The 288358-nt window shown below is 40.4% G+C and overlaps 1 protein-coding gene and 1 long non-coding RNA gene across 2 annotated transcripts; both read left to right on the top strand.

Moving 5' to 3' along the window:
• The first annotated feature begins 127665 nt into the window (after nucleotides 1–127665).
• Nucleotides 127666–208740, top strand: LOC121348357. Its single transcript, XR_005954366.1, has 3 exons — nucleotides 127666–127818; nucleotides 136557–136649; nucleotides 208677–208740. It is a non-coding gene; the product is annotated as an uncharacterized LOC121348357 (long non-coding RNA).
• Nucleotides 208741–208761: 21 nt separating this feature from the next.
• CDH20 (cadherin 20) lies at nucleotides 208762–246467 on the top strand. The gene is made up of 11 exons (XM_041427761.1): nucleotides 208762–209044; nucleotides 215675–215969; nucleotides 217674–217793; nucleotides 220902–221069; nucleotides 222918–223105; nucleotides 228287–228540; nucleotides 231852–231988; nucleotides 234504–234625; nucleotides 236534–236651; nucleotides 243809–244060; nucleotides 245502–246467. Exons 1-11 carry the CDS (start codon nucleotides 208802–208804, stop codon nucleotides 245999–246001), a joined length of 2397 nt encoding a protein of 798 aa, XP_041283695.1. The 5' UTR covers nucleotides 208762–208801; the 3' UTR covers nucleotides 246002–246467.
• The last annotated feature ends 41891 nt before the right edge of the window (nucleotides 246468–288358 follow it).

Genomic DNA, 288358 nt, shown 5'->3' with positions numbered 1-288358 from the left:
AGGGGAATGCAAGAAAGAGAGTCATAAACAGCTTAGGAACCACTTGTTCATTGGAAAAGTCATTTAGTTGTTGAACATTTTAATTGTTAGATTATGTCCCATGGTATCAATGCTTGTATCTCCTCGACAGAGACATTAATACAATTGCAAAAGGCCATGGACTCAAGTACAACTCAAAGTCCCAAACAGTACTTTGCCTCAATTATTTTTTTTCAGCAATGAGTTCTTCACTGAAGGCATCAAATTGTTGGATTGTGTTCAGCTTCACTGCCAGCTTCTCTTGTCTAAGAATAGAAGGTCTACCTGACTTAATTTCTGTAAGGCATTAGTCATCACATATTACTTTGTTACCTTTCTTTCTGTTAAATAGATCATCTTTTTCTCCTCCTCCAAAAGTTTTTTTTTGAGCTGTTGGTACCCTTGTCCCCAATTCTGAAGCACTTTTTCTAAAGAATTTTCTTGACATAAGGGTCACAATAGTAACCCTTAGAACAGTGGACTTTCTGCGATGCCTGGATCATCATCCAGAATTTCCACCGCTTATTTAAAAGTCAACAATGTACCCAGGTAGGTCAAATGCTTTGTCACCATTTGTGTTACCTTGCATTTTATGTGTTGTGCTCTCAGTTCACCCAGCTTTATTGCATGTCGCTGGAGTGCCATACAGCCTCTAGTCCTAATTATTCAGTATAACTCTGTGGCATCTGCAGGATTTTGCCACCTTGCAAATCATTTTTAGATCTCTCATGGATAATATGAACTAACCTGTCTCACTGCAGGGCTTTGTGCAGTCACTGACAGCTTTTGACACATTTAAATTTGACCATTATTTCTCCTCTTTAATTTCTGTCTTGCTATCCACTTTAGCTTCAGTTTTGTGTTTTCCACTATACCTGTAAGACATAGAGAGGTATTAATTCCTTGAATGCCACCCTGTTTGGCAGCTAATTTCCTCCTGTCATGTTAGTGGATTCCAGGCTACCTGCAGCTGTTCCTGCAAGGCAATAGGCTTGGCTCCTTTCCCAAGGCAAATCCTTTCCCACCCCACCAAATTCCTAGTTTCTTCTAGAAAGACCAAGAGCTACAGAGAGTCATATAAAAAATACCAAAATGCTGCCCTTCCCAGTAAGGGGGGAAAATTCCACTCCAGAGCAACCCAAAATCCACTGAATAAAGCAGCATTATCTGAGACAGCCTCATCACTTAAGGGAATGCAGTAACATTGCAGTAATATTGCCACACAAATTGAGATGTCTTCCAGATCCAAACTCTCTCTAAATAAGGGCCATCCATAATTCAGTGCTGGCTGGTCTAGCAGTAGTGGTCATTATAATGAAGCAGTTTGGGTAAAAACAGAATCATAGGAAGATGTAGCGACTTGATAAATGGTAACAAGTTAGTTTCACACAGGGTGTAAATCAGCTTAAACTCCTCTATAATCTCTAAAACACTGCCTGTGTCTGCCCTTGGATGCAGTTGCACAGGTCTGAAAATTTTCTTCTAATTCAGGCTGGCAAGGGTGATGGAAAGCACTCACCAGACAGCAGAGTCTGGTTCTTGAGCTGCAGATATCTCTTAGCATATACTTAATTAATTCTTAGTGTTCCTTGAATGAGAATGAGTTTTTAACACAAGCACCCACTGCTCCAGAGCTCTCTGAATCAAAATTGTATTGTCTTACAGACACAAGCAATTTTTGACCAGTTTTGTTTTCAGACACCATCTCTAGTTGAGCACCGAGGCTGCAGTGCAGAAAAAAAGATCTCCAAGGCCTCTAACTGGAAATATTGCTTTTCTTCCCCACTGGAATTAAATAAATAAATGTGACATTCATTTCTACTGATGTAAGTATTTGCAAATACGTATATTTGTAAAACTTTAATTTTAGGCCTAAGTTAACCTGACATGTCTTTTTAAGGAGCTTGCCCAAGGCCACACAGTGGCTCTGTGTCAGCCAGGATTAGACCTCAGGAATTGTTGCTTTTCAGTCCACTGGACCAAGCTGCCTCTCACGCTGCCATCAGAGCTCTCCAGGCCAGATCAGATCAGTCTGATCACTTTCTGCGTGGGGTTGATCTTTAAAAACATGTGTATCCTAACTGCCTGAGAAACTAAAATAATGTTTTTCTGTACCAATAGAGGGCATAACTGGTTTTTCCTCTTTTTATTTTAATTTTTTGTGGGACAAATTAAATCATACCTGTTCCCTAAATTTTAGAAAAAAAAAAAAAAAAAAGCCACTGAGGCACTTAAAGCTCCAGGGATGCTGGTCTACTTTGTGTTCTCATCCCTTCATTTTTAGCTTGTAACAGGATTGTCTTTTACCATTTGGCCAACTCCAGAAGGGATGTGGGTGGCATTCACAGTAGCAAGAAATACAAACAAATTCAGGATAAAATGCTTGAACTCAATTAAAGGATTAACACCTTCTTCATTATCATTTCAGGTATCCCTGGACCACAAAGCATATTATCCAGAGATTGTATTTTGTCTTATCTCCTTGTCTCAAGGGCTGTGCAAAACAGATGGTGCCTGTGTTCCTGGCTGCATCATGCTCCTTAAGGAGCAGTGGAAATCTATTTCCAGCCAAGGTTTGGCTCCAGAATTTGACTGCTTTCTCTTCCTTCCCCACTTAGTCCAGCTTGTCCTAAGCTCCAGAACAGGACACATTGCACGTAGTTTGTCAGTCTGCTGCAGGACTCACTGGCTGTCTGCCTAATATGCTGGACATGGGCTGCAAAATACATTGGACAGGGGTCTTGCAGCTGTGCTGCAGCAGGCAGCACAGCATCCCCATTCCTACTGGCAGGAATATCCATGCCATGCTCTGCTGGGGCTGTACATCCATCCCAATCCGAGCACAAGCTTCCCTTGCTGTCACATCCAAGGGATGAGGTTTGGGGGTCATGCCGCATGGAGAGATTTGGGGTCCTGGTGGCTTGACAAACAGAAAGATCACTGGGATTTTTTTCACAGTAGTTGTGAAGTATTTGGACTGTGAGAAGAGGATACTCAGCAGAACAGAGGTTTTTAAACCACTAGCTGAAGGCCTGACACTTAGGCAATTAACAAATCAAGATAGATTATGTAGATTTCTCTGGATCTACTGGGAAACTGCTGCTTATTGCAGTTTTTCAAGGCCATTAAAAACTCTGCCTGTACTAAGCCAGACGAAGTAGAAGACTATTGCAGCTCCTTTTTGTAATGTTACGGGAAATTTGCCAGCCTTCAGATTTTCATGGTATACACACAGTAGGTGTGGGAGAACTTCTTACCATCTGCAGGTAATAGCAGTAATGCCTTGCACCGTTACCATGCCTTTCATCTGTGGATATCAAAAGGCTTTCTAAACATTAACTAGTTAAATGGCACCACTCCAGTGAGATATGTACTTCTAACTGGGGTGGCTTGGGTGACTTTTATTAATCTAAGAGCTCTCATAAGGCTGCCAAGGCTTTGCTTACAAGGCAAAGATAATGATAGGCAAGATGTGCTGCTTTGGAGCCTGAAGACTAGGACAGCTTAGGGAGGGGGACTACTTCAACTAAGCCATTTTTATATATTTTCACTGTGTTCTTAAAAATCCCTTACTGACCTAAAATCTGAGTAGCCATGTAGAAGGAGATAAATATGCATCAAGGGATAGCTGAAAGTAATGTGTTTTCCAGAAGAAGGAATATAAAAAGTCTTGATGTTGACTCAAGGTAAAACAAAACCTAACCAAACTGCTCCCACAGCAGACACAAACCCTTTGGTGGGGCTGTGGTGGTGTTCCATCAAACCCCTGAAAGTTGAGTTTACTTTTGGAATTTTTATCATCTTTTTAATAGATTTACTTTTCAATGGCAAAAGAGAAAAAATCTTTTCTGGCAGAAATGTTCTATTCTTAGATGGATTAATTTTTTAAATAAATTTTTATCTGAGAAACAGTGAAATCTCTTTGGTCATTTTAAAGGGAATCACTGGAATACGAATTTGGGTGCTCCTTGTACTCAGATAGAGGAGTTGTACCCATCCTCTCTCAGAGCTGAGGTGAAAAACCCTCTCTTGTTACAATTCAGCCTTTGTTGAATCCCAGCTCTTCAGGAGAAGGAAGGAAAGCCATCACTCCCCATGAGAGACTGGGCATCTGGCACAGATCAGCCCAGGTAAATCTGAAGTGTCTAAGCTGTTCAACTGGGACCGCAACCAGGGCTTTCACCCCTGTGACATAGCTTTTCCTTTGCTGTGATCTGATTAATCCTTTAGGCAAACCCCACAGGGCTCCACCATCAGTATTGTGGTACTAACTTGTAAGGCAGGTATTTGAGATTCTTTGATGCCCTTGTGTTGCCACAAGCTCCACACAGCGAAGATCCCAAAGAGAAAATGTAGTCATCTCTTAGGCCAAGTGAGATGAAGCCCACAGCGGGATTGCAGCTGCCCTGTGTATTCTTTATGCAGCTGCCAACCACACTGTAATGTAAGTACTTCCCAATTCTGTGCTGAGCTTTGTAAGGCCGACACCTTCACAAGGAAGCCCAGAAGAGAAGGCCAAACAGAGTCACCATCTATTAAAGTGTAACCGTCTGCCAAGCTCCTCTGCATTTTTTGGTCAGAGTTGCTCTTTTTAAGAAATAGACATGTTTTAGGATGCTCTCATTATGTTATCCTGTTTAGGAGACAGTGTAAGACCTAGAGGCAAAGAACCATGAATATGCATAGAGAGCTGTGTTAGAATTCAGTCACTCTCAACACTGAAATATCCTGGTATAAAACCAGGTCACCTTAATTTGAATCAATAGACTTCCTGTACTTTTAAGCATGCAAAGAATAGTACTGACTTCAGTGGGACAGTTTGAATCCTTAATATTAAGGATGTATTAGAATCCATGGGAACAGGAAGACTAAGTATGCGTGTGATCATCTCACTCCCATACCAACACTGCTTTAATGTTACAAGAAAACTGTGGTACTACTTGCCACTGTGTGTCCCTAAGGGAGAGGAGTTACACACCCCCTCCTGAAGAAATAGGTATAAATAATCCACTGTACATTTACTGTGTGGAGCCAGCATGAGAACATCTTTAGCACTGTAATAAACTCCCAACACCACAGCTGAAGTGAACATACATCTTAGCGGAAATGAGTCTATAATTATCAGTTCATTGTTTAATTGTGATCATGCCCCAAGGACTCGTACCGTTTCAGAGAAGACACAGGTGGCAGTCAAAGTAAATGCACGATAAAATGCTTGTATGTTATGATTTTATTTTTTAAACATAAAGTTTAAAATCTTATATGTGTTTTCAGCGAGTAATGCATGGATCTTCTTCCTTTGAAATATTCTCCACAGAATTTGTATGTGTTTCTGACTGATCCTGCTAGGGCTGGAAACTCTCTTGTGCCCTCTGACAGTGTTCCATTTTAGCATTGACCCACAGAGCCCACGTGAGCCCCCAGGCTAACTGAGGACATTCCAGCAAGGGTGGGCTTATGCAGAGTCCCACTGGTGTTGGCAGGAGCAGGGAAAAGGCTTTAAGGAGGGCTCTCACACTTTTGCTGTGCTCAGCTGGAGTTGTGCCAAGATGCTCACCATTATTTTGAAAAGCAGAGAGCATAGTGTGGCCATCAATCTCAGAAGATCAGAGTCAGGCAGTCCCCCTCAGCTGCTGGTGCCAACTTCAGAAGAATTCTCTTGAACTCTTCTTCGTGTATCCTTTCCTCTTCATTTATTTTTTTTTTAATTACATACAGTCCTCGATATCTTACTGATTGCAAGAAGATAGGTGTAAGGGGAAGAAAGGTTCTACAGAGGTAGTTTGTATTCTAATTATTGCTTGAGCATTCAGATGCCTTTAACACACATACAGTGCACGTACAGTTCTTGCTGTAACTGCAACATATCTCACTACTCATGAAAATTTATGGACTCTTTCAATCTTTAAAGACAATCCCAAAACCAACTTTCAATATACCAGAAAATTCACGCTCTTGAAGGAGGAGGGAGAGTCATAACAAATTTCTTTAGTGATACATCATGCTTCATCCCAAGTGTTGACTAGCTTTTATATTTTTATTTTAGAAATTAAAGGAAATGCTTATCATTTGTTTATCATCTGATAAACCAGTGTACTGGAGGGCAAGTCCTATTTCTGTAAACAGGCATTGATGCACTTAAAGTATTACAAATGGTGGTTGATGAATATTCAGCTTATCCATTTTCTTCTCTGTGAATTTATTTTGGAATAAAAGGGAAGGCATAACGAGACTAAATCAAGTACATCTCTACTCAAAGCCTTTCTGCAGTTCTCTTATACTGCTCTGGATGCGCAAACAATTTGTGAAAGCATTCTGCATTTTATTTGTGCCCAAGAACAAGCCTCAGGTGCTGTGATGATCCTCAGCATCACCTGTGTCTCTGCTTGTGTGAGGTGCTGCAACCATTCTCAGGCAAGCACTTGCAGGCAGTCAGAACATGAGCCACGCAGGGTACTGCTGTGCCAGGCTCTGGGCAGCTGAGCACCTCAGAGCTGCAGGAGGATCAGGGTAAAGGCTGAAGGAGCTGGGATGGTGCAACTTGGATGGATTGCTACCCCCCCCACATGGGTGTGTAGGCTGGGGGAAAATGGCAAAGCAGTGACGTCTTAAGCTGTATGTGTGAGGGGTTGAATATATATGTGGTGGGTCCAATAGCTGCACTAGATATTAGAGGTAGTTTGCAGGCCATGGATGTCTGTCAAGTAATTCAGTGCTTCTTGAGAGTGGGAGATTTAAAAATGTACGTTCAGAGGAAGGAGATCTGAGGTCAAATAATGACATGACAATGACTTCCTAGGAAACTGTAAGCTTTCCACAATAGTATTTATTCTGAACTCTTTTCCTTTTATAACACTAAGGAAAAAAAAAAAAAAAAAAAAAAAAAAAAAAAAAAAACACCAAACCCACAACAAAAAGAAATAAAAAAGGAAAAATAAAAACCCTGTCAGGTACATACTCACAAGGCAGGATTTTGCTTAATTCAAGCACTATTTGCAGTAGAAACTCACTCAGCCACCCTTCTAAGTGCTGCCATCATTTAATGTAAATGGCTTCATAACAGCTTGGAACAGAAATTGTTACAAGTCAGAGGTGTCATTCAGAGCAAATCCAGAGAGAAGTCAAGTGACTCTGATATGTGAATCACATTGAATTTGGCTGACTGCAGGATATAATTACCTCCATTTATTGTGTTTATGAACATTTCTTTGCATGAAAAGCTGTATCTTCAGTTTTTTAAATACTTCGATGGACACAGATTGAGATAAATTCCAACAGAGCGGGAGAAATTCTTCCGTGCACCTGTTTTTCCAGCACCTGTTTCTCCACTATTAATCGTGTTAAGTAGCTCAGAACAATTATGCATTGTGTGCTTACAGTGTGAGTTTAAAGAAAATGCCAAAGACAAGATAAAGAGACATTATTAACACAAATAATTACAGGGAGTACCTTTCTCTGGGTGGTTTCAGCATCGCATTTTCTGCCCATGTCATATCTAATTGCTAAACAAGGAGCACTGTTTTAGATTAGTGACCAAAAATCCTTCTCCATTCAAAATTTACCTTATAAAAGGGAGGAAAAAGTCAGTGACTCTTCCCACTACCTCATTTGTTGGTAGACCTTCTGCCTTGTCATCCTTGATGTCTAAAGTCTGGATTTCCAAATGGAGAAAAACTTTTAGTTCCTCACTTTTCATCAGAGATGTTATTTCAAAGGTTAGAGGAAGTGAGACAATTTGCATAAAACAACCCTTAAAGAAGTAATGTAGAAAAGTGACTCACTCTGTACTCCCAGATTCTCTCTCTCTAGTCAAATTTGAGAATTGTTTTTCTGCTATATGTTTTTCTGGCAGTGCAGAACTACGCTTTGAGGAGAGGAAAACACTCGGTCTGTTGCAGACAAGCATTGAGACAATAAAGCATATGAGCATCTGGCTGTTTCATACAGGCAGTTTCAGGGAACTCTTTAATCAGGCTGAGGCTCTGCAGCTATACTGCCCAAGGGTTCCCATAACATGTTAAAAGTGGACAATATTTGCCCTTGGATATATGCTTAATATTTGAAAATTAAAAATGTTTATTTTCCAAAAGGCTGGAGCACAGACTTTGTTTGGGACTGCCCCTGAAGCTCCAGATCTACAAAATGAGCTTTTCTTTCTGTGAATACAAAGATGAGCTGCAATGGGATGTAGCAGTCAGGGAATTTTGTTCTCCTGACAGGACGTCTCTCTGGCTAGGACATGATGCCAGACGCACCAAAGCTGTCTGCAAGGGTCTGCAGCTGCACTGTTAATAAGTTGTAAGTAAAGCACCTCTTTCCAATGGACTTTGCTCTTGATCCAGGACAGCAGTTGTTGGAGTCCATGCTTATTTAACCACACAGGCAGCCATTAATATTTTAAACATCTATGTTAACCAAGAAACGCCAGGAAACCCTGACTTCCAGATTGCCTTTGGGCAGAAGAGAAGCAAGCATATTGGTGATTGCCATGTTTCTGGGTAGATTTCTCTCACTTTCCAGCCGAGAAAACATGACCAGAAATCTCTTCTGCCAAAATGTGTCTTTACACCTGCATCTGTTCAGAATATGTCTCGCTTCACACGCATGGATGAAAAATGAACAAACACCGTGAGACCTGATATTTAAGTACGTGGGGGTGAAGAGGAGTATTGGCATGCTGTGGCATCCCTAGGCTCCTGCTTCCTGGCTCCCATTCCTATCAGCCAGTGCAAAGGATATCATCCAGCTCCTGGGGTCTTCATTAATGCCTTCTGCACTGGGCAGCAGGAGGTGGAGAAGAAGTGAAAGACCTAAATGCTGGTTTGTATGGTTTTGCTACTCAAGGTGCTGTTTCACAGACTGACACCAGCTGCTCATAGGCTAACACAGACCAGCACACAGACACAGCCAGCCTATTTTTCTCCTTTTTTTTTTCTTTAAAGTGCCATCCACTCTCCTTGAAAAGCCCTTCCTTAATGCACTGTGTGTGCCAGAGGTATCCTACAGACAAACCAGCAGTTCTCTGTGAGAAAACCAAACAGTGCCGTGTTACTGCTACCCCGAAGTCTGGCTTCACAGATTCATAGCAGTGACTGGAGGTAGGATTTGGGACAAGGGAACATGCAGAGAGAGGATCCTGCAATCTTTTCAGAGGAACAGCCCGAAAAAATTTGGCTGGGATTACCTTGTGCTGGGTCCCACAAGTTCAGTTGCTGTGCCACTCATGCCCACAGGAGCCATTCTTTTCGGTCCCCTCAGTAGGGACAAGGCAGCACAGGCACCTCCTTACTCCTGGCACTTTTCTGGGTGCCCCCGTGCTGTGTTCAGATGTCTGAATTCTCATCGAGCTTGTGTTCAAGATTTCTGCATTCAATTAGCTCTCAAGCAGTGTGATTATCACTTGGACCTTTTCTGATAAATGGCATTAATTCATGGAAATATGCTAATTAAATTATTTGCATTTTCCCCTGTTGTTGAAGAGGCCTGAGCATTAACTGTCACAGCCTGGACACAAACGTCTCTCACATGCTTATTTCATGAAATACCTCTCATGGACGATGGAAGTGGCCACACAGGTCTGCTGCAGAGTTCAGGGGGCTATTCTGCCCATGAAAATATCTCCAATCTTCTATAAGAAAATGTAGTGTTTAGCCTTTCTCTTCTCAGTCACCTCTCCTCTGCTAACCATTTTTCTGAGATTTTGCATTTATGTTCCTAATTAATTTAACGAGTGAATTGTGCCATTTAATTCAGCACATCATAGCTCTTTGTAGTGCACACTCTTCAGTAATAAAGTGGCATTATAAATTAATCATTTTTTCAGGCTTTGAGTCTAAATCAAATAACATACGATATCTTTGAAGACATTTTTATTACTGTTCTTAAAACATGTGAATATGATAGTAGTTTTCACACAATGGAAACCAGCACCACTTATTTGTTTTGTTTTGCTTTAATTTAATAGGACGTATACGTATAATTATATTTCTCCCTTTTATCTGTCATTCTTCTTGGACCCGAAATGGAGCATGTTTCTACATAACGCAGGCAATGAAAGGAATGTCATTTCTTGAAAGAGATTTTGCCTGTTTCCAAACAGAAATATTTTAAGGCAGATTGACTGTTCTGAATAAGTTAGAAGCAGACTTTCATAACCTCAATTATAATGCATTGATAACAACATTTGTGAGATCAGAAATGAAATGAAGTAGGTTGAGAGGTATTAGAAAGTAAACGAAAAACATACAAATCATTCTAGAAGTGCAATTTCTAAAGCTGTTCTATTAATTAAAAACCTACTTGTTGATGTATGATTTATTGTGTGTTGTGTAAATAAACTGCACTGATATGAGACAAGAAAGAGAGGGCTGCATGTAACATCTGCAGCCAACTTGAAGCTCTTGCAAAGGAGTTTTTCACAGCTTTGACTGCACACAATGTAATATAACATAAATACATAACATACATAAAAACATGAGTACATAAATACATTATTTGAAATACTTTTTTTTTTCCAAGAGGCTGGCTGTTTTAGTGTTTTCAGTTAGAAGAGTAAAGGGGGAAGCTCAGTATATACAGCTTTACAAAGGATGGTGGTGGGGTCTTAAGCAATTATATTGAAGGAGGTTGTTCAGGTTTTTTTCCTCTCTAGCCTGTAGGATGTCATTAGGAGAGTTACTTTTCCATTATCCATTACGTGCTTGACACTTTACAAATAAAAGTTTATTTCTACCTCAACAAGACTTAGCTTTAGCCATTTAGTGAGCTTGTGTGAATCAGAGGTGGGTTTGCTGATGGTAGCTGCAGATAAAGCTGAAAGGCTGAAAGTAGGCTGCACTTGAAAATTTATAAAAGGAGCAAAATTGCAATGCATCAGATGGGAGAAGAATTTCTAGCACCAGTATTTGACATCAGTCTTATGGCCCAAATTGGGACTAGATGGGAGAAAGCACAACTGCACTGATGTCAGTAGTTTCAACTATGTGCCCAGCTGCTTTGCTCATTGGAATAGCTTACAGCAACTAAAACAGGCTTTTGAACCTGGCCATTACCTTTTAGTGCTTTACTTTAGTTAATGCTTTTACTTTGGGGCTTTGCTTGCTCTTTCTACTTTTTCATATATTTTTTAATGGTGAATAATTCCTGTCTGGCTTGTCAGCTTTCATCGCATGTTTTGGCTTTATAAAATTTGGCATATACACAAGTCACTGTGAATATTTTTTGTTTGTTTGTTTCTAACCATAAATTCTGCATGACAGTTAAAACAATTTTTTGTAGCTCCATTCTGATCAACAATGCAACTGAATTTCTGAATGGGCTGTCTTTCAGTTTTCTCATTGGCAACGTTAGGAGTGGACATGAAATAAATTAAAAGTTACATTAGATTGTTATTCCCATCAGACTTATCCCTAGTGTCTAAGCATTGATTTTACGGCAAAGAGTAAAGCTCAATGCCTTCAGCTGATTAATGTCCCATTCCCAATTTGCATGCATGGGTAGTATCTACCCAAAGGTCAGAACAGAGGAGTGAGGTGAGCTGTGTTAGTACCTTTTCCTCAGCCATGAGTTTGACAGCCAAGAGATGGAGAAAGAAAGCATGCAAAGATTCATGCCCATAGAAAGGGATCAAAAAGGTCATTTTCAGCTCCATGATGTATATTTTTCTTTTAATCAAACATGATAATAATCAAACCTACATAGTGGCAAAAAATAAAGCCTTGTCTACTTCTGCTAATTTAGCATTTACCAAATTCAGCTCCTCTCAGAAGATTGGGGCTTGATTTGTGATAGGTTTTTCCTGTGCTGTTTTTTTCTGAGGCAGAGAAATCATGCATACAGCAAGGGCAACCACAGGAAATGATTGCCAAGAATAATGTTGTGGGCTTAGTAGGAATGAGAAAGAAAAATGGGCAAGAAGGTGAAAAAGTCAGGTAAATTGACCATAAGAGTGCATATTTCTAGTCACTAATTAGTAAAGGAGGTAATTGCATAGTAGAAACTTCATTTGGTATAATCATATAAGCCCATTTCTTGGAAATTATGAATGCAGAGAGGGCCACCAGTTTTTCTTTAAAAGTTTGACTTTAGAAGAATGAACCATTGACTAATTTCTACAGTAACTATCTTCTCCTGAAAAAAGGGGGAAAAAACTCATCCAGAAGAGGCTCCACAGATGCAGCTTCTCCACTCACCGTGTGCAGGACTGTCATTTCCACAGCCCAATGGGTCCCTCTTGCTGTGCAAAGTTTCCCATGCTGCATGTCAGCTCAATTTTCCAGTGGTGTTGTTTCTCACAAAGAAATGCGGAGGCCTGGTGACCAGACATCCTTCCCTCTGCAGTGGTGCCTTCAGACCACCTGAGAACTAGGCACCATGTTGGAAGCAGAAATCCTCATGGAAATGAAAGCTTATACCTGCATGTAATCCATTATTACCTTGTATTGCTTTACTTTAGGTCATGTTTTAAGTGAGGTCTGAGTCCTGCAAGTACCTGCATGTGGTGGAAATCACACAATCAGATCCTGGGGTTAAGTTTGCTGTGGTTTTTGAAATGCCTCAGCAGCGTGTTTCCTCTCAGAGGATTTGTAGATAAGAACTATGGAGTAAAGACAGGCTTATACAGTATTTAAACTAATGTGAGGTCTGTCTAAAGACTGAGTATAGGGGTTGTGGGTAACCGGGTATTAAGACGGCTTGAGAAGCCACTTACCTGTGTCCTACAAAAGAAAAGCAGAAGTCTGGAAAGCAGATTGTGAAACTGTCATTTGTTTGTCCTCAAATGCCATACAGGATTCTCCCATCTTTCAAAACACTAAACCAGTCCATCTCCTACTGGGAATTTTATGTATTGTCTGTGTTTCACTCTGGGACCAGTCCAAGGCCCTGGATTCGTTGGTGCTGTCCCTGTCCTGCCATCTCCTGGGCAGGCTGGACTCAAATATGGCTTGAGATGGTGGCACTGGGGTTCTGAATGCAGCCGGGAGGACATAAGGGGCACACATGGGTGTGGAAGGAGAGCAATTCTCCCAATATATTAGCTATTGCCTCTGCACCACTCACCAAGCCGTGGCTGGCATGGCAGATCCAGATTTCGGGTACCTGGATATTCCAGGTGCATGCTTTTGTCCTCTTCTCTCCCATTTAGCAGGGGAAGTCTGTTTTCAGTCTGGCACCATCTCCTCTTCCTCGTTTTGGCAGCAAAACAGCATCTGCTTACATTTCTGAGGAGCTTTGAGCCAGCCCTGTCTCATAAACATGTGCTTTGCATATTTACAGTAATTTGTTACTCTCCTTATAAGTAGTGACATCTCCAGGTGTAATGCATCCAGGATCAATAAATGCCATTAAAACCTTTATGCATGTTGTAGCTAAGAGATTGGGAGTGTTTGAATGAGTCTCAAGTTAAGCAAGCATATAAAGTTGACAAGCATTCATTTGAAACTGTGGATGTGAAGGTCAGATCTCAAAGATGGTTTAGTTACTCGTTCAACTGAAACACCTGCACTTTTACTCTCTGACTTGTTTTGATTTATTAAAATAGAAAAGATAAATTTTTGAAAGCATAAGAGATATTTTATTTTCTTGCTTTAGACTCCTAAAATTAACGCTTTCATGTTTGCTTAAAAATCTTGAGGGTTTTTTTAATTGGCAACATTTTTTTAAATTATTCTCACTTTACTTGATTTTGTTTTCTGTTTACCCTGAAACCAACTTCAGCTCTTGATAAATGGTGTTTCAATGTCCATTCAGTTAGTGTGTAAGTAAAAACTAAGCTTAAGGAAATTCATAAATGTGTGATTGTGACAATATGGAATCCGATATTTTGCAGGGGGAGGGTGTGGGAGAATGTGGGAAATTTCTTCCAGAATCTTTCAAAACTGGGAGGAAAATATGTGGAAGAACCCCAAATAATCACTTTCTGCAAGTCTGTGAAAGTAGCTAATATCCTTGTTAACCAAACGTGGTAGGGAAGTTTCTGGCTTACTTTGTTCTGTGTTCCTTTTATCTGCTTCAGCTGTATTTTACCTCTCCCTTCAGCACGTGATGTCAATACTTTTCAATCCAAATACACTTTCAGTACTGGAACTCTTTCCACTGCAGCAACTCGCGTACAGAAAAGGTCTCTAACACTACTCCTTCTAGACTTCGCAAATATTGTATATTTTGTGACACTTTCCTTGTGCATCCCTATCCCACTGCATCTACCCAGTTTGTGAGGAATGAGACAAGTTTTTTGTTTAGGATTTTTTTTTTTTTTTTTTTTTACAGTGAGTATGACTCCTTTTTATCCAGAATCAATCCTGGTACATGTTGGTGTTTATTCCCAACCCACCTACTTCTCAGAATGTGGAATACCCAGCCAGTCTCCTCAAAGATCTTTGTGAGCATGACAAGTGAAGAAGTGAACAAAATTGGTAAGCTCTACCTTGTCCAAAGAGTCCCCCATGGTTTTGTACAACAGTTAGTGCCTGATCATTTCCAAATGATGGCACAGGGGAAACATAGTGAAAATGAGGAGCAGAGTTAAGAAATACACATTCATGAAGTCTCTGACATGTGCTTCTGTCTCAGCTTCATACACCTTCATCCCAGCCCTCCCCTTCCACTTTGACATCACTCCACTTACATATAATCTCACCCACCTCCAGTGCATATTGCAAGAAAAGAAGAAATTCCATTTTGTTAAAGGCACGGCCCACAGTATGATTCATTAATTTATTATTGTAACAAGCACTTGAAGCCACATCAGTTTTATGGCCACCATAAACTGTCCCACCTAACACAGAACGAGAGCACCTTGCAGTACCTGCCTAATACCAAAGTGATAATTGCACCATTGCACAGTTTTATGAGGCAATAATCCAGCTCCTGAGCAGACACACTACCAGGCTGAAGGTTGAATAGTTTATCTTGATGATGAAACTGTATTATTGCAGAGTGAAATAGCATGATGGTACTATCACCATTTTTTGGTGCTTTTTGTAGCAATTATTTTTGTTTATGGTGTGATTTGTAGAGGTTTTTAAATATTTGAATACAGGAGACAACACTGCAGGAGACAACACTGACTCTGTTTATTTTGGGATGTGTGTCTGTAATTTCTGCCACTGCTGATGCCTAGGCAAAGACCCCACAGGCTGTGCCTAACTGCCTGGCACATCACAGAGGTAAATTTTAGCTCCCCAGGGATTTATGACCTCTTCCACAGAAGTGCACATGTGAATACAAGGGTGTTTGTGTACATATTCCTCTCACAGGCAGTAACCTTGTGTGATGCCTAGTTTCACCAATTGTGTACCTAAGTGGTTCTTGATGACTTAGGCATCTTTCTTAAGCTGCTGGTTTTGTTGTACAAAACTTCCACACTGAGTTGTACAAAATCAATAAATAAAAACAGGAGGGTATTTCATCTGCCTTTCCTGCAAGCCTCTATTCCTCTTGACTATGCAGGGAACTTTGAAAGGCAAAATTATTTCAAAATCAAATTATAAACAGTGCCCTTTGATTAAGTTTTCTTATATAGAAGATTTTGAAGAGAAAACAAAACGTTTCTCTCTCTTCCTCATAACTTCTTTCCTCAGGCTTAATAGAAGAAGATAAAATGAGAAGCATTACAATGGCATTTGCCAATTTGCAGGCAGAATATATTGCAGGTGAGCAGGCATTCACCTTCAGAGATAAAACTGAGGCAGAGAGAAAGAGTCCACATTGCCCTTAGAAGTAATGATCGTGCACATCCCGCTGGATGTTTGTCATGCCAGCCGTTTGTCAGTCAAATCGCAGACGTCTTTTTGCTGCTCTCTGCTCTCACAGTTCAAATAAAATAATGCCATAATAGATGAGGCTGTCCAGGTCATGGGAGTTATTAAATGTCTTTCCTTTGCACCTAAACCTTTCTTGTTTCCATACAAGATAAATGATATCGTCCCTGTAATATTTATTCAAAACAACAACAACAACAAAAAAAAAAAACCCTTGGTATTGTATGTTACTAAAGGAAAACAGGAAACTACAACAAGAGGACAACCTCAAAGTAAAGGTCAATGGTTTGCAAGGGGATACAAGAGACAAAAAGCCACGTTCTCCTCTTGTTGCTGTGTCACCTGTGGAAATGCTAGCTGGCAGGCTAGGGAGGATAGCAGCTTCCCTGCGTTCCCCATGTCTCCTGTCCTCCCTGAGAGCTGGGCAGGGCTGGAGGTGGGTCTGACTTTGTTTTATGGGCAGCTCTGGCAGCAGTGCAGGCTTATACTGCCCCTTCTTCAGGCACCGTTCAAGATCTGCAGGCAGACTGAGGTGTACATTTTTCTTTGTTCCTAAATTCTCAGAACTGTCTGTTATATCAGGATGCCAAGCCTGGCATAAGTTAGAAGATCTGGCTCTCAAGAGGCTGAACATGACTTTCTTTTTGCCCTCTTTCCTTGCCTCCACTTAAACAGAGTCCTTTCAAGGCTCTGAAGAACAGGACCTCCAATTGCTAATCCATTTTTAAAGACTGTGATTGGTCTACAGGTATTCCTGAAACACCTTATCTCTGGTCTCCAGCTGGAAATGTAATGCAGCACATAATTGCACAAGTGTCTCAGTAATGGTGCAAATTCAATTTAAATCATGGGATATTTCACACAGTGCATGTACCTCCTGATGTCTGTTTTACAAGCTGCACAATTTAGCAGCATGCTACAGTGGGCATTAAAAACAAGTAAATCAAATGTATGGACTCTGCAACAGTATGAGATTTTTTTCCTTCCAGGGATGACACCAAGGTAAATCAGAACAATCTATTTAATTCAGTTTCATTCTTCCTAGCAATAATTTCTCAAAAAAGAAAATAGTACAAGGAAGGTGACCAAAGAAGTCCTTGGGCAACTAAGTTAGATTTGGATTTTTAAAACAAATAATTGTTTTCTTAGACTTAATTGAAAGAAGAGTATTCACTGTACCATCATCTCTCTGTTACCAGGCTGCCACACGACATCCTCATTCTTTCTGTGGCTCACTCTGACAACTGTTTAATCACAGGTCCACAAGGACCTCCAGTTTTAAATGTAAAGTCTGCCCCTCAGCACTGATGGAGTGCTCTGCAGTGTGTGCAACATGAATAACATGTTTTCTGTATTGCAGCTCCATTGGGAACCAAGGACCCAAAAGCTGACCATGAACAACCAGCTCCTGGCATCCAAACACAAGGTCAGCTTGGCTCTACTGACCTCTCACAACTCTGGATCACACTACATTCATGTGACCCAAGAAGAAAGAAAAAGCAAAAGAGATGGTGTTTATCCTCCATTCCCTTTTGCTCTGCCTTTTCTCTAGTTTTGCACACATGGGGAGAGATAATAGAATGAATCCCCATTGCACCATCTTATCCAACAAAACTGCTTTGGCTCAGAGGTAGAATTGTCCTTGATTCAGTCCAAACAGATTTGGGCAGTGACATATTTGTGTTTCCAAGCACAGGAATGTTCAGGCATCAACAGTCTGACTATTTGTTTAGGTTTATTTTTTTCACATGACATAATCTCTTTCCAAATAATGCTTGCCATTATTTTCAGTGATGCTGTTCCTACACGTGCTGTTCACAGCAGCATGTTCAGCCCTGACATTTTGATGCTAAGGAAAGCAAAAGGTAGGGAGTTCATTACAGAAGCTCCCTTCAGGCTTTTGGCAAGATGAAGTGAGAAACCAGTTGTTCCCCGTCATTTTCTGTGAACAAGAATATACTGGAACATTCAACCAAGCACAGTATGTTCACCATTATTTCTTTTTGGTACATACACTATATTTTGTAAAAGCTTGATGAAAAAGTTCAGTTGACCATGCTCATAAGTTTCCTTCCTAGCATCTTTTAAAACAGCAATTATTCAAGATGCAAGAAACTGAAGGCTGTCTGCTCCATGTGTACTCTTGCCTTCTCCCCACTCCCTGTTCCCATTAACAAATAGTAGAAGAAAAACTGAAAAGTATTCAAACCTGTGTTGTTCATCAGAAAAGGCAGGCAATATGAAACTATTTTTTTCTTTTCCAAATCTCCCACCTATATGATTTCTTCTGATGTTTCATCTAGTAGAGTCATGTTGCATGTTGTGACAGTAATGTATTACTATTTTTCCAGGCACTTCTTATATGTCATCCAAGTAATTGGAGAATTATTAAAAATTGGGCTTAAGCTCTTAAATTTAATTAATGTAGGAGTTCCATACCTTATCCCTGATTGATTTTATTATGAGGCACCTACCCACCTGACTAGATGTGTCTTTCTTGCTGCTCTCCCACTATACTGGGCATTCTATCAAGGAAAGTTATGGTCTTCCCTGACCTCCCTAGAGAGTGAAGGCCACTGAGTCTTCATCTCTTGCTTTCTCAGAAAGGAACAGAAAATTTGGAAGTTTGATAAAGGTAGGAAAAGTTGGACACTGCCTCCTTGGTGTCATCCCCACTCACTTGCTACACCAAGATCTCCTCTGTGTTCCTGCTGGCACCGCTGACAGCCCCAGCCTGCTCTCCTCCACATTTTAGCACTACCAGCTTGTGGCTGCTTCTGGGTGAGGTCAGGTCTCCTTGCAGACCATTACTGAGCCATGGAATTCTTGAAAGGCAGCACTGGCCCATCTACGCTGTGACTGAAGATATGAGGGGCTCATGCTCCAGCACAGCTCAGCAATGTGTAGTCCAGCTGCCTCCAGCACAAGTAGAGTGAAACCAGGTCAACCTAGCCCTGTCTCAAGCTGACCACTGGAATATATGTCATGGGTTTCAACTGCCAGTGCCCAGGTCTCTGCCTGAGCTACATTGTCACTGTCATTCAAACCAAATAAACCGACAAAAATTTTGCCATGACTACATGTACTGCAATAGCACCTATAGCTACATACAAAAGGGAGAGAGGGAGATGGGTACTTGCACAGTATGATTTTAGGCACTTAGCCAAAGCAAATGAGATCATTTAGTCACCTTTAGTCACCAAGTTGGTGCTGCTTCCTCCAGATCCCCTATGTATCCTATAGAGATAAGTTCCAGTTGTATGGTTCTTCTAGGCAAGAAGCCAACAGGCTGATGTTGCAAAATGCACAACATTCTGCCATGCTGACACAGGATAAGTACCTTCTAGACGCAATGGGCTTCAGTAGAGGAAGGTGTCTCCTTTTTCAGCATCAAGAGAATCAATGAAGGTTAACTGGGCACTCTAAGGACTCTTCTGGTACATCAGAAATGCACAAGGTGATTCTTGACCTTCAACATCTTTCCATAATACGGAGAAGTATGAGTCATTCCACTGTTCCCCTCTGTGTAATTACCATTCCTGCCCTAAATAAGCCAGTATGTTTTACAGTAATTGGGTTTTTTAGACAAGATATCTTGTTTTGTTCTACATACAAAGATGTTGCAGGTCTGTGAATACAGTGCTCAGAGGACTGGCCTGGTTTGATTCTTTTATTTTAACATCACACAATGGGTGTTGAGATTTCCTCTTTTTACATATTAGTTGATCAAGATTTTTCAGTGGGATCATCTAGCTTGCCTTCTTTCTGCAAGTGCCATGTTTGACTGGAGCTGCATTAAGAGCTTTCCATTTCAGTGGCCCACAGATATGCATGAGGTCTGAATAGTGGATGGTGATTTAAGCTAGGTGAAAGAAGAAAACAATACCTGCAACATTTGTCCTGCTGCCTCTCCATTAATGAGCACAAAATTCATGCTCTGGGTTCTGTAAACCTCATTTAGGTGTGTCAGCAAGAGCCAGAACTATATTAAAGGCCTGAAATGGGAAAAATAATTAAGAAAGTGCAATGCCAATTACTTTTCATCTTCAAACTGCTGCTTATGGTTTACTCCTTCAAATACTAAAAGGTCATCAGTGTTTTGTTTGCTTTTTCTTATGAACAGGTTATTTAGATTTTTTCTTGGTGTACTCAGCTTTCTGGGGTGTGGTACAGAAAAACAGCCCGATAAACTACCAGCCAAAGAGCTCATCTCTCATACTAAATGAAAGTCATACAAGGATAGTGCATTTTTCTTTTTAATCACAGGCAGTATTCATAGCATTTCCTCTATTTTCTGTTTGCTTTCTCATTATCATGGATAATGCAGTGGAAATATAATCACTTTTAATCATGTTTAATTATATACTTTATTCTCATCCTTTATGTCTGCCTCTTGCTAAAAAGGTGAGCTTCTGTCTCATTCTGTTTCTTTTGTTGGTGTGTTATGAAGCCATCAAATAAAATGTGGCTTCCAAAGCTGATGTGCCTGCTCAGACATAGGCACCCACACCAGAAGCTTATCCTGACTTTGGAATCCTCTGGTGGGCTCCCCTTGCCAAGAGGTTTAATATAAGGCATGTCTTGAACTGCAGTGTGACGTTGTGTTCTTGTGTGCCCCTGTGCCCTTGGAGCGACACCACATCACAAATTCTGGAGCATCTCTCACACTGCTATTAGGTCTGCCATGTACCCATCGTATTCATCTCAGGGGTCTGGTGCTTCAAAGAAGATGCCAGGCTAATTCTCATAAATATTCCTCAATTTATTAAGGCTGAAAGGTGTCCTTCTCATCTTTTGCAATTTAAAGTACTGTTCTGAGGAAAAAGAGTTATAGTGCTGTGTTTAAATAAAAAATCGCAATTAAAAAAATGCTCTTAGTTATGTTACTTTGAAAACTTAGATTGTTTAGGTAATTATAAGAAACAATTTAAATTAATTTCTGTTTTTTCATGTTCACTCATCTTTCTTTGCATTATGCTGGACAACCAAAGGTGATGAATTTACTATTTATTATCCTCTATCACTTCTGTCTCCAGGTTTCATATACTGGCAGGGTTTGTATTTTAAGTGCTTTGGGAAAGGGTGAAACATATTTGTTTATTCACTTTAGTCACCACTGAAATAATAATAAAAAAGGCTTCAGTTAGATATTTATATTTCATGAAGTGTTGTGCTTAAGTTACAAAAGCATACTGAACGCTTGGAAGAGGGAGAAGAGCTTTGCCCCCACTCTTTCTTCAAACTGTACCGCCTGGAATTCCTCAGACAAGGGATTTATAGTGCAGGTCCAGTCTCAAATAAGGTCCTCACTCTTGCCCTTTCCTCAGTGCTGGTGTGCAATGCATCCCACTGCTTCCTTCTTTTTTGTAACCTATTGCCTTTTTGGTAACCTTTCCTTTTCTTCTCCAGCTTTCTCAAAAGTAAGCCACAGGCAAAAAAAAAAAGGGGGAGAATGAAAATGGAAACAGAATTGGCACTCACAGTTTCATCCAGCACATTTTTTTCTGTTCATAGGGGAAATCTTTATAACCTTGTCCAAAATGTCGACATATTTTTAAACAAATGTTGACAGGGTTGGGCAAACTTCAGCAAGAGTGTTTACTGTAGGAATCATTTTCTTGGTCATTAAGACATCTATGGTTCTGATATATGCTAAGAAGGCATTTTCTGGGTTGCAAAAAGACAGTCTGATAACTCAGCCATCATTCTCCCAGTCAAATCTGAGGGAAATGTGGGTTTGCTCCTAAGGCTGGCTTCTAATAATCCAATAGAGACTAGCTGTAGGCAAGGTCATTTAACAGCCGAATGGCTATCATTGCTTTATGAGAGCGCTAAGCTGTAATAGGCAGGGTGGAGTGACTCACAGATATCGAAAACATAAAGTAAAATAAGAGCTTTTAGACAGCTGTAACACCAGGAGAGGGAAAAACATATATCTTGAACTGCTGTAACACAGGTCTACTGGACCTGCTACTCACAGAGAGAGAATGCCCAGCACACTGTGTCAGGTTATTTTAATAAAGAGTGTAAAATCAAATCAACGCAGGACAAGATTGTTTGTTAGTGACAGAGATGCTCTTGCTTCAGAATGGGGCTTTCAACAATATAGGGAGTGGCATAAACTAGAGGTAAAATGCTGGTTCTGCTCAAGATATGAAAGATGTGAGATTTTTGTCGTTGACTACAATGAAGCCAGGATTTCATGCCAGAACTCTAGTGCATCTAATGTTGTAAAATATATCAGTCCCAGAGCTAAAGTATAGGGTTAGCTGACACAGAATTTATCATATAGCAATGCTGTAGCATCTTTCACAGTGCCTGAAGATGAAAAAGTGCTAGTAACAACAACAGAAATTGAATCCATGTCCCTTTTGTGACAAATGTCACCTGAGTTAGCTATATGTGTGATTTTGACTGAAAATATGAAACTGGAAATGGGTAATGGAGTTGTTTATTCTTTGGCACTTGGTGAAAAATGCAGAAGTAACTCCTAAACTTTAAATCAACTGTTGATATTTTTTATATGATTAACAAGGATTTTAAGGTTCATGAGGAATGGCTGAGGCTGTTATCCCTGCATGACACTATAAAAAGGATTTTATTTTTAATGCTGTGAAGGGCACTGTGAATTGCTTTGGTGGCTTTGACAAAATAACAGCTGTGGTGACTGAAGGTTCTCCAGCTGTGGGGGAAGTCAACAGTTTTATTGGTTTACTTAAAAAGAAATATGGAGTGAACTTCCTACCTTTTCAATGAATGAGGTACCAAAAAAGCCTCATGCAGGAAGATATGAGCACTGGCAAATGTCACGGAAGTTGTTAAAGTGATTAACCTTGTTAGAGCAAGGAATGGAGCTTTCAATGGCTCTCACTCCGTCTCTCTGACACAAAAGTTGCTGAGAAGAGAATTTGGGGATTGGTTTCTTCAAGTTAAAGTATAAGAGGAGATATTTTGAGAAATGAATTTTTTTTTTCCTCTGAGAATTAAATACTAATTTTCATGATGAAGTCTTCTGGAGTCAATAACCTACTGCTAGACTCTATCAGTACAAATTGTGTAGTATTGTTAGTTTGTGTAACTTGGCATTTGCTTATAAAGTAATTCTTACCTCAGGTTTCTTTTTAATAGAAACATAAAAGTTATTGGAAAATACAGTGGGCAGACGAGATTGTCTTTTTCCTAGTTATCACTTACATTTCTGCTAGAACAAAAGACAAAAAATGAATTATCCATAGAAATTGTTAATGTAATTTGATTTCCTCCTGCAGCAGAGGTAAAATACTAGTTGACACATTTTTTCATATAGACACACTAATTGGTGTATGAGTCTGAGACAGGAATACAGGAGGTCTTATGCTGACAAAATTTTTATTGGATTCAGCAATTCATGCAGTCAGTCCTGAAAGAGTAAAATGTGGTGTGATGTATTACAAGATACATGTTGTCACAGTCTTATTTAGACCATGAAGTTTGAGTAGGCAGCTTCTGAGGGATATGGAGTAGCATGCTTCAGCCTGGAGATGGCTGAAGTAATTAATCATTTTTAGCTGTCAGGATAGAGTAAAAACACAGAGTTGCATCATCAACCTCTTATAATTCATCCCCAAAATTATTTCATCCTGAAAGTAGAAGGAAAATGAGGTGAAGGAGCCTCCACAACCTCCCTGGGCAACCTGTTCAGTGCTTGGTAACCCATACAGTAAAGTACTACTTCACATTCAGGTGGAACTTCCTGTGCCTCTTGTCCCATTTCTCCCTGACAGCCTCCCTCCAGACACTTAGAGACATTGTTGAGGTCTCCTCTCAGCCACCTCTTCTCAAAGCTGAACAGGCCCAGCCTTCCCTTGTAGGGGAGATGCTTCTGTCCCTAAATCATCTTACAGCCATTCACTGGATCCACTCCAGGAGCTCCCTGTCTCCCTTGTACTGAGGACCCCAGAACTGGACACAGCTCTCCAGATGTGGCCTCACCAGGGCTGAACAGAGGAGCAGGATCGCATCCCTTGACCTGTTGGCAATGCTTTTCTTAATGCACCCCAAAATACCTTTGGCCTTCTCTGCCACAAGGACACACTGCTGGCTCATGGACAGTTTGCTGTCCACCAGGACACCCACATCCTCCTTCACAGAGCTGTTGTCCAGTAGTCAGATCCTGGCCTGTACTGGTGAATGGAGTTATTCTTACACAGGTGTAGAACTCTGTTTGATATCATTGAATTTCAGATTGTTCCTGATAGTTTGGGGTTTTTTTGAGTTAGGTTTTATGAGTTTTTAGAGAACTTATTACATTTGAGATAGTTTAGTTACTTTGAATGGTATAAAATTAGTAGGATGGTTTTTGAGGTAATGTTGGAAACAGAAAAAGGTTTAATAAAAGATAAAATAACAAAGCTCTTATAGAGAAAAACTGAGTTAGAGGTAAGAGGTTTTTGCTAAAATACCTTACAAAGGCAATTATTTCTTTTGTTTTCTTCTTTTTCTAATTAATTACTTAGGTGGGACTTCTTGGGTTTTGTCTAACTGGACAGCTTTAGGTTTGAGGTGAAGTCTAAAAGGTCTTATGAGGTGTCTTTGTATTAAATTGGGAGAGAAACTTTGGATCTTTTTGCTTTTTTAAGCAGACAAAGAATAATTTAGTCACTCAGTCAACAGGGGGCACATTCCTACAGTTATCATTGAATTTCACATTGTTCCCAAAAAATTAGAGGACTTTGCATTAAAAAGCCCTCATTCATTTTCAAGTAAGACAAATAGGTGGAAGAATTTTGTGTGAATTTTAAGCTCAGGAAAGTGAAATATAAAGGCAAAGAGGATTGTATCCTTTTACTTCCTAGGTGTCCAGCAACAACTGTCAATGAAGATGTAGATAATATTATAAGGCAGAAAACTACTGAAGTAGTCTTGTCACTGGGATCCTTCTTACTATGTTGTAAAATAATATTTCTGAATTTTATTTGTTGTATTTTTTTTCTGTTAGCATTTTGGAATGTTAACTATTCTTTTAAATGGTTAGTCGTTAGGGAGGATTGTGAGGAGAAATGGGGAAAAAAAAACCAAGCCAATACTCATTCATGTTAATTCAATTTTATGTCAGTGGTCCTGATCTTTTGTCATTTTAAGGGACTTATTTTGGTTGCAGGCTACTGCAGTATTAGAAAAAGATCATTTGGCTTTTCAGTAGAGGTAATTTCTGTTCTAAAGGAATTCCCTCCACCTAGAGGAAATGTTGGTATAAATAAGATCAGACAAGTGATTGTGCCTTTCTTGAGAATTACTGGTGCTATAAATTTTAGCTAATCCCAGATCCAAGGAATCAGCACTCTAAAGCTCCAGGCCTTTAAACACATGAATAGCTCTATTGAAGGCAGTGGCACTTTGTGCTTAAAACCAAGTACCTGCATAAGTCTTTACAAGACCAGGATCTAAGGCAGAAATGTATTACCTTGGTAGCTCAAATACCTAATTTTGGATTCATAATGCTAGTATTTTTTGATCCTGCTGTCACACTTGAGTTGTCCTACCAGTCCACTGTAAGATCCTCAAGAAGCTTGACACAACTTCCATGTCCTGCCTCTTGACACTATGGAAAAAGGCAGGTGTACCAAATTTGAGCTAACCCTTGTTTTCTGCATTTAAAAGGGACAGCATTCTCATCTCCTTATCCCAAAAGCAGGCAGGCTTGTGTTTACCAATGCAAACCATACACTGAGGTGTTATGGTTGTGCCCTTAATTCCAGGAAGTTGGTGTTTTGCCATGCCTGTCTGATATGGGCAGCTGTTTATAACCACGACTGAACCATCACCTGCTTCTATGCTGCATGATGCCTGATGCAGGAGGTGCCAAGAAGGACTGACTGAGAGGTGTGGTAAACCTACTGTACTGAGTGTCAAGAAGTAGTAGCACTTTTGAGGAAAGCAGCAAAACCCAGCAGTCTAGGATTCTTCGTGTTCATGATAAGTGGTTCAAGTGGCTTTGCCTTTTGCTTTTCTTTTTTCATAACTGATAGTCTCTTTCTTACATGGTTATGTTTTCTGCTGAATGAGATAGCACTCTGGAACTGTTTAATGAGTAATGTATCCTTTCATTTAACTAAAAGTATGTGTGGGAGACCTTGCAAAGGAGAAAAAGGGCAGGTGACAAGGACCCAGACTGTTGACTAAGACTGCCCTCTCATCTTTTCTCTGTCTTGAAGAAGAGATGAGAGAGCAGAAAGAACACTTTTCTCAGAATAGGATGCATGCAACACTAACTCTGCATCAGTTTCAAGGATGGATATTACATTTCAGTAGTTGGTCTGGGTCTGTGGTGAAAGATGCCCTGATACTGTTGTTTGAAAGAGATCTTAGCATGTGCCTGATAAGTTTGGAACACTGTTTGCTCTAGTGGCTCATTTACCAAATCCTCTGGTATTTTCTTATGAATGAGGGATAGGTAGAGGCATTTTTGATACTGGCAGCACATGGATACATTAAACTTGTTCCATGTAAAATCCCCTGCAGCTCCTTGCAAAGTTCTTCACACAGAAGGCTCCATGCGCTACTAAAATCTGACAGAGACAGCTAAAGCTGAAACTGATAACCTTGTTCATTTGGGAGAAAGAACTGCATTAAAAGCTTGTTATCTGTTAAGTGGTATGATGAGACTCTCTTTTTTTTTTCTTTTTAATGATTAGAAAATTTGATTCAATCAAATTATCATTTATGTAAACTAAATAAAGGGGTGCCATAATATTTCTGCAATTGGTTTGTTGCATCTCTTGATATTACCAGAGTATTTATTTTCACCTCAGAATGTTATGTTTATAAAGGCATTCATAGAGCATTTCCAATACTTTGGTATATATATCATATATACATATATATATATATATATATACATATATATATATAATCTTCATTTTTTCAGTGACTGTGAGACTGGCTCCCAGGGCTGGCCAATGCTTTGAAAATCCTCCAATTTAGGAGCAGCAAAAACAACAAAAATAAAAGGCATGAAGTCAGCATGTCGACTGCTGTGTCTGAAGCTGAATAAATTTGATAGGTGGACTGTTTGCTGGATGAAGAATTGGTTAGGTGCTTGCATGCAGACAGTAGTGATCAATGTCTAGATGAAGATCATTGATGACTGATGCACCTCAGGGGTCTTGGGCCAGTACTGTTTAATGTCCTCACCAATGACATAGTGGAATCAAGTGCACCCTCAGCACATTTGCAGATGACTCCAAGCTGAGTGGTGCAGTTGATATGCCTGAGGGATGGGATGCCATCCAGAGGGACCTGGACAAGCTCAAGGATTTTGCCCATGTGAACCTCATAAGGCTCAACTTGCCCAAGTGAAAGGTTCTACACTGAGGTAAACCCCAGTATCAACACAGGCTGGGGGATGGACAGATCATGAGCAGCCCTGCCAAGAAGGACTTGGGGTGCTGGTGGATGAGAGGCTGGACATGACCCAGCAACGTGCACTCACAGCCCAGAAAGCCAAATGTGCCCTGGGCTGTATGAAAGGCAGCCCCTCTGCTCTGGTGAGAGCCACATGGAGCACTGACTGCATCCAGCTCTGGGGTCCCCACCACAGGAAAGACATGGACCTGCAGGACTGGGCCACAGGTTACCAGGGGAAGGAGCACCTCTCCTATTAAGGACAGGCTTAGAGAGTTGGGGTTGTTTATCCTGGACAAGGTTCTGGGGAGACCTTACAGCATTCATTCAGTACTGAAGGGGGCTTAAAAAGACAGAGGGGAACAGACATTTTGTGGGGGCTGTTTCAACAGGACAAGGGGTAATGGTTTTAAACCAAGTGGGTAGATTCAGTCTAGACAGAAGGGAGACTTTTTTATAATGTAGGTGGTGAAGCACTGTGACAGGTTGTCCAGAGAGGCTTTGAAAGTCCCATTCCTCGTAACATTCAAGGTAGAGTTGGACAGGACTCTGAGCAATCTGATCTAGTTAAAGATGTCCCTGCTCATTGCAGGAGGTTGGAGTTGAGGACCTGAAAATGCCCTTCCAATCCAAGCCATTCTGTGATTCTGCAGTTTGGAGGTGGAAAGCCTTTCTGCAGTGATGAACACAGTGATAGGACTGAGGAGGGAGCAAGGGTAGCACACAGGTGGCTTTTGGGTAGCAGGGCTACCTAGAAGCAGTGCCTCAGCATAAGAGATCCTAAGAACAAGTTGTAATGGGCAGTTCAAGAACAGCTGTGACTGCAATTAGTGATATGACTCAACCAAACTCAGGAGTCAGCCATGCTGACTGCAGCATCCTGGCTGCAATATTCCAAAATCACTAGTGACATTAGCTGCTTCAAAACACGCATCCTGAGTCTCATAAGTGGGCTAAACCTTCCAGAAGTCATGAGCATTCAGACTCTGAAGAGTGAGTTTCAATTTTTGGTGTATCAATTTGGCTCTTCAGTTTGTGGGATGGGTGTTTTACCCTTTCTTTTTGTTTTTTTGGGTTTTTTTTTTGTTTGTTGGGGTTGTTTTTGTTTGTTTGTTTGTTTGTTGGGTTTTGGTGTTTGTTTTTTTTTTTTAATAGGAAAGGATAGCTTCTGAAACCTTAGCCTTTAGTCTTAGGAATTTCTGAACCATCCTCTATGTGAAGAGAGGAGATAAATTATTATGAACTCATCTGAAGATTTATAGTACTATAACTGCTCACTGGCTGACCTGCAGCATTTGCCTTGAAATAAAGGGACTGGTGCAGAGCTTTGTCACAGAGCAGGTGTCATATTGCTGTCTGGAGTGAGCAAACTGTGTGTGCAGGGGGGATATTCTTTCTTGTGCATTAGTATAGCTGGATTTATGACTGCTGATGTCTTCAATCCTTTGCATGTCCATGTTGTGACACTTGAATTATTGCATTTGCTAGTAGTGCTGTACCTAAGAAGTGAATTTCAGGACTGGAAGTGCTTCTTTAGCATGGCTTAAAACAGTATATAGCAAATATACATATATATATATATATATATATATATATATATATATATATATATATATATACACATATATATATATACATATATACACACACACACACACACATATATATATATATATCAGTATAATAGAAATTTATGACTGTTACTTGTTACATGTTTTTTTCCCTTAATTTTCATCTTGTCCTTTGCTTCCCTCAATCCAGCACCTTCCATGTGGTCACTCAGACCACGAGCTTTATTCAAGTACTGTATTTTAATGTTTCTCTCTTCTCTGGGGAAAAAAAATCAATGATGGGAAAAAGCACAGCAACAGGGAGCTAACCTGGCTGTACTTCAAGCCAATGATGGACATAATAAGAATTTGTTGCACTGTGTTTCAAGTTAGGTTAAGAATATAACTGCAAAAATGATAGATTCGTTTAATTATAGTGTGTTCTGCTAGATTCAATCTTAACCGGAGTGCTTAGGCAGGGTGAAAGGACCTTATGAAGGATGCACACTACAATATTCAGGTGCATAAGTCTGCATATTAACCACTTCCATATTGTAGTGACAACACATACTTGTAACTAGAATTTTAAATTTTTACAGCAAAACTAGCTCCTGTGACAAGAATTCCTAAAACCTTAAAGGTTGTAAAGTAGGGAGAGAAGTGCACATGCTAGAATAGCTGCTAGTACTAATCATTTGGGATGTATAAACCCATCACTGGTCACTGTCTAGCAACGCAGATGGATGTGGAACTGCTTAACTGCTGCACTTCTCTCTACAAATTTCTACACAAGCAATTGAGCTGCTGCTACTAAAGCAGGCAGTGAGTTTGTGAAGGGCAGATCAGGTTCAGGCCCTCGGAATCCAGCAAGGATGCCAAGCTGCTTGTTTCACCTCAACACCTGTGGCCTTATGGTTAAGACCCAGCGCCCTGGTTCAGAACACAGCACGGCAGCCCAAATCCCCAAGGCTGCTCGGGCTAAGAACTCGCAGACCCCAGTCTGGCAGACGGTTCAAAAGCCCTTTATTGGTTTTCTCATCGATTTATATACCCTTGGTTCTACTTCTACTTTCTCGGGTCTAACTTTTACCTTTTATGGTTAGTAAGGAAACTGGGAGAGGCCAGTGTTAGGAGAGGTTACATTCTTTGGCCTCTTTTCCTGTGGCTATCTCTTATCTTTCTAAGTCAGGGGAGAGAGGGGCCCTATTGGTTTCCGTGACAGCCCGAGATCTTCCGAACGCCTGTCCCTATTCTCTCTGCCACAAACACCTCTGTTGTAAATACCCACCTACAGAGTGAGGAATCTTTCTGAGATCCTCAAGGTGCCTTCCATGGTAGGTTACTCCTTCTTGGAAGCCCAGTTCAAGGGAAATGTCTTCTTCATCTTCCTCCTTCCACAGTGAATCAATATTTTCTAGTGATGGAAGAATTGAGGTGTCATCAAGCATTTCTATGGCGCTGAATCAAAAGCAGAAGCTTTAAAATAGATACTTAAGGTAGAACCTAGCATGGTATGGCATAACTAGGATGGATAAAACACAGATTTCAATGACCTGAATCTCCTGCCTTCATTTATCCAGAAACATAATACATAAGGCTGTTGAAAGATGTAAATTCATGTTATTTTTGGGGTGTTGTAGTTTCAAAAACTGTAGAGAAGGGTACAAGAGAGTTTCTATGCATATGTAGGACTTGCAAACAACCCATCCTATATCATTCTCACAGGTACAATGCAGCTCAAAGGATATGGCTCAATGCTCTGCTTTCCATGTCTCCAAACAGAGCTGCCAAATCTCTGGAAATCTTAAATTCTATAACTGTGAAAGCAGTCACAAATTTGATGGCCAGTTCATGCAGTCAAAGTGAAGTTGCTGCCTTCAGAAATCCTGTGGCCTTTGAGATGGAAATCTCCATGTACATTCCGTGGAGGATATTTTGCCAGCCCTTCTGGAAAGGAGGCACGTTCATTTTCACTGAATCGTTGGTAGGCGAAGCTAAACCCTGAAGCTGTGACTTGGCATAACTCTTTCAGCTGACAGATAGGAATGCTGCACTGTCAACTTTATAGTTGTAAATGACACTTGAGTATTGAGGGAGGAAAAAAATTTATATTTCGCCTCAACAATTTTCTGCTGTTTCCTTGTGAATGGCAACAACGTGATCTTCTGAAGATGGAAAAAGTGTTAACACTTAACCACAATGAATTGGGGCTTGTCTGCTTTCTGCACACTTTGCATCACATCACTGCATTTCACTTTGGGTGGCAGGATTTTTTTCTTTTCCAGAATAAAACCTAGGTTCGGTTAATTCAAATTTTGGTGATTCTGGTTCTGTGGATTCTAGTAATATTTTATTCTTAAGAACAAAATAAAAAAGAAAAAAATCAATCTTCACACAAAAACACTTGTTTCTGGATGCTCTCTTTGCTTCACCCACTTTCTAGATGTGTGAAAGGAATTAATGAGGCACAGACCACAAGCTGATGTTTGTAGTTGTTCAAGGACTTTTTTCTTTTGCTTAACTCAACTAAATAAGGACCATTAAATCTCTTCTAATTTCTTTTAATCAAACTGCACTTAAAAGTATTTTCTTATTTATCTGCAACAAACCATAAAATGTAATATTTTAACCATAACTCTGGTCAAAATAGCCATGAAATTTGTCAGTTTTGTCTCAGGCATATACAGTGTTTTAATAAAGGATGTTATCCTTCTAAAATACTTCTGGTTTCTATTCAATTTGCATGCATGAATTATTACACTGGTTTTGGTTATCAGTAAATTACCAAGTGGTTTATGCCAGTGATGGACATAGGATCTGAGGCCCTCTATATCCCATGACCTAAAAGTCATTCTGTCAGAGATGCTTAACTGTTTTCCAGATGCCTCATTTTACGTGTGAATGACCTTTTAAAAAGGTGCTGAAATGACAGAGCTGAAAAATGCAACCCTATTAATCTTTCCTGGTGATTTTATCATAGGCAAGAGATAGCAAAGGTACAGCAAGCTTGCTTAGCACTGTGATTGCAGAATGTGCAAAAGTATCACTGGAGGAATGTGCAAAGGGCAAATATCATCAGGGCAGGAATAGGTTCAGCTGTGGGTTTAGCCAAAACTGATGTTTTGAGCAAAGTCAAAATGCATAAAGCTTTTTCCAGACTAGCAGTACGCAGACCTAGAAGGGGGTTAAAGGATTTGACTACTGCTCCCCAAGTACTGGTGTGTTTATCTTTAAACCTTTCCTCTTTTTGAGCTCCTGAAATGCTTTTGATTCACTGATTTAAAGGTAGAAAATCAGATCCACCCACAGATGTCACATCAGTTAGAGTTTCTGACAGGTGGAGAATTACGTCTCCCTTTCAGGTCTTTCTGGCTGGATTCTGGCAACATGGCAGTGTGAAACATTGCTGTTCTGAAGGGCCTATGCTAGCCCGAATCTCCAATGTGAGGTCTGACTGTCAGACAGAAAATGCATGGTGTTGGTGTCATCAACCCAGGCTTTGAATAGCCAGTGGGAAACTGAAAGTGCTAAAGGAAATTTTCTTTTTTCATTAAGATCTTTGATCACTGAAAAACACAGGTGTCAGCAAAGAACTTCACAGTGTTGGGCACATTATTCTCTCATCCTGTCTCTTCTTGCTATTTAAATGTGTGTTACACTAAAGTGTACTAAAGTGTACTAAAGTCAGGCTTTTCACATTTTTTTCCTACCACTTGAGTCATCTTGCTAGACTTCAATGGGCTGTAGGAAGCTGGCTGTTTTCTAACTGAGCAATGCAGGTTTGGATGGTCAGCCTTAACATGAAAATGTTTGTATTTGATACCTGACGTAACCAACAATCCAAAACAGGTGGGGAAAATAAGTGATGGGATAAAACCTAACTAAAAATGTTCCAACAGTGTAGGTTTACAAAGGATGTGTTGACAGAGCTGAAAATTAGAGAAGAGATGCTTTTCTTCCTTCCTCCAGTTCTTGCACCTATGACAACCAAGGAAATATAAAAGTCATTTAGTGATAATGATTTTAGTTTAAAACAGCTAGCTAAAGAAATTTATACAAAGACATTGTATAAATTTGTAGTAACTGAAGGGCTCGGTTGGAGAAGTGCACTGACTTTCACTCGGGTCCCTTTAGCTGGCACTGACCTTACACAGGACCTGGGTGTCTTTGAAGAACTGCCTCCCCTAAGAGTCCCTTGCTGCTGGCACTTTATAAATAGATGCATACTTATTTTTTACACAGATATTTATTTAGATCAGTTTCTACACAACATTGAGAAGTTCATATACTGTACCTACATGCAACACACACACATTTTAAATGGTAATTCTAATTCCATTGAAATGTTATTTATCTAGTGATTTTTGTCTCCTCAGAAGAAATTTTGATATGTGGAGTACATTATATCTGGTTCCCACTATTTTTCTGCTGACTATTAGCATTGCTTAGTACCTCTGTTTCATGGGATTGGAGACCAATTTTCATTCCTAAAAAGTCAATGCCTTCTAATTTGCTGTGTGCGTGCATTGTAGTAAGATATGCAATGGAGAACTCTGATGGATGATGTATGAAAACTTGGACATTTGGTAATGTTAAAATTGCTCAAGTTGCTCTTATGTATAGTCTTGTGCTTCCTCCTTCTTCATTTTCTTGTTTACATATTTTATTTCACTTCGAGTTGAAACAGCAGGATGCAAAGTAACTTGAGGAAGAAGGAAAGGTATTAGTTTGTTTTATGGTTCATTGTTCTGCAGGGGAGAACTTGAAAATACAAAGTAGTACACAGCCCATGAAATGAAAGCTGTTAGAATTTTGTTGCTTTTTTCATCTAGAAGGGGAAGCTGAAACTGATTCATTAAAGAGAAAGCCAAAGAGAACAATAACAAACAGATAATGTCTTAAGTACTCTCAGAAATAGATACGGCATTTTCTGCTGAAGGAGATTATATGCTATTGAAAAAAACTAATAAATTTGTCTTAAAGTTTTTTGAGTCTTTTCCTCTCTGACTATATGTGCAATGCTTAGCCTGCAAAAGTCGTATCTACTAATGTCTTGACTGTTCCTTAAGGATTAAAGCAAGGCAACTTGTAAGTCTAGGTCAAAAGGTAATTTGATGCATCATCTGTAGTAAGATGCCCCTCTCCTAAAACAAAAAATAGAATATAACAGTTCTTAATGCTTGGAACAGATCCATAGCTGACATGCTTCCTGAATGCAATGCATTAAATGTAATCCAAGTTCTTTGTAACTTCTGATTAAATATTTCTATCTGGTAGGTATTTTTACTGTACTTCTGACAGTTGTTCTTCATCCACTCCTTTGTCTTCTTTATGTAACCACTGCAGCATTTCTAATATATGCTGAAATGTGCAAAAAACAGTATTCTTCCATCTTTCACATAATTCTGAGTAAAAATCCATCATTATAAAATTTACATCGGGAAGTTAAGTATCAGGTCTTCTAAATTTCCCAGAGGAAAATATGTTTATCCTGAAAAAAAAATAATTTTTCACATAGCTCTTGAATGCATTAGACAACTAGAAGTTATACAAACAAACTCAAATTAGTCCAAAACAAAATTCTAACAGCAATTCCAATAAATCAGTAGTTTCTAAATTTTCTTTGCTTGTGAAGTAAAAAGCCTGCTTTATTTGCTTGAGCCTTGATTGCAGTGAGATTTAATAACAAATGTTGAATTGAGCTGTAGAATATCTGGAAGCAGTGTCTCTGTCCTGAGAAACTCTTTAAGGATTTTCAAAAATGTCTCCTTAAGCTCCTCATAGAGAGAGGAGGAAAGTTGCTTGCACCTCCTCCTCCTTATCCTCACCTGGCAACACTAATAGCAAGTTAATCGAAGCACCTACTTGGAGTGCAGGAGCAACAAGCCATTTAAAGAAGGCCATCTGGATTTTGCTGGGAAACCATCTCTGTTGTCAACCTCTCTCCAGCCCTTCTTTTTTTCACATCTCTCCCCTAGGTAGCTCTGTTATTCAAGATAAAAAATACCTTGCTTTCTCTGTGTTATTAGAAATAATATGGTCAGCTAGGGAAGTGATCCTCCCTGTGTCCTTGGCACTGGTGAGGCCACACCTCAAGTTCTGTGTCCAGCTCTGGGCCCCTCATTATGAGAAGGACATTGAGGTGCTGGAGTGTATCCAGAGAAGGGCAGCTGGAACTGGTGAAGGGTCTGGAACACAAGTCCTGTGAGATACAGCAGAGGGAGATGGGGTTGTTTAGCCTGGAGGAAAGGAGGATCAGGGAGACCTTATCACTCTCTACAACCACCTGAAAGGAGGGTGTAGACAGGTGGGTGTTGGCTTCTCCCAGGCAAAAAGTTACAGGATAAGAGGACCTCTCAAGCTGCACCAGGGGAGGTTTAGGTTGGACATTAGGGAGAATTTCTTCACAGAAAGAGAAATTGAACACTGGAATAGGCTGCCCAGGGGTTGGTGGAGCCACTGTTCTTACAGGTGTTTAAGGAAAGGCTGGATGTAGCACTCAGTGCCATGGTCTAGGTGACATTGTGGCATCAGGGCATAGGTTGGACTTAATAATCTCAGAGACCTTTCCCAACCTAATTGAATCTGTGATTCTCATCAATAGAATCATAGAATACCCTGGAGTGAGAAAGGACCCATAAAGGTCATCGAAGTCCATCTCCATGCTCTTCACAAGACTACCTGAAATTAAACCATGTAATTGAGAGCATCATCCAAATACTCCTTGAACTCTGAGAGGTTTGGGACCCTGTCCACTTCCCTGGGTAGCCTGTTCCAGTGATCAACTACCTTCTCTGTGAAGAACCACTTCCTCATGTCCCATCTGAACTTTTCCTGACACAGCTTCATTCCATTTCCTTGGACCCCATCACAGGTCACCAGAGAGAGGAGAGCAGCACCTCCCCCTCCCCTGCCCCCAGTGAGGAAGTTGTAGGCTGAGGTGAGGTCATCCCTCAGCGTTCTCTTCCCCAAGCTGAACAAGGCAAGTAACCTCAGACACTCCTCTTAATTCTTGCCCCTTCACCATCTTGCTCATCCTCTAGCAGTGTGATGTCCTTATACTGCACCACCCAAATCTGCACACAGTACCAAGGTGGGGCTGCAGCAGCACAGAATAGAGCAGATCAGTCACATTCCTTGCCCAGCTGACAATGCCTGATGCACCCCAGCATGTGTCTGGCTCTTTTGGCTACTCTGGCCCGTGGGACCTGCTGCTGACTCGTATTCCATTTGCCATGAACCAGAACCCTCAGATCCCTTTCTGCAGGGCTCTTCTCCAGCCTCTTTCATCTCAATTTGTATATACAACCAAGATTATCCCATCTCATGTGAGGAATCCAGAACTTGCTCAGTTTCTGTAGAGCAAATGATTGCTGAGCTTGCCAGTTTACCTATATTTCTCTGTAAGGTCTTTCTACCCACAGCTCCTCTTAGTCTAGTATAATCAGCAAAATACTTAATGTTCATTCAATCCGTGTGTGCAGATCATTTATAACAAAAGCTTTAAAGAGCACTGGCCCTAAAACTGATCCTTGGGTGACTGGCCACTAGCCTGGTTTGTGCCCAACCCATGAGCCAGTTGTTCACCCATGGCATGATGTATTTATCAGCTGTGTGCTGCACATTTTGTCCTAAAGGATACAATAAGAGTATCAAAAGCTTTACTTGAACCAAAAAAACTTCACATCTTCTAGTTTCCCTTGGTCAACTTGATGGGCCACCTTGTCATAAAAGGAAATTAAGTTACTTAAGAAGGATATTCCCTTCATGTGTCCTTGCTGGCAGTGATCAGTGAAGCTCATTTCTTTTGTATTAAAGAAACCCAGTGTTTCATAGAATAGGTTCTACTTGAGGGTTTTAGGCTTGATGCTTTGACTTGAGCTTTGCAGGATAAAGGCAAGGTCATGTAAAATGTACCTTCAGAACACTGAGAAAGGTCCCTATCTGGAAGTCTTTTTGTTTTCTTTTTCATCCCTGTTCGGATGATTAGGCACTCGAAAAACCAACTTTGGAGAAATATTTAATCATAATTTGCTGGTGAACTGAAAGAATTAATATCTAGCATGAATGGTTATTACTACTGTAGAATTTCTTAAGTCAGAAGCTGAGCATTTTTTTCTCAGTTGGATAATGGAGATGCTCTGCTGCAGTAATCAAGAGACAAACTTTCCCATTATCAGAACTCTTAGGGGATATTAATCTGTTTCTTTTTTATGTTCATTAGTCAGTGGAGGTCTTAGCCAACTTATTTTTTCATTTTTATTCAGACAAGTGTATATATACCTATCTTTTCCGTCTTCTATAAAATCTCTCCACACTAGAAATAAAACTCTTCTGGTAATGCTTATCGTTACATGAGTTAACAAATCCCTCCTCTGTAGGCGCACCCTAGAGCATCAGAACTTCAAATGAGATTTTTTTTTTTTGGCTCAAAATGGCCTGCAGTGTAATGTTCCATTATGGCCAGACCAGAAAGTTATGGTTCACTTTAAGACCTTTGTTACTGGTGGCAGTGAGTGAATTTGTTCAAAATTAGTCTTTCTTGCAGTATTTTCCCCCCAACAGTTCAGCCCTTTGGACTGGTACATATATTGAAAATATAACAATGACCATCACTTCTAAAAAATATCCCATTAATGCACATCAACAACTCTATTTACGTGGCCTGGGTCAAGGGAGTTACTCTGCATTTGTGTGCACTGTAAATAAATAAATTAAATAAAAAATATTATTATTTTACTTTTTTAGCAGTGCCTTGCTTAAAATAGGCAACAATTTGGAAACTTCCCAGATAGCCATCAATCAGCAACCTACTAAAATTGATTTAAGGGTATAGAGGCGGTGGGAGTGTCATTAATACATCGTATTACAATGACATGAAGAAGACCTGCCTGCCTTCTCAAGCATTTCTTGTAGGGGAGTCCTAGACAAATCATCTCTTATTTTTCATTGAGTAAGTCTGTGAGATAATGATAATGTATTGATCATAGAGTCATAGAATTGTAGAATGGTTTGGGTTGGAAGGGACCTTAAAGATTATGCAGTTCCAATGTCCCTATCATGGCCAGGGACACCTTCCACTAGGCCCATCCAAGGTGACCTTGAACATTTTCAGGGATGGAGCCTCCACAACTTCTCTGGGTAACCTTTTCTAGTGCCTCACCACCCTAACAGTAAAGAATTTTTTCCCTAATATCTAATGTAAACCTATTCTTCTTTAGCTGGAAGCCATTCCCCCTTGTCCTGTCACTTGATCCATGGCTCATGTTGGGCACCTACTTTTTTACTCTCTACACTTCACATTCACCTGTGGGGAAAGGTGGAAAAATCTACACAGAAAACCTCCCAACAACAAAACAAAACAACTGAAATAATCTTTTTGTCAAGGTCGCTTAATAAGGATCCTTGGGCTTTTACTTCAGCAGTATAAGGATTACGTGTTCATTCTATAGTTCCTCAGTTGTAGGATCAAGCCTGAGACTTGCCTGAGCACCTGTAGCATGAACTTCAGACTACAGAAGTTTTCTGTTCCAAAACAGAAAATTTTACTTCTTTCTAATGACAAAACATACACTATTTTTCTCCTTCAAAGTATTGTTCTGCCCTTGCATTCTCCTGTGTTCTATTCCTGAAGAGTTGCTGTGATTTATACTTGAAGAGTACCTGGGTAATATAATATCCAGAAGTATTTGATTCTCTAATATACTCAAAAAGCTCAAATATACTCAATATAAGCTAAAAAAAAATAGAGCATGTCCATTAAGTCTTTGATGTTAGTACTACAAAGCTGGCTCTTGGTTTAACAAAATAAATGTAACTTAGTCATGCTTTTAATCCAGGCACTCTTCATCCAGTTGAGTGAGAGAGGCTTTAGCAGAAAAAGACCTGATATGTTCAGTGTTCAGCTGGGTCATTTAATTAATGTTTTCAAAAGTTTGTCAGTTCCAATTTGCTTGCATCAAAAGCCCCATATAAAAATGACCTGGTGCAAAATTTTAGATAGATGAGGGGAAAAAAAAAGAATCAATATGCAGCTTGCAATTTAATTTTTGCTATAAGAGTCATCTCGGAAAGATCTCAAATAAATCAGACAGGTTTTTATGCATTAATCCCTTTTACCCTATGCATATTAATCCAAATCACAAAATTTCTGTCCTAAAGAGAGTCACCGTTTTGAAATTAACTGGATTAGGAAGAGACTGCAGCAGTCATATGCTTTATGCCACTCTTGACGGTGGATGCAATGTAGATCTGTAGAAGTCAAAAACATACATTCCTCATCCTCCAATTCTTCTTTTCCCATCTCTTTGCACCCTTCTTCCACAAAACACAAGTGCTCTACCCACATGACAGGTGAGGAAGGGTTAGAAATGCTAAGCAACAGGAGGCTTACATTGCATGGATAACCTGTTCACCCCTCAGTCTTTTGCTGCAGAAAGTTACCAGATCTTGGGCCCAAGGAGGTCATAGTCTGATTTTGTTTATATCAGTTCTGCTCCTCTAGTCCACTTGCACTGTTACTGTTTCTGTGTCTTAAGAGAGGAGCCCATTTTACACAGGTCCTCTCAAAGAAAATCAAAGCTGCAGAAGGCGACTTTCACAGGAAGATGGCCAAAAAGTGCTCTCCTCATCTTTGACTTACAGAGCTGGCACTCTGAGCTCATACAAGGCGATATTGGGGGACAATTTGTCTACCATCCTCAGACCCAGACCCACATGCACATTGATTTAGGACAAACATAATTAAAGTCATCTCAATGGTCTACAGTGCAAGTTATAGTAACAACCACCCTGCATATTTAACTTTAGCCTGGAACTTCACAAACAAAGCTGATTCTGCTGCTGAGGTTTCTGACAATTCTAGGATAGAGAGAAACCTCTTGGTGACCAATAAACCTGAAAGTTTTCATGTGCAATTATGCATCTTCCATTGCAAACCAAGCAATGTTCTTTTCAATTTCTTTTATGTGTTCCCATAAATAACAATGGTATTCATGTTTTTTAAAAGGGACAAATACTTGTTTGATATACTGTATTTGGGATTGAGTGAAAATTGGTAAGCCTTGATTTTCAGGTGAATGACACTGTTTTCCCTTTTATAGAATTACAACTTATGGAATCTTTTCTTTTCATAAAAAACCTGAAAATAGGTCATCCAAATTCTCCATTACAACACTGTACATGCCCTTCAGATATTGGGAAAACTGAGATGTGTCATTTAAGTACAGCAGACAAAATAATATGCACATCAATCAGTGACTGGAAACAGTGTCCAAAATGTTATTTATTGCAAGTTTTCATCAAATATGCATTATTCTAATTATTGATACATTACAAAGACAGACACTTTGGAGAAAAATTATATGGAAGTAGACTAAAAAAGATTGTAGTCGACTTGGTGGGGAAATGTGGCTTAATTTAAAAATCATATAATTGTTATGGAAAGAGCCATATAAATCAAACTTGTCAATGTTGACAAGGTTTTTATCAAAATTTCTGGCTCTCTATAGTCTCCCAAAAATCACTTAATGAGTATGTATCATAAAGTCAATTTCCAAGCTGTTGCACTAAGAATAATGATATGTTTTTCTTTCTCTTTTATATTAAGAAAGTTTTATCTGTTTTATGTGGATGACTTTGGTATGAAAAGGCAAAAGTGCATTAATAGGAAAAAAATATCCATTCTGCCTATAAACTTTCATACAGTACATTGTCCTAGGCACAGTTCAATGTATAAACTGAGTGGAAGTTTGTCTGATTTTGGGGATTTTTTTAAATGTCTTTTTTTTTTCTTGGTTCTGGTATGAATAGGTAACAGCTTTAATAGAAAATAGCTACAGGTATTAGGGCTCAGCTCTCACCTTCCATCCCTTTCCATCCCTACCTCCCCACCTCACACAGATGCACACAAACATATGCACACAATACCCATTTATTCCATTTCCCTCCCCCATTTTACAATAAATTCTGTGAGTTATTTAATAATTGTGCTTCTGGTCTGCTCTCACATTCCTTTTTTAATAGATGAAGCTGTATGTATACTGCTGTTTGTGTAAAATTGTCAAAAAGCTGATGAGGTTTTGGAATCAGGAGGCTGTATTTTAGTGTCTCTGCAGGCTAGTTAAGGGCAAGATTTGAAAGAGTAGAGAGTAGCATAAGGAAAATCCAAAGCTTAAAGACTGAGTTAACTAAAGAGAAAGCAAGCCTGAAGACATTATTGCTATTAGCAGCAGCATCTTCCAGTAACAGAGTGCCTTGACTTTAAAGAGTGACTTGACAATGACATGTACTCCTTTTTTCCTTTTTTTTAAGAATTTGATTCCAGAGACTTAGAGACTCTGTTGTAGACAGTATTTTCCAATAACACTCACCAAAAAAAAGTAGCACTAATGGGAAGATGGAGAAGGAAGAAGATAAATTTGTGGGAAAAAGAGCTTGCATCTGACAGTGTGACAGTGTGACAACCAACACTTCTTGGAGTTTAACTTTTAAATAGAGGGCTTGTGTGCCAGTTCCCTAAAATTGAAAATGGATCCAGAGGAAATGACTTCCCAGAGAACAAGCCAGCCACTTTGGACAGACTGGACAAAAGCCATCCACACAGCTGCCTGTGGCTCCAGCCAATTGCTGGTCTGCATGCTTCTAGGGGAGTCCTGTATCTTCCACAGAGCAAAGAGCATATGGACCTTTCCACAACTGACTCAGACAGAGAAGGAGGAAAAAGTGGCAGCAAAACACTGGTGTTTGCTTTGCTTAATTACGGTGGTCATGAGAACTTTAAGTGCTAAGTAATTGTGCATAAAAAAAGGCAAGAGGGATTTTTACAGGAAGCTTGATATTCGTCCTTACCCTGTAGCATGGGAATATATTTTGCACAAGACTGTCTGATTTTATCCAATGAACATTTCAGAATGGCTCCTATTCCTGTCCTCTGAGTAAACTCTAAGCCACATAAGCTGCAGCAATCTGTGCAGGGCCAACAGGAAAAAGCAGTGTTCATTTTTCTTCTGCTCTTACCTTTCCTGAAGCTGTTCAGAAATGGGAAAACAATACCACAGTGATATTTTTATTGCTGGTCAAAAATAGTTTACTGGACAGAAAAGGAAGAGAAGCTTTGCAAGCCTGGCATGGAGCCTTTACTGTGCAGCTTTTTCTGGCACAGGGTGTAAACAGAACTGTTCACCATAGACCAGTCTAATACCAAGGTTCCTTTGGAAATACACAGAATCTCTACTGATCACTAAAACATAAGAAAGAGTATTGTAATGCCAAAAAACAGAGGTGACTTGCATAATGCTGTCTAAATAAAGGAAATAACTGAATTTTCAGCTCTTAGAGATGCCTAGATCACATAGAAACTTGAACATTCAGGCCAATCCTTTTCATTTTGAATGATGCAATGAAGCATCACCCTCTAGTTACAGAATATAGATATTGGGGATGTTTTATTTGGTTAGTTAGTTGCTTTTGTCTTTTTTTTGGTTGGTTGGTTGGTTGGTTGGTTGGTTGGTTGGTTGGTTGGGGTTTTTTTTTGTTTTGGTGGGGGTTTGTTTGTTTTTTTGTTTCTAAACCTGTTCCTAATCCTTATTATTTTATGAATTGTGTTTGTATGGAAAGAACACAAATACTGGGGAAATTTTTTTCCCTTTTTTGTCAATGAACACCAAATTGTTCCTGTAAAGCCCAAATCTTAAGAAAACAGGAAACCTACCCCATATTTCTAGACACGGCTGCACAGAAGAGTTAATAAGTCAGTACTGGTACAATTAGTAAATATTAAGTCCACAACTATGATCACAACGTTGCAATCTTGTTAGGTGTGCTTTTACAAGATAATACTTTTGCATTAGCATATGCAATCTACATATTTCTTTTGCAGGCCTCATTTCTCCCTCCAAAGCAGAGAATAATAAAGTAGTTCTCCATAGCAGGCTGGAGTTAGATTATGATATTTTTATATGCATAAGCTTTTCACCTTTAAAGTAGAATTAGACTATGACCATGTAGAGGATTTTGCTCTATGTAAAGGAATTGTAACATATTTCATATTATAAAAATAATGAGTTAGGCTTTGACATCTAGAAATGAGGTTTGGTGGAAGAATTACTTCTTGCTTTACTCACTTTTTTCCTTCTTTCTCTGCACAGTTATCTCACACATCTGACCCAGCGCTTCTCTCTAGCCTCCTCGGTGTGGTTGCTTAAAAATAGAGAGCCACTGCAACAATCAGTATTTTCCACCAGTGGGAATCTTCCTGCTGGCCCCATAAGTATGGTATTAGCATGTTTCTCCATGGACATGATGCACAGCAGAAGGCTGTGAGGGAAATGGCTTTGAGGCAGTTTTGGCATGCACGTAGGTGACGGGAGTTTGTGAGGCTGCTGTGCCCCACGTTTCCAGTCCAACACCTGGAGCTGCAGGAAGAGGATTGAGCAAGGATTTTGAGGAAGACCTGCAAGGTAGTAAAGTGCAGTGAAACCAAGGACTTGAATTTGACATCTGCAAGAACTGTTAGAGTTGATGGCAAAGTCAGGATGAAGTTTGGTCTTCAGCGAGAGAAGAAGGAGAAGGAGAAATAGGGAGTACTTTTCCCAAGATAACAAGTTTGTGTTAGCTATCAGGATGCAAAATCTTATGCAAACAAGATTTCCATAGTTTCTTCCACAATTTCAAAGCCAAATTATACACCCTCTCCTCACAGGTTCTTCTTGCTTAGATTACAACACAAGAAAAAAAATTGCCATTATATTTGTTTGTCTGGAGCTTTAACTGCCAGATGTAGCTTATATACACCAACAACATGTATTGTTGGAAAAATAACCCCATGAGATTTTTATTGGGTTTTAGTCCTATTGAAGGAAGAACACAGTTTCATTACCCCTGGAAAAAATTGCCATATCTATTTTTGTGTTTCTCATGTAATAATAAGATCAATTAAGTGGACACCTTTATCATCCTGCCTTACTGTGCTGCCTTCTGTTCTTCTATTTCCCCTACCTAGCTTGTAGCAAAATCTTCCTGAATTTCTTTTAACTGGATGAGTAATCAAACGTTTCTTGCTGGCCTATTTTTCAGTCCTCTCCTCCTTCTAAATCATTTGTGAACAGTGACCTGTCCAGCAAAAAGTGTCTGTCTTCTTTCAGGGGAAAATTGTGTGAGATGAACTGTTGTCTAGTGTAATGGTAAAACAAATATAATACTCATGCACAAGTACTACAGCCATAGACAGAAATGTCTATGAAATTGTATATATACAATTCAGCCATCCTCAGAACAATAAAGGATGATGTCTGTAGGACTTTTTCTTAAACTTCACCTAGTCTCAGTTTTTACTTTCTTAAGATGTGGAATTTGCCCCATTTCCTCTGGGAAATAACTTCTTTCTTAATGGATCCTGCTCTTTTTTGTACTTAAATGTAGGCTTTTTTTTACTGCATCTCAATGGTATTAATTGATGGTGACTTCCCATCTTAATCATTTCCATTTGTTAAACATTATTGCAATCCTGAAAATACAGAGGTTAAGAAGCTCTGAGCTCAATGCACCATCTCAGCTAATTTGAATTGTGCCCAGATTTCAAACCTTATCTTCTAAATACCAGTGGATGGCTTTAGAAACAGAAGCTCTGATTTTTTGGAGAAACTGGCACAGGATGGGCTAGGTCTAGGAAGTCTAAAACCTTTGATAAAGTCATACTGTAAGCTTCAGTGAAGTGTCCTAAATCCAAACCCACATTAGCAAATTTGGGTCAGAACTACTCTAAGCATAGTTTATTAATGTCAAGAAATAGATATTAAAATCCTCTGTATTATCTTGGCTGATTTCTACAAAGGCTTTGAATTCAAAATGCTATTATGGGAGTGTGTACCAATTTTGTCCTTAATTAACCCATTAAGCCTTGTCCTGCTGTCAGTGGATTAGATAAATATAACCAGAGCACACTTACCCTGCAGAAAAGAGGAAGACCTGCTACTCTTACTACATTCATGTTCTGGTTTGATATTCCCAAAACTTTTGTTCTCCTTTGGAAGGTGATGAGCGTTTCCTAAGTTTAAGACTTTGGGCTGGATTCTACAGTAGAAAAAAACTGTCATAAAGTCTGCTTATTCCAGTCAAGATACAGACCTGATTTATATGCAGCCTTGATCTATAGCTATTGGCCTTTTTGACTGGGAAATTTGGTCTCAAGTGTATGAGTTGAAAAATAGTATTAACAAGACCTGAAATAAAACTCCATCTTCCCAATCTCTCACAGAGAGCACCATAATTCTAATTAAATGTCTCTGAAGAAATAGAAAAAAAAAAACCTGTTTAAGGCTGCAAATGTCTTTTAATTGTGCTTTCTGTTCCTGTGGGAGAATTCCAGCTGAACAAGAGCCTTGTGAGAAAGCTCAAGCAACCGATCACTTTAACCACACTGGAACTAAATTAAGCATCTGAAGATCTCATTTTGCTCCCTCTACAAATGCTTGTGTTTAAGATGTCAAAGCTGCACCTTAACTATAAAGGAAGAGAGGCTTCTGAGATAAACAAGAGTTTTGGGAAAGAAAAACAAAAGAGTCATTTATCTCTCAGATTGAGACAATTTGCCACGCTCCTGCTGCTACGAGAAATATTCTTCACACCAGGTCTTCTCATGAGATTATCCACAGAGTGAGGAAAGTGTTTCCCACCATGCCAGAAAGTAAAAAAACATCCAACAAATATCAAAACAACCCTCCCTGAGGCCTGTTGGGATGAATTTTTTGGGAATCCTATGATGGTGAGAATGAGGCTGGAGGGAAGGAGGAGGCGATTTAGAAGAGAAATTACTTTTTTAATAGAAAATCTCTTTTCTTGGAAGCATATATAGATCTGGGATGCAAGATGCCACTCTTGCTAATGCTTACCTTGTCGCTAACAAATGAAGCTCACTGCTTGCAACCAGGAATTTTCAAATATAAACACTATAGGCAAGCTGCTGAACAGCCCTGCGTGAACAGCCTGCTGCCAGGGCTGCTGCTGCTGGAACTGGTGCTTGGAGACCTCTTAAATGTGTGCCACTGTCTTTCTGCGCTCCCCTGTGTGCCCATTCTTTTTTGTGATGACCAGCTAACTTGAGTATTGCAAATTTACTTGGGGGTGTATAACCTGTCATAGCTTTTAACATTTCATGCTGCCTTGGAAATGTTTCAGCAAGCAAAGTGTATCCAGCAACTTAGGACACATTTGACCTACCTCACCAGATTCCTATTGGTGCTGCTCTTGTAAAGACGCTGCTGGTAGGTTTATATTTGCTATTTAAGTACCCACAATTGTACCAAATTTTTATGGTCATGCAAATGAAGGAAGATTGAGATCCATTTTCTTGATTACCCCCGCTATGAGCTCACAAGAGCTAAGATATCTTGCTTACTTGCCATAATCTTAAAGCTCATGAAAAAAAGCTCACAGTCTGCATAAATTAGATGTACTAAATAGAAAGGGCTAATAAGGCCTGAGGGCTTGCTGCTCAGCATGGAGTTCAGCCATGTGAGCTTTCCAACACTGAGCTTAAGATATAAGCTCCATATCCTGTACTGCAGTGTGGTTGCTTGAGTATCTCTCCTTTTCTTTCTCCTGAAGAGTATTTCCTGATGCAAATGTGCTCTGATAGCTGGGAGCGTCTAACCTTTATTTCCTCAGTAACAGACCCCAGAACTCTGATTTGCATGTATGAATCATTACTGGATAGCCATTGCTCTGCTTCCCGCTTAGATTCCTTAAAGCAGGCCTTCATTTGTAGCTGGTGCCAGCTGACTTAATTCCAGCATGAAGTTTACTTGAGTCCCATTCACTGAGGAGCTGACCCCACCTGCTCTCTGCCAAAGGAGGCCATGGCTATGACTACAATGAGAAGAGATGTAATTCTTTCTTACTTCCAAATTATTCTTACATGCTGTAAAAAAAAGACATAAATCCAAAAGCATCAGTTTTATCCACAAAGGCTCTGCAGATCAGTTATCACCAGTACATTAAAGGGAAAAAAAAGTGATTTCTGCAGAGTGCAGCCATAACGATTGCTTCTGTGTGGTTAGAGAACAAATTACTAATGCCAGGATGCATCAGTGATCTATCTTAAATGTGTTGATGAACATGAGGTATGCTTTGTATTACACATTCAAGAAACAGAAATGGGATTGCCCAAAAGGGACTTGGTGCTGCTCCTTTCTCACCTTGAAACAGTTAGTTTTGCAAAGAATTTTACAATCTGAGTGCTCCACTATGATAGCTTTTGCAGTATTGTACATTTCCACCCTGCTCTGTGTTTGAAAGCTTATTGCAATTACTACTATATTCCATATATATGTATAAACACACACACACACACACACACACACACACACACACACAGACACACACACAGACACACACGCATATATATTCTATATATACAGAATAGCAACATGTCAATGCTGTGTTGATCTTGGGAATCTTGCCTAAGCCCTGAGTGAACCAATGGCCATTGTAATATGACTGTTAATATTCATGCAGATGCTGGCTTGTTCTCAGGCAGCACAGAGAGGTGCCCACCACCTGCTTTCTGGAATGATGTTTACTTATGGATGCTGACTTCCTGACTCTTGTCTGGGAGACTCAGCTGTTTCATGGTTCCAGATATAAAGGTGATGCTTACACCATTCTTCTCTTTAAAGAAATTATCATTAACAATATTTAAGATTCATAGCACTCTATTGTAAATGTTGATAGCTCTAGAGGCAATTTTCACTTCCTATTAATGTCAGGCATACACCTGATGAATTTATTAACTGGATTTATGCAGTTTGTTGGTGATGACAAGAAAAATATTAAAGCTTTAGTTAACACCTTTTTTCATGAGTACAGAACAGGCTGAGTGTTTGATTTGTTTATTTGAACTTCAAGTCACTGCATATATGTATATATGTTTATATATATAAAGTTTGCCTCTGTGTGGACTATGTGTTCTTAATGAGTATTAACAGCATTAATTTTGTATATTTTGATTTAATTTGACTGTGAAAGGCAAAGAAGGCCTTGTTTCAAGTTTTGGCAGTAGATTTCTGACGCTTGTTAAAAAAAACCTGAGAAGCTTCATATCCCAGTTTTAATACCTCAAGTTATGCAAAAACATTGAAAACCAAATGCCACACTTAGGGCAGGAGGATCCCTGGCAATACAGGCTGGTTATGGAGCTGCTTTGTAGGTGGAGAGTCCACTCCTGCAGAGTGCCCTGGCAGCTAGGGGCATGCTGGCCAGCCCCAGCCAGCACACAGCCTCCACATCCAGCAAAGGGTTCTTTCTCCTTCACCAAGCACTGTGCCCAGTTTGGGGCACCTAGATAGACTTTTTCACCTTTAGAGTGAAATACAGTGGAGAATTTAATTCTAATCTTCTGCTGCCAGAAGGGACATCACAGAGAATACCAAGCCATACTTCCCTCAGAGGGATGCAGCTAAAGGGCAAGAAGAAGCACTTAAAAGCTACAGTATTTGAAGATCTAAGTGGATGAAACAGGGAAGGGGGAGAGGGACATCCTGTTAAAGCCAGTCAAGCATTAGATCAGTGTCCAGAAAGTCATGGAATCTCCATCCTTTGAGATCTTCATAACTCAGCTCCCAAAGGTCATGAGAAACTTGATCTAGTTTTGAAATTAGCCCTACTTTGGGCAGAGGGCTGGACTAGATATTTCCAGGTGTCCTTTCCAACCACAAGTCTTCTCTTATTTTGTGATTGCCCAATGTTTAAGAAAGGTTTTGGCATTTTTAAGTCTTCCTTTTCTGGACACACAGAGAATAACGTGCATGGGTCTGGGGTAAGATCCCTGGGTGATGTTAGGATTTAATCACTCACTAGCAGCAGTGGTGTTGCACCAGCAGCACTAAACTGGAGATCATAAGAGCAATGTCAGCCTTGGGTATTCATTGAAAAAGGGTCTTGTCTTTTAGCTACAGGTTTTCTACTTCCTCCAAAGCTGTGTTCTCCAAGCCTGCCTTTGAACTTGCAATTTCTCACAGCAATTAACCAGACCTCCGAGTTGCCCTAGTTGTGGAAGCCCAGTGTGGAGAGATAAGGGACAATAGCTTGAACTGAAATTACTAATGCTCTTAGCAGGGCAAGGGGAAAATGACCAGCAATTGAAAATAAAGGCCATTTTATGTGGCCTAATCAGAGGATTATATTAGGAGAACATGCACTTGGCATGAAAATAAAACAGCAGTATTTTGTCCCTGGAAAATTCCAAGCCTTCCATCCAAAACAATGCATTTTTTCATGTGTGATTTCCAGTACCATAAACATCTGGTGAATTGAGGCTTGCTCAGTATATCAGTATGGAAAGTGCACAGACGATCAATCATCTGTTAAAAAAAAAAAAAAGCAATTTAAAAAAATTATAGTGTCTCTTTTCATTTGAAGGAACCTACAGTTCATTTTAATTTGAGAGGAGGAAGAGAGAAGAAATGGTTAGTAGAGTTATTTCAAATCCATTTTGGAAAACGAAAGATTTTTTACTGAAAAAAGAAAATCACAAAAATTTTCTGGCATTTATAGTCTTTCCACAAAATATTTTTAAAACATTTTTAAAAATAATTTTTCAATCACATACTATCTGAAAACTCTCTTAAGAATACAAATCTTATGCCATTTAATAAAGCACTAGTACAGCAATTTATTGAAATAAAATGTTTATTTACCTATAGCATCTGACAACAGAATTCACTTGGGTAAAATTTCAGTGTGATTTATCCCCTGAGCTTCACTAAATATTGCTGCAGCTGCATGTTTTAGGCCATTGAACAGCAAAGAAAAGAGAGACATTAATTGTATCTCTTACCATGGCCAAGACATACATTTACTAGATTACAGCAATCAAATAGCATGTATGTCCTTTTTTCAAAAAAAACCACCAAGTCTGTCTACCAAAAAATGCTTGTGTAGGGGATTGTGCACCATATATTTCCCTTCTAAAAGGCCTTGTCATCCTTTATACCAGTTGTCATACTGTCAGCTCTAAGTTTGATTAATGTGGAGGAAAATAGAGGGGAAAGTAAGTAGAAGAAAGAAATTCTGTACCCAGATAATGGCTTTGGAGGGGGCAGGGGGTGTTGGCACAGATACAGTGAGTGAGGATTTCAGAAAGAGAAGAATACTGAGTAAACATGCTTGTTTACATCTAAAATATGTAGTTACTGCAGGATTGATCAGACCTGTCTTTTTCAGGAGCTAGCTGACCCAGACCAATGGATTTGATATAGCTGTGTGTTTCACCATTTCTGTGGGCATTTAATTTCATACAGTGGCATCCCAAAATTTCTACCTCTTTGTCTTCGTCTGCTTCTAATTCTTTCATTTAGTCATGTCTAGTTAAGCCAAAAGTGGCCGGAAGCTAGAGAAAGATTAAATCACTTGGAACATTGACCAGTGTTCAACATCTTTAAATATACAGGTACTGTATATTCTAACAGCCTTCTGGCTTTGCCACATTACAGTCATTTCATCATTTCCCTGATATTGTTTATGTGTCACTTACTATAGCAAAGCAGTCTAACTAATTATCTTTCATTATTTTCATTTCACTGCAAAAGAAAATCATTAGAAAAGGGGGGAAAAATAGTTGTTTTCTTCTTTCTGTTTGTGACCTGGCATTTGTGTTTAAAGAAAACAGTTTCTGGATCCTTGTTTGGCCACTGATGGTGAAACCTTTACCAGAGAAGGAATGGCTTGACCAATGGGACTTTGTAGATCTGTATCATGGGGTGCAATCTTCTGGAAGGATGGAGTTAAAGAGATTAACACCTTTGGCAGCACGCTTTCTAGAAACTATTATGGCAATGGGACTTTTCTGCATGTTATTGCAAGGTTATAAAATACAAAGTTTGTAAGCTTGATCCTGGTGTAATTTATGACACTGCACCACTGCTAACAATTTGAGGAAAAAAAACCAGATGTGTGCTGGCATGACTAAGAAGAGAATCAGTTCTGTCCATGAAGCTCTTGCCATTGTGTACTTAAAACTTTCTCAGCTGTCTTCAGGAACTCTCCTTCTGTAATTCAATGAAACACTCACCTGGGTTGGAAACTCTAAACAGAAAAGGTGATATTCAGCTCTCCTAACTTTTTACAGTCTAATAGATGGCACACCATTAAGATTTTCTTTGTGATGAAGACCTACAAACCAGATTGAAAGAGGGAAAGGGATACAACCAGGTTTGCTAAAGATAAGCCTGGAGGTGGCACACCAATTTGTGAGGGATGGGCTGCGGGGAGATCCTCCAGTCTGCCATATGGAGGTAGGGAATAGAGATCCATGCAGCAGAAAAGACAAAAATGTTTTTAGTGTGCTGAAAATCACAGAAATGTCTTAGAAGAATCACATGGGAATTAGGGCTTCTCCTGCTTAATAGGTGGTGGGATCAACAAGATCCCAGCTGAAGAGCATCTACACCAATACACACAGCATGGACAACAAACAGGAAGAACTGATAGTCATGGTGCAGTAGGAAAATTATGGCACGGCTGCCATGACAGAGACATGATGGGACAAATCACGCAACTGGAGTATTGCAATGGATATCTATAAACTCTTCAGAAGGAATCAGCAAGGAAGGAGAGTATGGAGACTTTTGGTTGTCTGAAGCTAAATAATGGTGATGATAGCGATGAGTTTATGGGTGAGAATCAGAGGGAAAGCCAACTAGGCAGATAGCCAGGTGGGAGTTTGTTATGTACCATCCAACCATGATGAAGAGGCAATGAAAGATCCTATATGCAACTGGGAAAAGTTTCACAGTCCCTTTTTCTCAGCAGGAATTTCAACTTACCAGATGTCTGCTGAAAATACAATATAGTGGAGATTCTAGGAGTTTCCTGGAATGTGTGGAAGATAACTTCCTTACACAGCAGGTGAGTGCACCAAGTAAGGGAAGCAACCCACTGGAGCTGTACTTTGTGAACAGACAAGGGCTGGTGGGTGATGTGGTGGCCAGGAGCCATCTTGGACAGAGAGAGCATGAAATAGTAGAGTTTTCAGTTCTCAGGGAAATCAGAAGGAGAGTCAGCAGAACTGCCATCTTGGGCTTCCAGAAGGCAGACCAACTTATTTAGGAGCATGGTTGATGGAGTCCCTTAAGAGGCAGTCCTGAGGGGCAGAGGAATTCAGGAAGGCTGGACATTCTTCAAGAAGCAAATTGTAAAGGCACAGGAGCAAGCCATCCCCATGTGCCCAAAGACAAGTTGTCATGGAAGAAGTCTGTCCCGGCTGAACAGAGCTGTGACTGGAACTTAAAGAAGGAAAAAGGAAAAAGAAAACAAAAAAGAAAAAAAAAAAAAAAAAAAAAAGGAAAAAAAAAAAGCTTAAGAAGAATGGGCAGTCAGTCAGTCAGGAGGAGAACTACAAGGGTATTGTGAGGTTATGCAGGGAGAAAATTATAAGGGCCAAAGCCCAGATAGAACTTAATGGATCTGCCTCCTTCATTGGATAGTGGGGGAGACTTACTGACAAAGGATGAGGAAGAGGTTGAGGTACTTAATGCATTTTTTTGACTCAGTCTTATGAGTAAGAGAAATTATTCTCAGGGTACCCAGCCCCGTGAACTGGAAAACAGGGATAGGGAGCAGAATAAAGTCACCATAATGCAAAGGTAAATGGTCAGTGACCATTGTAGCTGTTAAGCTACACAGATGTTGGCAAGTCTAAAGGCCCCAACAGGATCTACCCAAGGGTTCTGAGGGAGCTGATGGACAAACTTGCAAAGACATTCACATTAATTTACTATCAGTCCTCATCAATCAAGGAGGTCCCAGCTGACTTGAAGTTTGCAAACATGACCCCCATCTACAAGAAGGGCCAGAAGAAGGTTCCAGGTCTTGTCAGTCTCTATGCCAGGAAGATTGTGGAGCAGATCATCCTGAGTGCTATCACATAGCATGTGCAGGACTACCTGGGGATCAGGACCAGTCAGAAACGCTACAGGCTTGGGGAAGACTCCCTGGAAATCTTCTGAACGGAAAAGGAACAGGGAGTGTTGGCTGACAGCTGAATGAACATGAGCTCTCAGTTGCATCAGAAATAGTGTGGCCAGAGCAGGACAATGACCATCCCTCTATACTCAGCACTGGTGAGGCCACACTTTGGATCCTAAGTCCAGTTCTGGGCCCCTCACTGCAAGGAGGAGATTGAGGTGCTGGAGCAGGTCCAGAGAAGGACAACAAAGGTGGTGAAGTGTCCAGAGCACGAGTTTTATGAGGAGCAGCTGAGGGAGCTGGGGTTGTTTAGACTGGAGAAACGGAGAACTTATCACTCTCTACATACTGCCTGAAAAGGAGGTTGTAGCAAGGTGGAGGTCGGCCTCTTCTCTCAGGTAACAAGAAATTGGAAGAAAGGAAATGGTCTCATGTTGCAGCAGGGGACATTTAGATTGAGTATTAGAAAAATTTCTTCATGGGAAATGTTATCAAGCATTGGGACAGGCTGCTCAGGGAAGCAGTAGAGCCACTATGCTTGAAGATATTTAAAAGACATGTACATGTGGCATTTAGGGACATGGTTTATTGAGGGACTTGGTAGTGCTGGGTTAAGGGTTGGACATGATGATCTGAATGATTCTGTGAAAATCATGGAGTGGTTTCCATACAAGGAACTATTTAATAGCTTAGAATTCTTCAGCCTGGAAAACAGGACAGCTGGTTCAGGCTGAGAAAGCTGATTAATGTGAGAGTAAACATCTATAAAATTGCAGACTGGATATGTATGGTTGACTGCTCAATATCTTCCAACATATGACCTAGGGGAGATTAAATAAAAACACCAAGTTCAAAACAGACAGAAGATGGTGGCTCTCAGCATGTCAGGTTAGCTGGACAATTCTTTGCCACAGCAGTTGTGGTAGCTAAATGTTGGTCTGGGTTCAAAAAGAGAAAAAGTTTATGGAAGGCAAAAATTTACATAAGTAAAAAGCTATACATGTTTTCAGATAATCTGTAGCTGCAAGCTGTTGAAGGCTGAAAGAATATTTCAGAAAGCAACAGGCAATTTCATTATTTTTATACTCTGAGGGTTTTCTTTTGACTACAGTGGCAAATACACTGGGGCTGGGTGTGGCATTGTTCTGATCTATGCCTGTGTGTATATTCTTGTCAGGGATATGTATTTACTACTAGTCAATGGATGTGTTACAGAAGTTTTGTTATGAAGATATGGAATTGGAGCTATCATACACTTTTTCTTATCAGGCAAGGTAAGAGGCATGTGAGAAAATACACAGTTGTGTTTTGCTCTCCAGTCCTACTCTAAGATATTTAACCTATTTATTTACTAAAAAAAAAAAAATTGTCTTTATTTATCCTTTATATATGTGCGTACTATATAGTAAAGAACAGAAACATATTTGCAAGGACTTGATGAGATCTGATGACAAGAAGTTGATATAGGTGAAATTAATATCCTAAAAGAGCTATGGAATTTTTTGTGGAGGTAACTAAACTATGACATTACTATTTTTTTAACATAGTGAATCTCTATTAAGTAAATTTTAAAATAAAGGCTGGGCATTTTTTGAAAAGTTGCAGTGCTACTCAACTGGAAGTTAAATTTTTTATATAGGGTTTTTTAATGCAGACTTCCTTGTGCATATCAGCAGACTATCAGACCATTTTTGGTTTTAAAAATCAATGAAATGACTGCTAAGAGGCAAAATTAGTTTCAGTTCTCAGAAAAGACATAGAGGCATAAGAAGATCAAGTGATGAACCCAAGTTTGTTTTGGGACAGACTCTACCTTCCTGACAATAACTCAGTGCTTTGTCTAGATTAGGTATCCTCTTGTGAAGAGCTTCATGGGTCTGTAAGAAGTTCTACAATAAAGGCATGACTAAAGCATATACTTTGCTTTTCAGACAATGCAAGGAAGAATAATATTCTCAGTGCAGATACAGAGATTTATACCGACCAAAGAACTGGTTTACAAAATCTGTCAAGGACACTGTGGTAAAAAGGCATCATTCTAAATTATAATTGTTTTCTGTGTTAATTTGTAATAAGTAATCTACAACCAGGCTGAGACAGCATTATCTCTGATTTTGTGAGCTAATCTCCAATCTGTAAAACATGCTCTGTTTGGATTATCTACAGGGTGCACATTTGTCAGTGAATTTGTTTTCTTTGAGTAATTGGAATACATTCAAGGAAATTAATTTGCAAACAGATACAGTTGCTGCTGGATGAATGGGTTCTCTCTTTGCACTTGAAGTGCTGTGTTGTTGGTATCGGCTGCTAGCCTGCGCAGGAATCTTTGGAGTGCTTGCCAGAAATTTTCCTATTATATTCTCAGGAAACTTACCTGACACCTTTGTAGTCTGAGAAGTAGATACACCCTGCGTGCCACCTCAGAGCTTAACTAGTTTGAGTTAGAGGAGGGGAGAGAAATGTCACACAGTAGCATATTTCTTTTAATGCACCTGCAGACTGTAGCATCTATGTGACTGCCAGCAATAATTTGTCCCCATCATGCTTTTTTCATTTCATGCCTTTCCAAGGTCCCAGTGTGGAAATGCAGCACAGAGCTGGTTAAGACCCAACTGATTTTATTTCACAGCATTGGCTCCAGTATGGTTGGTTTTGTGTTTATACTCTAGGCAAACTGGAAACCATGCATCTCTCAGAGTCTGGGGTTGAGCACAAATAATGACCAGACATTTTGCTGCCTGAAGGGAGAAGTAAAAAGCCACCTCATTATCCCATTGAATCATATAGCTGTGATTCGTCTACAACAACAAAATAAAAAATTGAAGTGAAATGTAAAGGCAGGAAAATGGATAGTTCATTACAATTGCAGAAGGCAGAGAAGTAATACAAAGAATTGGTTAAAAACATATTTCAAAAATGACAGATTGTATATATGTATAAGTAGAAAACTGAATCTGAGAACGTGACTTCCTGAAGATCCTGTATCTTGTTCTTTGAAGCTCTAGCTGTTTTGTGGTTTTTTTACCACCCTTATTGTTAATAGCTGTACTGATGGAGGGAAAGAATTGGGAACTTCACTCCCATTGTAAGCTCTGCATTCCTAATGCAAAACAAAAAGCTCTGGCTAATATCAGAAAGTTCTTGTTCTTGAGTAGGGCTCAGTTTTTAATGGAGATAGGGCTGAGAAAAGTTTGTTTCAAAGTAAAGGCCTGATGGCAGTCTTATGGACAGGATTCCTCTTGCTTAGCTGAAGCACATTAAAAAAAGTGTCAAGTATAAGCTGGTTATCCAAGCTCCTTCTGTGCTTGCTTTAGAGAGAAATGCTTCTCCAAAAGGCATTACTTCCTCCTAAGATAACTGTCTCAGTTAGCAAGATGAATAATTTCTATTAAATGCCTATATCTGTCCTCTGGCAAAAACCAGAGGTCTGACAACTGGATTAAACTAAATGTGTGGTCACTGGATGGCTACAAATAGGTGAGACGAATCCCATCATTAGCCAGAAGCATACGGCATAATTCGATTTACAGTTTCCTGGATTTTTTTTTTCTGTTGTGCAGACAGCAGAAAAAAGAGTTCTTACAAAAGAGTGAAGACATCTAAAATAGACAGACCCATAATTTTTGTTTCAGTATCTTTTGTACAAAGGAATAATAAAGCTTTTTGACTCTATTTCTCAGCTAGGTCAGATGGTGAGGTGGTGTGCACCATGAAGTCCTGGGTGGTGTTCATGTTGAGAGGCACCATGAAGAACTGTCAGGTGAGTCAGGTCCCACTGTGCCAGGGAACAAAAGTCTGAGGTGGACAGGCCAGCTGCAGACACTATGGGAATCTGAGAATACTCTTATTAAAACAAGTTTCTCAGATTCTAATACTCTCTACCAGAAACTAACAGAGATAGAATATAGCCTAAGTTAAATCCTTCAGGTGTGTGTGTGTGTGTGTGTGTGTGTGTGTATCTATACACACACCACATATATATTTATTTAAAAAAAAATGTAAAAGTGAAAAGAATTGTTCCTGTAGTTGTCTGAAGATAAAGAACAAACATAAATCTTAACGCTGAAGAAAAATTATTTTAGCAAAAGGCATTTTCTTCTGTTTAATAAGTTGGACAAAATGACTTTCCCATCTAGGCTGGGGTCAATTTTTCAATTTGTATAAATCAACGCACTTCTATGAAATGAAAGTAATTCTTGTGCCTTCCCCCTTCATTTTTCAAAATTCTTTAGTCTCATACCAGTACTAAAAAGATAAAATGACATCTCGCGTCCTTGAGAGATTTAAGGCCTTGCATTCAACTATATCTAAAGAAAAAATTTATTCCAGGGGACCCAATTACACTATCTTTATCCCTACAATACAATTAAAGCATGTCTCCATTTCTGTGGTGTAGCAGGGACCTAAATTCTCTCTTCAGCCATGCTAAAGCCTCTTTATTCAAGGTTATAACATGGTTTGGGAATATGATTGAGGCTTTTGACACAGTAGAAATGATTGTCCTTTAACTGTATTCAGGTCGTCTTTGAAGCTGCCCGTGGAACAGAGCCTGACCTTCATGGGAGCACAGATACCCTTTGACACACTGTTTTGTAATGTCATGGTTTAATTGCAAGGGTCACTTTGGTCGCCAAAAAATTTGAAGGCCAAGGGGAACCCAGCTGCATACGAGGTGACAATGAGTACAGCTCCTTGTACTGAACCTGTTACAAAGGACTTGTACTGTGATGTGAGGGACAACCATAAAGTTTGTAAATTTATATCTAGTTAACTAGAAGTCAAAAAAGGAAAAAAATTGCACAGTCTGAGCTCCTCTACTGTGGAAATATGTGTGGAATAGACAGTCAGGGTCTAGAACCCTAAAGTCTTCTATCAAGTAGAAGGCAGACCTGTGCAATCATGTTCATTCTACAGAGTTTGAGGGGGAAAAGAAATTACAGATTTTGTGATGTTAAAACCTTTCATGAAGCCATACCAGTTGGGGTTTCTGTAATTGTTCAATAAGGGGAAAAGTACTTTTTAAGTATGGCAGAAAAAGAAGGAACATTTTGTTCTGACATTTTCTGAACCAACAGTATCATATTTATAAAGCAGTTTTTTCATATTTTCCTTCAGTTCCAATAGAAAACTTCCAAGTGTGTTTTAAATGGATTAACATATATACAAGACTGTATGTATTTTCTCAAAATGAAAACTTTAATTTCATCTTACTACTGTTGAACTCTTCTGTTTGCTCAAAAATGAGTTTAAATTGTAAGATTCCCACTCACACGCTTAAGCAAATTATTTAAATGAAACAAACATTATTTCAATAAAACAAAAGTGTATTTACCACAATTAATTACAGTAGGCAGTAGCTACAGCTCTCACTTAAAGTACTCCTGGCCATGTTGACTAATGTGTCAGAGTGCATGTTTAATGCTGCAGGAAGCTCCATCAATTTCTGTTCCTGAAGAAGGTAGGCTCTACAGAAGAAGTTGCTTTCCTGTAATACCAGTACCACAGAATATTGATTAGTTTACTTGAAACTGCGCTAGCAGATTTCTTGCAACTTTCCTAGCACAAGAAACTAAAGATTCAGGAGGTACTCTGTGGATTCTCTGGGTCTTTTCACCTTGGTGTAGGCTCATCTCTTCATGAACATTTGTATACCACAGGTACACACATAAAAAGTATCATTTAATTCAACAAAGAAGAAAAAAAAACTAACTCTCTTCAGCCCCTTCCATGCACAGCTTAATGTCCCGATGCAACTTTATTCTTAAACAAGGAAAAAAACAAAACTAAATGTACAATGCTAGATCACTAAGATCAACTTAATGATGTTTGACAACCTGCCAAAAGGCAAGGAAGAGGGACAGGACAACAGACTGTAAAAATGCACAATAGCTACTGCTGATCTGCCAAAAAAATATGTTCAACCCTTCTGGGAAAAGGTTTGGCTTAGCACAAAAGTGATGCTGTTGTGTTTTCCATGAGTTGTCTCTAGAGAGCTGGTGGGATTTGCATGTGATGAAAAATAGCCTCAGATTATCCTGCCAGAGAAGGAAAAAGGGATAGAAAGCTTGGCTGGAGTATTGAAAATTAATCAGGTTCCTGTAAAAATTAATCAGTCCTGCCTCTTCATCCTGTCCCCTAACAAGAGGAATAAAGTACATTTTACTAAACTGCAGTACTGAAAACACAGGGGGCCAAACAGAGCTGAACAGTATTTAGCTGCATATGTCAGCCACCAAATACCATGATCAGGAAAGCTTGTCACAATGGGGAGGAGTTTTAACAGAGCAACTTCATGAATTTACAGTAAATATTTATGCCAGTGCAAGCAGAATTGGTATGAACAGTAGCCCAGAGTGCCAGGCTGAGCAAAGATCAGGGTCCCCGGAAGAGAGAAGCCCTCTGGTCAGTCTCATCCGTGTGAAGTCAGTATCCCCTGTCTGTGCTGGTCACACCAGCCCAATCCTCTGCCTCAGCTCTCCATGTGTGCTGCACTCACTGCCAGCTGCCAAGAAAACCCACAAGGCTGCCCTGGTGGCTGCAGAGATCTCTCATTTGCCACGCTAAATCATAAGGCAGATAAGAAGAGACCTGTGAAGTGGCACGGCTTTACACCATGGCAGATGCATACACTCCTGCTCCCTGGAGGCAGCACGCTGGGTGGGGCTGGCTCCTGTCAGAGTGAGCATACCAGGTTTCTACAAAACATATTTTGCATTATCACTTTCCCTGGAGAAACATACAGAGACTCTTGCATGCTAACTGCTAGATCTTTAAAAAAACAAAAGCAAAACCACAACACACACACACACACATACATTCCAACAAACACTATGCTAGTTATTTATTTCTTCTCTAGGATGAGGTAGGAGTAGGGAAAGGGGGAAGGGAATAAGGGTTTGTGGAGGGTTTCTTTCAATTTTTGTAAGGCACTGGGAACAGCAAGGAATAGAACTATTTACAATGTGAAATAAATGTGCAGCTGTGTGTAGTAGTAACTGGTAATAGACAAGAGACTATAAAGGGTGATGGGCTGGGGAAGGTGATGGGGGAAGAGAGCCAGGCATACTGAGTGGGGAGAGAGGTTTTGGGAACCCTGACAGAAGCAGTGGAATAAGGAAGAGGAATTGTAGTGGAAAGGAGAGAGATGGAAAGATAATGAGAATTTGGGAAGCAAGAAGGTAGTTAAACCTATTCAAGACAGCAAGTAGGATGGAAACTGAGAAGAAGAAATGAGATTGAAAAGCTCTTACTGATGCATGTCAGAGAGAGCATGTAAGAAATTAAAAGGAGAAAAATGAGGAAAACAAGATGATTACACGTATTTCTGATACAGCTTAATAGCAAGTATAAATAATTTCACTTACATATGTGTGCATATGCATGCATGTATGTTAAATAAAATAAAGCATTCCCTTTCTCTGAAATATTTCGTTCACAGTTAGGGTCTCCCTTTTAAGGCTATAGAATGTGACAAGGAAGACCATGTGAAACAGCCACTTGGTGCTGATTCCATGCCTTTATCTCTCCTCTCTCTCTGATATTCAACAATTTAGATGATAGTTTTGGCAGAATTGTACAATCATTTGAGATTCTGGATTTTTCAGGCGTGCCTGTGCAAATCGCTCCATGCTACAGAGGGATAACTGGTTCTGACAGCTTCCAGGTAGGACTTCTTCTCTCTCCATACCCTCAGTATGTAAATTAGATCCCTGCTAGATGTCCACAGATGATATGAAATTGAGCTAGATTACTTGTTGACAAACACTTCCTGCTTGGAACTATCCCCTTTTTGCAGAACAGAGGGACTTTAGAGTAAAAAAATTCAAAATTCAGGTCACTTTTCATTTTGGTTCTACCAAGAAAAAAACCAAACAGACAAGAAAATTGTACTGACAAAACCAATCCTGGTTTGCTCAATCTGTATTTATTGGTTTCTGAAAAATGGATGGAGCATTCAGACCTCTCCCATGCACTAGCAGCAGGCAAAGTTCATTCACATCAGGTCTTTCACCCTTCTTCTCCCTTTGGACAGTATAATGTAAAAGCCGCATAAATAGAAATAAAGCTTTAAAAAGCCTGAAAAAATCACCAGCAATATTTTAGCAACCTCCATATGCCTCTCAAATCTGAAAATGTTTTTCTAAGCAGTATATGGATGTTTCTGAGTGCTTCAACCAATTTGTAAAAGAAAATAAAATGGTACATAGACTCAGAATATTCATAGAAGACAATATTTTGGGCTATGTGACCAACTCTGCTTTTCAGAGTTGAAACATGAAATGCACACTGTCATTACATCAGAAATCTATTTGGGATATCCCTGCTCCAGTAACCTTTACATCATTAGCTGCCTGCTGCATTGTGTGTTCAGACAATATCCCAATGTGATAACTTGGTTTCCTTCACTTTGCTCTAGTGTTATTTAGGAGGTTTTTAAAATATATCTATATTTTATACATTTTGTTTAGAACCTTTGGCCACATAGTTTATTCATAAGTAATCACATCGTAACAGAAGAAATCTGAACTGGTATGCCAAGTGCTTCTTACACAGTTGCACCTCAATGCAAAACATTGCACAGCATAAAATTATGCTAAAGGAATGTAAGTGTTTCAAAGTCACTCAGAATTGAGGCAGTGAAATAAATTATGTTATCCACAACTTTATTTTGTTTTGTGAATGAACTGCTATGTGTAGTGACATCCTTTCACTTCATTACCATGACCAAGTTTTCATAAGACTCCTGCTCCACTTGCACATAGGCTATGTTGTGCCCCAGAAATGAGTTGAAAATCCATAGCAAAATTGTAGCATCCTTGCTTCTTTGTTGTGGGAAATCAGAGATATCAAAAGAATTAAATAGGGGGCATAGAAAGATACAATAATCTTGTGGATAAGGAAGTTGAAGGTCACCTAGAAATTCTAACATTATCTCACTTATATCTACAGTTCCAGCATGAGATTTTGACCAGAAACATCTGTCTGTTTTGATATGACTCAGGTTTTTGTTTTTTTTTTTTGAACAGTATTGTTTTAAATTTTGGTCCTGAAATCTTATCAGTAGAAGAGCTGCTATCTGACTAAGTAGGAGTCTGCACAGCACTGCAAGCTTCTTACTTTGGTCTCATTGAAACTCGTTCTTTCACTTATAAAATACAAAACAGAACTCACAAAAGTGATGAGAATTATTATTTCTGAAACACTAAAAAAATAAATACAGCAGAGCTGACACAGAAAAAGGTCTAAAGTATTCATTGTTCAATTAAAATTTAGGTCTTGTTAAGCACAAGTTGCTCATTCATGATTTTCAAGCAGAAGTGCCAGCATCTGCAGAATCAGTGTTCTCAGTGAGCAAATATCCATTACTTCAACACTTTTCAATTGTTTCTCAGGGAAAATCTAAACAATATATCCTTTCAGCTTTAAACCAGATAATGTGGAACACCGTCTTAAAGGAATTGTGATTTGGGGCTGCATATGGTTCTATGCTAATAAATTAAGCAGCTGCCAGGAATGTTCCCAGACGCTAAAATGTTATTGTCTGTGTCATAAAATTGTAAAAATATTTCTTGGCATGACTTTGGCCTCAGCCAATTAGCACTTTTCCCAAGCAGCTACATGGGCCAGGGACCATTCCTAGTAGGCAGACACTGTGTGGCTATCCTGCTTGAAAAGGTAAAAGAGTTTAACTGCATGCTTGGATGCCATTGCCATGCATGTCTGCCAGTCTCAGCAACAGAGAGCGACTTTGGCCCAGTTATTTAGAAGTATTAAGCAGAGCGATGAGAACCAGGGTCCCAGGCCAGTTTATCTGTCCAAACATATTGTTCATCTTTCCTTCTACATAAGCCCATTTTTGCATTATGAGATCCAATGGAATACTGATATATGGAGTATACCATGGAAAATACCACTCATGCAATGGGCGTGGAACTATAACTCTCATGACACAGGAAATAACTGCAGGGTAATTTCTTTTAATACAGGTAATTTTTTCATGAGGGGAAAAAAGGGAGGCAAAATTTGTATAAACAGGTCACACCCATTTCCAGTGTGATTTGGACTCCATAAAGACTTTCCAATTCACTTTTATTTCATTTTACAGTTTTTAGGTAAACATTTGCCTGACAGTAGGTAAGATGTGTGCAACCACCTGCCTACCCAAAACAAAAACAGCGATGTTCAAGGGCATGGCAATGTTCTACATGAAACCCTTGGATGAATGAAAGTAAAATAAATTTTACCTAATGAGGAAAATGCTGGGTTGAGAAAATGTAGCAAGAGAGTGAACCCAGAGTTAAAATGGGAAGTTTTCAGTATCATTTCTCTTCAGAGCAAAACAGCAAAGGAACTCACCCACTGGTGCAAAGTAATGCCCCAGAGTAGCAATTGAAGAGCATAGGAAGAGTTCCTAGCTCCCACACTAAGAAATGCTCCTTACTCTCACCAGTTCCGACATCCATGATGCGGAACACAAAGCTTACATCTTCTTTCTTCTTAGCAAGTCCAAAAGACTTCCTTAAGGATCTTTTCCAACCCAAATGAATCCATGAGTCTATGAATTCATCTAATAGACAATGAGAAGAAAGCCACATGTGCTTCTTCAGGTCTGCTCAGTAACTGTAAGATATTTTCTTGGAAACCATGCCTTATCTTCACCATTTCTGTGTGCTCAGTTATTCTCATCCCTTAATGAGGGATAAGTCATTCTCAGCCTGTTGTATCTTCTTTCTTCTGACCTTACATTCTTTCTTAACTTGCCTTCCAAATGAAAACCTGCCCTTGAAACAGCCCTTCAAGTTAATTTCCATTGTTGGTGTCCACCATAACAGCCATCCTCTTCTCTTTACTCCCTTAGAATTGTTCCCAACATCTGTGCTTTCAAGATTGTCTTCCCTTCATGTCCTCACTTCAGCAGAATTTTTTCACAGCCGCTATCCACTCCTCAGGCTCACAATCCCCTTCACCCATGCTTTTTGTCATTCCTCACTGTTCTCTTTGCTGTGCCTGCCCTTAGAAGTTGTCCTTCCTCCTGTCTTCCTCATCACTGACCCATCAAAGTCTCCACTATGCCTGCACTTTCCGATATTTCCCTCCTTCATGGACCAGTTCATGTTTCTCAGCAGACCTCTACCTGAAAACAGATGCAGTTCTGAAACCATCTCATCAGGCTCACCTGCACTTTCTGGTGCCTGATACCATAATGACAAGATGATGCTGGGCTCCAGGTGGGCACAAGCAGCTGCTATCAAAGCACTGTGGGATCATCATAACAAAAAGGCATAACAAAATATGTAATGGGCAGAAAATGTTCCTGGCTGGACTGTCAGCAGCACCCTCTTTTCCTCATTCTGTATTTCACCTGGCGCAAGTGACAGATGGGACTTAACAAGTGAGGCCATTATTACATGCCCTTTTCGGTCCTTATCTTTGAGATGTCATGGACAGAAAGAAAACAGATTACAAGGTGTGACTCAGGCTTTGTTTACTCTCTTCTGTCCAGACCAGACCTAGAAGTTTGCAAATGCATTAAAAGCTTTCCTTCTTCCTTTTGCTTTTCTTACCCAGCTAAGGGACAGACTGTGTGGGAACTGAGACATTTGCAGGAGGCATTCATGAGTTATTTTTACTTTCAGTCATGTCTTGTATAGGAGACATACCACAGGCATATGTAGAAATGAGAACCTTTGCCAAAATAATTTCATTCTTGGGAAAAAAGATACATCTTCTCTCCTGTGCAAACAGACCTACTAATTTTTCAATTACTGTTTCTAAGCACATGAAATTCAGAATATTTTTAAGATATCTGTTGCTTGAAATTTGAGTTTATCCTGCTGTTCAAATGAAAAAACTTGTAAATGTCACACACTTGTCTGAAGCCCATGCAGGCCTCTGTGACCTCATGCTCTCTCCTCTGGTTTGATAGGTACCTCACCCACTGCAGTGCAGCATCAGAGCCTGTGCCCCCAGTGTTCCCATTGTAACAGGTCAGTCCAACTTCCTGTGATCCATCCCCCAGCTGAGCCCGGCATGTGTGGCCACACTGCAGGAGGGAGATCTCACCTGAGGAAGGGTGTCGCTGAGGGAGACCCTATGCCCAAAGAATTCCCTGCTGAAGTCAGTCTCCAGCTGCAACTGCTGTCTTGCCAGGTAACTGGACTTGCCAGGAATGTCCCTGGCACACAGTACAGTCTCACAGGTGGAGTATGAAGAGCTTCAAAGGTCTGAAGTTAATTATCTCCAGACTGGAGACTACCAGGTGCTACTGTCTCAGGGCTGAACTACAAAATAGAGTTCTCCATTAGCATCAAAGAAAGAACCTGCTAGCACTATCCCACTGTGATCATCTGCTGCTATCAATGAAGTGGCATTTGGAAAATCACAATTGGTAGATCTCCATCAGTAATTTACTATAGAACACTATTTTTAATTTAAATTATCCCTTTTGTCCCCAGAGAAATAAAAGATACCTTCCCTGGAGTTCCTCAGTTGTTAGCCAACAATAAGGGATTTCTCGCCTTTGCCAACACCAGCCTGAGCTTTCCTCGAAGCACTGAGCCACAGCTGGAACTTGCCTGGTCTACATGGTGCAAAGTCCTTGTGTTTTGGACAAAGGAAGCTCTGCACAATATCAGAGCAGCCGATACAGACTCTGGTATTTATTTATGATAAAGAAAAGAGCAGTCTTATGAATGGCTGAAGGATAACAGGTAACAGAAACTTATGCTGTGAATATTAGAGTATTAATAGCTGTGCTGCATTTTTCTAGTCTGCATCCTGGGGCTTTCGTTAGTAAGGCTGTGGAAAGAAAAGACACCTTCCTATTATCCCAACTGGTATGCTTAGACAGATTTCCAGGTATCAAAGCCTTTTCATGAAATGAAATATAGGAGAAGAAAAGCAGTGTACTATAAAGGCCCCAACCACAGAGGAAATTGAGATCGCATGGCCATACACTCAAATCAAAAAGTTCCACAATGAAGAAATTTTGGTTGTGTTCCCTTATATGATAGCTGTGAGCAAGTACTTTGAGGTGGTCTTTCACTGCAGGATCACCTGCTGTTTTGCCTGTATAACCCTGCTCATCCAAATCAGACAAGGAAAATCCCCCTTAGTTCAACTTATTTCTGTCATATTAAAGCTGTTTTCAGTGTTTCACTTTTCCACTTCTCATTATGTTAATGTACTTCTCTCACACATTAGGGAGACTCCCCACCTCTCTTTCATAGCACTGTCACTCCAGGTTTGAGGAACACCAAAGCCCCCACCACCTTAAAGATCTTTAAAATGTAACTTACAGTTTAATTTACTGTTTCTGTCCAAGATCCTGGAAAATTGCACTTCAGCTGCAGTCACACCTCAGTGGGAATGCCAGCTTCAATCCATTTCAGAGAGGGTTTTGGAAACCTTTTCCAGCCCCAAAACTGCTTCGCCAGCTGTTTACTCCATCCTGGAAAGCCACAACCATCTCTCACCTGTCTCATGGTCTCTTGGACTCCTCCACTGCTCTTCACAGGGGAACTGGGAATTTTGTTCTGGTCACTTGGTCACTTAAGCAGTTCTGCTGCTGCTCATGAAGGGTTTTGATTGTCAGCCTTTTCAGTCCTGTTTTTGCATAAGGGTTTGTATGTTTGGGAGTATAGTCTCTAGAGTTATTTAAACATCTATTCTTCAGCCCGATGCTGTTTAACAGCTTTAAATATTCTGCTTTTGGGGTGTTATTTTCAATTGGCGCACTTTCTTATGTCAGTTCTCTGTAGCTGCAGCTCAGTTATTCTGCCTCATGCCGACATTGCAACCTCAGTGACAGAGTGTGGCCTGGGATCTCTCTCAGTAGAGAGAGACCTTGTAGAGGTCAGACACCTGTTACAGCTGAGCATCAACAAAAGACAGATTGCAATTCTGAGTCCCTGTAAATACTCATTGTGATCATATATTATCACCCACTCTACCCTTCCAAGGACGTGAATGCATTTTCAAGCATTTATCAATTAAGCCTCAAAATATCTCATTGAGGTACTGCAAATTAGGTGATAAAGGGATCAATTTACCTAACACTGATATGCACCTACTTCAGAAATTAAATGGCACATCACAGCTATTCAACAATGCACATTTAAATCCCTGAATGATGGACTACAGCCACAAATGAGGAAATTAAGTCCGGCACTGCAGCACTGTCAGGTTCATTTAGCAGCAGTCTCAGCCAGGAGTTTTTGAAAGTGAATTCTCTTGGGTGAGAAAAAAAACCACTAAATAGGATTGTGAAATACATGCGAGAAATAGCCTTATGTCTGCCAGTCTTATCTCTGGTGGATGACTAGACCCCAAATGTACCCATCAATTGGTTACCTAAAGTCTCCTTTATGAAGATTTCCTTCGTCTCTCAATGTTAAGACTGCAACTATGGAAAAAAAATTGTGCTACCTTAGACAGCATTGTTCCTGCTTTGATTACTTCCAGCAGTAAGACAAATTTCAACCAAAACATAGAAGTACACACTAAATACAGGGAGGTAGGCATATGTATATTGTGTATGGAGGTTTATGCTCATACACATTCTGATATATATACTATAAACATAGATATGTATGAACATATATATATATATATAAAACATATATATATATAACATATATATATATATAAATTATTTGGTATATATTTGCTCCACAAGGGAAGTATATTTATGTGCTGCACACTGAGTAAAGTACTCAAGTGTTTGAATTTGGCATTATTGATGAGATTTTTGGCATTATTGAGGTTGCCTGATATCAAGAGAAAATGTGGCAAGGAGGTGTCAAAATAATTTTGTTTATGGAGCAAGAAGCAAAATCTTACTGGTGTTAAACTTTAAAATGTCATTAGGAGCAGAAAGTACTCTTCAGAAAATATCAAAATTTAAGAGTCTGGAAACCAGACTGTAATGGGATGGGGTTTTTTGTTGCACTAACAAGGCATTCTAAGGTTCAAGTTTCACATTGTTTCCAGAAAAAATCACACACCTTCTACAGAAGATATGAGCTTCAAGAAAACCCAGACGTGGTCTCTCAGAACTTTCAAACTCTGTGCAGAAAGCAGAACGATCATGCATTTATGATGCTTTCTCCACAGAAGGGCCATCCTACATTTGGAAACCCAAGAAACCAAGGCTGCCCAAGTAAGGGTTTAGATAAGTTGAAGAAAAATTCGGACACCTTTCCATCTGGTTTCTGTCAGAAATTCTTTTCCTGGCTCATTGGTAGCTGATTACATGGCATTTCTGAGAGATATTTCTGTTTCAAAGAATTGACAACTTCTGGTGCAAGCATGTCTCATTGGAAAATTTCCAACTGCTTTCCTAGTTTCTTCTTGACAACTACGATAATATGGAAAGTTCTTCTTTTAGAACCCTGATCATCTTAGCACCAGAATAAATCAGGACTAATATTATTGGAGCCTTTGATTTTAAGTTGGCAGAAAATTGTTTTGGGGAATCTGGGTCTCTACTCTCCCTTTAGACTTCTGGCTGAATGTCTGTGAGGTATTGCTTCTATCATTTAGAAATATTGGTAAAATATGGTCTTTGAAAAAGAATAATGTAGAGATTAGATTACATGTTTGGTGACCTTGGAGTCTGATTACAGCAATTTTTTTCTTGATTCTCTGCTAATTTATCAGCAGGTTCTTGTTTATACATAATGTGACTGCTACCACAGATTTCTGGCATGGTCTTGGCCAGCATACTGCTTTATAAATGCATCTTGGTGACACTGAAGCTGCAAAAGCCATTTTAATTGCATCTGTGGCCAGCCACCTTCCTAAGTATCTTCCCAACTTCACTGTATTTATTCTAATGCACTGAACACCAGGAAAAGAACCTCTATTGTTTCTATTTCTCAGGAGGGAGAAGAAAAATATCCTCTTTCTTTGCTGATCCATCACTCAGCTGCTGCTGCCTGCAATCAGTCTATTGACTGCTGAGCAGTGAAGAGCTCTTGCTTGGCACTGTCAAGGCTCCTTTGTTTTGTGTTAGTGAGATGCTCAGTGAAGCAGAGGCTGGCTCCTCAGCCGAGCGCTTGCACTGTGCACATGGAGTGTGGAAAGCCCAGATGTTTGGCTTCTGGCAGCAGAAAGTGGGGTGGCTCTCCCATGAGCTTTCAGTTTCAGGCTCCTGGAGCAGAGAACTAGAGCACCATCACTCAGTGACTCGGGCATTCATCTTGGAGGCCAGCTCAAACCCCCAGACAGAAGCAGAAAGAACAATGGCTCTTAAGTGTATTCATTAGCCAACAAGCTACTGGCTGATTTTTGGTAAAACAAAAAATTATATCCATCATTGACAGGAAGTTCTACATTCAGTCTCAAAATTCAGCCCTCTCAACACTTTAAAAAATCAATAATTTTTTTCTTAATTTTATTTTTTTTTATTTCAAAAAGAAAAAACACAGCTTTTTTTTTACATTTCTCAGGATCTCTTTTATTTTCTTATGTGGTGGAAGATTTTAGGTTTAGGTTTCTTTTAACTATGGGATAAGTTTTTATGCTAAACACCTTGAATGAATAGGCCTATAACAGTCTGGTCACTGTACAGAATATCATGGTGGAAAAACAGATGCAATAAATCCTCCCAGAGAATTTGAAGCAAATTTATTTGAAAGCCCTCTAGTATTCTTACAGGTTGAGGTTCAATATAGTGCACAACAGAAGCACAGTAGAAGAAATAGTTTCCTTTGGTCCTGTGTGAAAAACCTACCCAGAATGTACACGTGTAATAAGGCTGCTAACAATTTACCCATCATTAGGTCTTTGTATTCCAATTTAAAATTTCTTATTGACTGATTCCAAATCCTGGAGATAAAATTTCCTCTTGCCTTTCATTTTTCACTGTGAATAGCTGATAATCTGATGCTTTACAGAAACCTGTCTGGGTCCCTAACCTTGGACAGCTTTTGTGCTCCACTGTCAATTCCTCTGAGCATTATAGCTGCTATGCATGAATGCTGTAATTTTACAGCATGACCTGCAAAGAGGAATAGAGGCAACTGGAACCTATTAGACCATGAACTTCATTTTCTGAGGACCTACAGCTCCTGTTGAAGTTGTGCATATTGGCAATTTCTGAAAATGAGAGCCCCTCCCCCACCTTTTTATAAGAAATTTTGACAAAAGCCTCTGGGGTTGGAGCATTGTTTCAGGAAGGCTGATAGTTAATAAACCTTGTCAACGCTGCCTCATTCTTCTAATCGCTTTTTACAGTGTGTTTTGGTTTAGTTTTTAATCTCAACAGTTCTCTCCTCTCTCTCTCTCTGCCTGTATTTTTAGCTTTATGACTGAAAGCCCTTGTTGGGAAATACATACACATGCATCACTTGCAGAAAAGTGAAATGTGTTTCTGCTGCTGTTTTTTTAGTTCACAGTATGTATTACTTTTTTTCCCTTGGAAATATTTCCTGTAAAACATTACCCTGTCTTCATAAGTGGAAACCAAACCTTATTTGTTATGGATACACAAACGTTTTCAAAGGCAGATTCTTTCTTCTAATAAAGAATGGATGCATCCAACTTTGTCTAACTGCTGAATCTAAGGATGCAGTCACTATGAGTCCTGACAAGTTTTAGGACTGTGTTTTAGAAAGTCCACTAGCAGAAATCAATATAGCTGCAATAAATCCAATTATGTTACTTATCATTAGATGTACATCACGAGTCCATGTTCTCAATCCCCTTTAAATCTGGGAAATCTTCCTTGTATTAATCAAGTTAATGATGTAAGAAAGTAATATGTGTATATACATAATTTAGTTGAGATGAGTTTCAACTGGGTTATACCAATAAATGCCATAAATACAACACTTGTAAATAACAGGACTGCACTTACAGGCAGCAATGAGCATGCTGCATTAATAGATTCTGTAAATCAAAACTACTACAGAGAAATACATGTAAACTGATTTAATACAAAGTAGTAAAATCAATGAAAACTAGATGATTTCTTGATTGTGTAATGCACTTATGAAGGTGTCAGGTCATTGTGAGTGCTTGATCTCCAGGACAGCTCAGTGGAATTGATTGTGGTTCCTGTATAGAAAAGGTTTGTTTCTTCATCTGCAGCTGCAGCAGATTTTGTTTTACCCTTTGGTCAGCCTGTGGCAAGCCAGTCAAAGTAACAACTACTGCAAATGTGTGCAGCATTGGTGCTACTTTTGGACATCTATTATCAAACCCATGATTTTAGATTGAATATCAAATGAGTTTATCAGTTTAATATACATGCTGCAAATCTGTACCCTGTCAAGCCATTTGGTCCTGCCTGAGCGAGTTTAGTGACTGCTCATAAACACCACGTTATGTGACAAGATGAACTTTGCTTGCTGCCTTTATTCCAGAGCCACCATGCAGCTGGAATAAAAAGGTCACACTACAGTGAAAGGGTCGGGCTAAATGTAACTGTAAATTACCTTTTCCCTGAACAACAGGCTTAAGCCAATAAGAAGTCTCCCTAGATGCGTGTTCTTCTGGTGCCACTGAAAATCAAGCTATTAATCTGTCTCTGAAAAAAACAGCTGTGGATCTTCTACTCAGTTGAATAACTGGTTCATACAGATGTTGAGATGTGAAAGACAAAACTCTGAGCAGCAAAGTCAGCACAAGTTGGGTGGAAAATATAGGGAGAACCAAGGGCAATTGTGGAGAAGTTAAGGAATGATTTGCTAGAGCATGAATCAAAAAAATGCTCTATCTTTTAATGTTCACTGTTGAATGTACTCACAGATACTAAAAGATCCGATGGCTGCAATCTGGTCTAACCTTTTATCTCTGATCTGATAACTCACTCTGGACTGTAGCAGTTATGAGTGATCATTTCTCTCACTCGCAAAGATGAATGCAAACATCTCCACAGCTCTCAGCCATTATGCATTCTGCAATTCTCTGTGTGTGAATAAATAAGCTATACTATTAAATTAATAAGAAAATTTGGCTTCACTTAAGTTACAGCAGGGGATGTAGTTTTCTTTTTCTCTCCTTATTAGCAAATGAGAATTTGTAACCACAGGAATGTTAATCACAAGCCACTAAGTGCCTGTTCACATCCTCTCTGTTTGCTGATGCAAATGAGCTGATAGGAAACTGTATATTTTAGTTTATAACTTATTTTTGAGAAAAAGTCTATATTTCATACAGGAAAGCAAACTAAATCCCAATTGTTCTTCTGCAGCAAGGAGGCAGCAGAAGATTTTCCATGTAAAAAAATTAAATGGTTAAACCATAAAATACATTTTTACTACTGTACCATTAAACTCCACAAAAGTGGTCATGATGCCATTTAATGACTGATTTGATGTGTAACAATTGCACATTAGCACACTCAGAGTTTGCTTGGGATCATTAAATAACTGTGTTATTAAGTGTTGCTAACAACCACTCTTTCCTGCATTATTTGATAATATATACCTTCTGCATATCTCATATGCAGCTAAGCATAAAGGCAAGACTGAGTGGAAAACAGATCATCAAATTCTATCAGTTTTTCACGCTTCACAGATTGAATTTCGCTGCTGTAATAATTCTGATGCATACTGTAATTAGGAAAGAAAATCAGTCTTTCTATACTTAAAACAAATATCTGTTCCTAGAGTTTAAATCAGGGATTATATTCCAAATACATGGCTAGTGAAGTAGTCCTTTCTCCTGTACCAGCACATTTCCACCCTCACCCCAAAATACTTCCCTAAAGAAGTAAAAATGGAGTGGTTTGGGTTTTAGCCAAAAGGTCTATCATCTCAAACACTTTTCTTCATCAGGCATGTTCTTCTTGAATAGAAATTAATTCAGTTGCAAGTCTACCCCTCAGTCAAAGAGGCAAAATGAGGTAACACAATTAAGCACCTCTTTGTGGGGAGGGCAAGGGAGGCTGGCAATGGAGACCTTGGGGCAGTGAGAGGCCAGCTGAGGCTCTGGGAACATCTCTGGGAGCTCAGGTAACTTCTGCTCCATACAGCTGGACTCCAACCAGTTCCTCTCCTCATCTTCATCCTCCAGATGCTTCTGCATGGCAGGAAAAGGTCCCTCTTGCCATAAAAGATTTTTCTGAGCTGTCATGATTTAACCCCAGCCAATAACTAAGGATCACATGGCCCCTAGCTGAGAAACCCCCAGCAGAATGGGAGGGAGAGAATTGGAAGGATAAGAATAAGAAAACCCATGGGTTGAGATATGATAAATTTAAGAATGTTAGTAGTAGTAGTGATGATAATAATAAAAATTAAAAAAAAAATAATCAATAATAATAATAATAATGGAAAATAACCAAGAGCGGCAATAAAACCCCAGAAGGACAAGTGATGAAAATGAGAACTATTGCTCACAACTGACCAATCAACCAATCAATGCTCAGGGAGTCCCTAAGAAGCATTCCCCCCAGCTAACCTTCCCCCTGGTTTTATAGCTAAGCATGGCATGATAAGATATCCAATATCCCTTTAATCATTTGGGGTCAGCTTTTCTGGCTGTGTTGCTTTCCAACTCCTTGTGCACCTCCAGTCTCCTTGCTGGGGTGAGACACCACAGGAAAGGCCTTGACCCTGTAAGCACTGCTGAGCAGTAACTTAAACATCCCTGTGTTGTCAATACTATGTTCAGCAAAAATCCAAAACACAGCCCCATGTTGACTACTGTGAAGAAAATAAACCACTCCAGCCAAAACATAGTATACTGAGCACACCTGAGAAAGTGAAGGCAAAGAGGAGGCTCCTTTTGAGGGATCTTGGTTTTTTTTTTCCTTTATTTTATTTTGTTTATGCCTTTTTGAGGAGGAGGCTCTGTTTTACAAACTACTTTTACTGGATGAAGCCTGGCTGGTTCATCTCTGCATTTTTTCCCCAAGGCCACGTTACTGCACAGTTCTCCCACAGGGTTTAGTTGTGCAGCTTGTTCCAGTTTCAGAGAGATGACTGATTCTGCTGAAGGTACTGGTGCATAAAATTGGAGTGCCAGGAGGACCAGTAACATTTCTAGGATGAGAATGGACTTTAAAAGCGTAATCAGAGCGATTCTTTCACTTAGCAGACAACTTCCTGCAATACCTCTACTCAACTTTTCACAAGTGTCAGGCCATGAACCTTGAAACAGTCTAGTAACAAAGACAAGTAATAGGAGTTTTAGCTGCTTAAGCATTAATATTACAACAGGTGTAAGAAATAAACATAAACGTTCACAGAGGTTGCATATTTATAGTCTAAACCTGCAAAACATAATGTGTCTTAAATGCATATGGTCTAAACTGTCCCCATTCAATCCAGTAGCAAAACTTTCTCTGATGTCAATGGTATAGGATCAGGGCCTGTGTTTTAATACAGGTGCAGCACCTAGCACACCTTTAGGATTGTTAAAAATTATATGTAGAAGCTGTAGTGTAGCTTGTCAAAAGAAGAGAGCCTGTGGCATTTCCAGTGTGCTGTACTCCTGTACATCTTAAGCAAGCTCAAGGTTTTTCAGAGGTGTGGGGAAGATGAGTTTTGATGTTATGAAGTGTAGTAAAACTGAGGAGGAAGTTGGGATTAGGCTGCTGATTCCATGAGAAGTGAGGATGGGACAATGGCAATGGCTTGGAGGGCCGGACCAGGAATGACCTGGTGTTGCTCCCATCCTGGGTGTGGGGAGAATGGGTTTCTGTGAGGAGCTACCCCATACCCACCAAGACTCTGGGTAGTCACAGCAGGGCAGGCCTATTTTCTAATACAGCAATGACCACTCTCACCAAGGGTATTTTGCTGTTCTGGGCAAATGCCTGCTCTGCCTACTCCACAAGCTGGCTCTACCTGCCTGGATTCTGTCAAGACTGCTTTCCTACCCATAGTGTAATGTATTTAAAGCTTTGGGGATTTGGTTGTCATATTTTTTCCAGAAGCCCTTTGATGCACAGCTGCAGTTACACTTCCCCATGTGTCAGACTTTCCAGACATGTTGGGAGAGGTTGCACTATGAGCAACCCCATGGAAGAAATGCATCCCTTAATAAGAAACCCAGTAACAAAGAGCAGCCTATTTCTCCATGGTGTCAGATCTCATGGTCAAGTTCCTCAGCAAGGTGCCACTTGAAGATGTCTCTTCAATGTAAGGAGCTTTTTTTTTTTTCTACCAAGTGTTTCTGCCTTGTTGAATTTTTGTGATGAACAAAAGGTGAAGTTGTCTTGCAACTTTCCCCTCTGTGGGGATGCTAATAGGATCGTCCTTCTCACAGCCACCTGTTTTCATGTAACTTGTGGGAGCTTGATATCTTTGACAGCAGTTTCAACTCAATTTGACAGCCCAGTGGTTTCAGAAAGTACAGTGGAGGGGGACACAGAGCACACATTTAGGGGAGTGCATGACCTCTGCTGCCACGGGGAACCAAGCAGAGCTACACTCTTACAGTAACATTACTATTCACCAGAATAAAAGTATAAAAGCTCATACAAAGCAGAATGGAACAAACATGCAGAACACTAATAAAACCTTTCTCTTCTTCTTACAGAACTGCTCTGCATTAGCACTGCATTTTTTTAATCCAGGGAAAATTTTAGGGCTCATGAAATAGTTTTAATTGGCATGTTTTCATTACTTTTTCAATTTGCATCTTCGTGGAATGCCTCTTTTATTTTTTTTTTATTTTTAAGGGGAAAGTGAAGACTGTGTTAATAACATGCTAAACAGTTAAAACTAGGGTTTGAAACTCCCTAAACACCAAGGATCTTTTCAGCAGCCAAAAGCTGAAGGGAAGGGAATTTTTCCATTGGAATAATTTTAAAAATTAATACTCTTTTTATTATAAAGCAAAATATTTGGAAGAAAATGAGACCACTTTCACAAACATATAAAATAACTCCCTCCCAAACACCTTTTGCATGCCTTGTTGTGTTCTCAACACTGGGTGCACAAGGCTCCAGCTCAACAGTGCTGCAGGTTTGGTAGTGGGCTATGCTGTTGTAACATTGCTTCAATCACACAATCACTGCCGACTGTGTGACCAGGCTGGAAGCTGCACAGTTAATGGATTAAATGCTTAGCTGTGCTCTCCTCTTTGATCAGAAACTGTATTTTATCTTTAGTCCACTGTGCCATGCTAGCAACAGCATTTCTATTAAGTTAATTTGGTTGTGAGTGGCTTTCACTCATACTTGCAGAGTTTGGCCAATATCTCCATGAGCTGGTCTCTCATTAATCTTGTCAAATATATCCTAATATCAGTGCATACCAAGTTCTGACAACTGACATCTACTTGTCAGCAGATTTGAGTATTTTCTGTGCATATAGGCAAAATTTGGATCTCCTTGAGGTCATATTCACATTTCACACCAGGAATGTAAAAATACACCTGTAAAGATGAAAACTTCAATTGGATATCTCTTATAAGAAAGAAAAAGTACCTGAAATATATTATGACCTTCTGTATTTTAACTGAAGATTAAGTAAATTTCCCAGCATATGAATTAAATCATCACTACTAATAACAAGAATGTGCTTCTTTAAAATGCAAACTCCACTGTTGGTCTGCAGGGGCAGAGAATAAAACAAGGCAGAGAAAGTAATTATGTGAATAGAGTCAAAGGTTCACTAAGACTGCAAAAACCTTTGCCTGAACGCCACCAAGTCAATTAACCGCAGCACTTAGTGCCACATTCAGTTGAATAGTTCCTTTTTTTTTATAAAAAATATCTAACACTGAGCTAGAATAAAGTAGAAGTTCCTGCACAATTTGTGGTCAGCATTAGTTTTTTCTGGACATGCCCAGCATTGGTGAACATGGGTTCTCCCTCACAGAAGAAGCAGTGCTGGCTGCAGATCAGCAAGACCACCCAGCTCATTTCACTCAAAGACAGATGACAACAGTACTAGGCTGGGTCAGCCACTGCCTTGTCTAACTAAGTCTTGCAAAACTTCACTGGCAGAGATTCAACAACCTTAACTGCTATCCTGTTCCTCTCCTCTAGTTTACTACTGAAGACCTTTTCCTTATATTATCCTAATTCAATCCTCCCATCCACAACCTGTTATTACCACCTCAAAGATGTCTGACCCAAACTTCTTTTGGTCAGTAGATGACTGAAAGAAGTTTGGGTCAGACATCTTTGCACCTTCTCTTCAAATACATGTAGGCTCCCATCATGTTGCTCCTTACCATCTTCACCAGACTTTGCACCAGTTCATTCCACCTCTCCTTGCAGTAAATGCATCCATTGCTTGTACTCACCAAGGCAGTTCTCTGCAAGACCATCTCCAGCCTCTCCCCTGTGTGCTGGCACCCCACTTAGTACAGTGGGGTCCTACAAGATTTCTTATATTTATACATATAAACTGGTTTTGCCTTCTATTGTTACTTCATATACACATTAAACAAATTTTAATTCATGTCATCAACAAGAATAATACTGCAAAGGATAAGAGTGGTAAGAGCATGAGGTATACAACTAATTCTTTTCCCATTTCAAATCGACTTAAATCTGTGTAAATGTCCAAGCATTCAGTACTGTTGGATTCTGCTTCACTGACTTGGGAGACAACTAACCACAGTATGTAAAGTACTTCCTAGGTTTGTTTATGAGCACTGAACAGCAATGATCTGTACTCTTGAACATTAGGATACCACCTTACATGCTTTTGCCCCATTTCCAGTCCCCTCAAACAATTCCCAGCTGAGGTTTGGGAATTGGAACTTACTAGAAATATTCCTAACAGGTGCTCTGTGCTCACTACACCCTAGAAGTGGAGAAAATTTAGTAGCATAAATCTGAGACATCAAGTAGCCCAAGCACTTTCAGAGCCTAGGCACAATCCTGGGTGTGTTTAACTTACTAGTGCAGCCATACATGCCTGCCCCGTACTAACTACTGTATTTATACAACCACACTAATTGAGAAATAAATCATTTTTCTTTCATGACTGAAAAAAAATAAGTCCCATGTTACTTGGAATGAAGCACTGATCGATAAAGTTATGCCAAGAAAATAAAACCCAGCTAAGATGCAGCAGAAACCTTACCACTTTCCATAACAGTCTTTACTCCTATTGGCATAATAGTAAAAAAGGACTCTGTGATTTAGAAATAGGCAAATGTGCTGCTCTTTGCAGAATGTATTTTTATGTCAGCTCATCTCTTTCATCAGCCCTTCCTCCTTAAAAAAAAAAAAAAAAAGAAAAAAAAAAAAAACAAAAAAAAATATAACTTGTCTGGAAAATTTTGAGCTATTTATGGTCTTTGAGCTCTGGATATCTCTCCATCATACTCATTCTGTTGTTCCTTCCATCCTGCTTCCCCCTTCACCACACCTTGCCCATAGCTCTGCTGCCAAGGGCAGATAGCCTCTGAACTCTCTCATCTGGCTCCTTCTCTGTGCCAACCATGGCTCCCTCACTGTTTCCACAATGGCATATTTTGAAAGGCTGTGAAGGGGGTTGCTCCATCCTCCCTGAAGTCTGATAATCCAAATTGGAAAGGGATCAACTATGCATCAAGTGTCACTGTAACTATGCTGGGGTTGCACAACTCAGCCTCCTGCTGCTACAGTGACAGCAAAGAGCTTTTTAGGTTCCATTATAGATTTCTGTGAGCATATACAGACAGCTCCCCAACTATTCCTCCTCACTGAATTTTTATCTGTCTTTTCTTCTGCTCTTTTTTCACACTTTCTTTCTTTCAAGGCATTTTTATGAAAATACCTAATAATGTGGATGACATATTGACATTTTCTAAAGGTTTATGACTCAGACAAAACTTCTGCAATCACTGCTTCTTGTCTTGACATAGCCATAAGAAGCAGCTCAGTTCTTGAAAGGTGAAGAGGCATGGTGGTGTTAGCATCCAAGAAGGAATCACGGAGGCAGGTGCACAGATGGAGGAAAACACCACCTTTAACACACTCCAGTGAAAGCAGTCCGAGAAAAAAAAAATACGGAATTTATTCTGTCTCTGGTGTGGCCTGAGAGGAGTTCAGAACTTTCTCCTGCAGAGCGATTTCCTCATCACGTTACTGGTGAACAGAGCTCTGAACAGTTTTTGAAAATCAAAGAAATTGAATGGCAGTTACCTGATTCTACCATATGCTTAAGCCAAATTAATACATTCTGTGGAAATTCATTTAATCTCTGCACTGAAAGCTACAATTCCCTCTGCTCTATTCCATTTTCCTGCTGTAATGAGTCAGTGTAACCCCTGACTAAAATGTAGTGCAGGAGATGTAGTCAAGGCAGAGACCAACACATTCAGGAGAATAGCAGCGCGTGATTTGGAATTGCAATCGGCACTAACCTGTCACAACTCAAAGGAGCATCGTTAAGTTGTCACTCCATGCAAAAGCCTTGCTTCCTTGACATATTTAAATGGATGAAAACTTGCAGAGTTCCTCACATCAACTTTTGGCTTTTTTTGAAAAGCCAAAGCCTGCTTTGGCTTTTCATTATGATTCAGGATGGCAATGGTACCCAAGCATTGGAATGACCTGGAGGAAGGGTTCATCTATGTGCATCCCTACTGCTTGGGGTTATCCTACATGGATACATCCCTGATGTTTTGGGAATGAGTAACCCCAAACCCTTATAACCAAATCGCTTAAGTGATTCTCTAAAAGTGGTAATTCAGTGGTTCCAGCTAAAAACTTTCTCTTACTTTATATTTACTCTCAAGGCTTTAAGACAAGATTAATGGTGAGTTCTTCAGTGAAGGCATGTGACATGAGGCATGTGTTAGCACCATTCAGGACTGTTGTCACATTTTAATTTGCTTCAGCAAGTGTTGTCAGAGCAGTGCAAATGTTAGTAGACAGCTCATCGAGCCAAGAATTTACTTCAAAAACTTTGGGTTTTTCTTCTTATTTCTGGTTTATCATTTTTGAAAGAGCAGTATTTGCTCTTCCATCATACAAAGCTTCTTTTTATTTTCTTTTTTCTTAGTTTCAGGAAGATTCTTACTGGATTTTGATGAGATCAAACTTTTTCCAGAGCTCTTAAATTGGTTGTCACGGTATTATCTTATTCAGTAATATGCAAATGCAGAAATTCAGTTTTGTTCTCAGTGTGATTGTGTGTGCATGTATAAAATTATATTTTTCAAGCATCTCTTTCATAATCTAGACACAGCAGTCAGCATTGTTTATCTGAAAAACTGATTAAGTAGGCTCTCTAGTATACTTCAATTATTAAAAACTAAGTAGCAATCAATCAAAGATTCTTAGAGGAAGTTACTTCATTTTAGTCCAAAGTAAAGCAATCATATTAAAGTAAAGAAATAAAACGTTTTCTATTGTGTTTCAAGCACATAGAAGTGGTTTTGGGGTTTTTTTGCTTGTTAGTTTTCAATAGAGCCAAAACAAAAACATTATTCTAAGTCATCAGCTCACAGTACAGGACTCAGAATATTGTTGAGGTTAATGGGTTTTCAATAGATCCTCAGACATTACTCTCTGAAGTTGACTAGATGAATTGCTAAAGTTGTATGACATTTTTGGGATGAAAAGGACATTTATTTAGATAAAATGTAATAGTATTAAATAGTGCATTATTTATCAATACAGTACCAAAATGGAAACAGGAGGAAAAAACACTAGTGATAATACCCCATAGGATACACTTTTATATTCTGATCTAGCCAACACCAACTTTGGCTTTTTGAGAATGCCATGATGTCTTTATTTATGAAGTTTCTCTCTGATTTTAGTGGCTAGTTTGCATCTGGCATATGGCTGTAAATGTGGCTGATTGATAGTGTCATATCTGGTGTGAAGTCATGGTGATGATTAGCTGACATAAAGTTTAGCAGTGTTTTATCCTCTAGAAATTAGCCTTGATGTTGCTGAGAAAGGTACCAGTGGGAAGGCCTTAAGTACATAAAAGAAACAAAAAAAATACAATGTAAGTGGTGATATGTAGGAGACAAGATATAGAAAAAAAAGCACAATAAGAAATGCTTTCTTTAACATGCAATATTTAACAATGTTGTATCCAGCATTGTTAGCAGTTACAGGAATTGAAAGACAGGAATTAATTAAATATTGAGTTCTTCCAATTTCTGTTAAGAAAAAACATTGATTTTTGCTCTGTTTCTTACTGACAGTAACTTTATAGAGAAGATAACAAAGGCTACTGCACTTGCCATCCTTCTACTCCTGTTCTCAAAAGTGGGTTTAGCCAAATAAATCTGGGATATATTGCTGACATCCTTGCCAAGGCTTTGTTGATTGAACACCTTGGGGTGAGGTGGAGTGGGAACCTCACACCCTGCATCTGGGCCAGTAAAGAAGGGAGGATGCAGACGCTGCTGAGCAGCTGAGCATCAGTGACAGAGCTTGCTGGAAGGGAAAATTAAGCACTGGTCTGGGAACAAGCTATAATTTTAAGAGCCTCTTCTACCGAGTCTAACTTGCTGCCTCTAGCAGAGATCTGTACACAGCAGGCACAACATGCATTCTGTAATTTTCCTAGGATGGATGATGTGTAGTTTTGAAATTAAGATATTAAAATCTTGCATTGTGCCTGCAGTGAATAGGGAAAGCATGCTTTTGCACTGAACTAGATATCCCACATAAAATCTCACAGTGGACAATGGAAAAGAGTGAAGATTTAAGTTCATACTGCATCGCTGTTATCCACATCACTGTTATACAGTGCTGTTATCCGCTGTAAGGAGAAAACTGTTTAATGCTGGGTTATGCTTATATCCCTGGTAAAAAAAAAGGAAGGAAAAAGGTGTAGACTAATTCATACAATGTCTTGTTCTTGAGATTAAATTAATTTGTGAACTTTCTAATATTTTCAAAAGCAGCGTTGACTCTATCTTTCTAAAAACATGGAGGAATGAGGTTGGACTCTAGATCTGTTGTAAAGACTGTTTCCAGCTTCAAAATCTGTCCTTCCACTCTTATGCAGCATAACAAGTTGCTTAATTTTTCATTTATTTTTCTTGAGATCTAAATTCTCCTAATGAAAATATCTTAGCATCATATAAAATATATATCTCAAGCTCCCCTCATCCTTCCTCACATAAAAGCCACCAACACTTGCAGTATGTCCCAGGACAACTCATTTGAAGCATAATTCTCAAGTCCAGTTCGTTGGCTAGATAATTAAGAGACTGAAAACAGAGTTTCTATGGATCTGAGAACACCAGGGACAGCTCAGTTCCCAATATTTTTTTCAACAAGTTTCAATATATGGGCTTTAATGACTGAATCAATGTGTTACAGGACAGACATCAAGATGTTAAAATATTGCTGTATCAGAATTAATTTGCAATGCTTTTCCTTTTCTGTCAGCACAGTTAAGATGACATCATGAAGTTTTTTAGTCATGAACAAAATTTTTTCAGGCCTTTTCCCTTAAGTCTTTTTATGTAAGAAATAATGAAAGCTCACTCATAATATTTTGCATATAAGTACAGCTAATTCATACTGTGTAGAAAGATGTGTAAAGGGCTCTGGTTCTGGGATTTCTTCTACTTTTACAAAGGAAAACGTATCTATAATTAAGCTTATACCATGAAAGACTTTCTTATTGAATTTTCCTTTTGACATGATTGATTTTTGTATTGACTCTAGGAAACGGAAACCAGTAAGTAGAGTCTGACATAAAAGAAATATTTGGGCTCTGCAGTAGTGCCGTTTACTACAGTAAGAGCTAAGCTAGAATGCGAACTGCCACCAGCTTCTTCTGCATATGCAAATGCATTTTTTTCCTCAGGGTCATAATTGCATCCTCTTTGAGGAGGGTAAATAAACACAGCCACTGATTCATCTGTCACTGCAGTGGGGGAGGGTGGGAGGGAATTTGTACATAATTAAGATACCTGGCTCAGAATTTTGGCCTAGGAAACATTAGCGTATAACATGTCGGAAAACTGAAGCCTCTCTCTGCTCTTTCACGTGGAATAAACATGAGAATAACCTGCAGGTGAGTGGCTTTCTGTGCCAACCTGAAATAAGCATTGGCTCTGCTCCTGTTGCTGTTACTCACTGCTCCAGATGACCAGTGATACTGATGTTGCTGTTCATCTGTGTTGAGCAGCAGTACTACTGTGTGTCAGATGCGCTGTAGGTCATAAAATTGCAAAGTGATAGTAGGGATGTTCCAAGTGAATTTTTACCTACTATATAATTTCATAAAACAATAAACACAAATCTCTTGCATTCATCCTGCAGCATAGTTAATTTGCAGAGCATCAGGTGAAAAATCACTGCAAGTTGCTCACCTAATAATAATAACGGTCAGCCAGAATTGCTAATAAATCAGGCTTAGGCACTCTGAGACAGTCTATCTAGATTATTTATTTTTTCATTACAGGGCTTGATTTTGCAATTTATTATTCCTTTTATTATTTACATTCTACTGGTGCCCATGCTTTGCTCTGTTATGGCCCAAATTAGGCAGAAGATGCACATCCCTGCCCCAGGGATCCCACACCAGCTGTCACAACCCAGTCCATGCTTTGTTCAGTGGCAAATCCCACACAGGGAAGGCAGCTCCAGCCATCTTCCCCCAGCTTGATCCTGCAAGCACATGACATGGGGACCTCACACAGAGGTAGAAGTCTGGAGGAGCAGGTACAAATGCTGTGCTGCCCCTGGAGGCAGTGAGGCTGCCCCTGGTGGGGCAGGAGCTTGGCTCCCAAAGACGCTTCTCTAAAAGGCATCTCACGGCAGCATGGCAGTGGCTGGGTTTGGGTAGGCATTTTTCAGCTGAGAAAATCACAGCAAGATGTGGAGTGAAACGCCAGTCATTTCTGTATCTCTGAATTCGTAATGTGCAGAATAAAACGTTAACATGTAACATTTCACTGTTGAAAAAGATGAAAAGAGGCTATTTTCAAATTCCCCAAATGACATGAGTTCTGCAATTAGAAGTAAAGGAACTTCAAAGTCTCCCAAAAATGCTACAATAAGTGTCGTAATGCCTCCAGGGGAGAAAAGCAATAAAGCTGTCATGAGGCGCAGATCTTGCTTTGCCTTCCATTTTGTTTCTGGGCTGAGCAGGCGTCTCCATAAATACACAGCAAATACGTGCATGTACAGTCATGGCTCCTCTCAGTCTTGGGTGTCACAGAGATGTTCCCTCTCTCTTCTTTTCCTGTTAGAAATAAAATAGGCATTGCTGCTTCCACTAACAGGACGGGGTCTAGAAACCAAGCTGGGACAGACTGTGGAGGGAACAATCTATGAAATGTCTTTGGACACTCACTCCCCCAACCTTTATCTGACAGTACTCAAAATTGCTATTTTCCAAATGCACCTCTAAGCTCTTTTTTTTGTATGCTTTTTGTGCAGATAGAATAAATGGAAATAATGGAGTTGTGAGGAAAGGCTTTCATTTGGGTGCACCAAGAGGCTTGTAATAAGAACATTAGCACTCTTATTAAAATGTCTTCTTTGCTCATGCCCCAGGGTTTAGACAGGGGTATTGCATTTTCATTTTCTGAAAAAAAGAAATCTAAATAAAAATCTAATAGCCAATTTCTGAGCACGGCTGACTAGATGGGAACGTGCTAACTTTAATATATTCTCATTAGAGAAATTTTATCCTGCTCCGGTCAACAAAGACATTTTTCCATAGATAACACTCGGTTCAAAGGCAGGACCAGTTCTAGAAGCCAAGATTGCTGTTCCCTACTGCACTGCCAGAAGTTTCTGCTGATAAACCTGCCAATCCTGGGTGAACCACTGGAGTCAAGAGGCAGCATATGAGCTGCCATGTCCCACCCGCTTTCCTACTGGTGTTGAGGATGTGACCAGTAGTTCCCCAGCTGGTTGTTGTGGCCTTCACCAGACCCATCTGGAGCCTGCCCTGAACCCATTCCCGGGGAGAGGGAAGACTGAAGGGATCTATCATGGTCTTCCTCTCAGCTTCATGTCACACCATATCTAGTGGAGTCCTGCCTTAAGATGCCACCCATGTGCAGGTGTACCAGGGAGCAACATATTGCAGTGTTCTCATTTGGAGCCTGCATCCCAACTACTTTCTCCAGCCTTTCTCTTTGTGGATAAATTGTGTGACTGGAATGTCTCCACAGCCACCGCGTGAGGAAAAACGAGCTGAAGCTCAGTGCCAGCCTGGCTCGTAGCAAAGCGGAGGGCCCCACTGCTTATTAATGGGTTTCCACAGGGACTCAGCATGTCATGCTCAGCTCCAGGGGACCATGGCACTGTGACCTGGATGATACATTGCAGTTTTGCACCAGGCAGGAGGCAGTAATTGGGTGAACCCTCCCTGTGAGCAAGACAGCTGCAGAGATCCACACCTTGAAGTCATAGCAGCTTTCCCACAGTTAGCAGAGATTATGTAAACCCCGAGCCAAAGTCCCCAACATCTATTTCATTTTGAACAGAAGGCTAAAATACAAATGGTGAAGTGTTCCAGATTCAGCAACCATAAATACAGGGATGGCATGAACAGTAAAATTAATAGCAGGATCTCATTAGAGTGCTCCTCCCCTGTAAAATAACAAGAACAGAAAAAGCTCCTCATATATGCATACACATTCCTAATTAACTGCCTAGAATACAAAGAAGAATACAGCTCTGGATTGCCTCAGCCATTGAAAGACATTTTGGTACTCAAACCTTCTCATTCCAGCTGGGCAGCTGTTGGAGGCTTTGAGATGCTCTCCTTGGTGGTGGGAATAAGGCAGATGGCCTCAGCTCCTGAGGTGTGTGTGTCCTCATTGGATCCCCCTTCTCCAACTCTCCTGTCGAGCGGTCCATGCAGAAACCCCTCTTCTGCCTGCCTCTGCCATGGTGCTTAAGTATCTGTTCAAAGTTAAGCTTTCAAGTAGTTTCTATATAAACTGGAAGCTGACAGTTTTGTGTACAAGTAATTACACAACAGCTTTATGCTTTGCATGGCCTCTGCTCACTTCTATAATTAAAATAAATCAGTAGATGTATTTATTGTAAATGTTGAAAATCTGCAAAGTAAAATAAAATCACAGCAAGCTTAATGTACTACATAAATTTGGAAATCTGCCCCTTCATATCAAAGTATAAATAAAAGCATTTATGCAAAGTGCAAAGACTATTGGAAATTCTGAGCAAAGATGTTGAGATATAGCTGAACAGCAGGTTAAATTATATTATTTACAGGATGTGTTTCCCCTAGCATCAAAAAAAGAAATGTAAACCCTTCAAGAAAATCATAAATATTTTGGATTTGCATCTAATAAATCATGACAGAGCTGAAATACTATAACAGTTTCTCACAATGCATGATTTACTTTGCTGGGGAGAAAATAGTATTTGGCAATTTGTTTGTGCTGAAACAGGCAGCTGTTTCAGAAAGTCACTAAGAAAGCAAAGGTTATGTTACCTTTCATTTGCTCTGCTGTTTTAGGAGGAATTTGTTCCAAATATTGTCCCTCTCTCTAATCTGTCTATATTCAGAATGGGACTATAAAAACAAAAAAGAAAGGAGGAAAACTTTAGAGAAGTTCTTCAAACTGCAGGGTGAAGCGTTTCCCTGAGACAGCCACAGATATCTGCAGAAAACTATTTCAGAGGTTTATTACACTTTTGTACAATGACTGTGATCCTTCTGTGCATTTCTGTGTAACACTTCATTTGATATGTCTTAAGTGCCTCAGCTGCCATTATTTGGCAGGCTTCATTTACCTCAGTGGAGCTAAGCCAGTTTACATCACATGAGGATCTGGCACGTGGTTCTCAGAGTTGTTTAAGACATGCATAGCCTTCTTCTGGGAGGTTAGTAGAAGCAGACAACTTCCCTGAGGAGGGAATATCATGTACATCTGTGGGCAAACCATCACATAAGTATTTAAGTAACTGGTGGCATAAAACACTAAATTTTTTAACGAATTAAAGAAAGAAAAAACAAAAAACAAAAAAACTGAACCAAAACAAATTCCAACAAACAAAACCAAACAAAACAGACACTCACACACATCCCAAAAAAAGAATACCACAAGTCAAGAGATATATATGAGAACAGACAAACACCAGATTAAAGAAAAAATAAATATAAAATATATCAAAGTGGGCACACAGAAACATGGGTGAAACATCCATCTTCCAAACTGACAGAGAAGAATGACTTTATTCTATAATACTAGAGGTATGATGAACATTGGGATCTAAACAGAAAATGTTCCAGGTGTATGGAATTTTTGTCCTTCCCTCTCCCAACTTCCGCTATCAGGGAGCTAACTTCTGTCATTTGATACGTGGAGTTTTAGAGCAGCTCTTTTTCTTTATTTCTATTGCAAAGTTGTGAAAGCTAGTAAGGCAAAAAAAATGCTGATGCTGATCATAAAAACTTATTAAATAAAAAAAAAAGAAGCATATTAACATTTCAAACATGTTAAATGAAAAGAAAACAAAGCCACAAAGACCTCTGGGTAAATCCACAGCTGGTGTTAAGCAGCAGAGTGTCACTGAGGTACACAACGTCTTCTTCTAGTTCAAAGAGAAATTAATTCAGTGAGGCTCTGTAGTTTTATGTCATGTAGGTCAGACAGGATGAGCACTGTGGTACCCTGTGGTTTTATATATAGACTGCAGAAAGTGGCCAAGCTCATCTCCTTTTTTTAAGTAGCATCATTTATTCCCACCGCTGAAACAGATTCCGGGACTAGACGGACCATTGATCTGACCCAGTCAGATATTCCTTATGTTTTTGTAATCTTACCTATAAATCTTCACGAACCGATACAAGAAAATTTCAAGCCTATGCTTATGAAATATTTATCAAAATGTCTACCTAGGCTGTATCCTTCCTCCTGTATTCCACTTCTTCCTTTGCCTATATTTATTTGTTCTGCTCTTCAGTTAAGTTGTAAGTTTCTCAAGGACGGGTGTATCTTCTGCATGCTTCCAGCAGCATGACTAATACACTTTCAAGCAATAAAACAGAGTAATAAACCTAGTTTACTTCCATACTGCAGAATTCCCTAATTTTGAGCCATGGAAACCAATAGAAAAAAAAGTATGTGTCAGAAGAAGTAAACACAGGCAGCATTACCATCACAGTTGTGCTAGGGGGTGGTTTGGCGGATTGTTGACTGTAGCTTCAACTGGTCAGGGTCTTAAAACCCACTTTCCTTTCTAGAAGACAAATTCAGAAGGTGCCTGTCTCTACTTGATAGAAAACATGATCATCGACAGGTTTTGTCTATATTAAAGTCAATATGGCTTTGAAATTATCCAAGCCTACTTGGCAGACTGTTCATGTGCAACAGCCAGCTGGAGAGTACTCCAGCCTAGACCTCTGACAGAAAACACCCAAAACACGGCAAGCAGATGTCTATTGATGGCATTACCAGCACTAATATGCCATCAATAGAGGCCTAAAGATGTGTAAAATAGAGAAGGAATGGAGCAGCTAATTAACAAGGCACAGTTACATTTAGTGACCTGTGTAAGCCCAAGATTTTCTGACCAGAAAAGAAAAATGAAAATCAGTACAAAATAGGAACACTCTTATAGAGCTTTTTCTACAAATATCTCAGCATTTGCTTATGTAGGCAACACTCTGTCAGCACCATGTTGCTGTTATGACTTGCAGTGCTGGAGCAAGGCTGTGAGCTGGTGTTGCCCCTGAGACCCTCCCCAGCAGGGCACTGATAAATCTTAGAGCAACAACTCACAGAGGTAGCAGCTCTCGTGTGTGGGAGATACAAATGTGCCCAAGAACTGGACTGTCAAAGAACAGGTAGAGAGAGCTCTGGCTGTTGGGTGACCTGTGGATGGCATTTCACTGCTGCTCCTGTTGCAGCCTTGCTATCTCTGAGACATAACACAGCCATAAGCACAGTCACTCCCTGCACATCTGTGCCATACAAGCAATACAACAGCCACAATTCACCAATCTTTTGCTCAGGCATGACTAACAAACTCTAGCGATTTTCTCAAATTGGGCTTGGGATTGGGATCTCCCTTCTTAAGCATGCTGAGCTAGAGAAGCTGAACAACTTGTACTACAGACAAGTTCTACAGGGATGGTGTCCCAGTTTTCCACCTACTTCCCATGACATGGGAGCCTGGAAGAGCAGTAAACAGAAGGCTTCATATCACGGTCTAGCATAACAGCTTAGAGGACCAAACTTTTGCTAATGAGTTTTGGGCTGAGAAAGCAGTGAGTGAAAGGGTGCAGCTGGCAGACCAGTACACATCTGATGAAGCAGGAGGACAGGAGCCTCTAGTAGAAAGAGTCTGGGAAATAACCCTTCACAGCACTCCAGCTCAGTTTGCCAAAGTTCATATGTCAGAATCCCAAACACCTTTTGCTCTCTGGTAGTGCCTGATATTTGCTGAACCAAGTCATCTATTTTTGGTAGAGCTCTGGGATCTACAATTGCCCCTAAGGTTTTAAAAACTGATAATCTAGTATTAGTTAGGATAGCATTAGATTAGGGAAATACAATCTCATGCTTCAGGGTGTGTGCCAATTTAAAGCCAGAACAGATAGGAAGGAAGGAAGCTGTGCTGTGAGCATGTTAAGCCGTAAGTATCTCAAGCCTTGTCCAGAATCACTACTAAGACAGGAAGCTGGATGAAAGAGATTAATTCTGGTCTGGTGGGTACTTTTCTCATTGTTTTTACACCAGCCTTATGATGTTAGACTAGATCTTTTTTGTCATTTCTTGACTTCTTATAGATTATATAGAGTTATGTAAACAATGGCACTATTCTCTGATAAAAATGCAAAATAAGAAATAATCAAGTAATCATTTTCAAGAAAGAACCCTGTAGTGCTGTGCTGGCAATCTACTGTGTATCTGAGTATTCCCACAGCAAATACAACATTTGGCACTTAGAGATATTACAATGCTAATCTGTGTCCCCAAGTAACTAGAATATGCCCCAAAAGGTGCTCTACAAAATCATTTTTATCTTCATTCAACATGAATGACAAAATAGCTTTGTGTGCGAAAGTAGTGTGAAGAAAGATGAGCAAAGGACTTCCAAAAAAGTATGAATGAGGATCTTTTTATGTCTAGTTTCCTAGTTAGTGGGAAGGGCTTTGCCATATAATACAGAACTACATTTCTTCTACAGTTACTGCTGTAATAATACCCATGAGCTGTGTATATCTACATATGTATATCACAGAGGCAATATTCCTTCAATGTAATGTGGGTTATGCCCCTTGGTGATACAACACATATGACAGCTCCACAATTCAGAAACAGCTAAAAGGCTATTTAGCACATATTACCTGTCTTCATTTCTATGTTACACTAATTTCTGGCAAAATTAAAGGAATGAATTTGTTTTTCCCTGAAGTATCTTCTAAAATTATAGGAGCTTTTCACGATCTATACTTTCTCCCCACTACTTCTTTCTGTTCAGCTATTGAGGTGAACAGATAAAACTGAAAATGCATCTGGGCTATACTGATTTTCTACAAATATGACAGTAAAATAACTAGTTACCTGAGCAAGTGTCCAAAAACTGTGACATTATCCATTTACTGCAGAAATAGATTTATTCAAAAGCATTTGAAAATTGACATCAAATTTTCACAGGCACCTGTGCATTTATTCCAGCAAAGAGCTGGCATAAATGCACAGCTTTGCTGTTTGTTGGTTTAAGATTCAAGTAACTGTGTTAACAAGTCACTGGACCTAAATTTGATCACTAGGGCTGAACTCAACATATGGATCTGTGACTTCCATATAGAAATAGCAAACAGGCAGGCTGTTGATCTGCACGTCTCAATTTACTCTCTGAATGAACATTGATGAATTTAATGCTCTAAGATTACTTGTGAAAGTAGGAGCACTAATGTTAATTTCGCCTTGCAAGTACAGCAACTCACTGACTCAGAAATAAATTAATCAACTAATTAATTAATACTGTTATGTTACAATTCCCAAGCAGCCCCTACAGTAAATTGCCCACTTAGAGCACCCGTGCACCAAAATCCTATCTGGCCTTTGTCACATAAGGAGGTGAAGATTTCCACTGCTGTAGAAAAAAAGGCAAGTCTACAAGAAGTACTCCTGATTCTTTTTTTTTTCCCATATAAGGGGAAACAAGTCTGTCTAAAAGACACTAAGCCAAATTTCTGCTGAACTTCAAACTTTAATAAGCAGTCTTCCTTTAAATTCAATACAGGACCAATGTAGATATGTGAGTTCAGTATCACAGTATAATATACTGAAATACTATCATCTGCAGGATTCCTTGACACCAAAGGTCACATTTATTTTACTCATACTCTCCTTCACCTGATCCACATTTCTCAATTCTGCTTTGTGAGACTTGGAGAAAATATATTACAAGGAATGCCTAATATGTGGGTGAAGATTAGATGATTTTTGTCTCCAAATAAAAAAATGTTAGCTAATAAAATCTGTTCTCACATCCCTTAAGAACTGTCTTCCATTATTCATTTGGAAAAGAAAAGGTAGTGAATAACTTCATGTCCTCGTGAAATAGGAGCCTGCTTTAGCTAGTGACAGAATGAGCATTTGGAAAAGAAAAGGTAGTGAATAACTTCATGTCCTCGCTTTAGCTAGTGACAGAATGACTGTCTCCTGCCCATTGAACTCAGTTTTTTGGGGTTTTTTTCAGTTATTCTGAGTTGAGGAAATGTTTCCTCTGGTGCATTTACTACAGAATGTCAAAAAGTGACAAAATCCTTAACTAGAAAGTCCAATAAAATTTGTAAATTAAATTACTTAATTTTTAATTTTGTGAAATGTTTAGGTCAGTTTTGACCTTTTTGAAGTGGTTTCTATGTTTGGCTGGCCTTTAACATAAATTATCTTCAAATTGAGGACATTTTGATCAAAATAGTAGAATGCATCATTTAGACAATATTGAAACAGATATAACATTAAATGGCCCATTCACTCATTCATTCAAATACTTGCTTTTGCTGTGAACAACTGAAAGTGAGTCAACAAACTTTTTCATTGAAAAGGCTCTGAATTTAAAGACTCTAGATGAGATAGCTAGTGTATAAATTAATTTGATGTTCCAATTCAGATTAATTGATTGATTGACCTGTCCATAGTTGTTAAGGAACTCTGAAATGCAAAATTTAAGTTTCATGTACACAGCTGAATGAAAACCCTAACCAAGGAGATCACGCTATATTGAAAAAACCCCTCAGTGCATAAATGTTTTCTAACTCCTCTGCCTTATGTCTCTCACTATGAATCTGTCATTGTGATCTAATTACAAAAAAAAAATTACAAAGTTGTAGACTTTTACTTGATTCACTTCATTAAAACTTGTTAAAACTTATGTCTTTACATTATTATTACTGTCATCTTCATCCTTTGTTCCCATAATCAAGTAAACCCTAAACTCTCTTCAAATATTATCTTGTGCTTATTTAGACATCAGCCTCTTGGCCAGTGACTCTATTCACATGGCAGACATGCTTTAGAAATACTTTATACATCCTTTGAGCAATCAAAGCCTCGGCCTATAAATAAGTAGTGGCCATGTATTGTAAGCAGTGTACTAGGCTGTACAGTATTCAGTAAAATGAAGTTGCTGTCTTTAAGAAGCTGAGACTTCAACATATCAATTAATATAATACAAAGAACACTAAGAAAGTAATCTCAAAAAACACAAGGAAAATGCTAGCACTTTGTAAAGTTAGGATTCATTTCTATGTTGAAGCTAACTGTGTGAGTCTCATTAAAATATTCAAAATGGAGTTTTCCTAATTTCATCCAGGGTGTGTTTCTATCAAAGTCCATACTTCTTCCAATTGAAAATCCAGTAATATTTGAGAAGAGTGCTCATTTCTATATCTATGACACTTTTAGCAGTCTTCAGGATGTATGATCTTATTCTTGCAGTAATCCTTTTCCCATTTAACCACCCAATATTTTATTAGTTTCTTTTACTTCTCCCACATTTTAGGTGCCTGGCTCATGAAAAGCCTTTTGGTAACTTATATTTTATATTTCTTTCTATTTAATCTGTTGATTTCAGCTGAGGAATCTGGCCTTTATTGCCTCAAATAAGGAAAATAATTTATTACATGCATTATCATTTTGTACAGTTGGGACTGGCTACTGTTCAGAACAGAAAAGGATATTTTTTCTCTTCAGCACACTAGGGCATTTCTGAATACTTTGAAAGATGGCATGCCTTGTACTTCCAGTAGTTAACAATTTGTATGTGTGTAATTAATAGTTTCAAAACCAGAGAAAGACATATGGTTGATTTTTTTCTTCCTACAGAAATGAAAACTTTAATTTCTGAAAGATGTTAGACCAAAGGAATGCCCTCTGCTTGTTACCTTGATAGTGAGGAGACATGAATAGTATTATTGATGCACAAACACAAAAGACTGGAGCCTTATAACTCTGTTTCTGTTTGATTAAAGACCTGAAGGAGATTCTTGGTGGCAGTAGGCAGAGGGTGTTTCTGACAAAAGGGAGTAGAAATGAAAACTGACCTTTCCTGTCATAAATGACACTGCAACAACTTTGGGGCTCAATTTCCCTGCAAGTGCCTCTTTTGTCTTCCCACCCCACAATTCTGTACTTTTGGATGCTTTGTTTCTTATTACTGTGCAAAAGTCCAAAATTTTTAGCCTGCCAAGAAAAACCTAACCTCTCCTTTCTACCAACAGTCTTTCTGATAAAAAGGATGTTCTTCTATTCCTGCCTTTCCTTTCCCTCAGATATCAGAGTGCTATGCCACCCATCTCCCTGCTCCCAGAGTGTTCATGAACTTCAAAATAGCCTGGAAAAGACAAACTGGATAGCTGCATTTTGCTTGGGTGAGTTTTCCCTTCACTCCTCAGCACAGCCACCAAAGTAGCCCTGATGGCATCAGACAGAGCACAGGGTGTGAATCACTCAGAGGGTTCCTGAGCTGGTAGCAGCAGCCTGTTATAGCCTCGGAGCATCCCAGATACCACTTCAATCACAAAAAAATCATCAGAAGTTGCCACCAGAAGGCCTGGGGGAGAAAAACAGAAAAGGAATTATTTGGCTGCAATTTACCACATACAGATATACCTGTCGCTTTCTGAGTGCAAGGAAAGTGGGCTAGCACTTGTGTTCTCCACAGAAAATAACTGACAAGTAATCATTTTGTTAGACCCAGGTGCTGTAATAGAACATGAAATCAGAGTCTTTATTTCCTTTGACACTGTTTTCATTTATCCTTGCTCCTTTTGTTCTTCACAAATTGTGCAAAATGGTAATAGTAATGCTCATTGGTAAAGTATTTCAAGGATTAACGGTGCTGAGTATTGCCCTCTTTTAATAAGTGGACAGGCCAGGATATGTCAGCTATGATACAGCACAGTAATTGTGCTACAGACACCTTTAAACTCCCCTGGCTTTAGTCTGCATGTTTCTCTTAACCTCAGAAATGTAGTGCGATGACTGGAGTCATCCAATCTCTACTTCATATAATTTCATTGCTCAATGCATAAACAACCACATCAAATCAGAAGCCCTGCTATAGCTGCCCTAATGGAGTAATTTAACCTTTCTCTTAGACAAATATTTCAAAACATCAGTAAAACTACCCTCGTTCCCGTGCCCTTAACCATCTCTTTTTTTTTACTTCTTTTGATTTTCTTGCTGTGGTATGGTTGACATCCAAAACCTTCCACTTATGAACCCCAATGTGAAGCGCTCCAAAGGTTATCTTGGTAAAGCTTCTGGATCACTCTCTTGGTAATTTCACGTGTTCCAAGAAGCAAAAACCTCATAAATCTCTGGTGGCATGGTCACCATCTTGCAGCAGGTGATGGCCACAGGTTGAACCCCATGTATTTGCTTCTGAGCTTCACCACTGGTCACTGTGGAGGAATATAATAGACTTATTTTAAAAAATAAAGTAACAATTCCCAAATTGAAACTTTTATATTCCATTCCTGCTGGACTGCAAAAGCAGCAATAATCCCTGAGATGAATAACAAAAGACAGTGTAACAAATTAATACAAATGAAGTCATTGCTGAGCGACTCCATCTGCTTTGGAAATGAGGCTCGGACTTTCCAAAATGTGGCCATGATCCAAATAATTAGGCTAAACTCCAAATGAAGCCACACAGGTAACTTACAGCTTCATTAACTCTCCTCGGGAAGGCAGGCATCCAAGAACTAACCTTAATAGAGCAGCATATGATCCATTGACAATCTGTTTGATATTAAAATATGAACTTTGGTTTTACATTGTTACATCAGTATTAGGCCAATAACATATGCAGAGCAAAATGTTAGGGATTGGACATGGTCTTGTATCCTGCATTACACACCAGCCACTACATTCAGGGAACTGGGATCGTAATTTTTTGTTTACAAGGTTTAATCAAAATACATTAATAATCTACAAAATCTAAGCAAGCCACATAAGGTGTCTGCAAGTGTCTTTCCTCTGTAATCAACAGGAGGATTATTAGGTAATAACAAATGTTATTCATCTTCATAATGGCTAAATGACAGCCTGCTTAAAAATAACAAATGACTATTCTTCATCAACTGTTACAGGGTGAATATGACCTTCACGTACTTTAAGCAAACAAGTCATCTTTTCAAAGACTTCCCTAGTTCTTTAATTGATAATGATGAGATGCTTTATCTGTGCAGAGAAAAAAAAAAGAGCTCTAGTTATATCATTTTTTTAGTCTTGCAGGCATTTTATATAGCCCTCTGTCAGAAAAGATACTGAGATATAGTACTGATTTTTTCATCAATAATGAATTAATGCATAATTAAAGTGGTTAGTGATGTGCATAATGAACTCCGTTGAGATGTTTTCCCTTAATGTCTATCAGTTTTCTGTCTGATTTTTTTCTGTTGACATGATGCTGCTTTAATGCAACAGAACTGGAGAAAATTGGCCTGAAAGAAACCTCAAGAAGTTCTCTCATATATCTGTCTGTTCCATCCCTGACAGAAGTCTCTCTCACAGCTTCTTGAAAACCTCCAGTGCTGACAATTCCTTCCCCAGGAAAACCAGTTCCAATCTTTGCCTCTAAGACATACTTTCATAAAATCTAATCTGAATCTGCCTTCTTGTTTTTTCAGCCCAAGTGGGCTGCAGAATACGATCTGGAGTTTTCAATCTGAAGCTCTTCTATAGAACAAATCTTTCCTTCTAATAAAATTTCTTTGAGCCTGAAAAGAATAAAGCATGTGCAACAGCTTACATACATCAGTGGTCAGACTGATGAGGATGGAAACCTAAACAAATGCCACAGTAACACAGTAAAAACTGTCATTCTGCCTAGCAGAATCTTTGTACAAAGACCTTTTTCATCATTTAGGCAGTTTTGCAATTTAGGTTGTTCTGATCCCTGCTAATAATGGTTTATAGGAGTTCTGGCCTTTTGCAGACACCCACAGCCATAAATGTATCTGTGTCTCAGTGTCCATGTATCTGTGTTAAAGTAATGCACAGTGGTTATACTTTCTAGTGAGGTAAATTAGGATGCTCTTTTGTGAACATTATCTACAGACAAAGTAAAAAATACAGTAACTGCTATGCTTGCTTCTGCAGTCTGAAAGATGTTGCCTTTGCCAAGTCACCGCCATATTTGATTCATTTGCCATACAATTTACACCCACAGGAACTGAGATGAGGTGGAATTAGCAGCTTTCTACTACCTCTTGTTTCTCTCACAGTACTACGGGTGTTGCAAACAAAATTTCATTTGCCAGACAAGCTCAAAGCAGGAAAAAAAGTGATACCAACATTGGTGGAGATCATTTTAGCAATCTGAGACAATTACTTGGACTGAAGAGTGCTGTGCATTAGAGGGAACATTTCAGCCATGGCCATAAAAATCAATCCAATACTAAAAAAGTGTATTATTGCTTTTGCTTAGTCTCATATTAATTATAGCAGAGCATAATGCTCTATGTCAAAACTCTGTTGCTCATTTTAAGGGAAAACAGTGATCCACATCATTCCAATTCAGCCTGGTATACTCTAGCATCTGGCTGTTCCTGCAAATCAGTGTGTAGTTATTCATCACTGACTTCACCTTATTCAGGGACAAAATGCAGAAATTGATTTTTATTTTTTTACCATGCTTATTTAATTATCTCCATAAGTCATCTGATAACTGAATGAATACTGCCATAACCAAAAGTAAATGTTATCTTTTTTATTTTCCTGGGCTACAAGTATGTCAAAATGCATAATTGTGTCAGAAATGTGTACACGTGCATGTACACACACACACACACACACACACACACAAAGAGCATGTTTCTTATCTATACATACATTATAAATTTATTCTGATCATTTTTCCTTTTTAACAAAGGGATATGTGACAAAAATTAACTGAGGACTGCTCATTAGGTTTTATTAAAAACTTTCTAATTATCTGATTCAAGCTAACTCGGCACAGCATCAGCAGGGAGATGGTTTGATGTTCTCAGTCACAGTCAACCCATGGTCTACATCTAAAACTACTATTTGCTCTATAAGGAACATACCAGTTGTACCTTCAGCCTTAAAGAGATTATTTATTGAAGTCATCAGGATCACATCTTAGAATATCAGTGCTCTCCTGTTTGTGACAAACTTGAGAAAATCTGGAAAATGTGGGAGAGGAAGTTGAAATAGAATATCATTTGAGATTTTCTTGTCTGGGCTTTCTTCTTCCAACTCACTCTCCTTTTCAGGAGTATTTGCAATCAAACTTCCTGTGTTTTCTATATTTATTGCTTTTGTCATGATTTTGTGTCCATTAGTCTTGTACATGAAATTAGAGAATTATCAGTGTGTTTTTAGTCTGAAAGCTCTGCCTTTCTTGTCATAATTGCGAATTTCAGAGTGGCAGGTAATATTGAACAGGAGCCTGTTTTCCTAATCTTTCTCCAAGGCCAGTCATTTGTTAAATAAACTGCTAACAATATAAAACTAACATTATTCACCTCTCCACATATTATTAATTGGAAATGAGATGACTATAGGACAAAGACTGCAAGGTCATTAGTAACTACAGGGTCACAAGCTGAGGTCTAGCACACCAGACTTCATTTACTGCTTTGTGCTGAGGATTCCAGATTTGGAAGAGCTCTAACAATGGCAGAGGTTTGCATTTCTGGTGACCAAACAGGGTCTGGATAGACTGCAACACTATGGATGGCTAAAATGGGAGGAGGTCCCATATAAATGGACTTAGGTGAGGTATCTTTGGGGCTCTTTCCGGCAAAGCAGAGACAGGATGGGATGCTTGCATGACCTTGTCATGGCTTCAGGTTGAACACTGATTAACCTGATATGCCTGGGCTAGAAAGTGAAGGGGCAAGATAATTTTTGGAAATGAGGAGTCTTGGCTTCTCCCACCAGCTCCCCAGGAAGGAGATGGATGGCACTGGGAGATGAGTGAGTGGCAGGCATTAATGCTGAAATACAGCAGGTGGGAGACAGGAACTGTGAATGCCATCCCTGTCCCTCAAGTTTCCTCCAGCTTGTGTCTGTTTTGCGCAGGGCTGGTGACAATCACATCTGAGCTCTCAGCAGACAAATAATTCTCCCCTATCATATTCCCCTCCAGTTTCCTGCCCAAACATTTTTTTTCTGGTGTCCTGCAGCCAGCTAAGGAGCGACCAGTTTTCTCTCCAGAAAGGGCTACATTTTGGTAAAGGATGTAGTGTGTGTTGTAATTTGAAATCAATGATGCACTAGGAAGGGAGGAAATAGCACTACATAAATCAGTCAGCTATCAATATTATGCTTGTTGCTTAATAGCATAATTTTAGAAGCAAGCTGTCTGCAGACAATGCCTTTAGTGTCTAGGAAATTGTTTAAAACAGAAGGTTGTAAGAGGGCTTGAGCTTTTCCAAAAATCAGCTGAGTAGTCCTCAACAATTTCTGTAAGGTTTGTAGAGGCAGACAGGAAAGTATTTGTTTCTTTATTTTAGGACTCATAGAGGATTTTGTATTAAAGATCAGTGTCATTCCATATGTAAGGCAGAAGGGCTCAAGTGATTTCTGCGGCTAGATGGAAAATCATATTTGGGCCTGTCAAGAAAGAAAACATAATTCCAAGTACAACCAAGTCACAAGAATTTGAGCAAAGTTTGATAAGTACCTCCTATATGAAAACCTACATGTAGATATTACAATGCAAATATTATCATTAATTGCAGTTCTTAACAGAAATACTTAAACAAGCACCGTAAGTTGCTGAAAAGATTCCTACTCTCATTGAACCAAATCTTGTTGATTATAGGTATTCTTGATTCAGTCCATTGGGAGCTTTTCCAGCATGAGCCCTACAAAAACATGTCTGTGTATTGCCTACCTCCAGTTTAAAAAGCTATAAAAGCAGTAGATTTTTCCCCAGATACATTTGGTATTTTAGAAAAGGAAGAATACCCAAGTCCTTATCAATAACAGTGCGTGGGATATGAACTGCAGGAGTCAGGATTTTGTCTATCAACAGCCTTTCTAGACCTAAACAGCCCAAAAGAACTGTATTGCAAATTACCCATTTAAAGACACATCTTTTGAAAAATATTTTTAAATGAGTGAAAAAATATTACATGTCCAATGTACCTTCTTTTTTACCTATTTTTAGATGGTCCTCTATTATGCTGTCCCAGTAAGATGTGAGAGCAAATGTCTGATTTAAATGTCTGGTTTGTCAACACACTTCTTGTTTGCATAGCTCTTTTACAAATCAGTTAGGTATCAGTTAACCTTATTTGTGCCTGCCATTTAAAGGCATTTCAGAAAACAAGACCTGTCTGCCATTTTTCTGTATGTTTACATGCCTCATAATCTCTGTTATATTTTCCCTAGATATGGGGCCAGTGCAAGGAGCTAAAATCTAATGATCTATGATAAAACCATAGAATCACAGAATTATTTGTGTTGGAAGGAACCTTAAAGATCATCTAGTCCCAAAGCCCTTGCTGGGGCTAGGGACACCTTTCACTAGACTGGGTTGCTGAAAGCTCCATCCAGCTGCATTGAACAGTACCAAGTTAGCCTCAAAACATAAGAGGAAAGGAGGAGGTTATTTTTATATTGGCCCATGCTGACTGGCAGTACAAAATGTACCACAGATCTTTCAAAAGCTTCCAGAGAGGTGGGTTTGGGGGTGTTGTCTAAGGATTCTTTTTGACAAAATCAACAACTACAACAACAACAAAAAAAAAGAGTAATTTGTTCTGCCTATCCTCTATGAATTGTCTACAGAGGGGTTATTTCAATCACTGATAGTGTATGCTCCAAGCTTTAGTTGTTTCCACCCAGCATCTTTGGTCTGGAAGCAATATTAATTAGGCAGACCAAGTGGACTAACCTGCTTACATCATTGCTAGTCTAAAGGTCCCATGACAACAACATCACTCTCTTTTATTGTTTCTCTTGTTGTGTCACTGTATGCCTTTGAAACCTTACTTACACTAAACTGGGGTTTATCCAAGCTAACACACTCCCATTCTCCCTCCCATGTGAGCCTGGGTAGTGAAGAGTTACCACCAATACCTTCAGATGCCACAGAAAAAAACACTGGATGCTGGACCTTTTTTTGGACAAATCAAAGACTGGTTTTTTTCCCAGGGCAAAGATGAAACATTCCATTGTAATGTCTGTATAAAACAGCTTGACTTTTTATTCTAGAAAATAAGCCCCATGATATTGAAATAATAGCTGAAGGTTTTTTGCTTCACTCCCACAACAGAACAGTAACTCTGAGTGATCAGGTAGTACACAATTTGCTTTGTGCTTCACTTCCAAGGAAACAGCACCATCAGCCTCATTCTCTCTCCTTTCCCCCACAACTGCAAATAGTATTAGCAGATTCTGTGACTAGAACGTGGCAGTCCTTTATGATCTTCTTCCATCCAGGCTGGGATCTCTGTCTGACACTGGGAGAATGTAGCACTAGAAATATCCTATCAGTTCTGGCCATAGCCAGCCTGTTCACCCATGTACATGGAAGAGTAACCACGGAAGAGCACTCAGAGATTTCTCAGGTCTTCTGACAAGAACTGGGTGAACAATGTACATCCCACATATGGGTGTACATTCCTCTCCTTTCAAAATGCAGTTTGGGCAAACAGCTTCAACTGATTTCTTTCTTTAAAGCAGTGTTGATGAACATAGAGCCACACACAGTTTAGAATTCCACTTGCTTAACCTGCCTGTAAAATGGCATCCTTTTTTCTGGATAGTGACACAGATAACCCTAATTAAGCTGCTCTAGTCAGATACACACTCAGTGGAAGTTGTCCTCAGCTCAAGTTAGATTTCTACAGTCAAAGCTCAGGTTTTGTGGATGGCTGCACAGGCCTTTCCAGGAAAGAGCAGACTCCTGGTAGGATGGGTCAGGTGTTCAAAGAGGATGGAAGGAGGGTGCCCATGACTATGCAAAATTCCACGAGAGTAAGAGACAGCAGGCAGGGGTGAATGTTTGTGTATGAAGCAAACGCATTCCAAGCTTTGCTCATCCCTGCTAATTCAGGTCTGCACAGTGCTCCACAATGGGCCCCAGGGGCCATTAACATTGTTTGCTGCTGTCTCTTACACGTAGGGAGGAAACCTGTGGGCAATACCCGATCTATTACGCCATTATGTGACACAAGGTTTTACCTCCTGTCTCGTCAGTGGTTTTCCCACAGCAGCTCAAGCCAAAACTTATCTCATTTGCATAAGGGAAAGTCATCCCAGTGAGTGTTGCATGTCATACTGGAACTGGTGCTGTGGTATTTCTCAACTGAAAAAAAAGAAAAAAAAATAAGTTGGGCATTCACATTCAGTTGCTTTTAAAAATAATTTTTAAATGCAACATTATGAAAGTCAGTAATGGGCTTGGGGAAAAAAAGGCAAAGCTAATTAAATTAAATTAAATTGCTGGAGTTTTTTTTTTAATCAAAGAACTTGTTTAATATTAAATGAGTTATTAAAAATAACTATGGACAATAAATGGACAAAAAAAGATAGATCAGGTGGACTGAAAATTAAAAGTGAAACTTAAATATTAATGGAGTTTTTTATCAGCTGGTAAGAAACTTTTTTCTACAACATTTTCTACAACATTCAGAAAATGCTATTTCATCAGAACAAAACAATTTCTGTGGGAATATGTCAGTTATGACAAAACAGGGGGGAGAGCCAGTGAATGACTCATTTCATGGTATCAAAACATTTTATTTTGAAGTGGTTTTGAGCATTTTCAGCATGGTGCTTCTTTTAATTATAATAATCTTTTAGTCTGGTTTAAAAGTGAAGATTGGAATAAAACATTCAAGCACTACAAAACAGGTCTTTCCAGACTTTCTAAAAGTATCTTTAAAGATTGCATTTTATTTCACATTCTTCATCTTCAAAATTACATTTTGGAAAATTATGTTGTAATTTAGGATAAAAATGTCTCAGGTTATAATTCTTAAAGAAGGGAACTTTCAAAATTCACAGGGCTTTACTTAACATCTGTTCATATGTTTTGCCTCATTATTTATTTTAGGTGGCTTTACACTTGTCTCAGGAGACGACATAAAGGAATCCAGAGATGTTGTGTATTATTTTTGTTGAAAAACTTCTTCATTAAAGATATTTCCTCCCTTTCCTTTTTCACTGATACCCCATTCCCACTTTATTCTTACCCCATCTCCCCCTTGTAACAAAAATCACAGCAAATCAGTGGTGGTTTAGCCAGAACAGAGGAAAAAAAAAATAGAGAGGACTGTTGGGGTGTTTTTAAAGTCTATTTCATAAAATACTGGGGTTCAATGCAGATCATTTTGATAATTACACCTATAATGTAACCATAAGAGATATGTCAGAAGTCCCTGCAGGAGAGGCAGAGACCAGTGCTGGTGGGTAGGCAGGAGCAAAAGCAGTGAGGAAGGAGAAAGGAACCAGACAACTCTTCTGCCAACCTCAGTACTAGAGCAAACATGTTGTGGACTTCTGCAAAGGCTCAGATCCAGCCACAAGGATGAGCCATGGAGTGACTTTTTGGCCAACTTGTTTAAAACAAGTTAATCTCATTAGGTACACACCAGCAGCAGTGGGGTCATTTCAGCATGAGATGTAAAAGTGAAGTTGCTTAAACTCTGAAGGTTCCTGCCTGTAGTCTAAGCTTCCAGTATTTCCAAGACAGCTGTATACACTCTTTACACATAAAATATACCCCTACACTACACATGACATCAGTATCATGGTTAAAAATAGGCACTTTGTGCCTTTTTACAGATGACTGAATAGACACCGAAGTGGGTTGGGATTTGGTATGAGGACTCTCATTACAGAGGTCAAGGGTTCAATGTATTCAAAATCAATACTAACTGAGAGGTATTACCTTTGGGTGGCCTATGCAAAATGAGTGGTGGTTCTAGCCTAATTTCTAGTTGACAGATGTCTGTGCCATCAAAAAATCCCATCATTGCATTTGGCATTCTTCACACAAGCCTCAGCATTGAAGCCAAAGACACACTGGGCACAGAGGTGGAATTAATCTCTTGTGAAAGGCCTCTAGTTGGTCCTTCCAAAACAGAAATAAAACAGAGGCAGTTTGAGGAATACCGAAGTGTTACTTCTTGTAGTTGGCTCCTCCCTGTGAATAAAGAGATTACAGAATTTTCATGGTTTTTATCCAGCATCTTTTCACAAGTACCAAATTGACTTTTGCAGGGAAAAAGATATAAGAGGCTTATTTGTGCTACCAAGTTAAGATTGTGTCAGCGTCTCTCTTAAAAACCCCACCAAACCATAAGAATTTAATCTGGGCTAAAAGCTGGCAAACCATTTTCAGCCCTCAAGAATGTTTTAAACCCCATTAACAAATATGTGTTAGGCCATGTTAGGCCACTTATAAGTTAAATACTCAAGGCTAAATAACAATAATAGAAAAAGTCCTTTCATCTGAGTGTGGAATGCAAAGAGGAAATCAAATGTCAAATATATGGCTTAAAAAGTATTCTTGTGTCTGTGCATCAAATGAGGACGCTTTGACAAGCCTTTCTGATTAAGTCTGAGGATACTTGAATGGTTCTTTTTGCTTGAACTGTTGGGAATATGTTATCAGCAGGTCCTGAAGACAGATCACAGACAACTTTAAAAAATGTGAGCAATAACATTTTGAAATAGCTGCAGAACTTTACTGTCATGAAGAAAAAATATGTAGATTTGGCTTACTCCCAATGGGAAGATGAGCTGCATAGTTTTGTGCAGCTTGAAGGCGTTAAATTTGCCTGGTGGGAAGACCAGTTAAAAGAGAATTACAGCAGTTTAAGCATGAAAAATAAGAGCAGGCTGCACATCAGCACTCTCAGTTCTCAAGCATACATTGTTAACCTTAATTCTTGTTTGCATTTGTCAGCTGAAAAAAGAAAGAAAACTGAAGATTTTAAGAAAAAAATTACCATCTTATTTGTGCATTTAAAAAAACACAGTGTTTTTCAACATTCATCTTTCAAGACCTCATGAGTCTGAAAAGGGATAGGTATTGTCCTCAAAATGCTTATCAGAGAAATGCTTTTAAATGGCATATAAAGGACTGGATCTGAAATCCACTTTAGGCTACTTTAAGCTCTGGACCTTGTGATGCCTCTCATTTGCTGTGGCCCTGTGCTGCTCTGCCTTGATTTCAGAAGAATGAGTCCAGATGTGAACCAGCCTGAAACCTAGTGTGCAGTAAGCTGCTGTCTCCTCTAAAGAGAAGCATAACCAATGCAGGAACCCAGAGCTTGATGTGGACCACATCTCATTAGACATTTAAATTTGCCAAAAGTGAATGGACATTGTGCACAAAACAGTTTTGAGCCACATGACCCAGGAAAAAAATACTTCTCACCAAAACCATTAAATACACTGCAAGTTCCTTAATCAGAAATGCTTCTGTTCTGTTTATGTTTGAAGAGAAAAAAATCCTACACAAAATACTTCAAAGGGCCATGGCACTTTTATAGGAAGTATGCTAGATAAGCTAATACATTTTTTTTCCTATCTCTAAATAGCATGGAGCTAAACTGTAGATAAAAATAACAATCTGGGAGTACGGCGTGTTGATAGGAGTGTTAGTGCAGAAATACCAATGTTCCACTCACAGTTTCCAGAGATCATACAGTCTTAAATAACAACTCATAGCTCAAAATCTGATTTACACAAGTATTCTGTAGTAGATCAAATAATCCCTAGATGAGCTACCTCAGTAGTCAGTAAAAAGAAGGAGAGTACTTCATCCTGATTTAGCTCCTAGCTCGAGTGCTGCTTCAAGAGGCTCCTTCCACAGTGATTGCACAGTGGACATGGTTGCTCTGGTGCCCAGTTGGTGAGAGCCATGGTCTGGCCAAGGGTCACTCAGAGGAGTACTTGTGGGAAGGAGGAAACAATAGCTCTTTGCTCCCTAAGCTAACACAGGGTTTACAGAGGCAAAACAGTTCTTTTGGGCTCACTTTATTAAGCCTTACATATGATATATATACACAATGTACACATATATTTTTTATCTGGGGAGGAATATTTGTAAACATCTGTTCTGGGTGCAGGTGTATTGGTGCTGGCAGAGATGCCCCTGAAACCCCAGGACAGAACTCAGTGGGACAGGTGGACATGCCTTGTGGGAAGTGGTAGCCCATGGGAATCCACAGTGGGGCAGGTTTATCCTAGGACTGCAGCTAGTGGGAATGCCTCAGGCTGGAGCAGGGAAACAATGTGAGGAGGGAGTGGCAGAGAGGAGCTGTTATGGACTCACTACAGGCCCCCATTCCATAGCACAGCTTAGGAGAGGTGTTGGAGAAGTCAGGAGTGAAGCGTAAAGTTCAGCCTGGAAAAATGAGAGGGTGCTTTGGTGCTTTTTGGTTTTGTTTATCAACCCAACTTTATTTTAATTGGCAACAAATTAAATTTTCCGAGGTGGAGTCTGTTTTGCCCAGGACAGTAATTGGCAAGAGAATTCTGTGACCCATGAGCTTTTCCATCCCATTTTCTCTATGGAGAAGGGAGTGGGTGAGCAGCTGGGTGGGCATCTGGCAGCTGGCCAAGGTCAACCACAATCTCACAGCAGCAAATGAATTGCCAGAGCCCCAATGTGTACCTTGTTGACTGTGGTATTTAACCACAGAAGAGAAAGCTGCTTATTGTCTCAAATTACCTATGAGAATTTGATTATGGTACAACATTCAGCATTTATGAGCCAGAGAGGCATCAGCTGCAGAATATCAACCCTGAAAAGAGAGCTGTTCTGAAACGTGCCAAATAACGTGGGCGCAGGCAGGAAGGCTCTTGCCAGACACTGTCACAGAGACACTGCTCTGAGGAGGCTGTTCCTTCATCCCAGAGTGAGAGGTACAAAGTGAAGACTTGCTCTTGTCCCTGTGCAAGTGTCCCCAAGAACGCAGCTACAAAAAAAAAGCTGCTCCTTTAGCCCAACAGGCTGCAGAGTCCAATGCCACATCCACTGGGACAGGAGAATGCTTCTTTGACAAGGTGGGAACTCTACCATGAAGAATGCATAATGTTTCTTACAGTATTTTTAGAAAATACAGCAATTTACCAACATTTAGTGTTCTGGTGTTCCAGTGTCCTCATGTGCACACAGCTAGTGAGATGTATGTCTCTCCTCTTCAACTGTTCTGTATTGTGAAGGCATGAGGAGGTCCCCTATGCCAGTTCCCTGCTCTCTTAAGATATCAGGGACAAAAGCAGAATTTCAGTGTAATTGAGTTTTAAACCTCTCTGATATAGGGAATGCATAGCTCTTTGAATTTATCTCTACCCAAGGAAAACCTTTCTTTTTTTTTTTTTAATGCTAGGTCTGATATGTTGCGTAGTCCAACTAAAGCTTTTAATATGCTTGCTAATATAATAGCCCTTGTGCACCTTGTGCTCACTGTGATTTAAAAGTTTTTCATTGGGAAAGATCTGACTGCTGCTGAGAAACTGAAAAAGCACCCCTAATCCCTCCCCCAATCCCTAAATAATTCTATTACCCAGTGAGGTTTGCTTTTTTTATGAAGTGTTGATTAAGTGAGGTGTTTAACTGCGTCAGTCAGTTTCCTGTTACAGTTGTTCAACTGAAGAGAAGTTCTACCAAAAAGCACAGAAAACTTTCTAAACCACTATTGCTCACAGCCCAGAATGAAGGCCTAGCTCCATTTCGCTCCTCCAAGATACCTCTAGGAGAAGGAACCCTATCTCATTACATTCCTTATCTCCCCCTACAGCTAATGAAGAGGGCAGAATGAGTGAGAGGCAATTCCAGAGAACAACTCCCATTTTTCTCTCTCCTTCCCCATTTGCTTCTTCACACTTCATGTTATTGCTACGTTCTTCCTGAAGGAGTTTCACTCAAGCAGGCTGAATCCAGTAAGTATGAGTCAGGAATGCTTTAACTCTTCCTGATATAATGAGCAACCTAAATAACGAAGGCTGGAGCCAATTACCCTGAAGCAGTTGGAGCACTAAGTGAGCTCTGACAGTCCTGTGGTTCCAGAAGTAAAAGGCAATCAAAATATATTTGATTGTTGTGCTGAGAGCAAGAAGCAAAGTATGGGAGTCCCAAGGTTGCCTGGAACTGTGGAAAACAAGGAGAAAGTGAGATGACTTTTGACTGTTGTCTGCAAACAGCGCCACAGGTGCACTAAGAAGGAGAGACAATCAGAAGGTAACCAGTTCTGACAGTGGCTAGTCCATAGGCATAACATTTTGTTCTGCTAAAAAGAAGAATGCCTGAGATATTAGGAACAGATGCCAGAGACTCTGGGAAATTACATATATGCAGAGTGACAGTTAAGGCAGAACAACCCCCTCACTGATGAGAGTCGGGGGCCCCAGGGCCACTGCTGCTTCGCGGGAAGAGACTGTACCTTCCCACATCAGTAAATACTGGCTGTGAATTGCCGTGGTATCAGCAAAGGTAGTGGGTATCTGCAGTTGCCTGAAATTGTCGACCCAGACAGTGGAGTCACCTTCTCAGAAGCTCAGAGAGGAGAGAGGCTGGGGCTGCCTCAGGTCAGCCAGTTCCCTCTCAAGGGATCCTTTGCCAGGCAGGGAGCGCGACAGGCTGAGACAGGGAGGACTTCCAGGACACACATGTCAGAGCTGTATCATAAGGTTTACTGCCTCCCTGGGCAAGTGACATTGAGGTTGGAAGAGAGATCTGTGAGCTCGAGCAACAGTGCTGCATACTATGTCTGAGCCCCTGGTGTTGGTGTTAGTCTTCGCTGCAAGTGTGTAGAGAAAGGTCTTAAAAGCTTTGCAGTCGAGCTTTTTAATGGTAAGCTCTTTTGTTGTAAGGGAACAAAAGCTGGGCAGTGTGCTCAGCTCCCAAAACACATCTTCTGCAAAGTACTGAGAAACTCATGAAGTTATGCAGAGCTGTCTGGTTCTGCCCATAGACCCAGGAGTCAGCTCTCTCAGAAGTCTTAGGCCCTGAATATCTAATGAATATCTCACCCTGCTAGCACGTGGTGGGCCAAAGTTCCCCCCTTCACCTCTGCAGGGAGGTGGATTCTAGGTATTCTAGAGCACGGAAAAAGGACTCCAGGCAATACTCAAATGCTGGGGACCCTGATGAGTGCAGGAGAAGCAAAGGAAGAGCTTCATATAAACACATTCATAAGGAAATTCTGGGCTGCTGCTTTGGGGCTGAAATGGAAAGAAAGTTGTACATCAGATTTCAGAGATACTGAACATGCATCAGGAACCAAAGGGAGACAAGTTACCTCAACTGAGAACATACAAAGGCATTTGCAAATGGCAAAGGCCAAGGAGCAGGACTTAGTAAAGCAGGTGCTGCATAACAAGTCATATAATTTTAGACACTGTCTCTCACCTGTTTTCATCAAACTTGCTCTTAAGTCACTGTCTGGTACAAAAAAAAAAAAAATATGAGAAAGTTGTTGTGGGTTCTCAAAGGTAACAATGAGCAGTTTTGCCTGTTTGTTTGTTTCTGGCTTTTTGTTTGACATAACTTACTGGATAATTTTTACAAATAAGGTAGCATCTCTGAAGTTTGGTGATGAAAAGATGAAGACTGCCATGTGTGTGAATTAATAATGCAGAAGAGATGTAACAAAGGAGCAAACTGAGTGAAGCAGAGAGAATATTACATTTTCATTGAGTACAACATCAGCATAACATTGTCAGATTCAGACAGGGAGGAAATAATTGAAAGTTTTGCCATTTAAAAGAAGTGTTTGAGCCACCAGCAACATTGGCAGCATGGTTGTTTGTTAGAAATCTCTTCAGTATGTTCAGGTAACTGGAACTTCCTTCTTATTTACATATATTATCAGTCAGATGCTGTTCTCAGCTCAGCTCATATACCCCTGAAGCAGCTATAATGGTGGGCAAGGCCTGATCTGGGGTTAGCTCCAGCACAGCTGAGAGCAGTGTGTTGCACTAGGGTGTGTTTTCACCTGTTGGTGAGAATGGCAGGAGCATCTGCAATGAGCATGTTATGTAGAGGTTAAGACAATCAGTTCTAGTTTGCCTTCTGCTTAGCAGTGACTTCAGATAGGTGAATAAGGTGCTGATGTCATTAGCACTGCTGGAGGAGAGCGTGGGTACATTTTTGTATTGCTTGGGCTAAATAAGTCTGCCTCCCCAGAAAGGACTGGGGTGCAGTTTGGTGAGGTCCCATCAGGCCTACCATGATGTGCTTGACACAGTTTAGATGCTGCAGGAATTTATTGCTTGGTTTATGATCCAAACGCCGTTGAAATCTATACTGAGAGACACACTGTCTCTGAATCAAGACTTCATTTTGCCCTTCACACTCGTGCCACAAGAGAGTCCATCGGGATAACTGAATCTGAGAATACACAGAAGAAGGTTTTTTGTAGAGATCTCAATACAAATTTGAATAAACAAATCCAAGCCAGTGGTAAACATTTGGATAAAAATGTGTTGTCTGATAAAAACAGGTGGAAAATCCTCTGCTTTACTCTGGATAGGTGAATCCTAGAAAACCTCTGGGCCGAAGTGTACAGCTCACCCTGCTGAGTGAGAATGCCCAGTCAAAGAGTAAGCACATGTGGCAAAAAAAAAATATTGAAGCATAAACCAAAACTGACTGCAGTAAGAAATGTCAGGAGAATAAACCTGACAATGCTTTACTGATGTTGTAGATATTGGTAGCATTTACTCCTTTCAGTATCATCTCTGGGTCTGGTGGTCTTCACCTTAGAAATGATCTGACCAAGTATGTCAGTTCCAATGTTACTATAATAGTGACGTGTTTTATTACACCTATTAAATTTATAATCTCACCTATCAGAGACTTCAGAAGCTGTGGTTATCTTCTGCTGATGAGGTTTTGTGCCAGTCAACAGCAAAGCTCTAACATTAGAAATAGATGTAAATTGGAATTTCTCCCTGATTTTTACAATGTCTGTCCCATGCACTGAGCTCTAAATCTCATCTTTACTAAGAATATTGTTTGAAAGTCTGTTTATGCTCCAGGGAATGACTAAGAGCATTTTTATTTCCTCCTCTTTCTGTACCACATTTTTTTTAAGTTTTATTTCCCCCTGCAGTCTGTCAACCAAATCCAAATGTTTCACAGGCTGGAATATTTCAGGCAGCTCTCACCTCTTCAGTAGTCCATGTTAGTTTATCGCATTTAGAGACAGTCACAGCCTGTCCTTAATTACTGCCTACGAAGCTGACATGCTCAGTGTTAAGTCCCACTTTCTGACTTCCTCATGAAACACCTTGGCCTTGACCAGATCTGCCCTCTCTGAAATAACCTGTGAGGTGCAGGTGTGTTCTGTCTTGTTCTGCATGGGCCCCATCTCCCTGCCATCCACACTGTCTGACCACATCTGGATGCCAGAGCCAAGTGTGGACACAGCAGCCTGAAACCTACACTGTAAAATTCACATGGGACCCTGTCACTTGTTTTCAGCATTAAAATTAATCAGCTACGGTCTCGTAGTATGGATTCTCTGACTTTCAGTTTTATTTTGATTCCTTACATTGGAAACCAATTTGTCTCTAAGGTACTTCCTCATAAGAGTTTCAGTTCAGGCGACAAATAAGTTTTTCAAGCAAATTTCTCAGTTGTCACTCTTACTCTGCTATGTTTCATATTTCCAGTGAAAACATGCTAACTTCTGGATGAAAATAAACCAAAATATACACTCTGGGTGCACATTGGTGTGCTCCAAACACTACCAAGGATTCAGTTTACAGGATTAGACTAGACCCAGTCCAAGGTAAACTCATTCCAAAATGTGTACATGTCACATCCTCTGTATCACCTGTTGTACTGTACACGTCCCTTCCTATTGTGCAGCACCATTTGCTAATGTAGACCCAGCCTAAGACGATATTAAAGCAAAGCTATTCCAGGTCACATGAAGCTGTCTTAGACAAGTTGCATGTACTTGGCTACTGAAGGGTGTAATAATCGTGTAGCATGATAAATGGCCTGGAGTGATCTAAATTCTGCCATTTAATTTTCTGGTACTTTATTTCAAAACAATCTGGATGTGGACAGCATCTACATAATTGTAGTGATGTTTGTGAATACTAAAGATTATAATATGAAAACCTGGCATCTTGAAACATAGTAAACATTCTGATTTGGATTCTCCTCTTTCCTATTTTTGTATAATCTTTAAATGAGTTGCCCCCCAAAAAATTAATATGATCATTATCTTTCCAGAGAGCATTGTCATGCCCTCAGAAATGTGCAACAAGATATCTCTGTTGCATCCTGTGTGAGCCCATGATCTCCTTGAGAGCGGAGGTGGTCACTTGCAGGAGCAGCCAGGGGCTTCACTCCTCAGAAAATCACAGTAAAAATGGAGATGGGCACTGCTTTTTTAGTCACACATGTTCATCTAGAGGTAACTCATTGACCCACAGGACCTTCAAAATTTGAAGCTACATTTATAGGTGTCTTACTTGCTCCAAGACCTGTGATCTTCAGGTTGCCAGATACAAATGTGATGTTGTGGCCAGCAATCTTTCTGATGCTGGGTTGGGTGGGTGGGTAAAAGAACATGTAGAGAGCCAGTTTCTCAGTGTATTTACACAGAACTTAAAATGAGCAGAAAGTTTAGGAATTGAGAAATTTTTTCTTATTACTATGCAGGGATTGGAGAAGTCAGTGGAGAATGTGCCTTCTCTGTATCAATTCCCCCTGATGACATTGTGGCAGCCACCATAACTACAAACAAAAGCAAAATTGGATGGGGAACCAAGCTGAACTGAGAGCAAGAGAAAGAGTTTTATTCTCAGATATCCATGGCAGGATAGCTGTTTCCCTTGGAAAGATTGAACAGCTGGGAGCACTGTTCAGTGTACAGTGACCAAGGACAACTCCTCAGTTAAGGATGACTTAATTTGTCCTCCTAGTTAGACACACTGCAAACTGCAGAGGATGAGAGCAGACCTTAGTGAATTCTTATGATGCTCCTCCTGCCTAGTCATGCAAAAAAACCCAGAAATCATCAGAGATGTGTTAATTGCAGGAGCCTCAAAGCAAAACTAGATAATATTTCCCAAGGGAGGAGCATGCCACCAAACCATGAATAATGTTTACTGCATGGGAATTGGTATACAATAAATTACCCTTGTCTTTTGTATGTTCTCACCAGCACATGGAGGCAGTGGATTACAGAGAAAATTACTCTGGGAGTAAGATCCACTGATCTTTAAGAAAGGTATAATAATACCCATTTTTCTGCCTTTTGCATGTTGCTTTCTCTTTACAGTTTCCTTGGTCTTGTAAGCCTATATGTCATTTGTAAACAGGGAAATAGACCCTCATGAGAGTGCTTGGGAAGGAAGCATTGAATAGTGCTTGTATGATTTAAAAAGAGAAAAAAAAACAAAAAACAAAAGAGAATACAACAACCCAAATAACAAATCAAATTATTTGGATAAGCTATTCAAAACTACATTTTAGCCATGCAAAAGGGAAATGGATATTTTGGAATGCCTGTTGAGGATCAAATCCTACAAATTGGCACCTACCTGCAAATTGATCTCTACAAAAGAATGTAACAGAATGCCTATTCTTTTAAATGAAAGGGACAGTAGCACTTCCTAGAAGCTCTAATTTGCAAAAATTTTTGCAAGTGCAGATGGAAAAAGGCTGACATACATACTGGTGTGATTAATTTTGTTTGTCATGAGGAAAGGGAAGAAAGCATTCCAGTTCCAAAGGCAAAACAGCCACTCATTAGAGCCTGCATGTAACAGATCAGGTGAAGAAGAAATTTTGTGTTGCAGGTATGAAACAAATTGGAAGTTTCAGATTTTTTATGGAAGGCAGGAACATAAATGGTACAAGCCCCTTTGCCTAGCTGGCCACTTAGCAAGGTAGGAAGGAGGTGCTGATCTCATCCTCCCGGGTAACCAGTGGGGAGACACATGGTAATGGTTCAAAGCTGTGCCAGGGGAGAGTCAAGCTGGACCTTAGGAAGCATTTCATTATCAAGAGGGTGGTCAAACACTGGAACAATCTTCATGGACAGGTGGTAGATGCCCCAAGCCTGTCAGTGTTGAAGAGGCACTTTGACAATGCCCTTAACAACCTGCTTTAGCTTGATCAGCCCTGAACTGGTGAGGCAGTTGGACTAGATGATCATTCTAGGTCCCTTCCATCTGAGATGGTCTGTGATAAGGGAAGAAAGGGAAGAGAAAAGAAAAAAAGCAAAGAAAAGAAAGAAAGAAAGGAGAAAATAATAAAAATCTTACTTTCACTTTGCTGTATGAAGTGAATTGTATCAATTTCCTTCACATTCATATGTCTTCACCTTAATGTATAATATTTACTTGCCCAGCTGGATTTCATCTATGGCTTTTAGTACCCTTAATAATCTTTATAATTGCAATAAAAAACCCCAGCTGCCAGTGTCCTGGACCCCTGATGGCCATGAATTGGAATCTCAGCTCAAGGACATACTGGAGTTAAGGAAATCAATCTAAACCCATAGTTCCTTTAACTCCTGAGTTATCTGAGGTATGAAAGAACATGAAGAGTGAATAAACACCCCTATTCTTCCTGAGTGGTTCTTATGAACTGAAATGTGGTTTTGATGTCTGTACCAGATCTGTTTGCAACTGCAGGAGTGTAAATGCATGAAGGACATTTTTATCTAGTACATTCAGTCTGGCACCTTTTGTCAAAACAGAACTCAAAACATTTGTGTCAGCCAAAGCAGGTGTTTGGCTGTTAATGGAGCTGAAGCGAAAGTTTGAACATTGTGTAGGATGAAAGATGAGCTTGAGGAATGTCTAGAGACATTTCAGTGTGTAAATATTCCAAGCCTCTCAGTGTTGCCCGATTCAAGAAAAAATAGAGACAAAAACAAGCTTCTGGCAGCCTCCATCCCCATGTCTTCCTCTCTGTTTTCCTCCAGTAGGGCTAAATGCAGGCAAATAGGGAAGGCCAATATGCCACAGAAAATAGACACATCTATTACTAGCCAGTGTGCTGTCATGGCTCAGTTGGAGTGCAGTTTGCTGAATTTTCTTTTTCACTTCCAAGGACTGCCTGTCCACGGTCTCCTTCCTCTCCCTTCCCATCAGCAGCACCTATCCTGCAGGCTGGCAAGCAAATCTGGGGTCAGAAAACAAATACTGAAGTTCCCAGCAGGTGTCTAGAGCCCAGCTCTTCAAGAATCACTTTATTTTATGTATATTTGGATAATGGATCTGGCAAAAAACAAATTAAACTGTGTAATTTATCCTGATTTGACAAAATGCAAAGTATTTCTTGGAGGAATTTAAGATAAAATTAAAATCTGTGGTCTACTCATCACATAACAGTCCAAACACTCGGAATAAATGATAGCATATCAGCTAGTTCAGCCTTTTGACAGTATGAAGTCTTTAATCTTCAGTCATTATGGTTCTCTGATTGCCCCTTCTCTGGCTGTTAATACCTCCTCCTGAGTCCTAGTGTCAGGAATTAGCTGCAGTAATTCTATTTCAATTACAGCCAATTGATGATAATCTGAATTTCTGATATGCTTCATATAAAATTATTGTCAGGCTGGTACATTAAATCTGTGTTTGTGTACCTTTCCTTTAAGAAAAAAAAAAAAAAAAAAACCCCAAACAGAATACTTTTATTTGCAAATTCACAAATTTTGCAAGTTCTTTCATGATCACCAAAGCAAATTAAAAGAAAAAACAGTACAATGTATACCACTAGTTTGTGAAGGATACAGCTGAATTTGTCAAAGAGGGATAAAACCTTGGGGTGCTATCTGAATCATCAACTAAGCCTGGATGATCAGCTAGTGCCAGTGATTACAAAATACCACCCACAACAGACACACTCTCCCCACACACACTGTGTATCAGCTTCAGATTTCAAGGAAATGCTGATCCTTTATCCCGAGTGTGTCTTTGTTTCCTGTGATCCAGATTAGACACTTAACAGCTCCCAGCTGGGTTAACAAAATTCCCCATACCTAAAATGATGCATCAGCTGCAGCCATAAAAGTCAACTTTCTGCTGCTTTCAGAGCCAGATTGCTGTCTAGAAATAGTCCAAAAGCTCTTTGCTAAGGTGAATCTTTCTGTTGTAGTGATGTGGTTAGGATTGTATGACATCAACTGCAACCTTCATTATTATAGGTTAATTTGCAGGAGCTGTATTGAAACAGCCCCAGTTATCAAAACAGCAGCCCAAAACCCAAAACCCAGTAGTGATGATCAACAAGCTAAATACCTCTCCCAAATTTGGAGTTATCAGCATTTTATAGCACCCTATTCTGTCTCACTTTCTCCTGTTAAAATGTGTCTCAGGATGTGAGAGATATCACATCCTATCTATCCATTCCTACTGAAGGAAAAATGTTGCATCCACGTAGCCACGGCTTGGAAAGAGCATTGACTGGGAAAAAGTGCTTTCAAGAACAACACTCCTAGCCATGTGACCAGGCTACAGCCAGACTGCACAAAAAGAGCAGCTCACTAGATAGTTCTGACCTGCAGCAGACTGCTGCAAGAGCCAGATGTGTGTCCTGCTCGCCACGGGAGGCTGACGTGTCTGTGGCAGGGAAAGCAGGGACCCCAGCATGCACAGTGCCTCGGCCAGCACTGGTCACAGTCCTGCATTGTTAGCAAAAGTCAAAGGGGAAAGCAGATTTGTACTAACATGTCAGAGTGTGATATTGGACAACTGAGATATGGGCACTTTTTTTGCTGCCCTCTGACATCTTCTGTCTCAGACAGTGCAGTTGCCTGCACTGTGTCTTAGGTAGAAACAGCCCTGACAAGAAGCAGGAAAAAAGGGTCTGGAAAAGAAACTGTAGCAATTATGAACAATTCAGAACTGTAAACCTGGTTGCTGGTTTGGGTTTTTTGTTTTTGTTTTCCTGTGAAGGAGATGCGAGCAGGATCCATATCTGTATCCTACTGCATTGAAAGAATTTATAATTAGTACTTTTTCTTAGAAATACACATGACATGGAATAAAAGGAATTACATTTATACTGCAGTCTTTTCTGTACATATATATATGTCTAATGTCTCTGCTGCCTGGTTTTGCTGGTTGTCTTGCACACCATGACTATTCCTGAGAGCATATAACCTTGCCATTTTGGTAGCGCATCCAAGGCCACCCTACCTCCATATGCGTAATATGCAGCCACTTCAGGTATGTGTAGGAAATCTAGCCAGCCTGGGCAATTGCAGAGCTGTTGTACATGTGAAGATCAATTCTGCACTGCTGGAACAACACTACTCCCACCATGCTACTGGTTTTAGAGTTACACACACTGACAGGGACATATGAACACAAATGCTGTGAAAGCAGAAACTAAGGGGCTGTGGCACCTGTGCTGTCTGAACAGATATAGGAGCCCCCAAGTTCCAAATGAAATGGACTGACACAGTCCTGTAAAAAAAATACCATCAGGGAGAGAGAGAAATATATTAGGATGTTTGTAGGTCATTGTTAATTAAAAAAGCATCTGATTATCATTAACATAAATTGTCACTGAAGGAAATGGGGCCTGCATTGCAAGAGACAAACTTGCTGAGTTAGCTTAAATTGCCTGGAATACATGTACCATGTGATGGAACCAGTGAAGAAATTGAAAGCAAATTATAAATTTGCACGTAGGTAACTGATTCAGAAAACAGTTATGCTGAAGTTGAACCTCAGTGTTTTGTTTAATTGCAATAAAGCAGTATAGGCAGGATTTGAGCTAAAGCTGTAGGAGCAACAAAGTTGCTATAGCTGAAAAAATATCTCTCCATTTTCAAAGCTAATGTGTGAAAGAGAGCAACACAAAAGGTCAGAAACTCCTGATATTTAAAGGTGTAGCTCAAGAAAATAAAATCTTATCACCTACTTTAAGTGGTATCTCTCCATTTGCCAGGTGCTTCTGTGCCAAGCACTCTGATAGTTTGATTTATTAATTCTTTCCTACACACTTTTCCACCTACTTAGAATTGGACTTGGTCATCTTCTTGCTCCAGAATTCATTCTGCTTTGCTCTTGGATTGCCAGTGGCTATGCCAAGAATAGCCCTGTGATTGACACAGTCTCCAAAGCACTTGGAAAACTGTATCTGAAACTCCACAATTTGGACAGCTTTGGAAGTGAAATGTCTTTTGTTCTGTTTCCCTATTGTGTGGAAGAAAGACACTTGGAAGATCATCTGAAAGAAGGAAAAATACTAAATCAAGCAAGAAAAGCTGTAAATTCTACTCAGATCTTTAATTTACTTTCTGTGATACACAAAGTGTTTACATTGATGTACAACTGGAGGATATATATCTTGGTAGGAACTTTTTGAATAATTTTGAAATTTTTTTTTACCATGACAACAGCAGTTTAGCAGCTGGAATTTTGGGATTACTTTACAAAGTTACCTTATTAAGTAACATTATTAAGTACTCTGTGTTTCCTTACTGTATCTCCATTTTATCTATTGTGGTTGGTGCTATCTAACTAAGGAAGTAGACTACTGAGGTTTGCCTTCAGAGTAAAAAGCATTAGAGATAAGACTGCAAAAAGCGTAGTTTAAAAGTACTTGTCTCAAGAAATGTAACTCAGTGATTCTGCAAAGTTAGTTTATACTGTCAGAAAACAAGAACAGCTACCAAGATGTATATGGACAGATGTATGAGATAACCACTAAGGTAATATGTTAATTGTAATATCATCTGCAGATAGTAAACCTGAGGAAACCAACATCACTCTCTTGATTTGGTTGGAGCTAAAAGGATTTACATGAACCACATATTTGCCCTATCTCTCATAAATGTATTTATCAGAGTATCATATCCCTCTTCTGAAGAAGTGTACTTGGAGATCAGTTCCTGTGGAAAGTGCTGTATCATTAAACATTAATTAAACCATTTACGTTATGATAAATTAATAGCTGATAGAGTTTATTTGAGTGATATCTCTTCTACAGATACTTTCAAAATAAATGCCTTATTTCTTTCAAAAGTCGTTGGGAATTTTTTTTTTATCTTTTATCTTTTAATTTTCATTCCTGAAGGTCTTTAATTTTCAAGCAAGAACAAATCCTACCTTCAAATGTGCCTTGCTGTTTTGGACTGGGGACTGTTTCTGCATTTCTGAAACCATTTGAAAATGTCCAGACCCATATGTCTGCTGAATATGAAAGCAGGTTGAGCTCTCTAGAAAGTCTTTCATTTTATGATATTTCAGCTGGCCTCTGACTGTGACAACCAGTTATGTGCTTCCTGAAAGTGTTCTCTTTGCTCCTCTTAAATTTTTCTCTAGCAGGTACCTTTCCTCTGCAGAAGGTGACTGGGATCTTCTCTTCAGCTCTTGGACCCAGAGATGCTATCAAGGGTGAAAATCTCTGTGCCATTGTCAGTTTATCATGGCATGTTTACCTTAAAACCCTAAATCTGGGGTCCCTGGTAGTGGGGTAGCCAGATGTGTAAAGTGAAGTTGTTGTCCCCGACAAACAGACCAGAGCTAGAATTATGGCCTAAGGGCATAATGTTTTTGACAGAACTTCCCCTGCTCTGGGCAGAGTCCTAAAAATGCACTCGAGGTGCACATTTATTGACCAACAGTTACTATTTTGAACCCTTTGGATATTAAATGCATGCTTCTCATATTAAAAATATTGCTTCAAGGGAAAGAAAATTCTGCGTGGTTAATACTCCTTTGTCTGCCCATTGTGACTTGCCTTTAAAGGAACTCACTCTTCAAACCGTTCTCTTTACTCATCTAGAAAACTCAGAGCCTTCTAACATATCCTAAAATTAAAAAACTAGTCCCTTTCTGGATTTAAAGAAGAGTGGTTTTTATTTTTAATTCCCTGATGTCTTGATACCTGACTTAAAAAACAAACCTATTTTGTTTTTCGTGTTGATATTCAATGATACTAAAATATGCATGTACAAAAAAGGCTCAATTGTGCACAGGTTCTTTGGGGAAAATGTTTGTTGACATCAACAAGATTTTTTGCTTGCTTAAGGTCCTCAGGATTTGGTCTGATAGGTGTCTCAAGGTTTTCTGCCTGAATTGTGCTGCGATGACAGCCACAGTGACAGTAGTAGCAGACCAGACTTTGTTTTTTCAATGCCTGTAAACCCAACTCACACACAAGTACACTGGAAATCCCACTTCTTACCCTGGGCAGGTGTATTTACGTATGCAAAACAAAGTTTCAGTTGCCTTTAAGCATGTAAATTAGCCCCTTATGTGTCTGCTTGTTAACATGTGCCTCAGAATTAGCTAACGTGCACTGAACGCAGATTTTTACTATATTCCAGAGAAAATAATGTCTTCAAAGGAAAATAAAGATGAGGCATTTTGTTGACTTTGCTCTTATTCTATCTGTTCTAGGAAAACTGAGGACATATTTCATTTATGAAAAGCTACTTCAACCAGCTTAACAATCAAGTTAGAGTCACCTCAAAAGTAACATATTGCCTTTGTCATTTTTCATATATTTCTATATTTTATGTACTGCACTGATATGGAGCTTTTCTTGGAGAGTTTGCTTTTGAATCACTAAGTAGTTGAACAGACTGTCACTAGAAAATGCTTTGGAACTTTTATGAGCATATTTTTATTGTAAATATTAATTTACAGTGGAGCTATTTCAGTACCAGACCTTAAAAAGCAGTGCCATGAAGATTGTTAGCTAAAATAATTTTTAGTTTCTGGGATTCATTAAGTAAAATGTTCAGCTGCAGATGGCAAATTTTAGTCTGAATTAATAAACATATAGGTCTACTGGTTTGCAGTATTAGTTTAGCTTGTTTGCCTTTTCTGTGTATCCATAAAATCTTTGAAAACTTTAAGATTTATCAGAGTCTTTCAGAAGAAAACATAATTATGGCACAAAGTTCATTTTTCCTTGCTCTGTCTGTTGGGATCCCAGTGCATTTCCAGGTAACAGGCAAATTAGTATTTCCTGCTTAACTTGTCCTCCTCCTTGAAGACAGGAACAGCATACCATAACACCATAAAAATTACTGGGGTGAAATGTGTTGCCCCAGTCCTGAATCTGGTCTGTGTTTGGGCTCTACATATGCCAGCTAAGACTGTACTCTGTGTTTCAAACCATTGTCTAAATTTGGCTTTAGAGGGACAAACAGGTCTGTTCCTGGGTGTTATGAATAAAAATATACCTATTTTTATTTAAGGTTACAGAGAAAAAAAAACGGTGGGACCAGTTGCTTTTAAATTTGCTTAATTGTAAAGAGTTCTTTAATTGCCCGTTAATGGTTGGTGATTTAGCCATTGTCCTCCCAATGCTTGCCCCGGAGCTACACCTGGACACGCAGCCCAGGAGAATAGGAGTGGCCTGGGACCACGTACGCAAATGAGAAATGCACCGCGCCAAAATTTTCCCGTTTTCCTAGAAAACCCCTAAAAACAACGAGCCAACACAGAATTAGGGGACCCTAGGTGATGTCTAAGGACGGGCGTGAAGTCCAGTGCCTGCTTGGATCCTTTTTGCTTCACACCCTGACCTCAAGAGATGTTCTATAAGGAGGGGACCCGAAGTGTTGGACTGAAAAGCAGGAATCTGCCAATCTCCCGTGAGGACGCAGTCCCCAGCTCTGCCTGCAGACCAGCGGACAGAGCTGCATCACCCTCCTCCTCCTTGCCACTCTTGGGGACAGCGGCGGCGTGGGCGCGACCCGTCGATTTCTCCCCACCTGAGCTGAATCTCTTTAATAAAGGCATTGAAAAGGAGAAAGATCTCCTGCCCTATTTATGTCACTGGGGGCAGCCCAACCCTGCATCTCTGCTGACTGCAACGGGACTTGAGAATTCTGCCTCTCCCTGTGCCCTGCCCATCCCCGAGGAGACGGGGATGGACGAGCCCATCATCCACTGCCCTGTTCAGAGGGCTGAGCTCAAGGCCCCAGGCAACAACCCGCGCCTTTGTCTTTCTTCACTGGAAACTTCCCCTTTTCATTAGGCTTGAGCTGGTAAGTGAAATTTATTAGCCTAAACTGGGCTGGAACTGATGAGATTTACAGTGATATATAGAAGAAATGCCGAGCTGGAGAAAACGGATGGAAAATTGAAATGATAAAGTTGTATTGGGAGCTTGTTGAGGTAATTGAAAAGCCTTGTTATGTTGTATTGTGATGGGTTCAAATAAAATATAGGTGCAATTTGTCTAGATCATGCCTGCAGCACACTACAAAATAGATTCCTCTCCTCTAGAGTTAGGGATGTGTTAAATTTTTTCCTGTCAGTGGGCATTGTGAAGGGGTGAGATGAGACTAAAACTTCTCTTAATTGATGTAGTTGACAGCTCGACATTTTTTCCCACCACGCTGCTTGCAGGAGGTCAGGGAGTGTTCTTCAAAACACCCAGAGGCATTTCTGCAAAGACGTCCAGCACACCCATTTTTGTCCCCTGGCAATCTCCCATGCTCTATTCCATGCTCTCTCTTTCCCAGAGAAAACTGATTAGCTCCGGTGCGTTTCTGAAGCTCAATGCAGCACCTTCTGCAGGCCCAAGGGTAGTCTGCTTTCCAGCAGACCACTTCTAGCACAGCCACCCTATGGCTGAAAATTGCTTTCCATACCCCTCCTCAACACTTGTAGGCTCCAATTTGATTATTTCAGGTGTTCAGGAGCAGATTTTGTCTAAATGTATTCCCAATACAGTAGTGAAAACAAGTCAGATGCTATTAATAATGCAGAGGAGGAACTAGGTTCTCAGACAGGCATTTTATAATTACATGAGCAACAACATTGTAACAGTCATGGTGATCTAAGATTGTAACAGGAGCTAAGTTTGCCCAGAGAAATAACATCTTTTATGTAGCCAGTTTGAGCACCTAGGGAAAAAAAAAAACAGACTGTTTTTTACTCTGTGAAGGACTTGTGTTTCTGATCCATCTTTTCATTCTAATCAGTTGGTCTAATAAAAAATATTACCTGTGTCTACAAACCTTGCCTTGCAAATACATCTGACTTGAATCAATAAATAGATCTTCTTTGCACAATAGATAATCATATGATAATTCAGTGCCAGAGAGTTTGTCAGTAGTGACATATAGGCTGCACACAAGATCTTTTTAAATATAACCATATTAAATGTATTTTGAAAAATACTTGCTGTTTGAAAAAAGAGCAATTTTATTCCTCTGAATGGAACATGTAATGTGCTTGTGCAGTGGAATTCATCTTTCTCTGTCAATGTAGTATCTTTCTCTCTTTCTCCATAATGCCCTTCATTCTCTGCTTTGTGCTAAGGATATGTATTGACTTTGCAGAATTGCTGTAGCAAGCTGCAAATGATATATTCAAAGAAAAATCCCTGCTCAGTTCCCATAGAGAGAACATGAACAGTGCTGGGCAATCAGAGTTATGCTGCATTTTATATTGTCACATTCAGTGCAAGCAGGAAAAGCAGCCCAAGCACAGACGTCACTGAGTAAGTTCTGACAATAGAAGCCTGTTCCTTTTTCTATTCATATATAGACATCTGAAGTGTTTTTCCTTCTTCACTTTATTTCTTTTCTATTAGCCCTTGTCATCATGCATGGCAAGAAGACAATCCTTGATTACCTACAGTTCTCTCACTGCAGACAAGGGTATAGCCAGCAATTTGACAATTGCTTGTTTACCAGCCAGCATCCTACCTGCGATTTGTCCACAGCACACACTCCATATCCTGTGGTACAGGTACCACAGCAAATAATTCACTCCTTTTACCTAAGTAGTATTCAGAGATATTCAGAACTGGTTTAGTAAATGCCTGGAAGAGCAGAAAATCTGCTCATCAGCATTCCATTAGAAATGTTGTGGGAGAAAAATTGTTAAGAGTAGGTAGAGTTGCAATAGTACAGTTGTGTGCATTTTTCCTTTGTTTTCATTTGGAAATTCCAGATGCCCTGATAAAAATAAGCAAAACTAAAAGGGTGCAGGCAGGGAGAGGCCAGGCCGAGGCCAACATGACATGGCAGTTCCTTGGCAGCTCCCTCTGAGGCTTTCAGCCACGCAAGTCCCCTGGTGCCCTCCATCTGAGGTGACATTTTGACATGTGAATAGGACTTGGTAAACTTTCTTGCTGCTGCCTTGAAACCAAATCAGGTTTCAAACTAAATTAATAAAGTCCAGAGCTGTAAAGCTGACTCCTACTCTTGGGATTCCCTGCCACTGCTGTGGACTTTTAAAGACTTGTGTGGAGGAAAAGCTAATGCATCTCTCAGCAGGAGAGAAAGAGAATATTTTCCTCAGTGGCTCCAGATCACAAATTACTTTTCTGAAGACACTGATGGAGCAGACCATGCTCATGATCCTTTTTGCAGAAACAGAAGTCCATATTTTAATTTAATCTCTTACTTATGAGATAGAAGATGCTGAATCCTACAGACCTTCCAACAAACAATAAACTAAAACAAGACTAAAATCATAAACTGATAATTAAGTTTAAGGAGAGGTGGCAGAGACAAAGACTTTATTTTAAAGAACAGGAGATAGCCCAAAACAAGGCTGTATTTCCAGATGGCCACCAGATTTGAATACATGCTTGAATAAGGTTTTCTTTAATTAATATAGAAGAAAGGTCACTAAGAAAAAAGCTGTGTCAGATTTGCCTTCCCCACCCTACATAAGCAACAGAAGAGATAAATCACTATATTAAGTGACTGTGTAAGGCAAAACAAACAGAAAAAAAAAAAAGGCAGAGCAAAGAGGGAGGGGATCCCTCTTTTCAGAGGAAGAAAAACATTACAAAGTTTTTCTGACAGTGGCAAGCTCAGATAACCCCTTGAGAAGGATTAAAATCAGGCCTCCCTCCCAAGGGGAGGCCTGAAGGACACATCCCTGGTTCCTTGGAAGAAAAGGAGAGTGAAGGCCAAAAGCAAAGCATGTGATGGAGAAAGTCATGTCTTGGATGAGAGGTTCTGGGGTACATCTGTATACATGCAGCAGAACAGGCACAGCCACATACATGTCTTTGTGTCCTGCACTGAAGTCTTATTAATTTCTCCACTGGATTTTGTGTGCATACATGCTTTTTGAACAGACTGTACAGCATTCAGGAGTTTCACCATTGTAGCACGTAACACTGTGCTTTCTTGGCTGCAAGTACAGCTGATATTCTTCCCTGTGGACATGACAACTTGAAAGCTATTCCTATTACTGGTTTAGTAACATTTTACAGAGATGGATGTGACTTTATGACCGCACATATTCCTTTCACCATTCCTGTTATAGATGCAGTGTCTTACTATGTCACTTCTTCAGCAATGTGCAATATTGTTTTATTGCTTTGGAAACTTACTGCTTTTGGGTCGTGGAATCATTTTATTGTTTGGTATATGGAATCTTTTTTAGTTAATATTCACTCTTTTTGCCTTCTCAAATAGATTCTATAGTGCCCTTAACAATTGTATTTTAAAAATCCATTGTTTATTGCGCAATACAAACCAATACAGTTTAGGTCATGATCAACTACAAAAGCAAATCAATGGTTAAATAAACACCCACTATTCTAAAAAGTCACAGAGGTGCTACAAAAATTCCATCATATCAATTTCTCTGACATCTCTTGGTGCAAATATACCATTCTAGTATTTGTAAAGAGTGTTTCTTGTTAGCCACCTCTAAAGTGACACTACACACAGTCCACACCTGCAAAATCCAAACCCTCTTTTCTTGTCAGAAGAATAATGAAACAAGTTGGATAAAGTGAGGCAGGGGTATAAGAGGGAAACATAAAAGCTGTTGTATGACATGCAATAACATAAATGTGGAAAATAGTTGTTTTCCTGCTTTCTCCTCTTTTGCTCCTTCACCTCTGTCATTTAGGTAACTTGTAACTCATGTCTTGTTTCAGTCCTGCGTGACAGAAAGCTATATGAACACATAGGCAATATCCATATATAATGCTTCATCTTCAAAGTCTTCCTCGTAGGAGAACAGTGTAAATACCTTGCAGCATACAAAATTCTCTTGTTCAAACAGTGATAGCAAAATGCTTCTTTCATCTCTCAGAAAGCCTCTAAATTTTAAAACAACTCAGCATGCTGCATTTTCTAGTATTTTTTTTTACTTTGTATGGTTTTAGAATTATGTATAGTATGGTGGCAGGGAGAACTTCAAGTACTGGAGATGAAAGATTCACTTTTTTCATGTAAGGACACTTAATCACAACTGTGCTTAATAAATGCTCTAGATTCAAAAATTGGTTTTTATTGTTCATGTAAGGTTTAATAGTTTTACTCATGCAATGCTGCAACAGGTGAGTTGATGAACATGCTCTTTGCCACATTCTCTCATCTCTAATTTCAGAGGCACAGGAAAGCACTCTTCAGATTGCATGATTCAGCTGTGTACTGGGAGGGGAGCATGAGATGGTGAAAATATAAGTTCCTCCTATTTTACTGTGTAGCACAGCTCTCAGAAAAGATAAGTCACAGGAACATTTCTGAATCACATCCCTGTGAAAGAAGACAACACATGAGACAGAATTTAAAGTGTGTAGCCACATCTGCTTTAGTAAACACAATGTTTGGATAACCCACTTGGCTGTGTATGTGAAACTGAGAAGTTCATTTATTAAATGCATGGATTTGTTCTAGTGCTTACTCTGTGTATCATAGAATTCTCTTGTGTTTTCTGTGTCACATAGGAGTGCTGCCTTATGTACTATATATTTATCTTTAATTATAAACTTAAACAATAGACAGTACTGCATTTTATTTTCATGGTACTGTAGTACATGCAATAATCAAAAGACATCCATTAGAGCTGCCATTCTTTTAAAGCTGTCATATGTATTTTATTCTGACTTTTTTCCCCCTACTGCAGTCCAGCTTCAGGGAAGAAAAACAAGCTCACAGACTACACTCAAACTGAAATGCAAACCTTGTAAATGGCATCTATTTAGCCTTTAAGATTGCAATCAGACTTATTCTAAGTATACCACATTGAAGAAGAGGAATGGGGATGTGTTCATATACAACAAGAAGTAAGTGCATTGATTCAGTAACCAGCTCAATTCTAGCAAGAGGTCATTGTTCTTGCCATCATATTTGAAGTAGTAATGGTGTTCTGATATTTTCCAGATGTTATTACAAGTATTCTGTCCTAGTATTAGGGAAAAGTGGTACTGAGGGGTCTATTTTGCCTTATTTTTGTCAGAAGTGTGCCGAGTGTCTGTGGCTGAACAGTAATGCTGACAAAGGCCATTCCTGCCTCCTCCAACTGCTACATTAAAAATGTTCCATCAGCCTGAGGATGAGCTCAAAGATGAACATTAAATAGAGGAAACTGGGAGAACATTGTATGGCTTCCCAACACACCCAAGTCTTCATTTATCATAGCTGTAATTCATCATTTGTTTTGGGCACTTTGCCAGCATTCAAACTTCTAGCAACTTCTCTCCAGAGATCTGACTGCCCTTTTTCTTCTGTAATGCTGAAATGACTATGTTACGATCAATATGAAAAATGCAGGGCCAGAAAACTAGCCAGTGAGACCTTAGTTCTGCAAATAATCATTAGTGCAAATCTGGAGAGAAAAAAAGAAAACAAAAAACCACCCAAAACAAATCTTGACTGTATAAGCTGAATCCTCATCTCAAGATCTAATTGTTGAGGGACTGGCAGCATCCCAGGTAATCGATAATGAGATTTAGAGTCTCCTACTCCCACTCACCAGCTTGGCCACAGACTGATGGGGCACAGCTCTGCTTAGTGGAGTTGCTTGAGATTTACCAGTTGAACTGAGACAGGGAATGGGCTGTGTGCTGGCAGCAAAAAGGAGTTATTACTACAGGGAGCTATTAGAGAGGTAATAACCTCCTCATACCCAAGTGGACAAGTTTCCCTCTCCTTTTCATACATACACATCATCAAAGTTGGTGCAAGTTTGCTGCCTTCCCATTTTGTGCAGAAAAGTGAAGGCTGGCACAGGAATGGTGGATAAAAAATACTTGCCCTCCTGGTTGCTTCAGGTCAAGACCGAGACGAATCACTTGGCAGAAAGGATGCCTTGTTCTGCTGCTGCCTTTGCAGTTGTTGTTCTGTGGATGGGGAGTGCTTCAGCAAGCCCAGCATCTTTTATGAACACTAAAATGATCTTTAAAAGTGGATGTAAAACCCCTTTATTATTTGGTTGTTTTTCCAAAGTCTTACACAAGCCCTCCAGGAAACTTTACTGTTTGCCCTCATAAAAGTACCTCTGACATTAGTCTCAGCGTGTTTATTAACTAAAATCGAGCCTTCAAAGAAATTCAGCTTTCATCTCTGTACCCTTTTAGTTAAATAAAGGACCGCTTCGCCTCTCCGGTGTGACTTTTGGTCTACCTCAGCAGCCAGTGTGGTGCCTTTTTGGAATCCTCCCGAGATGTAAGCAGCCCTGCGGAGGGGAGACCCGCGGTTGCTCTCCTGTAGCCGGGGGGCTGCGTGGAGCCCGGGGGCCGCAGCTGGGGCGGGGGTTCCCCGGGAAGGAGGGCGGGGGGCGGCGCAGGAGGGCGCAGCTGCCCGGCACCAATCGCCTCCCGCAGGTCCCCGCGGCAGCGTTGGACCCGCCGCGATATCCACGGGCAGCCGAGCCGGGGGCAGCGCCGACCACTTCCCGCAGGCAGCTCTGGGGAGCGGGGCGGCCGCGGGGCTCCTTCCTCCTCCTCCTCCGCCTCCTCCTCCTCCTCCTCCTCCGCCCGCGGTCGCGCGGCCCCGCGCAGCCCCCCCAGCCCGAGCGGCTCCCGCAGCCGGAGACGGGAGCGAGCGGCAGCTCCTCCGCGGCAGCGGAACGGGGCGCGGGGATGTGAGGGGCGCACCCGGCGGAGGAGGGAAGTCCCGTCGCCGGGAAGGCAGTCGAGAGCTCCTCCACACTGCAAGGTAACCCGACCTCTCCTTCGCGGACTTTTTCTTCTGCTCTTTTCCTTTCCCCCCCTCTTTCTCTCTCTCCTTTTTCTTTTCTCATTTTTTAGAATTTTTGTTTTCTTTATTTCTTTCTTATTTTTCCCCTTTCCTTTTTTCTTTTTTTTTCTTTTTCCCTCTCTTCTCCTTTATTGTTTTACTTCTTTCTTTTTCTCTTTAGGATTTTAGTATTCTTTTAATCTCAGTTGTTCCTCCTGTTATTTTTTTTTTTTTTAATTTCTTTCCCCGACCCCCTGGCTGGCCAGCCGCAGTAGGAGGGCGAGGAGGAGGCGGTGGGGAACGAAGCGAGCCCACCCCGGGTCGCTCCGGAGTTTGGCTGGGACAAGCTTCCCCCGCTCCGCAGGTGCTCTGCCGCGGCGGCAGGAGCGGGCAGAGTCCGGGCGGAGCGGGGCTCGCAGCGTCCCGGCGGCGCCGCTGCCCATCGGGAGCGGGGGGCAGGTGGGAGGGACGGTGAGCGGGCAGAAAGAGCCGCCCGGGGCATGGAGCGGCTCCCTCCAATTTTCCCGGGGCGGAGAGCCTCCTCCGAGATTTCGGCAGAACGAGAAAAAACTGTGGGAGAAAGTGTGCGTGTGCGGATGCGTGTGGATGCTGTACAGCCGGAGCTGGAAATTATCCCCCAACCCCTCGCATCCCGCGCCCTCGCCGGGGCTCCCGAGGAAGAAGCGCCCCCCTATCCAGGAGTGTCCGGGGGTGTCCGGGGGCTCCGGGGCTCTGCGGGCGCCTCCGGAGCGGCGCGGAGGGGGTGCAGGGGGACACAAATGGTAAAAGATACGGAAGGAAGAGACCCAGTGGCTGGGACATAAATCAGGGAGAATATATGGGGACTTGATGAGAATAGGTCTTTTCACCCTTAAAAAAAAAAAAAATAGCCACTTTGGAAGAGAAAAAGGAGGCTGATTATTGGCATCCAGCTCTGAAACCCAGGCAGCTGATGCTGAAGGGAGCCAAAGGGAGCAGTTCTTCTTGGTTTAAAAACAGCAAGACAGTCTCTGCCAAAGATTGCTGTAAACACTGAATAAAGATTTCATTGTGGCTTGGTGTGACTGGAATAATTAGGCAGTTAATTGTTCATTCTGATCTTAAAGTGCAGTAATCAGTAGTGCACAGTAGGAAAAATACGGGGGAAAGGGAGGAAAAATAGCAATAGGAAAATGATAGGAAAATGCATCACTTTTTCCTCTTCCGCAGGTTTGTGGGGTTTTTATGTGGGTTGCTTTTTTTCTCTGTGTGTGTGTGTGTATGTGTGTGTGTGAGAGAGAGAGATAGAGAGAGAGAGAGAGACACTGGGAGCACGTGGGTCCCAGTCTATTTAGATAGAGAGTACCTTTGTAGAGCTCGGGTGTAATTGTGCTTTTGCTGCCACTGTGTCAATATCATTTTGGGCTGGACAAAATCAAATTATGAGACTTAAAGAAATCCTATTTTATGGAAATGAAATCTGAAGATGCCTGGAGAATGAACATTTTAACTAGATTGACTAATACCAATTAATGCATTTTACTTATGTGTGCACTTTATTGCCAACTCAGCAGGGATGAAAGCTAATGGTGCCAGCTTTTGTGCTGCTCTAAGACATTTCTCAAGCAGTCACACAAGGCTTTAATGGCAAACTGTTTCAAGTTTTTAACACTGTGGTTGTGTCCCTGTTCAGCTCAAGTTCCTTGCAGCGGTGATTCTTTCATGGTAATCTAATGAAATGATCTCTTGTTACACTGTGTTAGCTATTCCTTGTGACACAGCTGGAAGATAAAACCTGTGAGTGTACTGGAGGTGGTGATAAGTTGTGGAGCAAGATGCACTTATAAGCAACAGAATATGACTTACCGATATTAACTGAAAGATGGCACCCTAGGCAAAAGGTGTTTTGCTTTCCTATACAGCATGTTTTTCCATACATATATATATATATATACATACATTTGTGATAAAGAAGCATAATAGTGAATTAACCATCAGAAAGGATGAAAGGATGTTGTGTTTAAAAAGAAAACAAAAAACCAACTTTGAAAGCAGCCCATAGTCATTTAAACAAGGTAGAACGATTTCTAAAAGGAAACAGACTTATTCATATAACTTCCTTCACCTTACAACATTTACATGAAAGACTTATTTGGCTTGGGGACATCAATATAGCCTGCACATGCATCATAAAGAAATAAATAAGCATGCTGTAATTGGGCAAGGTTTTAAAAGTAATTCAGTTAAATATAATTTCTGTCACTGCACATGCAAAGAACTAAGAGCTATCGCGAGAAAAAAACAGAAGGAGGCAGCTTTCATTCAGCTCTGAAAAGTAAAGCAGTTTGTTACATTTTGTTGGAGCTGTGTTTGCTGAAGGTTTTGACCTGCACTTTCTGAGATTTTTGTGGAAAGACAAGAGGCGAAAGCATGAGGCATGTTGTCCGTCTAAAAGTACAAAACTAATATAAAACACTGCAGTCTTCTCTCAGGTCATAGAGTTTAGAAGAGCAAGGACAGAATGATGGCTCCAGAATGGTAAAAACATCTCTTAATACCTGGGTATGTAAGGGTCAATGTTAAGATCCACTTTACAAGCATTTTTATTAAGCTGTTGAATGTGCTCTCTCCTACTACATTGATACTCAATATTCAATCCTTGAAGAGTAGTCCTGACTTAACAGCAATCTGTGTTGAAAGAATGTCTTCAAGACATTTATCTATTGCTGCAGTCTAGAGGAGGATGCTGCTAACTTTGTTTGCACCTATGTAGTCCAAGAAATCTAGGGATGTTCCACTTTCTTGCAAAAATCCAAAAAGCATGGTGACAAGTGGTCACATAAGGGACTCTGCTCAAGTTTCTGATTACAATGTTTTGTCAAAGAGTGTTTCAAAAAATTTGCATGGTGTACTCCTTGTGCAAATGTTATATTAAAGTCTAGAATAATTTGAAGATTGCTAAAATATTTTGAGAAGAGTTTGAAGTGCAAGTGGCTCTTCCTTTCTATAATAAAATGCATTGAAAACACACTTTGATCATCACAGTGAGTTTGGTAAGGGGTCTTTCTTGCATTGTTATAATGTGTAGCAAAATACACAGAGGATTACACACTTTTATTCAAGGAAAACATTTTCCATCAAATTGTAGCTTGAATCCTGGATACTATCTTATACCTATCCTTAATACTAACTCATACTGTTTGAAATGCATAGTACATCTTCATTATAAAATTGCATTGTCACAGACATAATTGTTATTCATAACAAGTAGTCTCACAAACAGATTCCATCCCTTTAAGTATTGAGTCTCAGTCAGGCCAATTATGACTAAATTACTGCATGTTCTCTCCTGTATCAACTAATTAAAGGGTAATTAATAAAATGATAATTTCATTCCATGGCGATGTCTACATCTGGTTGTCATAGCAAAGATTGTTTGACATATGGTTAAATGGTCAGATACTGCATTGTATGAATGCAACATTTGCACAAAACACCTGGCAAGCCAGAGGAATTTAACCCTTAAGACATCCATTTCAAAAATCTGTGTCAATGTGTTATTACAGTGATGTGCTTATTCTCTCCACCTAGTCTTTTTACACCTTTAAGGAAATTTAGTGCTCCAAGTTAATTTAAGTAACTCTGTTGGGGCGGGGGAAGAGTGGGTAGACAACTTGGGATATTAGATTGGAAATGAGAGATAAAATAGTACTGACTTTTCTGTGGGAAAGAAAATGGGTGGTTCTAAATTAACTTCTGAGAGGAGACACTCCATTGGTTCTCATATTACTGGGAGCTTCCCCTTTTCAGAAAGTCAGGCTGAAATTAGCATGGCGACAATTTTTTTTTTTCCTTAGATACAGTTGTATGCCAGGATTAAGACTGTGATTGTTGTCACAACAGCATGAAACAGTCTGCATTGCAGCCTTCCCTCAATGTACCTGTCATATATAGATAAAACAAAACTTACCTCCTCAAGGAGAGTAACCATAAAATTCACGCATGCTAAAGAAATGAAACAATCTTTTATCAAGTCAAGAGATTATAGGAATAAACATTTCACCTGTTGGTAGCTGTTGTACAAAATAACATATGCACATACTCTGAAGTATCAGTGGTTGAAATTCTCAGGACAACCCATACACAGGATTTTATCTTAGAGGAATCTGTATTAGTCCTCAATATTGCCTTGAAAAATTTCAATCACTGCCTTTTCAAATTGTCCAACAGACTATCTCTCTGTCCTGTAAAACATAAACTCTAAGTAGTGATATTTTAGCCTGAACTAAAATACAATTTCTTATCTATACTGGGTCAAGCTGAATCCCTCATAAAACTAAAAACAAGAAGCAACAGGCATAATGTTTTCCTTCTTTTTAGAACAACAAAAAAAAATGCTTAAAAGGGGGAAAATGACTAGAGCATTTTCCCAAATGGAGCAAAGTAAAAAGGATGTAGTAAACTACAGGAAGACATGAAAGTCTGTCTTTTCCCATGCAAACGTTCCTCAATGAACAGTTCCCCCAGTGAATAGTCGGGGTCGCTCATCACCTCGTATGGTCAGGTGCAGAGCGTGGCCAGTGGTGCTGATAAAGCGCTGTTTGTCCGTCTCTCTGAGAGCCTGAGTCCTGCTCCTTGAGAATTTCCAAGTGCACGGTTCGCCCTCATTTTCATTCTGCTCGTGCAACTCATTAACACCTGGAAAATCTTTTATAGCATTTAACTGCATCAGATGCACGGTCCGGCACATGTTTTCTTAATAGGGCTTTCACTGTGGTATTGTCAAAGAGCCCTTATGTCACAGCTGGGAACATGAATCTGTCATGTCAGTGCTGTACCTTGGGGTAGACAGAAATAGTGTATGAGTGTGTTTTATGGAGGAGCTGAACATTTCCATATACTGTGTTAGCAGGGAAGAATGTGAAGCTTGTTCTCCTAAATAAAGATTCAGGCTGGTGCTAGTGGAGTACTTTGTACCATTTAAACACTGCTGCCTCTAAGGCATTGCACTTAAGGAAGGGGAAGTTTGAGGCAAGCAAGACACATCCTAGTATTTTAGTGATGTAATGCTGCTAGTTAAGGATATGTCATCATTTACATTTCAGTAGGAAAAAAATTGCCAGAGGTTTCTATTTCAACAGAAACAACCAGAAGTTGATATGAAAGTCCTTACCCTGGGAATATTTGTTTTTAAAACAAGTTTCATTTAAACATATTTGGCAATATAAGAAGAAGGGGAAGAGAAGTAAATGTTTTCTAATTCCGTATGGTTTTTGTGCCCATTAGATCACTGTAAAACCCAGCTTTAAATAGATTACTTTGTAGCTCTGTAATCAGAATGCCTAGGGTAATTAAAAAAAGGATAGAACTGTGAAAACTGACAGCAACGCATGTATAAGACCTACTTTTTTCAGAGGAATTTTTAACATAGTTACATACATTTCATCTGAAAGCTAAGCACTTAAAATTCACCAGCTACAACACTAGCAAGCATGTCTTGATGGCATTCCAAAAGATAGAGCCCACATTTGAAAAGTGTTTGCAGACTTGAGAAACCGTAACTGTTGTGAAGGAGTTGACTTGGGTCCTCATTTACAGAATGAATGGATGAAAGGAGCATTTCATGCAGTCTCAGGCAGTTCAAATTTCTAAACTACTTGTTTTGATTTGAAAAGCATAATTCATGTGCTAAGAAATAAATTCAAGGTACACCACTAAATGCATTCTGTGTGTTAAAAGTGTTTGACTGTGGCGATTTTTGTAATGGCTCTTTTTATCTGAACATTCAGGGGTTGATATCCCAAACCACAACCAGTCCAAGCTTAAGCTGGAACCAGTGAAACACAGAAGTATTTGGGTAATAGGGCTGCCTTCTGAATTTTCTTCTTGGTTTTCTCCTTTTTACCATCTGTGTCATCTTGTGTTTTTTCTGGCAGTGACAGCATTGGGATGATCTTGTGCGCCCATGCCATTAGTTCATGTCTCCAACAAAGAGGGAAGGAATAGAGCTGGTTAGGGCTGCCATGAGGCCCCTGGGGTAAACATGTGGATTTGTTTCTCAGTAAGGCCTTTTGTAAATCATTTTACTTTTGTCAGAAGGACTGATGGCCTTCCTGCTTCTGTGCAGATGCCCAATGGAACAAGCACTCACTGAAAGGTGTAGGGTTTGCCGTGTTGAGCTATGCAGTGCCCGATAGCATAGCCCAAGAGGTGCTAGGAGTTTTCAGAAAGGGAGCACACCAGGGCTGAGTTCTTCTGCATGATTCCTTTCAGCAAATTAAAGGTAAAAAATTAATCTCTGTAACTGGAGTGTGTTGACCATGGCTGGATCTCAGTGCCCACCAAAGCCACTCTATCCCTTCCCTCAGCTGAACAGGAGAGAAAAAATACAAAGAGAATATAAGTCAAATTGAGGACAGGGGGTATGCCTCACCAATTGCTGTTACCAGCAAAACAGACTCAACCTGGGGAGATCAATTTAATTTATTACACAGCTCTTCTCCTCAGATTCTACTTCATTCCCAATTTCTCTGCCTCCCTGTGGAACAGGGGGACAGGGAATTGGGGCTGCAGTCAGTTGTCACTGGTACATTGTCACCACTTCTCCTCCCTCGTGGGAAGGACTCCTAGCACTCTGCCGCTGCTCCAGCATGGTTTCCCTCCCACAGAACTCAGTTCTTCACAAACTCCTCCAATGTGGGGCCTTCCCATGGGCTGCAGCTCTTCATGAAGTGCTCTAGCGTGGGTCCCTGCAGGATCGATCACAAATCCTGGCAGCATAGGTTACCTTCACCATGGGCTCTCTACACACATTCACAGGTCCTGCCAGGAGCCTGCTACAGCATGGCCTTCCCGTGGGGGTCACAGCCACCTTTGGGCATCCACTTGCTTCGATTTCAGGTCCTCCAGGGGCTGCAGGGTCACAGCTGCCTCACCATGGTCTTCACCAGGGGCTGCAGGGGAATCTCTGCTCCAGTGCCTGGAGCACCTCCTTCCCTTCCTTCTTCACAGACCTTGGTGTCTGCAGAGCTATTTCTCTCACATATCCTCACTCTCCTCTGTGGCTGCTGTTGCAGAAGGGTTTTTTCTCCCTTTCTTTGATAAGTTATCCCAGAGGTGGTGCCATCGTTGCTGATGGGCTCAGCCTTGGCCAGGAGTAGGTCCATCCTGGAGCCAGTGGACATTGGCTGTAAGGGACATGGGGGAAGCTTCTGGCAGCTCTCACATAAACACCCCTGTAGCTCTCTCCCCAACCAGCAAAACCTTGTCACTCAAATCCAATACAGTAATTAACCTTTGTACATGCCTAGGTATTGTGAGACACAGTCGAGAGCCCTTGCAATATGTCACTTTGTTACTGCGAAGAAAGTTAAGGATTGACAGAAAGGCTTAACTATAAATTTTCTTGCCTGTATGAGTTTAATTTAGAATTGCAATCACGATGTAACATAAATTAAAATAGCAGTAGTACATCACTAGTTGGCAAATCTCTTAAGAATAATGTAGGTACTTCACTAAATTATGGAGTACCTTCTATGTGCTTAGCCCATTGCTGAAATTAGTCTATTTTTTTTAATTTTAAGATACTTTTGAAGACGAGAGACAGGCTTTAAGAGGTGAAGTTATGGTGGCTCTCTGTGTGATCTAGAAGACTGACTTCTGGAAAGCGGAGCTTCCTTAATGAAAAGAAGCATTTCCCTTCAAATAAAATTTGAAGTTTTGCCCCAAGCATCCTCCAATCCACGCATAATCTGGAGGACATTAACCATTAAAGTAAATATTATCTATTACTTGACCTGCAGGTGTAATATATTAAGGCTTCAGAGCAAAAATGTTTTTAAGGAAGAGAGTGGAGAAATAAAAAGGAAATCTGCAGGCCTTGTGAAGGACCTATGAAGGACAGAAAAATTCTTTCCCAGAAAGGCAAGTATGGGAAGACTGTGTATCAGTGGTTCCTGTGTGTTTTAATTGGACATTCAGTTTCTTTCAATGTCAAAGGAGGGCTGCATGCAGCAAACAGCTACTGCATCTCCTGAGAGGAGCTACTGCTCTGTCTCCTTCAGAAAGTGATATGGAAAAGGACAGTCTCCATGCAAAGAATGCATGAGGAGTGAGCAAGAGTTGGTAAATTTATTCTAATAGCAAGGTTAAACACCCTCTTTTCTGGGCACCCGATGGACACCCAGGGGAGATCCTGTCAAATGGCTAGAGCACATCCTTGACAATGACAAGGGGAAGGGCTGCCAGGGCTGCTGGGAAGGCAGCAGTCAGCCATTGACATTATCAGACCGGCTCTGTGGCCCACAGCCCTATGCACCTTCTGTCTTGGAGATGCTCCTCAGGCGGAAGGGCCACAAGGAGCAGCTCTGGTAGAACAAGCTCCACATTAAACACTTGTAGCGGAGGAGGAACATAGGCACAGCGCTGCAAGGAAGAGCTGAGATCAGCCTTCAAGCAGATGACAAGAGAGGATCTGTCAAACCAGCCTTCAAGAGGACAGAGAACATGCTGAGACAAATGATGATAATAGCAACAAAACCTTGAGGAGACTGAACAGAGAAAGAAGCTGCAGGAGGGCAAGAAAACAGGATTTGTATAGTGAGGCAGACAGAAAAAAATTGCAAATGTCTTCATAGAATAACAGAGACAAAAAAGGACAGATCTGATAGGTTGCAAGTATAAAATTTGGCTCTGGCTTGGAAAGAGACTCATACAAAAAGAAAACAACTATTCCACAGGGTTGTAAATGAGCGTGGCAGAAAGCAGAGGAGTTTGTGGTAACAGATAAAGATTGGAATAACAGCATCTGGATCCCACAAGAAGTCTCCAGGGTGAGTAAAGAATATTGGGGGAGGGGGGGGGTTTGTTAAAAAATATATATTCCTAGATTTGCATGTGGTTTCAGGTTTTTGCTCATCAATATGCCAAGAGAAAGATGTCTTTCAGCACTGTGTTGTAGATATTAGGGCTATATAAAAAATGTAACCATTGTATAGAAATGTTGGTCTGAACCACCGCTAAAGCTTTTTTTTTTTTTGTGTGTAGTATAGACTTGGGAAAGGTGAATCCTCGTGAGGGTGAGCTCAGTGGTGCCACTAAAGGCACTGTATTAAATACACTGTGGTTGAGGATGCACTCTTCCAGATGGGCTCCTGCTGTCTCGTGCCCAGGGTACACCTCAGCATGAAGTGGAGGACAAGGGAACTGGCTGCTAGATTCAAATGTCTAGAAGTTATAATGGAAGCAAAGGAGAGAAAGAAGAGAGCAGCTCAACACTGAGCTGTCAGTCTCTGCCTGTCTCTTTTCCTTGCCTGTTTGGCCCATGTAGCTCTTCAAGTGCCCTCCTTTGCTGTCCTGCTGCTCTGTGCAAGAGAAGGGGCTCCCATTAAAGACTCATTTGTATTGCAGCCTGCTAAATAGGCGACTGTTAGTGAGGCAATGAATCAGCCACGGCTAACAGCAGTGATACCCAGTGTAGCTAATAACCTTTCCCTACTACTGTTTGCTATCTGCACCTCATTTGTTTCTCACCCCTGGGAGAAAGAGCTCCATTGCATTACCTCTGTAATCCCCTACTGGGCTGTACAGGTGTTTACGCAGAACAAACGTATATGGTTTTGTGGCAGGTAGGTGTTAATTTTTTACTACAAATTCCTAGCCTCAAAAAATCCATTCCCATTAAAATCTGTTGCCACTTTAATCCTGTTGCCAATGAACCCTTTGACTATGAAGTCCTTGTTTTGTTGAAACATCAATAATTGCAGTATCAAAAATAAATTATAAGGTGTTCTGTTTTCTTCTTCACTGTGTCAATCTAGTAAAACATCAGTAAAATGCTTCTAGATAACCATCTGATGCTGGGGTTTAATGCAGTTTGTTCTCTTTTTTCCTGAGTGTTTAAGTGTTAATACCTTTGCAGCGGGCAAAAAGTAGTCACCCCAGGAGAGCATGGCTAAGAGTTTGAAACTGCTGTAGGATCTGGACACTTAAGTTCCCATTATTTTTAATGATCACTGAGCATCCAAATCCCCATACAGTTACAGTTACCTACCAAATTGTCCTCAAAGGGTTGGTGGACCAAAACTGTTTTTATTCTGAGATAAATTGCCTTCTTTTCTCTGGGAACTCATCAAGTTATTTATTGAAGAGGTAATTACCAAATGTCATAACAGATTTGACTTACTAGCTGTAAATAGCCAATCTATCAATGACTACATGCATTTAAAAGCATTTTTAAGTCTACTGGTGGGGGTTTTTTGCCTCTTTATGAGCTATCTAGAGGGGACTGAACCACTTAACTTCTGATTTAAAATATCACACTATGCGGGATGATTGTTTTATTGGAAGACCACCTTGCTCTGCAGGGCTCTAGGAGAGCTAGAAGAATGTCTGTTTTCTGTGTTAAGGGTTTGTGTCTTCTGTGGATAAAGAGATCTTTCCTGTTCTGTATCCTCATGGGTTATTCAGACACTGAAATCACTGCCTTGATAAACTTCTTTTCATAATAATTTACTCACCAGGGTACCATTTCACAGTGTTGGCCTGTTAGTGTGTCATTAACATGACACAGGAAAGTAAAAATATAAATTAGAAACTTATTTTCTACAGAGATTTTTCTTTTTTTATTTGCTTTACTGTGTAGATGGAGATGACTCAAAAATCATCAAGCCAACTACATAACCCTACCTCTGATAGTAACTTTAAAAATCATACAGTCCTTTAATGCTCACCATCTCCTAAGGCTAAAAAACACAGGGTAACATAATGCTGCGTAATTCAACGTTCAGCATTAGAACATTTCTCATCAATGAAAAAAGGGTAGAAAGTGGGGTTTTTTTGGAAGCTTAATACTAGATGAAAGTATTTAGAATGGAGATAATATCAGTGAACTGCAAAGGAGGATGCATTTGCAAATTCTGTCCATATTGACCAATAAACAATTTATGGAGAGAACACAAACAAACCCTTAGAATATTTTAAGATCATAGCTTCTGACAAGTATACTTTATTTATGACTTTGCAGTACATTCTTCTCCAATAATGTTTAGAGGAAATAAAAAGGGAAAGGGGGAAGACACAGCATTCATAATGTTTACAGTGTTTTATCCTCTTGTCCTCTGCAATGTGTGGGGTATTGTCAACATAAGTTGATCAGATAACCTCAATGTTCCTTTCTTATATAAAACCCTGGAACTAGAAAAAGTCACAGATGTGACAATAAATGTTTAAGGAATAGGACTGCAGAAAATGGTGCTCCTTTAGCTGAAACTTGTGCAGTACTGGTGCCAGTAAATTAGTGCTGCCAGCACAGCCAAGTGAGTCTGGATAAAAAAGGAGGCAGAGATGGGGTAGGATAAGTGTCCAGCCTTAGCACAACTTCTGCCACCATTGCACATTCTACTGCCAAAGCCAATGGTTCACAATCTGATGGGATTATATGCCTAGATAAGAGCAATATTTAAGTTTAGCTTTGGATATGCTGATACAACAGGGATTTTTTAGCTTTTGTCCACAGAGTGGATCTGAGTGCTTGAGGAAACACATCAGGTTTGGGTTTCTGAGACAGAATCACCACACGAAGGTAAAACTTCTGTCATTAGTTATAATTTGTGCTTTAGAGGTGCCTGCAGGTGTTAGGCGATATGCAGATCCCCCTGCAGTACAAACACATAGGACATTGTGCTTGCAGACCAAATACTGCAAGCACAATGGGAGATCACAGTTCTGTTTTGTCAAAGCTTAGATTTCAAAATCATCATGTTTTAGAAGGAAACCAAAGCCTTTAAGAAGTGCTCAGACAAAAGACCTGTAAAAACAATCATGCTTAGTAATGAACAGGTCAAGATTGTGATTTGTGTCTCAAAGTGCCAAGAAGGAGTCTAGATGTGAGAAATTTTTCCTGGAAAATCTTAAAGTTCATATGTTTCTGGTGGAAAAAAAAATTGCTTTTTTTGCTTGAAGAGAATATATCTCAAAAACCAAAATGGTGTTGAACATAAGGCAGAGTGAAGGTAAAACAAACCCAGAGAACAGTGTAGGCCATCAAGAAAAAAGGCAAGAGAAAAACGAAACATTCGAGACAGCCCCTGGTTCCCAACCCACTACTGTGAATTTGCCGTCCCAGTTCACCAGCCATTTTCCTCTTTTCAGCCTAGGCCAAAGTTTCTGAGAAACGGGCTGCAGTCCCTGGGATCAGGAGGGCAGCAGCTCTCTTTGCTTTGGACACCCACCAGTGATTGCACGTGCCCACAGCACTGATGGGTGCAGGTGTACACCCTGCTGTACCAGCAGTCCCTTTGGACATCTCAGCATCTTGGAACGAGGCCACCACACCACGCCATAGCCAAGGAGGGCTCCCTTTCTGGGGAGACCCTCTGCTGTCTGAGCACCCCTTCCTAAGGCAGCATTGCTTCCATTGCTGGACAGACACTGTTGTGAAAAACCTGGAGTAGAAATAATAAGGAGGCCCTTAACAGTATTGTCTGCTTTGAAAGATACCCTGAAAATGTTGGTTAACTAGACAAGTGTGCTTCTAACAAACCCATCGAGCTTGATGAATGGCTCTGTATTAATATCCTAATTTTGCTGGATCTCATAAGCAGCTTTTGGAGTTCAGAGGCAGAAAAAGACTGCTTGAAAGATGGCTCTTACAAGAAGCTAATTGCATGCAGGGTTTTCAGAAATATTAGGTCAGTTTCTGTTCAAAAGTTGGGTGCCTGTTCTTCTTTAGTGGCAACAAAATTAATTCTTCTGGGCTTGGGGAGAAAAAGAAGTACTTTGATTTTTACTCAGTACTGCTGAATCTTACTTCAAATAAGTCCAGAATTTTTAAAGTTTTCAAACAGTCCACAAAGGAAGGGATATAATTTCAAGGATGAAGGATGGTGTAAAATAATTTCAACAAAATTGATTGTGTTGGAAGCACTGTGTTTATATGACTTTTGTAAAATACTGCTTTTTTAATGTTAATATTTCAGCAGCAGTAAAGAAATATTGCAGTTGAGTTCTCTTTTGGACACATACATAAAAATACCATTTAAACCAGTACAGCAATGAAAACAATGTGATTTAAGTGGGGAAAGATCTTTCCCCATAGGCCATGTTTTAGTTCTAATTACAACCCATCTATCTTAAAGACCCAGGATTTACTGTGTAGGGACAGACTGGTGTCTGGAACAATGACCCATGTCATTATTTCAAAGAAAGATGTAAAGAACTTTTACAACATGGCATGTCTCTGTTACTCTGCTCCTTAATACCATAATGGAAGCTCACTGGTTTCAGTGGGCTTGTGTTGGTGCAATGAGAATACATTTCACTCAAAGAGGGTCTGAGGTCTCTTTGTAGTAAGGAACTAGTAAGGATTTTTGATTGTTTGATTGTCTCTGGGTTTTTTTAATGACTTTATTGTTACTGTTACAAAAATGACCCCATCAACCTCTGGCTTGGTCATTCTATACATCATGATAGACCTTGCACAGATTCCCAATGACGTCTCTACTTATTGAGAGTTTTATAGAACAAGTATTCCAGCGTGCTTCTTGATTTCCAGTTGCAAAATAATTTTTAAAATCAGTATTGCCATGAAAAGATTTATTAAAAGAGTTGCTTATAAAACATACTTTTAAAACTTGAGGCTGTGAAGAAAGATTCATCTCAAGTGCATTTCAAAGTCCTTTCTTATTTACAAATCACACTGAGATTCTAAGTTGAATACTAGTCTTGTTACCTGATATTCTGCCTTGATAGTCACACTCAAAGGATTCAAAAAAGCAAGTTGTAAAATAACAACTAGGTTTGATCACTAAAGTATCCAATTAAGTATTTTTCTGTTCATTAAATCTGAAAATGTTCATAGTGAAAGCAGACCCTTTAGTAAATGCTCCACAGGAAAATCTGGCTGGCATTTATATTTTGTAATTGGGATGAGATGTTGCATTGGTGTGAAGCCTCTTGGGAGCAGCCACACCATAAGATTCTCATGTCTGGTGGGGTTCTAATTCTGTCTGGGGAGGGGGGTCCATAGGCAGAGAGAGACGAGTGGATCAAGAATATCAGCTCTCAGCTGTGGCCATCTAAAGTTGGAGTGAAGGAGCAAGATCACCACAACCCTCTTGCTCCTTAACACTAAACATTTTATTTCTGAAACTTCAAGATGACCTGTATCATACCATAGATGTTAAAGTTTTTCCCTTTTTAAACTGATTTTTAAGAACTCCATGGAAAGGTAAATTGCATTATTTGGGCTTTTTAGCCTCAATCGGAAGAAATGCCAAATGCTATAACTTCTTGCAAGATGGACATTCTGTTTTTCAATCTGATATAAAAGTTGTATGATCATAGTAAATATTATATCTTAAATCTATTGTGAAAGGAAAAATAATAGGTACTGTTACATTTCTCTCAAACAGTCTTAGTTAATCTAGACCTCATAGTTGCAGTGGGGTTGCAGCCACCACTGTGTGTGTGTGTGTGTGTGCGCAAGACTGGAGAAATCCCAGTCATCTGAACTTGTGTTCCAAAGTGTCCTTCATGCAGAAGAATATCTTCATTATTAAATCCTTCCAATGCCAGCATTCTAGAATACTGAACTCTGGGAAATGTGTCAATTAAAAACATAATGAAAGGCAGAATGGGTAATCCAAAAAACAATCTCCTTCATCAATGCAAAAGGCTTTGAGTATTTGGGAATCAGCCTTTCCCAGTGAGATGAACTTTTCCAGTGGGATGAGGAGCAGGAAATTCCAAACATTCCTTGGTTTTAGAAAGTGAAAATGACAGTCTCCTAATGCAGGGTGAGAGGTCCTGCCCTCTCATTTTTATCCCCTGAAGACTCATCCAACTAATGTGCTAGTGCTATTTTTTTTTTTTCTGATGATTTCAATTAGATCCTTACACTGCAGTTCTGCCACATATTTGTCTTCTTTCATCGCCTTCTTTTTCCCTGTCTTACTCGATAATGACCCTAAAGTGGGCTTGCATTTACATGTGCTTTTAGCCTGAGCTCATCCACAGAATTGAAATCCAGAAGTACTGTAGTACTGTTTTGTGCAGCCTGTAGAAAGACAAAGACATGAGACGAGAAAAGTGGCATGTGCCTTCCTTTTTGTACTTCTTTCCTGATCAAACCTGAAGGTGTGCAGTAGCCTTTCAATGTTTCCTGAGCATCCTTGCATCTCTAACAGCACATTTGCCCACTTACATATTTCAAAACATATAAATAACCTCTCTTCTGTGCTTCCCTATTTGGAGACAACCCCTAGGCTGTAGGATGTTAATCAGAAAAGAAAACATTAATCAGAAAAGAAAAAAGAAAAAAAGAAAAAAAGAAAAAAAAAAAAAAACTAAAAAAAAAAAAAGAAAAAAAAAAAAAAAAAAAAAAAAAAAGAAAAAAAAACATAAAAAAAAAAAAAAAACAAAACACAATTATCAGTGGAGTAGGTTTTGCTCTGTATTGTCCCAGCATGTAATATAACAAAGCAACAGGCTCCTTTGGAATGTTGTGATAGGTAGGCAAGTGCTCAGAGCTGGACTTGAACTGCTTTTACACATGGAACAGATGCAATTTTCCAGTGCATTATCATTTCCAGCTCCCTGTGACAGTCTGTGAAGTTTGCACCTTTCTATCAGGTCTAGCAGCCAGCAGGAAGCTGCACCTTCTGGGAAACCAGGCTGAGACTTTGGCACTAACTTCCTCAGAAACTGATGGCCATTTCAAACCCCACCACCTTCTCCTTCACAAGCGAGGTGCTGCCCTTGTTTTCCTTCCCAGCATGTCGATTTAAAACAACAAAAACAAAGTCATGCCGAAATAAAACAAAACAAATAAACCAAAACCCTGCAATGCATACCCAGTTATCCCTTGGGAGTAGGATGAGAGGGAGAGCCCTACATGGCAGATGTTGGTTGTTTAATGCTCTACAGAAAGAAAGTCAGATGCCACAGTGATGTTTGACCCCATGGGAAGCAGGGTAAAACAACTTCCATGCCCCCCGCCTCAGTAGCGTGAGAAACAGGGACAATGTGCAGGTGGAAGCAGTCAAACTAAAAAAATGACCCGGAACAAGTACCAACACTAAGCAGCATTGGTGCTTCCACGAAGACAAATCCTTGCTTTGGAGGATTTAAGTAGGACAGAGCCCCATGATGGGTTTTTTTCTGGCCATGGGTTTCACTCCTGTGTTCACATGCATGTGTGCAAACATCACCCACTCTGGTCCAGGCAGTGAACACAGCAAAAGTTCAAAGCTTTTGGATTCCTCTTCATCATTTTTTTTTAAAGGACTGTGTCTGATCTTTGCTTTTCATCCCTGGATTTATTTGGAAGTATTTCTCTTCCCATTTTTTCATGCAGCAGGTTGCATGCAGATTCATTTTTCTGGTATTCAGTGACCGTCCGCATTGCTTTGTACTTAGTTTACATCTTCATGGCTGTAATGAAACCGAGACTTGAAGGAATAACTGGATAAGCAGGTCTCTCTCTCCAGCTGTCATGTCTAGTTGTGGCAGAAAACTGGTGTTTCATTGTAAAAGATGTTAATTTCAATCTGAGCTGTGGCTGTGTTGAGAGGAGCATAAAAGGAATTCTTGATTATCTATATCAGTACCGTTGTCCCCAGGGACAGGCTCTGAATCTTCAGATCACATATGGCAAGAGTGCTGTGATAAAATATGCATCAATAAAACTTTGCAATTTATGATAATAAAGGAGTGGAAAGTTTTATACACTGTGATAATTATTCCTGACTGGTACTTTTTCCTTCCTTTCGTTCTTCTGTATGCCTTTGTGTTTAAGCCTTTTCTGTGTGTTGTAGCAATGATTGCATCATTGAAACTGCAGATTCACAAACTGGGGGGCTTACCTTGTTTCTAGGTCCATTGACCTTCTGTAGCCATCAGTTCACTTCTAAAGCAGCAGGAATTTGCCATCTCTGGGACAGTTCTGCAGCGCTGTGACTTCTCACTCTTCTTCCTCTTCTGTGCACGCACACTACACACAGCATGGATTTCAGAGTAGCTTCCAAAAAGGATCAAATTATATTCCTCTGATCTTTCTTTGCATATCTTATTACTATAATCAATGAAAGAAGTGTACACTTACATGAAGGCAACATTTATCCCATACTGCGTGTCACCTGCACTGTTTTAAACTTATTTCATCTAAATAGAATTCTTATTCTTTTGAAGCAAGAGAAATAATGATATGTTTATACTCACAAGAAGTAAACAGTGGGCTCTTAAATAAAACCAAATATTATCTGTGACCTTACTTTTTTTCTTCCTCAGCTCATTGTATCTTTGGTGGCCATCCTATGAGAGAGCCTGTCTTCTGCTTTGGCACACTCGACTGCAATTAATCATACAGCTTGAAACACGTGGCCCGGCAGTACAAACCTCTTGCATGCTTGGGCTCTGCTGACTTCAAAGGCACTTCCCATGCAGTGTTTACAGGCAGCTCCCCTTTACTGAACACCCTCACTGACATGTTTGCACAGCGACTCACGCTGTGGGATCCCAGGCTTTACTGGGACATCTAAGCCCTGCTGCGACACAGATAGTCGTTAGTCCCATCTGTCTCCTGGTCCCCTTTTGTTGGTTTTTTTTCTCTTTTCTCAGTCTTTTACTCCGGCTGGCCTGCAGGAAATAAACCAGCCTCTCTTAACCTTTTCCAGGCTTATTTCTTCACAACTATAGATGAGCTGTGAAACCAGTTAGGAGAAACAGTGTAGCCATTGAGCTATCTCAATAATGTCTCCTTTACTCCTGCTCACTCCGCTAAATTGTGATCTCCTTGCAGTGGTAGCAAAGTGCATATCTTGACACGTTTGCTTACTTTCTATCAGCTTCAATAGTACTTGGTCACCTGCCTGAGGTTCAGTATGTGCTCAGAGGCTTTGCATGTCTGGGTACCAAGGCCCTACCTTACAAAATCCGTAACTATTCAGTCTTGCATGTTCAGCCCTTTTCCTGGATTTCTGCAGGTGCTTGAACTGTCATCAAAGGCAGTAAGATTTAGATCATTTGTGTAAGTGCTTAAGTGGACTTTGACATCTATAAAAGTTCTGCTGAATCTGGACCTGCCTGATTAAAAGAACCCAAACATTTAGCAAAAAGAATAGGAAGGCTATTTGCAAGTACATTTCTTCTTTTTTTTTACAGCAGCAGTTAAAAAGACAAAATGTAAAACTATTAGTTCCACACTAAAGAATGATGGGAGATTTAGGTTACAAAAATAATAATTTCTAATTCTACAGATGTAAGGAGAACTGGATGATAAGGCCAGCAGTGAAAACAAAAGGGATAATGTGAGGGGTTTTCTGCCTCTGCACTTGTGTGAATTAATAGGAAATTAAAGACTGTTAGAAAGTTGATTGAATTTTGTTTCCTAACTTGTTCATTTTTCATTAAGGTGATCCTAAAAGCAGGTGGCTTTCAATTAGTTTTGTTCAATGCTGGCTAAAGTTGTAATGATCCTTGGGAGAGTGAAAGAAAAGAGATTTATTGCAGAAGGGATAAGCTAGACCAGGCAAGGAGACAGAGTACATAACCACTAATTAACTTGGGTAGTCATTAAAAAAAAAAAAAAGAAAGAAAAGGAAGAAGAAAAAACAATGTGCAACCTGAAAGAGGATTGTAAAGCATCTCTGCACTGCAGATCAGACCCTTGAGCTTTCGTTACACTGTGCATATCATATTAGATGGTATATATGAGCCAATTGCATATAAATCACATTCTCCCAATGTTGCAAGTCCTTGTCACAGAGCATATTTAATTTAACATTGTAATATTTATTTTCTAAAGTTCTAAGTAGGCCAAAACATACCCAGCAAATCAAGTGCTCTGCCACAGCACAGTGCCTGACCTACACTCCAGCAGAAAATTAACCCTAATTCATCTTCATAGTGACCCTATGCCAAACAGCTATTCCAGATGCTCCATTCCTGCCCTTCACTGACTTAGTAAAGTGAAGCTGTAGCGGTTTTGACTAATTCAGTTTGGACTTTTAATTACATCTATTCCATTCATTTGTTTCCACTTAAAACCATCGTGTTGTGGTTGGGTGGCTTGTCAGCAAGCTTTGCTTGGTCTTAGTATCCTTTAGGGACAGGCTTAAGCCAGAAGGCGTGTACGTCTGTTGAAACCATGTCAAACGGGAGCTGCTATCTCAGATTTGAACTACAAGGCTTTGTTTTCTGACACAAAGGGTCAAAGTCTGCCTAGTTATTTCCATGTGTCCCTCCCCCCTCTCACTCCCATCAGGATTATTTTAAATTCACATTATGGATGAGCGTTTGCGTGCATATGCACAATTCACTGGAAAACAGAGGCTCTTTATTGTTCAAAGCTTCTCTAGAAGTGACTTGTTTCAGGCATTCCTCTCACAACCATTCGCACATCTCTAAAACCAGAGAGATTTCAGTCAATCTGCTAACAAAGTCTGTTTTCAGAAGCCATGTGGAGAAACCTGAAATGCTTCAAGCATTTTTATCATCTGTTTTTTACCTTATTGTTGATAGGAATTAGAAGAAATTGATTAAGAACATTTGTGCTTATTCTGCTATTATTTGAGGGATTAGTACTATGTTTTGTAGTACATCACACATTAATACTGTGTTTTGTAGTGCATCGCAATCAAACTGTTTCCTCTGCTCCTCCCACGATTAACAGAGATTGTATCTAGTTTCTGTAATGTTTTCTACATGTGTAGAGCAGGGCATATTTGGACTGCAGCAAAGATGCAAAGTGAGAAGGCTGCAGAGAAGACACCAAGATAAGAAAATCTGAATCTTCTCACTGACCTCTTGCCAGGCACAAATGAAAATATTTCATGAAAAAGTCTATCAAATTTTATGTATCTTGTGCATGTAAACTAAGTTAGAGTGTCAAAGGAAAAGATGAAATTTATTTAAATGGGTTTTTTTTAAAACCTGGATTTATCAAAGTCAGGTGACTTCTGGTTTTGACATTACAGGCACACAAGTACAGCTTTGCTGTCATTTCTTAGCTCTAGTACAACTCCGCTTATGAAGAAAAATGGAACCATATGGGAGCATATGGAAAAAACAGAAGGTTCGTATTTGTGGGAAAGTACCTCCTACAGGTGGCATTGTAATTAACCTTGTGGGTCCAGAGCACACACGTCACTCAAGTGCGCACAGGTGCCATGTCCCTGCATGGGACAGGAGCACGGTTCCCGTGCCAGCACCACCAGGAGCCACCTGGCCCTCAGGCTACCCTTCCCCACCATGGGTCTGCTGGCAGCCCTGCTGCCCCACATCCCACAGGCACCCAGTCGCCAAGGGGGAGGCTGTCCCCTCAGAGCTGGCGGGTAGCACTGTGCTCTCCCGCAAACCCTGTGGAAGTAGCAGCTGGGAGGCTGCTTTCTCTCAACCTGTGATTTCCCACGCCCCCCATCCTGGCACAATCCTGGTGCCCAGGATCTTCCCAGCTGGGAGAGGAGGGGGAAGCTGTGTCGCAATTTGGTTGGCCTCGTTCCTCTTAGTTGCCCTGGCGGTTATCAAAGGGCTGGTAGGATGTGACATTGTAGACTACCATTTGCCAGACTCCTTCCCATATTTTGGGCAGAGCTGGGTGTGTCTCTGCATAAGAAACAAGCTTGTGGCTACATCTCCTCCAACCCCATCAGCAGCTGAGACCATGATGACTGTGCCCTGGGGACCTTAGCGTTGGGACAGCAAATAAAAATGAGGAGTAGGAGTAGCTGTATACATGGAGGGTCATGTGCCTGAGACACTGGCATGTATCTTAGGGGAATGGGTGGAGAAAGTGTGTTTGAACTGTGAGCTCAAGAGAGAAAAATAGGAAAAGCTGGGATTGGATCAAGCTTGGGCAAAGGGTTGGATCCTTGTTTTTCCTCCCAGCATGACTGCCAAATAAATTTCATCAAGAATTGCTGGAGAGGACACAAATTGAAGTGGATTGAGAACTGGCTGAACAGCAGATCCCAGGGGGTTGTAATCACTGTCACAGGATCTAGTTGGAGGCCTGTCTCTGGTGGTGTCCCCCCACCAAGTTTCAAGTATTGTTTAACATACTCATCAGTGACTTGGATGAAGGGGCAGGTGCCTCCTCAGCAAGTTCACTGATGGCACAAAGCTGGGAGGAGTGGCGGATACCCCAGAGGGCTGTGCAGCTCGTCAGAGGGACCTCAACAGGTTGGAGAGATGTGAATGGGCAGAGTGCAACTTTCTGAAATGTAGCAAGGGCAAATGCAGGGTCCTGCACCTGGGGAAGAATAACCCCATGGACCAGCACAAGCTGGTGTCTGACTTGATGGAAAGCAGAGAAGAACTTGGGGTTCTTGGTGAAGAACAATCTGTCCATGAGCCAGAGTGTATCCTTGTGGCCAAGAAGACCAAAGGTATCCTGGGGTACATTAGGAAGAGCATTGTTGCCAGCAGGTTGAAGGACGTCATCCGGCCCCTCTGCTCAGCCCTGGTCAGCCACATCTGGAGAGCTGTGTCCAATTCTGAGCTCCTCAGTATATGAGAGACGGAGCTCCTGGAACAGGTCCAGTGGAGGGTGACAAAGGTGATTGAGAGATGAGAGCATCTCTCTCATGAGGAAAGGCTGAGGAAATTGTGCTTCTTCAGCCTTGAGAAGAGAGGACTGAAAAAGGACCTCTTCAATGTCTATAAGACTTACCGTGACTATAAGTATCTGAAGGGAGGGTGTCAAGAGGATGGAGGCAGTCTGTTGGTTTTTCCAAGCAATAGGACAAGAGTCAATGGGCAGAAACCAGCACAGGAAGCTCCACCTGAATAAGAGGAAAAGCTTCTTTACTGTGCAGGTGACTGCACACTGAACAGATTGCCCAGGGAGGTTGCGGAGTCTCTCTCACTGGAGATTTTCCAGAGTCACTTGGACGCAATCCTGTGCCATGTGCTCTGGGATGACCTTACTTAAGCAGGGAGGTTGGACCAGATGACCCGTCGTGCATCTCTTCCAGCCTGACCCATCCTGTAATTCTGTAATTCTGTGAAGTACATCTTAAATAACAAGAATCAGCACAGGGAAAATGTCCTCACCTTTGAAAGGATTTGAAGCTTTTGCATAGCTTTAATAAGTGCAATTTGCAGAAACAGTGCAGTGTTTTAAAATAAATTATGCTCACAGAGTCACATGCTGTGATTTATCTTTAAGCATCCTCATGCAGTGTGGTTTATTAAATTTCAACCTGGGCTCTCAACTGTTCAGTTAATGTAGATAATTAATTTGATTATCATTCAATCAGGCTGTTTTGTGACTGTCCCATATTGTTGCTACAAATATTTCCGTTAACTTGTATGAAGAAATCATAATTTTTGAATTATTTTTTTTTGCTTCCTCATTTGTTTTATTTTATTTCTGTTCTCCTTATCTTTCTTTCTGGCAGTGAGTTTTTCTAGAGCACATAGTGTTGGATTACTAATGCCTCCCCCTAATGCTTTAATAGGTTTCTTTGAGCATGCAGTTAGTATTCATTCTTAGCTATGCATGCATCTTCTAGTCACATTAGGTGACCCTTTTTTCTTTTCTTTTTTCTTCATGCAGAAGATAGAGGAGGAGAACTGTGGGCGCCCTGTGTATTACACTGCAGTTCTTAATGAATATATGTGCATTACTTACTAATTGTGAAAAGCTGTCTGGCTAAAGTATACAGGATGAAAAGTGTTATGCATTAGTAGACTGCATTCTACTACACTTTTTGGCTACAAAATTTTATACTAAGTACATTACTTTAAAATTAGAGCAGAATGTAAGTACCTAAATACAGTTGATGTGTTCACCCTATTTACTTCTTGTGACAAAACAAGTGGAGTTTGTTTTTACCAGCATCCATTAGAGGTACTCTGCTGTAAAAATTCCACAGAGTTCCAGAGATGGAGGTGGCTTTATGTGTTGTCACCTCATCAGGCAGGGTAGGCAGCCTGCACGCCACACATCACAGAGAAGGCTCAGTCCAGCCTCGCATGGGGAGGTGCTCACTGCACCTCTGACCAGCAAAGGGAGCTGAGTGAGAAGAGGTAGGAACCCTTGTTGGTCCACATGGTGAAGTTGGGCAGATTTTGGACCCATGACTTTGTTTCAGACGTGTCAGCGTGTCCAATGAAGGGTATTGATTCTGCTCACAAGACTTGTTGTGTGACATCAGCACTGCTCTCTGTTACCATGCACTGCACTCTTCTGACAAGTTCCTGCAACAACACTGAAATCCCTCTCTGGGGAGCTTGTTCACATATGTCACGGTGAGGAAGGCAGAGCAGAAAAACTATAAAGAGATCAGGCTTTTTTAAGTGATGGGGTCCTTCTTCCCTTCCAACAGCCACAGCAGACTTTGTATCAAGGGTGTTCAAATAATTTTTTTTATCCAGGATAGAAATTTCACCTTGAACTTCTAATAATAGCTTAGCATGGATTGTTGATTTCACTTATGAAAAAGGCCTCTGAAATTGTGTTCAGTCTTGCCTCAAGCCTTCAGGAGTATTTCTTCCCAGTTTATGGAGTGCACTGCAGTGGATGCTAGTAAAACCAATTATTTCATGAAAGTGACTGGTAGACTGCAAGGAAAAGAAAGCCCTTTCTCATTTGCCTGAATGAAATAGTTACATCCCCTGACTTGCCCAGTTCAGACCAGTGGGCAGTGTTTGTTGCAGAAAGGTATCAGTGACAGCCTCTAGCAAATGTGTTCCTTCTTCCTTCACCTTTCCCCTGCTCTGGAATGGGCATGTTTTAGAAAGGTTGTGGGAAAAGGCTCTGATTGTGGAAGTGCGGAGATGTCCCTGACAGCAGACCTCAGTCATTATAATGCCAGGTTCAAGCATGAAATATTTACTTATAAAGGTACAATTGAAAATTATCAAATGTATCTTAAGCATCAGGACTGAATCCAGCTTCACTGAAATTAATGTGAATTTTGGCATTGAATTCCTTTGAAATATTAGGCTCACCTATGCACATAGCAAAGGATAGACAATATCAGTACACCTTGGAGAAAAAAGGAGCTAAGCTACATCTTACATTGCTATTATTTATTATTAAAAGCCATTTCTAAAAGAGTGCTGGGTACTAGGGTACAGAAATGTGTAGAAAGACTCAACCCATGCAGCAGAGAGCTTCAAACTCTAAAGCACAAGGTCTTGGTCTCTGTGGAAAGCTTTTTCAAAAATTACAAGCTTTTTTTTTTCTCCTTATATTTGACATGGCCAAAAAATAGTCACAGATCTTCTTGTCAGGTTCTTTATGTCACAGGAAAGATGTGGTGCATTCTTTTTCCCAAAAGCTCCATATCCCAAATAGACAGTAGATAAAATGTAGTATTGTTTTTCTTCCTTTGTTTTTACACTGTTTAGTAATTTTTTTTAATGCTGTTCAAGTATTTATGCATTATATTATTTTGCTTTTAATAAAGATATCAGAACTGTGCTTAATAAGTGCTATGAGCATTTAAAATAGCACTGCTTTAGAATTGCTGCAGAAGACACAATCTTAGTCTTGTATCTTTATTTAGATTTCCATTCTATTGCTATATTACAATTGTTACTAAATTCAGATAGCATTCAGTGTGTGTGTGTGTGCTGGAGGAACAAACAAAAAAAGCAAGGTTGACATTCCTGCCACTTGAGAGCCTGTGTAGAAGCTGTGTTCAGGCAAGGTCTACTGGAAAGAGAAGAGTTAAGGCAGCAGTAGGTCATGGTAATGGTATTGTAATATCAGTAATGTAGTTCTTGGTAACTTAATGGCTTTGCTCTTAAAAGTAGTTACCTGAGAATAAACAGATTACATTTATTTGTACATTAATTCAGCATTATTATATGCCAAAGAGCAACTGGAAGTGAGCCTTCAGGAGTTTTCTGACTGTAAACTAGAGCATAACTTAGAAAGGCATTTTTTGTAAAGGCAGTGAAGACAGGTTTTGGGCAACAAAAGGATGTGTAGGCCCAGGCCGTAGATAAATAGGAGCAGTGCTGATGCAGAAAAAGGAAGTTATATAAGGAAGCATAACAAATTCAGATGTTTAGAGAAAAAGATGACCCTTCATCCAACACATCTCATGTAAGTACTTTTGCCTAATGAAGTATGTTGTTAACAGTGACCAAAATGCTTGATTTTGAGGGTGAACCAAACCTCTTACGTTACAGGGAGATTTTCAAGAGAAACAGAAGTTGTGGCTACTGGGTTAAAATCAGCCTTTATACAATCTGCTTGTTACTGCAGAATTAATGGGCATGCACATATCTTGCTAAAGTTACTTTGAAGTATATTGAAAGGCGCATGTTTTATTAATCTAATTCTGCTAAGACTACTTTAAACAAAGTTGTAAAGGAAATACTAAAATATTTTTTGCTGAGATTATACTAATTTGCCTAAGTAACATTAGTAAAGCAGTAGATAATGGTGACAAATGAGTATGGAATATTTTAGGCAGCAGAAATCAGGCTTCCAAGAATTGAAGTCACTAGGGAGCACAAAGGTAAAATAAATTTCCTGACTCTTAAATGCTGAGTTCTATCCCATAGTGAGCAGCGAAAGCTCACTGGGGATTTGTTTCATATAACTTCCAAATGAGAAGTCAGAAGAATACAGTCAGTATCATAAAATTTAACAAGTTGTTCCAGAAGCAGCACAATTTAAAAAGCCTAGAGTCATATAGATTTGTTCCCTATACCCATAGATGCCCATGACTCCTCTGGAGTAGCCTTATTGCCTCTGTTGTGGTTCCCATTATCTCAGCCACCCCAACAGCATCTCAATTTTCCATCCCCATGCCCCACCAGTGTCCACACAAAACTAAAGATTCTTTCAAGGTCATGGGGATCAGTTTGATGACAAGGTCCAAGCCACCCATGTGATAGCTGGCCAGCCAAATCCCCAGGCTCTCCAGCAGAGGCCAAGGCCAGAACCACAATTAAGAGAGAACTGGCTGCAGATTTTCTCTCCATGGGATATTCATTTGGTTCTTTCTTCTCTTTGTTGCAGTTTTGTATAATATGTGTAGGGCCCTGATGATTTCTGTTGCTGTCAGCTCTGAATTAGGCCAGCTGAAACTGGCTGAAAGAACTGAAATTGGAATAAGCCAACAGATTTGAAACTAATTATGAGTAGCCAGGACAGACAGGCAGAAAGAGCCCTGTCTTAAGGAGTGGGCTGCGATTGTGTGAGCACACAGGGCCCCAGCCTTGAACGACTCTGGAGACCCATCAGTTTGTGCTAGGATTGTGCTTGATAATAGAGATGATCCTGTATTATGCAGTCCTGTATGGACAGTCCAATCCCAGATCTCAGATGGGGAAGCCTTTGGAGGGAAAGGGTATTTTCTGTATTTTTATGGCAACAACATCCTCAGCATCCCAGGCCGCTGCATGTCCAGAAACCAACTGCTGTTTACTTGCAGATAAGTTGGCTGTGGGCTGTAAATGTGATCTACTGGACTGCATCTGCAGGGAGGTTGTACCTCCCATGGGCAGTGTGCCTGCCCAACCTTGCTTTGCAGGCAAGGGAGAGTCATTCCCTTATGCAGTATGTATTTATCCAGGATCTCCAAGGCCCACAGTCTGCACTGTCCTTCAACACTCACGTGGTCGCTCTGGCATAAGCAGAGGAATGGCAAAATTATGCCATTTCTTTATGAGTCTGTGCTTTAAATGGTGCAGTCACTGGGAGGAATCGTATTCTCAGATGAAAGAGGAAGCAGAGAGATGTCAGCAAAGCCAGAAAAGCCCAGCCTAAACTGCAAATGAATATTCCTCTTTATTTGTTGTAAAATTGAGTGAATTTGGAACCAGCCAATTTAAAAATGAATGTGATGCTGCTCTTCCACATGCAGTTAAAACTGAGACATAAGCCTGACCCTGTTTTTCAGTAGCACCCTGTCCTCTGGCACTGCCTCTGTTCAGTTAAGGACATGCTTAAGAAAAGCTGCACGTTTCTGCCTTGGTGAATTTAATGGTGCTGAAGTCCATCCCACTGCAGGACAGTAGTTAAGTACCTGCTTAACTTTCAGAAAGTCCCTATGTACCAGCTGTAATCCACTTCTGAAGCAGATAATCATCTCAAGTACCAAGATATCTCCCTAGAAATGAATGTGCCTTGAACTGTTCAATTCATTACAAGTATTGAGGAGATAGAATTCTTATGTAGTTAATAGGCTAATGCGCTATTATTTAAATATTTATTAATAGCTATTGAATAACAATATAACTAGTGCTTACCTGCAATTAAAATCTGTGTTGATTAGGTGCTGCTGGAGAAACTTCTGTAATTAAATATGTGTATTGCCAAAACTTGAGCAATCCTGTAGTCTGTTATCCCTCTTCCAAACACCAGAAAAGTAAAGCAAAACCCCTCCAATGGGCTCATTCCATCATGAAATACTGTGGAGGAGGTGAAGGAGGAAGAGAAAAGGAAATTCTTCCTAACCCTTGTAGTTATTTAGCCTGGAGATGAAACTCCAAGTCCCTGACTCGGATTTAATGCTTGTTTAAATAGTGATTGCTTTTACGTCCTAGGAGCTGTTCAACCCACATAATGCCCATCATCCCAAACCAACAGAAAATTTTTTCAGGCTTCTCACCTTAGTCTGTCCCTTTTAGTGACTGTTGCTTTCTTTCTTTTTAGGAACCTGCCTCGCCCTTCAAATGAACAGCCAAATTCCCTCTTCCATAAAATATAGGACAAAGTCATTAACTTCTGGAGTCAATGACTGAATGGGCCCTTGCTTCAGGGGGATGAGGCTCACAATGAGCTGGTGAACAAAGCTTTTCCATTTATGTGCTGAAGTCAAGGAACAGGGTATTCAGCTGACCTAATTACCTGTCCAAATAGGGCAGACCAAGTAGAAAATAAAGATCGTGGGTCAGATCTGGATCTGTGTTGTGCTGCTGAAAACTTCAGGGTAATCAGTGCTACTTATTTAAAATTGACTCCATGTCCACTTAGTGCATTAGTCCTACTCTCAGAATTCATAATGAGCAACCTGCAGTTAATTCACTGTGTTTGTACCATTCTGATTCATCATAACATTTTATGTTATTATTAATGCAAACGGTTACCATGAAATATTTCTTCATTAGTTCTGACTGATTGACTTTTCAGTTTTTCTCTTTCCCACTGGGAAAAATAATTAGCCAGGAATAATACAATTAAGAATGTTTTAAATCAGTTCCATTAACTTGCTTTGTCTAACCAGCCGCGTGTCCCTCGGTCTCCTTTAAGTTTTATCGGAGGAGCTGCTTCTGCACGGTGCCTCTTCAGGGACTGTTATGTGAGCTGACTGTCCTCCCCTGGCGACTGCGTGGCGCCGGCATCCGTGGGGGCAGTGCCATGTAAGGCCTTGACCCTTAATTGGGATGAGTGAGTGAGCTGGACAGTGCTTGCCTCTGGATTGCAGCCAACACTATTAGACAACCCCAAACGGAGCTACATCCTCCCCTTGTAATGCTTCCATCTGGCATCATCAGGCAATGCCGCTTTGCAAAATGCCGCGGCACTACAAAGCCAGTGCATGATGGGCAGGAGCAGCCAGTTGGAAAGACAAAGCCTTGTCCCTCTCCTTCATCTTCCTTATGTACGGACTGCCAGGGCACAGAAATGGATTTCAAAGGAGGTGGGGGCAGTTCTATTACTGCACTGGGCACAAAGCCCTGATAGGGCTTTTCTAGAACAGTATTGTAAATTCAAATGAAGATGGTAGCATGAACTCATTGTATTACAGCATCTATTTGCAGAGTGCAGGCTTCAGGTAACTTTAACTTGGTCAGTTTTGATTTAATTGCTTTCCTTGCCTCTCCCCTTCTCCTTTTGCCTTTTCCCTTTCTCCATCCCTCTTCTCTCTTTCTGTTATTTTATTCCCCTGTAAGTCAAACCAGGTGTTCAGTACATCTACATGGATAACTAAATTATTAGAGACTGAGAGAAAACAGAACCTTTTACTTAATGGTCATGGGCTCAAATGCAGATTACACAGAAGTCAGAAAATTGTCATAGCCTTTGTGTGTTGTATTTTGCCATTAGGTTTTCATTAGTGAACATTTAACTGGTGAATCTAGTGGGCAAAATTAGCTTCTCAGTCACTGTGAGGATGAAGGGTGCTGGCAGAACCACTTAGATCAGCACAACCATCTTCTGTACAGTCATGGAAAACTTCAGTATCCAGGACAAAATCCACTTGCCATCTTCTCAGTGATCCTGGCCAAGTTTGGCTTCTCATCAGTCCAAAAGTAAAAGGTCTAAAGGAAAGGCATGACTCATTCTCTGTGATTTGGGAGTGTGATGTGTGAGAGGACAAAAGCAGGAATGAGATTTGTTGAATGCCATGTCATGTGGGAAGAATGCCATGCCACCTTGTGGGAAAATATGCTCTGGAGAGCATTCAGTAATTTTCAGACTAATCCTAGGGTGGTAAGCATAGAGTAGGAAGTATTGTCTTCATATGTAGGCAAACTGCTTTTCTGGGCTCCTAGGTTTTGAAATTGGTTATTATTTGAATACCAACAAATCTAACATGATTTCCAGAAACTGAAGCTCTGTTACAGAATTGCAGAAGCAAAAAATAGGTAACACTGGAAGCAAACGCCTGAGGCCATCTAGCTCAACCTCCCTCCTCAAGCAGGGTCTCCTCAAGCAGCCTCCAGTCTCTTACCTCTAAAATTCCTAAGTAGGGAAAAATCCTAATCAATATCTGGAAAAAAACTATGGAAGGACTGTGTTTTGAACCTATGCTTAGCCTTGGAAGCTTAGGGGCAAGGTTTTTTCTTGAGCTAAAGCAAGGCTGCTTCACATTTATGTTATTACTGGTTTATTTCCTTGTACTTTAGTTTCTTCACTCTCTTGTTATTTAAGACAGACCTCTCTTGCTAGGAAAATGGGGGGCTAAAAAGTCAGCCATGTCTTCCCAAACATGTCCCCAAAACAACATAGTACCTTGATAGAAGGCTTTCATGGAGGGGGATGTAAGAACCAATTGTGTGGCTAAAATGAAATTAGTTCAGGCCTTACTTCTGAAAAAAAAAATGTTCAAAAGTGTAATATTTCTCCATTACAGTGGTAGAACATTTTTAATGACAATAACATATTAGGATGAGAAACTTATAACTGCAGGCATGATGCAGCCAAGCTAAAAATGTAGTTGCTTAATAAATTGCCAGTGGAGACAAAACTAGAAGTAAGTAGCAACATTTTCATCCAAGGCAAATCAGCCCTCATGGTACCTCAACATGAGAATCCCTGCTCTGCCTCAGTGCTGTTGTGGTCTGGGGCAGAGGCAAAGACAGATGCAACAGAGGTAAATCCTTGATAATGGATGATATGAGAGATGACCAAAACATCTGGGTGTGATGAAACAAACCAGCATTAATGCTTAGGCTTTTCCCTCATAATGCTTTGGCTTTCCTTTCAAACCACCTCTGGTTTTTAACTCCAGAAAGAATACTTAGCACCAAAGTATTCTGCTGTGCCTTATGGTAAACTTTATTGAAGACCAGCTAAGCTAAACAAAGATCAATCTGCTGCTGTGGTCACTTGGCTCTCTGTAATTATATCCAGTGCTTTACTCTTTCCTGCCTTAATTTTTGTCTTCAATAGCTTTAAGCTTGTTCATTTCTAGCTCAAGACTTATCTTTTCCATCTTCTCTTTGGCTCCTGGTTTTTCTTTTCTCTTCTCTTTGCTTCAGGCCTGACTAGTTTGATTGCTTAACTTATTCTTTAACACTTCACTCCTGAAGGCAGGTTTTCCATGCACTGGGATGCAGTGCAGGTTGGGGATGATGGTTTCACAGTGTTCTCCATTATCTGCTTCCTATCCCCGAGTCCTCCATCACTGTTGCTCCCTGTTCTGCATGCCTGAAGGACTTTTTTTTTTTTTTTTTGCCATCCTGTGGGCTTAGGATGGCAAAATAATTGGTCCCAGCTTCCCCAGTGGAAGGGCTCATAAGCAACCCTCCTGCCACCTGCTGCACTGGAGGGGGGTGGCTTTCCTCTGGGAAGCCTTGGTACTGCACAAAGCTCCCTGAAAGCAGCCTCTTTACCCCAGCCTTGCTCATTTGTTACAAAAGGCAGTACATCCATGTTTGGGGCAGGGAAGAGGGAGAGAGATTATGAGACCCATTAACCCCAATACCTATGAAAAAATAACTTCTGCTCCTTTAATTTTTCAGTTTATATTGGGGTTTTTTTCCATAACAATGTTAATGGTTTGGGTTTTTTTCTCACCACTCCCGCAGAGACAGTTCCTTCTCCTATTTTGTCTCTGTGGGATCTGTTCCTCCTTGCTGTCACAGCTTTTTTGGTTTGGCTTTCAGCCCAGTTTCTCCACAAAAGGTACCTGTAAAAGATTTTTTTGTTTTAATTGCTTTAACTTTCTTTAACCTTCTTGTTTAGTTTTTTTCTCTGTTGCCTCTCTGATTTAGAACTTTTCTTTATGCAACCATTCTCTTAACAAGTTTTCACTCTTTGGTTATCTCTTATTCTTGTAGCAGGCAGAAAACAGTCTGCAGCTTAGATGGAGTTGCAACTCCTCTCCTTCCAGGCATGTGTTTAATTTAGTTTGAGGACCACCTCAGCCATGCTACATACAGAAGATAGGAGCTTAGAGAAACAGAGCAGCTTTGGTAAAGGTTCTGTTGATAACCTGAAAATGACACAGAATTAAAAGGTAGATTTCAGACCAAGACTCTCTGTTTCTCTGCATTTCTGTGTAGCACATGATATCAGAAATAAAATCAGTTTTGAGTGCTTTCTCTATACAGTAACTTTGTGGTAAGTTATATGGCTTCCCAAAGCTGAGGGCACTGGAAAGTCAGGCAAAGATCCCTTTTAGCACTGCTCTGAGGAGGAGGTGTACCTGATTACAGCTCTTCTTTCTCTTAACCTCTGCACTTTCATAGATTTCCCCCTTGAACCTCCAGGAATCGCTGCTGGGCCCATCTTTTCCAATCCCTGTGAATGTGCTTCTACTGCCCTATATGTAGGGCATAACTATAGGGATGTATTTTCAACATCCTTCCCTATACTTTCCTGTCAAGTGGTCATAGATGGTTTCACTAAGTTCTGTGATGCAGTGAGCATCTGAAGGGAAAATTGTCTGTTCTTATTTCAAAAAGAATTAGCCTCTTAACTGTCTCTCTCATTTAGGGGAAAAGGCTGCCTACTCTGGCTTTTTTTTTTGTCTCCAACTTTCTTTTTTTTTCCCTTTTTAGGAGTGCCCTTTATTATGAGAGTGACTTGTATCAGCAATGTAATTCCTCCAGCAAACTCACTCTGCTAATTTCAAGAGTCTGTTGGTGCTGTTTTATTCTTGTCATGTCGGATGCAGTAATCCAGTTTGCATTCACGATTAGATTAGGAAAGACATGAAGTACCTGCATTTGCAAAATTAGTGTGGATATTTACCAGTTGGCAGCTTGTTCTCTTACTTCCTCCCCACCTCACTGCTGGAAGCCTTTAATCCACTACTCAGATGTATAAGTTAATGCCTTGCTGTGAATCAAGAAAATGTCTTTCTGCATTGTTAATTTCTGTGACATGATCTCGCCTCATGTTGTCTTCACAGGCACATGCCATGGCATAACCTGATGAGATGTAACCTGTACTCTAACAGGCAGCAAGTAGTCAGTACGCTGATGATGCCTCCCAGCAGCCTGTCTTAAGAGAGCTTTGTAAGAGGGAAATTAAAAAGGAAAAAAAAAGACAGGTTGTCTCACCTAGCTCCTATGGAGAGGTGCACAAAACCAACACTATATGGCAAGATAGAGCTTATTAAGAGCCCTATACTCTCTGTGGAAAATAATTGTCAGGAACTACTTTTATTTTGTTCCCCACATCTGCATGTTCCCAGGACCTGCAGGGCAGTGAACAGACAGGGAGTGAAGAGCAACATCTGAGCCTACAGCAGCCCAGAGCCTGTTTCCAGCCCAGTCTTAACTGGGTGCTGGAGACAATGATTTGGGGGCTCAGAGGGCCCATCAAGTCAGCACTCAGATTCCACCTGGATTTAAACTGACCCTATTCCCCTTTCACATAAACACAGCTCCCTGAACCTTGTTGCTTGTGTGTCATCCCTACACTGAAACCTTAAAGACAAAGTTGGATTTTTTTTTTTTTTACTATTAAAATGTTGATAGCTTTCAATTTTCCAAGGCTTTTGTAGAAACATTCACAATAGAAATGAGTCTACCTAGCCATTAAACTTCACTATATGAGGGGAGCTAATTCCTGCAGTTTAACAGCTTGTTCTTGGTTCCCCCACACATGATCTCTTACTACTCCAGTCCCTAAAACTCTCCTAGCTCAAATTCAGATCTCCTTCAGCATGCTTCTCCCTGGATAGACAGGAGTTACAAAGCAAGAGCAAGGACTGGCATGCTGCACATCCAGAGCTCAGCTGGCGTCACATCCAAACCTCAGTTTTGTTTGCAGTCAGGAAAGGATGAATAGATGGACCATGCATCATTAGCCAAGGGCTCTGAGATGTTTGTTCTTCAGTACCAGCCAGGAACATGTATTTCTAAGGCAATAAGTCCCTCGTGAGAAGACACTGCTGGTAGCTCTTTTGTGTTTAATCTGCTGGGATGCTAGTCTGAGCCCCTTGGTGTGTTATTGTGATGTCATCTCAAAGTTACAAACCTGTATGCTATTCTGCCAAGGAAATGTTTTTCCAAATATGCTGAAAACTATTTGTGCAGCTTAGTAAGTGCTAGGTAATTTTCTTCTTAGAAAAGTGGAAAGAGAGTAGGGGAAAACAATAATGAAAAATAATTTACAATTCCCCAGAAATTACCTAGAATCATCCCTTAGGAAGAGCATCAATGGAGGCATCAGGGGATGCTCCTCCTCCTGCCTGCAAAGCTGTTCACACAACATCACTTCCCCACAATGTTTCCACCCTTTGCCCCAACCTCTGCAGCCTCTCTCTGTGCTCACTCTTTCCCTTCGTCCCTCAGTCACGTCTCTCCCTGCAGGAAGGCTGCACTTTCCAAGGCACAGGCTGCTCCTCTCTGGCTGCCAGGAGCTGCCTCTCTAACATCTTGCCCCTGCTGCCACCCAAAGCAGCCAGCCAGAGATGCTCTTCCAGCCTGCTAGTGGCTGGATGGGCACAGGAGTGGGCAGGCAGACTGCCAGATCATCTCAGGGGAGCATCAGGAAAGAACAGCCTTTCCTGGGGGCAGGTTTTTCCCAGCTGAGGATTCAGCCAGCCAGATCGAGGCGGTTGGCCAGCATTTCCCAAGGTGAAAGCTGCAGTGCCTTGAGCAGCCAGGAAGTCAGACACTAAAATGTCAGAGTCTGTGCCTCCTCCCTGCTGCATGGAGGACAGAAAGGCTGTTTTCCTCCCCATGGTGTCCTTGCCAGGGGACGAGAGCCAGGTGGGAGCTGGTGTAAGGCATGGACACAAGGGCTGCAGCGCTCAGGCCTTCACAAGTCACCTGTGTCTCAAATTGGCTTAGCCCCAATTTGGGAAAAGAGGGGTGATGGGGTGAACCTGGGCACCCAAGGCTCTCTTTGGTCAAAGGAAGCAAAATAAATATGACTTTGGTCAAAGGGAGCAAAGCAGACAGGCTGCAGCTGCCTTCAGCATGGGCAGTGCACCTGGTCTTTCCCCAAGTACATCCACCACCAAGGCACACCGTTTGCCTCTGGGCTTTCAAAAGTGCTCTGGGTCCCCCCACAAGGTCACCTCATGTGAACTACCACCCCGCTATTGCCAGATCATCTTGGAATGAAAATATTTGGAAGACAAAGAATCCAGCCAAAGCTGTGGCTTAGCGGAGAGGGTGAGTGAGTGAGAAAGTTTAAGCAAAGCCAAAAATTAAAGCCTTTCTCAATTTTCATACAACTGTGTTGACATATGAAAGCTAAACGACAGTTTATTTAAAGTGACTCTGTTACCTATTAAATTGCAAAAGACCAAGTTCTTTGGTATTCATGAAGAAGAATTCATTAATTCCATAACAGTTAACTTTAAACATGCAGCAATATGCTGAATGCTGATTAACGAGCAAAAAAAGGGGCAAAAAGCAAAACAAAAAAAAAAAAAAAAAAAAAAGACACCAAAAACCAGAGCACTATTTTATTCATTTCATGTTGATTGTATTACTTCAGCAGATGCAGTCTACTTCACAGATGCACTGTGACCCTAAACCAGTCTCACAAATGGCATTTCTCTGGGTCCAAAACCCCCATCTCTCACTGCAGCTTGCCCACAGCACTGCAAAAGATCACACTTGGCTGTCAAGAAAGGCTTGCAAGAGCTAAGGATAGGTGAAAAAAAAAAAAGAGGTAGGAGTGGGAGCACCAAGCACGAAGTTAAAGTATGCGTTTGTAATGTAAGAGTGGTGGTGTGCTGGATTATTCACGCTTCTGCTCCACAATTCGAAATTGAGAGTGGTAAAAACAAGATGTTCAAAACCCATCTAGATGATTTCTCAGGGGGTGCTGTATAAATGTGATAACCATCACCAGTGAGAATAAAGCAAACAGCAGGAAAAAAAGTCAGCAGCCTGGTCTTTGGTGAATTCACTCTGAGTTTTATATGTCAGGAACCATTGTACTTATCATCTGAAATCCGACTCCCAGCCCTATCCTGGCTCTCCATCAGCCCTCGCTCTGCAGTGAGCAAACTTCTTCTGAAGGATTGTCGGTTTGTAGCCAGCGCAGGCAACGCGTCTCTGTCAGGAGCAGTAATGCATGTCGACAAGTGCACATTAATTTTAGATTATTCATCCTGACAAGGCTGTTGATTTGGAGGTTTGCTGCAACTGTTGGTTTAAACAGGCACAGAAGGAAGCTGGAGGCATGAACAAAACCCAAAAGGGGACTTCTGGGAGGGGAGCTAATATCCTGATGAAAAGTCTTCCTAAATTTGTCTAGAGCTCAGCTTTGAGCTTGGAAAGCTAAAGTGAAATAGAGATGTATTTCAAGGCCTAGCAGCACAGGAGAGGTAACCATGGCAATTTAACCTATTCAGTCTGAGATAGGAAGAAGCAGGATCAAGTTCCTTCACTCCTTTTATGCAGAAAATGCTTCACATGCAATAACGGATGAAGGAAAGGTTGTCAGAGAATGAATGAAGGAAATTAAAGAAAATTCATGCAAAAGGAGGAGGTCTTCTGCTCCAGAGCTGCTGGGGAGTTGTCAAACCAAGCCAGTCCTCACAGCTGGGGCTGACAGAAATGCTGCATTCGATTTTACCCCCAATAAAGTTAATGACAACCCCCCCACACTTGAAAGTATAAAGGATATTGCTTTACATCACCAAGATGAGCTCTGTTTGGGACTTCTCTCACAGAAGTATATGGAGAGATACAGCTCACCAGCGTGTGTGCTCCGGAGGAGTTTTCTTTAATGTGTGCAAAGCATCTGCATCTGCTCTCTGTGGTGCAAAGCAGATGCAGTTGTCTCACTGCCCTCCAGACTCCCCGTGCTCCTGTGCACCCAGAGCCACACAGCCCTTCCATGAGTTGCTCTTGTGTCAAGTGATGCAAATGAATTCATAAGACTTTGGGGAGCAACTTCACGGATCATCCATTTTCATGGATCACAGGTGATTTAAACAAAAGAAGACTGTTAAGCAGTTGATAAAATTATTGGGGTGCTGCTCGCACTCTTTAATATTGGTAAATCTCTCTGTGACCTTAAAGCAAACAAAAATGAATAAACTCCAGTCAGCCTATTCAAGGGACATGTAACATGTCACAGAGTAAAACTGTGCCATTCTTATGACCAAGAGAAGAATCTATAGAAGTGAAGAGTAGTGAAAAATACTGTGTATTTAGATTCTCATATTTGTTATTTAAACTATTCAGAAAGATACCTCAAGGATAGGAATGATAGGATGGGTGTGCCCTGCTCTTACAGTGGAGAGTACAGTTGTGGGGCAGGAGGCTGATTCTATACCTCCTGCTGTCAATCATTGTTTTCTTTTCTTTGAAGTCTACATTTTTGATGTGCATTGCACAAATACAGGGAGCACTTCCTTAGCATTATCTTTTGATAATCACAGCTTAATGGTCTTTGAAATTATATTGTCAGACAATAGTTCTTGTCATGCATAAACTTTTCTATTATTAAAATAAAATTCTGGTAAAAAATAACTTATTTGAGATTTTCACAGAGAGAGTGCAAAGAACTAAAACTGCTATCCTCTTTGAAACTTCCATAGCAAGCAGACTCCATTCCTTCTCCTTAAGGAATGATTTACCCATAGACTGTTAGTATTTACAGTAATAATTATTTTGGTGAATATGGACCTGAACATTCTGGATGTGCAAGTCCTCAGACTTTTGGTTCACTCCTCCTTAAAAAAATGCTGCCTTCTTGTACCTAGGGTAAGGAGAAATGTTGTGGTGGTGTATAGGCTTTGCTGCTGAGGTTAGTAGATGTCAGCATTGTGAAGTCTCGCAAAAATGACAAGCAGGTCTCAAGAGACCTGGTGATCACCAAAACGTGTCACATCAAGGGTTTTGTGCTGTTATCTCATGGTTACAGGGTTCTTTCCAGAGACTCTGTTGCTGCCTGTTGAGCATATTCCTTATCCAGAACATCTACTTCAGCTCTGCTCTTCTCTGCAGCAGGAACAGCACTGGGCAATGATGTGGAGAAAGGGGCAGTTTCAGAGGTGAAATGGTTAAACAATAATCATCTCCTTCTGTCTTTAGAATTAACATCGGAGGCAGAATGTAAAAAGCAGCATGCAGAGCAAGGTGGGTGCAGCTTCCCAAAGGGAGGATGAGCAGCCCAAGTGAGTAATTGACTAAATAGCATGAAATCTGGCAATATTCAGTCATCTGAAATCAGGTGAAAAATGTGGGCTGAGCTACTGAACTAGTCATCTGAAATCAGGTGAAAAATGTGAACCTCCTGCTGCTTCTAGCAGCAGCACTAAGCTGGCAAACCATGAGACATTCCCTCCTGCCAGTCCTACCAGCCTCCTGCAGCTGGATGGGGGCAACGTAGGGGGCCCTAATTTAGCCTGACTTCTTAACTAAGGAAATTGCTTACGGTAGCATGTAAGTTTTGGGGAGGTTTTGTTGGGTGTTTTTGGGTTTGTTTTTTTTTTTTGTTTTTTGGTTTTTTTTGTTTTTGTTGTTCTTTTTCTGCCTGAGCACATTTGCCCCACTGCCTTTATTTTCCTTTTTATCTGCAGAACTTTCTATCCTACAGTTGCTTCCCTCTTCTCCCTATATGTCCCAGAATGCATCCTGCACACACTGGTATAGCCAAAGGAGGACCAAGAGCATGCCGTGACGTTTAGTTTATTCTTTACTTGGAAAGCAGAGTGCAAGGCACAGGCAATTTCCCCTCAGTCTGCAGCGGGCAGCAGAGAGGTTGATGTGGTGTGTTTGATCACATGGAGAAAGCCAACGTTTTGAGTCCCCATCAGTTACAGTTAACCCATCAAAAGATTATGGATTGTGAGTACAAGGGATTGTGGCTTGTGAGTACTCTTACTGAGTAGAAGGGCGAGGTTTGTCAGCCCTTCCTTCACTCCTTTGGGAAGCTAAATGTTAAAAAAACAAAGTAGAGCTGAAATGGAAGATGATTTTTTAGGTCAATTTTTTGGCCCTTGAAATCAGGTAAGCACTGAGTAAAATCTGAGTAAGAAAATCCTCACCCATCATCACTCAGTGCTCCCAAATGCCTTACTCATTCTTTTACATACCAATGCTTAGTGGATTTTCCTTTTTCCTTTAACTGTAGCTGTTTCACTAAGATTAAATAACAAACTACAGGATTTTCTAATATTTGATTGTGTTGTAATTTTAGTGGTCATCCTTAATCTTTTTTCCCTAGCACAGCTTTTTCTCTCATCAGCTTAGTATTTAAACTGGATTCATTTTTAATGCGTTAATATGCAAACACATTTATGTCAAAATTGATTCAATATTTAAACTTGTTCGGTTTCAAATACATTTTATGCTTCAGCTGTTTCAACTTGTAGATTATTTCAAACGTGGAATTGATTCCAAAATTAAGCAGGTTTAAATGTTCAGTCAATTTATTTTAAACTATGTGTGTGTTTTAGAGACCTATGTGAAGAAATGCTAATTTTTTTTAATGGTGCTTTCACAGTTTGCATTGTGTCAGCAGTTTAAAAGTAAATCTCTGCACATACAACTGATCCTTAAAGTTTAACCAAGTCTACTGTATGACTTGGAAAATGGCAAATGATTAGCCTGCTCTGAATATAGTATATAGAACCAGTCAACCTCAGAAAGATATTTTTTCTGTCTTCAAAAATGATTGGTGAAAATCTATCTGCCTGTCAGTATATGTAAATATATAAAATAATGCTTTTCCAAAATATGCCATTTCCAGACATAACTGTGAAACTAAGCTATATCTGTAGAACTGTTTGGCTGGACAGTGCAGCGTGTTAACTAAGGGAGAAGGAGGTCTGCAACTGATGCCCACTAAGAGGATCCCAACAATCTCAGTCAATTCTTTCCTCCACCTGAAAGCCTTCGTTCTCTGGACCCTGAGAAAGGGTACTGGATATCTCAGGCAGCAGCATCTTTGTTCTGCATCCCAGCACTGTTGCTCCGCTGTGTGAAACAGACAAATATTATTTTGAAGGGAAATTAAAAGCAGCTTCCCATATTCTCAGGTGAGTATCCTTACTACAGAGCTATAAAGTCCTTCTCCTTTCTCTTTTCTTCTCATGGACTCTTAATTATTTATGTAAAGTGGCATAAAATAAGCATGAGAGAGAAAAAGCAATGCATAACCAAATTTCTTATGACCCTCTAGCTTTGGAAGTCCAATCTGAGATGCCTCTTCTTTCCCTCTATCAGGGCAGAGATTTGAAACCGGTTTTCCTACATCTTCAAGTACATGTAGAATGTTCCAAATTTTACTTTTAAATCTTTAATTTTTATTGATTACTTTTCTTTTTCCTTCCAAAAACATCATGAAGCACTGAAATCTCTTCAATTAAAGTGAAAAGAATGGGAGGGGAACGAATGTTTTGATTAATTTTTATCCATTTCAGTGGTGAGGAGCCAAAAACCAAATGTGGCTTGAAGGACTTCTCTTTTGTTTGGTTTTGGCTGTTTGGCTGTCTTCCTCTCAGGAAGACTTAATGTTTTATAGATTTTTTTTATATCATAGTAGAACAAAACCTCCAGTTTTTCAGCTGGCATGACCTTCTTTGTTATCTTAGAGAAAAAGTACTGAATGGTTGCAAACATCTTTGCAATTGGATGCACAGGTGATGTGTTTTTATGGTAGATGACAAAAACCTTTGGTTTTGCTGTCTGGATAGAGCCAGAAGTGCTGTGCTTCTGTTATTAATGATCTGGTATTTTTAATGAGTATTAAAGGAAGAAAGGTTAAGTTATTGTCAGACAACTGTTTGCAATGTTGTTGATGCTTTGTAGTAGAACCTCTCCTTGCAGCAGTTATTTCCTGTCCTTCAGAGTGCTAATTTTGCACTGTTAATGTTGTTAATACATTGTAATCCAAAGAAGAAAAAAGAAAACCTCAGGTAAATTTCTTCTCAGATTGCTTATAATGTGTGAATAGGAATTAGTTCATTTGGGTTATTTTGAAGATTCCTATAATTTAAAAATTGTTTTGTTCTTCAGAATGAAATGTTGCATAACAGTAGTTAATGATGTAGATGAGCTCTTTTTGTTATTCTCTTCAAATTAAAATTTTTAAGTTGGAAACATCTGAGTATTGGTGTGAGCACACATATTAGCTGCTTTCATTTCAGAACCACTAAATGCACACAGAAGTATTATCACTTCACATCAAAAACTGATAGGCTATATGTACCTGCCAACATTATCTGTAAAAAACAAGTAGGTTTAACACCTGCATAAGCTCAGGTTTACAATATCTGAGTCATTTTATTTAAAGTAGTACTTTGACAAAAGCATAGGTAACAAAAGATGATTGCATGGGTTTATTGAGAGTTTAGGGAGTTTCAGAAGATATTACACACAGACACACACAGACACAGACCCACACACTCCTACAGAATAAGTTACTATGTCACATTTGCATGTTTATTTCTATCAGTTCACAAATTATGGTCAGTTTAGGTCCTGCTGGTTTTTGTCCTATGAGGGACAGCAATTGTATGCCAATGAAAATATTCAGGTGCTCAGCAGTAGCAGAATCAAGTCTGAGAGTGAGAAATGCAGCCAGTCAGCATCTCAGCAGATAATAAAAGCAGCCTCAGGTTGCATCTATCCTAGTTAATTAAACATGCCCAGGACTGCTGTCTGGCACTGAGACCAGTAGGCATGAAACATTCTATGAGTCTGGGGACTATTCTGACAGTCTTGAAAGACAGATTGCCACCATCCAGTGCCCAGGCACCATTATTTAATTTACTAAAGGTTAAGACAGCCTAACAGTTCAATTCCAGAGCTGACATTCTCAGGGCATACTCAAAACTCCAATGGTAGTAGAGGCTGCATGTTTTCAGAATCAATACAAATGCTCTTGGAATAGTAGCTGCTGTTCCCATGCAGCTCCCTTCCCAATGGATACAGTGCAGGCCCTGCATACATCTGTGCGGTGCCCAGAGTTCCTGCAGTGCACCATCATGCACACAGCTCGGTGCATCGTCACACCGGAGCAGCTCAGATCATCCAGGGTGCAGGCATGGCCTCATGTTTGAGTTTCACTTCCCTGTTTTGGGGGCTGGTGGGGAGTCGGCTTTATGGCATCAAAGGCAGGCCTCCCATGAGAAGCCAGAAAGGCAAGAAGAATGTGGTCCAGAAATGAGTCAATAGGCTGGACTTCTAAAGACAGGCCCACCATCCATCTGGAAGAACAGGCAGCCACTGGAAGCTCTGCCTGGGACCTGTGAAGAGGAATAGCCTTCATGCCATGTCCAAAGCATTCTTTGTGGGAGAGAAGGATAGCAATACTCAGTCTACCAGTGGGAAAACATAACCTAAGTGTAATCTGAGGGGAGATGGGGAAAATTACCTGGATGTGAGCACAGGGAGAAATTTGGCTTAAGAATAGCTTCTGTGCTTCCTGGGACATAGAGTGGCGTGAAGGGAAGAACAGCTGAATTCTGTGTTGGTTCCAATGGGCTTAGGGGTGTTAGCACAACCTTGTCATTTCAGAACATTATACAGTTAAATACATTTATTTTGACAGAGAAATCTCAATCTATTTAATACCATGGTAAACAACTAGCCTAAAAATCTATCATCCGTTATTAAAGATTCAGAATAAGAAAAGAAGACGATTAATGCCTCTGACATATAAACAGGGAAGTAACTTCTTTTTAGCAATATGCCATATTTCCTTAGACTTTAGCTAAGGAGAGACCATTTGGCAACCTTTTGACTGATATTAGAAATTATAGTAATTGCTCTTGTTAAAGAAAAGATAAAATGTTATCTGGGCTGGGTTGCAGCTGGTTTGTCACATCTTGGTTCCCTGAAGGACAAAATGTGTGCCAAATAAGGAGCAAAGAGCATCAAAGACAGAAAAATTTGGCTTTGGACTCTGAGACTGGCTCTTGCATCAGTGCTCCTAGAGAATAGCAGGCACCATGTAGTCTTCTTAGCCCATTCAGTCTTTGTACTGGTGTTGGGCTGACTTGATGGTAGCTCCCTTTGGATGGTGTGCTCAGTGTAGCAACAATAGCCGCCACCTTAGTCAAGCAGATCAGATTCACACAAAAAAAAGACACAGACACATCAGAAAGGACACAAATGTATATATGAGCATCCAAATCACACACAAAGAAAAAAATATATTATGGAAAAAGAACAAATATCATGGGAAAGGAACAAATAGGGATAGAGATAGACAACAAAGAGATAGAAAGCATAGAAAGAAAGGAGAGAGCTAGGAATTCATTCATTGCACAATAGATCCTGGCCAGAAGTAGTTCTGAAGCAAAAAAATTCTCATGTCCTCTACAACCCTCTGATGCTTCTTGGTTCAATCTTATAATTTTCCAGGAACAGGGAAAGTAAAGTCGCACAGTGTTAGGGTGCATTGTGTGATCAGGGGAGGTGTCCCCAACACACACACTATTATCTGCATACCTGTATTATACTCACTACAATTTCTTCCAATCAGTTTTCCAAATAGAGCACTCCTAATGGAAATGGTAGGTGGAGTAGCATGTCCACTCTATTTTTCAGCTTATTTCTCAGCACATTGATTCTATACTCTTGATTTCTCAAGGTCTTAGGTTCTTATGCGTGCTGCTCAGACTTCAGCACACTTGCTGGGCTTTCCAGTCAAACACCTTGTGTTCTCCATGACTTTTGCTAACTCTTAGAACAAATTTTCTGCAACAGACTGAACTGGATTCATGTTACCTTAGGGAGGGGGGAAAAAAGTAGTTTCTTGCTCCATTACTGTGTAAAACACCATCAAGTGAAGAAAAACAGCCGTACCAGATCTGAATATTCAGAAGTTGCAGTCCAACATACATACAGTCATAATAGGTCTATAGAGCTTAGAAAGAGCAACCAGTGACACAGGAATCTGTTCTAAACTGTAGTTTGATGCATGAATGATCAAATAAATAAAATTAATACTTATATACTTCTAGTACTCAAAGGCTGGGAGCTCTGAGTCCATCTGCTCCCTTTAAGAGTTATCTGCATTAATGTAATATCCAAAAGGCTGATCAGCTGCAACGCTATGTCTGTATTTCTCAAATAAAACTACTGTGACCCAGAAGATCTCAAAGAATTAGATTGAGATGAGCATGGGAAAGCTGGCTGTCCTAACTTGTAATATATATTTATGAAATGCACAATGCGTTAGGTGACACAGACTGCTATTTCATTAACTACACATTTTGAAGAGAGATTTTTCTTTGTCTTTTAAATAGATCTTGTAAGAATAGAAAATATCATTACATCAAAGAAAATATTCATATAACCCAAATGATCTGACATAAGCCCTGAAATGCCAGGCAACCCATAGATGATATTAGAATTCTGTGCCTACCTCTAACAGTAATGCAAATCAGTGAAAAGTTGGAACAAAATGTCATCTTTTATGCTATAATTCTGTGACAGGAAGACCTGAAGGCAGATAAAATGAGTATGCCCAGCTGATCACTTTTCACAATGGTAACACTGTCATTTTTTAAACGCCCTGATTTGCTACCTGATAAGGCAAGGTTCAATACCCCGCAGAGCCATAACTATGCTCCAAGGAAGCTTGAGATTCCCTTTCTTCCTTAAGATGCCCTTATGACATTCTGCATGGGGGAACCTTCCTCACCTCCTTGATGTTATTAAGCCTCCCTGTCACTATTACTTGTGCTGATGGGGTCAGTTTTGTACTTCTTACATTGCCAGTGAGAGCCTCTAGCAAAGGCATGGGGCTGGCATTGAGTTTAGGGTGCAGTCATGTCTTCTCAGCCTCTGCCTATTAGGAGTCAAGATTACTCATGCTAGCAATTTGCTTTGGAGCAGAAGTGCAGCATTGAAGCAAAAGTGCAGATTTTCATCATGCACCACATAGTGGTTGAAAAATCCACACAGTTCTTAAAAGATAGAGGACAAGAAATACAAGGGTCCCATTCATACATCGTAGACAAGCAGAACAGAGCATACAGTAATTTGCATGTTGTTCTGTATTTCCTTATATTTAATTAGATTAACTTTAGATTTTACTGGAAAAAATAATAATCAGTTGATTATTGAATTGAATTCAGTTTTTTGCTATGCTTTTAAATGGAATACATGCCACCTGTAACAGAAATTCTAATAGGCTAAATATAGGTTATCAGAATTTTTTCTAACCATCAGATTTTATGGTTTGAGACTTAAGTAATGAAGAAGGATCAATACAGACAAAGAAATCAATATGTTTTGCACGCACTGTTTCCCAAGTTCAGAACAAACTTGCAGAACTGTCTGTAATTCCTGCACTGTAGCCATATATTTTGAAATCTGTGTAAAATCAGCCATGCAAAGAATGTTCTGAAAACAAATATGAACATAAAATCTTCCCTCCCTGCCCCAAAAAAACCAAAAATACCCATGCATTTTCTTCCCTTGCTTCAGTTAGGGGAAAAAAAATGATTTGCATATGCTGCTCAGCAGAGATGATTCAGGGACCAGTGATGAAAATTACTACAGACACAAAAAGACTTCCATATGAAAAGATAGTGAAAATCTTGAACCTCCTTAGCCCGGAGATTAAATAAATAACATGGAGCATGGTAGAAGTACACCGAGTAATGAATAATGTAGAGGAGGCAACTTGGGAACTCCTAATTACCTTTTCTTTATAACTCATAACTAACTGCTAAGATGGGATATATTTTTACCCAAAAGCATAGTTAAATATGAAATTCACTGTCACTAGATACCACTGAGGCAAATCATCTAGTAAAAAATGATAAAAGGGTAGAAAAGTTTATGTACATTGAGAATGTCTATTGTTACCCTGGGTCAACTTAAAAAGGCAATGTGTCATAAAGCCATAATCTTCCAAAAGGAATCTAAATACTAACACGTTTTTGATGTCTAGTTTGTTCCACTGTTGTGTTTCATAGTTTTTGCACATCCTTTGAAACTTCCATTGCCAACCATTGGCACAGGTGAGAGCCTGGGACAGGTGTCAGTGCCCTGCTCTGGCCTAGCAGCATTTGTACAGCTCTAAAATGGAAATAAAGCAGGGCTGCAGGGTCAAGAGGCCACTCCAGCCTGAACACAGGATCAATTATACCTTGTCTGGCCTGGATTTAACCATTGTTAGGAAGGGGAGTGCAAGAACCTCCACATACAACCTTCTGCAGTGCCTGATGAGCCTTCTTGCAAGCTCACACGTGGTCCAGTCCTCCCTTGCAGGCAGGGAGGAGTCCTGAGTCGGGCATCCACTGTGGGCACGGACAGTGAGCTTTGCCTCTTTGCTTCACACCATACTTCTGTGTGTTTGGTGACTGTTGTAATGTTGCCTCCTTAGTACTTTCTTCTTCAGGCTAATTAACTGCAGACTTTCCTCTGAAGTCACATTTTCCAGACCTCTGATCTGCCTCGGTGCTTACCTCTGCCCTCCCTCCAGCTGAGCCACACACGGGTTGAGGCACGGCGCCCAAATCTGAATGCAGCCCCCCGTGAAGCCTCTTCAGTGCCAAGTGCAATGAGAAGGGCTGTTTCACATGTCTTGCTTTTTTCCAGTTCATACATTCCACTATGGTGTTTCGTTTTCTTGGATCTGCAGGACATTTTTGAATTTTGTTTGGTGTGTGTGATCCATTACAACCTCTGAGGTTTTCCCTAGAACTGCAAGTTGCAAATTATTTCCCCCAAGATATGCACAGCTGATTAACCCAAATAAAATGTGTACCTTACTTTTCCTCTCTCAAATTACATTCAGTGTAAAATAAGAAATGGGATATCTATTTTGAATGACTGAATTTTGTAATATACCACATGATCAGGATAATATAAAGAGGATAATGGGAAAGAGCTCTTGTTATTCATTTGTTAAGTGTAATTTAGCTTTCATTATTTCTTACAATAGCAAATCATCTAGTCGTAACATCATGTGCTGAAGTCTGAATTCTCTATGACTGAGAACTGCATGACAACATTTAGCAGTATTGAAAATTTTGGTTGTGTGTGGATTTGCAAAACAGAAACCCTTTTGCAGTTTTCACAGAATTCTGCAATAGTCTTGTGGAAATGTGTGATCCGACTAGTTAACTTCCCTCATGAGCTGATGGCTATTGATCTTCCAGGAAAGATAAAATATAGAAATGTATCAAATCATTAAGTGGGTGTTTTGACCCAGATAGGAGCTAAGGTTTTATCACTGATATTGCAGTGATATATATACAACAACAAATGGAAATTCTCAGATATGTTAATGTCATTTAGATGCTGACATTAAAAAACAAGTATTCAAAACATAATGAAGGAACTTTTGAGAGAATAATTTTGTAATTATTAGTTTAATATCTTGAACTTAAATTTTCTGAAGTCAGACCATTAATTTATTTTTTATAATTTCTGGATTTTATTCTTATTGCTAATTTTATAGAGAGAACTTTTCGAATATTTGTAAAGAAAAGATGCTAAATTGCCCCTTTGCTTCCCAAATGACAAAATTGTGTAAGCCTTGAGAAGTATGAGACTTTGTCCAGTAAATACATGGGCAAAATTTCTGGTATAGCCATGGCTGTCTTCCTATTAAACTGCCTATGCAAATAACTCTGGTTTTCCTTTTTATCTGGAAGCTTTTGTATTGACATGCTGGCAGGACAGGGGTTCATACAGCCTTTTGTAGCCAGGGTTCCAGCTCTCCAACACCAATGAATCACAGAATCAATTCAGTTGGAAAAGACCTCTGAGATCATCAAGTCTGAGTATTAACCCAGCACTGCCAAGTCCACCACTGAACTGTGTCTAAACCAAGTGCCACATCTGCACATTTTTTAAATACCTCCAGGGATGGTCACTCCACCACATCCCTGGGCAGCCTGCTCCAATGTTTGACAACACTTTCCATGAAGATATTTTTCCTAATATCCAACCCAAACCTCCCCTGGTGCAGACTGAGGCCACATTTATCTTGTCCTGTCACTTGTAACCTCCAAGAGGCTGACCCCTAGCTGGCTACAACCTCCTTTCAGGCAGTTGTTGAGACTGATAAGGTCTCCCCTGAGCCTCCTTTTCTCCAGGCTAAACAATCCCAGATCCCTCTGCTGCTCCTCATAAAACCCCAGCGTACAGGGGTACAATCAGTGCCCTGGTCCTGTTGGCCCCACTATTTTTGATACAAGCCAGGAAGCCACTGGCCTTCTTGGCCACCTGGCACACACTGGCTCATGTTCAGGCAGCTGTTGACAAGCTGAAGAGACAAGCCCAAAGATAACACACACATACAATGACACTCAGTAATAATTAGTCTAGCTACCCCAGTAATTATCTCCCAGAATCCCTTCAAAAGTCCCAGAATCATGTCTTTGCCTCCAGAGACGTTTGCTTTTTCATCAGATCTGATCATTTTCTGGCTCTAGCCTGAAGAAAATTTCAGGAGCTCCTACTTTCCACCTCCTGCCTCCCACCATGGATATGGGTGAAGCAGCTGTGGCTGAAGCTATTTCCTAGCTAAGAAAAGACAGTAAGCAAACTTCCAGACAAAAGACAGTAAACAAATCCAAACTTGGTTTGGATTAGTTTATTCTTCCCAGAGGAAAACTGGAGAGATAAAGAGGAGTACTTTCTGAGCCATTGGCTCATTCATCTGCTCTTTCATCCTTACATGTAGCATCCTCAGTGTACGCACATGGCTACTTTCTGTTTATTTATAAATCTGGGGAAATTTTTTATTTGGTCTCAAAATTTGAGCCCATACTTGACAGGGTATGTTACTGCTTCCAATTCATGGCTAGGGACTGTGCTCAGCAGTGGAGGTGAAGGGGTGTGACTAGAAAAAATATTTGTTTTTTGCTTTATTCCCAGTTTCTGCTAATCTAGTGGCATTGATCTGTTGCTATTGATAAAAGCAATTGTTTACCTCCCTCGTCTGCAGACTCCTAACATCCTTGCAAACACAACAGCTCTGTTTGCTTTATTTTCTATGAAAGCATTTTCCCTCTCCATACTCCCACTCACCTACAGACAAAGGCTGTTAACATACTGCAGCTATCTCATCACAATCAGGACCCTGCAATTTGATTTTACTTAATGGATCTTTAAGCACAGGAAAGTGTTATTATTTATTCAAAATTAGTCAAGCCTCTTGTTTTGAATGTAAAGGTTCTTTCTAATTCTGCAATTCTTTCTTTAGTTAACCTTTATTTAAGGTTTCAGAGAAGAAAAACAAAACAAAAGTAACCTTTACTTTCTGTTGTATTTAAAGCAATTTAAACAGTTCACAAAACAGAAATCCCTACACAATCAGTCCTGGTACATTATTTAATTAGACACTGAGCTTCCCTTTAAAATATCTTGATTTGAAGGGCTGGAAAAACCTTCAGAAGTTATCCATCCTGGCTGTTTATGAGTCAGATTTCCCTCTAGGTGGAAAAAGATTGTCATGTGCCAGCACTGAAATATCAACTCCTGGGTACACAGCGCAGAGGTCTGTGGTCTTCAGCTCTCTGGTCCCCAGTTACCCAAGCTGTTGACAAGCTTTAGCTGTCACAGCCTCCTTAGAAGTGGAGGATGCCCTTACTCCCATTTTCTGCTTTCATAGAAGGAAAGTAGCAAATACCGGCCATGAGCAATGTGAAGACAATGAATGCATGGCAATGGAGGGGAGTGGACACCAATTGCCCACAAAGCAATTTCCTTTTTTATTCCCAAAAGCTATCATGGAAAGAACTGGGCGGCATATTTTAGTTTGCAGTTCCCTTAAAATCTTCCTGGCCTTGTGTATAAGAAAAGTACTCATGAACTTGGAGGGAAGATCCTGAATTATCATTCCAACGGGCTGATAGTCTTCTGTCAGGGATTCCTTGTCTCTAGGAGAAAAGCATTTAATAAGGCATTCAACAGCCTAAAGACACGGGAGGAGGGGGCTTTTGATCCATTTGTATGGAACTTTACTGTGAAAAATTACCACATAAAAAGAGCATCTTCTTGCTCAGGGGGTCTAACAAAACTCTGAGTTTCTCCTGTTACTTTTCCCTTTATTTTGTCCTGCAGACTCAATGCAGATAGGCAGACAGGAGCTGAGTTTTCTGTTTTGTCATAAGCATCATCCTCAGAAGTGTTTACAGAGAGCTAATTAGTCGCAACCTGACTAATTGTAGTGAGGCCAACAGAACTGTAAGAGGTCCAGCAGCAGTGCAGTTTTGCCAATTAGCCATTCATGCTTGGTGGCTGTGTAAAAGACTTTGCCGGTCCAGGTGTACATATGGTTTGCAAGGTCTGCAGTCAGGAAAAAAATATCCCCTTTAGTCTCAAGCTGAATGTACGTTATGCAGAAAATCACACATGAAATAATAATCACAGACATGCACGATGTGATTTTTGCTGTAGCAGAACTTCCTAGGAGAAGACTGCATTTTAACAGTGCCAGTTATGCTGTGGGACATAGAGGTCTTGCAGGTCTTCACGTGTAGATGCCTTTTTATTTTTTTTCAGAATTTAATCATGGGATTGTATCTACTGCAACATACATTTGCTTAATGTTTAATTCACTGGGTCCCCAATGAAATCTGCAGGTTTTACAAAAGCTATGAAAATCAGTCTGTTTTGTGCAGGCACCCCATTGTCAGGACCACGTCTGCACCTCTCCATAGCAAAGACCTTCTGATTAGAGGAAAACAATATTAGGCCTTAGCTGTGATGTGACTGTTGAGCTGTTTAAGGCTTCTCACTTCTGCAGTTCAGAGTAATATTAAAATATGCAATCCCTGGTAGGTGAGACCAGAGCTAAGGACAGACCTGTAAAGCAAAGGCAACTGGAAAATGGCAATAATCATTATGAGTCCCCCTGCTGCCCTGGAACAGGAATGTCCAGTGGTGGCACAGGCACTGCAGAATGCACAAAAGCAGGGGAAAAGAGAACTTTTCTGGCAAAAGTAAACTAATGGATTTCAATCAGAAGGACCTGCCACTTCCAGACAAATCTGAGGAGCAGCAGTCGCACTTGGCATCCCTGTCCTTGATGTGGGATGTATGCCAGAATGGTCCCTGGCACCTGCCCATTGTAGCAGCTCAGCCCAGGATGAGCCTGCACCTTCACCCTGCTCTGGGCATTCAGCTGGGTGCCAGAGGAGCCACAGGGCAGCCCAAGTACCCAGAGGCCTCTATGGCACTGAAATTGCACACCCAGGTTGTAAGAGAAACAGGTCCCCCCTAGGGACCTCATTAAGATGCTGGGGGAAAAGGGAGGCTGCTAAAAGACCCAGACCTACAGAGATACAGACAGAGGAAGAAGAGGAACCGTGAGCAAAACAGATGGGAAGAGGAGAAATAAAGACAAAGAAACTGGTCACTGCCTACCCTATATCTCTTTCTCATTTTGCCAGTGTCTCCTTGCATCTGCAGTCTACTGGAACTCATTTACAGCTATGTCCCTTCCCAGATTCACCATAACTAAACCTCTCTGAGGCTGAAGCACTCTGTAAGACCTCAGAATAAAATGAATGAGTGTTTCCCATTGCCATTTTGCTTTAAAAAACACCCACAATGCCTTCAGTCTTGTGACAGTCATTCCTTCCTCAGCTGTCTCCTTTGAGTTCGTTTCTCACCCACTTCTGTTCCTCTTTCTGCTTCTTTTACATGATATTTTTGGTAGAGAGGCCATGAAAAGGAAAGGCAGAAAATATAGTGTTGTTCAACCATTGCCAAAAGCTGGAGTCACTTCACAGTGACAGAGTGATCTAGGATTTACTCTGTAATCCCAAACATGTGAAAACTGAAACAGGTCATTGTAGGGCTCAGATCACAAGATGCACTGCCAGAGGATGTTTGGGTTTTCTGTCCTGTCAGACAAAAGAAGCCTTTATTATGTTATTGCTTAAAAAAGAAAGAAAAGAAAGAAAAGGAAAAAGGAAAAAAAAGAATGTCATGTCTTAATATTGTAGTGTGCTGGTAAGAAAATTCATTTCACTGCTCAGGACCAATTGATGACATTCTTAAGCTTTTTTTAACAGGTGTTGCGGCTGTAAATTGTGTGCCTCAGTTTACTTGCTAAAGGATACGATTAAGCCAACAAAAAGCTGGTTGTGACTCATGCATAATGAAATGAGAACAGTGTCATCATCATTAAGCAGCAAATAAAGCTATTGATTCTTTGCATTATGCTGTCAGGTTTAATTCAATTTCATTTTTTTTCTCCTTTCAGCCCTTAATTACACAGTTCCTGCTGATTCCTCATTTTAGCAAAAAGAATGGAGTGATGCCTTACCTTCTTACCTTAACAGCAAAAGCACAAGCCTGCTGAGCCCCAGTGTATCTTTGTTGGACTTAATTAAAGACAAACTTTCACAGCTTCTGATAAAGGCAGATATTTCAGTCCTAAGACAGTCTGGGGGCTTCAAGCACAATGTTGGTGCTGCTGGGCTATGTCTGGCTCTTTCTGCCCATTGCCAGCACTGCAGCCTCATTGCCTTCCATTTAGCTCGTAAAGGTAAACCAGGCTGCTAACAAATGCCCCATAGAGCTGGAGCCATGGAGAGGGGACAGAAAAATGCTGCAGCAGTGAAAATGTGAAAATAAAAATCAGTACTACTATGTGATCTCATCAAAGGGCCACTGTGGAGCAGGGTATGAAGGAAAAAAGGTGGGTGAGGGAGAGGGGGCATGTCCTCTGAGTCCTTTCTGTCAATAGCAGGTACAGGGAGCACTGAAAGCGAGTTCATGGACACTGGGAGCCCTTCATTGTAGGATGTGCTGTGCCAGAGCTGTACTGTCAGCGTGGGTTGGGCTGCTGGCTGCTTACAATGGCAGGAACATATTGTACCACTCCTGGAGAGCAATCTGAATAGTGGGAAGAGAGGGGGAGTTTTTGTTGACTTCTTTTAAACAAAAACCATACAGATCAGCTGAATAGCATATTTGCTGGATATTGTTCAAGCAGCATTTTTTCCCTGCTTGTGGCCAGTTTGCAATACATGTATTCATGCTGATTCCTTATTCTGTGAACTATTCATAAATGCTTTCCTAATATGCATCGATGGCAAATTTGGCCCTGGTTGAGTAGCTGCGTTTAGAAACAGTCTAGACAGATGCTTTTTTCCCACTTCTGACTTTCTGATGAATATGGACATATGAATATATGACTTATAGACAGGTTCTGCTCTCTTGCCTCAGACCTTCCAAAGGGATCTCCCTCAGCTCCAGCTACTGCAGCAACACAAACTTCCATGGGACCACTCAATGACTTCACTCCTGCTCACTGCAAGTCAGGGGGTCAGAGCCCACAGCAGACAGCAAATACTGATATTTTAAAGGTGTCATGCCTTCTGAGTGTCTCTCTTCTGCCAATGTTCACAAGGATTTCCAACACAATTAAAGGTGTATGCATGTCCCCTTCACAGAAACTGGTGAATAATTTTTTTCTGCTCCTCCAGATGAGCATATCATAAAAGGAGGAGATTAGAATAAATCCTCTGGCATGAATTCAAGCAAACCATACCTGCCAGCATCTTAATTAAAGACAGAAGGTATCAGATCAAGTGAATTTGTGAAAATATTCACTGGGGGAAAAAATGTCAAGAAAGGACCTAAGGATGCTTGTTTTCTTATGAGATCTCAGGCTCTGTGCTTCTCATGTTCTCTGCAACAGCTGCTTAGACTTTGGAACAAAAATCTGCCTTCCCTCCTTCTACCCCATTTCTTTGTTTCTCACAAGAATATTCTCACAATAAATATAAGGAAAGTTGATGCTGAAGTACTGTTGTCACTCAGGGTGTTTTTTAACAGAATATTTAAACTTTTGGGAAAATTCTGATTGCCTGATTTGCTTCTTAGGTTTGTATTTGTTATGCCCTACACCCCTTTACATCAGGATTCACAAAACAGTGGAACTGTCTCCACCTGCAACAGATCTTAGAGAATTGACTGATGGTTTTCAGGCATGAACAAACCAAAAGAAAAATAAAGGTTAATTGAGACTCAGTAAGTCTTCTGAGGATGCCACCTCTGAATCTCACAAAACTAAGTTTCAGCATCAGCTTCATAATGATGTGAGAGCACTTTTCCCTGAGAAGATTAATATTTGTTATCAGTTGTCATCACTTTTGTTTTAAACTTCGCCAACAAGCTAAAAGAACATGGCACAAAGTGCTTTTAAAGTCCATTTCATATCCTGTACAGGTCTGTGTGGGTATTGTGGAGCCTGTTTCCACTTGCGAAACATTTTTTTTATTCTGTCTACCTTGTGGAAAATGCAAAGCAGAAAAGGAGTAGTGATTTGGGAACTGTCTTTTGAGTGAAGGAGGTTTAGATCTATGTAGGCTTAACTTTCCTGCAGGCTAATAATAATGCAGAAGGGTTTGATGAAATTAATACGAGTGAGTCCATCACCTCAGTGATTTCTTGCAAAAGAGCAGAGATAAAATTAAGCTTCTATTCCTCTCCTATATGGCCAGGATATTTCTTAGTCTGTAGATATTTCCTTGAACATTTGTTAGAAAAACAGAATACAGCTGTAACAACCAAACAAAAAAAATACCCTCTGATGTTTTAAACTGCTTTATAACTTTAAGGTCTCTCCTTTTGCTAGTTACACAGTCTCCTTCTCTCCAATTTTCATCACCTCCTTCCTCCCTCATTTTTTCTGTTGCAGTATGCTATATACTGAGTTAAGTAAAAGCAATTATTTGCAAACTTACAGATGCAGGTTTTAAAGCCAGTAACACCAAATGATAATTTCCCTAAGCAGTTTTGTTTGCAGCTTTGTTTACTGCTCTTTGCAGCTGTTAGCAATGCTTTTTCCCCATTATCTGCCTGGTAGCAGTTGTAATGGAGAAGGCACTGTGAGAGAAGAGTGCCCCAGATTTCCTGCTTATGGTGAGGAGCTCACAGCCATCATGGCTGCAGAGAGTGCTTGGCTGCTTCTGAGGCAATAGCCTCTAAGCAATAGCACTGAAAGCAGCAAATTGTTTTGGGTTTTTTTCCTCCCCATCTGATTCTCCAACTCTGTGAATCGTTAATATGGTTTAGAATGGAAATGAAAATGCCACAAAAGAGCATCTCATTGCAGGATGTCTATAAAGATATATAAAAGGATCTTTTCAGGGGTAATTATTCAAACTACTTCATATAACTGTCACCATTAAAAGGTCACTAACTTTTACCACACAGGGATTGCTAAAGATGCAGTGCTGGCACCATCTTCTAAAACTTGGGAAAGTACTCTAGTGTCACTCATGGTCATCTGCAATACTGCCTGGTTTTATCTTCCCTTGATTCAACTCAATTCAACTTAGCTTTATTATGTTAGTAGAGTGGATCAAGGTGACCGCTCTTACTGACAGTGTACAACCTTATAACAAATAGCAGCTCTTTCCTTGAGGAACTTTCACTCACAGAATGATAGACAGACCATATCTCAGGCGTCTCATCTTTTTACTGGTAATAATTGCAATTACATCCTACAATGTTCTTGCTGTATTTCATTTTAGATTTTAATTGCATACTATCATTCTCATTCCAAATTAAGATCCCAGCGCATATTTTAAACTGTCTGTAAATACACATTAAAAAGATGACATCCATTAGACAACCATGCAAGCAGTGTATATGTGGCATATTAAAGAAGCAGATATACTTGAAGAGCTTGCTCTCAATCCAAATGCATGCATATATAAAATTTTCTGTGAAAAAAATAAGTCCTTTGGGTATATTGCAGATAATCCTTTTCCCTATACACTATAACATCTTTTCTGTCAAATAGGGTTGAAATTGGCTAAATGGATTCTAGTTTTATTAGATGAGGACTGACAGGCAGAAAGAAACTACCATACACCCATTTATCTGGGAAATCCAGCTAAAAATCCTTTATTCTCTTGGTAGACAATACAAGTGGTATTACTCCCAGCAATGTGATATACAGCTGAATTATGAGGCTTCACATCATGGCAGGCTATACAGATGCTGTGTATCAGAGGCAACTCTTCTGCTGCCTGAGTGAGTCCTGGGCATCCCTGAGCCGTTTAAACATCTGCAGAGCCTAGGGAGGCTGCTTATGAGCAAAATGAGCATTAGCAAACTTTTCATGCCAGCCTTATAGAAATAGGTCACTGCCCCCATTGCGTTGCAAGTCAAGTGAACTCTGAGACTCAGAAAGGCAAACGAAAGGAACATTTGTGTCTGCACTGAAGAGGCGAAAAAGTTTTGGGAGTTCAGAGAAAGGTGCAAAAAAGCTGCATAAACCCCTCATCTTGCTCAGACTGAGAATTCAAGTGAGATGAAAGAGTCTGCCTTTGAGATGGTAGAGAGAGCAGAAGAGGACCTAGAATTGGAAGATGAGCAGAGCTTCCTTCTTTCCTTGGCCAAAGAGAAATTTTCCATATTGCTAGCTTTTCAGAGCAGCAACTTTGTGCTTGTACAGACCAGAGTAGGTTGTGTCCAGTGTTTGCAAGACAGCCTGAGAAACCTGAAATTCTTTTACCTTTGCTTGTCCGTGATCTCTCCAAAAGCCAACAGTAAAGAAAAGAAAAAAAAATTACAGACCTCACTTATTATGAGAAACCTGGAGGACAGTGCTTGTTTCAACTGAAAATAACTCCTGCAAATACATGTTATACAATGATGAAATTTTGTTTTCCAGTCACATAAACTAGAGAGTAAAGTGCTGTAAGGTGTTGGTTTTTCACAACAAAGTTGTCTGCCACTGTACCATCCCTAGCATTTCACATGAAACATGGTCAGTGAACGTCTCTCTGGATGCTTCATGTCACTGGGAGCTGCCAGTTCTGAGGGCCCTTAAATGAGTGCACAATTATTGATCCAAACATAGAATGACAAACAGCTTTTTGAATGTTATTCTAATGCTTATTCATTATTCTACTGTTTCAATAGCAATGGAGATGGGGTTTTTTTTGGTACTGTAGCCTGTGTTAGATAATGTAGAAATTAGTGCAGTGCTCATTGTTAGTGGTTATTTCTTACTAGGAATGTTTGTTGAGTGAGCCTTTCTTCTGCACAGCAATAGGTGGCTGATTGGTGCTGATTTAATGATTTATAACATCTTATTTCCTGATGAGACTGCAGCTCACAAGAAGTGCCAGGGACGTGCCTTTTGAGAAGCTGACATGGGCTGCATATTTCATGTACTGCTTGAGAGTGCAGGCAGGCTGTGTAGTATCAGATCACATAAGATGTATGTATCTACGATTTTCCTGCGTAACAAAAGTCCTGTCATCTGTTGACATAAGAGACACGAGACAACAACTCTGTGACCCTGCATGGTTCTTCAGTCTGGACAGATGAGACAAATCTAAATAATTGAGTATGAGCTCCTCAGACTTCATGTTTGTGCAGTGCCACAACCAAAAACTATAGAATGCTTTTGAACTGCCTGCACTTTCCTCCTGCTTGCACCTATCACTGTGTTTTCCAGTCGCCATTAGTAGCCAGCAAGGTCCTGGGTTCATGCAAGGCACCATAGGTACGACTTCCCCACTGCCCAGCAGCAGCTTCCTGCTCTGCCTTTTCTGCCACAAATTTGGGAAGTTGCTGATTCCTCTTGAATAGAAAGATAGTAGGGTAACTAAAAAGTATATCCATGTATATATAGATACACCTGCTTTCACTTGTACTGATATTTCCATCTAGCAACAGGACAATATCCAACATCCTTTCTCACCTCACTGCTCACTGCCTGTAGTCCATTGTTTCACTAAGACCCTGGACTCTGTCAGACTTGAGAGGAATGAAAAATTCCAGCACTAATACCCCTGTATTGAATGGAAAGTTCCTAGCTGCCTCCTATTGGAAATAGAGAGCTGGAAGTCATTAAGTCTACTGTGACTACCACTGCAGAAGATTCCTTTTTAGAACTTAGTCCTGTTTTCTTTTAATTGCATCTGTTGGTAGGACTTAGAAAAAGCAACAAAACAGCAGAACATTCACCAACACATTCATTACAACCTACTACCAATGGTTTTTTATTGCTATCCCTATGTAAAATGACTGCAGTTTGTATTGACTTTACCTGAGATTCATAACATCGTTTCAACTTACTATTTGATTTTGGGTGCTTTTTTGCTTTAAAGCTTTACTTGTTAATGTATTTTTCTATAATTACACCACAATCACTCCTAAGTGCACAGTTTACATTGAACAGAGCCATTAAGGGTTGCTGCTGGTAGTTGATTGTTACACACAGTTGTGCAGACAAATTTGTATTTAGACCCAAACCAGCTTTACAGAGCAAAGATATATTTAGCTGCAGGAATTTCCAGCCATTATTTTTGTTGATGTCCATAGTTAATCAGGCTGGACAGCCTATAGGGTAATAGTGAGGCTGTGCTCAGCAGCCCTGTGCTCAGCAGAGATCTCAATGTCTTTGCTGTGCATATGGTGATGAGCTTTAGTGGCTGGCTCTGAATTGTGTTCTGTCTGATGCAAAGGCTTCATGGCACACCATAAGCTATCAACAACGCACATTTCTCAGCTCTTTGTTGTTTCCTTCTCTAAACTTTTCCCTAGGTGGTGTAGTGATTCTCTATTCACAAAACCTGATTTTGATCCTACCTCTTTGGTGAAATTCATTTGAGTTCTGTGCCAAATTTGTTTAAGGAGCTACAGCTCTTTAACTTGTTTATGGCTCAGGGGGGTACACTATAATTTGAGGAAAACATTAGTATGTGTAATACTACCAGTGATGAATAATTAATGTACAATTATAAAATCTTTCATCAAGATTTTAAGTGGGCAAGAATCATTTCATTTTTCCCCAGACCACATTTGAAATGAAGCCGAGCAGCAGTGAAAGAGGATGTACACCCTCAAATAGTCCAGGGTAGGCTCTGAAGATGACTGCCACACAGATGAAACAACAAAGGGAATTTACTTAGACAGAAGATATTAGCAGAAATCCAGCATTCACTGATGGGGCTTTGCACAGTGCCTTGCACATGTCATTAATCTGATTTGGAATTTGGAAAGGAGACAGAAGACTTCATTACTGCCCTTGTTGAATGGACTACTGCATCTTTTAATAGCCTCACATAAGCAAGAACTCATTTTAATGTCCTGTTCAGAAGAAAGAACACCATCTGCAGAATTAGCAAGAAGTATCTGTGGCAAGTGGATGCTCCTCAGGAATCTCCCATTCACTGCTTTTTCCAGCCCTTTCACAGCTTTTAAAACCATGGGGAATCATAATGCAGAGTGACATGAGTGCTTAAAAGCTACTGCAGGTTGAAACTAGGAAGGGGTCTGTTTCTGTTTGGGCACTGGAGGTTTGCTGAATCAGGAAAACAATTGATAAAAGTTTATGAAGAAAAAGCTTGAGCAGCTGCAATGGCCTTCAGAGTGCTCCAGCTCTGAGCGCGAGGCTGGCAGCACCAAGGCTGTGGAGATCAGCCTGGTATCATTTCTGCCCTGGTACATCAAACAGCAGAACAGGAACTCCTTAACAGACAGGACAGGGGATTAACTTGTCCTATCAAGGGAAGGCCAAGCCCCTGATATTCAACAGTAATTACCAGCCCAAACTGCTGATAAACTAAGTTATTGCATGGAGCTGCCGACTGAGACATGCATCTCAGTCATGAGAGCAGGAGAGCTCTGATCCTTCAGGACCACCCACTATTGCACTAAAAGCTGCTGCTTGCCATACAGTCAGGATCCCCTGCTTTAATCCAAATGGAAGCTCCTTTACTTGAGCCATTGTCTCCAACTTTTGGATAGAAAGACTGTAAGAAATTATCTGAGCCATCAGTAACAAGGGAAGTGGAAAAGGGGTGAGTCAGGCACCTCAGGTTGCTCTCCCACTTGTCTCCTCTGGCATGGCTGGAGGTGCTGCCTTGTTGTAGGGGTACTCTGCCTCTTGTCCCAGAACAACTATAATAGAGGAAACCCCCCAGCCAGGGAGCCCTCAGGTAGGATTGTCTACCTCCAAAGATGGGGGCAGCAAGGCAGCCATGAGCCCACCCACACAAAAGTGCTTGTGGCCACTCTTCACTCACTGTGGCTGAAGCAAGGTTTTTAAGGCTTTAGCAACAGCCACAATGAGCCAAAAAAGGTCCAACAGATATCAATCCTGCTGTGATTGGTTTGGGAAAGTTTTGCTCCCTGCCCAGTCTCACGGTTGATTGGCAGGGCACCGTTTGAGGTGGTTGATTTTGTTCCTGTTTAAAGTTTCTGACCAGGCAGATTCAGTGCCACAACCAGCAAAGTCAGCCCTCGCTTCCCAAGGCTCTGAAGAGGGGTCACCACTGGGCAGGCAGATAGGTACTAATTCGTCCCATGAGTGCTGTCTCTTCTTAACTTTGCATTGGCAACCACTTTAGAAGTCATCCATAACTTCATCCTGACATGCAATTACTCTTCTATGTTTATCTTCAAAAGCTTATTTTCATGTTTTCATTTGTCTGTTTATAAAAAGAAAGAACAGTTTTATTCCATATTCAGTTTTCTCCAGCATGGCTCCAATGAAGGCTGATGACAATCTACCCCACATTATAGGCATGGAATACACTTTACTGACTCCTCCTAAGTAATAAATGTTTCTAGACAATAAATAATGGTTGGAATTGATCATATTTTCTTGGCAGCAGTATAAGTTTTATTGACACAGCTGTGGTTTCAGGTCCAAAACAGAAAAACCTGAGTTCTGTCTTTGCCCTAAGAAACCCTTTGTGAATGTGAGAATTTGTCCATTGGATAGTGACTTGCCCATATGTGACCTGACCAAAAAGAATAACTGGTAACAAGAATGCACGGAACTAAAATACTGAAGACTATCTGAAGTCCATTCTTCTGAAAAAGTTGAAAAGCAATTCAGAATGGACTTGCTGTTCCCATTTTGCTGACTCTCCACAGATTTTAGAACTAAAGATCACACTGTAAAACTTACATTTTGCTAATTTTTTTCTTGCATACCTAATAGAGAATGAACCTATTTTGAATTTTGCACAATTTCCTCCAGAGACACTTAAAAATTATATAAAATTATGCTATGTCTTTAGTTAATTATTTTAGTTACGGGCTGTTTAAGAAACAAAATTGCTTATTTAAGTTTCACAAGTTACTGAAGTTATTGAGGTCAAAGGGGCACTTTTGGGATTGACATTATAAATTGAAAATATGACTTTGCATTTTACTATTTTTTCAATCTGTCTGATTTTTCCCCAGTGTTTTCACTTCTTTTACTAGATTTTTGCTCTTTGTGTGTCATGCTAAAATGAACTCTAATGTGTAAAAGACAAAAGCAAGACCCTAGTACTTTATTACATTAGGCAAACATTTTTCCCAAGTTTTATAGAAAATATTCTACAACTCAGCATTGGCATGAATTCACCTCTGGTACACTGTGCAGTTTTGGGCTCCACAATATAAGAATATTAAAGTATTAGCATGTGTTCAAAGGAGGGCAACTAAGATGGTGAAAGGAGTAAAGGGCATAACTTAGGAGGAGTGGCTGAGGGTGCTGGGTTTGTTCAGCTTAGGGAATGGGAGACAGGGGTGTGACCTCGCTGCTGTCCACACCTTTCCCCTGACAGGGAAGCAGAGAGGGAGGTGGTGATCTCTTCTTTCTGGTGTCCTGTGATAGGACATAGGGGTGGACCTTACTAAGAGACATTCCATCCAGTTCTAAGTAACCTGAAGTTACCTCCTCTGGCCTTTGTTAATTACTGTGTCACAGCTTCGTGCTTGATTTTCTGGCATGGGTCAGGAACATGAGAGCTTGAGAAAAAAGAGCTGAAAAGCTGACAGTACTAAGAACTGCTGGAGTTTTTTTCTCTATTAATTTCTCACTGACTTTGTGGCTGAAGGAGTCTGACTGAGACAGAGTAGTAGTTGACGAGATAGTTTACAGTGAGTGATTGCCTTTTAGAGCTTGACTGACAACAGTGTGTTGAAAGGTGTTTGACATATTCTCATTTGATAGCAGTAATCATGTTGGTCAGGAGAAGATCCGAATACTTCTCATTGGCATTCAGCAGCCCCAAGATTTAAGGGTCCCTTTCAAATCTGATAGTTCAGATTTCTGTCTGTCAGACAGTGTCAAAGAATTCATTCCTTTGTGTGGTTTCCAGTCTGGCTTTGCCTGAAGAAAGCACTTTGAGCTCATTTTATCTCATCTGCAAAGGAAGATAACAGCTCTTTGCTATAGAAAATTTGTGTCTGATAACTATACTATGTCTTAATACAGCCTTTTCAGCCCAAGACTTCCAAACATCCACTGCAGAGACAAGGCAGAACTCTTCCCATTGATCTGTCACAGGTTAAGGCTGTACTTTGTGATGCTTTCATGTAGATGAAGACGCAAGATGTGTAGGGGACAAAGGCAGGGAAGGAGCTGTGTTTCTGTGGGGGAATATCCAGAATTTATTTTACACTTCATTTTTATTTTTTAGAACATAGCTACATATCTGCAGTCCACACTGTGTTTCTGGGCTGCCCAGTCCACTCCAGTATAGAAACATAGAATGGTTATGTTGAAACAGACCTCTAAGATCAAGTCCAGCCATTAACCCACATGCCATGTCCACTGCTAAACCACGTCCCTGAGTGCCACATCTAAATGTATTATCAGAAATAGTCCTTCACCTGTGACAATGGTAACTAGACTGCTCTTAACCTCCCAACTCATTTCCTGTTTGTCAGATCAGAAGCATCCACTGAGTCCATGTAGCAGAACAACACCTCACTCCTCCAAGCAGTGTCCTGACCCTGCTATCTACAGCATGACTTCACATAAGCTGTATCCAATCTATTTCTATGCCACATTGTCACCAGCTAAAATTGGTCTTGTTCCTCCATTTTCGAGCTGAAAAGGGAGAGCAACAGATAAACCCTAGTTTAATTTGTTCTGGCAATTATTGGAAATCTCCCACAGAGAGAGGAGCCCTTGCCTGTCGGTGCGGAATGACATACAGCCTCACGGGCCCAGACAAAAGGAGACCCTGCTTTTCTGCAAGTCTATTCAGGCATGTATAGACATATTGGCTGAGGTACCGGCCCATCCGCATCTTAATGGGGAAAAGAGAGAGACAAGGACCTAAAAAAAAAGAAAAAGGAATAAAAACTGTGAAGCGAGGACTGACACTGTGGCATTGAAGGCTTGAAAACAAACTGTGCACTGGTGAAGAGAGTGGGGAAAAACTCTCCACTGGCTAGTCCAGCAGATAACTACATTGCTGCTCTCTGTGTTTCAGAAGTATCAGAATAATTCTGTTATTGCAGATAAAGGTTACGCTAAGATTGATCTAGAAATGTGAATTGAAGATAAGTATGTTTTGGAGCTGGGGTAGAAGCTAAGCTTTTTTTCTTTTCTCTTTCTCTCCCTCTTCCTCTCCCTCAATTTCTGAAAATCAGAATTCAACATTAATTCAATCCAAATGAAAGTGTTATGATAAAACACCTCTGAGAAGCATTTTAAAATATAATTTCCTGCAAAATGAGTGTGTAAGTTTATTAAAAAAACCAAAGTGCTAGTCAAAAGGTGAAAGAAATATATTCCATGATTATAGAGGAAGAAAGAGGTTATTCAAGAAATAGCTGAAATGGCAGTTCTTTTAAAATTGTCGTGTGAGTGCTTTTAAAATGTAATGACAATGGCAGCTATTCTTTAAGGCTTTTTCCTTATACTCTGCTCCTGAGCCAAGGGAAAAAGTGTTTGTGGAGAAAATCACTTTAAATTCCAGGTAGATTTTTTTCCCATGCCTCTGGATTCATTTTCTCAATTTATCCCTTTAACAATGCTCAATAATAATAATAATTCTTATGGCCACCTAATTTGTCTACACTGAAAACAGCTGACAGGAAAAAATGTCAAAGTTTGGTCATTGGCATCCCAAAAATGATTTCTTATTGCATTAATAACATATTGCAGAAGAAAAGCTGTAATGTAAATTTAGAAAACAGCAGACCCCCCACTTGTTTTTAAAGAAACTGTCGAGACCTATCCAAAGCTCACTGCACTGACTGAAAATGCTTTTGCTAGCTTTGGTGAACTTAGAGCTGATGCATTGTTTATAGGGATTATAACCTTTGCTGTTGTTGTCTGCGACAAAAAATTAATAATGTACGAAGGTAGCAAACATCAGCTTTCTTTTTGTTAATGGCAATTTCTGTGCAGGACAATTAGAGAATTTTTATGACTGACCAATGCTCTAGTTAGATAAGTTGAAAAAACAAAGTTTAAAAGCAAAAACTGTGCCATCAGATACTTAGAAAGTCCATGTGTAATTGCTGGGAAATTAGTTCTTAGTGCAATTAGTGGCCATTGTGTTTGAGCATTAATAGCCTGGGGAAAGCATAATAAAGTTGCTCCTAACTGTTGGTAACAACATATTTCTCAGGGATTATTACTTAATTAACAATAATTTGGAAGGGTAGTTCTTCTGAGATAAAGCATTCATTTATATGGTGTATCTAAACAATACTAGATCAAAACATGCCACCTGCTAAGATTTCTCTTGGTCCTTTGGTTTCACTTGTGAGTGCTTGCTTGCCTGCATAAAATACTGCATTTGCATCTGAGCTACTTCTTCTGTGATTCCATGTAATAGGAATTTGTTGCCCCTTGGAAGTTTGTACATTGTTTTCTCATCATAGGGTATCTTCTGGGTCTGGGCAGATTATGATTTTAATTAGAAATGCTAACATGACCAGGGAAGTACCTCTCATGCCCGCTCTTTCCACGCCCTCTACACCAGAACAGGGCAACTGTTTCCCCAACACATGCATTATTCATTCTCAGCCACCTCAACATGAAACGTTTGCTATTGTTTCCACTGTCCACTCATGTAGCTTATGTTCTCCCGGCACCCTTTCCAGTGAATGATGCCTGTATACCTCACCTCCTGGATTACTGGTCCCATTCACACACTGGTGCTTCAGTTGAGAAAGAGGCTAGATCATCAGACAAAGAGTGTCTGATTGGTTTGTGATTATGTCTTTTCTTTTTCCTGAAAGTTGCTGCATGCTGTAGTACAAACCAGACTTGTTCTTTGCAGTGGGTTATGTTAAAAAGAGGGCAGAGCTGCTGAGGCAACCTGTTGCACACATTGCCCAGAAGAGCACAAGAGAAATGCAGTGTTTAAACTGAGCTGCAGCAGCAAATGACAGAACAGAGAAGTGCAAACATAGTGAAAGGTATGTTGTAATATTACTATTTATTTTTCTCAGTGGCAGAAAGTACAATTTCTCTGTTGCTTCCTGTTGTATGCAGTGGATTGCTTAAAACCAGGAAATATTTAAAAAGCATTTTATTTTTTGTATTGGTAAGAAACAATTCATATGCTATGTTCTCTAATATGTGGACAAGCTGTCTGAGACAGTTCTTCAGAAATATTCAGTAGCTGTCTGTTGCATTCACTGGTATCCATATAAGAGGCTCAGTATAATTCCATTATTTGCTCCTTATAGTCTGTTCAAGGAGACTGGATGTTTAGACCTAGGCATTACTGGAAAGTGACAGTGACATGGACAAATTATTCTTAAACTAGTTGCAAAACTCTTCTAATTGAAAAGATGTTTTGTCAAATAGGTATTAGACACATACATTTCTATTTGTGCTTTCAGAAAATTCCTGTTCAAAGAGCTAATCCGCATGTCTTGACTGTCTAGATGGAAGCTTATATTTGGAAGTAGATTAGACTGGCACTTATGCAGAGCCCAGACTTCTGTAGTAAATCAAGATTGATTACAGAGACACAGAATTTTATTTTTATTTCAGTAGGATTTTAAAATTTCCTAATTCACACAGTATCAAAGGTGTCCTTCTAAATAAAAATCCATGCAGTTCTCTATCCGAGGGGATAACTTATTATGTACAATATAATCAGATTGATATAGTATTGCATCAGAAACAACACAAGATGTTTTTAAATGGGCCTTGTGGGAAAACAAAATGGGGGATATATAACAATGTATGTGTTTCTTTGAAGAGAAAGAAGAGTTACAGTGAATGAAGCTCATGCTAATTAATAATGTTGGACAGACGCTATGTTTTTTATTGAAATACTGAATGAATATTAAACCAGAAATCAAAAGTTTTATTGTCCTTGGCATTTTTTTCCAAGTAACATGGTTCACATTTTTGTAGTTTATTCAGTTTTTCTTCATAGCAAAATTACCAGGAACTACTGCTACAGAGCCCACTTTCTAAAGCTGATGTTGTGTGGGGATTATTATTAAAGAATAAACTCCTGCTTTTATTTTTTTATGAGGCTGTAAAGACAGTCTGCTTGTTAAAATCCTCTGCAAGCAAAGCAGTCTGGTCCCCACGCATGGGGAAATCCTCACTTTCCTCCTCCTGCCTCTGACACTGCATGAGAAGCAGTGATTCTCTTGCTGCTCCACTGGGGCCATCCCCCCCAGCTCCCCAGCCAGCTCCACTCCTCACACAGTGAGGCTTGTCTATCAGGGGGTCTCTGAGACCAGAGCAAGAAGAGATTTTGCAGTCCATGGGGCAGAGACTTTCCTCTGATTTTTGCTGTACTAACTCTGAAGATCTTCCATCCAGGACAGGCACGATGAGGTCTTTCATCTCCGTTTCAGAATGGCTGGAGAGGGTGCAAGCCAGGCACCCACCGGTGCCCCCAGCGTTAGGTGTGCTGCTCAAGGCTGGCATCCCAGCTATGGTCTCTTCCAGCTGGAGCAGGTGGGAAGTGCAGGCAGGCAGACGGGGTGGAGTGGACAAACCACAGCTCAACAAGTAATGCAGGAAGAACTTTGCTTCAGCCTTTGCTGGTGGTGCTTGAGACTGCCTGTGTGCAGAACTGGGGCAACCCAGTCCTCCACATGTCTGTGTCACTCCAGCAGACTGCAGTGCTCTCCCTATATCAGTTTTGCAAGATACCACTTCTCTATTTAAATCCTCTAAAAATTCAGCTGTTTACTGGGGCTTCCCAAGTCAATCACATTCACTGGTTTATTACTCTACATTCAATATTTAACTAGAAATTATCAGCAACTGACTTAATCAAATCTGATCATTTCTTCAGTGCCTCACAAACTGTGGATTTAAAGATGTCTCATAACCCCCTGCCTTAGAGCTGGGACATGAGCTGCATGCATCTGTGGTTTGCCCTTCCTGGTAATATCAAGTGATGCATTTTCATAAGCACACTACATCTCCTAGATGAAATGGGCACTGTGCTTTCCATATGCGTCATACTATACTGAATTATGTTATATCACTTTATAGGATATTATATAACATTATATTATACTATTTAATTTTACTTGAGTGAAATATTTAGAAACGCAGTCCCCTTATATTATGCAATTGGAGATCATTCTGGCATCAAAAAGTAGAAAATTTCATTTAGGGTGCATTTTGCTTATTATCATGTGATTGGCAAGAAAAGTATTTCTTGAAGGAAAGATATTCTAGGGACTGGAGAAGAGGTGATAGATTTTTGACAGGTAATACTATGAATTTATATTGCACATCCATCCCCAGGAATGTCACAGTAGTATAAATAGTATCTGAATAAAATTTTACTTTCTTGAGACATATTTTGTGCCTGCCATTATTCGTTGTTGATAATGAGACAATTAATAGGCTAATGATACAATATAGGCATTTAATTCTGCCATTTCAATGCCAAAGTTACAGGTGTATCTACAAAGTATATATGTAGGTGTTGTAATTCTTTTATGTCTTTTAAATGCATCTGCAGAACTGTAGGTCATATCTTCATGGCTCTGCTCACCTGAATATTCTTACCGAAGTACCCTGGGAGGTGCAAATGAGCCAAGCAAGTAAGATTTACCCTGAGCATAGTCTGTGGAAATCTAGAGACTTGGACAGAAAAGTCCTTTCTTGGGAAAAAAGAAAATGGGACAGAAAAGTCCTTTTTTGGGAAAAAAAAAAATTGGTTGGGGAGGGAAATTTGGTTCTTAGGCGTATTGAAACCCTTCACATTGAAACATGGCAAGTACAAGATCAAATGCAGTAATGTAAAGAGCATCACTGTGAGACATAGGCCAAAAGTAAGACAATCAATGCCAGCTTTAGGTGGATTTATATAAACAAAAAAGTGAGTTTAAAAGAGATGAAAAAGAACACTTGTACTCTTACAGAAAGTGTCAATCAATTTTTAAAAGGCAGAGATACCTAGGGTCTCTTTTCTATGTTAACTGCCTAATGCAAAGAAGCATTTCTTGCTGTGCCTCGTGATGCTGTACAGCAAGCTAGGATGGTGTCACTGGCATTCAAACTTTTTTTTTTATTGAACATACCTTGTGCTTAATAGGAAGGGTCAGTTAATTATTTCTGCTTGGATATATGGACTGTGAACCTATTCTCAGAGATGGGAATCAATGAGAAAAAATGAGTAGACAGTCCTTATCTTCTCATATAGGGATTTAAAAGGCAGTGGGGAATAATGGTCTTTTACAAAGCTGCAGGGAGTTTGGCCTAGTTAGCACTTTTGTATGCTAACTTAGACTTTAATAAAGTATCAATTAGCACATGCAGAATCAGAGGCCCCTTCTGAATCAATAGAATATCTTTTGATGGTCATTTTATGAAGTAAGGAAGCTCTTCAGTGTGGTTAGGGAGATTACAGAGTAGCTTGCATCACAAAAGTCCTTATACTGGGATCGAGGGTACAACCTCCTGCTTGACAGGGTAATCTCTTTTAAAAGAAACACCGTTTAAGCATACAAAGCTCTGGATCTGATTTACCTGTTATGAAATTACTGCTGTTAAAGAAGTGGGGACCCTCCAGAGCAAACAAAGTACAGCTGGAGTAAATGCTTTATTCCCCATTAGCCCCACAGTATGGCAATCCTGAACAAACACCTCCTGAACATCCCTGTCCTGGAAAGATCTATTTCTTATGATGATCAAGAAAAGCATGAGGGCTTTTTTCTTCATCTTTTTTTCCTAATTATCATGAGAAACACTGATCATTCCAGGACTCATTTGGTATGTTCACATAAGCCTAACAATGTTATCCATGCCTGATAAGGTTTCTCTCTACCACACAGTACAACTAGCTGGTTTCTTTGAATACTCACGTAGTAAACACAATTGGAACATGTGGATTCAGCCTAACAGAGGAGGAGACAAAGAGGTAGCAAGACCCAAAGAAATGGTAGAGTGGACTAGACGTAATGAGTCTTCAGACCTTTTATTTTACATTATAAGATGTGATTTTTATTTGCATTTCAGGGTTGTAGAAATGTAGGACTTTTCTAAATTACTTCTGTCTTTTGTTTCTGATGCAAGATCAAAGATCACCTGAACGACTTCCAAGATTACTCTCAAGCTTCTCCTTAAAAGCTAAACAAAAAGAGATTTCACAGTTTCTATCAGTCACCTGTTCCAATTTCCGCCCATTTTATTTTTACAGGTTTAGTATGCTTGTAACCTAAATTCCTCTTGCTTCAAAGTAGGCTTATTTCACCTTCACCTGTCATGGAAACTATGTAGATCAGCACTCTTCTTGTTATACCTGTTAGTATGCATTAGACTTTTTTTTAATCTGGTTTTATGCCCTCACCCAAATCTTGTTTTTCCAGACTCAGAAAATACAAATTTTAACCTTTTCACCAGTCCTGTTTTTCCAGACCTCTGCTAAAGGTTCTTGCTGTTTTCCTGGCAGCAGTTTGGGAGTCTATCCATGTCTCCTTTTCAGCTGTGAGGTGCTGCCTTTTTCACGCTGATGTTGCCAGTAAAAATGCTCCAGAGACGCTACACAAGCAGCTTGCCCAGCATCCTGTGGTCACAGCACAGTGGCATTTTCCTCCTTTGGAATGACCCATGCAATATTGTTGGCTCCTATTAATTTTGTGGTCATCTCCTTTCCTACAATGCTGACTCATAGGCTGTTACTCACCTCTCTATGCCTGGGCATTTGATTTTGCTCTTCCAAGGCTTGTGTTTTTCACTTGTCCTTATTGAATTTTCTGGTATTGATTTCCAAATATTTCTCCAGTTTACCAAGATCATTCTGAATTCTACCCCTGTCTTCCCAAATGCTTACAAAATCTCCCAACCTGATGTCCTTCTCACATTTTGTAACTGTTAGCATAACCATTCAGTGTTCTGGTCATGAGCCAAAATCCTGCAGGACCATTCGATGCTGACTACCAGTTTAACACTGAGCTGCTGACAGTGGTCCTTCAGGTTGTTTGCCAGTCTGTCACTGTCATTTCACCTGGGTCTTATTGCCCTATGCTGCCTTTGACAATGAGCTGTGGAGTTGTGTGAAACATTTTACAAAGGTCAAGTTGTAGCGCATTTCTCTGATTTCACATAGGCTAGTTCACATGGGTTAAGACAGTTATCTTAACCAGAGAGGAAAATCAGGCTGGTTTTGTTGTCAATTTATTCTTCACAAATACATGTTTGCTATTTCCTAGCACTTTATTATCCTCTAGATGCTGAAAATTTGATTGTTGGTTCCAGTAACTTTCCACATACTAAGGTTATAATGCAGATTCTGTAACTCACTAATTCTCCGGTTCCTCTTTTTCACTGCTCCCTTCTCCTTAAATATAGGTATAATAGTTTTTCTCTGCCAGTCCTCTAGGAACTCACTTATCTTCTGTAATCACATGAAGGTATTCACTAATTTTGTCTATTGCTTTAGCTGGTTTCTGAAATACCTGAGGGAAAATTCAGTGTGGACTGATTAATTTTGCAAGAGATTTCAAAAATGTAGGTTATATGACTTGAGAGAAGACAGAACATAATATATAATATCCCATCAATTTTCAGTGGACACTGTACCTGGCTTTTGGCTATGATGAAATTGATGAAATAAAAATGGATCAATCTATGTCTTCATGCTTCCCCTAAATTTAAAAGAGAAGCTGAAAAGCTTCAGAAAAAGGCTGGGGGAAAAAAAGGGAGAAACTGAAGTTAGTATTTATACTGCTACATTTTTTTAAAGAGAAAAAAATTATTCTTCAGTCAAAAGGAAGAAATCAAAACTCACGCTTCAGTGCATCAACTGATTACAAGGGTCAGCAAGGAATTGTTCTCACCATTTCCATCATCTCACAACAGTATAGTCTTATTTTTTATGGTTAACTAAAGATTATATATCAAGCAGTATCACATTATTGACCTCAGCATTGAGCACTAGTGCTTATTCCCATTGTTCTTTATTTTCCACTTCTTCCCCTCTCTGAAACTTCAAATACAAAATATCTAATTAATCTGACTTCCCCAACAAGGACAAAGAAACAAATTACACCCAGTCTGGAGTTTTCAGCTTTAGCTTGAATAAAAATTTCCATGTGTAACCATCTTTCAAGCAAATTATTTAAGTATGCATACATGTCTTTCACATCTCATACATTTTCCCAGCAATCTGTAGTTCAATATCTAAGAAAAATACCGCTTTTCCTTTTTTTACACATTCTCTCATTAGGATTTCACTTGTGTCAGTCTAGAAGACCACTCCATTTCCACTTGGGATGTGCCATTTTTCCAGCTTCCTGGTGTAATCTTCTTTGCTGCTATTAGTCACAGCTATTCTGATGTCAAGTTTCTTTTGTCAGAATTTCTTTCATTTCTGAAGTATCTCCTTCAAAGCATGTGAAGAGGGAGTTTAACTATTTGGAAGTACCAGCTACTGGCAATTTCCAAAGGCAAAAATCTCAACCCTAGTGCAGAGGTCTAGTTTGACAAGCCCATCCTGGTATCTCAAAAGATTGCAGTACAGAACTTGCTGATAAAAATGCAGACACATAAGTAAGAAAGAATACATTCAGAAGGTGTGTAAGAAGAATCTTGTTGCTGAAGTACACATACAGATCTAAGAAAGGATCTTCAAATTATTTGAGGGGTTACATGAAGTGGCTACCAACAATGGGAGAAATGGGCCTTGATGACCCTGCAGTTGCTGCCTATAGGGTTTCTCCATGTTCCTGTACTGTGTTCAGGGTCATTCGCGCATTGTACACCACCGATGTCTCCCTGCCTAAAGAGGAGGTGTACCTAAATATTGAAGAGGCATCAAATGACCTTTTAGTGACCATCAGTAACAGTGAATGAAAGCCATACCTTACTTTCAGGTCCATACTCAAAAGGTTGCATTGATGTGCTCTACTGATCACTGAATAGTCTTTAAGGCAGCGGGGAGACCTCTAGAATTTGCATGCAAATAAATTTTTTCTCTAAGACTTTTAACAAACAAGTGAAGAGGAAGAGAACTACAAAGCCTGGTATATTATGGTAATGTCTTTCCCTCATATCTCTTCCTTCATACACAATAATTTCAGCTCCTTACAGCTGCCTTGTCATAACAGCTAACATACCTCAGTAAATATGGCAGAGCTGCATGCAAGATGAGCCCTTAGTCAAAGAGATTGTATAACTGCCCATACTTCCCTCAGTGGGGACATTAGCCTGGTTCTCACTTCTCAAATAAACCTGCTAATCCCCAGGAAGCAGAAACACTGGGCAAACAGTTGGACTCAATGATCTTAGAGGTCTTTTCCAACACTAATGATTCTATGTTTCTATGATTTTATGAAATACAGTAATCCTTGAGATCTCTCCTTTCACAATGCTAAGAGAATATCAGAGCAATTATATTACTGCATAAGCTCATTTCTTTGGGAAATCAGACTCAAAACAGCTGCAGAAGATTCTCCCCTCTGAAGGACAGCAACCAGATGGCTCACAGCAGATAATGGAAGGATGGGAATTTTGGCCAAGAATACCTCAGCTCTTACAAAAGCTGCTATTACATCACCATTACAAATTGAATACTAAAACAGATGGAGCACAGGGTTTTGGATTCTTCTCTGAATGATTCACCTGTAACAAACTGACAAGCAAAGAGTTTGCCAGCAAGACAAAAGATCTTTTATATTCTAGTAAATGCTTGTTTTGCTTAGCCATTAAGCAACCCAGACAGAGGAACTGCTTCATGCAGGATACTCATCGTATGAAATGGGAGGCACGGGGAAAGCTGGAAACATATCCCAACAATGGATTATAAAGAAGATGGAAAATAGATAATACATACATCATTGTGAGGGTTAGGTGTTGTTAGAGCATGTCACATCTACAGAGAACAATTAGACATCACACGACACGCACTCTCCATGGAAGCTGCAAGAGTTGAGTTTGAAGACCAAAACCTAGAGGCTGGCATGCAAAGCATGTGAGGTTGTTTTTCAGGCTTTATGAACCTTTTGCTTGCTGTCTTAAAACTGGGACAAATTAGGTCAGCACATATTTATTGATTCTTACTTTATTCTTTCAGCTTGAAAGTGTCCTGTGAAGGCTAAGCACTCTATTCTGTATTTCTAGAAACACTTTGAAGCTAGGTGATAAAAACAAGGTAGACTCTAGTATTTCAGTCAGAGAAGGAAGCTGTAAGACTTCTGTTTCTTTTGCTGGTTTGGTTTCATATACTGTAGCTTGGAGATGACTTGAAAATATTTGTCCTGTTGGCTAGTAGTGTATGTCCTCATGCTCAGACAAGGCAATCAATGAGATCAGAGGAGGTGCAGGTGCCAGTGTTGTACTGATGAGCAATGTCAGAGTCATGAAATGGGAATTAGAGGAAAGATTTTCACCTTTAGAGCACCCACAGCTATTTTATAACTTAATTTAAAGAATGTCCTTTTTCTATGAAAAGACAAAATTTTAAAAAACCAACAAAAAAAGCCACAATCAGACCCACTATCCACTAAATGCCAGTAGGTGCATGTTGTAATTATGAGAGATGGCAAAATACTGATTTCTGGTTAGAAAAAGGAATTATCTGTTCAATTCATCTTCAACAGCTGCTTTTGGAAATGGGTTGGGGTACATTTGTAATATGACAAAATGCTATATGAAACTCCAAATTAACAAGGAATACAGTCAGAATAAAACTAGGAAGTTGTCTTCACCAGCAACAGCACAAAGGCCCTTGTCAATCATTGGTTTTGATCTTTATGCATGGGAAGAATATTACCTCTACTTGGCGCAGGCAGGCAGCTGCTTCTCGTATCTGTCACCAGATAAGAGATTACACCTTTTCTGTCTTTGGCATTTGGGGTTATCAGAGAGCCTTATCAACTATCCAGTGGCTGTGGGATAAGAGATCATTTTTCACTGCTGCAAGGAAATATGTCATATTGTGGGGACTAGCAGACACAAAATGCAATGTTTTGTAGCTAAAGAACATGATGTGCTACCTCAGCCACCACGCAGCACAGGCAGCATGGTGACACCTCAGGTTCAAAATACATTCCAGGTGTGCAACAGGGACAGATTTTATCCCATAGCTGGGGAAAGGCAGATGCTTGAATTGCTCAGGGGCCTTGAGACAAGTGTGAGCAAAGGCTCCCGGTACAGCTGCAAAGAAAGGTCACACTTTGAGGACAGGAAGGGCTTTATGGTTTGTTTTGTTTTAGTTGTTTGGGGTTTTTTTAAATCACCATATGTGCTACTTTATATGAGCATCAATTCACAATTTAGAGTTATTTCTACAGGCTTTTTGACAGCATAGCAAAAGTAGTCAGGATGTGAGAATTAAAAGGAGTTTTTGCTTAATAATGAAAGCATAATTAGTATGATTTTCATAGGTTTTGTGTATCTTTGCACATCCTTGATGAAAGAGGGGTTGTTTTATCTAAAATTTATTTGAATTTTGCAGTGTATTTGCAATGTTACACTTGGTTCCTGTTGAAGTTGACTTCAGCAGTTAGTTAGACATGCTTGGAGCTTTAGAAACTATCCTGTACTTCTGTACTGCTCTTTTCAGTAGTATTTACAGTGCCTCACACTGAGTAAAAGCTGGCAATCAGATCTTCCCCTGATGCAAGTTATCAGCATAATTCTATTTGGAAATGTTTACTTTGTGATTGTGTGTGTCTTTTATTCTTTTTGATCTTTTTATGCATCTATAACCATAGGGTTGGGATTTATACGATGGGACTCCCTCTGTCATTCTGTGGGTTTTTTCACTCTGCAGACACTCCAAAGCTTTGAAGGACTTCAGATCTTGAGCAAAATGAGTTCACTGATGTGTCCCAGGAGAGATTGTTGACTAGTCTGTAGATATAATTTTATGACAATGGATTGTATTTGGAGTTAATGTTTATGCACCATATGGTACATTGTCAAGTTTCATTGTATTTATGAAGATCTTAATAAAGTGAAGTAAAAGTAAAAATACATGTTTAGGCCCAGTCTGTTTTCAAAAAAAATAACAAGTGCCTCTAGATTTTTCCTTTTAACTTAAACTTGGCCAGAAAGTATAACAGGTAATAGTAACAGTAGGACCGTCCTGGGCCAGAGATAAATCATAGGAAGTTCTGGAAGTAGTGCAGAAATATTTAGGACAATAATTATGAAACCTGTTTAGACATAACTAACTTAGGTACTGCAAGCATTAGGATTTCTAAAATCATAGAATCACAGGATCACAGAATGGGTCAGGCCAGAAGGGACCACACTGGGTCATCTGGACCAAGCTCCCTGCTCCAGCAGGGTCATCCCAGAGTACATGGCACAAAATTGTGACTAGGTAGCTCTTGTACATCTCCTGTGAGGGAGACTCCACAACTTCTCTGAGAAATCTGTTCCAGTGCTCAATCATCTGCACAGTAAAGAAGTTCCCTCTCATGTTCAGGTGGAACTTCCTGTACCTCAGTTTCTGCCCATTGCCCCCTGTTCTGTTGCACAGCAGCACTGCACAGAACCTGGATCCATTCTCTTGACATTCTCCCTTCAGATACTTATAGACATTGATGAGGTCCCCTCTCAGTCCTTCCTGAGACTGAGCAGGCCCAGCTCTCAGCCTCTCCTTGTAGGAGAGATGCTCCAGTCCCTTGATCATCTTGATTGCCCTCTGCTGGACCTGCTCCAGGAGCTCCATGTTTCCCTCATACTCAGAAGCCCAGAACTGGAAACAGCAGTCCAAGATATAACCTCACTAGGGCTGGAAAGGAGACAAGTAGGGCATTAATTTCTTAAGAAATTTTAGTTCCTGGATCAGCAGAACCTCCATCTCTGGCTTGTGGTTTTAATACCCATTGTGGTGGTGTGTTTGGTGCAGAATACAGGCTACAGCTGCTTACTGACTAGTGCTCCTCTGGGCTTATTGCAAAGGTGTCTTATGTCAAAGCAGCAAGAAAATGAGGGTACAGGAGCCTTAAGAACTAGTCTGTGAAAGCATAAAAGAATAATCCATTTCACAGTGGGTAAAATACTGCACAGTACTCCCACCTCCACCTTGGTTTAAAATGTCAAAATTGAGAAATTCAAGAAACAAAGTAAACACCTCATTTGGAGAATTCTTTTTATTCAGATTTAATTTCTTCTTACTCTGGTCATTACCAATCTGTTTAGTTTCTTTTGCAGAATACTGGGGAAAAATCTTTAAATGTGTCATTAAACACAGAGATCATTTTCCTTAGCATATTCCTAGTGCAGTGTATGTGCTGCTAAGAAATGTGACATATTTGAAATGTTTACTTAAGAAGTATCACAAGAATTTGTGTACTCATGTACAGAAAAAATGGAAGGGGGAGTTTAATACTGGTTGTCACTCTTCCCCACTTTCTCAGTGTAATACTCCAGATGAATTTCCTCCACTCACGCCATGTGCCTGCACGGGTTCCACTAAGGTCTGTAGCATTTTACAAGAGTGCTAAGTCCATACAGAAAAATCCATTGCAAGGACCAGGCATAAAAGATATAAGCATGTAATTAATTTTATGAATGCAAATAGTCTACTGACTTTCTGGGAGACCACTTGCTCATTGTGGTGAGTACAGTAAGCATGTCAGTAAAGCTTTTCAAGTCTGAGCTTTTTGACTATAAAATCCTTGGTATTTATGTAAATATGTATTGAGCACAATACATTTCAATCCCAATGGAACTCTCTGGGTACCCATATGGTCATCCACACTATTAATGTTTTTATCCTTTTGTTGGAAGTGTTGTTCTCTTCAGAATTAACAAGATAACTGGGTCACTTGCAAGAAATGCCAGAAGTTGGTTCTGGCAATTATTTTGTTTTCCTTTTCATCTTTGCCCAGAATTAGCTATTCAATTAAGAATAACTTAATTACAGAACAAATATGTGATGGGGAGGGGGGGATGTCTGTAGAATTGGAGCATGAAGAGTACTTCACACTTGGAATATGCCGACTTTAATTTGCAATACAGGCCAAAAGAGAAATTTATCTTTTCATTGATGAACTCTTTTTTGTGTAGAACAATTAGGTAATTCCTTTGTACCATGTATAGACCACAAGTAGCACAAAGATCAATGAGATCTTCATGGGTTTTTATGAGGCCAAAAGTTGTATTTGTAACTGCTGACTGACAAGAAAAAGGATTTTCAGCAATGTTTGCAAGGCAAGATCAGACAAAGTAACCTAAACAACCAAGCTGATAATCAAATATTCATCACAAATGCTGGGGCAAGGAAGGCATTCACTTTGGGTCAGGGATATAAACTGCACAGATAAATGCTTTTCCATGGAGTAGACAACTGTGAGAAACAAAATGAATCATTTAAGTTATTCTTGAAAAATAAAGCACCCTCTGCAGAAATCTCACAGATTTTCGTCATGTAGTTTTCCCAGGCTCAATTATTGTTTTATCTCAGCAATGAAAACAAGATTTCCCTCTATTTACTGCCTTCAAATTCTTTGCACATCTCCATGCTGAGTCATGAAATGTGTTTCTGTAATATATTTCATATGGCAAGCAGAGGCTCATCAATTCCATCTTTGCAGATTTCCTTAAGAACGCATTTTGAAGGGCTCCAAGAAACAATTTGCATTAAGGGAATATTGAAAGTTCCATTCTGCCTCGCTCAGTAATGCCAAGTAACCCTTCCTGTATGATGGGTCCCCTGATTCCCTGCAAGGAACAGAATCTTCCTCCAAGGCTGAGCCAACCATCTATGGCAAAAGCCACTGTGGGCCATCTAAGTCTAGAGACCCCACCAAGCTAATGCACCCCAAGCCCCTAGCTCTTATCCTAACCATGTTGTGTCTACAGCTGAAGTGACCCTGTCCTCATCCATCACACTCATTTGATGAAGAAGCCATCTGCATGAGTCCTCTGAGAGACTCAGTCATGGCCTTATCTGTAGCTCAGCCACCACTCATGCTACCACACAGTTCCAACCCTCAATGTAAGTGAGTGCCTTTTTGCGCTGCTGAGAAATGCATTCCTTGGCCTGCAGGTCTTGCAGATGCAGAAGCCAAGAGCACACACCTGGGGTTGGTGACACTGCAGGAAAAGGGACCCAGACAGATCAGCAGCACCTCAGCCCAGGAGTTAACAGAGGCCTTTTTCACCCCTTTAACACCAGCTGAGGACCTGAGACAGAAAAAAATGTCATTTTCCTTCATTCTCAGAGAGGAACCATTGTGGACTAAACATTTTTATCAATGGTATCAATTTGCACTTAGGCGAGAAGCAAAATGCAATGAGTTTGAGCCTGCTTGCTTATAGTTTTGGAAAGGCATGAGAAATCAGAAACTCTGCTATTCAAAGAAAAAAAAAAAAAGCTGTTCCACTTCAATACTACTGCTTTGTTCCATTTCTACAAAAATATATGACCATGTCACCATGGGCTGGCAGTAAATGGGGAAATTACTGGTGCTCAAGGAAGGAACATCCTTTTACAAGACTACATTTCTTGATGGCAAGTTTCCTGATAGTTGCCATACCCCAAAATAAGTTTGCATTGGGAATAAGAAATGTTCTTAGGGATATTGCTGCCAGGGACCATTGAGTCGTACAGTTTTCAAGAAAGGTTCATCATGGAACTGCACATTCAGATGGCAAAAGCTGTTCTCACAAAGAGCCTGAAGCATTTATATCACTCCTCTTGACCTTTTTTTCACTGCTTTTACTTACCATGCTTCTTCCTGATTTAATGCACATGTGGATGAAAAGCATCCTGATTATCTGATTTCTTTTGCTATTGCCTCCTTACAGGTATACTGGTAACTCTGCACGTTCATTTAACAATGTCTTGATACCTTTCCTAAGTACTGTTGATCCTTGATGGCTGAACTTAATTGCAGGAGACACCTGGCACCATTAGTTTTGAATTTGTAGTTTGAGAATTCACCTACAAAAACAATTCTGATTGCCACAGGAATTGGTCCACCTCTTTGCCACATAAACAAAAATGCAACTGATCTATGCAGCAGGGGGAGATTCTTAAAGCAAAAACTTTGGGTAGGACCTTGCTGCTGGATCATAGCCTGCCCCCAGTTACTCTTCCCCTTGCAGGGTGTATTCCCTCAAATTATATTGGGGGGTGGTGGGAGGATCTTCCCCACATTTACTCACCAGCAAAACATGGATTGTAAATAATGTTCCCCTGACTTTGCTGAGAATAACTTGTTGTTTAGAACATGCCAAGAACATGTGGGCATACTTATGAGTGGAGGGCTTCAGCCTTCTTTCCCCCGGTGTAGAGTGTTGGAGGTTTGGAGCAAGGCATCACAGGACAAAGAGAGGCAAGCCCTGCACGCATAGTTCTTGGACTCCTGTGGCTGTGGGCATCCAGCAGGGATTGTGAGCCATGTCCCTGCCTCTCACAAACAGCTGCCAACTTCTTCATGAAGTGACAGACACACAGAGATTACTTTGGTCCTTCTGGACTTGTACTGCTTAGGATAAATCCCCATTCTGTAGCTTTGCAGGCAATAAACCCTAGCATATTATGTAGCCAGTGTCTAAACAACCAGCAGTTCTGAACATTGCTCTGCTTAGAAGGATTTTACCATGTTCTGTGCTTATAGTTTTGACTTTCTTTGTCGTATCTATTCAGGCCTCGGTTGTAAACTTTTTCAAGGTAAAGGACCCATTATTTTGCTACACTTCACAGCTGTATAGGCTAGTGGCACTACGTGGTCACTTCTGGGCTTTATACTTGGAAACATTATTTTGTGTAGAAATTAGTCTTAGATGGTCATTTTATCTCCACTCGCCCTGTGGACATCATTTCCAGACTTACACTGCTGTTTTCAAATTGCAGACAATTTTCAGATTATTTCTTGAATTTCTGTTTCAGTAGATTTCTAAGTGTATCCAGTTCTCCAGTTGTAACAGCCTTTATGCTGGGGAATTCACAACCACACTCTTCTCTGTTAAAAACATTTCATTGTCTCGGTCTTTACTTTAAAGTCATGCAACTGTCTAAAATACTTTTTATTATTTTGAACTCCTTCAAAGATTTCAGCTGGAAATATTTGACAGACATCTTCTGGTACATTTATTTCCACACGATAAAACAATTAACTAAGCCTAAACACCTACATGTAGAACAGCAGTAAGAGGAAGGGTGAACTACTGGCTTAAGACTCAGAGCTGCATGTGCCTTTCCTAATTATTCTGTTTGTCATGAAAAAATAAGTGTTCTTTAAAGGAGCAGCAAAAATACTGGACCAACAGAGGATGTATGGAGTGTTTTGACAGATCTTGTGTCCAGCACTAGATCATTAAGTTCAGCAAAATGGTGAAGGAAAGGTTTGCTATAATACATAGCCTGGAGTGAGGTCACAACTAAACTGACCAAGACAAGTCAAGGCCCTAGAGTGATGAGAAAGTATCTTCTGATAGAGGTCATTATTCCTTTGCCTAACCAGGTCTTTAAGGACTGTGAAAAAAAAAAAATGTGTTACCATTACTTGCTTGGACATACAGTATGTGGCCATCAGCACTGTGAAACATTTTGTGGGTTATAAAATAATTAACTGACCATTCAAATTCTAGAAATGTTGCATTTGTAGCAGCAATCAGTTCCTCAGAGAGGAGGCAACAGAGTGTGAAACCTGAATTCAAGCAACAGAGAGGCTGAGAGAATAATTAAAGCCAGAAATAATTTGGAGCTTCCAGAAATTATTCTCAAGTTTTGCAATATAGCAATAATATCTGTATTTATGTAGACATGTGTGCATGGACGTGTGTGTAATGACAATGGCATAGTTTCCAAACAGAAAGACAGTTGCCAAATATTGCTCTCCAGCTATCATAATTTTCCAGAGTGAACTGTTTTTAAATATTCTCTAAGGACTTCTGATCATAAATATTTCTAAAAAGTATGCACTTAATTAATGCCAATTAATATCATAAAGCAACCCTACAGCTAAATTAGCAAAGAACTCATGCTTATTGACTAAACCCTGATATGACTTGTACCTAAGGCTTATATGGTCTTCAGCTTATATGGTAATAGTATTTCTGTTTTCAAAAGTTGTGCATCCTGATCTTACATTTTTATATAGAGGATTAAATACTTTATAGTATATTTGTCTATTGAGAAAACTCATTTGCCTTGAGGAAAAAGGCATCCTCTTATGAATTTCCTTTAACTTTACAGGATACTGTATTTCTGAGAACCAGGATCTCACCTGGACCTCTCAAAGGACTACACAGAGGACCTACTTTATTATCAAGGGACCCAAGTTACTGTGTTTGGACTTGTAAGTCAGTCCTAGTATACAGATGTGGACTTCAGGTAGAATGAGCAATGCAAAGAATTTGTTTGGACTTGGCGTCTCCTTGTATTTTTGGGGACTGATGGACCTTACTACAACTGTGCTGTCAGGAAGTGCCAGGCCCCTCACTGAAGGGCAAGAAGACAACCTGTCAGACAAGCTGCATCAGCGTATGAAGAGGAGCTGGGTGTGGAACCAGTTTTTTGTTCTGGAGGAATACACAGGAACTGACCCTCTCTACGTTGGGAAGGTAAGATCCACAGTGGGAGGATGTCTGTAAGAGTGTGTGTATCCGTGTGTGTATCCATCTGTGTATCTGCAGATTGTGGTGAAACACGGAATGTTTCCTCAAGTGCCTTTGCCTTCTTTCTGGCAGTGACTTCACTCGCATTAATTTCACTTCTGCTCCCAAGAGCTTTTGCCCCATGTCACCTTTGTTTAGGAAGAATTGCTGTTTCAAGGGGCTGTCAATATATTTGCCTATTTCAAAGAGATCTGCTGCATCAATCATCATCTGCAATTTGAGGTAGTGTTAGAAAATCTGCAGCAATTTTTCCAGGGACTCCTACAATGTCAAGGCAAAGCAAGGTTATATTGACATATAAGGATTAGGAAAGAAAGGAAGAGTTTGTGATCATGCTTCTCTCCATGATCAAGTCAGCTAGAAGCTGCAATTCAAAATCAAATTAAATAGCCTGTTTCCCTTGAAAACTGACATTTTAGTTTTTGTTTTCTGTAAAATTCAGGGTCAGAGTATCTTCTGGCTTACCACATTGTGACTGCAGTTAATTTTGTGGACTACAAAGAAGTCTCTCCAGATGCAGAAGGGTAGATGGACACCTCGTTAAATCCAACTATAAAGGGTCTTATTTTTGGATCCCTTATGCCCCAAGAACCTATCCATCAGTACAGATATGTGTAAAATATATTCCTGAGCTTGTCCTATACATATACTTGGTAATATTTTGCATTTACTTTTCTGTGTCTTATTGAGGAAGAAGCTCATGGAAATCAGACCAGTGGCGTCTGTCACAATCTGTCTCACTACAACCATCCTCCTTTTTCATATTTAAAGACCCTGAATCGCTGACCCTGTATTGACCCTGTTATTCAAAGTTTTATAGTCAGCATCAAGTTTGCTTCTCTTCTACACCAAGGTGACAAATCTGGACAACAAAGTGGAGAGAATTAATGTGCTTAAGTGTTTGAACAATACAATCAAGATTTACATGCCTAGAATATCAGATACAGCTATGACAAGTGGAGACTACACATAGGTATATATGAAAAAATAACTTAGGATGTCAGGAAATAATTCCTTCACACTTCATTGCTTATTCTTTCATGAGATATAGGCTCCATTTTTCTTTCCAAGCTATCCATCTGCAGGAAGAAAAAAATATTACATATCCAGAGGCCTAGTTTGTACTCATATTTATCATTCTACACCCCTATAGAGCTAAACTGTGCTCTCGGTCACACCAATATAAATCAAAATGGATCTGCGGGCTTCAGAAGACCTCCTCCTGATTTATCCCTGCATGACTGACAGCAAGATGTCCTCTCCTTCCTCCCACAGCAATGGCATTACTAGTAATTGCCTCCAGATGAGACCTCATTAGTCTTCATTCATCTGTGCACCTAGCTTTTCAGGTCTTGAGATATCTATTGATTAAAAAAATTAATATTTGTTTTCAGGCAATTCCCAGCTTCGGAAGAAGGGCCAGACTTATTATTTCACATTCTCTGTTACATCTGAAATTACTTCAGGCTTCCACTTGTGAGTTAAATCTTAGGTAAAACACATATGGGGAGAAACCAGCTCATCTTTTAGACCTGCTGTTGTCATTAGGAGCATACACATTTGGCACAGTCAGTAATGCTCCTGAGCTCGCCACCGCTCAGCTTTGCCCAAGGGAAGGACAACAAGACGGCTCCTCATGGCCTGTGCCCACTTCTCTGAAGCCCAAGCTGCCACCAGGGAGCCTCTCCAAGACTGCCTGGGCGCTGGCTGTGCTCACAGTGGGGTGCACAAGGGCTAATTAGCACCCATGGTTAACAGGCCCAATTAGTCCCATCACTGCTGAGCTGACAGGGCTGGATTCCTCAGAAGTACTCCTAACTCAGCAGTGCTCCGTGTCGTCCCGGCACCAGGGAGCTCTGCTGGCAGAAGGAGCCTCTGGGGCTCCCACATTCCATGGTCTCCCGCGCCCAGTGGGGTGGGATGGGGGCTGTGGGGCTCCGTGAGGCAGAGGGTTCCCCTCGCCTCGCCCTGCCAGAGGCACAGGAGCTCCAAACAATTCAGCCTCCCACAATTCATCGCCCGTCTGCATTTGCGCTGCCTGAGTCTTAGGGATCCTTAGGAAAGGGGTCAGCAGGGAATAGACTGTGGGGTGAATTAATTGTTCTGGCAGGCCAGAAATTTTTCAGCCCGAGTCACTCCAGGCTGCCTCAAAAATAGCTCTGTAAAGGCTAGCACAGAGTGGGGCGGAGGAGCAACAGGGCTTTCAGTCTGCTGCTGGCTGCTCACACCAGCCCTCCAAAATAGCTCTGGGTCCCATACCAGGCCAGGCAGGGCGTCTTCTAACTGATATCACCCACAACATCCTGAAACATCCTTATAGCCAGGCCTTGGTTTTATCCCTGTGCTCTCTCCAAGCCCCTGTCAGAAGGAGAAAAATGCATAGCAAAGAGGTGGTTGTACAGCTGGTTCTGGCTGGTTCTGTATGACTGGAACAACCAAAAAATCACCTTGGCTTGAACAACAGGTCCAGGTTTGCCTAATATGATTTCCAAGGCCACTATGGTTTTGTGAACTTCCCTAGACAACTGTTAAGGCAAGGTGCAAAATATGTTCTGGACAGGGAAATGAAAGAAACTTCCTGATGTGAAGTCAGTACAATTTTTGCTTTTCTCCAGTGCTCATGACAGTGATTTAAAGTACTTCAGCTTCAGAGGGTTCCTGGTCCTGTCACAGATAAATACAAGGCTTCCGTTTTCCTAGAGGTGGCCATTATTGGCTAATAGGATGAACCAGGGAAACCAAAGCCCCTTCATTTGCTACAGCAGGTATTTTCCACATTCAATGAGCAGCCTGCACTGTGCCAGTAATTGAACTGGGGACACACTTCACCATTTTGCCATGTTGGAGACTCCCTAACCCTGTTTCAAAGAAGCATTTGAATCACAGCAGCTGAATAAATGAATAAAATGAAACCTCTCTGCAGACTATCAATGTACATCAAGCACACTCACTCATGCATCCTTACAAAAATCCCCTGCAGGTGCTGCCTCCCTGGAAGCAGAGAGGGGAGAAGCACATCAAGGATGGAGTCACACACTGCTTAGCAGAGCAGTGTGGGTTCTCCCCTGAGCTGCTCACTGCAGCAGTGCTCTCTTCCACATGCCCTTTACAAGGAAATGTGTCATTCCAATGCAGATGTAACATCCTTATTTTTTTTTTTTTTGTACTATTCTCATCAAAAGAAGCAACAGTGGTTGACACAGTTAAAAATTTCTCAGGAGTTATCAGCTTTATTGCTCTAATAACCCATTCCTTAATATGGAGGAGAAAGTAAAAATTCATTCCTCCCACTCTGTATCAACCACACGGCAGCACAATTTATTGCACCACCTATAAAACAGAACCAGCTTAAAACTAGATCACCTTTCCAACACAGTGACTTTTACACTCCAAACTACAGCATCCTGATATTAGGTTAGGTGTGAACTTCAGTCCCTTCAGACACCAAATTCTTTCAGATTTATTGCAGTCTGGCAGTGTTATGTCTTTTTGTCTTTTACACTCTTTTTTGCTTTGTCTTGAACGAGCGGGTTATACAAGAAGCTGCAAAAGTGCTGCTAGCATTTGTTACTGCCTAGCCTTGGTTGAGACTCAATGTTTCTAACAAATTACAGCTAGAGATCCTCTTGTACTCCCAAATTCTTAATAACATGCCATGTTCATTCCTTGTTTGCTCCCTTCATAACTGCGTTTATTCCAAATAGGGCTTTGGACAGAAAATGTAATTTAATCCATGAGTTTGATTCATTATTTGCTTCTAAGTATTCTGAAAATTCCTGAACACCTACTGCTACTTTAAAAAAATGCTTCTGTTTTCTTTCTCTTTTCCTTCTTCTTTTTCTCATTCTTCTTCATTTTCTTTTCCTGTTCCTGTTCCCTTTTTCTTTTCCTATTTTCTTTTTTCCTTGTTTTTCATCTCTTTTTCATTTTTCTCTTTCTTTTCCGTTTCATTTTTGTCTTTTGACTTTGAATTTGACTTTGCTTTCCTCTTTCTCTTTTTTTTTTCTCTTTTCCTTATTTATTGAGGACTTGTTGGTGTTCCAAAACACATTTTCCTCTATCAGGCCCAGCTCTAATTCCCCAATCAGGTCTAACATCTGTATCTGTCTCAGCAGCTGCATTCTTTCACTGGAGCATTAATGCTCTAGAACAAATGCCCAAGATGTAGCTTAGTGGTTCTGAATCAATTTGAAAAGCTATAATAGTGTCCTCCTTCTGGAAGTATCCTGTTTACTAGCTCCTACAGTGATAATCTCTGAGTTATGGGTGTTTACTGTAAGTAATGACAACAACTGTCTTTTTTTAAATTAATCACAAGAGGGTGTTTCCTGAAGATACACCAGTTTGCAGTCCTGGCACCTGCATGTGAATTAATACACATGGCAGCCATCTAAATTTAACTGTTTACCACTGCCAAATTTTTCTGGGCTTGTTCTTCCACCATTCAGTTAATACATCGCCTGAGAGCTGCCAGCTTTTCTCCAAAATATCGATGTTTCTCAGATGCAGTGGCCACTGCAGGGATGGAGGCAGAGGAGGAGGAAGTGAAATACCAGTGACCTGAAGTGAAATACCAGTTGTCACAACCTGCACCTTCAGCTCCTGCAGCCACATTGCAGCACTGCTGCCCTTAACGCTTGCTGTCCCAGCAGCTGCTTGGAGTCCATGGGCCACCTCCACACAGACCTGTCTGCAGGGTGGGATACGCCATGGAAAACCATGGGATCCCACCTCAGCTGAAAGCACACTGAAAGCCCTGAAAATCAGGAGTGGGTCCAAGTTTTGCATAGGTTGTGTGACCTACCTGAGAGGCAAATAAGGGAGACACCCTTCAGAGAATGAGTATCTCCTGACCAGACCCTTCGCTGGGGGAGAAGGTCTTTCCACTCCCAGTCAACAGGATCGTGTGCCCTAAAACAGCTGAGGAGCTGCTTCACTGGCACTAGAAATGCCCAGGTCAAATAAGTCATTTTGCCCTCATTCTTATTAAACTTTCTCCTATGTGATAAGTTATTTTATATGCTCTTTATGTTTTTAAACAGCTGAGAGATGAGACTTCTTCTTTCTTTCTTTCTTGAGAGAACAGTCTGTAATCAATTGTACAAAGTTTGACTTCTGCTTTTCAACCCAAATTATCCATTTCTGTTTGGATTCTTTCTTCCAATACTGTGTTCATATATTCAGTTTATTATTCTAAGATTTATTCTAAGATTATTCTAAGATTTTTCTCTCCAGTACAAATATTTACCTATGTTTGGCCCCATCCTCCAAGATTACTCCCATCTGTCTTTTAAGCTCATCAAAGCATTAAGCACACACCTAATTCTGACCATATTTCTGAGATTATTTGCCCATATATGCATTTTAAAATGTGCTTAATTGAATCCAACCTATTTTCACTGCTTTTTTAAAACTATTATTTATCCTTTATTCATTGCCCACAATGATAATCACACTGGAAAACAGTATTCACATCTGAACCATTTTGATTTTTGCACCTCAAGTCTATTGCCTTCCTGTCTTTTGGTACTGAATTGTTATTGCCACTGGGCATTGATTTTTATGCTCTGTTCTTCAAAAGCATGAAAGTATGAGCATACCACTGTGGATTTTCATAGTGTGAGTGAAATTAACCAATCTGATTGCTTTTGATAGTCATTCCAGTATTTCATGGGAACCAGGTGTTTAACAGAATGTAGTCCCCAGAATGATTTGTTTCCCTGTTTTAGATTATAATTAGTACTGTGTTTACTCTTGCTCTTTTCTGTTGCATTCACAGTTATCTGTGGCTGTTCAGAACTAATTAGCAGTCATGCAATAAATCCATTTGCTAATTTCCTAGAAAATCTGGGATGGTTCTCATTTCTATAGTTTGCCATGGGCATAAGCAACTGTTTTTTGCTGCTTAGCTTACCTACTGTTTGACAATATTCCTTCCTGAAGATGCAAGGTTCCAGACTAATTTTATTATTAAAATTTAATGGAAAAAGAGTAAAGATATTTCTGAATATCTTTATACTATATATCTGTATATATATATATATATATGTATGTATATATACCCAGTAAGTGTATGTATATTTATATACACTTACTGGATAGCTCTTTCATTCTGCTTTCCCCTTGATCCCAAACAGATTTGCCTTTTTTACCCCAGCATTATGCTACCCCTGTAGTATTTGACTTCTCTTAAGCCATGTGAGGAGTCACGGTCTGCAGCTTTGCTGACCTCACTTTATCCCAAATCTTCTCAGTGGCCATTGTAACAAGGCAAAAGATAATTATTGTGTTGAGTGAGATTCCAAAAAGGCACAGAGCCTGTTCCTGTTTGGGTGCCTCTGCCTTTTCTTTTGGCACAACTGTGGGCGCAGAAGCAGGAAGACAGGAGAGGTTTTTTAATTACAACTATGCGATACAGACTTTCCCATTTGCCTCTTTCGGCAAAGCAAGTCCATTAGAACCAGCTTGTGAGTCCCAACAGCGAGACCAGAATGCTGGGGATGATCACGTGCTTGGTGTTTCTCAGCAGCTGCTTACCCAGCTCATGGTCTAATTGAATCCTGTTCCTTTCCACAGCTCCACTCTGACATGGACAGGGGAGATGGCTCGATCAAATACATCCTCTCGGGAGAGGGAGCTGGCATCGTGTTCACAATTGATGATACGACAGGGGACATTCATGCCATTCAGCGGCTGGACCGGGAAGAAAGGTCGCAGTACACCCTCAGAGCGCAGGCTCTGGACAGGAGAACGGGCCGGCCGATGGAGCCAGAGTCAGAGTTTATCATTAAAATCCAAGACATCAATGACAATGAACCCAAGTTCCTGGATGGACCTTATGTAGCCTCTGTTCCAGAAATGTCACCTGTGGGTAAGACAGATTTTGTGGAGTCTCTTTCTCTTATAAGCAAATTGGAGATGGTCACCAAAACATAATTTTCCTGACTCTTTGATCTCAGATTCTGCTCCTTGCTCAGGAGCTGCAGGACAGAGGAGCTTATCCTGGGTGCCTGCTTGCTGTAGAAAAGAGGCAACAGGCTTTACATCAGCATCAGCTCCTCTGAAAGAAAACGTGCCAAGGGAAGCCTGAGAGCTGAAAAAGTTGTGATTCAAACATGCCATGTTTAGACAATTTGTATAACATAGTGCCCCTTCTCCTCTGATATCAGATGGTAGAAATAATAAAGTCCATTAGACAGCCATTACCATCCCGAAAATAACACAGTCTTAGCACCTTAATCAGGTTCACAGTGAGAGCTCAGCTACTGTCCAGGAGCACTTGAAAACATGGAGATATGAAAACAATCATTAGCTCCTTCTAATTTGTGTGAGCCTGCACTAAACAAAGTTCAGTGAATCCTGAGATTCTGCTATTATTTGTCCTCCACTTTTACAGAGCAGGATCGTGTTGAGCAGATTCCTGTTATTGCAATGCAGAAGACAAAAGCAGCCTTCCTATTTTCCTATCCTGACACAAGTCAGGAGAAATCATTTCCATATAAGAATTCAAATAATCACATAAAATATTGTTTATCTGGACTTTTTTTTTTCTTTTTGAGTTGTCTTTGTTTGCTTATTGCTTTTTTAGCTGTGTGACATCACTGCAGAGACAATAATACCATACAAATTTCGTGTCCTGAACTTACAGATATGTTTCAAGTTCTCATTCTTCAATATTATGATGACATAAAGCTAGAGAGAGGCACCAAATACAGAACTTTCAGTCAGTAATAATGTTTTTTAATGGTAATGGCTAGCTTGAATTCAGATTTATCTTCAAGTCCTTATCTAGTAACATCAGTAACATTTGTTTGTAACACAAAACATTATGTAGAAGGCTAGATACATTCATAAAGGCATTGTCTGACATTTTAAGGAGTCAAAACCCACACATATTTCAGTTGTGCCTCGCCTTCTCCTTGTTCTTGATAAATTACATCACCTGCAAGCCATTACTAGCTTCAGAGGAAGCAGACCTTGAAAACCAATTGAAAAAAGAAATATATATGTCTCTGTGTGGGTTGCAAAGGCACTTCAGCAGTGTATAATCTCTAGGCCATGCAGTGTAAACTGCAGTCCCACGGAGAGATTATCTCACAGATACATCCCTTCATGCTCACTGTTTGTGTACAATTTCCATCCCTCAGTCAACTTACAGCATCTATGGGCCTGCTACAACAATTCATGATTTATGTCAGCAGAGCTGTGGAACTTCTTTGAGCTTCCTCCTAACATTTAAAATCAAGACAAGGGGGGGAAAAAGCAAGCAGCATATAATTACCATCTCGCTGTCAACCATAACAAAGTACTGTTAGTTCAGCAATTCTGTAACTGTGGTCCACAGAGTACTTGCTATTTTATATCTTCTTATAGAAGCATGATGAATTAATACCTATTAATTCCTTTAGCACTAATGAGCTACAAGTATGAGCAATAAGTACAAGCACTACGAGCATCAAGTGAAAAAGTTCCGGGTGGGAAAGCCCTTGTTAGGCATTTCAATTTACTTTGAGCTGTGTCCTTTTCCTGCCAGCTCTTTATCCCACAAAATCTTACCTTGATGGTTTTTTGTCAGGCACTTCTGTTATCCAGGTGACAGCAACAGATGCTGATGACCCAACCTATGGGAACAGTGCGAGAGTCGTATACAGTATTCTCCAAGGACAACCATATTTCTCTGTGGACTCTCGGACAGGTATGTTATTTCATCAGGGAATGAGTCAGTGTGAAAACGAAAAGAAAAAGTTGCAAGCAGAAAAAAAGGGCAGTGCATCATAGCTGTGGTCAGAGAAATGTGGTTTTGTGGCTTGGAGCCAAGACAGAGCAGCACTGTGTGAGGGGTAAAGTAATGCTGTGGCAGCGAGCTCCAGAAGAAGAATGTGCTTTTTCCAGTGATATATTCCTCTGAATTACCATATTCTGCAACTCAGGATCTGGATAGTTTTGGTGCTGTAAATACTCTTGTTGGCTTCTATCATTGAAAAATGTCTTAAACAGATCTAGTTGATAACAAGGCTTAGGGGGAAAAAAAATCCATGAACCAGCCAGGACTGGAAAGTGCAAGCTAAAGGATGCAGTTATCTGGAGTAGTTTACCTAAGGGTAGTCTTGTTAATAACCTTACATTTATCTGTAGGACACCATCTCTGTTTCGCTTGCTTTCTCTCTCTCTCTTTTCTCTATACATCCAAGGTTTATATTCAAAAGTGGAATCTGACAGATTTTGACAGTTTCTAAAGGGCATCTGTAGTGCTAAGGTCAGAAACTCATGAGACGATAGTCACTGCAGAGCCGTAGGGGACAACATAGGAAAAACACTGAATAAACTTCTGAAGTTAGTAGTTTACAGGGTGGGTGCTCTAGCCAAAGACAAACTTGTATGTGGCATGCTATTTGCTCAGGTTTTTTTATATTTACAATATAAATAAACTACTAATGCTCCTTTGTAATCAGGTATCAACCACAGACAAATAAGGGAGTAATCATAGATTTGCTGAGTACCAAATTATTTCCAAGAAAGCAAAGGATCAATATTCATGGTCAGATCCAGAACAGATTTAACTACTAGAATGCAGCTTATACAGAAGATAGGCCCTTAAGTCCAAAAGCATGTACTTTATCAATATTTAACCCAAAAAAGATCTTTTTTTCCTGATTAACTTCCCAGTCACTTAGACCTGCATCTCTAGACAGACTCAGAGAGGCCTCAGCCTTTAGCTGCCTCCATGAGCAACTAGGCTCCCATTTAGGGTAAGCACTGTTGTGAGCCAGAAACCAATCCCTATGACAAGAAGAGGGCTGTAATCAGCTTCCCCTGTGCAAACTCACCTGTGGGATTTGGTAGCTCACAAAATGCAATTGCAGCTCTGTTGTTTTTCTAAAATAGAACTAGAGCATGAGTGACGAACAGCTCCTTTGTATTGATAGATAGTGATTAAAACACCCAATAATGGACAACTCATTTCAGTACAGTCCTCCTCTAGTAGCATTTGGAGTGCTTATCATTTACCTCCCAACACAGCCTCTTGGTTCCAGACGTGTGCTCCTATTTCTATTCTGTCACTGTCCTCACAGGAGCTGAACAAGTGTCTATGTGAAAGCACAACTTCAAAGGAAAGTTGAGAGCCTCCTCCTCCTTTTTTCCAGAATACTTTTTACAGCCACAATCATATTCCCCTAGAAGATAAAAGAACTCTCCTACTTCCTAAGAAACCATCTGGCTGTTACAGAAAAGAAAGGACATCACCTCTGCTCTTTATTGTTTTCTTAAGAGCACAAACCTCACTCACTTCAGTGAAAGAAATGATTCCAGTATATTTCTTTGGAAGACCTGAGGATCTTAACCTTTCCTATAGCCCTAAGGATGGGTTTTATGTTCACCACCACCCTTAGCATTCTTTGCTGACTGACTGTGTGCAGCAGCAGCAGATGCTCCCTGCTCTGCATTGCTGCATCTCTGCTCTGCATCTGGTTCTGAGTCTTGGTGTCCTGGACCAGCCCTCCTCTAGGGACCAGAGGCCCCAAAGATAGGCATGGCAGAGCCTGGAGTTTAGGCACTGATGTCTTTTTTTAGGTCAAGCTAAGAGTGGAAATTCCCTACAAAGTGCTCATATATGGAGAAAATACTTCCCAAAATGCTAAGTATTTTCATATCTTATTCATATATCCACGGGAGCTGAGGAACTACAGCACTTCACAGGAGGCACTCAGCTTTACAGGATGGGACTCTGAAGGGCTCCATACAGGGAGATTAAAGTAGCGCATTGCAAGCTGTTCCGTACCGGTCACTATTTCTTCCCTTCACACACAGCGATAATTGCCAACACAATATCTTTTTACTGCTCTTTTATTAAACCCATACATTGTCTTCCTGCTAAAAATAAAGGCTAAATGCAGATCAGTCAAGTTAATAGTGTCCTGATGCGCAAGAACCGCGCCACTGGGATGGTGCCTGGGGCTGACACACTTGCCCGCACCGCGAAGGGCATCCCAAACGTGCCGCTAGCAAGGGATTATCCCATGGCAGCGCATCCCCGGGCTGCACTGCCGGCTGCTGGAGGGAGCACCCTGGAGCTGCTGGAGGCTGTCTGGAGGCTGGGAGGGCGGCAGGACGGACAGCCGGGATACGCGGGCCGAGCGGGGCGCGGCGGCAGCCCCGCGGCGGGGGCGGCGCTGCCCGGGCCGGCGCTCGCAGCCGCCGTAAGAGAAGTGCTGCTGCCACCTCACGTCCTCCCGCAGTAGTGTTAGCCCGAAGGGAAGGGACGCCCTGCTGGCTGCGGGAGCAGGCTGGCCCCTCCGGAGCGGGCGCAGCGGTGTCTCCCCGCGTTCTGCGCTCGCAGCCCCCCCTGGGTCCCGAAGGACACGAGCAAAGCCCCCGGGCTCATGCCAGGTGGTCTCTAGGACTGCGTGCTCTGGAGAACTTGTCTTGATGGATCTTTCAGCAAAGCACATCACTTCCAGCTTTTGTGCAGAGGTTGTCTTCCTGAGCAGGGCCTTTAATTCGACGTAGCACACTGTTCCCAAAAAGCTTTTCCTTGGAAGGCAACATTTTAATTTTGAACGTGCAGCCTGTCCCAGAGCTGATGCATTTTAACTGGCTTCTTTAAAATTCACACCTTCTGTTAACCTAGATTCCACTTGGGTGAGTTTTACTCTGCCAGGAAAGGTGGGAGTCAGTGCAGAGCCTGGTCTCATTCTTGGCACAGGGAACAGGACGCAGGAGCAGGAGCCGTCTACTCTCTTTGGGTATTCTCTAACAGCCATTTTCTTTTGTTCCCCAAACACCTTTCCACCCTCAATCTCAGGCTTAATTAGAACAGCTCTAATGAACATGGACCGAGAAGCAAAAGAATATTATGAAGTGATTATCCAGGCCAAGGATATGGGTGGACAGCTGGGAGGATTAGCTGGAACAACCACAGTCAACATCACTCTCTCTGATGTCAATGACAATCCACCCAGATTTCCACAGAGTGAGTACCCATGGTGCCACGGCAGGCAAAAAGGGGTGGCTGAGGGTTATTTATGTCTGCTGTTGCTGCCATGACAGCCATTTTCGAACTCAGGATAGTGACAACTAGAGATGGGCAGAATTTCAGAGTCGATATGAAACTCTCCTTCGTAAAAATGTCAAAAGGAATTATTCGACACCTTGCCTTTCAGAAAAAGTTTCTGACCTCCAAAATTATCAAAAACAACACTTTTTTTTAAAGGATGGGAAATTAATTTACGGAAAAAGTCATGAAGGAGAACCTTTCTGTTTTGACTGCTCATGGCCATTGCCTTTGGCTACTAATTGCTGCTCTGATTGTCTTTTCATCCTATCTCCAGAGGATGTCTCTCAAATCAGGGACATGTGGTGGTGCTGGAAGTTGAAAGATAATTCATTCAACACTCCAGCCAGGTCACAGCAGGGGAGCGTCTGGAAGCAGTGCTGCCAGTGTGGAGTGGGTTGTCATACAGGCTGTTCTCCAGGAAAGGTTCATCTAAACCTTGGCAATATACAGTTGAACCCTAAGATATGTAACAGCCATACTTAATGGATGCAAAAATAGGCAGCTCCACTCTTATCAGAAACACAACTTTTTGTATTTACAAAAGTGAACTTCAAAACAAGATTTGCAATATTTTGCTCTTTGTTAATTAGATTTTTTTATCACATTTATTTACATAATTCTATATTGCTGTTAAAAATTCAAAAGCTTTTTTCAGTATTGATTGGACTACATATTCCAAGGGATGTAATTTGGGATTTTTAAAGAAAACTGATTATTTTAGTGTTGTAAATCAATCTCAGGCCATTTTGGTTTTGACGTTTTTCTCATTTAGCTGAGTAATGCAAACTCCCGCAGTTCTTTTTGATGGTATTCTTCTTCCCCATCTGTTACTGTATGTTGCACTGGTAAATCAAAGTATTCCACTAAGATCAGCAAGAACTCTCAACTTCCATTTTTCTTCTTCTGTTAGAGCAACTTCTTGAGCACGCATTGCCAGCTGTGTTTTGAAAGTGGCGTGAATTGTAACTGATATCAAACTCTTGATTAAGAAAAATTACAATTCGTCAAACCCCATCCTTGACGTTATTCTGCCTTCTAAAGCTTAATTGTTGGTGCAGTCAACAGAGGAGGTGCAGCAAGGACGGTTTGAAAGTAAAGCATGATGCCAGAGAAGTATTTTAGGTGCAACATTTATATTTTCAAAATACACTTTTAAAATAGCAGGTTGTTCTTTCCCCTCTTGCTGCTAAGCAAATTAGCAATGCAACAAATGCGCTCAAGACAGTATTTTTAGGGAGAGGCAATACATTTTAATAGAATAACTGGTAAATTTGAAAGAAAGAGGCAAGGTCCTGAGCTTTCTTCAGGGCTGAAAAGAAGTTTGTAGGGACTTGAAAAAGGATTTGTGGTGCTCAAAACTTGTTTATTCCTGCTGTACAGACTGATCTAATAAAAAGATGCCTGTCCTATTAAATCTGTTCCATATCTTGCTTTACATCATGGCTGCAGCAGCACTGGTGCTAATTGCCCTATTTTTCTAGTTGAAGTTCCTGTCTTCAGATGTATTGCTGTTTTAAAAAGAACCATTCAACAAACCTGTTGCTACAAAAAACACCTAAATAAAACTTCCCCAGGAAATTTAGCTGGGCTGTGACTTTTTAAAGGAAGTCACACGGCTGTCACAGCTTTGGCATGGGTGTGAAAGTCTCTCTGCAGGCCATGCAGTGTCGTGGCCTCCCTGATCCACTGCATTGCTTTGCAGTTTTTTTGGTTCCTCTTCACAGCTTGTCTTTCCCCTCTCTCCCTCTGTGCTGCTTGTGCCAGAGCATTATCAGATGAGTGTGCTGGAGTCTGCTCCCATCAGCTCCACCGTGGGCCGTGTGGTTGCTAAAGACCTGGACGAAGGCATTAATGCAGAGATGAAATACAGCCTTGTGGATGGAGATGGACTGGATGTCTTTGATATTAACACTGATCCTAATTACCAAGTTGGCATCATCACTGTAAGAAAGGTAAAAAAGTTTCCTTTTTACAGTAATTTATATGGGTTACTGTCCTGATTACATTTTATGTGTGGAATATTCCCTTACGCCTGCAGTAACTTGTTTCCCATTACATGACAGTGGCCCCTTTCTGGCTGTAAAACACAATTTCTTTAACATTTATTGCTAAAATATGAAAGCAGACTGCATTCCTAGGAACAACTTTTATAAACATTAGCATAAACATGTCTTTTCCCACCAAAGGAATGCTCTGATTCCTTATTTATCTATTTAAATATTCTCTGTAGCTTAATTATCCTACAATGCAAGAAATTAGATCAATATTTGCATTTGAACTGTACATATTTTTCACTCTGGTGTTCCACAAACAATAATAAAGCATGCCTTGGAATTATTTATAAACCAATAAAACCCAGGCAGTGTTTCTTTTTTTTTTAATTGCTGCTTGAAGATCCATAAATGCTAATTAGTCTAGAGGAAGCTGTCTCTAAAATGGCAGCTGTGAAACTGCTGGTACGCTGTACCACAGGCTATGCAGGAAGGCATCAAGTATTTTGCTTAGGCTCCCTGCTATGGGATATTTATTCTACAAACTTACATAAATGTTAGAAGTTCAACTCTGTTTCTAGGTTATGAAATTGTAACCATATTTCTGCCTAAGCATATCTAGTGTACTAATAAGGAAGTATAGTTTCCATTTAAATCGCCTGGGATTAAATTGTTCACTAAAATGGAACAATACAGGGGAGAGCTTTGACCTTGCAAGCCTCTATGCCCTACAGCAAAGCATTTAAGCATGTATTTATGGTCACCTTTGCCTGGCTCTTTTTTTGTGCATATTAGTCCCTAAAGTTAAGCATATCTTCTGGAATGAAATAGATGTTGAATGCAAACTCTAATGTTATTTTCCACTCATTTATCAATGAAATAAAATAGTTTATTTGGAGTAAATGTGTCAATAAGCTTGACCTTTGTTATTATGAATACAGTTTTGCTACATGTTCAAGTGTGTCTGGAGAAGTTATAAAATGTATGGTATCAATCATACCAGATATGTACTGGCATCAGCTACATATTGCTCAATCCACCTACTGTACACAAACATTTGTAGTTATTTTATGTATGTCTCTAGCTTCATGCAATGCTGTGATTATCAATAGCCAAACACTGAGAAAGTTGTCCTTTGAATTCCCTCAAGAAACAAACAAAAAAAAAAATTCAACTGGTGTCAATATAAAAGGATATTAAAATGGGAGGAGAGGGGAGAGAGAATTTCTAAACAAAAAATAAAATCTTTTTTAAAAGTAAGCAAATCTTTCCCTTTAATTCTTCTTGACATATTTCCCAAGCAAAATAATTAGCACTTCTAACACGGGCATCAGAAAGCCAGAACTTACAGTTACTCACAAGACTGTTGCTTGTGGTCTTGTGGCACTTATCACAGCCTACTAATCCCACAAAATGTTGGGCACCTCCTGAAGATTTACAGTTTCTTCCAGGTTGCCTGCCTGTGAGACTGATGCTCACCCTACCTTCCTCTTCTCCCTGCCTTCCCTTTTGCACTGCCCATGGAAGGCAGGGTGCTGGGTTACCCAGCCAGCACAGCACACAGGAGAGCCCTGTCCTGTCCTGCCTTCCTCCCCTGACATTGCCTGATCAATCACTTTCTCACCATGGATTTTACTGAATTGCCCCCTGTGTCATGCCACCTCTCAGTGCCTGTGTCAGCACTGACAAAAGGAGGACAAAGACAAGGAGAGCTTTTTCCACGGGCTGCCTTTCCTCTCGGCTGTGTTTTGCAGCATGCTAAGTTCACAGGAGAAGGTAACTTGCCTGCCCTCCCCATGGGACCAGCATTGGGAAGAGGTCTGAATGCACCCATGGGAGAAAAATCTGATGAGGGGGACACTGGTGCTGAAGCATTAGCACAGGAGAGAAACTGTTGGTTTCTCTGGGTCTGGATTGAAGGCACTTGAGACAGTAGCTCATGTTCGGACTCAGGTGTTTTTATTTCTTATCAGTAAAACAGTCTCACTACGGTGAGTTCGGCAGTTTTTCATTAGAAGGCACAAAATGGCTAACTATCTCTTGTTACAAGATCTTTTAAGACTAAACTATCCAATTAAGAACTGACATCTAGATTATTTTCCCTTTTAACCCAATAACTGATCCCAAAGAGCCTGCAATGCGGACTTTTCTGCCCAACTACAAAACATCACCCAAACCCATGAAGAAGAAGGAAGAAGCATGAAGAAGGAGGCCAGGGCAACACCCTGTGCCCTCCATCTTGCTTCCAACCACAACATACTAAAAATCCCAAAACGTAAATTTCTCACCAAGTGATACACCTACACTGCTCTCTATAATCTATTTCACACTTTTGTGGATTCTAGTTTATCTTGAAGTCTAGGAAACTTTCTCCATGAATGAGGTTGAATGTCAGTGCTCCCTGGGGGTCAGGGCACCCCAGAGCAGACAGAAAAATATTCACAGTGCTCTGGGTTTCCACAAGAAACGTGAGGGAAAGTCATCTGTGACAATGAAGGCAAACAGGAGCATCAAAAATGCAGTGGTCTAGCACACTTATCTGATTTTTCTCATTTTTCTAACTTGATCTAAGTGATTATGTGTTTTAATAATGTAATTGGGTTTTATAGCTGTTAAGTCTGTCTGTAATTTAACTGCTTTTTTTATAACTTAGCTTTTTAGTGTACATGCAGTTTTTCTCATGCAGTTTTCTTCACATGGGAAACAATTCAATATAATGGCCTCTTTCTTAGTATATGTTTAGGCACCTTTACATTGCACATTTCTTTCCAGATGGACAATAAATGTAGCTTGGTCCTCTGAATATCGTACTGCTATTTTTACAGCTCATAAATATGCAACTGGTAAACAAAAAGTACTCTGCAGCCAGTTTGTAGACCTCACCAAACCCTAGGTGACAAGTGCTATGCCTGCCATAGTCACTGATATACCAGGTGGAACTAAAGGCAGCAGGAGCAAATTTCAGATCACCTGTTTGTAGCTGCTGCCACAGACTGCACAGTTTGTACTTCCTCACTCACTGTACAGTGTCTCCAGCAATACTGGACCATCATGTCCCCAGCACAGAAACCTGTTCCCATTCCAGTCTTCATTCCTCACTCTCATGTACTAAATGCTGAGTGATTTTCAGTTTTATAATTTCAACAATGCCAGTCTTTAGTCAGGCATTCCTATGTAGGACATCAGTACAGTAATTTACAGTGAAAGCATGAGCTTTGGTATGTCACTGCAACATTTCCACTTCTGAAGAAGGAAGCTGTTGGGGCAGCAGACAAGTACTGAAGACTTGGTTGAATCCAGGAGGTGTTTTGAGGTCCATGTCTGAACATGGAAATCTTCTGCTGATGCTATTGAAACTAATGCACGCCTCTTGGCTCCAGAATTGGCCAGCTGCCCCTTTGAGCAGGGCAGGAAAGAAATGGGTTATGGCTGGCAAAGGACAATTTTACTGCCACAGTAATGATCTTTGCACCTTTGACTTCCAATTGCTTTGGCATCCTCCTTCTCTTTTATTTTCCTGCCCATCTCCATGTGTCAGTCTGGTGATTGGTCTTCAAATAGAAAGAGCTGAATAGAAGGAAAGGGGCTGGATGGGAGCAGCAGACATCTTATTGCAGTCTAAATGAATTGCTGCTGTGTGTGGTAATTCCACACATGGGGCTCAAATCCTTATGTCCAAATAAATCTGCTCTTTTTGGAAACTATTCATATAGCAAAGAGGGATATGCCCCACTGGGTGACCCTGAGATGGGCCATTTCTTTCCTGGTACAAGGTTTGTCTTGCTCAGAATCTGTGCAAGCTAAGGGAATTCACTGTGCTGGTTTTCAGCATAAGCATCAATATTTACTTTATTCAAGTAAAGGGTTGTGACCTTTTAACCACAGCGCAATTGCTTGCAACTTCTGACTACAATTTGAGAAGTGTGACTGTATCCTCTGTGGGCTGTACTTCATCTGGTGGCATTGTTTTTATATTTTGGACTGACCCTTTCATACTGTTATTCTGGTTTGTTAAATCCTTACTGTTATCTCTTACCAAGAATGGTAAGTAGCACATTAAACACGGACAATTTCAGTCAGATCTAAGAAGGTTTTGGAGACACCTTATTTTCTTCAGGGATCTGTGAAAAGAAGGCGTAAGGGAGACGGAAAATTTATGTATTGAGAGATTCAGTGTCAGCATTAGTTAGTTCTATATCCATGTATACCAAATAAGTAGTTTTATCTAGATAGGAAATCAAATTCAGGTAACTACTAACAGAGTACACTGGCCCCCTTTATCCATTGTCTCAGGAAGGAAAGAAAAGGGAAGAGGGAAAAGGGAAAAGGAGACCATTCTCACTCCCTGCTTCCAATAATATTTGAGTATTTAATATTTCACATTTCATATTAAGTGAAAGAGCTCCCAGAGGAAGATATCGGGGATACTTTATAATTAAACTGCTTTAAAATTAAACTGTTCTCTAGGCAGGGAGCAGATTCAAATCCTAGCACTCATTATACCTGAATGGTGAACCCATGTTTAGGATACTTACTGAAAGGAGGAGGTGAAAAAACCTCACTTCTAGGAAGGATGGATTATGGATAAAAACTGCAACAAGGACTTGCAAGAGAGGCTGACCAAGTTCCCTGCTCCCATTGGAGCCCTTTATCAGCTTGGCAGACAGGGATCTTGGAGACAAGACTCTGGTGTCCCCAGGGGAAAAAAGAGGATGCTAACTGGGACCTCTACCTCCTGTGTGAGCGTCCTTGTTCCTGCCACTGGGCCCATTTTTGAAGAACCGTCTTACCTTATTTTCAGGTACTCCCATTACTGTCTGTTTCTTCATGCATTTTCCTCAGAGTGGCATGAAACAGGTTGTGTGAATCATGATGCAGTGGCAGGGTGTCTGTTTATATTTTCATTTTAGCAAGAAGAATGAAAGAATATGTATTTTGAAGTGATCTGCAAGAAGTTTTCCTGGCCTTTTCAGCTCACCTATAAAATTAAAGAAAGAAAAAATATACAGTGCCATTTCTAATACTACAGTCTTTCAAAGCTTTTTCTGCATCTGCAAATATTTATATTTGTTGCACTTGAAATTAAAAGTAATAATGATATGGCTCAGTGTGCCTGATGGTAGATTTATTTCTACTCCTCAGCCTTTAAGTTTTGAGAGCAAGAAAAGCTACACCTTGAAGGTAGAGGGTGCCAACCCTCACCTGGAAATGCGGTTCCTGAACCTGGGTCCCTTCCGTGACACCACCACCGTCCACATCAGTGTGGAGGATGTGGATGAGCCTCCTGTGTTTGAGCCCAGCATCTACTTTGTGGAAGTGCCCGAGGATGTGGAGATTGGAACCACCATACAGATCATTTCTGCCAAGGACCCAGACGTGACCAACAACTCCATCAGGTCTGTCCTCTCTTTGTGTGTTGTCCCACGAGCACTCCTTAATACATCTGGTTGGTGGGGCAGTGGTGGGTGAGAGGGACTCTCTCTTTCCAGCCAGTAGCGGTCATCAATGGGTTTGGCAAACCAGACCGCACACGCTGAGGGCTCTGTCAAAGCGATACAGGAGCTCCGCCTGTTCTGTGGTGTGGAGGACATCAGCATCAAGCCTTGCAATGGGCCAGTCAGGCATGTCCTGGCATTAAAAACAAGAATCTTGCCTCTGTTGGCACAAAACCTGACAGCATCGCTGAGAACCCACTGCCATCCTGATGGCAAGGGGATCAACTTGCTTGTCCTTTTTCCCCCTTCTCTTTCAAAGCTTGCCCTTGTCAACAAGCTCAAACACACAGCTATTTTTGGAGCAGATTAATTAATATTCGAGAACTGTTAAATTATCTAGTGTCTGGTGAAACATGCAAAGCTAGATATTCCTATAAGGAGGTAAGAAAGGTAAAGGTGCATTTACAGCCATGGGAGCTTCATAGCTGCAACTCAGCAAGGAGCCAAAGGAGGAGATTTGTATGATCATAGCACTCTTTTCCATAGCCCCATTTATCAGAGGCCGCACTTCTCCAAGGCCAGCCCATACAGAAACGTTCACTACCTGCAGTAGCAACTAGTGGAGGCACTTTGATTATCCCAGCAGGTTGGCTGCTCTTCTCATCTGAGAGTTTTAGGTGTTGAGCTGCTGTTTGACTACCCATGCACTGGCCCTGCTTCTGAGATGCCTGTGTTCAGGATCCTGGGAAATACAGGAGGGAGTTGAAACACATTGAGTATTAGGATTTTTTGAAGAAAGTAAAATCTAAATGGGGAATTCTGTGGGCTTCAGCTAGAAGATCTGAGCAGACACAAAGCCTGTTCTTTTTAATGGTATTGCATTTTGTGTTGCTGGTCTAATTATTTTTTTTCATCTCTGCTACTTTAATATACCTACATTTTCTGCCTACATTATAAGGTTATCATACTTCTCATGACATTGCCTCAAATTCCTCAGTAAAACTATTATACTGTCTGCATCACAATTTCATTACCCTAAACTTTTTTCCACTTGCATCCTATTTTGCTGATTACTGTCTGGCATTATCCAAACCCTGCAATGCAAACAGTTCTCTGCTAATCTGCTTAAAATAATATAAGAATAATTCTGAGGACTATCAGAGGGTAGAATTGATCATTGTTATTTTTAATGAGTTTTTTCTTAGTTTTTTTCAGAGCTTTGTAGTGACTGCCCTTGATGAACAACACTCTATAAACCACAGAATCCATCAACAAAGATACTTTAAAAAAAAAAAAAAAAGTTGTAAATATGCACAGGCTCTTTTGTAACTCTGTTCTTTGACAACTTCCTTCCTCTTTTCTCCCCACCTTCCTCCTTTTCCACTGCCCGTTCTTCCCTCATTCCTTCCCTTCTTTTCCCCCATCTGGAGGTAAAGAAACAGATTTAAAAAGTAAGACTAAATACCATTTGCTATCTAAAATGCAGATAGCAAGAATTAGTTCTTGCCTCTTCTGTGGTCTCCTCCATTCATTCCAACTCCGTGCAGTATCAGTCTGGCAATGTTTTAAGCTGAATTCACACAGGGCAAGGCAAGCTAAGAAAGACATTGATCTCAAATACTTACTATGTTGCACAAGCTGAAATTCATCTGAAATTTAAACAGTGATCTGGCTCAAATCCTCACTTTCCCAGCATCCAGTGCCTGGCTTCCACACTGAAATTCTGATGGCTGGAAATATGCCATGATTGTTGTTAAATGATTCAGGAAAATTATCTAAATAGTACAATGGAAACAAGTGTGCAGGAGCAGGTGCACTTAAAAAGAGAACTTAGCTGGAGAATCTAGAAAAGATTCACCTGTGCCTCTTGACACCGGTGCTTAATTCTGAACCACTAATCACAAGTCTGTAGTCAATTCCAGATACTCATTGGCCTTAAAATGTCAGAGAGAAATTATTTTTATAGCCCCCATGCAAGAATAATTATTATACCAAAATATAGGAACACTCATTGTCTAAATTAATCAAATGCCTGAGAAATCCTTTTTTTTATGAAGAATTAGGAAGGACTGGGAAGGAAAGGGATACAAACCTGCCATCCCTTCCTCTTTGATTGTTCTGAAAAAGTGTAAAAGAAATTCCCAACAACATATCTCAATAGTGTTTTATATCCTGGTTTAATAAGTCCCTATATAAAGAAAAGGCTGTCATGCTTGTTCCAGTGAACGCATTCATGCTGAAAGGAGAAAATTCAGAAGAATGAGCCCTGTTCAGTGTCTGTTGTGACTAATGCTTTCAATTCCCATCCACTCTGATGAAAGCACCAACAAAAAGGACAGAATGTCTGGTCTTTGTTCTAGGCTGTGACATTTACCTAGGCCTGTGTGTGGCTTCAGCCAAAGTATCCCTTACCACGCTAACAGTCAGCTGTGAAGGCAGCTTGCACAAAGTGCCTTTAAGAGCAAGGCGATGCCTGTGAAGGATACTGAGTATTTTACCCACCCTGAGAAATCGTCCCTCTGACTGAGTACTGCAGCGACCTCTGCCCATCAGCTGCTTCCCTGGCCAGGTTTCCTGGCCTGCAGGCACCACCACAATCCCCCATCCACAGGTGCAGGAAGCTGGTTCCCAGCACTGAACTGACACGACATTGGTCAGGAGGGTTCAGTAATTAGGATGAATCAGCCTCACAGAGGGAGCTGTTTTTCTGACTGCATGCTGTGAGAAAGCCACGCACCAGCCCACTTGCGCTGACACAGCCCCATCAGTAGCATGCTTCAGGATGCAGGTGGAGTTTATTCCCCTTAGGAAGGAGAGAATACAGAAGAACAAGGAAGGGAACGGTTCCTCCTCATCAACCTAGGTGCTCAGAGAATGAGCTGATCTGAAGCCCTTTTCATCCTGTCTGAATTTGCCTAGGGACAGGGCATAATTATTTCTCTTAGAAAAAGAAATTATACTCCTCACTGGCAGATTTTCTCTGTAAAGCAGATGTTCCTGCACTGATCTGTGCCTTACTTTGAGGCTTCTTCCTCTAAATCTTCCTGTCTTACAGCTGCATTCAAGTACTACCTGTTAAATGCCATTAGCCACATGAACTTTTTCCAGCATCTCACTCTGGACCTATGCAAGTCAAAGGAGCACATAACTAGGTTGTGGAAGAATGTGAATCTGCTTCGTACAACATTGTCCCCATTGCTGGGATACTTTGGTGGCTGTAACACACAGTTTTCACAAGGGTTGCATAATATTTTTTGTATGTACTCTTGCAGATACTCGATTGACAGGAGCAGTGATCCGGGACGGTTCTTTTATGTCGACATAACATCAGGAGCACTGATGACTGCAAGGCCTCTTGACCGGGAGGACATTTCTTGGCACAACATCACTGTGTTGGCCATGGAGCTGAGTAAGGAGAATGCAGACTGAACATAGATTAAAGAGACACAGTAGACAAAGCAGGCTGAGAGACCTGAATTCAAAGTTCACATATTGTTATGCACTGAGTGGGAAGGCGCATTAAGTGAATTGCTTCTCTGACATCAACCAGCAAATGCTGCATTTTATTTATTTTTTGGTGCTCATTTTCACAGGGTGGTGGGAGGAATAGAGGATGGCAATTAAAGGCAGAGTCCTTCTTTTTCAATTCACTAGCATTCCAGGGATTTATTTCAAACTATTTCTGATGTGTTTCTGGCAGAGTCCTCTCACTTCAGAAAGCCAAGGCAGCTAAAGAAAATACTGCAAGGGCTGCACAGCTGCTAGAGCTCCCAGTCCTGCCTGGGAGGATTGAGTGGTGCGGGGATGGGTAGGCAGCAGTGATCCTACACTGCTAGGTCACTAGTTGAAATCTGCTCTGGTTCAGCAGCAAGTAAATGACATCGCCATCTGCTTGCTACATAAATAATTTGGGCTAGAGTGCTTTGGGATCTTCGAGTAAGCTGAACTCATTATGCTTTTGGGTTTTACAATGAGCTAAAACTCAGCTCAGGATTGATCTGTGCCGGGTATTTTTCAAGGCTGTGAGAAGAAGGAGATGCTCATTTCATTGTGTCAGTATGAAAAATTTAGCTGAGTTTGAAATGCTCACAGATGTGAGCTTCACAAAGGAGCTTCAGATATATAAGCAAATAAAAGGTTCACCTAGTCTTCACCTGAAATTTCTTTGGTTCACATAGCTTTTGTTCAGGATCTCAGTTCATCTGTGAGGGGCAGCAGCTTTTCTGTAGCTTGGTGCCAATAGCTGAGTCATTCCTTGTGCCTCAGAAAGCTTCCTGCACATCTAGGCTGTGCCAGAGATATGGAGCACTTTGAGAGGAACAAAGTTTCAACAAGCTTGCCCGAATTGCAATCGGCCAGCTTGAAAGCAGGGGGAATATTTCACTAGAGTTGGAGTGACTCTGCCACATATTTGCAGGCTGTTCCAGCACGATGCCTTTCTGTGTCCTTTTAATTAGTGAAAGTGGTTGAGACAATGGGATTTCACCCCCATTTATTTTGACACTACTTTTATTTTCAGCCACCAGTGGCCATTGCAATACTATGAGTCTGTAAAAGCTGCTGCTGTGGCAGAACTTGAGGGTGAGAGCAATAGGAAAGCATGTCTTCCTTTGGTTTCCTTTCCATCAATCCTCTGTCAGTTTTGCTCTGCTCATGTGCAGCACAATATTTTAATTTAGTGAATAGTTTCAAAAATTTCATAGTTCTGCACTCCTGAATAAGGTCCCTAGTGCTAAAGATCAATAATTAGATCGTTTCTAAGAGTGTGAATGCAGGTATTCATCTGCCACAACAACAAGTGTGTCAGCAAGATGTATGTATGCATATGTGGGAAGCTGAAGGATTACATTACAAATTAGAGAGAAACAATATAGTCTGAGTATTATCTCAATGACACAAAGCAACACATGTTGTGGACTACAGTACTCTGAACATTTAAGAAAATTCCAGAGTTTATGTAAACTCTCTATTGTTTATATCAATATATCATTTCTTGCTACAAATGGAGATATATTTGGAGATAAATGTACAAAATGCTACAGCTAAAAAGAAGATGAGAATAATAATATTAAAGAATTTTCTTGATTTTTTCACCTCTTCTGATCCCTTTAACATTTTTTTTCTTTCTGATTACAGTTTCATTTTGTCATTAAATAAGGGTGAGGAAAGGATTATTTGGGGCAGACAAGAATAGTAAGAAAAACAAATTATTCTGTAGCCACTTAATTTGGGATTTGTGAAGATATGTGAAAAGATGTACAGATTTACTGACAAAGAAAGCTAATGGACCAGTGGGACAGAAACATTTCAAATGATGTCATGCAGAATGTAAAATTTTCATTGTAATTTTAAGCTTCACTGAAAGCTTTTCTGTACAATTTCATGTGTTATTACATTTTAAACCCCTCTGTAAAAAGTGTCAAAGACTTGACACTATTTTTGAGTTCAAGGAACATAAATTTTGAGCAAAAGCATTTCTGAACTAGAGATAGAAAATGCCATTTTTAACAAGTTCTAAATAACAAGTCTATCCTTAAAACAGTACCTTTCCTAATTCCTGCCACCAGTAGGGAGGCTCAACAAACAGTATTGCCCAGTTGAAAGGCAATTAAAAAAAAGGGGGCATTGTCTAAAACTTTTGCTGTAGAAATAGTTCATTGGACTGAACCAGGTTGAAGTCTTTTACAGAATTGTTTTGTTTGTAAAATATGTGATTAGATGAGAAGCCAGGCTAGAGAGAGAGCAGCATTTGCAGCTTCACTCTGAGTCACACAATACCCAGGTCACCATAGTTCCCAATGGGAAAATGTGATTTAACACAAGCCAGTAGTGGATAACCTGATTTACCTCTTGAGTGTAGTGAGGAGCAGCCTCTTCCCCTTCCCACATATTGCCTTTCCTTACATTAAACCTTCTTCTTCCAGATAACCCCTCACAGGTGGGCAGCGTCTCTGTAACAGTGAAAGTCCTGGATGTGAATGATAATGCGCCGGAGTTTGCAAGATATTATGAAGCTTTTGTTTGTGAAAATGCCAAAGCAGGCCAGGTGAGAAATGCTTATACCACCAGGGGTTGGGAAGGGTATGCTGTCCTACATGGAGGCAGCATGCCAGGAATGGTGAGTGTTGGAAAGAGGGCTCAGCTACTCACACGCTTCATCTAACTCTTATCAGCAGCTGTCTGTGCTTCATTCCAAAGGCAAGCATATCCCACTGGAAGGAGCATCACATATAGTACCTCTTTTGTTTCTCTCACATTTCTTTTATTCTCCCAAAGTAGATTCTAGGCTCACTGGACAATATATTTCATAGCTGAAATAAAGCCTTCCCTTAGGCATGTGCCAGCAGGCAAACAGCCAGTGTGTCCTGTAGCAGCATCAAAGAGAGAAGTGTTATGAGAAGTGCTCATACAGAACCAGCTCAGGCCATGTGTGACAGACAAGGCTTACTACTAAATGTTTTAACAGCCTTAAGCACACTTGGACTTATAGGAGCTGGACATAACTTACTACAACAGGTTCAAAGGGGTGCCAAGCAGAATATGTTCTGCTGTGAACTGGAGATGACAGAGAGTCAAAAGAAACACAAGGCTTCCCATTACACACACTCTAAAGGAGTAGCTTCAAGCAAGCGGTGAAGACTCTGCTCCTCTCCCTTCCAAAACCCCATCAAAGCCCTTGAACAAGGTCACCAGTGCCAGAGACAGGTGCGAACTTTCCCTGGCTGGACCTGCTGCAAGCTCTGCTGCTGGTTTATTGTGGGGAGCCTCTTCTTGCTCCACCACCATGGTCCACAGTGGGGACTGGTGCCTCCTCATGCAAAGCTGACTAGAATAAATAACATTTATACACATAGACACACCTCTCGTGATCTGTGAAGGAAAAATGATGCAAGTAGTATCACTGTGTGTTTGCTGAAGCTTCTCCCAGCTGTGTGAAACAGAATGAAATAGCTGCTCACTGCTGGGGTAACTGTCCTTACAACTATCATATAGAGGATATTTTCATCTCACCAGTTTACAGAGCTTCTTAGTAATATAGGCAATAGAAATCATTGCCTAGACCTTTTTTCCTGGTTTTAAAGGGTGAGTGTCCTAGGTAATAAGCTGTTTAACTTCAATATTATTATGAATACTAATGTGGACTACTTCTTTCAGCAGAGAACACTAAATTCTATTGCCACATTTTTAAAAGTTCTGAAATCAGTTTTAAGGTGGTGAAAGAGCCTTCATGGGTCTGACATTTGCCTTTGAAAATAACTTTCAAATTTAAAAAAATCCAGGTGAAGATTTATTCCTTGTCCAAAAAGATGCCTGAATGTTTATTCAGACAGTGCTCATTGTGCTTCAAGCTGTTAAACCTACTTTACAAAGCCTGTATAAGTGAAGTAACAAATCTCTTTCTGGATTTAGCATTGTCTTAGTTTCTTTAGTTTGGTGTTATTTATTGCATATGCATTCTGCATGGTTGGCTTTTCTCTCATTTCCACTGACATCTTGGGCAGAATTTTATTGATTTAAAGCTAAAAGAGTGTCAAAATAATCAACTTGAAGTCCTTTTCTACCTGCATAATGAAGCTGAAAGTAAGTATGAACTTTCTTACAAGCTCTCTAATGCACAATGAATCTTCTGAAAAACCTGGGCCCCAAAAGACAAAAAGAAATGTGCAGCAGAAGATAGGGATGCATGACAGGAAAGCATCTGTTATTTGAGGCAAACTGAATATCTCCTCCTTTGTTTAAAAGTGATGTGAATGACCACAGCAAAATAGATGACCCCTGCAAGATTTTGAGTCTCTTCTTGAGAGAAGATTGTACCTCTGGAAGACAATTTTATTTAAATGCTCCAGTTGCTTATATTTATAGATATAAAATACATGTTATCGGTTTGATTGTTTGTTTATGTTATAAATATTTTGCTTCTCACCTATTTCTACTTTTCTCTTGTGTTTTGTAGCTGATTCAAACAGTGAGTGCCATCGACAGGGATGACCCACAGGAGGGTCAGCACTTCTACTACAGCCTGGCTCCAGAGGCAGCCAACAACCCAAACTTTACTCTGAGGGACAATCAAGGTAATCAGAGTGGACACAGACAGTTAGCTACTCTAATTTCTAATGCCTGAGTTGGACTTGAGAAGCTGTGACTTACAGTGGGTGATAAGACTGCCATTTCAAATAATACCAAGTGACACCTGCTCCTTAAAGGCAATAATAAAATGACATATTACTTAATACACTTGAAGGTTATATGATATTTTCTTCTCTATAAATATTCTCTAGCAATGGGCCCCTTTTTCTTTTTCGAGGAAATGTGCCAGTGTTTTGTGCAAATTCAGGTCTTTTGGTCAGGCTGCAGGCATCTCGGATTATCAGAGTGGAAATTGCATTTGCTCAAAAGGAGATGCTTAAGGGTAGGATAGTAACTGGAACTAGAAGACAAATCTGAAGGGAATTACATTGCTCTTTTTTTCTTTTTTTTTTTATTTTTACTCTTCATGTTTTCTCCCAGGCACAGAAAAAAGGAAGGTTTTTGTACTGTTCCAGTCTTTTCCCCCAAGCACTTTCTTCTTTCTCCTTGCACATCCTCATTTCCCTAGAGAAAGAGGGAAGTAGGGAGGACTTGCAGAGCCTTGGGGAGGTAACTTGGTGTACAGCTAAAGGTCTGTGTAAGATGACCTAAGTAGAAACTGAAACACCAGTTTCTGGCATTTGAGCATTCTAACCAGTGGAATTTGATTGCTTTGGGAAATCTTTGGTGGTTTTGGAGCCTGCAGGAAAGTCCTGCCATAGCAGGCCTCTGCATGACTGCTGTGATAGATGATCTCCATGGGCAGACAAAGTCTAAAATTAGGTCCACACCAGCCTTCATTAGGAAAGAGGGACGACCTTGAGTGATCTGGTGTAGAGCTTGGAAAGTCTTGAGGGGCTGGGTTTCAGTATAAGTTTAGTGTGTAAAGTACCACGAATCAGCAAGCAATTTCAGATTAAATGGGGAGAAAGACTGGCCACCTGCAGCATCTATGGCCAGCCTCCAAGCCCAGCCTTGCTCCCACACATGCCTGCTTGTCACACTAACTTCCATAAGCCCCTGTCTGGGCCTCTCCAGGCACATGAAAGAGCAACAGAAAGGTTTATAAAGAATCCCATACATTCACTAACCAAACATGTCTTAAAACATGGTACTTGCACTGTCGGGAGCTCTCCTCCACAGCATGCTAATGCTCTTTCATCCTAAAAGCATTTTTTCTATAGTGTCCCTGAAGACTCCCCACACAATTTCTTACATTTTTATCCCCTTCTTTCTCTCCTTGTCTTTTTTATTTGTGAGTATATATTGCCAAAATAAATGAACAAATATAACACAACTATTGCTAAAGCATTTGGCAAAGCAAGCTCATTTCATCCTCAAGGCATTGTTCGAAAAAAAGAAATTTGCAAAACTCCCAGCATCAGATGCACTTTTTCTGTCTCAGGCCATACTTGCAATAATTTATAGTGACAGGAGTGACTGAATGGCTGTGCCTCCCACTCTCTATAAAATATCAGTTTTCCATATTTATATACAAGAAGCTTAGGGTACTATTAGTTACTAATTTGAAATAAAAATGTTAAGTATCAAACCACTGACTATTTGAATGATTCACATAGTAAACCATAGCATAAGAAGAATATTAAGCTATTAGAGAGCACCCAAAGGAGGGCCATGAGGATGGTGAAAGGTTTTAGGGGAAGCTGTACAGGGTGCAGCTGGGGTCACCTGGTCTGTTTATCCTGGAATTGACTGAGGGAAGACCTCATTGCAGTCTATAATTTCCTTGTGAGGGGAAGCAGAGGGACAGGTACTGATCTCTTCTCTCTGGTGACCAGTGACAGGACTTGACAAAACAGCATGAGACTAAAAGTCAGGGAAGGTTTAGGTTGGATATGAGGAAGAGGTTTTTCTCCCAGAGGCTGTATGAGCACTGGAAAGGCTCCCCGGGGACGTGGTCACAGCACCAAACCTGTCTCAGTTCAAGAAGCACTTGGGAAAAGCTCTCAGGCACACAGTGTGACTCTTGGTATATCCTGTGCAGGGCCAGGAGCTGGACTCAATTATCCTGAAGGGTCCCTTACAACACAGCATATTCTATGATTCTATGATTAAGGGTTTATTTACTGCCTCAGCAATTTGGAGAGCAGTAGTTATTTCAGTAAAAATAATTTATGCTTATATTTTCATCTAGGGGCCACTAAGAGCTATATAAATCATGTAACTTGGACACAGAGGGGGTAGCTACACTGTTTATCACAGGGTGGCTAGACAAGAAACAGAACACACTTTGCTAGTCACAGCCTGTGCCCATAAACACGAGCCAGGAATGCTTCCCAGGCTGCGGGAAGGCGCTGTGAAGATTAGCAATTGTGCTGATTACTTGGTTGTCCAATACAGCAGTAAGAGAAACTGCAAGACGCGTAGCTTTCTTGGCAACAATTAAAACCTTGATTTATACTGAGCAACAGATAGATCACTGTTTGCATTCTGATGAGCTGTTTTACTTTTTTTTTTGGCCCTTGTAATTTTAGTCTCTGAGAACTTCTTCAGTCTATTCATTCTTTGCATATCTTCAGAAGACAGAGAAATCCTATTGTTCTCCTTTATAGATGGGAATCTGGGGCAAGGAGAAATTAAGCTACTTACATGCTGGGTTCTCTTTGAGTTCCGTAAAATCTGTGAGAAATAGACATGTTAAGTAGCTGCAACAATCTGGGCACAAATGGTTTTCTCAAGGCCTTATAGGATAAATGTGATGAAGCAGGGAATTGAGTTGGAGTCTCCCATCTCTTTGGTGTCTGCTGTAGAGCACTGGCAAGCCATCCTCCTTCCAACTTCTTCCAGGTGAGACTAGGCTGGGAATAACTTAGAAAGAGAGGCTTGCTGTAGGAATGAGCAACAAAATAAACTTACTGCATCTATAGATTAAACTGTGAGCTGATCTTCGGTTGACCCGTAATCACCACCCTCCATCTTTGGGAACCAGGAAGGGTTGAAGACAGAAGCCTTTTATAATAGGTGCTGAATCAAGACCTGTCATACCACCACCAGGCCTGGTGTCCTGGCAATCCTTTGCATTACAATTAAATTTGTCCTGAGAAAATTTTTTAGCTATTTCTGCTTTCCCTAAATCTGTGGTCTACTTCACACATGTAAGCAGTGAGCTGAAAATCCTCAAGGAAAGATGTGACTCTTTCCCCAACCCAGTCATGTCTAGATTGCCTGCTTCCTTGTGTTCCTTCTCCCACTCCTGGTGGAATATTTCTTTATATTACTCCTAGCTCTTCATAATTACTGCAATCAGTTTTTAAAGTCTAACAGAATTGTCAGGCTAACCATCCCCAGTTCTTCTGCAGGTGCATGCAGAAAGAAACCAAGCCTTTCTTGTAAGAAGAGCAGTGGTTATTAGCTCTGATCTCAAGGTTGGGACCTACACAGTGGTTAATTCCCCTGACCTCTCCAGAGAGGTACATCATTTCTGGTGAGGCAAAAACTGCAGGAAAATGGTGCTCCATGGCTTGTTCTCACGACCACATGAAGACACCAGCCTGCACACATATGGGAAGTTCAGTTTTCACACAAATGGAACCAGCCATGCTGCAATCTTCAGCATCTCTACTCAGCGCTGGAGCTAAGGGCTGCCATCCAGCCTCTACGAGCCAAAGGTGCTGTGCTGGAAGCTGAGAGAAAAATATTGTGCATTCTTATCAAGCCTGCTCTTTTTTTTTTTAACATAATAGGGCTTTCATGTCCTCACAAGCCCTCTGCTCTTGATAGCTGGGGCTTAGCAGATATCAAATTTGGAATAAAATTGTGTATTCCAGTTTCTGCCATGCTACATCATATTCCAGCACATCCTTCACACTGTGCTAGCACGTCAAATCACACTGGCTTTTGATGAGTCACACAACAAGCTTTGGCACCAATGTATTTCAGTTGCAGAGTAACAATTCTTAACAGGTAGAATAATTCTTTAGGGATGATTTGGATGCCTGCCTAGGACAAAGCAAAATGAAACAAAAGGCCCAGAATCTAATGCTGGGAGTTACAATGAGAATTTAATTACCAAGAACGTTTAAGACCTGGATGATATGGTCAGGCCATCACAGCAGAAGGTATATATACATATATATCTTTCAATATTAGATTATAGAAACTTGGTTTTGGCCTGAAAAAAGAATGGTTAAAAACCCTTGAGATCTCTCACTAGCTGATTTTGCACAGCTTCTGTCAGGTTCACTGCCTGTGACTTCTTTTGCAGGCAAAGTATGACCAGCTCAGAATAATTAATCTTTTTTTCCCTCACAAAGAGCAATTTTCGTGAAATGAAGGTTTGCTGTCACCTGAATAGAAGTTTGTGACTTCTATTGTAAGTCAGTTTAAACAAAGTGAATCTCTCACCCAGGAAAGAGAAATACATCTAAATTACTCCAGTTAGGGTGACTCAAACATTTTCATTGACACAGCATAAAGGCAGGCACTTTGCTACTTTCTGCCTTTGGGCTGCTTTTCCTCATGCCAAAATTGGCCCAGTGATGAAAAGATGTGATATGAATAGCTGTGGAGCACATATAGAGGGCACATAAACAGCCCAAGACAGAGAAAGCACTTGTATGTTCCCCAGGAGAGAGAAGGGGAAGGTTTGAGTAGGCAAGAGCTCCTGTCCACAGCACTCCCTTTGCCCAGGAGCCACAGGAAACACAGAGGTACTGCTCTCTGATGAGTTTTGGGACACATTCCTGAATCATGGAATTTAAGTTGAAAAAGGCCTCGAAAATCATTGAGTCCAACTGTTAATCTAATACTGCCAAGTCCCCCACTATACCGTGGCTCTAAGTGCCCCATCTACACATCTTTTGAATGTCCCCAGAGATGGTGACTCAAACACTTCCCTGGACAGCCTTTTCCAATGCCTGACAATCCATTCAGTGAAGAAATTTTTCCTAATATCCAAGCCTCCCCTGGCACAACTTGAGACCATTTCCTCTTGTCCTATTGTTTTTTCCTAGGAAGAGACCTACCTATGTCTGTCCATACCCACTGCACATACTCAGAGCTGCATTGTATGTCAAAGGTGAAATCAGTAAGCACTGACACATAATCAGTTTTAAGCAACTTTAAGCAATTTAAGCAAATTTCATCTTGCACCTGGTGGTTTTTCCTCAAAGCTCCAGCTCTTGAGACCACACGATTTAACAAGACACTACAATTTCACTATATATTTGCATGCAGACATGCAGCACACTTCAGAATTGTATGGTTTTGGAGTAAAAGCTTGAAATGTCATTGACGTGCAAGAAAAAAGACCCTGAGATTCTTTTTAAAAACATGTCACAAATTTAAATTACTCTCACAAACTGTGGAACCTGCCATCTCACTACTTAGGTGTGCCTGTGCTCTCTGATGGCATAAGATTAGAAGCACAGAGTTTGTAACTTGGGCCATAGTTTAAGTCCAGGAGACAAGTTTGGTTAGTCAAGCTTGTGTTTGCCTATATTCCATAGTTGGCTATATATGAAGCTCCCGACTTCCCTTCAAAAAGCCATCAAATCATTTTTGGTGTCCAGAATACAGCAGATCATATAGCTGAATTTATCTGCATGTAACCTGAGTCTCTACGCTGAAAAAAAATCACCCAAGATTTAAATCTTAGCAGTGAATGGACAGAGCAATAATAAGGAAATTGAACACTTCTATGTTAATATTTTAGGTTTTTTCAGAGTCTACTTGTGATCAGAAGGTTTCTTGCCTTTTCCAGGAAGCAGTCCCATTGTGCCAATCCACCTGGGACAGCTGATGAGCATCCTGCATTTTCAAGCACAGCAAATGTACATTAGTAACAACCTGGAGATGCAGATGGCCAGACTGTGTGACCTCTTTTGAACCAAGGGAATAGGAAATAAAACTAAGTAGTAAAAGAAACTGCATGAAGATCATTTCCCAAAAAATGCCACAGCATCAGTGCACAGAATCAGAGCTTCTAGGTTTGCCAAAGAGAAAAAGTACCTGTGTTCCCCAGTAATCTTTCCTGGCCCTAGCAGACCTGTTTGTAAGAAAGGACAATTTTTATACAAGTTCCTTTATTCTCTTTGGTCAGCAGATTACACTGAAGACATTCAGTCCTGCACTTTCTAAGGCTACAAGGCTCAAATTCAGTACTGAAAAAAATCAACACTCATCTCCAAGGACTTTTGCTTTGGCATCCTGAGATGAGAATTGAGAACAAGTTCCTGAACCCATTTTTCACTTTTTTTACACTTTTTTAAATTAGGAAACTTGGTGCACATACTGAGGAATTTGAGGGAGGAGATAGACAGGAATTCAAACGCCACTGGTAAATGTTGACATTTAAAAAAGCATGTTGAATATGAAGGAAATAGCCCCAAAGGCAGGAATTTCCCTTGAAATGGCCAACAGCAACTGACTGTTAGGTCACTCTTTTGCTATTTTTGTCAGCAGCATTATTTTGATTCCTTTTGATTTTAGTTCTTATAAAAAACAAGCAGTCACACTAAATGAAGCAGAATGGTCAAATCAAAGCAGAATAATTCTGACAATGATACAAAACATTCTGGCTTTTTGCCATGGCAGAAGTACTAAAGAAATTGCATGTACTTCACAGAAAAGAAATGTTTAGTTGCAAATTTTCAACTCTCTGCTGCTTTGGGATAGCAAGCTGGGTTTTCTGCTTTGTCCCCTTGTTGTCTCAAGCAGATGATCATGCCACGCATCAAAAACCACAGAGTACCATAACATGCCCACAAAGGTTATATGCCAGCATCTCCAAAATGGTGGCAGCATCTGAGACCTAGAAGAGCTGCTGAGCATATGCAAACAGGAACAACAAATTGTCTTCAATTGCTCATTTCTGTCTTGCTCTTTGAAAGCTCTCCTAGCTAAATCTGAACACTATGAGTTTGCTCTGGGCATCTTGTATCAGAAGGGGTAAAGGTAACTCCTAAGTTGTGTATACCTCTCAGGTTTGGATCTATGGCCCGAGAAGATACTGGAAGAGGGGGAGGAGAACCAAAATTATTAGTGATGAACTGATTTAAAAAAATTATTAGTGATGAACTGATTTTAAAAAAGAGAAGAAAAAATGGATGTGGGTCTAAGGCTGATTTTTTTAACATTCTTTCTCTGCTGAATGTATTTGCTATGCATATAAGCTGTTCTCTCCGTTTTTTTCCTCTCCTAGATAATACAGCGTGGATTTTGACAAGGCGCTCTGGCTTCAGACAAAACGAGCAGAACACCTTTTACCTGCCCATCCTGATCAGCGACAATGGGCGCCCGGTGCTGAGCAGCACAGGCACACTGACCGTGCATGTGTGCAGCTGCGATGACGAGGGCATGGTGATGTCCTGCAACGCCGAGGCCTACGTGCTCCCTGTCAGCCTAAGCCGAGGGGCGCTCATTGCCATCCTCGCCTGCATCTTTGTCCTGCTGGGTAAAGCTTTCACTTCTTCCTGGGAGGGACAGACTTTTCGGTTCTGGCCAGGGTGCTGATCCACCAAAGGTGTAGGACCCAAACACACCCACACCCACACATCCACACATCTGTGTTTTCATGTACATGTAGATTCATGCATGCCTAAAAGGCCAATTCAAGGACCGCATGGTGTAGTCAGCTGCATATGGCTTCAGGATCTGGACTGTAGGAATGGGGGAAAAATATGGCCTACAAATATTTCTGCCAGATGCTCAAAGTGCTACGGTGTCTGATATGGCCATGCTTTCCTGCAAGGGTAGGGCAGTGGGAAGTATTGAGAGCTGTGGCTTGGGGCAGGTTAGTTTCTCATCCTGATCCACAGGAAACAGTAATCGTAAGCCTAGTTCCATTTCTTGTCTTTCTCTTGGAGAGAGATATCCCCACCTCCATCCCTTTTCCTTGAGACTGTGCATTTAAATGGTGCCTATGCTGCAGTAAAGGGGCTGAGGGTCTTGCATGAGTTCTGTCTCCACAATTAAATTTCATGCTTTCCTTGCCCAGACATCCTTTGTTCCCTGTTAGCTGTTGGTATCAAAAGAACTTCAGTTCCCTTGTTCACGCTCTCAAATCATGCAATACTAGTTCAAAACACACATTCTCTGAAATTTCAGGGGACCCAGTTTGAGGAACAGTGTAGTAAGATGCAGGAAAAATTCTTTAAAAGTGCCTCAATTCTGGCTCTTCAAAGGAGCCTAGATACATCAGCTCGAAATTTCAGTATCCAAAATCTTTGCTGAGTTCTAACTCTGGAAATAGTCACCAAGTGATGGCACATTTTCAATAGCAAAGGGCTCTGGTGCCTGTATTACCACTTCTCCCCATGCTAATAAGCACAGTGAGGGCGAGGAGCACCAGCACTGCAGCATTGCAGGAGGCTTGCAGATAAACAAAAAATTCCTTACAGCAGACTAAGGGGCTAGCTCTGCATTTTGCTGTGTAGACGGACATATCACCATGGTGCCTTAGGACCATCCATCTCTGTCACATGCAGTGGCCAGCCTGAGACGCATCCCCAAAGCAGGCTGCAAAACCCAGGCACAGAGCAGAAAACAAAATATCTCTATGGCACTATGCTGCTGCAGATAAACTGTTACTGACCTCTGAGCTGGCTAGCTTAAAAGTGGCAAGCACCACTGGATATACACGTCCTAAGTGTCACCAGGAGCTAAGAATTCAGATGAGAAAGGGGACACATTAGCAGGACCTCAAGCTACCAGTTTTAACTGGGGAGTGAGAGAGAAAGAGATTTCTACATCCCCCAGCTTGCAAACACCACAGGTTTTTAAATCCAAGGGGCTAGTTGGGCTCACCCAGGGGAAAGCAGGGCAGAGGAAAGTCTAAAGCCCTGGCAAAATCTGTGTCCTTGCTGACAGCCCCCTGTCTTGCTTGGCTCCCACAGTGTTGGTGCTCCTCATCCTCTCCATGCGGCGCCAGCGGAAGCAGCCATACATCATCGACGAGGAGGAGAACATCCATGAGAACATCGTCAGGTATGATGACGAGGGCGGCGGGGAGGAGGACACGGAGGCCTTCGACATCGCTGCCATGTGGAACCCACGGGAGGCCCAGCTGGTGGTGAAGAACCGGCAGGACATGCTCCCTGAAATAGAGAGCCTCTCCCGATACGTGCCTCAGGCGTGCGTCATGGACAACAACGTCCACAACTACGTGCTCGCCAAGCTGTACGAAGCTGACATGGACCTGTGGGCGCCTCCCTTCGACTCCCTCCAGACCTACATGTTTGAAGGGAACGGCTCTGTGGCGGAGTCGCTCAGCTCCTTACAGTCCGTGACGACAGACTCAGACCAGAGCTACGACTACCTGACGGACTGGGGGCCGCGCTTCAAGAAGCTGGCTGAGATGTACGGGGCCACAGACAGCAGCGGGGCTCTGTGGTAACAGAAGAGGAATGGCAGAGGGCTTTCCATGTGAAACGGTGTCCAGTTCGGTCCATTCTCATCAGATGCTTCCGTGGACTTGGGTGAGGCCTCATAAAAAAATAGCAATACAGTGCTTGGATGAGAATGGGGAGAAGGGTGTGAATGAAAGTCTCTCTGGATCAGCTTTACTCAGTTAAATTAAGTCACATTTTGAAACTATGAGAAACAGAATGAAGAAAGTTTTTTCCTGGTTCTTACAGCAAAATTGGAGAGCTCCACAGCATTGCGCTCTCTCTCTCTCTCTCTCTTCCTTTCTCTCCCCTTTGTACACGGCAGCTTACTGAGCTCTATACATCAGGGTTCAAAGATCTATAAACTCCAACTGTAATCTCCAACTCACTGAGAAGTTGTCACCATAGAAGAGTTGCTTCCCACTGGTCATTTCTTTCCCCATTAAAACAGAAAAGAATTGCTTGCTAACAAGAGAAAAAATCCACAAAGCAGAAAATTGAAACCAGAGGGCTCCTTGTAAACTAAACTCCTCCTTCTGTTGCTAACAGAGCTCTTTTTTAATCCTTTAGAAACAAGGCTGAGGTTGGGGGTTTTTTTCCACGTGACTGAGAGGGCTGGGGAAGAGGCTTTGAATTTCTGCTCTAGTTTAGTGGCTGATCTGTGAGTCACTGGCGTTAACACTAATCCATCTCCTATCAAGTTTGTGTAAATTTATTCTTGACTCTTTAAAACCATGACTCTGCTAAACTGCTCAGAACAAAACCAGAAAATCTGCCTCTTTTGCACTGTAGATGTCTCTTCCATGTGCCAAATGTGAAGATTAGATTCTACCAATGAAAGCCAAATAAATTTTAAAATAAGAAAAAGCTATATTTGGTAACTACATGGGTTAGATGGGCTTTCCTAATCTGTGTGAGGTCAATCCAAGGGATGTTTACATACTGTAGATAACCTACTTGAACAAATGCAGTATTATAGACGAATAAATGGATGTAAGAAAATTACATGTATAAGTTTTGTATATTTGTTAATTTTGGTAATAAATATGATGTACTGCATCCAGTACAGTACCTTAGCACCTCTTTTAATAAAAGTTAAACAGAAGGAAAGTCTGATGGCAATTTATTGACTACTTTTCACACAGCAGTTAGAGCTTATCTACAGCTTGACATGCCTTGAGCATCAAGAAAAAATGTTTCATCAGCATTGTGTCAAGGAGACAAGGCTTCAGTTTGCAGAATCCAGCAGATTGTCTGCTTCTTTTATCATTGTTCACTTGGACATTGCCCTTAGCATTGAATCAGCCCAAGTACAGCCCACCAGACTAGTTACTTTTCTAATCTAATCATGCTGAAGTCAAAAAAAAGTCTTGCCTGATTTTTTTGAAACATTAAGGCTGGGGCATTGGTAGGCTTGGAAAACAGTTACACATCCCTGACAGTTACACATGCCTTCAGAGCCATGACAGACTAAGATAAAATATCTATTTATTCTCACTCTGCAGTCAATTTTGCTCCTGGGTTGTCTCTTGTTTGCGTGTGTTAATGTGAAGAGCTAGGGAAATTACACTAGCACAAGTTTCATGGAAAGTGGCAAAAGGCCTCTGAAAGCAAAACAGTCTGCAATGGAATTTGCATTTTTATTTCTTGCTAAGGACTCTCTACCCCTCCAGTTGCCCAAAAAATAGATGTGCACACATAACCACCCAGTCTCCACACTTTTACTATGGGCATGCCATGCTCAGTTCCTGTTGCAGACGTGCACAAAACATTGCAGTCTCTCCTTTACTAATCTTAGGTTGTACCAATTTAAGGCAGGCACCTTGTTTCCATAGACTCATAAAATGTCATGCATCCCTAGAGAGCCATGCACCCACCAAGGAAGAAAGGTTTTAGTGACTTCTTGCTTGTTAATCTGATGTGATGAAAATCTGGGCCTTCACAAACATAATATGCCAAGGTTCTGCTTCTCAGCTGAACATGATTTATACCATTACAGAAAGAGAACTGATAATTATTTGATAGTGATTCTTTTACTCATACCGTAGCACTCACCCTCACATGTCATATTGATTTTAAAACATTCAACTAGAACTGCATCCATCCTGATCAAGGAAGTATTCTAAAGGACACAAAGCTGCTGTTGACAGTCTGAGAGCTTCCTTGCCTCCTGCCACCGCAGATACCACAGAACACAGGCAGGAGGACATCTATTCCACGACTTCCCTGTCTGATCTAAACATTAGTTTTACATATTTTAAGCAGATGCCTCTTTCTTCTTAAAGTCCCAGCTGTTAAAGCTCTGTAACCTTTCTAGGCAGTCTTTCTAGGCATCAGTACACTCATTGCTGAAAGCCTTCCAGGGGAAGTATAAGGCATGTACCCTTTGCCATATAAGCTTGCAATGCACATAGATGACCTTGTCCCTCCACAGAGCTATGATTTGGTATTTTCAGACCATTACTGTCTCTCCCAGTAGTCACAGTCTACAGTAACAAAAAAAGCCTCTAGATTGTTCTTCATATCTTGATTCCATGATGGTTTAAATCTCCTATCATAGGCAGAGTGGGAGGATGGGGTGTAAAAGTACAGTCCAGCATCACACAGCCTTCAACCTCCTGCATTTACTGAGAGTTATCCCAGGACGAGCTGCCTCATGGTCTGTTTTGACTCCACAGAAGCCTCCAGATGTGGTCTCTGCAAGACAGGCTGTGCAGCAGTCAGGAGCAGCTTTCCAGGGTGTGTATCCCCCATTATTATGGAAAGACCAGCAGCCCTTTTGCCAGGGGCTTGCACTCATGCCACAGGGGAATTCATAGCCCACCTTCCTAAGTTGCATGTCAGCATTAGGCTCTCTGATTGTCCTCAGGTTTGCCTCAACTTGTGATCACAGTCAATAGCTGCACAGCTTGATGTTGTGACACTTACCAGCTGGTGTTTAGTAGGCACTTGGCAGCCTGGCACCCTTTTTTTCTGTTTTATGGAAGAGGTGACAGTGTTTCTGCAGTCTGTGAAATCTCTATGCCAACAATCAACACTTGCATTTATCACACTGCCACAAACAAAACAGAAGAACCCTCTTGTTTTGCTGATGAGATATGAAAAGGATCCATTTTCAGACACATCAGGGCTCAGCAGGTTCAGAGTAGAAGAGGAGACTCCAAGCCCAAAGGAAATGGGTGGTGCCATGGACTGTCAGTGAAACAAGCACAGGTCCTCAGCCTCATGCTCAAGGGCAGGCCTGGCTGTGTGCATGAACATTTGCAGCACTACATAAACCTGCTCATGGTTTACAGCCTGCCATGGTGGAGGGACTGGGCTTTGCCAAGCCACCAGAAACCTCCAAGGAACAGTCCCAGTGCATGGCACACCCTCTATCCACTGCCCTGGTGTAAGGGCAGAAACGTCAGAGGGCCAGGACAAGGTCTTATGTGCCCTCACCAGTGTCCCCAGTCCCTTTGTGCTCCAAGACTGGTCTGAGTGCACAGAGCTTTTACCCTATTCATTTTGGTTTGTTCCTCCGATGACATTTTTTCCATGGCTGGCAGTTCTCAGGGAAAAAAAAAAAAAGGACTTACCATCCGGCAACAATCCCCTAGTCTCAGCTGTGACTGCAAATCAGTGGTTCAGAGGAAAGAATAACAGAGCGTGCAAGTCATTTTACTAATTTCAGCCACTTAAAAATTGAGCATATGGTCTAAGCAATCCATCTCAAATCTCTATAACAAACAGAGTTAGACAAAGAGTGATTCATTCTCCCCATCCTGGCCATCTGTATGACGCTATGGCCCCCTGGAGCTGTAAGCCTCTCAGTTAATGGCCAGGCCTCTAGGAATTCATCCCTGCTGCTCAGCCTGGCCCTAGGCATGACATTCCCAAGCCCTCTGCTCTACATTTCGTTTTGCAAGTGGCCATGGACAAACTACAGTCTCTGGTGTTTTCCTTTCCTTTTCCTACCACCCATCTCTACCTTGTCTAGGTAGGTTGCATGACCTGCCACTCTTATTCTGCACTGGTCATCACACCAAGGCTCTGAGTAGCAGTGTTCTTTAAACCATCTGTCAAGGACTCCAGATCTCTTCAGAGCAAAATACAGAACTCAAGAATGCATGAAGAGAGTTAACATCATTATTTCTAGTGTAAATTTTCTTTCAATGCTGCCTTTCATTTGCTGCTGCATTGCCCATTTATCCAGCTTCATTAAGCCCCTCTTGATTTTGTCATTTCTCCTCCAGCATTTATTGCTCTTAATCACTTTATGCTACCATCACATTTGTAGCCTAAAATTCCCTTCTAGACCATTCATTAAAGCCAGTAGTGACACAAATCCTTGGGAGACTCAGAAGTTATATTTTGGTCACCTTGAAATACAATTTATTAGCACATGCCAGTATTTTCCTTGATGCAACTTTCACATCGCACAAGCACAAGCTAGAATCTGCTGTCTGAGCACAGCTCCCAGGAACCATCAAACTGGAAGGATGGATATGTCCCAGAAGTCTGTTCTGCATATGCACCACTTATGTTACTTGTCCTGGCCATGAGTAAAAGAAATGAGGCATATAAAAGATGCGCAAGTGATACCTTACAGATTCCAGAAAAGTTCTGACCTGGACAAATTCAAAGTTGAGGAGATTCAGTTGTTTTTTGCATTTGTGCTGCCAGGGTCTTACTAATTAGATCACTTTGATTTATGCCAGCTTAGCTATCAGCTAGATCAAACTCAGAAAAGAAGGTTCTAGCAGAGTCCTGCTACTCTAAGGTCCCATGTCCAGCACAAAGATTGCCTGTGCTATTTATAATCAAGTTGTTCTTCCCATTTTTTCCATGTAAAAGAAAGTCCCCACTTCCACCTTGTTTGCTTCCAAAGTATTATTATAATTTTTGCAGCCTTTATTTTGAGAAGTTACAATATCCCCTTCTGTCAAGGAAAGAGTGAAGTACTTTATTCACTAGAGAGAAGCAACAATATATATTATAGATATATATTTTAGATTTTTTAGATATATTTATATTTTGCTCAATTAGATATTTAGATTTTTTAGATATATTTATATTTTGCTCAATAACAAGTGAGGAAATCTGTACTGTTGTGAGCTACTTATGTTGCTGCTCTCCCTTGTCCTGTGTGTCAGGGTGTGAGAAAGCCCATTTCATCCAGCTCAAGGAATGGCCTTCAATGTATTGTTTCCACACAAAGCTGGTGTAAATAGGCAGTGGGTCTGTCCAAGACATCCAGATTTGTGCCTGCTGAGATGTGCAGCATTCAGAGGAGGAGGAGCTGCGTTCCACTCAGTTGTGCCCCTGTCTCTCTCACAGCAGTGCGTCTGGCATCAGAGAGCTCCAAGATACCCACTGCTGCAAAACAGTTGTATCACCTAAGGGATTTGTTCTCCTGCATAAAGGTCAGTGATTTGCCTCTCATTTGGACTGTAATGCAGTAATAATCTGTATCAGTGCATCCTGTTGAAACACACAGGAAAATCAGCAGACAGCAGTGAAACTGAAGTGGGGTCAGAGCTGGGATCCTAGGAAAGCAGTAGGAGCTGGGAGTCTCACTGTCAAACCAAGACTTTAAGGACAGATTTTCTGTTTTGCTTTCTTATATCAACGCTCTGAAGAACCTTGTCCACACTGATACACAGGTATTTTGCTGTTGACCTCGGAGGGGACACATCAGGCCACCTGCATCACTGACCGAGCGGAAGCAGCAGTGGAATGTTGATACTGTATTTCCCAAGAGACATTAAAGTATTATGGTAGAGGAGGTAGAAGTGAGTCACTTCACAATGACTTTAAAAAATCATGGAATTTTTTAAGACATGATGTAGGAGACAGTACACAGTCTGAATATCATTTTCAGACCTCATTTTTTATTAAGCTCACCATTAGGAAATAGAGCTCTTGGGAAATATGAATTTTTAAACCCACATCTTAGTATCTATAGGCTGGTTCCATGATGACTAACCCTATAATTTTTTTTCCCAAAGGTGCATGAGCTACAGCACTTATACTAGAGGCAGAAGTTCTTGCCATGTTACATAAAACCAATAACAATAATAAGGACCACATCTATCATAATGGGGGTCAAAATTTGCTTCTGCTTTGTGGCAATGGTGAAAGCTACCAGACTCATAATGGAATTTAGGAAGCTGAATCCCTAGTTAAAGGATTAGTAATTCCAGATGTACTAGGAAGTGTTAAAAGCCAGGCTGAATGGAGCTCTGAGGAACCAGTCAAAGGTGTCCCTGCCCATGGGAGAGGTACTGGAGTTAGATGATCTGTAAGTTCCCTTCCAGCCCAGACTATTCTCTGATTCTATGATGATTCTATTGTTCTTTCTGCCAAGCACACATGGGTAAATCAGAGTGCAACATGATCCTCCTCAGCATCACAGTACCATGATGAGTGCAGAACAGAAGATTTGATCTTTTCTACCATACCTAGGAAAAGAAAACTATGGAAAACTTTTCTTTCAAGGGGTGGTGCTAACACATGATGGGTTATTTGGCATTATTTCTTTTATTTTTTGCACAGATTATTCTTGGGGCTTGTCAAACGGAGACAACCTGTCCAACAAAGTCATTTCTTTATGAAGCTGAACCAAATATTCTGTAAGATCATAGGTATCACAGATGGAAAAAGTAGAAAAAATGAGGAATAAAGCAATCAAGTGTCTTCTTAATGGAAACATAAACAGAGCCCCAGCCTGCGTATGACTTATTCGAACCTCAGAGCAGCCTTCTGGTTACAAAAACTCTTGTTTACTTTCAGCTTAGAGACATATGCCCAAAAAGAAAACTAATTAATTGAGGTACATACTTTCAACAGCCTCAATCTTGTGCCCATGGACCATGATCTTGCATTTAAGATGTACACTACAAGGAAGGAAAAAAGTGCATATTCTGCCTATACCCTATGCTCTTGTCCTGAGATTGCAAAGCATTTTGCAAATTCTGCTACAGAATAGTCTGGGGGTTTTTGCAGACAAATAAATGGGAACACAGGGAAGTTTAAAAAATTACGAAGATTTCAAAAGACATCATTGTAGAAATGGTAACCTGTCCCAACAATCACTCTAAACAGAATTCCTCTTGCAACCTAGTGAATTATGCCTATGGCATGGGTGGCAGGTGGGCAATAGAATTTTGAGCTATATCTCAGGTGCAAAACTATTTTTTACCAATAAGAGAAACATAACTGTGAGTTAAATGATAAATATAGTCCCACAACAGAAAATTATCTCTGCTACTAATCCAAGGGAATTTCACTTCATGATTTCTGTATATTTGAACCTATCATTTACTATTCAGCCAACTGTCCAACCACTAAAGAAATCAAAAGTCAATGTTGCATTTACAGCTCAAAACAGATGAGTAGGATAAAAATGTCTGAAAGCTCTAATTAAATCTTATCATCCAGAGTTAATTGTAAAGTGTTTTGCTAGACTGTTAGAGCAGTGAACAAGCACAACATAAATTATGTGTAATTTTGAGTAATTACAGATGATGTTAGCATTTTTGAAACATCACTCACAGTAAGAGTTCCAAACTGACCGATTTATAAGATGCTGTGCCTCCTCCATCTTCTCTGATAAATTTCATCCACCTCATGGTTCTGCTTGATAAATGAACAGCATATTCAAGATATGGTAAACCGCTGGCTTTGCTTTGAACAAGACCGAATTAAACAAGCATTTTCTGTCAGCAGTTTCTGATAAGGAATAGTCTCGGTGCCTCGCCAGCCCTGACTTCATTTGCAGGTTGCTGTGACAAAAGCCAGCATCAGTAAAGACAACAGCTCCATCCCCTGGGTGGAGTTAGAGTCTATAAACCACTGCAGCAGCCACCCCAAAAACATGTTTGGTGAAGGAGAAAGACTGAAAACCTTCCCTATGATCCCAGTACCATGTTTTCATAACATCTCACAGAAAGAAAGGCATCTGCCACCAACACTTTGGTGAACAGCCATAACCCTGTGTGAGCCACAGAGCGCCCAGTGGGCTTTCCCAGCTCATCAACAACAACCAACACCAAGGGACTACAGGACCTGAGGTGTGGCTTTGACTCTGATGTTGATGCTACGTGAAGGTCAGGCAAATTTTCATGGTCTTTCTGTGCTGTGGCTTTCCACCCAGCATACCACAGGGGTAACTGTCTCTACTACCCACTCTAAAGGCACATAACGACATGAAGAATTTTGTTATTTATCTTAGCAGACTTCTAAGCATTTTAGAGCCCCAGGCACATGTTTGATAGGATATAAAGCTGCATATTTCTTTTCAAAAAGCACATACCCTTCTAGCCCTGGGAAAAGAGGAAAAGAAGGATGACTCACAAGCAGCAGATGTTGGTAACACCTCCTAACACATTACTGGAGAGCACTCAGAGGTTGCAGGGATGCAGGCTCCCTTAAAACCTACCTAGAACAGATTTGAACAAAATGCTATGGCAAGCCAGAGCTTAGATCATTCCCTTTGTCTCACTTTATCAGCCATAGTCACAATATTTTGCTTGTCAGACCTTCTCTCCAAAACCATCAAGGACACAATAAATATGAATAACTAAAGCAGCAAAGCATTCTTGATGTGTGCAGTGGCTCTGTTATCAGTAGCCCTGGGAAAGTATTACTCTATTATTGCAATATTATTGCTAAAGAAAATCAGCTGAGTGTCTTGTGCAATCCAGCAGGATTTGAGACTAATAATACAGCAGGTCCCATTTTTCTAGAAAAAAATGCAGACCAGATGTAAAAATTACCAGATGTAAAATTAATTAAATATCTAAACTCTTTCTATAGACAATAGAGGGAGAGGATAAATCCTCAGCAAAACATGCACATTACCTTAGACACCCTTCTCAGGACAGGAAGATTTCACCCCTAAAGGAGTGTTTCCTTATCTCCAGGCCATGATCTGCTGGCCACATAGGAGGTGTCCCCTTAGACCAGAGGTGCCCAAGGGACTGCTGAGGCTTCAAACAGAAAGAGTAGGTTTAGATTAGATATTCAGAAGAAATTCTTTACTGTGAGGGTGCTGAGGCACTGGAACAGGTTGCCCAGAGAAGCTGTGGATGCCACATTGCTGGAAGTGTTCCAGGCCAGGTTGGACAGGGCTTTGGGCAACCTGGTCTAGTGGAGGGTTTCAACCCCTCCTGTCCACACCAAGGGGGGTTGAAACCAGGTAATCTTAATAGTCCCTTCCAACCCAACCATTATATGATTTTATGATCCTGACATTTATGATCCTGCACAGCTCCAAAAGGGATGAAAAGAAGTCTCATTAAGACATCAGTGCAAGAGACCTTGATGAAGAATAACATCTCAGAGGAACCAAATTTACTGGGTTGGGTACCTGTAGTGCTGCACACGCTGCTTCACAAATGTCACAAGGGTGTACAGGCCAGCAGGCACATCCACTGCTGGTGGACACACCTGGTGTCAGCACCAACTACCACCCCCCTGCCTCACTGCTCAATCTAACATGCGGCAAAAACAAGCTGGCCAGCCCCTTTTTTAATTGAAAGACATTTGTACTGAAGACTAGATGCCAGAACATGGCACTGGTTTCATACATAGTGTGAAAAAAACTTTCTTTAGACCTGTAGCAAATTGTTTGTTCTATTAGTATCAGATCCCTGTCCACAACACAGAGATAATGGTGAGGAGACCTTAGCTACTCTGCCTGTAAGGCCAGGGGAGCACCTCTCATTTTGTGTAGGGATAATGGGTACTGCAATGTATCAGAATTACAAGAAAAATTATGCTATTTAGCTACTTTTGCTGTTGCATCTCCCCTGCCAGTCTCTGCCTGCAACCCATTGTCCTGTCTCTGCAAGTAAATACTGTGATAGCAGCTAAAAGCAAAACACAGCTGTAGTGAAACATCCAATCAGCTTGCAGCCATTAAACAAACAGAATGCCTGCTCTTTCTTTTTGTTTAGAATATCATTACTGGGAGCAAGTCCTCTCTATCACTGCCTTTGTGCTTCAGTGCACACGTTAGGTTTCCAAACCTGACCTAGTTTTGGCTGAAAAGTTTCACTGAGAGAGCCTACAGACAGCATCTCCAGGCACGCTATTTTCTCCCTCTAATCAATACATTATAAAGGCTGGAGCGTCTCCCTTTGCTGAAAATGTGGCAAGGGATGAGGAGCCACACTACGGTCAGGCTCTAATGCAACTTCTTGCAAGCCAACTGTACCATTGCACATGCCAGCCTCCTGCTTCCCCTCAGACCTTTCGACTTCCCTGATTCTCCATGGAGCTGACAAAGTCCAGTCCAACCCTGCAACAGCTCCAATGGCACCGCTCTGAAAACAGGCAAAGCTTTGCCTTCCCTGCAACAGGTAATTGGAGTTGGCCCACTGCAGCAGTGTTTGTGGAGCCTGGCAACATTTTTAAGGTGTTTGGACGAGCTGAGTTTATAGCTTAAGTCTTTTGTGGCTGTAAGGTCCTGCCTTCATGACCCATTTGTTTGTTTTAACTGTGCTCAGGATTTCCCTGTGCTGCTTTTAAGATGACTGACCAGGGGATCCGCTGTGCAGGGGATGGGCAAGACAGAGTTCACAGTAACTAATAACTACTTTGCATTCATAATAGCTCTGACAAAGGCCTCTTAACTCCAGAGGCTTGCTCTGGAGTGGATAGGTTCCATCCAGAAACACCAACATCTAATTGTAGACTGAGACCCCACGTAGGCTGCATGTATCCCAAACTGCCACCATGTGCAACCAGACTCTGCCTGGTGCTTCATCAGCCCCGTGAGATCCACACCCTGTGTCAGCCAAGCATGACTGAGATGTGCAAGTGGACTAATATTTAAGAGCAGCACAGCTCTTGGGAGAAGGGAGGAGGTGGCATCTCATCACTGGGCAGCATGCACATCCAAAAGGAGTGGGAAGCCAGAGGGTAGCTGCTGTCTGATCATGAGATTTGGGGTGCACTGGACAAAAAGTACTATTTCAAAGAGCTGGGAATCAGACAGTGGAGAGAAGATGGAGGCATTTGGTCGTGAGGATGCTCATAGCTGTGAAGGTATTCAGCTTATCCCTGCAAAGAGGACATTCAGAACACAATGACAGAACAACAGTAAGGGGGAAATACTGATCCTACTTAGTATTCTTTTAGCTGAAGAGGAAAAGGAGTATACAGTGAAGAACCATGTTAGAAAAACCTGAGCAAAGATCTGAGGATGAACAAAAAGACAAAGGCTTCAGCAGGAATTTCTGATACAGGTGAGGAGGTTATGCAATCATGTAAAGCCAGAGGCTAAGAGAAAAACTATTTCCTCTCCCAATATATGGGCTTGCTAATTTGAATATTTCCATAAGCTCTTCTCTGGTAAGTCCTCAACAATGAAGCTAAAATTTGTACAACAACAATAATTTTTTTTAGATTATATTTCTTGCATCATTAATACCAAGCATACAGATGAAGTATAAATCATACTGCAATTAGGAGACATGAAGGACAGGTAATCCTCTTGCACCCCCACGTTTTCTTTTTTGCAGGGGTAACAGTTATATCAGTCAAAAGTACTCAAAAAAAAAAATCCAAAAGGCAGCTATCTCCAAATTATTAAACTTTCTTCACTCCATCATAGTAAGTTTTTTCTTCTAAGAAGTAATTGCATTTTGTTTTTAACTATCTGCCACTAACACTAGCGACTTTGGAGGTCATGTCCCAGAGCTTCCAGTTGTGATAAAATCTCTCTAAATAATTGAAAAGCTGAACTGCTTTCTTAGGTGGGTGTTTTTTAATGAAAACATATGTATTGCAAGAATTTTCTGATGAAAACCCCAAAGCAAGGAACACTGACCAGATCTCCTGGAGTCAGGTTTTTATTATGAAAGAAGGGACTGATTTACTTCTTATCTCACACCTAAAGTTAATCCCTTGACAGGAGGGAAGGGCACATGGAAAGGGAATAATACAGGCAGAGGCTCATGGCCCACTTTGGGGTGCTGATGCATTCTGTGAGGAGACAGGTGCCAGGGGGGCCAGGCTGAGCCAGCATCACTTCCCAACAGCAGCAGGACATCACACCCACTGCACTAAGAGGACACAGAGGGAAACTGGCACAGTTTGTTGGACCAATGTTCCAATGTCCAGCCTTCATGTCAGCGTGTCCTGAGGTGTAACATAGGATGTCTCATAATGAGACACATTTTATTTGGCATCTACAGATTTCATTGTCTGGTACCAGCTGCCTCTTGGCAACTCACATCTGTGCTAGAGATATTTATGGGATTCACTCCATTCTAATATTACCTTTTGTGTCCCTGCATTCCTGCCTGAGTCTGAAGTCTTCAAAGCCTTTCTGCAAAATGTATTAATACCCTCCCCATCTCAATGTAGTACCATTTGTTTCTTGGCTTGTTTCATTTCACGAACTTACAGGCTGACTTCCAAAACCAGTCATCAAACACCGAAGCAATATAAGAGAAAAGAGGAAAAAAAAGAGAGAGAGAAAACCTGAGGGAGGAAACAGATTTCAATTTCTGATTTCCAAAAGGCTAATATAAAAAGCATAGGAGTAGGAAGGAAGCATTTGAAAATTTAATTTAAAAAAATGCCCTGGCAGTCTCTTCCCAGCACAGCACTGGATCCCAATTCACCTACACTTCTAGGTGAAACAAGTGAACAAAAATAAAAAGAAAACTGTAGCCTTACAAATATCCAGAATTATGCCTTAAACTCATGCATACAGCTCCCCAGCTAAGTGAAAGTGTCAGCAAGTCCTCCACAGGGTCTCTCCAAAAGCAGGGAAATTATGGCATGTGACAGAGCTGGTACAGCCCTTGTTCTTCATAGAGAGAGGGTTTTACTGGGAGTAAGAGAGTTTGGAAACAGGCTTCACTGCCATGTTTCCACTGTCCATAGAATCATTCCTCAGCGCCACAATCAAGCATAAGCAAGCATAATCAGAAATGCCCTCAGGTACCAGCAGGTTAAACCAGGCTACCTGTGACCTAATCAAATTAAAACAGTGTTGGCCAAGAACTTAACATTATGCTTCATAAGCCACTGAGAGACGCACCAGGTTCCACTGGAAAGGACCACCTGGCATTTGGGCAGCACATTTTGGTTCTCACGGTGGTGTAACTGACTAAAACAAGTACTTCCCACTGACAGGGCAAATGGCTGTTGCTCCCCTTGGCTCCAAAAGTTGTGCAGGATTTTGCCACAGACCTTGTAGGACATCTTTAAAGGCAATGTCTTAACTTTCACAAAGGCAAGGATCAGAACTTGGAGAGGAAAATAAGCAGCCACTATGAAGCACAGTTGAGCCTTTCTATTGAATTGTACAGTATGGTAGATATGCTCACATGAGATGCTGTCATAATATCTGTAATTTAAAAACACAGGGTATGAAGATCCTCACTCTAAAGAATAGGTTCATAAAGAATAGGTTCATAAAGGAATTATAAGGTTTCTTAAATTATTTGTAGCTGTTATAACCATTTTACAGATGAGTAATACATTTTATAGGTCCACCAGCAGAAGATTTACTAGATAGGCAATCAATCAGCCTGCATGATAACTAATTAACCATATACTAAAATGCCCCTTAGTGCCCTATTAACCCCTAATGCTCTGGTCATGAACATACCCTTAGCACAAGCCCCAGTATAAGAAACAAAAGCCATCTGACCTACCCAGTCCCTCAAAGCCATTAATCTCTAGCTCTTAACCTGAAGCTCAAGGATGAAGGAGAGTGACTAACTTGGCAGACTGCCCTGGAAGGTAACAGGCTCCTGATTTTCTGGAGCAGTGGGAATGCAGCATCTGCCAGAAACTCTTACCTGAGTTAGTCAGTTGTTTTTGACAGAGCTCTGTGTCTTGTGTACTTTGGCACATCAATATTCCCCCTCTGCTGGGCTGCTGGGGCAGTTCATGAAGAACTGCTGCCCATGGGATGGACTCATGTTGGAGAAGTCCATGGAGGACTGTCTCCTGTGGGAGGATCCCTATGCTGGAGCAGGGGCAGGAGTTCTCCCCTGAGGAGGAAGAAGTGACAGAGACAATATGTGAAGGGCTGACCACAAGCCTCATTCCCTGTCTCCCTGCAGAGCTGGGGGAAGAGGATATAGAGAAAATCAGGAGTGAAATTGAGCTGGAAGAATGGAGCAGTGTGGGGAAGATGTTTTAAGATTTAAGTACTTCTCATTCTACTCCGATTTTACTGGCACAAATTAAACTAGCATTCCTAAATCGAAGGAATCAGTCTTGACTGAAATTAGTAATGATCTCTCTCTGTCCTTATCTCAGCCCAGGAGCCTCTCATTACATTTTCTCTCCCCTGTCCAGTTGAGGAGGGGAAGGATAGAGAGGCTTCTGTGGGCACCTGGTGTCCAGCCAGGATCAGCCCACTGCATCCGTCAAGAAAAGAGATTGGTGCCTCTATACGGAAAGAAAATGTAATCAAACCCCAGGCCTGTTTAAATCCACATGAAATGTCTACACTAAGCAGACTACACTACACTACACTAAGTGTAACCCCAGCTGGTTAAGGTTGCATTGAGCTCACCTGATGAAGGATTGCTGGCTCTATGAAGAAATGTGCTTCCTGATCAGTTTTATTGACTCAGAAAATATTTGTAGATATCTAAAAACACATGCAATGTTAAACGCACATGCACCTGTAAAGTAAAAAAGAATATTTTACAATCTTTCCCTTACTCAAGCTGTCAGAGGCCCTATGGTGCTATTGAGTACCCATCCCATAGAAAAAGTTTACATATCAATTAGCTGAACTTTTGCTGCACAAAAATTTAATTTTTCTCAAAATAGTAACCCCTGATTCATAACAGTGCTAGAGCAGATCACCACAGTACCAAACTCTACTTTTCCCAACAGAAGAGGTAGACTCCCTATGTATTCCACTTGGCACTGTGGGGTACAAACATCTTGGTGCTTGTATATTCAAGAGGCAACAGGAAAGTGGCTGTTCTCCACTGAAGATTCAAATTCCTCCAGGGTCTCACTATTGAATGGATCTGTAACCGAGTAAAAAAAGCACATTCACCCCATCTACCTTCTGTGATGATCTGTACATCCAGTCACGGCTGCAGACTGGTGCAGTGCCAGTATTGTTTTTTACTGTGCTTATTCTGCAATTCAGCTTCCCTATTCTTCTGTGTGTTGCTGCCAGTTCCATTACTCGGGCTCGCATCACAGGGGCTGTGTGCGAGTTTTTTAAAAACTAAGGAAAAGTAAAACAGTGCCACAAAGAAGTGAACTGAAGGCACCCAGAATTAAGAGCAGCTGGATTTTCTTCATGAAGAATAAGAAAGTCTTATTTTCCCCACCAGCTTCCTATAGAGAAGGCAAGCAGTTGTATATTGCTTAGACACAGACTACTCTGATGAGTGAGCAAGATGACAAACTTGGAAGATAAATCTACAGTGTGAGAAGGAGCAAGCCACAGCCAAGGGGCTGTTTCCTCTCAGCCTGAAGGTGGAGGACAAGCTGGAAATGCCTTTCCAATGGAAAAGGAGGTGAACAGTTTTTTGGCATATCTCTGCTCCTGTGTACAATCCCTTCCCCAGAATTCCTTTAAAAATCCCTGAGCCACCACCCCATTCAGAAATATTTCACCCAGCTAACAAATAGCACACATGCAATGTCTCTCAAATTAATTAGTCTCCAGGAAAGGATGTATAACCAAAAAGCTGGCTCCTCAGCTGGCTCCAACTGCTTAGCAGTTTTAATTCAAGGGAAACAGCACCTCTTCTCCACACAGTCAGTACCACCAGGTTGTAAGTAGAATAAAATTAGAGACAGACTTTCCAATCCCATGCAGTGATCCATTCAGTTACTGAGTTTGCAGTTCAGTAGTTTTTGGGGCAAGCAGTTAAAAATAATGGGAAGTTAGTGTAACTACAACATGCTAGAGAAAGAAGCATGGCTGAACCTAGAAGTTAAATCAGTTTTCCCTAGTGAAAGAGAGAAGAGGTAATAAGTAAAACTTTGACACTTTAGGACCTTCTTGATTAGAGTGGACAGGGATGATCTTGAATGTCGGATGCTTTCTAATTCTGTCTTCACAACCAAAATTAAACTAGCCATGCAGCAAATCCTCCAAACCAATGACGTTTGATTATTCAGAACCATATGCTGTGCCCTGTTCTAACAAGCTCTTCTCATTTTTCTGTGAAAAAAGTCTCTCACACAAATTCCCTGTTGCTTTTTCAGGCATTGTATACATTTCTTCTAATCCTTCATTCTTTTAGTAAGCTTCTATGTAGAGCAGGTTCTTTAGCACTAAACCAGGCATTTAATATTGTTACTGCCATACCCTTAATTATTCCTTTTTTAATTTTATACGCTTAAGCACTAATTGAGTCATGATCTCCTTGCAAATGTAACTTAACCTGCTGTTCTCCTGATTGCTTAGGCACCACAAATACAAAAAATAATGGCACTGGTAATTAACTGAGACCTGACAATATAACTTGCCTCCCAACCCGTGACGGGTAAAAGTTCAGCTGAAAAGTAAGGCATATAAATGCATATTAACTGAACCAGAACTAAGCACCAACCAGACATACAAGAAAAGCATGAGTAAAAAAGAACCAAACTTCAGAGCTCAGTTTGAAGAAATTGGATAACACAGGCAAGTTTTACCTTTCCAAAGACCAGGAGAATTATTAGTATCAGATAGGCAGACAGAAAACACATGCTCATACTTGGGTTTCCCAAGTAGCATTCAGCCTACAGAGAACTGCTTTTTCCTTAGGAACACATATTTAAAATTTATAATCAAGTATTCATACAACACTTAGCATTGCCTGGCAGCAAAATAACCAGGAGAGAGACATACAAGGTACAGAGCTGCAGTTCAGTCTGCAGCAAGCCATACTGAAAAAGCTGCTGCTCTCTGTCTGCTCTCAGTGGTGTGGAGGTTTTGCAGTCAGACAGAAGCACCAGGTCGCACAGGGGCTGCACCTTGTGAAACAGGAAAAGCATGCTCAGAGAGAAAGTACTTCTAATGGGGAAACACACCCAAGTAAGGATACAAGAGGCAAGATAAACTCCTCCACCTTTCTTACTGAGGAAAACAAACTCTGGGTAGTGCAGATGATGAACATTATAACTCACCACGAACTGGAGAACAGTCATGGTATAAACTTGGGATTCTGTGTCCTCAGTCTTCTTTGCAACTATCTCCCTCCTTTACCCTTATGCTATTCATATCTAGTTAGAAAGCCTTCATGCATCCAACTTAGTACCTCTGAATCCCCATCTGTTATCACTGTGGAGTCTAGGGGGTGAAAAGGCTGCCTCATATTTTGAAATTTAATAAGTTCTATTCCTGTGAATAGCACACTTCTATTAAAATTCATGGTAATTTTCCCCACTAATTTAATTTATAAATTAATTACTTCCAATTTACTAAAGCATTTACCAGTGGCTTTTGCAGGTCACTCCAAATGAGTGTCCATAAAGCCTTTAAACTGCAACATCTCATATTCTGTACATTTTGCTTGTGGCCCTCTCACAATTTATAATTGAGATTCGCAAGGTAGAATAGAAGAAAAGAGACAATTTTCATGGTTTATGTTCAGAGGATGGTGCAAAATTAAGGTGATCCAGATGGCAAAAAAAGCTTTTGTATAGAGGCAATGTTATGCCTTCAAACTAAGAGAGTTCTGCTTCATCTAGTAACAGAAATAATAAATAGGGGAAAAAATAATCAAAAGCTTGGATGTTACACTGTCTTCTCTTTTTCTTTCATAGAAAAAGAGAGATCAGTAGATAGATCAGTATTCCAGAAGGCAATTATGTCCTGCAGGTAAGCGGAATAAGAAAATAAGTATATTGAAAAGCATCTAAGTCTACTCACACTGCAACACCTGAAGTGAAACTGCTGGAAGTTTGCCAGGATGTTTTGGAAGACCTAGGATATCACAGAACATACATCACACATAGAAATATTATTCAGCCAGTAGGAGGCATGCCTACCACATTCTGTGAGAAAACAGCAGAAGCAATATTGTAAGCAAAATAAAGAAGGCACTGAGTCCATAAGTGCCAAAAGGCAACATGGGAGTCATTGAAAAGTCAGGCTTTTGTTCAACCTCAGCATCTAAAAGCCTTAAAGAGTCACCATTCCCCAAAGCTTAATTGTAAAAGAAAGATTGCAAAACATATCTCAGTGATTGATATCAAAGCTACATTTGCAGAGGAGCATTCTTGGGAAGCATCGTGTTCCAGCACCAGCAGTTGCAGCTGGCAGCTTTCACTGGGATGTGCAGTGTTCTGCGAGCACTGATCCAGCCGAGGCAGCCCATCTTCCCCCAGCAGGTACATCAAAACCCAGTAAAGCTGGGCCACTTACCACCCAAGCATGGGGACTGGTTAGCCAGCAGTCTCTGAACTGCCTTCCTGCCCTGGCAATATGTCTGGTTTGGACATCAGTTTGATGAGTTATTGGTGTAAGCAATCATTGCAGAAGCTCCTTGTTCTCCCCAAATAGTCAATAAGCCATGCCAAGCCTCAACAACCAACCTCACACTAAGCACAGCAAACTAAAATGCATGGGGTCATATTTCCTTCAGGCTCACACTGATTTATCACCCCACCACTGCAGTTTAACATAGTACAGGGACTTTTCAAGAACCCAGAGTTGGTCTCAGATATCATTTTTGATGCTGTACGTGAGTTAGTTAAAACAAATAAACCAGTGGGGAAAACATTGTTTTCCTGCTCCAAAATATTTGCTCTGTGGTATCAGAGCATTTGCTATTACTATGCACATCCTGCTTTACACATATTGAAAAGATTCCCAAGGAGCTGCTCACAATTCACAGGGCTGAATTCATTCTTTAACTGCATGATTTAAAGCTGCAGACACTTGCCGGCAGCTCTCAGAGCTCATTATACATTGCTTCCTCAGCAAAAAATAGTTCTGAATGTAAACCTGCAAATTTTGGATCAACAAATTCTAGGCACGTAGTTATTATCAGATTAACTCATCTAGCTGAAAGTAGCAGTCCTTAAAACGCCCAAACATATAATTCTTTTGTTATAAGGAAAGCTAAATTGCATTAAAATCTCAGGGGATTTCCAAATCATTTACAAACCTGGGACTGTATATGCTCCAAGTAGACATTTGTTCTGTATTGGTAAATCCCATTAGCATTTGGTTGTTCTGCACTGATGAATTAAAAGCAGCCTAAGTATTTTAAAAACAGTAATATATCGTAAAGCCAGTGTAAAGGAGGTTTTGTAACTCCAAATTTTCCAAGGTCAGCTGGGAGGATCAAGTCCAGTGTCTTCATTGGTCCCTAGTGTAGCTGGAAAAATAAAGGAAATGCAATCGCCGACTCTGCTTTTGATCTAGAGGAACTCAGAGACCTCAAAACACTAAGGACACTGCTTATTGCAGTGCCAGAAGGCACTCAGATGCTAGAACGATGTATGGTCTTGTACAGAATAGAAAAAAGGCATTTTGTGGACATACAAACAAGACAAGATCCCCCATCTCAATCTAATTATTTGAAAACTTTGAATTCTCCAAACGCCAGTGCATTGCCCTTTGCTGCACCCTCAACTGCTTTAAAAAGCAACTATTATTCACAGACAGGAACCTAAGTATCCTGAGAAGAAAATAATCAAAACAGTTGTGAAGAACTGAATGTATTGTCTTCATAAGAAGAAAAAAAGAGAGAAAAATAAGAAAAGATAATGAGACGATATAAATATGACACAAGTAAGTTTCAGTATTCAAATTCAAGTCCAAGAATTGTTAATTATTTATGGTAAACACTGTCTTAAGTAGTCACTGATTAGCACACAATTAATGCAGCTCTTCTTTTAACTGTCAGGACAAGAAAATACTACTGTAATCTGGAACTCTCACTTTTAGGATCTTTTTGAAACTTAATTTAGCAAAACATCTGTTGTTATCCTGTTACTCAGTCAAAGATTCTAAAGTGTAGTTCAAGCAGAGATTAAAAACACCTGCCCATAATTTGGCAGTAAGATTTATTCACTTTTCAAACCTCAGTTAGAAGTTTCTACCTCTGGCCCACATTGGGACAGACATAACTGTGTAATAACCTGTGGTAAAAGCTGCTTTTACTTCAGTGATGCAGAACAAAGAAATATTAGGAGGAATTACTAATACAGAACAAAAAGCTGGATCAGTCCCCACAGTTCCACCCATGCACTTTCTGGAATTGTCATTCAGAGGGCTTTGGCTACCTGAACATAAGTGTGAAGTGCCGTTTGAGATGCCCTTAAGTATGTGAGACATCCTTGTCATGGGACTGACACACATGGCACGACCTTCTGGAAGAACAGCCGGAGCACAGGAGATGGAGAGCACCTGAAAGGGCTCTAGCCTACCTCTGTTTTGAAAACTGGGTCTCATTACTCGTTTTTAAGCCTCCTTGCAAATGCAACTTGTTCAGAGCACATTCTCTTGGTGCTTGTATGTGTGACTCTCATTATGCACTGCATCCCTTTCACTCTCAAATTTATATCTGCCCTGATTTTGCCCTACAGCAATTTCTATTCCAGATTAAACAGCCCTGTGAGCAGATCTTTTGACTCTGCTATGAAAGAATTAAAGACTTCATTCCCTGATTTTCCAGTGAGAATAATTTAGAAGACTCATTCTCACAGGTTCAAAGCTCTTGTTACCATATGACACTGCCAATAACCTATATGGTTTTCCCTTTTAAGTCATCAGCTTGAATTCCACTCAGTTTGAGAGGACAGCATGGCTCAGTCCTGAATTAATTTCCCACAGTCCTATATGCTAGAATAGACTGGAAAAAATAGAATCCAGAACAAGTTTTTCCTTAAGGAAATTGACACTACCAGTTCTGACACTGGGAGGACCCGACATAGAAGAGGAAAGTGTGAGCCTGCGATTTTTGATGCCACCTGGCAGCCAGACTGTAGCAGGATCAAGAAAGCACAGGCTTTCTCATGTAAAAAGTCATCCCAAGTGTGGAAGCTGCATGACGTCACTGTGTCTGCACATGCCTGACTCACAGGCATGATGACACTAAAACCCTTCTCGCCCTTCCTCACTAAACTGCATTTGGTGGAAGAGCAATACAGTGACTCAGTTACACTGTGTGTTCTCTAGTTCACATTATCCTCTGTGTATTCCACCATTTCCAGCACACAGATACTCTCAATAATTAATAAGAAATAACCCTGGAATGCTCAGCTGAGCTAAACTCTTTGCAAGTTGCCCATCAGTCCTGTTTACTTTCATTTAGTGTCAGCATTACACCAGAAATACTTTTGCTCCAAAGAGACAGGACACACTTAAAGAAGGAAAGGAAAAGCAGCACATGGGCTTCCTTGTCCTAATTTTGCCTTGGGGCAAGGCACAGCTCCCACTAAGAGAGCTGTCCTGCCTGCACTCAAGGCAAATACTCAAGCAAAGCTGTCCTGCCTATACTCAAGCAAAGCTGAAAACACAAGATCAGCACTTTTTAGCATAATTTGGATGGTCATTTCTGGTTTTATTTCCAAGGGAAATGGCTATGAAGCATTAAACAACACACTCAGGGAGCATGGATAGTACAGTAACCTGAAAAGTCCCTATTTAGTTCCAGTAGGAGTGACACTATTGCATGTATAGATGTGTTCCATTCTGTGTCCCATCAGCTCACCTGACCACGGCCAAAGGGAAAAGAGGGGACCAGTGTTGTAAAGTAACTTCTTTACTAATCAGAAAGCAGAAGATATCTGGTTGCACACAGCAGGAAGGGGCAACACTTGCAAATGAAAGAAGAGTGATAAGGGTTCTGTGTTGGTTTTTTTTTTTTTAGAGGGGGTCGTCATTTTAATTGCCATGGCAAAGATATTTTGTGACACAGATCCTAGGAACCTCGATGTACAGAACTACCCATCTGTTTTGCTTTGTCTCCTGTTCTAGATTTCTTTCCATCCCAGTCATCCTGTTCCAACAACCTTTCCATCAGGTCAAATCTGTTGTGTCATTGTTATTATTACAATTGTTCTTAAATTGTTATCATTCCAGAAAGTGCACTCTTTTCTTGAGAACTACTCTGTCTTGATAGGTAAAAAAATTATTCACTTTTTCAGAGAAAAACTGAGATCTTCTGCTGAACATTTTGAGAAATTATGAAATATTATTTAAATTCTTCATAAGAAAAACCACCCAATTTCCAGCCGGTTCCTCCTAAGGTTCCATCTACAACACTACAGGTTACACAATGGTAGTTTTTAAATACAAGTTTAGTTTGGTTGACTGGTTCTTACAGTGTGTGCAAATAACACTGCTCTAAATATCCATTTTTCTAATAAAAACCAAGGGACAGAGTCATACAAGAGAATCCCCTGCACAGAAGTTGTTAATCAAAGGCAAACATTATGGTTGCTTTTATTGACTCCAATAGCTGTTGGTAGGGGCTGTCTTCCTGATAACCAGGAAAAGCACTGATAAATAGGAGGGAAAGAACGAATTTCAAGAATTCACTTATAAAGCTTTAATTAAGGAGGTATATCAAGAGATCATAAAAATCTTCTTCAATTCCCAAAACTATGTCTTGTTCAAAATTCTAGCTCAAACCCCACCATCCTGTGAAAATTTGTATTTACCTATTGTAACTTCTTTCTGTCTTCATGCAGAGGGTACAATCAGGATTCTCTCTTCCTTCTTGCATTACTACCTCTATCACTGCTCTGTGTTCTGAGCTCTGGATCTTGGGCTCATGTCACAGCATGGAAGTGACCTTGACAGGGACGGGAGGTTCCAAATTTTCAACTGCAATGTAGCTCATATGGGGGCTAAGATACTGCCAGCTGCTGCAATTTCAAATCTTCAGGAGCAAAATAATCATGCAGCTGTGCATTTTGAATCCTGACAATTGCTTGCACTCCGGTGATTAATTAAGAAGCGCTCAGAGTGAAAAAGACTCACTTAAGAATTATTAAGAAAAAAAAAAATCTCACTCCCTCCTGCACAGTCTTGTCTTAGGATGCTTTCTCTAATGAAGAGAGGACAAGTCTGTTCAACTGTGATTCACAGGAGGCTTTTCACAGCTGACACAGCGAGCTGCAAAGTGCCATCTGTTTCACTTCCTTACCTCCTCAGACAATATCTGGTGGTGAACAGGCACACAAGAATACGAAATACAGACAGAGTTATATCTTATTGCAGAAAAGGGAACACAAAAATGAAAAAAGTAACCAAAGAGACGAGTGTTCTCTAATGAGGAACATTTTCAGCAGTCAGTGGGAACTTATCCAGTTACTTACTGCCCATTTTAGTTTGTATTGGTTGAAAAAAGTTAATTCCTTCCTATTATCCAGGAGGCATTTAACTCTCCAAATGAGACTGGAAAGTTTTTTTAGATGGGTAAGAATAGAGAGGCACTCTGTGAAGCCAACAGACATTTAATGTGGTTTACTGTATCCCCACAGCCCTATGAGATATCCCCACAGTACTGTGAGGATGTTTAGGCTCCAGTTCACAAAGCAGCAGTGTGATGGAGAGATGCTGAGAAGCCATTTATCAGAGGCTGTGCATCAAACCAATGCCTAAGTCCAGAAGTACAGACGGGTGCAGACTCACATCTGTCTTCTCACTCTGTTGGAAAGGATTAGAGATGCATAGGATTGTTTGAGTTGGAAACAACCTAGTTCCACCCCCCTTGCCATCAGCAGGGACACCTTCCACTAGACCAAGCTGATCAAAGCCATACCAAACCTGGCCTTAAACCCTTCCAGTAATGGGACATCTACAGTTTCTCTGGGCAGCCTGTCCTGGTATCTCACCACCCTCACAGTAAAGAATTTCTTCTCATTATCTAATCTAAACCTACTCTATTTCAGTGTGAAGCCATTCCTGCTTGTCCTATCACTGCATGCCCTTATAAGTCCGTCTCTGGCTTTTTTGTGGGTCATCTTTAAGCAATGGAAGGTTCTACAAGATCTCCACAGAGCCTTCTCTTCTCCAGACTGAACAAGCCCAACTCTCTCAGCCTGTTTGCATAGAAGCGCTCCAACCCTCTGACCATCTTCACAGCCCTCCTCTGGACTCACTCCAGCAGGCTGATGTACTTCCTACACCGGGGGCTCCACAGCTGAGCACAGTGCTCAGGGCAGAATGACCCCCCCTGGATCTGTCAGCCAAGACTCTTTTGATGCAGCCAGGACACAGCTTTCTGGGCTTCAAGTGCATGTTGCCAGGTCGTGTCAAGCTTCTTGACAACCAATAGCCCAAGTCCTTCTCCTCAGGGCTGCTCTTAATCCATTCTCCCCCAGCTTGTGTTTGTGCTGGTGATTGCCCTGACCCACATGTGGGGGCTTGCCCAACTCTCCATTGCACCCCCAATTACAGCTCATCTCAGTGGGAAATGGTGATGCCACAGCAAGCATCAAGGTCATTTCCATAAAGGATTGTTAAAGATCTGTCCAGCCATATACACAGTCAGCGAAGTAAAAGAAATGCTGTAAGACACCTTCCCCTGCCCTGAAAGTGAGGAAAACGTTGTTCTTTAACTCCCTGTACTAAGACAGCATGGGTCTATTCATCAGCCGCAGGGAGCCAAGGCTGTATGTAGGAAATGGTATTTATAATGCAGTACGATACTCAATGTCGGTTCCCAGAGGACACTCTGTGCCATCTCTGTTGCTCTAGTGGAAGTGAACAGCTGCTTTCTAGATTTCCCAAAGCCCTGGTACAAAATAAATCCTTCTCCCTCCACTTAATTTTAAAGAGCAATGACGCCTGGGTGGGGAATATATGCAGGAGAGGAGCAAAAGCAAGGAATGAATTGGTTTATATAATTTAACATTTGCATTATCTGTTAAATTATCATTTAAACTATGAAACTGACAAAACTGAAAGTACCATCACAGATGCAGGAAAGTAACTGCCATAAGGCACAAACATCACTTCCCTCTTCCCCTCTCCAAGCTATATTCAACCTTCCCTTTTCCACAGAGTCTTCACCACAATGAGGAAAAAGAAAAATGAATCTGTAAAATCAAACATATTTCATCCAAGAGAAAGAAATTGAGAACAAAAAATACATAGGTTCACTTCAGTTCCTCTAAGCTAGCCTTCACAGGACTAAGGTCAACACTGACTTGTTTCCATTTCAATCCTTATTTTTAGCAGGTTTATGCAGCACTGCTGACTTAATACACTGCAAACTGAAATCCAGTTTACAAAGAAGGACAGCCAATTGTTTAATCAGATGAGGTCACAAAACTAGTCTCAAGGTTATGTTACATTGTTTTCATTTCTGGTCATGTGGGACTTTAAAATTTGATCTTTGAAAAGCTGAGGCAAGTCTTTATGTTCTTCCATCAAGAAATCTGGAGGGGGCAGCTCCTTCATCTTTTTGTCCCCTTATTATTCACCCTACATGTTTTTATGCTTTTCTCAGAGTCCTCTTTTTGAGCACACACCCATAGCAGATTGAGATGTCAGTATCCAAGCTAAGACACACTGGGGAATACAGCAAGAACAACCTTGTTTTCATGTGTCCTTATTTATGGCATGTGATTTCCAATGTATATTAGCATTTACACTACCCATCGACCTTCTGAATCATCAGTGAGCTCTTCAGCTCACACAGGATTACAGGTATTGTGCTGCCTTTTACATTCAGGCAGTTTTACTAATCAATACAGCTTGTCTGATGATTGACAGAAATCTGTCTGTTGCCTGAACCTCACCTAGAGTTTAGTAGCATGCTGCTCCATCTCCAAATGCAATTACAGCTTAACTGAGCAATGTCTCATCTCTCATTTCCTAACTATAAAGAAGAGAAATTAAATAAATAGTATGGGATACATTTGTACACCCACTTTTGCACTTTCATACATGCGTCTGCATTTATGCACTCACAGAACTCACATGCACAAATTGTGCATTTTATGTGTTCACATATAACATCAATTTAATGTTCTCTCTTCTTTAACCAATTATCCATGATAATCCATTGTATTCCCCTAGGTAATAGTCATCAAAGCCACTTTAAACCTCTTCTTGAAGATCAAATGGCTCTTTAATCCATTTATTTACAGTTTACAGAGTAATAGAAAATTAATCAGGATCATAAGTTAGCTACTGCAGCAAGCCTCTTCTGAAGCCTGCTATCATTACAAACACTAATTCTCAGAGACCCAACAGGACAGAGGAAGAAAGGAATAAATCTCCTGACGTCTGTTCCTCGCATCAGCAGCTGTCAATGACCGTCTCTCTCTGATCCTTGTTTGATCAAACTGTGCTCCACCAAATCCATTTAAATGAATTAGCACTACTAAGGTAACAGGAGAGCTAATTAGTCTTAAACTTTGTTCTTAAGTTTTTCATATAGGGTCTTCTGGTGTCTAGCAGGCTGGGCTGGATGTTTCCTTCTCAAGTTCACTGGGCACAATAATCCATATATGAGGAAGTGTGTGGAGCACAGGAGAGACCACATTTCTCTGAACTCTGCTTAAGTTTCTCCTTAGTGTTCCATGTCTTCATCCAGACATTCCCTCGCTTGTACACAGTTCTGCACACTAGGCAGCCTACCAATGAATGTTTAATGGCCAACTTCCTGGTGATTATCAATAATGAACCATTATAATCATGCATTAACTGGATGAGACCTCACAAGTTTAGGGTGTGACAGTAATCATTACACATTAGCATGGGAGTCGTGCATATTCACACCAGTTATTTTCTACAAGAGTAAAGAAATTCTGCCAGCAAAAGTGAGCTCCTGAATTAATTCCTTATTAATTCTTCCAACCCCTATAATATTATTAATAATTACATTCACCTACACATGCAAAAACAGCAACCCCTGACATGCTGTCTCTGCATTAGGGATGGTAGGATCAGAACATAGCTGTAACGACAAGGAAGTGAACAAAAATGCCACTGACAACTGGTTCTGCTGGAGGTGTTGGAGTAAACTCAACATTATTTCGCAAAATAAAATTGAGTGGGTTAGAGGGAGAACAGACTTCTCATTCTGACTTACCCCACAAATTACCAATACTTCACTTTTACTTCTCCTCCAAAGATATTACAATCATGAACTACATTTTCAAAACGTACATAGAGCAATAAAATAGATACATTAAGGCTTTGCTAATATTGTAATCAGTTCTCATGAAGAGATAATACATAAAGCTTTTCTTCATCAGAAAATATTTATTTATTATGTCATCCCATTCAGAAAATATTCAGATCATTCCTTTTTTTTCATGCAGTGCCTGCAGCTTCACAAATGACCTCTTCATTTGCAATTACTTCTGTGGATAAGTGATAATCTCATCATATTAGAAGGTTGCCATAGGGTAAAAGTCCCCTCCTGCCATATAATATCTATTTACTTTATTTTGATTACAGAAAATAATCAAGCAGGTAGATCCTCTCTGAAACACAATGTGTATATAACAGCACTATTGCTGAAAAAGTGCAAGCTGGATGCTCCCGAGAAAACAGCATTTCTGTGCTACAGCTAATTTCCAGACAGACTACATGCTAAAACATATTTTTGTTGGTGTTTGGTTTTTGGTTTGTTTTGCTGGAGTTTTGATTGTTTGCTTGTTTGTTTGTTGGGGTTTTATGCACTTTGGTAAATAACTTGGGTACTGACAGACTGAAATCCTGTGTATTAAAAATTGTATTGATATATAAATGCTATTTAAGCAACTAGACTGCTTGGTATTCCTTCAGTAGAATTATTGAATAAAGGCACTTGGACAAAATCAATAGGAGGATGTCAAAAGGAGAAAATTAAAGTAGATCCTCCTAATTTAATGTGACAATTTCTTCTGGCTCTCTGCCAATAAAAAATCATACCAACTTGCATTCTTGTGCAATCACATATCCGAAAGCATCTATTAGTATAGTAAGTCTGGGCATCTAATTCTTCTCTCACCTATTTCAGTCTGCTCTTAGAGAGGTGTTACCATGGCATGTGACATTTGCATCAGAGAGGCTAATTTTGCTTTTTCTCGCATTGACGTAAATTTTCAGTAACAGAGTTAGCGCACCTAAAAAATCTGCACAGGGGAAAAGAAAGTTGTCTCTAGTCAATACAAATACAATACTATGTTCTTTTTCTTTTTCCTGATTACAGCCCTACTTTATAATTACCTCAATCATCTACAAACATGCTACAGTTACCAGGGAAGGCAATCAGGTAAGGACACAATGGAGCCCTTGAGAGGAATTCAGATCACTTTCACAGTTTCCTTGATTGTGTTCAGCATAGAGAGAAAAACCTGTAATTCCTCTGTTTGGTCTCAGCACGGCAGCGACTTGCTTCTAGAGTTCCTTCCTCCATTTTCCCTCTGTCTAAGCTTCATTCCTAAATTGCTCAGTCTAAAGCTGTTTATACACCCAAGGTTTTGGCAGACATGGGGCTACAGGGGCACCTTCTGTCAGAAGCTGCCAGAGGCTTCCCCCATATCCAATGGAGCAAATACCCATTGATTCCAAAAGACACCCACTGGTGGGCCAGGCCAAGCCCATCACTGGTGGGCCTCTAGGATAACAGATTTAAGAAGGGAGGAATGGCATTGTGCCAAAGCAATTGCAGCTAGAGAAGAGAGGAGTGAGAAAATGTGAGAGAAACAGCCCTGCAGACCAAGGTGAGTGAGGAAGGAGAGGAAGGAGGCACTGGAGCAGAGATCCCCCCCGCAGCCCATGAAGGTCCATGATGGAGCAGAGATCCACCTGCAGCCCCTGCATGACCCCACAGCAGAGCAAAGGAGGTGCGACCACATGGGCAGCCCACAACAGAGCAGGCTTCTGGCAGGACCTGTTGACCTGTTGAGAGAGCAGCCCACACTGGGGCAGGGGGAGAATATGAGGATCCTCCCACTGAGGAGAAAGGAGCAGCAGAGGCAATGTGTCATGGACTGACTGCAGCCCCCATTCCCTGTCCCCCGGTGCAGGTGGAGAAGAAAACTGTGAGTGAAATTGATGCTAGGAAGAAATGAGGGATGGCAGAGAGGTGTTTTAAGAGTTTGTGTTATTTCTCATTATGTTACTCTAATTTGATTGGAAATAAATTAAATTTATTTTTTTCCCATGTCGAGTCTGTTTTTCCTGTGACATTAATTGGTGAGTGATATCTTCCTGCCCTTATCTCAACCCATTTTATTTTCTCTTCCCTGTCCAGCTGAGTAGGTGAGTGATAGAGTGGCTTTGGGGGCGAGTCCACCACAAAAGCCAAAGGTCCCTAGCAGAACTGACAAACATTTGGATCAGAAATCTAGACAAGTCTCAAAACTCTTCCCAAATGTACAATAAATAGAAACAGGATAGAAGTCTCATTAACTGGAGTATATGAGCAACTTCAAAAAGTCTGGCACATTTCCTAAAAAGGTACAAAGTAAAATATGATATTCACATCAGGCTTATTTACCTCCTATCCTTCATAACTAAAAGCAGCTCCATACAGGGTCTCATAAAGCCTTCTCTAAGGCTGTATTTTTCTGCAGAACAAACAATTTTCCTATGTGTAGGTCATTATTCCTCTTGCCTAAGGAGAGAGCTGTATTTGCACTTCCTGGACAGATGCAGGAAGGAAAACAGTGCAGCATTTTCCAAGCACTGAAGTAAACACCAAAATATTGTGATGCAGTTCTCCAGGCTCCTCAATGCAACGCATTGCTGCATAGGATAAAAAAAAAAAAAAAAAAGTCATTGGAGCACATAATACATCTCTCTCTCTCTTCCAAGATACCTATGAGAAACCCAAAACAAATTACACAATACATTTTCCAGACACCAAAAGATGGCAGTGTTTCAGAGCATTACATGTATCTGTGTGTGGTTTGGCTAGTCTTATATGTTGTGCTCATAATGTGATTCTCCAGTCCAATAACAGGCAAATAAACAAAATTGTTCTATGCTATTTCATTACAAGGCAAGGCACAAAAGCAAAGCAACCAATTGCAAAAGCTACTATGGTATTCTGAATATCCTTCAAGATTAGCAAGCCAAAGCTACATCTAATATGTGCTTGTAAGATAAATATCTGTGTGGTGTCTCTGCACATCCACAGTGATGTGCTGAGATCCCACATATGTCAGTTAAAAATAAGTTTCATATTAAAAGTTATATTCTTAAACATTTTCTTCAACAAGATCTGGGAAAGGAGCACTGGTGAGCTAAATTTGACTTCAGAAAATCTGTAAGAGCTCATCCTGTTGCAGGGTAAGCAAACACAAGGAGGGAAAATCATGCATAAGCCTGTGAAAGTGCTGTAATTTTCTTTCAAAGGTATAAATCACCTGAGAACCTCAAAGCTGCACCTTGCTGACCTGTATCAGCATCACTGTAACATGGAGATATCATTATAAAAGTGTACCAGAATCCTCCATCCCTTAATAAGGAAAACTCTTGTTTCCACCTTCAGCATCCCTAGTCCTGCCGCATTTGTAGAGAAGTCTGCATCCCTCAAATGACTGAAAAGACTTGCAAGTTCATTAAGTCTATTATAATTCTCCTGTCACACAGGTAGCTTGCAAAGTTGAGGGAACTTAGATGGTGTTTCAGTATGCTATTCTGCCTCGGGCTCTCATAGGTGTTCCAGCACATCAGACAAGTCTCGAGACATGCAAGCATACACAAAGGGACTACAGAAGTCTTGTAGAAGCATTCCTCATCTTCCTCTGTAATTCCCTAATTCTATTCCTAGTTCCAGAAAGGAGAGCATCTGCTTGCTTTCTGTATTCATTTCACAGTTTCTCTTTTCCATGTCAGTTTTCCGTAATTCATCATTCAGCTTTCCTTTGCTTTCCACTGCTTCTCTAAGGAGAATATACACTGTAGGCATCTTCCATTCCTGACCAAGCCCTCTCAGCTGTTCTTCTTGATTATTCCACTGAAGCCTTGTACTAGCCAATTTGTTTTCAGTTCTTTCTCCTGCACTTTCTGTGGATACAAAGCTCTCTGATTCCATTTAATCATCTAATTTCTTCAGCTTTTATCTTGTCTTCATTGTGTTTCTTCAGTCCAGTGATACCAGCTCATGCAAGGGCAGTACACATCTCTTCTCTCAAAAGTGCTAACTGCTGTGGTTCCTGAAACGTCTGCAGTCTCCTACATCCTGCAAGGTTTCCACATGCAGTAGTTCTTAGATGAAACCTTCCCAATTTTTTCTTTCTTTCTTTTGATTTTACAGAATAAGTCTGTTCTGGGGGTGAACTGGGATTTGGTGGTGGAATGAGCATTTATCTCTAAGACTCAGGGTCATCTGCTAACATAGGAACACTAAACAGTAAGTAGGCAGGAAACTAGAGGAGGAGCAGAAAAAAAATCATAGGTAAAGAAAGTTAAAATCTACCTGAAAAATAGTACCCATTCTCTATCTCCGCTGCTGGATTTCCTTCTGATGTTTACTGGCTTTAATATTCAGGTCTCAACCTGCATTCTGTAAAAGTGGGCAACACCACCTCCTATCGTTAAAAGGTTTTTTGAAATCTTTACTCTTTAAAAGCTAGGAGGTGCACAAGCACCCTAGAAAAGTCCAAGGTGAAAGGAAGTAACCATGTTTATGGGAGAGTATATGGAGGAGTGGAAAAATACTTTGAAAGCTACTTGGTGCATGAGCACCAAGTGTCCTGTGTGCTGGGTGAGACAAGAGTCCTGTGGAAAAATATGACCAAATAGCAAACAAAAGACATATTGCATAGAGAGGAAGCAAATTAAGGCTTCTGCTGAGCAAGAATTCCAACATTTCTTTGTTTCTGGGTACTTGGCTTTGCCTCTTTAATACCATCTTTTTAAAATAATTTCATGCCATTTAGCAACCTCTCATTAGTCAGACATTATGAATGCTTTTATTCCGGAGATGTTCTTGTGCTCACAGAAAATGAGTTGATAAAATGAGTCTCCAGTGACCTCAATGCAGAATATAGGGTGTTAGCAAAATAAAAATAGGTAACAATGAAGCAATTCAATTGTTTTATTTTTCTTTTCCTACTGCAAGGAAGCCACAGCCAGGGCTCTTTGAGATTAAAGAACGACTGGACCAAACAACCAAAACATTGAGCAGGTTTAGCAGTACTTAAAAGTCTGTCAGAAGACAAGAAAGTTATAAAAAATATTATCACTTGTTTCAAAGTGGTTTTGTATTCCTGGGGTGGCTGTGCTGTGCTCTGCTCATCAGTTCTGCAACCATACAATCCAGTTGCCTTGTTCTTACAAAAAAATAACTGAGGTCTGAATGTATCTACTCCCTCCCTTGATGGAACATAGCAAATCACCTTTGAGAGCCCAGGAACAGGTAGCTAAATATACAAAACTGCCTCTTCACAGCTGCCTAGGAGGTAAAATCTCTATGAAAAGATGAGAGAAACTGGAAGGGCTCCCTTCTAACTATCCACAAATGCCATCCAGACAAGGATGGAAGAAGCTATTGCTGGTTTATCAGACTCATCTTTGCTGCATCTTATTATCCTAGAAGAAACATTTTAATTTCATTAATCACCTTGAAGGAGCATTGGGAAGGGAACAAGCTCTAACAACTTGACATCACTGAATGATTAAAATGAAAATGAAATTACTAGTAGCAGCACAGGCACTGGGTAGACAGGCCGTGCCAGCAGACCCAGTCTCTTTTTATAGTGGTCCACTTTGTACCACATCCTTTAGAACATTAATTTGGGCCAGTGATGCTCCACTGATTTCTCTAGAGCTCAGCCAGCTTCCTCCCACAGAGGCATGAATGCCAGAAAGCTGTTATTCATCTTCTCATACGACTAGAGAGTCAGTATCAATTCTGACCCACAATTCCAGACATTAATGCGAAAATAAGTATAAGAAAAATTATTTCCTGAATATAATATACAATAGATCCATCTGTTGTTTCCCATCCTGTATTTCATTTAGCATTTTTCAGCATCAGCAAGTTTTTCAGTAATCCAGTTTGTCAATAGTCTTTATGCTACTGTCACTGTGTTGTCCTTATCTCAACACCACATACTTCTAATACAGGTTTTTGAGGTAATGTCGTTGCAAGAAAAATATGGCAGTCCAAAGAAAGCATAAATCTCAGAAAATCAAAGGTGAGACATCACATCTATATCAAGAATTTGGATTTAAGATTAAATGTTCACATCCCAATTCTTCTTTTACTCCTGGATAATATTTTAAAAAGTATAATACTACATAAGAACACCCAAATAGAAAGACTGAAAAATCTATTTTTATGGGACGAGCAGTAGTTAGTGATTGCACTTTCATTCCTTCCTGGAGACCAATATCTAACTTTGCTACAATAAATTCTCCCATTTTACATCTCCCTGTATCAGTGTTTACACAAAAGACATTCTTCATATCTGCCATGCCACAATACCTGCAGTCATATTCAACAACTATTTACTGCCAACTGTGCTTTATACAGTGTATACAATACCTCACAGAATATTGGAATATAGAATAAAACAATGCTGAATTACTTAGCTTTTTTTTTTTTTCTGCAACATCTCCCACATAAAGTGTATGGAAACAGGCCACAGTGGAAGTGAAGTTCGTCATAGTTTCCTTCACATTTTCCCAGCAGGAAAAATATATTTTTCTGCTTCCCCTACCCCATCCCTCAGTGGTCTATTATACTTGTACTTCCACACCAGCACATGCAACACCATCTCCTGCATTCTCTTGTTATCAGGTCCCAGCCAACACCTCGCTGAGAATATTTACCATTCTGAAAACCCCTGAATTATCTGGGTTAGCTTCTGAGAAGATCCCCTCGATGGATGGTGGGCATTGACGGGCTCTCTTCGTGCTTCCTCATCCTTATACTACCAGTCCTTCCCATTTTGGAGCAATGAACCTACACCATGAATGCTCAGTTACAGAGGGGCTCCTGAGAACAGGCAGTGCAAATCTATGTCCAGATGCAGTGAAAGCACCTACAAGTGCACTGCAGAGTGTCATTCATGTCTTCACTCACGTCCTGCCTCCATGCATTTTAGGAGTTTGTTCACTTCATCCAAAAATTCTTTCAGCTTTTGCTTACTCTCAAAAGAGAAGTGTGGAGTTTTTACCCATAGGCACCCTCATTTCTCATTCCAAAACACCACCAGTATTTTTCAGGGCTATACACATGGTGAGCCAAATATTACAGAGCATTTCTTTTCTCTCCTAACAAAAGCTATTAAAACATTATCTCATTTTTACCTTCAGCATGACCTTTTTCTTTGTTTCTAATCTTCCACATCTGTACAACTTCTTTGATGCTCTTTTCCATCACCTTGAAACCTTGACGCAACATTGGTGGTTTAACACTGCAATTTTGTTCAGTTTGTTGGGAATGCTTGTTTATTTCACACAATTGTTTTCTACTAAGAATAGGCTGGTTTTACAGTCAAAAACATAACTCTCTGACAAGTCTGAGCTAAGACACCAGAGAGAGACATTTTCTAAGTAACGCTGTGAGAGCACAAGAGTCAGAAGACACCACCAAACCACTATGACTAGCAGGCTGAGGAAAAGGAGGAAGATGACATTTCTCAGTTGAGTACATAATATTGGATCAAGCTACAGTATATATCTAGGAAAACCACTTGTGACTGATTGCAGAATATGCATCAGATTTTTTTATTACTTTAATGCATTGAATAAAGTACATGAATAATAACCAGGATGTTTTTGCTCAGGATTTGCTTCAAAATTAGCAACTTATAACAGTGATAATGCACAATTTGCTAATAGTCCATGGGTATGTATATTTTTCAATTCTTATTCAGGTAAATAGAGTAATTTTCTCATTTTCACCCTGAGTATCACTGAGACTCTCAGCTTAAAAACAAGAATAAACCCTGCCCAAAAAGCTGAATAGGGTCCTCTTGGGGTTGTCTATTTGAAACACTTTATCCTAACAGACAGACAGCTGTTTTAACAAAATCTTTGACTTTTAGAGACTTTTTGCAATAATAATCCCACAGTGATTCAAGGCACAAAAATATCCAGAAAATGCTAAGAAAGAGGAAAGGTATCACTAACTGTTAAGTAAACATTAAAGAAAGTAAACTCTCCAGCAGAGAACTGAAGGACACTGACTTAATCCATCCAGTGTTAGAAGAAATTGTTTTAGAAGGATGAAGAGAGCACTGCATCCAGATAGGTATTGATTTCCATGGACCTGCAGTTTGCTTGCACTGCTTAAAGTCACGTATCTGTGCTTGGGAAGTTCCTTTGCAAATCCTGTGTTCTTTATTTCAACTGCCAAGAATCTCCCAAAGGGGTTAAATTGTAAGCCAGGGTGTATGTGCTTTAGGATGCACCAACACTGCCTTTGAGATGCAGGAAAGGGACCAGAAGAAAAGACTCCCTGAAAGAGCACTTGACGATCTCCACATCAAGAGAGAAGTGAATTCAGCTCGAAGAAGAGGGCTCTGCTGCAGAATTTTAACATTAGGTCCAAATAACAAAATCTGGCCACCATCCACTAGGGAGGCTCAGCCAAATCATGACAAAATTTACAGGCAGCAGATCACAGAAAATCCTCTCTTTGATGGCAGATGATGAAAGGACAGGCATAAATTTCTAGCTGAATTATGCCTCAAGTAGAAAATAGAGACAAGAGAGATAAGGCAATGGATCCTGAGATTAGGAATCAAAGGGCTTGCAGTTCTCATGGCTTTAGCACTGTGTCACCTTAAGAATACTTTCAAGTCATACTACATTAATTTGACTCAGTTTCTCCTAAATATTAGATATGAAGTATAAAAATAAATAATCAAGCTATATAAATTTTCTCATGTTCTTAAGAGAAGCAGCAATAAAGGATAACAATAAATACAGCAGTTGTTCACAGCACAAATTTGCAACCAATTTGCAATGTTTTATAGTAGTTTGCAGCCCCACACTAAAGAACTCCCAAGCATGCACACTTTTTGAGTCACAGACTTTCCCACTCTGCAGAGAAAACCACATTTAGAGTGTATGTGTTTGTGGTCTGAGTACCCTCAGACAATCTCTTCTTACAAATACATTTATCAGTTATTCAGAAATAAATATTAAATAGTCACTGTTATAGAACATGGTAAGTTTTCCAGGACCAATAAGTGGTACAATAAAGTAGAGTGCCATGTCCTCTGTCAGAACAACCTATGCCTTGCACAGTTAAAGGACTGGGGAAAGAAAAAAACCTCACTGCCACAGTGAACAAACAATTCCACTCAGGCTCCCATGCTGTAATAAAAGCAATTGATGAGATGCCTTGATCCATAAAGAATAGAGTCATTAGGAAGAAAAGGAGGTGACATTGCCTCTGTATTTAATGTATTTTGTACTAATCCCAGGCAAATCATGCAGTCCTTTTGGCTGTTTTTCCTGAAGAATAATGAAAAATAGGTGTGAAAAAGCTGTTTAAAAATGTAAGAGCTTTACAGGGACAAAGGCAATGAGTGCAATACCTTTAACAATCAAACACATAAGTAATTGGAATGGTGAGGAACAGGCATCCTAAACAGAAAAAATCAGCAATCCATTAAAAGAGAAGAGAAAGGTAAAATACTGACAAGTAGTTCAAAGCAAATTTCAACAAGAGATTAGGTATAAGATTTGTTGTTGGTTTTCTTTTTTATAGTGATGGTAAATAAGCATTTTATTTGTCTTGCAAGGTTAGTACTGGATGCCTGTTAGAACAATGCATGATAGTTTTCTTCAAACAATACCAAAAGGAGCAGCCGAGGCCAGGACGATTCTTCCATAGAGGAGAGGTGGGTACATAATGACTTTCTACAAAGTGTCACACCACCTGGGAGGTGTGGTTGGTGCTTAGTGGCCTCATAGAGACTCCTAGGGAATGTGTAGAAGTCAGGAACACACAGCAGGAGGGAATTCCAGGGGTGGCTGTGGCCTTTTACACACCTCCCTTTCATGATTTTTCCTCTACCATTTTATAGCCCTTCTGAATTCACCCAGCAAAGATGCCTCCCAGGAATCTCTGTTTAGAGCTTAGCAATTGGACTTCCATCACACAGAAGATCTTCAGTGATGGTTTGGAAACTGTTGACTGCATTCATCTTCTACCAGCTGGTCTCTGGGAGTAAAAACACCAGGTGAAACTGGGTGAGCCATAGCCTTCTGGCCTTTTCCTCAGCGTCTTTTGGAACCCTCCCCTCCTTTCCTTACTTCACTTAAAGAATTTCAAAATACAATAATTTTAAATACTTGTTATCTTTTTGAACAAAGCATCAGGAAGAGACTAAGAAGTACAGTGAGACAAGGGAGGCCTTTTAACATTGGTCACACAAGGAAAGAAATCAGGCTGCAATATTCTCCGTGTCTGTGATCTGAGGATCCAGAAAACCCTTCTCCAGACCCAGAGTTTTATCACTAGATGCCTGGAGGCTGTCTCTCAACTTCAAATCACAACTCACTCCCAGCACTCATTTACTTGCTTTGCCATATTGTGTCAAGTATTCTTTGTCCAGCTTTGAGGAAGATTTGAGGAGAAAAAGCAAGACAGAAAGAGTAGAAATGAAAGAATTGTGTTCAATGACACATTCATGCCTCCACCCAAAATCAAGTTTATCCAGTCCTGCCTTCAGCAATAAAAACAAACAAACAAACAAGCACAACCCCACATATTTAACAGCTTTTAAGGCTCACTGACAATCAATTGTCTTTTACTTGGAGATAAAATTTACCTAATTCAATCTCTGGATCTTTTTACACTTTGATTAGTGAAATTGTAATGCTCTCCTACCTTTAGATTAGCTGTTTCCCATCAATAAATACCAACACCCAGTGACAAGATCCCTCCACAATTTCATTTTGATTAATAGAGAAGCTACTACTGCTATCAGTTACTCTAACATTTTACTGCAAAAATAACGGGGTTTTAACACACCAACTCAAACAAGGAATGCAACAAAAAACTGTTCCAGAGCTAGTCAAAACAGATATTTTCCAGACAATCACAATCATGTACACATTTTGTTCAATCTAAGACAACTTCCCGGTGCAATTATTTGTGCTATTTAACCATTTTAGTATTTTTCTGTGTTTCTTGTTTGTTTTTCAGACAATGTCTAAAGACACACTGCTCTCAAACAATAAAGATTTGCAGGCTTGTATTGAAACATTGACCCAATTCATTTCAGTACTTCCAAAATGTTAAAATGTTTTTATTTTGTTTAACATTTTAAAATTTCTGCTTGCTTTTAATTTTTTGAAACACTACAGGGAATTTGTCAACTTCCATGAAGTTCCTTTCTTCCTTAAATGTAATTTTTCTGAAAATGGGTGGGTGGCCAGTGTCCCCTCTCCCTCTGTAGACAATAGGGAATTTAACAAATCCACAGTGTCTGACTGGAGAATCATAAATAATCCTGGCACAACCCACTAAGAAAGTATGACCAGAAAATATCAACTAGCTGGCTTATAAAGACAGTATTGCCACCCTGGCATCAAATATAGGGGGGAAAAAATGTGATCATGTAATCAAAGGCTGGATCTCAAAGCCCATGCACAAGGGGATTGAGTTAAGCCTGCATAGGCAAATACCTTAATTCTGCCATTTAAAAACTCAACCAGCATTTCCTGAATACTTTGACTTTGCAATTTAAATAGCATTAATTAATTTAGGAGTTGTGTGTAGCTAATGATGACTAATGTGACAAGTCCATAATTATCTACCTATCACGGTGGTAAAGACAGATCCTTAGACAGCCAAGTTTTTCATATAGTTTCCACTGAATAACAAATAAAGAAGAGCTTATGCCTGTTTTGAGACTGACAGCTCTTGGAGATAAAAACATGTTGGATAGGGGTCTGAATATTCCTGTAATATAAACAACAGCAGATACCTCCTCACCACATTGCTTACCACCAAATGAAGTACAGGCTTCCCCCATAAATAATACCTCATACTGCTCATGAATTCTTATCCTGAACACAGTCATTGCCCCCAAAGAAAGACCATTACAAATTTTCACTGCTGTACCACCCCATTCAAGGTGCAGGGATTCCTTTTCATCATCCACCAGAATGCTGTTAACACTAGCAGAAGAATAATTTTGTGTGAACACTTATTTTTTAGTGTTCCCAATTTTTTCAGCATTTCTTTTTTCTCTTTTTTATTTACTTCCTTTTTTTTTCTTTTTTTTTTTTTCTTTTCCCCTAAAATCCTTGTTTAGAAGGATCTCCATGTTGCTCTTGTGCTGACTTGGTCATTACATTTCCCAAGAAATTTTTGAAACTGGCAGCAGCTCTATCTGATAACAATAGCAGGAGAGAAAGGTAAGTAAAAAATAATGGACTGCCAATCATGGCTGCCCAACGAAGATCATGGGTCCCAACAAAAATCTAAAGTAGTAATGGGATTATTTTCTTAATAGACTTCTTCTTGGGCTGCAAAGTAAAGCCAGTATGGCTAGAGGGATTTTCTTAAAGAAGATTATCTTCCAGCTCTTCATGTTAACACCCTCAGATAGTAAAAAACAGGAGAAATGAGATGGCAGTAATTCTCTGGAACATCCTAAGAGGTATGTTAACAAGGACTAAAGACATGTATAACATGTAACCTGGTACATTTCAAACATTTGAAGTCTGGAATTACCATAAAAAGCCATGGCAACAACAGGCAATTAATTCACACTTATTCAGATTACCATAGAAACTGGACCAACATATCAGAAATTATCTAAAATGCCTCACTTCACACATTCAAGCAGTCTATAATTTCCATAGTAATTGAGTGCTTGTAATAACCACAGAAGTATTATAAAATCTCTGTGAAACACTATGAAATCTTGACATAATGAAGGCCAAAGAGAATTTTAAAAATCTGCACAACTTTTTCATGCATTATAATATACCACAGAGCGGCCAGAAAACTTTTCATCTTCCAACATGAAATTAATTTCTTCCAAGAAAAATTAATGGTATTCTGTCAGATGAAAAGAAAAATACACACATCACAACAAATCACAACAAAAATCTGCCAGGCAGAGCAGAGCACGTGTACAGAGCTCAGGCTCTCTGAAGTATTGCCTTGTTCATTTTTTCAGGAAGCTCAGAGTTGTACAACCCTTTTGTTAATAACTTTTGTTAATGAAACTTGTGGGAGGTATTTTCTAGACTGCCTACTGTTGAGGAAAACTTTAAAAGAAAAGCAATATATATGCATATATATAGTTATATATATACTTCCAATCTGGAAAGATATTATTTTCTTTCAAAACTTACTGTTCTTGCAGGTGCCACAGCAACAGAACACTATGTGAAAACTCTGTGTACTCAGGAGTGCTGTCCTTGACTCCTTGCATATGTTCATAGCTTTTACAAATCCCTGAACACCAAAAACTCTATTTGAAATATTGTTAACTCTAACATAAGAAGTGGCTACCTGGTAGTCATCCAGTATGACTAATCCTATGTAAAGCCTACTTGGGTACTATTTACATGGGATTTTCAGTAGTTTTAAAAAGTATTGCTAGCAAAACCATTAAAGCATAATTCAAGTAATCAACACTAATTAGAAGTGGGGGGAGAATTACTGATTCAGTGGAGTTTTGAAGGCATCAGATGGGCAGGACTGGTGCAGAAGTGAATGCTAATTATTGACTCAAAGAGCTGTAACAAGGAAGAGCAGTCCAGAAGAGAAATGTCCTTCTCCCTTTTGGCTCCATAGGAAGACTAAGGATAACTGCTTTCCCATGCTAAAATTTATCTCTGAACATTTCTTGTCACCAGCACCATCAGCCCACGAGTCCATTACTTATTCTGCATTACACATGACATACTTCAAAGCACATGGAAGTCAATGGGAACATTCCCATTAACTCCAGTTGCCCCTGAATCAATTCTTCAGAGCAGTTTCACACCAGCTGAGCTTCATAGCTTTTGACTGAGTTACTCCTAATTTACACTGGCAGTAGAGTTTGCTGTCAGTGAATGTGAAAAGCCTTTTCACACAACAAATAATGAAACAACAAACATTTGTTGCCTGTAGGAAAATCAGAAAGTCAATCACTTTGTGCTGAATATTTTCAAATGATATTGTGGGTATTGTGAATGATATTTCAAATAATATTGTGATATTATCTTCTCTCTTAAAAACGTGGAGAGCCTGAAAGGAAAAGATCAGAGTATACCAAGATGTTGCTGGACAGAGAGACAATTAGTGAAAGTGACTGAAATACTGAGAAGTTGGAGCTCTGGTTTGGAGAAATACCCACTTTCAACCTTTTGCATACTTCCTCAGAATACACAAGCATTACCAATCAGAAAGTAAAACTTACAAAAGAATGTAAGTTTCTTACATTGCAAGAAAACATACATGTTTCATACATGTATGGAATGTTTTCCTGTGCCAGTGGCATAGCAATGTTTAAGTAATCAGTTAACCCACTTTTTCTGTTTTCTTTTACTTTTAGTTACCCTTCTAAATTTAGGAAGCTCACAAAAAAAAAAAAAAAAAAAAAAAAAAAAAAAAAAAAAAAAAGGTAAAATGTCTATTTCAAACTCTACTGAACAACAACAAAGTTTAGTTCTTATTTGTTTTGCAGTCCCAGTAGACTGTCACACCAAAACAACCACGGTGCCTGATCCAATTAGACGTTGGGTATCCTCATTTATAAATTAGGTACTCAATGACTTGATATGAGTCACTTAGCTTAGCTCTCTCATTATTACATACATTAAGTGTTACAAGGATGTTGTAAATCATTTGTCATTGATTCTTGAAAAGCACTAATTCTTGGCTGAAATTGCTAGAGTGATACAGCACTGTACCTTTCATTGAATGAGGTTTGGGGTTTCCTTTTTAATATCCCACATGATATTTTTCAGAAAACTTAATACTGACAGGGAGGTGCAGATTTCTCCAGGCTGCAAATGCACAAAAAAATATTTAAAGTGAAATCTGGGCTTGGTGACAGTGATAACATTAATCTAGCTCTGCTTCTCAGCCTTTGCAACAATTTGAGTTCATCACAACCCATTGAACAAACTGCTCTCAAAACTGACATGCACTTTGATAGGTAACTTAAAATTCAAGACCTTTACAAGAACCAACTAAACAAAGTACCATCTGTGGCTTCAGTGGTGCAACTGACTGCAATTTCTGCCGGCTCTCAGATCCATGTGTGCATCCCAGGGAAATCAAGCCCCCCATGGCCATAGCAAAGAGTCCAGGACACCACAAGTGCTTACAGCACACATGCAGCCCACACGAGACAGGCACAGACACTGGCACCACCTGGGCTCCCTCCTGACAGGGCAGCTGAAATTCACAACCCTTTCTTCAGCAACTATGACAACCTATTCCTTTCTATGAAAATGACCTTGCCAGAAAGAAGGAGGGGTTGTGAAAACTTTACAGACACTAGTTTAGAGACTGTGTGGTTGTAAGGCAGATGCAGAGCAGGTGCTCAGTGTGGGC

The sequence above is a fragment of the Onychostruthus taczanowskii genome, unplaced genomic scaffold (genome assembly GCF_017590055.1).
Source record: "Onychostruthus taczanowskii isolate IOZ18803 unplaced genomic scaffold, ASM1759005v1 scaffold119, whole genome shotgun sequence".
NCBI classification, from domain to species: domain Eukaryota; kingdom Metazoa; phylum Chordata; class Aves; order Passeriformes; family Passeridae; genus Onychostruthus; species Onychostruthus taczanowskii.
This window is presented reverse-complemented; position numbering and strand designations above follow the sequence as displayed.

Excerpts from the sequence above, each read along its gene's own strand:
- CDH20 (XM_041427761.1), top strand. The coding sequence starts at position 208,802 with ATGTGGACTTCAGGTAGAATGAGCAATGCAAAGAATTTGTTTGGACTT. Across the intron at positions 209,045-215,674 it reads ACCCTCTCTACGTTGGGAAG|CTCCACTCTGACATGGACAG; the intron begins GTAAGATCCACA and ends TCCTTTCCACAG. Across the intron at positions 231,989-234,503 it reads TGTGTTGGCCATGGAGCTGA|ATAACCCCTCACAGGTGGGC; the intron begins GTAAGGAGAATG and ends TTCTTCTTCCAG.